At 43.9% G+C, this 288,358-nt stretch overlaps 1 protein-coding gene and 1 long non-coding RNA gene across 2 annotated transcripts; both read right to left on the reverse strand.

The window, feature by feature from the left end:
• Positions 1-560: 560 nt before the first annotated feature.
• Positions 561-3,347, reverse strand: LOC144730631 (neuromedin-U receptor 1-like). The gene is made up of 2 exons (XM_078611277.1): positions 2,408-3,347; positions 561-1,009 (listed from the first exon to the last, which is right to left on the reverse strand). The coding sequence occupies exons 1-2, from the start codon at positions 3,345-3,347 to the stop codon at positions 561-563; spliced, it is 1,389 nt and encodes a 462-aa protein (XP_078467403.1).
• A 10,830-nt stretch (positions 3,348-14,177) lies between these two features.
• Positions 14,178-182,528, reverse strand: LOC144730632 (uncharacterized). The gene is made up of 3 exons (XR_013587823.1): positions 182,371-182,528; positions 173,090-173,225; positions 14,178-15,151 (listed from the first exon to the last, which is right to left on the reverse strand). It is a non-coding gene; the product is annotated as an uncharacterized LOC144730632 (long non-coding RNA).
• Between the last annotated feature and the right edge of the window lie 105,830 nt (positions 182,529-288,358).

The following is a 288,358-nucleotide window of genomic DNA, read 5'->3' on the forward strand; positions in this document are numbered from 1 at the left end:
ACACATCGTCCCCTGCTGGAGGAGCTCAGCGATGGGATAACCACACACGAAACAAAGATCCCCCGTATAGCCTGTAACAGTCTGTTGGGGCAAGTTCTGTTGGCGAGCACCTATGAAGGCAGGCACGGCACACGAGGGGGTGGGTGGCCAACACCACGCCCGACCGCCTTTGTCTTCCCAGTGGCGATGTTACACATCGTACCGGCTACTCATTTGAGGCTGAGTCGACATAGGGGAGGCCCAGGACCGGTTAAGATAATCGTCACCGGTGTTGGTCGTGAGGGTGAATCGAACCCGGTTCATGAGGTTCGTAGCGCAGCGCACTAACCGCTACACACACACGCGCGTGCAACGTGCATTGCTCGATACGAAACATAGGCACGTAATTCTCTTTGCACACAACGGCCCATAGCATCCTTTTCGTGATCAAAGACCAGAATGTGTAATCCACCTGTTTAATTGTGTTGGGTAGGAGGAGGTGGCTGGGGGTAATGGGTTTCGGTGGGAGATGGGTGGGGTGGGGTGGGAGATGGGTGGGGTGGGGTGGGGCGCGAACAAAATCAATTAAAGCTCGTCTCCGCTTCATCCCGCGTGCCGCCGCCGCCGCTGCTGCAGCTGAAGCCCTTCGCGTCAATCTTGCCCGCGACCTCCACGCAGGCGGCGGCGGCAACGGCGGTGGTGGTGGCGGTGGTGGTGGCGGTGGTGGCGGAGCGGCCCCGTGCGGCCTCCCCCGTGGCCCAGGGCACGTCTCGCGCAGCGAAGCGCCGCGGGTCGCGCGGGGCTCGCCGGCGACACATCACCTCCCTGAACATGTCGCGGAAGCGTGTGGACAGCAGGTTGTAGATGACGGGATTCACCACCGAGCTGAGGTAGAAGAAGACGCCTGAGACGAGGTGGACGCACTGGAACATGCCGTGGCTGTCCTCCGTCCACCGGTGGACGAAGCTCCACACTAGACGGTCGGTGTGGAAAGGCGCCCAGCAGATGCCGAACACGATCACCAAGACGTCTGGGGGGGGGGGGGGGGGGTGGGGATGAACATCGGTGCCACATAGGAATGTTGTAGTTTAAACGTGTGGTGTGTTAAAATGATGATTATCATAACTATCGATACACCAGATTGTCGATTCTCAAAGCCCTCTGTCAGGAGGGTTCCTGCCAAGATTTGGAAGACGTTGGGGGCGGTGCTGCTGCTGCTGCTTGTGAATCCCACGTGGGATGTTACTATGCTACTTTTATTTTACCAGGTAAGGCCCACTGAGTCACGTGGCTCTTTTTCAGAGAAGCGACCTGGCTATCAAAAAGTATCGTCCAATGAAGTGGCTTTTAATGCAGCCAAATACAAAGTGCTTAGAACAAATGTTAACACTTAAATGGGACTATCGTTTTTAATGGAAAAAGAACGGATAATACACTGTAACATGATATAACAAATTGATGTTAATAGCTTCAAAAAGTCAGTCTCCGCTAGTTGGCCATCATTGTCAACACATTGCCTTGAATCTTCTCCAGGTGGTCTCCAGAGCCAGGAGTCACATTTCTTGTGGTATTATTGCAAATTATCATAAGTGTTACCGTTTTTTTGAAGCACCCTGAACTCTAAAGGCATGTTTAACAACCATCGGACACGTGCGGGGTGTGTGAGTTTATTTATATTTGAATTCGGAGTAAATTGGTGAAAGCCGAAGGACGCAGTAGTATGTTGGGACACGAGCACGAGTGTTTGGGAAACCCTGGGTTAAAGCAAAAGGAAATGCACAGCCGAGGATATTCCATTGTACAGTGCTTGGCAGGCAACTCTTTCTTCATCATAAACTGCCAGGGTTCAATTAGAGGCAGCTTTTACAAACGCTGTGAATGTCTTCTTGATGGACAGTCTGCACACACATAGAATGGCCAATACAAAATTATATATATACAGAGTACGATCGTACTCAACACTTCTAGTTATTGATTTATGGAAACATACTTAGGTATATAATGAGTCAAAGGAGCTGCAGCGATGATGCTCATTTCCTCTTTGTGACCCTGAGCCAGTCGTGCATATTCCACATTCCCATGGCGAGGCAAGTTTATCCGCTGTTGACTTCCGATTAGCACGCTTGGCTATGTACGGTGCGAAAGAAGTTCAGCTTCCCCACAAAGTGATACTCCAAATGTATCTACTCCAGAGAGATGATGGACTGATCAAAGCCCAAAATGAGGATTTGAAATCGCAACACTTTCCATGGGTCACAGAGCCACATGTCCAGATTATTCGATTACAGTTTCCAATTAATAGTGTAATCTGTGTCTATTCAATCAAAGCAGTTTGTGCGTATCAATTAACGGATGCTAACCACGAAATGGTCCGCATGCATCTCACGCGCCATACACACGAAGTACAATCGTGCGTGCAGTTACTCACACAGCATCTTCGTGACTTGCCGGCACTTGGACCTGTTCGTCCGAATCCTCTGGTTTCCGAACGCGCCGCGTCCCTCGCACTCGTCGGGCACAGCCATGCTCTTCTCTCGGCGCAGCTGCCTGCCGATGAGCAGGTAAAGCACGCTGATTGTGGCCATGGGCACGAGGAAGAAGAGCAGCGCGGTGATCTGCACCACGACGTTGTAGATCCAGCGCGGCTGCGTGACGATGCAGATGGTGGACTCCTCGTAGGGCTCGCCCAGGGGAGACCGCAGGTAGTGGATACCGTGCAGGCTCGTGTTGGGCACGGAGCAGCAGACGGAGGCCACCCAGAGGCACGCGATCACTCGCCTGGCATGCGTTCTGGTGACCAGCCACCTGGCCTTGAGCGGGTGGACCACGGCGATGTAGCGCTCGACGCTCAGCGCCGTCACGTTGAGGACGGAGGCGAAGCAGACGGTCTCGAAGAGCATCGTCTTGAAGTAGCAGCCGCCCTCGCCGAACAGTGATGGGTAGTTCTCCCACATTTCGTACAACTCCAGGGGCATGCCCAGCACGAGCACGAGCAGGTCCGACACGGCCAAGCTGAAGAGGTAGAAGTTTGTGGGTGTGCGCATGAGTCTGTGACGCGAGATGACGATGCACGTCAAGAAGTTTCCCACGACTCCCGTCACGAAGATGGGCAGGTAGATGGCTAGGACGGGAAGAAAGAATGGCGACATCCGTGGTCCCAGCAGCTCGGTGATAACTTGACTCCTGGTCATGTAGAACTCAACTGGCAGACTGTAGTTGGACGTTTGGTTGTCGTCCGATGAGTTGCAGAGGTCCTTATAGAGCATGTGGTAACTTGGGTCAGAGCTGAGAGTCAATATTTGAAGCTCTGAACAATTTCGGTTTAACATTTCTTCAAAGATCGTCCTTTCCATGTCTGGTTTGTACATTGCGTACATATATAGCATGCAATTACAGTCTACAACTAATATTTGTCGAACCTAGATATAGAGTATTGATATCTTCGGTGTCGATAAAATGGTGCAAATTTCATGGAATGAAGAGAACACTTTACAGCCAGCATGCCCTCGATGATTATAAATTTTAAAAAATTTCTGCTACTATTTCATGATAGCTAAATATTGATTACTGTAATACATTTATTAGCATCATTTAATATATAATGTTCATTCGTTGGATGGAAGATCTGACATGAAACAAAACACAGCATGTGTCCTCATTTGGATACATATAACCAGTGTCCCATTTGACTAAATTATGCTTGTAAAATCCCCCAATTTGAATCTGAGGATGAACCAAGTTTAACTTATAAATATGGTAATATACCTTTTGATTCAGAGAAACACTGACAGCTCCATGCTGTAAATAAGATTCGTGTCATTACTGGTTGAGCAAATGATTTACATAAACAGGCAAATTATTCCTTCTTGTCTAGCATGTGTATTCTACATGACATCACAGTTTATGAATCGAATTTGATCAATACAATATCAGGGGAAATAAAATCAATATTAGTTTACATTTAAGTAAAGCAGACGGTTCTTGTATATATATATACATTTAAATACTGTAGACATGTGAAACTGTTTACAACGTAACTATATGCATAAATGCAAACATGGTGCGCTCTAGCAACTACTCAAAAAGCTAAACCTTCACTCAACAAACCGTATTTTTATAGACCCACAGTGCAGTTTCATGAAAAAAATATTTTAACAAAAAATATTGCCAAAGCATTCAAACCACGTAATATATATTATGTATTAAAAGTAACAATTCACCGTGTACCTGACGTCAAGAATAAGCAGCACGTCACGATACTAAGATTTTAAATATCCACGGGGGGAGAGCTTACGACCGTCTCCCCAAATCTTGTCCGAGCGTCAACAACAACAAGAGCTATCGAATTTCTTAAGCTCCCATCAATTGCGCGAGCCTTGCAAAGACAAGACACCCCACTTGCTCTCCGTGATATATAGCGGTGAAGCGTCACGTGATCACGCCAATTCGTTTACTGCATTTCACAAAAAAAAATCAGGCAGGCAGGTTTAGCAGCGAGTTTGCTTCCTCCGCTACTGTGGTTGAGTGGCTGTTGTTGCCTCAAAATCTATTCAGGCAAGGGTCATGCAACCAACATACGGTGAATATCTCATTACAATAATCTGCTTTCAAAAGGAGACACCTTGTGACTTAAAAAAAGCCCAAGCATCTCAGAAGCCTTACACTATATGTAACGGTGTTTTATTAGCAACGACGTACGAGCCTTTGTAGTAATCACTGATCAAAGAATGATAAGAATTCCTTAATTACCCAGGCAGTCACACTTAGTCCAAGCAGTATTTTTAGGAGGGTCCAGCATTGCATACAGGGCCGGCCCGAGGCATAAGCGAACTAAGCGGCTGCTTGGGGCCCCCTGGCCACCAGGGGGCCCCCGAATCGTTTTTTTTTACAATTAAATAACTTAAACAAGTGATATAAATGAATTAATGAATGAATGAATAAATGATTCAAGACAAGAAAATTCTGTCGACAACTGCTGCTTTGTCACGGCTCACGGATGTCACGGCTCATTGACAATTCGCGTGGGCGCGGGCGCGGGCGCGGGCAGGTGCGCGCAATTGTACGTCACGATAATAAATACGCCTAAGCCATGTCACAAAAAAGGACGTATCCCTCTGGTGCCGAAAAAAGAAAAAAGAAAAGGACCGAGGAGGAGAAAAAAGAGCGAGATAAAGGTATGTTTGCATTATTATTTACAGTATGTTTTGTGCAGCAGCAGCACAAATTGTGCTCACGTCACTTGAGGAAGCAGCTAGCTAGTCATGACTCATGATATTTTTATAAGCCATTTTTTATTAATACATAACCTCACTGTATTCGTTTATAATATTCGCTATAACATTATAGTGTGACATTTGTGTCAATAATCTTCTAGCACAGATGAGTCTGCGTGGTGGGAGGGGGGCCCCCAAATCAAATTCTGCTTAGGGCCCCCAAGAGGCTCGGGCCGGCACTGATTGCATACATTATATAAAGATGTTTTCAGCCAATTAGTCAATGTGAATATATATGTGGATAGAAACTTGGAGCACGTGGAGAAAACCCACAGCTGAGGGGGCAGCACTATATCCCATACAGATGGGACAGATGATGTTCGTCCACACTTCGTGCAACCGCCTTTTGCTGGTGAGCCATGGTATGGCATCTTGACGCCCAATGAGAAGCGAGTTCCCCAACATTTTTGTGATCCGCCAACCCTTGCCTCCACAGGGGCAAATTACAGACACGTGTCGTCGCTGCCCGAATGTAAAACACGTTCCTTCGGAGTGGGCAGGTAGGAACTTGGTTGGACAGCGCATTCGTGCACGACAGAAATGCCGCGGTCACGTGACGCACTTCAACCAATCCGGGAGCGTATATGTTTTGAAGGGGCTATGCAGGACTTACAAATAATCTCTCGTGGGCAGTGTGGAACTGTTGTTCCTACCTGTATAAAATAATGTATATAATACTATGTCTACGTATGCATTCATCCATACAGTCTCAGCCAACCCAATTATATTACCACTTACGTTAAAACATGTCACTGTTGAACTGCCAAACAGCTTTGTGTAATTAACGTGGCTAGATGTTGTGTATACGTGAGTGTATTAATTAAGTAATTATTCCTCAGATAATTACAATCAGCACACTTAAATTAGCATTGTGCCACATGTCTGTGTGGAGAAATAATTTCAGAGTGTGATGGATCTGTTGTTCATGTCACCTGGACCTTTTAGATAGGAACATTTAATATGGTATAGTATATCTACACATTTAAATTTTTACATTTTATACAATCATAGTTGTAGGAGTGCAGGTAATTATTTAGCATGTAACAAATCTATTGCCTTTCTTGGTCAAAATAAAGATGCTAGGATTTGATGCTCTGCAGCCTCGCATTGGTGGCTCTGTTTGAAAACACAAACTCGGCCTACGTTTTTACACCTCAGAGGCCTTTTTTGTTTAGATACCATTGTCTGGATCACATTGTATACTTACTGATTGATGGACCATACATTTTTACTTAATATTCTTTGCTTCTTTCGGTAATGTCACCGAGCATGCGAAGGACACATATATATATATAAAACTATGTATTAGGGATGTTTTTTAGTTCCAGATTAATCCAACAAAATCTATCAATCGAGCCTAGATATTACATTTCGGATAATCGGAAATTAGTTCCCGCTTCGGATTGTTCAAAAAATGTGACGTCAGAGGACGTGGCATCATTCCCGTGCCAGCAGTTCCCTGCTCTTAGCACACACAGTTTTGCGACGAAACCACATGAGCAATATTTGCTTACTCTTAGGTTTTTTTCTTTCGGTAAAGTCATGTAGGTAAAACATTAAATTAAAATTAATTAAAGTAATAATAGAAATAAAATAAAATAATAAATCACGACGTTTCGGAGGCAACACAAGTCTCCGTCATCAGGTGGGACCGTCACAGCTAGATTTACTGTATCAAGTGAGGCAAAAAATTCCAAGATACAAGTTCTTAAATACAAGTTAAGTAGGGGAGGAGGGGGGGAGGAGCTTATCTGAGTGTGGTAGCCAATGAATGGAACGTATTGGGGGGGGCGGGGCTAAAAGAGAACAATAGGTGCACATGCTAAATGACACATGCTAGAAGAGAACGACACTGCGCATGTTGTTTAACCCAGTGTTGGTGACAACCCAAATACAAAAAAGGAGAGTACTGTTAAACGCTGGGGATGTTAACACTCGGTGAAGTAGAATAGTACCTGTCAAATATGATGGTCCAAAAATGCATAGTTAAAATTTTTTTGCATGGTTAATAACATCTTTCCAATGATTACTCAGTTTGTACCCATCATCACGGTTGATATTATGTCTGTGTTTGTATATCTGGATGGCTTCGTGTACAAACCTTTGATGGTAGCCAGAGGGTTTGCAGAGCACCTTGGTCTCGGAAAAAAACAATATCATGAGAGCCCACAGCGTTGTAGCAATGACCGGCAATGGCCGAAGACTCAATTTTGCCGTGTTTCAGATCTTACTTGTGCTCGCGGACACGATCAGAGACATGACGTTTCGTTTCCCTAATGTAACAATCACCACAGCTGCAACTCAGTTTATAGACTCCAGGGTTTTGCAGTCATGAAAGCTTCAAATCTAGAATCACCATTTGCTTGCGTAAGATTTCTCGGCATGTAACTCCATTCATGACGGCCAGACACAGCTTCATTTATGGCCTTGTCTCATCAAAAAATATTATTATTTTGATGTTCTACCACAAGCATGTGTGGTTAATGTGTGGTTAATGCAGACCTGATGCCTTGCAATAGATGTGTCTTTTTGGTATTTGAACATCTTATCACCTCCTGTGTTACTGTCGAAAAGGGTAAAGCCTATTCTTTTTTAAATCCTTTATATTAAGTTCGCTTGCTTGCTTGCTTGCGTGCTTGCTTGCTTGCTTACGACCGTGCAAATCTTTCGGTCGTTTTTTAACCCACTTCCCGTGATCCAATCGAGCTGACATTTTCCACACAGACTCGTTGTGCGAGACAATTAATGTTCGTGAAAAAAAATTCCCAAAATTTTACACTTTTTAGGTAAAAAAAATTATTTTACATATATTCAAATAGAACTCATTCATGGCTTTGGCTGAACGTCACAGTGTAAGAGCCCAGAGCGTAACCCCTCCACAGGCCGTGGCGGAGTAGCGCAGTTGGTAGCGCCCTCGCTTCCCATGCCAAAGGTCGCGGGATCGATCCCCGCGTCCTCCACAGGCGAATATATTTTTAAATCCTTTATATTAAGTTCGCTGCAACGCATATAAAGGATTTATAGTGAAAAACTTTGTTTTTACGGGTTATACTTATTCATCATCTTGACACTGGCACAGATGGTGCCATAGATACAACTATATTCATGCTATCAATCATATGTCGGATTAGACTGATGAATATTGATTATGATTGTGGTTAGCGCTATTCACAGCAGCCTAAAAACATTTTCTCAAGAAAATTGGATTGGAGAAACATTGCCCTGAAAATAAATGGAGAAAATATTAAGCATCTAAAATTCAATGATTGATATAGTCATTTAACAACAAATGGAAATGGGTGACGATAAATAATACTATAATTCAATGAAGAAGGCTGGAAAGTACACCTCAAGATAGATATGAGAACAAAACAATATATGAGGCATTATGGGAAAAATATAAAAAATGGGCATTGGAAGGGAAGCGTAGTAGTTGTTCGGTAAGAATATGCATCTCATTTATTGTAAAATACAATGCTGCATGCATGTCATGCACATTTCCGTTTTTTTTCCGTAGAAATACCAAAAAAATGCACGAATGATTGTGCATTCAAGACAAATTACATCTAAATACGGATAATTTCAGCCAAACCCTTCATCAGTGCAAATTTTGAGCATATTTGTGCCCACATCAAGAGGACAAATAGTAGTTTTATATGCAATCATGAGAGCTAGTTTTTTACAATCTACTTTTCATTTCATGCAGAAATGTTATCAACGTCAGATTTCTTGACTGTGTCCTTCACGAGATAATTTAGTGTTTAATGGGTATTTTCTATGTATTTTGTAACCACTGCACAGTATATGCATTTCACAATGGTATTAAAAAATATGTATCTTCACAGTTGTATACATACCGTGTGTAATTAATTGTGTGCATCTTTTTTTTCTGTCCTTCCAATTTCCATCGCGATATCAGCAGCATATGACGAGATTGCTGCACCTCCTGGCGTTAGAAAACGGTACCCCGTACATTGCATCGTAGAACTACTTCTGAGCTCCATTCTCCACGCCTCGATTCACACCAGCAACACCGCTCAAACAGCACTCGTCAAATGCCAATCGAAAATGCTTCAACCTCAGAGCTGAAGCAGGCTAAGGGGCCGTCCATAAATGACGTCACGCGATTTGGGACGATTTTTGACCCCCCTCGTTACACGGCGTCACAAAAATTCAGACCACCTCAAACACGACGCCACAAAGCTCTGCCCCCACCCCCCCAAAAAAAAATAAAACATGCTTCAAATCGCTTTAAACTCTTGTCATTGTAGTGCGTTTTTAATGTGGCGCTGCACTCTGATGTTGTAGGAGAAAACCTTTATTAAAAAGTATATTTAATTAAGTATAACGTGTTGTATATATTTATTTAAAGTTGCGCATTTTGATGTGACGTCACATTTCTCAACCCCCCCCTCCTCGTCACACACAAATGTCTGACCCCCACCCCCCCGCCCTAGGTGCGTGACGTCATTTATGGACGGCCCCTAAGGTGAGTGACAAATCACAAGCAATATGACGTGTTGGTCTGTTGGTTGTGCAGTCACCGCCAAGATCAAACTCTAATGTCATGTTAGAATCCAGCTTACTAAAAGATGACGGGCAAGGATTTGACCATCGTATATTTTGCGGTGGCGGCTTAGCCCTCTCTTGGTTTAGCCCGAATATCCAACAAAACAGATTAGAAATCAATCTAGATTTGAAGTTTTCGTGACTGCAGGAATCCATACTCTTTTGTTCTTTCGGTAGAGTCACGTAGGTATAAAATAAACCATTCCTGTCACCTACATAGTTACACACAGTCAGGAATTGTTTACATATGCGACGAAGCAAATATGTGTTGTTATACATATAAATCACGGAGAGCAATAATTATATGAAGGCCATCAGATACCACCTTGCAACCTAATTTGGTACACGTGTGAAATTTGCCATTAGAAAACCTATATAAATCCAAATGAGCGATTCAAATATGCATTGCAGTAAAACATCAACGCTGATGTGACGGATGTTAGATTATAGATGGAATACGCCACTCAACAAAAGCTGCTTAACAAAAAATAAAAACACTGCCTTCCACTCGCAATCATTAGATTTGCAATACTATGGTGTGCACTAAAATAAACGGCACGTGATGTTCATGAAACATACGGTAATACATGTCAGCACTTGAAACATACGAATAATTAGCATTTTCCCTTGTATTACAGATGTATTATTATATTTAGGTTGACATGAATTAAAAAGTCGAAGTTACTTTCCTTTGAAATCTTGAAAGGCAGTATAACATTTTACGTATTATATTGCAGTCTGTTAAAGGTGATACCACAAAACTACATCTGAGTTTACTTCAAATGACCTCTTATGCACATCACGTGTGCTGAACTATCCCACCACATGGCCATGCTGTAGCAATGTACATTGCAAGGCACAGCAGCGATTATGCTAAAGTATATTTTGAAAGATAAGACATAAACGTGATGAGGAAGGGTGGTTTTTGTGTGCAGTTGTTGGTGAATGAAGCTAAAGTCCCAATCTTTACAGTGAAGCATTCCCAATGAAGTACATAAACAAGCTATACAAACTATAGTGTCCCATCGTGCACAGAACCATAACTATTCAGGTATACAATAGAAGAAATGCTTAGTTTTCCTATTTGTATTTTAATTAGTTTCTTTGAAAAAAAAGTCGAAATATCAAAGCTAATAAACACTCCCCACACCAAGAACACAATTTCATCCATGGATAAAAAATATGCCTTATTGCAAAATGCATATCAGACAGCGGGTCTGAATATCATAAACAACGGTACATTGTACTACGCATACATGGCACAATAGAATATCAAGTACATAAATATGTTTGTGAAATTAACAAAATATACAAGAACATCAATTCGACCTCATTGTGTTACAGCCATCCATTACTCCATAGGCGTTGCACTACTATTCAAGCACCATTTGGGATCTTTGGAAATGCAAATGCCTTGGGCACGCTTGAGAGTTCACTAGAGAATGAGAGATATGGTTAGAAAGTGTCCCTTTCGTTACTATGACATTGTATTTTCATCACCCTCTCCCGCACAAGACAACACCGTCTTTACAGTAAATCCCAAACACGATTTAAGAAACAGAATAATGTCTCGAGATCTTGTTGAAAACGTAATATTTAAAATAAACAATTCCCCTCCAACTATTCTGTGTTTTCATATACAACGGCATTAATTAAACGGGTTTCATCAGTTGCGCAATTGTGTTAATAATTCTCGGCCAAAGACAATGCATTGAGATGTCGCCCTCCCCTCTCCTGGTGTTGTGCGATATTCGTATTCTTTCAATGAGTGTGTAATGGCCTTTTGTCCCTCAGGAGGTGGGAACCCTGTATAGAAGTGGTCTCATGTAAGTGCTACATTATTCCCATTATCTGGGATTTTTCAGATAAGAGTAGAGACCAAGAAATATCTCAACAAATGTATCTTGTCTGCATTTATCCGAGGTCACCCACACATATCTCAATAGTTGATTGCTTTCAATATGCACACGCATTAAGATCCATCCATAGTGGACCCCAATTTATACATGGTTAGGAGGAGTTTCAATAAATTTAAAACTACTTCAGTAATGAGTGAGCTAAATAAATCAGAAATGCCATTGCGCACCATATGAATACAAAAAAACGTATACCATGTAAAGGTGTTTCTGTGCTGTACATATATTGTTCACGCCAATGCAGGCAGGTGGCCTGTATATGTAATGTACAGCATGGACGGTGTGTGTGCGTGTATATGCACGCAAACATTTGCCCACAATAGCAGGCAGCACAGCGATCATCAGTGATAATCATGTATCACGGCATATGTGCAAATACCTGCACGTTGCAATTAGAACACACACGCCACTATAGAATCGTCCTGTCTAACTCATATGCAATTGGTCATAAACAGCCAGCGTTCACGTGAATATACGTTAGTAATCCTTATGAAAAAAGTAAGAGTTGCAAACACTTAAAAAAAGTTAAATATATGTAGTGTTTGTTTGTGTATGTGTGTTTTAATACACTAAAGTCGCATTATGCAATATCAGTGACAAGAACAACGTGGTTCTCTATTCAAATGGTGTGCAATGTCTCATGCTAAATGTGGCATCACCATACCATCTGTTTTGCAAATCACAGGTCTCCCGTGTATTTGGGTTGTACCGCGTGTTGTTTGGCATCGTTGTCAGACGTTTTGCTCCACATGCTGGGAGCTATTTCAGGAGCCGATCAACGCATGGTACAACCCGACGCACACACACACACACATCGGAGAAGCAACACAGTACAAGCGTGGAATCCCAGCAGTAGTTTTGCAACACAGCTGCACATTTTTGGGTCAAAGTACATATCTTGAATCATCAACGCAGCACATCCGAGGAGGCCCAACCACCCCAACCCCTCCTGTCTTGCCTGGATGGCCTAAGCCCAATAAGTTTTCATGAACCAGGCAGGTCATCTGAGCAATGGGAAATCCATGCTGATCCTTTGAATTAAGGAGAAAATAAACGAAATAAAGGTAAAAAACCACGTAAAATAAATAAAATAACTGACACCAGAATGTAATTTGTCTCCATATAGACAAATTAATTTGGTTCTCGTAACGAATATGCCAACGTGTACATATTTCATAACACATCACTACTGCGTAGGTATCTGCGGTTGTGCTCTACAGCACTACGACGTGTTTTTGGGTTGTATGTGGTGCGAAACGTCAGACATCAATTTCGAACAACACCGTGGTGAAAACCTACACACATCGGGGAAGGAAAATATCAATCACCATGAGGATAAATGTTTTGCTGTGTTGCCAGGTGATCCGTGCCGAGGCATCCAACACCGAGAGTGATGTTGCAGCTGTAACGAGAAAACATGATCTTGAACAAAGTCACGTGATCTCAGGTGCATTCCAGACGATTCTGTAAAGAAGTTTTAGACCAACAATGCGTGCGACTTTGTTTCCCCAATGTCGCAACCGATGATAAATGCAGAAATAAATTAACACACTGCTGTTGGCAACGACATTGCAGAAAACAAAATCGCCTTTGCTTAATATGTGTTATTAATATAATATGTTTTCAATCCTTAATGTAATAAGCTCCTGTTAGGATTTTCACCTGCTTGCAAAGTCATGTCTTGGATTCATTTCAAGATTGCAATGATTGTAAGAGTCCTCATGGTCTGACCCATGTCTCTCTCATCTCTCTCCCTTCTTGCAAACCCCATAGTCAATCTTCATTCCATGGGAGGTCACTCCTCAGCCGGTAGCATCAACAGACGCTATACAAATGTGTATATTATTGTGTCGTCTAAATGTTTGGTCATGTTTGTACAACGTGTTGATGAAGGACAACTGCTGAGAAATACTGAATATTAACTTAAGTCCTCACTCCTCCACGTGCTCACTCCACGTGCTGGAGGAGGAGGAAGCTTCCAGCACGCGGAGAAAAACTTTGGACATCGTGCTGAGAGACACGCGAGGTACAACCAAATAATAGCATCAGAGGGCCCATTCTTTCTTCGTGTGTTATTGATCCAAATTGGCACATTATTTTAAATATCACGGACAACTGCATGTTTTAGGCTCTAAATAAATTGCTCGAATTATCCACTGCACGACACTACTTCAAGAGATGTCTTTCTTTCATGTAAGCTTTCTTGTTTGGATGCCTTGATTTGCATGTAATAACAATAAGAAACATGCTGATAATTCGGCGGGTATCCCCAGAAAACCTGCACTATATTATTGAATTAATCAAGGAATATGAATTATGTGCATTTTTACAAAGCACATTTTTTTTTTACAAATACATTACCTCTTCTATAGGATTCTAATTGATCTCAACAGCGAGCTTTAATTTTTGTTCTGAAATTTTCACGTAATTATATGTCACTGCACGATCACATAATACGTATTTAACGTATTAGAAATTCTGCTATTACACCTCACCTGGACATTAACCAACCTATTAAGCCACAGCGGCTTCGTGTTCAATTTTGTAATATTAACACCAATTAGGAAGGAGCCTTCTTTTTCAATTTTGAAAACCTGGTAATATAAATATATTCAGTCCTGGAATATCAAAACCTGGAGAGACACCATACATGTCGAAGGCGTAACAGTGAAACAATTGCCCGTCTTGAGACTGTACGGACAGCGTAACATTGGGCGTACGAAAGACGCAGGGATACTCTCCCTCGAAAGTGACTTCAAAGATTCTATCCATTAAGAAACCGAGCCACATCGTTCTGTAACCTTCAGGGATTTCGTCCATATGTGGGCCAAGCTGCAGTCGATGTCGCCGTCCTTCCTCACCACGTCGTACCCCAGCCGCTCGTCCGTCTCCCACGGCGTGCCGATCTTGCGGGCGAAATATCCCTCCTGGCACTCGTGCAGAGGAGCCAGCGAGGTCCGAACGGTGTCTTGTTGAAGAAGCGCACCGCCGCGGTTGCCTTTGACTTTGCCGCCACCGCTGTACAAGCCGTGGTGGAGAAGCATGGCAAGCTTGGCCAAGTCCCTAGTGGTGGAGTACTTCATCACGACGTTTCGATTGCAGCACAAGCAATCATCATCAGGTGTGAAACCACAGCAAGAAAATGTTTTCCCTTTTACGTGACTTTACCAAAAGAACCATTAATATACAATGCATTATCATTGTATGGACAACATTAGACAAGTGGAGTGTGTTTTTTTACCTAAAATGTAGCCACATGCAAGCAAACACGCGAGAGTAAAACTATTGAATGATGCAAACACACTTTAAAAATAACTTTTAAATTGTGTAGAACTGTTCCGGGCTCTTCCAGTGGTACAAGTTTGGGTGGGAGAGGGCACATTTTTATTTCGTCTTCAAGGTTCTGTTGTTGCTCTGTACACACAGACACACACAAAATAACAACGTATACGATACATTCGTTTGTTTTTCAAGGCGTGAAAAAAAACAGATCGAGTTTAATATTACGGGGGCAAGAGAGATGGATTGCAAACATGGCGTCTGTAACTTTGGCGTTCTTTCTCCGATCCACGTGCCTCTCTCCCCGTCTGAGTGTAGGAGGAGCGCTCACCACTCCACGAGGTAACGGGGACTTCATGTTCACGCCTGATGCTGCTGCACGGGATCTCCGGCGTTACGGTGGACAATGTTGTCAAACAAATTTCTTTTCGATTTAAAGCTTTCGTGACTGCAGGGATTCATCTTCTTGGTTCTTTCGGTAAAGTCACGTAGAAGGGAAGTAACAAAATAATAAAAATAAAACATAATAAAATAATTCTCACGACGTTTCTTCACCCGAGGACGGCTGCTTGCGTTGTGGCCGAAACGTCGTGAGAATTATTTTATTATGTTTTATTTTTATTATTTTATTACTTCCCTTCTACGTGACGAACCAAATCGGTTAGCATGTTTTCCCATATTTACGTGATTTTCACCAAAACAAAAACTTTATTTTGGGCAATATTGGTCGCAAAAGCCTAGGTGTTAAATTGATGTTTCCCACGTTACGATTTGATTTGATTGGCTTATTCAGGCGGTGCAGGAGGGTTGTAGTAAACCAAAATGTACACTATACCAACATGATTCAACCCAAAATAAACCAATTATGAATCCTATTGATGATGAAAGCCTGCTCATATGTATGGAATGCTCCTCTTCATGTTTCTATGAACACTTTTCAGATTTTGATCCGTTTTCTCCATCAGTGTTCATGCTGTACGAACAATGTCATAGCAGGCAATATGCTACGATGTTAAACCTACTACTTCAGGCACATTGCTTTTCATTATTAAACTCATTTTTCCAAAAGTACTACCACCTGCTATCACTCGCCTACTGATTCAATCATTTTGATGCTGGTTCACCATCAAAGGTAGCCAAGCATTCAACATTTGTAGTTAACCCACGTTTCACTAGCTCTGTAATGTACGCATATAATTTATAATACAGCACAATCTATTTTTCGTATTATTGTGTTTTTTAAGTGATTAAAGTGCAACCGTCCGCAAAATATAGCCTTTAAAAATAATATGAATTAGGGGCACATTTTTACAAAGACCTCTCACGAGGTTGCGTTCGGAACATACACCGTGTGCCTTATGAATACAATCATCGAGACAGTGAATAATTCTGATATATGTATAGCATGGGGGGAAAAAACATGCTTTAGAGGTTATGTATACTCACGCTTTTCCTTTTTGGGAAGAATATACTGCCAGAGGAAACATCCCATCATGACAAGACTTTGACTTTTTAACAACTTTTATTGCCGCCAGCAGCAACAGCACTGGAGGCGATTCCGATATGAAATACACAAAGTCACCAGCAACACAAATAAACGCTATAAATCTACGCGCTGTGGCGCTAAATGCAGCGCGAACAACACGAAAGAAAAGTCACGTGGTGGTGGTGGTCATCGCGCACGCCACGGTGACGAGCGAGTGCCTCAGAAGGTGAACACGAGGGTGCCGTTCACGCTGGTACAGAGAGGGGCTTGTCCGGCTCCCCAGCGTTCGAAGAAGACGTGCACATCACCGGCATGTGTGTGGTACGCGTGCTCCAGCCGGAGCCGCGCCTTAAGCAGGCCCCTGAACACTGGAAGCAGCACAGAGCAGCCGTCAGTGTCACCTTCCAGCATCTTTTTCTTCGTTCTGTACACCGCCATCTTCGTCTGAGCACAGGCGAAGTTGGCGAGGTCATGGCGCTTGTTAGCCAGGTAAGGCACCCCATATACGAAGCTGCTGCTGTAGAAGGGCACCGCCAGTTTCCTGAGGATGTCCCCCAAAAGGTGGAACATTGGTTTGAGCCGCTGGCAGTGTAAGTACCGGTGGGACAGATCCTCCCTGGCACCGCAGGAAATGCACAAGTCTGTTACCCCTGGCGAGATTCGGCTAAGCCACACGGCCGGGAAACACATCATTCCATTAAGAGCTCCTCCTCCTCTACTGAGGCCCAGTGGCTGAAAAAAAAATATTAGATATGAAAAATAAGCGACTTGTTAAATCGGCGCATTGCAGCAACCATCAAGTGTCTGTCTTAAAGGCACCACCGTATTTAGCTCCCCGATGTGTTTGTCGGTGGCATCACGCGTCTTTGGATTGTTCGGCGTGAAATTGGACGACTGCGTCCAGAAACCGAACTGAAGGAGCTCCCAGAATGCGGTGCGGAAACGTCGGGCATATTGCGCCAAACAACACGCGGTACGACCCCACGACACATCAGAGAGCTGTACACAGCATAGACAAAGATCCCCCGTGTAGCTTTCACGAGACTGTTGGGGCAAGGTGCTGTTAGCGAGAAGCACCTATGAAGGAGGTGGGTGGGCCTGCACAAGCCTGGAAAACGTACAACACTCTTAATTTTAGATCTTTCGTGACTGCAGGAATTATGTTGTATTACATTACATTTCGATATTTTACTAGGTTATTTAATTTTAGTGTGTCCTCCTGATTTTCAGGCTTACTTGCCGTGCAGCACCACGTCTGTTGACCACTCATTGATATGCTAATTTTTTCTCTAACCCCCCTTCCTTCTCTCTGCCTCCGCCCCCCCCCTCTGTCTATTTAAGGCCACCCCACAGAGACGATCACCCCTCTCTGTTACCTGTGTTGCTCTCGCTATGTATCTTGGTGATATCTGTCTGCTAATATGTCTGTCTATAGTTTTCTGGTTAGATTTTATGTCGCTATTTCATTATACCTGATGATGATTGCTTGTGTTGCAATCGAAACGTCGTATTCTATTATTTAATTTAATTTATTATTTTATCTTTAGACGTGACTTAACCGAAAGAACCAAATAATACGTATAACACTGACATATTAGCTTCATGAGCATCAGATTTCAACACCTGAAACTTGGTCCTGAGTGTCATTGGCAGTATTGGTGAGATTGCGTCTTTTAATTATGAATTATGCTAAGCGAGAATGCCCATTATGGTCACATTAACTTTTTCTCCCACCGCAATTAATACATTTGTTCAATCCAATTATTTTGTAAACATTACTCTGTGAGCCATGCTGTCTCCATGGATACTGAACCATCCCTTTTGTGTCGCTTCTGATGTTTTTGTCAGGGCTGACCCCAATGATGCACGGTGATTACCATGGAAGACTTTGACCAAGAACAATCCCCCTTGCATAATTCAAAACCCGATTCTTAATAAAATAAATAAACGTATCATCGTATCAACGCATTAGACGCGTGTTATTTGCGACGCATTGAAAATGTTGTGCTTCATAACCTAAAAAATAACCCTCTCGTGATCATCATGTGCACTATTAGAAAAACAAAAACATGACTTTACTGTTGCTTTAAAAAAACACGTCTTGATGTGATAACATCTATATCACATGACACACATATTTCTGGTGAACTTTGATATCGGGTACTTTCTTTAAACGTGCCGAATACACGTATAATGATTTAGTTTTTTTTATATCTCACAAAAGCGAATATAGAAAACTAAAAATTACTGGCAACCGAGGAATTGTCATGTCCAATACAGATTTACGGGTCTAAAGAAGTTGTGGTCGTGATCAAAGGCAGGAAACGCAAGTAGAGGAGAGATAGAAAGTTAAATGAGACGGGGAATGAATATTGAACCATGAAGTCAAGTCCAATCTTGATCCAAATTGCATTCCGATTGGATACAATCAATGATACCTTCCCATCTGACCACTCAGTGGACACATCTGATACAGCCTACCTGATCAGGACCTGCTATTTATTTCTGCACGATTTTGATCACTTGCATCGGACATGGTTTTGTTCTGCCGATCAGGTTGCATACTGATCTTGTTTGTTTCGCATTCTAATTCATGGTCTGTCAATCCGAGAATCCAATCAGAACTGAAGTTACACCCTTTACATGTAAATGTATCATCCCGAAGTTAAAGACAGAATAAACGAGACAACGTAAGAGACTCCTGGTAATCAACTTTGTGGTCACATATAGTTACTCATACCATACATATCTCGTGTATCGAATATGCATAAAAACGAAGTATTGTTTTGTATCAACATGGTGAAGAGGTATGCCATCTTAACATTGCACAATGGAGGCACTTTCTACCAATTGTATTACAAACAGGTGAGAAACCACGCATGTTTTGCAATGCTTTACAGCATGCATTTGCCCTTGGCAAGTATTAGATTATAAGTAAGGAAGCTGACAGCTATCATGCCACGAACGTATTTTCATACTTGCACACAGTGAAGTCATTTTTTGCTCTGGTTTGTGTCGCCAAAGTTGAAGCCACCTTTTGACATACTTAGACAAATTCAAATAGGTCAAGTCCCGAATAGGAACACATTTATCCTGAAGTTCTGTTGAAATTGGACCATGCTTACTGGAGTTATACTGTCTCCCACCCCGGGCCCCCCACTCATTACAGACGATGGAGAGACAGAGATTATCCATAAACGGTTTCTACATTAGTTGGAAAGTGTCAAGAAAAGAACAAAGTTCCATACACAAAACAGGTAGAACATATTGAACCACATTTTGTCATTAACAAATGCCACCTTGAAGGTTGCGATATTAAATGAGCCAATTCTTTTTGGGAATGATCCTATTTCTGAACCGAAGAAACCAAATCCAAGTGCTTATTAGTTAGATATTATACATAATATAGATATTATATGACAAACATTGCAATGTAATTCAGCCAGCACCATACTAGGCCAGTTGGGTTTACCCAAACACACATATAAAACACACGTGTGCAGATGCCAGATAACGAGTACATGTACAAATATTAACTACACGTGGCTTGACGTCCATACAATACGATCACAATATGTCAGACACACGGTCGATTTTTTCTTTCTACCGAGTTACCACCGCTTGGACAACCCTCGACCGCTTGAGGACAGGGCCTGGGGAAAGATGAGGCCACTCGCTCCACAAGTGGAGTGCGAGGGAGCAGCCCAATCGGTGACTGTGGCCACCACACAAATCAGCCGATCGCCCCACGTGACGAACTCCTGCCCTGAGACAGCCATTGTCGGTGGCATCGCGACCACTCACTGTGCCTCACCTGAAGCCGTTGAATGGATTGCTAACCTCGACATCAAACTAGAAACTACTTCCCTAGCCATTCCAAGAAAAAGACCACCGCTTTAATCACTGTTGTATATGTGGATGCATGTACAAAAGTGTCACTTGCCCTAGAGAAATGTACATGCACTAGAGCTAACTCATTTTACTGAAACCCACATTTACATTCCATACCAGGACTCAAATTCACGTTATTATTGCCACAAAAGCATCAGTGTTTGTAAAAAAAATATGTTCATAAACCTTACCTTATTGAAATTTTGAGGGCATCTGTGGACCTTTTGGCTCTGCGAGACACTGATTTGGATGCACACACGGGGGAAAATCCCATGCAAACTCGTTTGTATCTTTGAATGTCCCATCGGTGGCATTATTCGGTTTAAGCCCCTTGTGTAATCTCTCAGAGCCATTCTAAGCCGGTGACGTTTTGCTCGGGATTACACGCTCATTCGCACTTCATTAACATGCACGGTGACTCTTGATAATGTCCCCACGTTTCGTTGAGCACAGGTCCACATCAGTGTAAGCCTCGGTGTGTTTAGTCCCATGTTCTTCGATAAATATTGTAGGTTTACATGCACGGTAACTACCAATGCTCCATGTGAATCTGTTGAATAGTTATATTCGGTGGTTCAATGGTGGAAGTCATGAGGAAAAATTTGAATGGTGCCATTCCCAAGTGAGGTGGCATTTTGTGCTGCGTTCAATATTTGGACTCGTGCCAATGCAATTCAATAAATGATTTGAGTGCTCGTCCTTGCCGAGCTTTATAATCATGTGAGCAGCAAGTGACTTTTGACTTGTTTTCTTTTAAATACAAGTGTATCAAGTTAAGATATTTATTTGGCAAAAAAAAACATTCATTGTGCAAACGAATAAAAACAACATATTGTACATACTGTACGTTAACGGTTCACAGTATAGGCCTCAAAGATCATGTGACTGCTCTTTCTTTGTGTACGCGTCAGTTTTTGCCTGTTATGTGGACTCAAGCTTTGCAGCGAAATCGCCACACTGCATTCAAATGCAATTGGTAATTCCTATATTTTTGCGTGCACAATGCCCAGTACGTAGCTTATCTACATACAAAAGTTTAAAACTGGTTATTCTTAGACATCAGTGTGTTCACTTGAAGAACCACACGAACACATTGGTATCATTAATGGCAATGCTGCCATGGTATGACGGTGAAAACACTGAACTTGCAATCCAGAGGTTCCTGGCTCAATCTCCTGGCTTAGAAGTTGAAACGATGGGCACGTTTCTTTTTAATTGCCAGCCTTTGTTCACAATTTTAGTTCACTGGACAAGTCAATGGGACTGGAGTAAAGCGTGGGCCCTCCTGCTTCTTTCAAGACACATGGCTAGGGTGGAAAAGTAGGCCAAGTGCCCGATATAAGAGGCCCTTCTGTGCGCAGTGGTATCAGCGTGCATTGTGAATGTAAGCGAAAATATGTTTTTTTTTCTTACTGAATGTTTAGGGATTTCCATGCCACATGTCTCAGAACATTATGCAATAACCTAACTGCTGAGATTCATTTTTGTTTAGTAGCCCTTAACCACTATAATACCTCAAAAAGCATTACTCGCAATGCAGTAGGGTGTCATATGATTGGCTGGGATCCCTGGAACGTATGTTAAGTGTCGATATGAGATAGATATTTTTAAACACATTTTATTAATTTGTCACATTACAATTGGTCTGCTCTGGAAATGTAATGTAATTTCCGTGCATAATCTTCACCCGCTGCCTTTAAATAAACCTGACATTTTGTTTCTAGATTTGAAGCTTTCGTGACTGCAATGATTCATATTCTCAGGTTTTTTCGGTAAAGTCACGTAGGTAAAAAACATTAAAATTAATGAAAGTAAAATAAAACAAAACAAAATAAAATTCACGACGTTTCGGAGGCAACACAAGTCTCCGTCATCAGGTGGGACCGTCACAGCCGAATTAGCTGCATCAAGTGAAGCAATGATTCAAGATGTAATCCCTGACATTTTGTGTCAGTCTGCCGAGTAAGATTACGTTAAGATGTGACATGCCATTTCATTATTTACCACAATCTGACGGCTGTTTGATATTGCAAAGCTACGCTGACTTATCAGCGTGCACTGCCCTTGAAGGCACGTCAGTCTGGTTACATAAGGATTTCAAACACTTTACATTGCACACGTAGAGATACAAATGCCAGGTGACATTTCATCAGCACAAAATGTATTCCTTAAGCAAGCTGACTCAGCATTAGCATTTGTTGTTGGTGGACTCAATGAATACATAAAAAAAATGTGTGGCATTGCGCTACTTATAATTTAATCATGACCTTTAAGCCAAAGGGTTTTCCTTTTTCGACCCTGGTCGCCAACTAAACTGCATTCCAAGTGCAAGTTGCCTCTCAACCTCCTTCATACCTCGCTCCTGTCCTGTACGCAGTGCCGGATTAAGCTAGTGCAGGGCCTGTAGCATATGTTATAAATGGGCCCTAAGTAAAAATAAAACACATAAGTATTAAAACACGCATTTTTAACTTGCATAGTAAAGTAATGGTATTTCGTTTTCATTTTCTATACAGTTAGATTATACGACAAATCGTTAACCTTAAACACCCAGTCGTTCATAAATATTGAAGGAAGTCTAGTACTATAATAATAAAGCAAGTGCAGAATCACTGAATCGGAATTGATAGCTTGAAAGCATTTAGCGCGGGGCCTTTAAAAGTGCGGGGCCCGTAGCATGCGTAGCTACTTGTGCTACTGGGATAATCCGGCACTGGGAATGAGATATGGGAGCAGGAGATGGAGGCGATGTTGCAGGGGGTTAAAGGAGGAATGGGTGGAGTGCGATAGTGGATGAGGCTGATAGAATGGGGGGGGGGGGGTAGCATGAAGGTGGATGTGTTTTAATATTTGTTTTTTTGTTTTAATTTAGGATCCCTTCATAACATATGCTACAGGCCCGCACGAGCTTAATCCGGCACTGCTCAGTCCTTTTCCAAACCCAATAACCAACTGCCATTTTGTACCTTCGTCGGAAAGCATTGTCCTTGGCGAAAGGCACTTTATATATACACAACGGAATAGAACAGAATGTCCCTCTCCAGAAACGTCTTCTCGACTGCGTCACCACGGGGGTGATGGCTAATTCTCAAGGGGTTGTCTCCACATTCACAGAACTCTCTCCCTTCTACTGTCTACCTTTACCTGGTAGATTTCTCTCATCACCCCCTCTCCCCCAAGGCCACAGCTTAAGGACCTTTCACTTCTCTGAGGGCTGCTAAAACGCTAATTCCCACAGGTGCTTCTCGTTACACCATAACAGCACTGCAACAAATGCACCGTTACTGAACACTGGCATTTACGTTTCCTCCAGAAGCACATCACTCATTAACATAAAAGCACGTCCAGCAATATTCGACATCGTTACATAATGATGCATTGTTGGTGTCAGATCAAATGTGTAGCTTTTAGAACGAATGCGTGGACGTACGCGTTTGGTGGCAGAGCCAACGTCTGAATGCAGTAATCGGTCCAACCTCGGTTACAGATGATCTAAAACAATACAGGGTAAAATCCAGATCTGCAATTGCTTGCCATTTTCGGATACAGATTCAAATGAACATTATTAGTGTTCTGTTTACATGAAGACCTTGCAAATAAGATGCTGTTTGCCAAAAACGTTCGAACGCTTTGGGAATAAGGTTTGTGACGTGAACATAGGTCTCGAAATTAATAGCATTTTTAAAAATTCTAACTTATGTTGCTAAAAAGTTAACAGATGCTTTGAAAACACATGAGCACGATTCCCCAAAACAACGCGTTGGTACTGGTGTAGTGGTGATACGCGCTGGGTGTATATGTCGTGTGCCAGCGCGTATGTACGGGTGTGTGTGTGGTGACGCGCGCTGACGGGGAGGAGCAGGCGTCAGTGCGCGGGTGGGGGTAGTGCTGCTGATTGGCTGTGTGCCGGTGACGCGCCCAGAGGGAGTGATCGGGTAGCAGCGCGGTGTGATTGGTCGGAGAGTGGAAACACGCGCTGAGCGGAACCGGATCGTGGGGATAGCGCGTGGGGATTGGGTAACGGAGGAGCGGTGCCGACGTTGAGGTCCGCATCCGCTCCGTCTCCCGGGAAGAAGGGGTATATAAGGTGATGCACAGAGGAGCAAGGGGGAGAAGTGGAACCATCTAAGAATGAAGACGAAGGTGTAGAGATAGAGCCCGGAGAGGAGAGTAATGGAGAGTAGAAGAGAGTAAGGTATAGTGTGTAGCCAGCGAGATAGAACGGTCTACACGAGCTGAGTAATGTATAGTGTGTAGCCAGCGAGATAGAACGGTCTACACGAGCTGAGTAATGTATAGTGTGTAGCCAGCGAGATAGAACGGTCTACACGAGCTGGGTAATGTGTAGTGTGTAGCCAGCGAGAGAGAACGGTCTGCACGAGCCGAGTATGCATACGGTGTAGCCAGCGAGAGAGAACGGTCTGCACGAGCCGAGTATGCATACGGTGTAGCCAGCGAGAGAGAACGGTCTGCACGAGCCGAGTATGCATACGGTGTAGCCAGCGAGAGAGAACGGTCTGCACGAGCCGAGTATGCATACGGTGTAGCCAGCGAGAGAGAGGCAAAGTCTACACGAGGCGAGAGAGGAGAGTGTAGCAGAGGCGCAGAGTCTACACGAGGCGAGAGAGGAGTGTAGCCGAGGCGCGGAGTCTACACGAGGCACAGAGAGCCGGCAGCACAGAATCCTGAGTCAAGAGAAGTGCGGTGTGAAGAAGAGAGGCCACGCGTTGTATTGTTACAAGTCAAGATTTAATAAAAGAAGTGTGTTCCCGTCAAGGAGTTTCCTGCCGTCATTTTCCAATACTTCATCTGGCGTCAGAAGTGAAACGGGCTTCCAAGTATGGAGACGAGGAAGACCCGTAGGACCCACGGGATTGACCGCGAGGAAGACCTGGACGACTCGGAGCCGCTGGTGGCGGGGGGTGAGGAAGAGGACTTGCCCACGCTGCAGGGTCCGTCGACGGCGCCGGCCGAGCGACCGGGGACAGACGCCGGGCTTCGTGAGGCGCACTCCCGACTGGCGGAGCTGCTGCTCGCCGCCGCGTCCATCTTGGCGGAGATCAGCTCGTCGGGAGGAGCGGGGACGGTGGGGGACATTTTACAAGGTCGCCCCGCAGATTCCCGCCAAAACGAATGGGGGATTCCCGCCATTGCGCCTGGGCCTACTTTTGGCGGGAACGGCGAGCGCCACGTGGTGGTGGGTTCCCAAGCGCGCGCATCGACGTCATCAGCGCGCGAGGGGGTCCGCCATCTTACGTCTGCTGCTGGAGCCGCCATCTTAGACACCGACGGACAGGCGGAGAGGAACCACGAGGCGGATGACTTCATTTTTCAGCAGCGCCTGCCCACGTTGTCAGCCTTCAAGGCGGAAGGCGGAGACTGGGGCCAATTTCAGCGAAGGTTTTTGGCGCATCAAGAGATGTCAGCGTGGTCCGATGCTACGGCGCTGCGGGCATTGCCCGCCATGTTGGACGACGATGCGCTCGCGGCCTTCAGGGCTGCACGGAGGTCGGACCGCTCCACGCTGAAGGATGCGCTGGGTTTGTTGGCCAGGGTCTACGGGCCTCCCTCTACATGCCGCCATCAGTTCTACGCAAGACGGAAAGCGGCCACGGAGACCGCGCTGGCCTATCGCACGGCGTTGCTGGCTCTTGCTGATGCTGCGTTCCCTCGGATGGACGAGGAGGGCCAAGACGCGATGGTTTTGGAGCAGCTGCTCAAGTTGGCGCAGGACCTGGGGGTCCCTATCAACACAGCTGACGACATTGATATTTCTTCTTTGAGAGTCGCCACGAGTATTCAAGCGCACGAGGCCCTACAACGGAAGCAAGGCGTTGGTTGCAACGCTGCTGTCGTCGCAGCCCCGGGGTTGGTGGTCGCCGAACCCCAAGTCGTCAGCCCACGAGAGGAGGCGTTCGCCACGGGACGACCAGGGGACTGGAGGCCGGGGGCCCGGTCGCCTCTGCGATCGGGCCGAAAGTCGGAGCAACCAAGATCTACTCCGACCCTCGTCACGTGCTATAACTGCGGCCTCCGGGGCCACGTGGCGTCCGGGTGCCGCGCTCCGCGGCAGCGCGCCATAGGAACTCGGCTGGACGACGACCGAGAGCCCAAGTCATCTCTACAATCCCCGGCAAGTCGCGGCACCTCACACGCTCGGCCTGTTTATTCGGCACACATGGGACGCCGCGTTGCGGCGGAGGAGGGCCGGTTAAGGTTCGGGGATTCGGTTCGGCGAGGGGGGTTCGGCCGGGACCAGGGAGACATTGAATGGGCGGAATTGGGGCATAGAATTGTGGCTGCTTCGGCGGGTTCGTCCGTTGTTACGGGATCTATTGATGGGGTTGAGATTAGGGTGTTAGTAAACACGGGGGCATCGGCAACTATTATATCGGACCTCATTTATAATATTCTTCCAGTCCAATGTCGTCCGCTGCTTCCAGTGGATGTGCCATTTTACGCCGCTAATGGGGGATCGTTGGGCATTATCGGTCAGGTTAGGGCGTCCATTTGCATTGGAGATATCAAATTATCGGGACCCGTTTTCGTTTCGTCTTCTTTGGCAGTTCCGTGTCTTTTGGGCACTGACTTTTTGGCTAAAATGCCCATTAAAATTCTTATCGATCAACGATGCATTGAACTGCCATCGGGTCGCCGGATTTCATTTTTGACGGGCCCTACTGACATTCGGACGGCGTGCGCTACGATACAAGCGGTGGCGACGCAGACAGTGCAAGTGCCCCCGGGTTCACAGATGTTGATTCCCCTCCGGTTGCGAAAACCATGGGTGAGGGAGGCTTCGGGACAGAGTATGCTTTTGGGTCCTTCTAACAAGGCTGTCGGGGGTCTTGATTTATCGGTGGCTCACACTTTGGTGCGGGCTGACAGGGATCCGTTTGTGATGGTTTTGAACGCGGGGTCGCGACCAGCTGTCATCCCGCAGGGCACCGTGCTGGCTCACGCGGCGCAGGTTCCTGGGGATGATGGGTTGGTTGCGCAGGTGGGCTCGAGCCCCGCGCGGAACGTTGAGCCAAGGGAAGACCTTGAGTGGGTCAATTCGTTATGTGCCGCCTCGGACGATTTGTCAGCGGCGCAGTTGGGTGCGCTGCGCGAGTTGCTCATTGAATTCTCTGATGTATTCAGTAAACATAAGTATGACATTGGGTGCACGGATTTGTTGCACCATCACATTGAAACGGGCGATGCGGCGCCGGTCAGGTTAAATCCCTTCCGACTGAGTCCCGTGGAGAAGGAACATGTTCAGTCGGCTGTTAACGATATGCTAGAAGCCGATATTATTTCACCCTCCTCTAGCCCGTGGGGAGCGCCTATTGTGCTGGTTAAGAAGCAGGACGGGTCCCTGCGATTCTGCGTTGATTTCCGTCGCCTGAATAAGATCTCTGTGGCTGACGCGTATCCGCTCCCCAGGATGGATGAGTCCCTCGATGCATTGTCTGGTGCGCGATATTTTTCGACTCTTGATTTGTTATCGGGGTTTTGGCAGTTGCCGCTCGACGAAGAGTCGAAACCTAAGACAGCATTTCGGACTCCAGGGGGGCTGTTCCAGTTTAACCGGTTACCCATGGGACTTCACTCCTCTCCAGCGACGTTTCAGCGACTTATGGAGCTGGTTTTGTCGGGCTTGCAGTGGGATACATGCTTGATTTATATGGACGATGTCATTGTTTTCAGTAAAACGTTTGAGGAACACCTCCGGCGATTGAGAGGGGTGTTCTTGCGAATGCGATCGGCTAAGTTGAAATTTAAACCGGCCAAATGTCACCTCCTTCGTAGGTCCGTTAGATACTTGGGTCACATTGTCGATTCTTCGGGGATCTCCACCGATCCCGCGAAGACGGATTGTGTCGGTTCGTGGCCGACACCTACGTCCGTTTCCGACGTGCGTAGTTTCATCGGGTTTGCTTCTTATTATCGGCGGTTCGTTGAGCACTTCGCCACTATTGCAAAACCCTTGCACGCTCTAACGGCGAAGGGAGTGAAGTTCAAATGGGGACCGGAGGAGGAGGCCGCGTTTCGCTCCCTCCGGGACGCCTTGGTGGGTGCCCCACCCTTGTGTTATCCCGATTTTGCCAGTCCCTTTTTGCTGGACACGGATGCTAGCAACACGGGCATTGGGGGGGTGCTATCCCAAGTCGTTGGGGGTGTCGAAAGAGTTGTCGCCTACGGTAGTAGGGTGTTGTCTCCGGCGGAGCAGCGCTACTGTGTCACCCGTCGCGAGCTGCTTGCCATTGTTTTTTTTGTGCAGCAGTTTAGGCCATATCTGTATGGTCGTCACTTTACAGTCCGAACGGACCACGCGGCGCTACAGTATTCATTGAGGGTCGCCCAGCCCTCGGGCCAGTTGTCGCGTTGGTTGGAAGTCCTCCAGGACTATCAGTTTACGACTACGTACCGTAAGGGGTTGCGACACACGAATGCCGATTGCTTGTCGCGGTTGTTGCCTTGTGATGAATGCGCGTGTTTGTCGGGATCGGCGCGCTGTAAACCGACGCTTGCGGGGGAGATGGGGGCACTGGCTGCGACAGCGGGCGCACCGAGTGGGGATGATTCCACTGCCTCTCAGGGTCGGGACTCGCTGCTCTCGCTGTCGCTCAGCGAATGGGGCCGCCTCCAGATGGCGGACAGCTCGCTGCTAGCATTGCGCCGCAAGGTTGGGGGTCCCGAGGGGGACCAGGAGCGTACCGGCTCCTATGTACTTGAGCGGGGCGTGTTATTGAAATGGGACAGTTTGTCCCGGCGGAACGCACTCGTGGTGCCTTCCGCTGTGAGGGGGAGGGTTGTCTTGGCGGCACACGAACGCCTCTTGCACTTGGGAGTTAACAAGACGCTTGCCCTGCTTCAGCGTGACTATTACTGGCCGGGAATGGGAAGTGATGTGGTGCATATTCTGAAGGGGTGCGTTGAGTGCGCCAGGCGTAAACCACCGGCCGTGGCAGCTAATCCACCGCTGCAATCTATTCAGGTCTCGCGTACCAACGAGCTCGTTGCACTCGATATTTTGGGGCCCTTCCCAGTCACGCCGAGAGGGAATAAATATTTGTTAGTGGGGGTCGAATACTTTACCCGATGGCCTATGGCGTGGCCTCTCGCTAACCAGTCGGCAGCGGCTGTGACGGATGCCTTCGTCCAGGGCTATGTCCTGGACAAGGGGGCTCCCGAACGCCTGCTGACCGACCAAGGTAAAAATTTTTCGAGTAAATTGTTGCAAGAGGTGTGCGATCTGTTGGGTACCAAGAAGGTGCGTACCTCCCCGTACCACCCGCAGACTGACGGGATGGTGGAGAGACTCCACAAAACCTTGACTTCCATGCTGTGCCAGCAGGTGTGCGAGGCACATGTAGATTGGGACCTGCAGGTCCCGGGAGTCCTTGCCGCGTATAGAATGGCCCCCCATGCAGCTACGGGGTTTTCCCCATTCTATTTGATGTACGGTCGGGAAGCTGACCCGCCAATAGAAACGCAACTTGCCTGTCCGCTCCACGAACTAATTCTAATTTGGCAGAACATATTAAGTTTAATATTCACAAGCTGACAGAGGCGAGGGAGGCCGCGCGGCTTAATTCGCGGGCTCGCCAAATTGCTAATGAACGGTTGCGGGCACGGAAGGTGTCCATGCACGAATGGAAACCAGGTGACAGGGCCTGGCTGCATTGCCCTCAGGCACCCTTGGCTACGTCGCCTAAATTGTTGAGACCGTGGAGGGGACCCGTGGAGGTCGTGCGCGTTGCACGGCCCCAGTGCGTTCAGATAAAGTGGGGAAAGCGCCGGTGGTACGTTCACCCCTCCCGACTGAAACCGTTCTCGCCTCCATATGGCCTCCCCTTGTGTCGTGATGGCCGGGCGTGTGACGTGACCGGCGACCCAGAGGGGGAAATGTCTCTGCCTGATCCACACGTATTGTCGCCTGATCTGCTCCCAGGTGTCTCGGAACTGACAGCTGCCGATCACCGGCGGCCGGATCTCCGCGGCGGGGCCGGCCCTTTCAGGCCCATTCCGCGCCGTCTGGAGCGGCCGGAACCGCCGGACGGTCGTCAGTGTCCCGCCCCATACGATGGACCAGCCAGACGGACTCGCGCCAGGTCGTGCTACTTTGCATGACCTGCCTCGTGAGGAGTCGGAGCAGTTGGAGCGCCTCGTCACTGCGTGTAGTCGCAGGGACGTGGGGCGCGTTCGTTTCCAATTTGCTCGTATCGTGTTATTGTTGACTTTTCGCGTTCATTGTCAATCTGTACATAGTTATTCTTGTTGTTGTTGTTGTTGTGTTATGTTACGGGGCACACTCGGGGGGTTATGGGGTTTTTTTTTGTTGGTTGTCGTTTTATCGTCGTGGTTGGTTGTTGTTAGCAGCCGGGCCGGCTGCGAGCTATGTGGGAGGGGGTGATGTAGTGGTGATACGCGCTGGGTGTATATGTCGTGTGCCAGCGCGTATGTACGGGTGTGTGTGTGGTGACGCGCGCTGACGGGGAGGAGCAGGCGTCAGTGCGCGGGTGGGGGTAGTGCTGCTGATTGGCTGTGTGCCGGTGACGCGCCCAGAGGGAGTGATCGGGTAGCAGCGCGGTGTGATTGGTCGGAGAGTGGAAACACGCGCTGAGCGGAACCGGATCGTGGAGATAGCGCGTGGGGATTGGGTAACGGAGGAGCGGTGCCGACGTTGAGGTCCGCATCCGCTCCGTCTCCCGGGAAGAAGGGGTATATAAGGTGATGCACAGAGGAGCAAGGGGGAGAAGTGGAACCATCTAAGAATGAAGACGAAGGTGTAGAGATAGAGCCCGGAGAGGAGAGTAATGGAGAGTAGAAGAGAGTAAGGTATAGTGTGTAGCCAGCGAGATAGAACGGTCTACACGAGCTGAGTAATGTATAGTGTGTAGCCAGCGAGATAGAACGGTCTACACGAGCTGAGTAATGTATAGTGTGTAGCCAGCGAGATAGAACGGTCTACACGAGCTGGGTAATGTGTAGTGTGTAGCCAGCGAGAGAGAACGGTCTGCACGAGCCGAGTATGCATACGGTGTAGCCAGCGAGAGAGAACGGTCTGCACGAGCCGAGTATGCATACGGTGTAGCCAGCGAGAGAGAACGGTCTGCACGAGCCGAGTATGCATACGGTGTAGCCAGCGAGAGAGAACGGTCTGCACGAGCCGAGTATGCATACGGTGTAGCCAGCGAGAGAGAGGCAAAGTCTACACGAGGCGAGAGAGGAGAGTGTAGCAGAGGCGCAGAGTCTACACGAGGCGAGAGAGGAGTGTAGCCGAGGCGCGGAGTCTACACGAGGCACAGAGAGCCGGCAGCACAGAATCCTGAGTCAAGAGAAGTGCGGTGTGAAGAAGAGAGGCCACGCGTTGTATTGTTACAAGTCAAGATTTAATAAAAGAAGTGTGTTCCCGTCAAGGAGTTTCCTGCCGTCATTTTCCAATACTTCACTGGTATGCACTGTTGAAGAGAATGGATTCGCATGTAGTTATGCCCTCTGCTGGTACCTCAGACATGGCGATCCTACCTGGTGAGGGAGGTGAAGGTGAATTATATCACCTCTCCGTTAGCGCCACGGTGGCGAGATGTTAATTACCTCGCCGGGTATGCAGGAGGTCCGTGGGTTCGATCCCAACCCTGACGTGTGCTGTATATTTGGAGCATGCATGTTCTCGCTGTGGTCGCGTGGATTTTGCTTGGGGGTACTCCGGTTTTCCCCTTCACATTTATAATCAACATGCGTTCAGAGTATTTGGCTGCGATATATTTCCACACGATGATTAAACCACTTCGTTGAGCCATACTTTGTGGCCAGTTCGCTTCGGGAAAAAATAGTTATATAGCTTAGTGGGCCTTACCTGGTGAAATAAAAAAAGTGTAAAGTTTTAAACAGTTTTAATAGGTGGTTATGTGGCTTGTACCATCAGACTATCTGTAATTGTACATATGAAACAGCTGTTTAAATAGTTTAGTTTAAATGTGACCCACACATTAAACCAGCAGTTCTCGACCCTGTTGCTATTGTGGCCGTCCCCGTCCCCCCCATCAAGGACAGTATTCACGCCACCCCCACATCCCTCTGTAGATTAACAAGGCCAAGATGCAGAGAGATACTTTCGCGAGTAAATCCTTCGGCTAACACTGTGTGGCAGAGTGCATTGTCGCCGCAACGTGGCGCCGACAATCCCCCCCCCCCCCCACTGCGGCATTTTAAAATTTCTCCTGCACGGTGTCCATGCCTGCAGCCTGCAGCCCGCAGCCCAGCAGCCATTCACAGGGCTTTCGCAACTTTCACGGGTCGGGAACGACCGCATGAAACCACACCACTCGCTGTGTCTCCCGGGGCCAGCAATAGCCCCGCCGCGGCCTGTGGACACTAATCCAGAGGGCAGAACTATCACCAAAATTGTGGTATTCACATCTAATGCGGCGCCAGCTCTGAGAGGCTTATTGAATAGCAGGGACAGGGTTGGAAATAGACGGCCGGTACAATTGGAAGAAAGTTTCATACAGTGGGGGGCATGGGAAGGGGGAAGGGTTTGGTGGTGGTGGGGGGGGAAATCTCAAATTGTCCCACAAAGTAATTTACGAATTGCACCATTATAACGCTGAGGAATAAACGTGTAGCATTGTGTACAGCCACCTTCAGGATTGATTTCAAAGACGATTTGACCTGTTGCGTGATGGCATGCATCTGATGCCCAGATATTGAATTAAGCAAAATATATCTTTTTTAAAACTTCAAGCCCACGAGAAAATAAATAACTGTAAGCAATAATTATATGCACAAGAATAATTGTGCCCTAACAGCTACCCGTCGGCTGCCATCCTGCGATTAACCACTCAAGTGGACAAACACGTTGGGTAGATTTTTATGGGATCCTACCCTGTTACCGGAATTTTTCCGCGTGGTATGTCGGGCCCACGTTTTGTTGTAACATAAAACCATTAATTTTTTAACAGATAATCCATGCATAGTTATTGTTATTTTTCATCTCCTTCGTTCGTTCTGGTAACAAAAGAAAAATATCCTAAATTATGTTCTAGCCCCACAAATAAGTCATCCCCCACAGTACCTGCTCGCGTGCACAACTTCCACCCTCCCACGTGTCGTGGGAGTTGATCCACGTCACCCGAGCGAGCGCTGCGCGAGCGGCAACATCGTAGCGCACTGACTTGCAGCCGGGAGTTGGGATTGGAGATTTGAAATTGGAGATTTGAGATTGGAGATTTGAGATTGGTGGGGTGAGATTTGAGATTGGAGAGGTGAGATTGTAGATTTGAGATTTGAGAGTTGAGATTGTAGATTTGAGATTGGAGGGGTGAGATTTGAGATTGGAGAGGTGAGATTGGAGATTGGAGATTGGAGATTTGAGAGGTGAGATTTGAGAGGTGAGATTTGAGAGGTGAGATTTGAAAGGTGAGGTTGGAGAGGTGAGCTTGGAGAGGTGAGATTGGAGAGGTGAGGTTGAAGATTTGAGATTGGAGATTTTAGATTGGAGATTTGTGATTGGAGAGGTGAGGTTGGAGATTTGAGATTTGAGAGGTGAGATTTGAGAGGTGAGGTTGGAGAGGTGAGATTGGAGATTGGATATTTGAGATTGGAGATTGGAGATTTGAGATTGGAGAGGTGAGATTTGAGAGGTGAATTGGCAGTCCCTTATTCACGGAAGCAGATCCCAATTGCCACATAACCGTGGACCGACGCTCTCTGCAAAAAGTAAAACGGTATAAAATAATCAACACAGTGCACGGTGCTGTGTTAAACAGCACCAACATTGTATTAGTCTTGCCTAAGCATATTCCAGACTATTTGGTAATTTGGCTAAAGGTTTCCGATGGCGAGAGGTGCAGGGTTTACTTGCCCGTGAACAGCTGCTCCTAAGGAAGACCAGGGTCTGCGAATGAATCCACTTCATCCCCAATAGAACGACCTTCAATCCCTTAATACGTGCAATCCAGAAAGTAATCTCCACAGATTATCAGACTCCCCATGAACGTAGCGGTTCATTTACAACGCGCGTGTGTGTGTGTGCGCGCGTACGAAGCGTCGTGGTGACGTCACCGCCACTTAGTGGCGAATGGCGGTTGTTGTTGTTGTTGCGTACGAAACATGTTAATACAGTACTCTGCAAATGGGTTTGAGCCTCCATGTATCTCTTAGGCCACATGGTAACACTCGAGTAACTTTACTGCAATTGAGGCCAGCGATCTTTACCGGCAATGCGTTTCATGACGAGCCATGAATGCAACTCGTACGGAAATAGCATAGAGTGTCAAAGTTCTGTCTCGACAACTGTATACAAAAAATAGTGCAGCAACTACGGTATTCCTGGCGAGGATTACAGTTGACAATTGGAATACATATTCCTCGTCTATCACGGTCTTATCGCCAGAGTATATGATGACCGATTGTCCAGAATAATGATGGGAGTGGCAGTCTATGAATAGGAAGCATCTGAGACGATGTCTGCTGTGGAGATGGGGTGATTGAATCAGCTTACATACATGTGCTAGGTGGAATATTATATTTCTGGATTATAATTGATGCTGATAGCATGGGGAGGCCTTAATCCTAGCTGCTGCTGTTGACGATGGCCTTTAGGCCGCACACTGTGCTGGCAATATTGTTTGATTTCACACCCATTGATGTATTTTGAGAGTAAGATGCACGTGCTGTATACGGTTACGTCTCGGTATCATTAGGAGCATAAGTTAGGGTTTTTTTAGACAGGTCTCCATGACTGAGACTGGTCTCAGTAACTAGACCTCCTGAAATCCAGTCATAGTCCAGCAATCATCTGAACTTTGGAGTTTCAGCAAATGTGAGCAGATTCTTGTTCTCGTCCCGGTTCATTGAGAAACATGCGCTGAGAGTATTTTGGCCGATATCGATTTCTACATCATAAACCATCAAACTATCTGGAATTGAACATACGAAACAGCTGTGATAACTGTGATCGGTATGCATATAAAACAACATTTTTTTTAAATGCACTCACTTTGACTCAAATGGGAAAAGTGGATCTGATACAAATAAAACATTTAATTGCCAAACATTATTGATGTGGACACATGGAATTTCCATGGGTTAAAATTGCTCTAGTCCTAATTGCGCTTTTTAAATATGTTTACACTGTGAAGGCATTTTCCGATTAATTAACTTAATGAGCGTATGTTAAATATGCCACGTGGGCCCTCAACAATTTCAATGAATGTCACCTGCTTGTGTAGGAGGCATGCAAATCAGTGTCACGATTTGCAAGAATTATTTCATTTTCCAGCTGAAAAAGGCCACTGACCTACATACAAATGCATGCAATTTTAAATACGAAGACAAAGATCCCTTTTTTAGCCCGGTTAGTAACGTTGCTGTCAGTTGTGTTAGATGAATATCAGCTCCGGCGACAATGGTTTCGTGAGGAGTACTGTGGTTGGGTTCGGCAAAATTGCAATTGTCTTGACACTGATGACTTGAGCCTACCACATGTACCAGTTGTGCCGTCTCCAGAGAGCTGACCTACGGGGTAGCTTCGTTATGCCTCGCTGCCCCTTGCACTGGTGTGAGTGGAATGGAATAAAAATGAGGTCACATGGATTTTGTGCAGTGCCATCGTCTTACCACTGCTCACCACAAACATGAGCACACACACGCACGCCATGGACATATGGGTACAAAGACAAAGATCGCACGTATAGCCTCAAATTACTTTTGGGGCAAGTGCCATTAGCGAACACCTATGAGACCAAGGAAAGCACATAGAGGGTTCGATGCGGTTATCGCAGCACGCTAACCAATACAATACCACTCCCCCCACAGATGTAAACACACACATACGCCACGTAAAAAATGCATCATAAGCCGAGGAATTGCATGCGTCTGGGAGGATGTCCACCGAGGAGCTTGATCAATGAAATCGGTTAATGTGCAGGTGATAGGTTGATTTTCATATCACATGTTCGTTCAGCAGTGGATTTGCCAGGGTTGACTCTTATGATGATGATGATATGTATTCAAAGTGATTACTCAATCATACGCAGAGTGAGTGGGGAAGTGTTATCATCTACTGTGTGCGTGAAGGCATCTCAGATAACTCTGTGATATCAACATTTGTGGGCAGTTCTCCAACACTGCGAGTTCACTGTTCTACGAGAATTCCAAAAGGATATTTTAAACTTAACCAAACTGTTTTTTATTTAACCAGGTATGGTCCACTGAGCTATATAGCTTTTTTTCAGAAGCGATCTTGCCACAAAGGATAGCTCAACTAAGTGGGGGTTTTTGTGGAAATGTATAGCAGCCAAATACTATAAACGCATGATTATAAATGTGGAGAGAAAAACCGAACCTGGATGAAAATCCACATGACCACGGGGAGAACATGCAAACTCCAAATATAGAGGTATCAGTCGGGATCGAAGCCATGACCTCCTGTATACCAGGCGAGAGAATTGACATCTCGCCACCGCGGCGCGCCATTTTGCCTCATGGCGTGAGGCAGAAAACACAACCTGGGCAACATTGGAGAAGCTAAAAAAGACAAAACATTGAGTGCTGAAATTTGCAACTCATGTTAATAAAACAATGTCTTCGTTAATCCAAAAAAGGCTGAATGCGTCTTCAGGTTTTTTGTTTGTTTAGGAGTTTGGTTTGTTATTTTTTGTTATTTTCTTTTAACCTATCTACGTGACTTTACCGACATACTCAAATAATGCGTCTTTAGGTATTTTATTTATGTGGGGTTCTGGCAGTGGGCAGTCTGGACAATTCCAATTCACGTAGCAGAGGTTTGAAACTGCAAATAGAATACTTAAATAAATATATATTTTTAAAAACCTACAAAATGAGAATACTGATACCCACTCTGGTGCAATGCTTGCAGTGGCTGGGAAATCCTTCACAAACCAAAAGGGGGCTTTCCTGCAACCAGATAACTGTTGAGGAAATCACCGCCTCAGACCACGGCTTCGGGCACCGCAGTGACTGACGTGAGATGCTTTGAGGAAGGAGGCGATTGGAGAAGTGTCGGCGGACTTCGTTTAAATGCGGCAAATGTTCTTGGCAGGGCATCCTGCTTTGCAAAATGTAGGGATGTTAAAGAGTTGTACCCATTGAGGCCAGCTGGGTTACCCCCCACCCCCTCCTCCTCTTTCGACGTTTAAATTGAGAGTCAGAGGGAGAGGCTCAGAGGCGTGAAGGGAGAAGGACCACCCCTGCCCCCTTTCGTCAGCTAAGATAATATGGTCCCAGAATAGACGAGAGGTGGTCACCCCAACATATAAAGCCCAGTGTATGTTGCATAATTTATAGCGGGTTCCTTACACCCCCCACTCGCCACACTCGAGCTCCACCTTAGAATGCTGGTTACTTGCTCCCTACCCCTCCCCCCAAATATATAAGCCCCCCCCCCCGGGCGGAATACCTCCTCAAGGGTGGGCACAGAGCATCCCTCCCCCCACCTGGACAAAGCAACCGCCCCCTGACCCCGCGGTGTTTCTGTGCCGTTCCCCGGAAGCTATCGACGACTCGTTGACATTGAGCACATTGAGCACAGCTCCAATGAGCACTGCTCAATGTCAGTTGTTACGGTACGGGCCACGCACTTTTACGCGTGGCGTAGGAAATACAGAGGCGTTCTATTGTGTCGCTCCCACGACTGGTGCGTAGTTGACTGCCAGCAACACGTGGGTCGGAAACCCGCGCTCGAGTGGATTAGATGCTTGGATGCCTGCATGGAATTACATTGAGAGACAAGGATGAGAAAGGCATGAATTGGAGAATATACTAATGTTAAAGACGTCATTCAAACTGTAAAATTGAAAAAAGCCGGCCTTGTGCAGGTAACATCGTTCGAAGGGATTATGTCCGATGTTCAAGAACAGTTATGGAGTGGCAGCCAAGGAATGAAAGACTTCCGTGGGGACGTCCATCGAGATGATGGAGCGATCAAATCGGCTCACGTGCATATCCAATGTGGATTGTTACATCAGAGAACCATCCGAGATTCCCACACCTGGGGATGGCCTGCATCCATGAGTGGATTGATTATAATCACTGAGGATGATGAAATGCCACAAGCAATGGAAGCAATGCAGTTCTGCTATCAAGTAATGTACTGGACAAACATGCTGATATAAAGTTTTGGAATCCCCAACATGTTAAGACATTCAAAGTCCATATACTTACTCCTACAGATTATTTCCCGTTACCCGGAATTAAGTTCCACCTAAGACTACTTGTGTCACCCTAAAGCTAAGCAGTTTCATGCTCTATAAATAACTTCTAAATAAGGCACTTTACAATCCGCATTTATCTTTCTTGCTTTAACAGCGATTGCTGCCCAGAGTAATATAGACAATGCCCTCTAGTGATGAAATATTCCAAGCATTTCAGTCACCAGCAACAACAATCCAATATATGGTATCTAAGCTATACTTTATATCATTCTTGTGAACACATAACATTCTTCACATTTCCCATGGAATGGTTGTGGAGCGTGGGTTAAGATATTACCACACACAAACGATTTAAATTAATGTTTTCATCCTGATCAGAATGAAAAGTCAGTGATTTCCTGCTCAAATGAGCATCAAGACGATGCTCATATCCCTTTTACAGCCCGTTGCACAAATTCCATATTCCCATGGCGGGAATGAGTCTACCTATAGGACAACCACTAGTGACTTCCATACAAAGAAATTCTGATATTATCAACCCCTGAGGGATGATGTGCTGAGTCAACCTCCAACCAGGGTTTGATCTCCTACCCTCCGATTGCCAAGCCACTTATTCTTCTCTTGAGCCACCTGGCCAGATTTGCATACTGATAAGACAACAGCAGTAGGAAAAACCGAAACGCTCCGCTGTGACCTTCATATTTAAAATGAATGATACTCTAAGTAAAGAATTAAAGTTTCATATCAACTGGAGTGCATTCTTGTTTTGTGATAAATGCCGAGAACATTGTTATATGTAAAAAAAAATGTCAGTAACTAATCTTAAGATTTTATTGAGCACTATTAACTTTTCCTGGGGACGTTGTCTTCAAAGATCATGAATGTACTTTCGCAATTTTCAAACTGATACATTCTCCATACCTACGTGTTAAACTGATATTCTCATTTAATCGCACATGCTATATTTTGTTCCATAATGCATGCTTTATAAAACCATGCCTTATAAAAGCTCAGTCGAGAAAAGCATTCATCGAAAGCATGTGACACGTGAAATACACCCTCATCAATTGCACTGTCACCCAAGTGATCATGACACGTTCCCAGGGTTGACAATGCAGGATCCCAGAGTGTGCTCAAGTTGCATAGAGAAACCCAATCACGCTTCACACACCGAGTGACTGGTAGGGCAATTGCCTACCTTGGGCAGTGTAAAGCCACCGATCATGGGGTACCATCCTTTGCAATATCGCTGGAAAAAATGTTTTCTAAAAATGTAAAAAAATAGGACATTTAAATGCGTTGATTTTTTTTTCGTTTATTCCATCCAGAAATATTCATGTTTGTATAATTAAAGCTGTGCATGTACGAATGTAGAAAATACATTGTGTATGTTAATTTTTCAATAAACACATATAAGTAAACCTCATTTGCCAGTAAAAATATGATAATTGTTTCTTTACCCTTCTATCTGGCAGTTTTGTTGCCAGATAGAAGGGTAAAGAAACAATTATCACATATAAGTAAATTCGGTTATCCCACAGATGTTTGTTGATTTTTTGTTTCACCATTGGAACCTCCTTTGCCAGTAGCAAAATATGATAATTGCTTTTTTATCCTTTTTACCCTTTTATCTGGCAACAAAACTGACACCTTTTTTTACAAGGAGTCATCAGATGTTTTGTTTATTTTAATGCAACTATTATTACGCATCTTCTTCTCTAATGCATAGCAATAGTACTTCTTAAAACCTGAGATGTATATTTAAATGTGAAATGCAAGCTCCAAGGTGGTTTAAAATCCCTCCGTTGCAATGACAGATGAGTCTCCATCAGTTGACAAGGAAATGTAGCCCATGGCGTAAAATACCAACATTAGACCTTTTCGCAAATTCAAGCGGCATACATATTCATAATTCATCACATGGAGCAAGATGCACGTGCATTGTAAAAAAGAAACAAGCTGTACATTATAGGTATGCATTGTAGAAATGTATTGTTAAAGTCAGAAGAGCTTCGAGTTGTTTGTGAACAGGAATTATGTCTTAGTTCTGATCTCTTATCGTACATTGTGCCTTATCCTTGTTGTTTCAGAAACCGATGCTACAGCTTTTTACGACCATTTCCTGGGAATAAATATACATTCAAATGTTTACATTTTATCGGGATATTGGTGATCGTATCTTCCTCATAAGCTAATGTGCACGAACAAGATGTATTTTGTTTCTAATAAACTATGAAGTAGCCAACATTAACGCTCACTTCATCAGCCACTGTATCCTGATGCATGTGTAGTGACGCCGACACACATTCTTGCTGACTAAGAGCCTTTTTTTTTGGACACACCATCAATTCCAGGCTCAGGGTTCAGTTCTCGGCGGCTTGAACTTCGTCTTCTCTCCCACCGTCCCTTCCCCCTCGTGCTCTCCCCCTTTAATATCCCTCGAGGCCCCCTTTCTCGAAGGTTCGCTTACCCCCATTTCCCTCAGCCAATCCTGCTCCTCCTTTCATAATGGTCGTCAACCGTTTCCCCCGACATTCCGCCCCCCCCCCCCCCCACTTTTACCTTTGAATTTCCCTTCTAATCAGCGTAATTCTCCGACCGTAACCTATCCTTTTCGAGGCCTCCCCCTGCACCAGAGGCCCCTAACACACTTCCTGAACTGTCCGTCTGCGTATTTACCTCCTGTCATGCAAGTGGTCTATTGTTTCGGGTCGTTACACATGCAAACATTAGAATTGGCCGCTAGAGAGCAGCGTAGGGTTATCAGGAATGTATCACGAGTTGTGGTGAACGCAGGGTTAAGGAGACCACATTTTTTTTAATTGCGTCATTGCAGACAGATATTTTACATGTCATGAAATTGATGGAGATGGATCTATCACCCACCATCAAAGTAAAGAAATCAGTTCAATTTTTCCGTTGTCTTTACCTTTTACAATGTTCAAATGTATAAGCAAAACAGGTGCATGCATGCATTGGTATTTATTAATGTATTTAAAAGCAAATATTATGCCTGGTTGATTTCACAAGAAAAATGCAATGTCATACTGGCTTTTCTAAAACACGTTTGACACATTCTTGCCTCAACAGCTATACATTTGTTTAGAATTACCACTCCAAAAACATGTACATTAAATTCCATTTAATATTTGCATATCAGATGAATTTGAAAAATAAATACAGCCTAGATACAAATTTCGGATTGATTCGAATTTATTTTTTGTTTCCGATTGATATGAACAGAGCACATCAACAAGGAACGTTGTTAAAACCTACCAAAATTAAAATCCGAATACATGACATAAAATCTGAAACTTGGCCTAAAAATCCTAATTTTTTTATCCTAGTAAAAATGCACGTGTATTAAGTGAATTTATATAAATATGTAAAATTCTGTTGCATTACAACGTTTCTGCGTACAGGAAACTCTTGCTTTATCGAACGCGTGTTACGGTTCTGATGAGAGAAGTCTGTTTTCTGTAACACGTGGGTGATGTCTCGGCTATTCGCAGTTTGGCGCTGCTGAGATTCTCATCACCACGTCGAACAGTCGTGCCACGAGAGTGCTGCATCCGCTGGATGGCGTGAACGAATCGACTGTGGAAACGATTTATTTATCACGCATGCGTTTTTTGTGCAGCTGTATGTTTTTTGGGGTATGTTTTTTTTCGTCTGATAATATAATTACGCAACACACTCGACGTGCACAATGACGCAGCGCAAATGTTCACACTGCCGCTCGTCGAGGGCGTTGGCGAATCGTAAACGTTCCAGGTGGCAGTGTTCGGTGCGAGCGTCGGCGTTGGGAATTCAGTGTGAGAATTGTGAATTTAGAATGCGGTGAATTGCGTACCTCCCATGAGCACGGTGCGAAAGAAGTTCATAAGACTGTCAGGGGGTGAGCGTTGGGCATTAGTACCGCGGTTGCTGGAAGAGGAATGGAGACGGGGATTTTGTGTTGGGGTTAAATTGCGGAAAACCGATAACCACTTTTCAACCGTTTTTTCACGTGGTTACCGGTAATGAACCTCCCCCTCCTCCCCCGCCACCGGTAGTGACAACCCGATATATTATCCAATTATTTTGTATTTCTGCATGGCAGTGGTGCAGAGATTACAAAAAAACATTTGTCAATAACACTGCCTTACCAGCTTCGTCAGTGTCTCAATCTCATCCGCTATCGTTGCCCGAGCTCTCTGGACTGCTGCTCTTACTCCACTCCATTCACCACGATGCCCCATTAACCCAATGCTCTGTAACAGCGTCTTGAAATACTGTTGCAATGAGAGATTATATACATCGGCTTTGTGTTAAATTATACGGTTAGGGTAATTGTAAGTAACGTTATTGAAATGTTTAGGATAGTTATTATTTCTTAATGGCCGTAAAAAATGTGTTATATAATCTAAAAGAGCATTTAGTGATACAGCCTTTGCAGTGGCGCACAATCAGCAAATATAAAAGCAACGTGCTAAGAATAATGGCCATTGTCTGAAACATTACCCGATATATATTCTTTTTCCTTTTAAGGCTACAGTGTTATTGATGAATGTGTTGAGTTTTTTTTATATCAAAAATAATAATTTCCCTCGCGAACAAAGACAAGTCATCCTTTCACCAAGCAATCATAAACATATATAAGCACAAATCATTTATATATCATCGCCGCTGTGATGCACACCACGTAAATTTAGTTATGGATGCAAATGCGTTCTGATATTAGGGTATGATGAAATGAAGCACATTTATTTCACCACGGACAAAAAAAATCCATCACTCACCTCTGACCTCAGAGCTGGTAAGCACAGATCACAAAACAGGGCAGAACATTGGAACCCCGTGGCATGGGTAAGGGTCTGATAATATATTGAAGGATGCATGAAGGCATGTTCTGTCATTCCGATCGCCTTCACTGGATAACGGAGTGATCGCTTGGGTCACTGCTCCCGAGTTTGAGTCTGGATGCTTTTTGTGTAGCCTTTTAACTTAGAGAATGAATGCAAACTGCCTCCAAATTGGTACACTGCTAAGATACATTTTGAAGGGACATTGACTGCAGCATCGCGATGGGATATAATTGGCCTCATCATATGTATCACCAACAAAACACTCACCCCGAGTCTTAAACGTTCACTCAATGTCATTGGCACTTGTGTCGAGAGCAAGGACTTGTTTGATGAGTACCTTCAATTAATCAGTTATGGAAATATTGGCAACACAAAATATATTGCACGTTAACAATGTATTGTACATAAATCTCGAACATTGCACTCAACCCATCATATTAAATACTCTGCACATGTGCAGTAAAAGTAGCTGATTTGCATTGTAATCTGGCCGACTTGATTTTTTCCAAAATCATGTTTTCCTTTTTCAAATTCAGTAGTATGAATTACATTCTGTTCAAGTTGGCCAAATATTTTTTGACCAACGACGCCGGCAAACAAGGCCCGCTCTTTTAAATAACATCACGGGATCATTAACGTCCGCCGTGGAGCAAATCGTGGATATTTGTACGGTTGGTGCAGCCGCAGCATTGACCCGGTGGCGGCTGTGGTGCTCGAACCTTGACCCTCTTGCGATGAGCAGCTAAACAGCGTTGGCGTGATACCGAAGTCGGCGTTCAACTCGCGGAAGCCACCGCCGTGAGACGCTGCTGCTCCACAGGCCGGGCTGCCGCGTGCGTGGGCATTGGTGCACGCGTGAACGTGGCGTGTCGCCAGAATTTTCGGAAGGCAGAATTTTAAATCGACGTGCACAGAACTGGGGCAAGTGGTGTCACAACTGCTGAAATGGGCAAGCGCCGTATATGTCTATGGACAAGCGGGCGGAGGGTCGGCGCGTTCGTGGCAAAGGACTTTCATTGGGGAATTGAAAAAAAGGAGATTTAAAGCAAAGATATAATTTCATTCATTTTACAGTACTGTACAGACAATCCTTTTTGGTAGCGGGTATCGTGTTGTTTTCATTCTATCTGTTCACAATTTATCTCAGTATCTTCCTGCTTTGAGGGACGCGGCCATGGTGTAACGCATAGAACACTGGACTTGCAATCCAAATGCGATGGGTTTCATTCCATCTCTCAGAGAGTCAGTTGAAGCAATGGTGTAATGTCCTTAAATATCCCCTCCACCGTCTCTGTCTACCCAGGAGCGCGATCTAGCTCTACATTTAAAAGTGCAGAGCTCCAGTGGCTTCCAAATATCAGAAAGAAGAGCGTTCCAGACGGCCGCAGAAGCACATCTGAAAGCGTGCGATGCAGTGACCGTCTTTGTTCGATGACTAGCAAAAGGCTGCTGTGAGGATGACTGGAGTTCGCGTGATGGTTTATGCTCCTTGACGAGATCAGCAAGGTATTGTGGTTTCATTTGTGCCAAGCACTTTGTGTATAATGAGTGCGACCTTATTATGTGTTCGTTCAGCAACCGGAACCCAATGTAGCACAGCGAGAGCTGGACTAACGTGGTCGGTCCAGTACGAATGGGTTCACCGCAGTTGTTCAACTGGCAGGTCACGTGTGGTGGGATAGAGTGTGGGTGCAACTCTCATCTGTTTCAAAAATGTCTGATCAGTGTGGAAGTGTAGCCCAGACAAACGACGACCGGGGGCTGTCTAAAGTCCCCTCGAGACTTGCTGCTAGCAGTGGCCTAAACAAGAAATTGCAGGGCTGGCAACTCGACACGTTTGCCCCTTTCTAATATGTAGGTACATTTTATCAACAGACAGTGAGTGAGTGACCCGCTTAAGAATTATGTTAGTTTTTAGTTTGTAAGACGTGTCTTTAAAACTGCAGCAGTGCTTGTGCAGCACCACGTACTCTGATATGAACCTGGCAACCCGAGTTCACTTCATGCACACGGTTAATGTTAAGTGTGGCGAGCAGGGCATCCCGCATTAGGACATTCTGTGCACAATTGGGAATTAATTTGAGCAGTTTTGAAATGTGATTCGGAAGAAACGACTTTTCCAAAATGTCAACGCATTCATCGATAACACTGTGCCCTTAAAAAGAAACACATTTTATATACATTAGGCGATATTTTGGGTAATGGCACGATATGCCACGTTAATTAAAGTAGCCATTGCACGAAACGTCACCTTTTACATGTTTTTCCCCTTTTGAGGCCTCAGTGTTACAGACGAACGCTGCTAATTGTGCTTGTGCAACACTGCCAACCAAGTATCATCACCAACATAGTTTGGTGTATAAATTGCGTTCTCTTTTTTTGAGGGGGGGAGGGGACACTTCTGTCTGGAAAACTTGGCACTTGTGTTCTGTCCGGAGGTTTGGTTTGGCTGCTACCTACAAAATAACAATAATAATAATAATACACATCTGGCAGTCCTGGTGGTGAATGATGTCTGATATTTCAACCAGTTCTACCTCTCCGCTTTCACCAACCCGACACTGACCAGCCTGGTAAAGTGTGAGCAAACAAACCGGCGTGGGGATAACTCTATCTAGCAGTGCATCAAGGAAGGGCTTGATTTATTTACTTTTTCTTTCTTTTCAGATTCAGGTGAATGTAAGCGTGTAGCCTGGGCGCAGAAAGACATTTTTTTTAGAGTGTGTAAATATCTGCAGAATTATTTCGTGAAGTAAAACGTGAAGAAAAAAAACAATAAACTCATTTGGGGAGTCACGGGACCCCTATCCTTACCGCACTCGCTCTGTATGAACCATATGAATTATCGGCATTAACTCGGATGCTTTGAATATGTTTTACCACACTATTTTACACCCAACATTACAGAATAGAAAAATAATCAATAAATTGGTGTGCGATGCAGAACTGATTGTAAAAACGAGTTCGAAATCGGCAGAGATTGCCAGCGATTGCGTATCCACAGTGACTTCTTGCTCAACTCATCTGACACCATATGATGGGACATTATGTGGGAGACGTTCTTCCCACCGTCACCCACCCACGTGACTCATTTTCCACAGAGGAAACATTGGACGTCGGCAATATTGTTACCGCTGAAAGGGAGAGACTGATTTGAGAGCTTATTATAAAGGACATGGCCATGTACTGTGGCTGGATGTCCGCTGCTGTTGATATATCTCAAAAGGATGCTTCGGAATACTTTCCGCCATTTTTGACAGCTCTGACATTCACTCTACTCACAAAAAAAGAATGAGAGAAGGTTTTTTTTATATACATAATAGTCTGCGTACGAGGCCTAACGAATTACAACTCACACAAATGTGCTGTAATGTACCTTACATTGTGCCGGCAAACAGATCGGGAATTTTCACTCAGTGGAGATGTCTGTTCAACTCGGGAATCGTTGATTTTTTTTCCTTCAAATAATACAACGTGACACTTAAAATCAAAGCTAACAATAACAATTCAGCATTCATTATGTGCAAGAATGTGATTTTTTTCAAACACTGTGCTATACGTGTAGATTTTGCGATACCGTTGTTACAACCAAGTCACCTTGAGTGCACCCAATCTTGCTTAATCTCAAAAGTTATGCAGGAGTGGACCTGGCTAATAGTTGAATGGTGGACGGCCTGGCAATATCGTGTATTGTAAGCTCGAGCGATGAGGTAGTCACGTGGTGGCAGTACGGCAATGGATTCTTAAATATATCTGTGCAGAATGTTAAGTGTTACCCCACGAGTATGCATGGGGTTTCTTCAGATACTCTGTGTTTATTATAAAATGAACAACAAAAAATGCGTGAAATCTCAATGTACGACCCTACTCAAAGATAGGTTTTTTTTAGTCACTAAGGCTTCCATGGGCAAACAAATGCCTTTATTATGACAATGAAAATTATTACTTTTGTACAGGAATTGCTTTTCTAACATTTTATTTAATATCCACAGTACCGTTATGGGTGTAAAGGTTTGGTTGGTGGTTCACAGAGGGATGGCATTTGCGAGGTACCTACCTCCATTGCAACAAGGTGTCTGGAGAAGGTATTGAGGCAAGTTGCATGGCAATCAATGAAGATCAAGTAGTGACTAATCCCATATCTGCATTTCCCATAAATATGCTAAATTCCTATTGATATGCAAATTCTTTTGTCAAGGCGCTCTTCCCCCTCCAACACAGCTTAAATATACGCTCCAAGCCTGGTGGTGTTTCATTCAGACGCTGTCTTTCTGACAGACCTGTTCTTCACCTGAGGACGGCTGCTTGCGTTGTGGCCGAAAGGTCGTGAGAATTATTTTATTGTTTTATTTTTATTATTTTATTATTTCCCTTCTACGTGACTTTACCTAAAGAACCAAGAAGAAAAATCAATGAAGAGTTTGACTGTTATTCTCCCATCCTGTGTGTCCGGGGTGTTTTTCCCCTGCTAATGTTTAGATTCGGAAATCCAGTATTACATGTTTTGTATGCACTGAAATGGCTTGATACATGTACTTATTCCGCTGAAGCCTGTTAAGCGAAACGATAAATATGCACGCAATGAGACTGCAGTTAAATAAAACAGTGATGGATTAACCAAATAGCCGTACGATTCTTGAACAAGCGGTCTCAGCTGTACGATTTCCTGAAACATCGAGTCAGTGTGTCGAGGAACGGCCAATGGAGTGGTCACTCTCTCCACTCCCTGAGGTGTGAGAGAGATATTTTTTTCCAATGCCAGCCTCAAGTGTCGCACTGGAGTATTTTGTCCCAAAGGGTGTTTCAAATTGCAGTCAAGCTCAATCTGCGAATAACCCATTAGGTGAGAGACAGAGTCGATGTCATAAGAGTTTAATTTTTTGGACACTAAATGGGCTTAAAAAGGACGTCGTATTACTGCAGAGGGTTAGGAAGAATGGCTATCATTTACCTAGCACTACAATTATATTATTCCCCCAATATAAAATATATATTAATTAAATTGGAATGTTCGGCTGATTGCTTTTTGAGCAGCTTTCCACGTGGGAGGAAATCAGCAAGCTCATAGCAAACCTTGACGTTGCAGGGGATAGCCAGTCAAGTGCTGCACAGGTGGATTGGCAACCTACTTGTTTAAAGACAAAGGTGCAGCCGTGCAAATGCTTGCTCATGCCACTGCTGGCGGAACAGGCCTCCACTATCGGAAGCTTCACAGATTCCCTCTCGATGACCTGTGGCTGGTGAGACATCTTGGAAGAGTTGGAAGTACTCCACATGCATCCCACCACACACGGTCTCCCCATTGACTAACTGTGGAACTGTGCTGTACCGATTTAAACTGCTGGGTGGACAGAGGTGGGCGATATTCAGGAAACGTGCTCATCGTTTCAACAGCTGTTCTGGGCGAACAAAACGGTGACCCCTGGATTGTTCATCTAATTCTTGATTTGAAGTTTACGTGACTGCAAGGATTCATACTCTTTGTTTTTTTCGGTAAAGTCACGTAGGTAAAAAAGTTCAAATAAATTAAATCATGACGTTTCGGAGGCAATACAAGCTTCTGTCTTCAGGTGGAACCGTAACAGCAAAATTACTGTACCTACGTGACTTTACCGAAAAAAAACAAAGAGTATTGTACATCTAGTGTGATAAGCATGACATGATTCTTACTTGTTATACTGGCTCCTATATTTCCCTTCAGGTGTGTGTGTGTGTCTCAATTGCCTGATCTCTTATCGATCCCACAAGTCTGACTCCAAGTCTCGAGGTGACAGGTGTACACCGCCACGCCCAGCCAATTCACAGAGAAAGATGTTTGCAAACCAATAAGCAAACAAACATAACCATGATTATGTGGTGCAAGTGCCACAGCGGTGCTCGTATGCGGACAGGCAAAGTACACAGCATACACTCCGAATGCGATTGATCCAAACGCACGGATTTTCAGTGTCCAACTCCCCTGCCTACAGCTCAATTAGGCCGCTGACAATGTACAGGACCTTGACTTGTCCGGAGAGTCAGCGTTGATTAAAAATACCCAACATTCCTCCTCCTGTGCTTATTAGTGGCTATATGGCAGCTTCTGTTCACGAACAAGTGTTGGCACGTGGTGTTTTTGTATTAATACTAAATCTCTTATTAGCTCAGTTGGCTACATATGGTGCGAATGAAGTTCAACATACATACATAAATACCGGCTAATTGAATTTGATAGAATGTGATGTGACTATGCACATTATGGCGTATAATGTTACTCGAGTTGTTGTTAAGCGGTGGCAAGATGTTAACTACCTCGCCTGCTAACCGCTACATGACCACTTCCATATGCATGTATACATATACACACTCATATATATACTCACTAGCATCGGTCATGGGTATATTTCGATCATATATCTCAAGGCTGGTCAATGCAGATTGGCCAAGACTGGGTGGTCCAGGACTGTCAGCCATGGCCAATAAACTAATTTGGGTTGCTTGTGTCCCTTGGGCAATTGTCAGAGTTGCAGCTGTACATGTGCAAAATGACAACGGCAAAACAAAAATCTAACGATAGTTACAATCATGTATAGTGGGGCTAAGTAATATATATATGTATATGCCGGATTTGCGCTGAAGGAATTGACTGTCGACCACCACGAGCACGCACGGGCTCAGGGTCTGTCCGGAATCTCAGCACAGATCTGCGCGATTAATTTGTCCTCTGAAGCAGCAGCAGCAGCGGACACCCCACAGGGCTCCCTCGCTGCTGGCTGCCGCCGCTGCTGCTGCTGTTGTTGTTGTTATCGCCGGCGTGGAAGTGTTCGCCAGTTAAGGCGATAACAAAAGGTGTTTGGCTGTGACTTTTAGTCAAACAGGAGCAGAGGTGTTACAGTCACTTTGCAAGCCGCTCGCACGCTCGTCTGCTTGCTACCCGAAGGCGTTAACTATGTTCACACGTGAACGTAGCAAGAACGTAATGTACGGTTTTTTTTTTAAGTCAACGTCAAAATGGTTACCCACTCGCACGGGAGAGTTGATGGTGCACATCTCTCGTTCACAACCCTAGGAGAGCGGTGGAGACTCCACTGCTCGATGGAGGGGTACGAGTAAAAACAAATATGTCCATGAAACAGCCAAGCGGTCCTAGTTTCATTTACCATCACACCGCAGAGACGAAGGGCGGAGTCACAATCTTCCGATTGAGAGCCGCTCTTGACATACAGCCAAATGCAGTATATATTCGGTGCTTCAAACGTCTCTACGATGCTGATATTTTGAAGCAATAGTACATGGAAGTAATAGTTGAGAAGAAAAAACCATCCCCCACAAAAATCACGATTTGTTGTAATCTTAAGCTATCAGCAGTTTGAGTAATTAATTGGGCCTCCGGTGACAGAACCGAGGCTGAAGATGCAATATCAGGCAAGAGCTTCGTGCCCACCGTTATTTGACGATGCAAATGCAATTTACGCCAACGGCATTTCAATCACTTTTTTTTGTTTACTTTGGGCAATAAAGAGCTAATGCCTGTCACGTGAAGCATCTTTTTGCAAGAAGTTTAATAGTGTAAGTCTGTTATTACGCTGCATGCATTATTGAGGCCCAGAACAGCCGTATCTATAAATTATGGCATGATTAAAATACGTAGCTCTAATGGCCTTTTACAGCCACGGTGTGCAGAAAACCCTCATGGGTGGCGACCTATGGCTAGCGGTATTGTTTTTCCTTTTCAAAATTAAATTGTTTCGCTTATCTACGTGCTTACATGGGGTGCGATTGATGGAATGCCCTCACCATGCGCTCTTCAAATTACCATCCGTCCATTTTACCAGGTAAGGCCCGCGAAGGTACGCAGCTATGTAGAGATGTTTTTTTCAGTTTAACCAATCAGCCAAATACTCTGAACGCGTGTTGATTCTAAAATGTGGAGGAATCAAACCGGAGGAGCCGAAGAAAATTCCATGCGACCACAGGGAGGACAGGCGAACTCCAAATATACGGCAGGCATCAGGGTAGGGATCAAATCCGCGACCTCCTGCATACCAGGCGAGGTAGTTAACATCTTGCTACCGTGACGCCCCATTTAGGTGTCGACAGGGTGACAATCGAAATGTGAATGTCGTGATGAGCACGGCACGTGTCTAGACAGCCAGGGAAAGCTCCACTATGGCTAAGGCTGTGCAGCGCTGACTGGGGATCTAGACAAAGACAAGGATCTCAATGCCCTCGTTATTATTTAAATGAATTAACATGTTATAGCGTCAGTTTGACACAGATTCACACCGTTCTACATTCTTCGACAGATTAATACGACCCAAAATGCGTTGTTGCAGAACATTATTCGTCAAAGTATGTTTAAGTAGAACGTCCTGAGTTTTCACATTTCAATAAAAATATCGACCAATTTTTCAAACTCACATTATTATGCAATGGCATTTGTTCCGGCAAGACAACTCTAGATTGATTCTGACCGTCTGGCGCTCATCAGCAGGGTCAGGCTTGTTAAACAAACGCCGCTGGTTTGCCAGATGTTATTGGCCAAATCACTCCATATGAACAGCAACAGACTCAATTTAAAACGAGGCATCTGTGTCATTGAACAGAAACAAATTAATTTTAAACAACATTTGCATCATCTTCTTGGTTCTTTCGGTAAAGTCACGTAGAATGGAAATAATAAAATAATAAAAATAAAACATAACAAAATAAAATAATATAATAAAATAAAATAATTATTATTTTATTATGTTTTTTTTTTCCATTCTACGTGACTTTACCGAAAGAACCAAGAAGATGAATCCCTGCAGTCACGAAAGCTTTAAATCGAAATTTAACATTTACATCACTGCAGTTGTATTTCAAATAAAGTAATGATGCCATTACATTAATTTGGCTGCGTGGATTAGCGGGAGAGCACGCGGGCTCGCAATCAGAAGGAAGCGAGTTCACATCCTAGTTGGGGCTTGACCCAGCTAATCATACCTCTGGGGTCAATAAATTGGTACCACTTTGTGGTGAAGTCAACAGTGCCTGTTCTATGGATAGACTCGCCACCGCTAAAGAGGAATTTTAAATTTCCAGCACTAATTCTAGACTGTAAATAAGACATTAGCATCCCATCAATGCTCATTTGAGCAGGAAATCAATTTGAATTATTTGAATATTCATGAACTCAGCTGGGTGGCTACGTGGTGAGAGTGCTGAGCTCACGAGTGTACGGTTGCAAGTTGAAATCTCTATCAGGCATCAACTAGATCGCGTGACCTTGACCCCAAACACAGACAAGTGGAATTTCCTCTTATGGCTCTGGGCTGTTAACAGTGATGCGTGCCACTCCATTGCTCATCTGACTTCACGTCGTATACGTAATGCTGTTATAATTACAGTTTAAAAGGCCCGAGTTACACATTAAAATGTATTAATTGCACTGTGGCATCCAACCACTTTTCTCTTCCATATTCTATAATTTTCTACCGAGCAACGCATTAACAGGTGAGCAGTTTATTTGTTGCAAGCTTTAATTATATATATGAATGCACACAAAAAATGTTTGATTTATAATGCTTCCACGTTAACAATAACACTTTTTATTTAAATAAAAACATACCCATATATTTCAATGAGTTCATTTTACCTATTCTGTTTGAGGAATTAGGTCATCTGTTTTTTTTGTTTTGTTTACAAATATATCCTTATACTGTAATTAAAGGCATTCGAATATTTGGACACTTCATGCATGCCGGCACATATCAATAACACCAAAGTTCCATCACGATTAAGATTGCATTATGAATGGAAACATATACATATATACACACACACATTATGCTGCATATAAATAAATAGGACAACATTTCAGACAATGGTCGTTCTTCAAAGCAAACAGGACAAGGAGTGCCATGGGTATTTGTATTGGCGATCACAATAATTAGTTGATAGATTGATACGAAGTGGACTACTGGAGATGCCAAATATAGCAAAACACTTGCAGGCGTGAATTCACGTAATTTTCGGTTGGATAAACGTGCAAACGCAGGGTCTCTCTGCGCGTCAAGGGTGCCAAGGCTCGCCTTGGGTTACAAACAACAACCTGGACCTTCTCGCTGGAAAGCTAGACTGTGTCACGGTTTCCACGCTGCGAATTCACCCAGGAAAATATTTCACACCTCGATCTTGTTCATGCAGAGCCCACACACAGTATTTAAAGGAATTCATTCACACGCTCTCACTTGCAAATCTCCAATGAATTCGATGAACACCATTGTCAAATCTTTCCCGTAATAATAATCAGCAAGTATTGTTTGCGAGCACCTATTAAGGGGGTGGTTGTGTCGAACACTAAATCAGTTTTTTTTTTGTTTCCCGGTGCCGATGTTTATACTTTGTGCCAGGTACACATTTTAAGGCTGAATAAATGTTGGGGAAATTCCAGGACAGGTTCAGCCACCACTTGCCAATGGTGGCTGCTAATTGAAATCAAGTCATCAGGTTTGTAGCCCAATGCGCGCACACACACACAGCACAGTTGTTTATAACTTTTTACATTTTATTTGCATGAACGTATTTGCCAATATATATGTAGAGCACTGATTGCGACTCACACTCTTTGGCAAGCTGGAGAGACGATTGAATGTTTTTAGATTGGCAGGTTGGCAGTTTCACCCGATATTGGGTGAACTAATTACTTAAGCTAAATTAATGGAGCGTGTCGTTTAAAATAATTGGTCACCAACTGTTCAGACCATTGCTCGGTGTGTCGATGCCAGTGGCCGTGTTGTTGTTGAAGCAGCAGGCTCCGTGGGCAGCAATAATTTATAAAAATGAAGAATAAATCACACGATCGATGCATTATTATCATGCAGCTAGTCCATTAGCCCCAGAAGCAGTTTGATTGTTTGGCGGTGGCTAAACGAATGCAAGTTGTGAGTGATCTGGTGAGTGTAAGGTGAGTGGTGAGGTGTTAGGCGAGTTTTAAGTAGTGAGTGCCGGGTGAGTGTCTATAGGGTGTTTGGTGAGGTTGAGAGTGTCAGGTGAGCTTAAGGCAAAGGTTAAGCAGTGACCCGATCGAAACTCGTTCTTCAATACATCTCGTGTGGATGATTGAGTCCGTAAGCGTTGAAGTTACTAAATATATTCTTTAGGTCTTTCGGTAAAGTCACGTAGATAGGTTCAAAGAAAATAACAAAAAACTACGTTTCCATCGCAACACAAACGGTCGTCATCTGGAAAAGGGGGTTAGCCTCTAAAGGCAAACTGTTTATAAAGGTTTAAAGATGGACGTAGCCCAAGTGTGTCAGCAGCTTGGGCAGGGCAGCTAATGTTAATTTAGGGGAACACAACGAGACCAGCAGTGGGTCTCCACCAATCAAAGGCCCCAGGCAAACATTGCACCTCGCTCCACACACCCACACTGCTGACGGTGGAGGTTGCTGCTAGAGGTGATGGTAGTAGTGGGTAATGATGGTGCTGGTGGTGGGCTTCCACCAATTAAAGGGCTACCAGGTCTAAAATTGAAACATTACAGCCAGTTATGACTTAAATTGGTTGATAACGTCCTTCCAGTGATTGCTGAGTTTGTACCCATCTTCTCGGTTGAAATTGTGTCTATGTCTGTATATATGGTGGCTTCATGAACGAATCTTTGTTGATAGCCAGTGAATTTACAAAGTACCTTCGTCTTATAGAAATCAATTTCGCGTGAGCACACCACATTAAAACAATGATCAGCCATTGCCGAGGTATTGGTCCTACCATGTTTCAGATCTGCCTTATGTTCATGGAATCGGTCCGAGACATGTCGCTTAGTTTCCCCAATGTAACCACTGCCGCAGCAGCACCATCATTACACACTACTACCATCACTTCTTGCAGCAACCTCCACCGTCACCAGTGTGGGTGTGTGGAGCGAGGTGCAATGTTTGCCTGGGGGCCCTTTGATTGGTTGAGACCCACTGGTGGTGTCGTTGTTTTACCCTACATTAACATTAGCTGCCCCACCCATGCTGCTGACACACTTGGGCTACGACAATATTTAAACCTTGATAAACAGTTTGCCTTTAGAAGCTAACTCCATTTTCCTGATGACAACCGCTCGTGTTGTGATCGAAACGTCGTAGTTTTTTGTTATTTTATTTCAACCTATCTGCGTGACTTTACCGAAAAACCCAAAGAATATGAATTCCTGCGGTCACGAAAGCATTAAGTCAAGATTTACTAAATATATTACTAAAGTTACTAAATATATGCACTTGCTGATATATATATCAGCAGCTATTCACCTCGCCTCATTTACTCAGCAAGTGACTTGAGGAATCACATCTGCAGGCTTAGCGCTCGCTCATCCAAGTGTCTGGCATCCTCGTAACGTCATACACATCCTCCGCACAGGGTATATTTCTCTTCATGCAGCATGTGATGCCATTGTGTGCAGGTAATACCGAGCCTTTTGAAATGACTTCTCGACTGATTGGAGAGCTTATTAGAAAGGACATGACAATGAACGACAGTGGGATGAGCGTCTGGTGGTAGCATCTCTAAGGGATGCTTACGAGTACTTTGTATCACTTTTGAAAGCACTGACGTTCAGTCTATTGAAACGTAAATTAAGAGAATCTAGAAACGTAATAGTCTGCATGTAAACGCACTATAATCCTACAAATATCCTCCACATAAACGCATTCGCGTAATATGGTGTAAAATAATAATAATAATAATCCTTGCATCCAGCACACAGGATGCAAGGATGCACTTTTTTTCAGATAAGTGATAACTACCATCTACTATCTAACAAGACACTTTAACATTTGGGCAGGGCAACAAAGGTCATTGTGAAATGATTCAGACTCATAACACAACAAATGTAAAAAGCATAAACTAAATGCACTCACCAAAATAACTCCGCCATGGCATCGCAGTAACAACACTCGACTTGCAATCCAGAGGTCGCCAGTTAAGCATCCTAGTACATCCATTGAAACAACGGGGCGCTGCGGTGGTGAGATGTTAACTACCTCGCCTGGTATGTAGGAGGTCGTGGGTTCGATCGCAACCTTGACGCCTGTATAGCTGGAGTGTGCGTGTCTCTCTCCCCGTGGTCGCGTGGATTTTTCTACGGGTCCTCCGGTTTTTTCCCTCCACGTTTAGAAACATGCATTTTGAGTACATGGCTGCTATAAATTTCTACATCATGATATGCCACTTCCTTGAGCTGTCATCTGTGGCCTGGTCACTTCTGAAAATAGCTATACAGCTTAGTGGGCCTTACTTTGTGAACAAAAACATAGTTAATAGTTATTTAATTTTCCTAATTACCCTGTCGCCAATGTCCATCCAGCAGTATAAATGGGTACAGCAGCGGATAAAGCGGTTCGCTTGTGGTCGATAAAAGTGTGGGTACTCCGATCTCTTCCAATACTCATTGGCAGAGTTAAAAGGAGTACAGAAGGTCAAATATACCCTCTAGAGGGACTCTCTAGAGGTCCTCATTGCTCCCTATAGTCGTGGAACATACACCAGCAGTGGCAGGAGCAAGCAATTGCAGGGCTGCGACTTTATGCATTGTTATTTTTGTTATTTTACTATCCACAAGCATATACGAAACACAAACGCTTTTCTTTACTCACCGAATAAGTAACTCGCGTTATTAAACCACCGTATATTATTTTTACGTGCAAATTATTTTTTATGGTTTGGTTCACTTTTTTTTCTTTCTCAATATCCTTCCTGGAGCACACGAGTTACCTATAAAACTCTGGCCAGCTATGAACAATTGACACGTGATTCATGAAGGACAACAGCATCTACAGTATTACTGCTTTATTACTGCTGCTTGGCAAGCATTCATGAAATATGAATCAACGTATTCAATAAGTAAGTGGATTTTCAGCGGTATACCCAACAGTACTGCAGCACTAAGAGAGCGCAAACAAGAAGTAAAGTCACATTAATCATGCGACTTTCCATTTCAAAAAAAGTATATTTCTCGCATCATGCTGTGCAGACGTGGGAGGGTGCGCACCGGTAAACTGGCATGCCTCAATACAATGAACGGTTGCATTCACGCAACAAAGTCATTCAAACTATTTTTTTTTTCTATTTTACCAAGCTATATAGATATTTTTTTTAAGAAGTGACCTGGCCACAAACGATAACTCGACGAAGTAGCTTACTTGGAAATCTATAGCAGCAGCCAAATATTCTAAACATGTGTTGCTAAATGTGGAGAGAAAAAGATAATGAAAGACCCGGACAAAAAAATCCGCGCGATCATGGAGAGAACACGGAAACTCCAAATATGCAGGCGTCAAAGGTGGGGATTGAACCTATCGCCTTAACATCTCGCCACCATGGCACCCAACGTATACGCATCGCATGATGCTGTGCAGACTTGGGGCAGAGTGCGCACCGCTAGAAGGGCAACGTTTGTTCTACGGGGCATGGGGCCGGGGAGCAAAGACAGTCACCTCCCTACTCACGTTCGATATCACACGCTCTGCAAGTAGAAGAGAGTTACAACGACATGCCGCTGCGCCGCTACGTCCTTCGCTGACACTGCTGGCACAACGTGCGCCGTTTCCCGATCTAGCCCATACAAACTGAATTAATTGATTGTTTAAAACAAAAATGAGCAGCTGGGTGTGCACACATAAGCTGTGCCACGTGCCAAGCCACGGTGGTTTGTGACGTGAAAGTGCGACAAGAGCATTTCAGAATGTTTCGTGTGTGCTGAGAAGAACAGTCAAATGTTGTAAATTATATATCAACTAGGTTGTTGGGGGGTGCCTATGGCGGTCAATGTTAAGGCTACAGTGTTGTTGACAAACGTGTTGTCACTTGATAACAAGCGACGCGTTAACTAGAATGGAGTGCATGACCATCTTTCCATCATCATCATCGCAACTGCCTTATTCTGGAATAAAATATATTGTAGGCTAAACTTGCTTGAAACAAAAAAAAAGTCTTCAACCGTACCAGCATGTGCGCCCAAGACTGTCTTTGCGACTTTGGTAAGTGTTGGAGGGGCTGAAAAGCCAGCTGCTTATTTCTGCCCAATTTCTGCCTAGCATGGGGCGAGTAAGCATTATCCACGGGGATGTAGAGATTGAGAAAGGGCTGCAGGGTGGTTCCTCCATCTGCTGCAGCCCAGCACCTCCCATGTGTCAGGATTACATTGCCCTTCAGATAACCTTTTTGCAGTGGGTGGGGGATCCTTTCATTTGCATAATGCTGCACACAATGCCAAAGGTATTACGAGGCATCAAAACCGGGGATTGTGTTTCGATCCGCTTGGCGCAGTTTCTCGATGCCGATGCGTTTGGTGATGAAGCGGGGACAGGGCTAACATCAGGAGGTTGGCATGCTGCGACTACTAGCTTTGCTCGACGATATGGCACAACACACGCTTAATAGACACCAGACAGCCACGATTCCGCACTCACATTCATCCACCACTCACCCGGACACTCACCACTCGCGAGAAGACTCACTCACCTTACACTACTCACCACTCGGCACTCATGTGCGTGGATTAACCACTCACCTGACGCTTTTCTTCTCACTAAACACTGACACTCACCGCACACTCATCAGACACTCACCGGACGCACCACTCACCCGACACACATTACTCGCCTGGCACCACTCAGCGCTGATGGACCGACACCGGCGAGTGTTGGGTCATTGTATAGTACGACAAATAATAATTGTATGCATTGCCCACAGCAATCCACTGATAAGACACCTGCCACATTCATGACATTGTCGCCCATCAAAGCACGATCCAGGATCATAAACAAGTCAGCAGCGATTCTCTCGATCTCGTACAGATCTGAGAAGCCAAGCAAGCGTAACGGAACATCCCGTGCGTGATGGCGCTGCGCCGAGAATAACTGTAGGGGGAATAAAGTCTGCATATGAAAAGAATGTAGCCGGTCTGGGCTTAATGCAATGAATCACACGTATTCATTTAAAAACCTTGTAGTGCACTGACCCCCCCCCCCTCTATCACCAACCCACGTTGATCAGGAAGGTGAAGTATCATACGAAAAAATAACAACAACCAATGACCGATATGGATTGGGGATGCCTCCATCCATTAACGCCATTGATATTTATCAATGGCGTTAATGATGACAATTGGTTGGATCCCAAAGTAGGCCACGCCCACCAGTGGAGTAATCAATTCATCTATGGACGCTCTTCGGGTCTTGAGCAGTGAGTTGTTGTGTAACGTTGGGTCGATTGGTGTGCATCTGGGTCATAATTACAGCAGTCACGTGCGGTCAGGGGAGGCAGGGGAGGCAGAGCCTCACCGGTCATACTCCAATTAATATAGCTGTTACTAACACAATATCATAAAAATAAATATTAAGATTTTTTCACTGATCTGTGTTATATCATTTCTGTATGACTTCAATGATTTTTATCGTCAAAATCGCCAAATTTGCGGAGCTCCGCTGCAAGTGCAGGGAGAGACGAGAGGCGAGGCAGCAGCGAGCCCAGCCTCCCCTCTGATGGAGCAACCTCTCCGAAAATTTGTAGTCGGCGAGTCAACGGATGTCACACACAAAGCCCAGGTCTCTGTCATGTTGCGTTACGTGGCTAAAAGTGAGGTGACTTGTAAGGTGAGGGAGGCGTTCTTGCGATTTGATGATGTGAGTGATGACAGACGAGCACCGACTATTGCTGATTATATTTTGGGAGTCTTGGGGAAATACCATTGCATTGAAAATCTGCTAGATCAGACTTACGACGGTGCCTCTGTGATGGCATTAGATCTTAACGAGGTGCAGGCCAAGATTAAAGAAAAGGTACCTGAAGCCACGTTTACCCATTGTTATGCACACAAATTGAACCTGTTGCTCTAGCATTCAGAAAAATGGATGCCTGAGTGTCATTTAAAAAAAAAACAGTGGAGGAACTTGCGGCATTTTTTAATAAGTCGACCAAGCGCACCCACCTACTGGACGATGTGGTGAAGCGACGTTTACCAAGAGCAGTGCCCACAAGATGGAGCTAAAATCTAGGCTAGTGCAGACGATCAGCATGTGCCAGTCTGATCTGCGTGCAGTGTTCTGGATTATGAGCGAAAATCCCGATGGTTGGGACAATGACACCCTGATGATGGCCGCCGGATAGGATCTCTGACTGTCAAAAGCATCAACCTGCTTCTTCATCATGGCATGAGGGCATTTTCAATGAAACCGATGTACTCTTTCGTGTGCTGCAGAATGAAGTAATGGACATTGGATTCTGCTGTGCGCGAATCCGCGACACAATGGGCGTTGTGGAATGCCAGAGAGAAGAGTTTGACAGTTTCTATGATCGATTCGAGCAGAAATGCGTCACACTTGGCCTGAGAGACAATGCCCAAAGTAAACAGCCGATCTGAGGAAAATCATGTTTTATAACATTCTGGACAATCTCAGTGTTCAAATGAAAGCTAGGTTTGATCATTTCGGTGAGCTAACCTTCCTTGGTTTGGTCGATTGCACGACATTTTATGAAATGTCACAACATTTCAATGACACAAAACTACAGAGCCTATCAAAATATGCAAGGTACTTTGACTTTGTTCGACTAAAGGCTGACCTTATCGGATTGTACAGTCCACAAATGGTGAGGAATGAATGCAAATCACCCGGACAACTCCTCAGCTTGTTGGCCCAGAATGATCTGATGCAGACGGTTCCCATGCGACAAAGTTACTCCAGCTGGTGGTGCTCACTATACCAGCTGCAACAGCGTTTGTTGAAAGGTCGTTCTCTGCTTTGAAACGGCTCAAAACATACAGTCGGAATCAGACTGACCAAGGACGACTTTCATCCCTGGCAATCATTTCTATTCAGATGGAGATACTTTTAAAACTAAAAGAAAATAAAGATGACTTCTACAACAAAGTCACTGACATCTTTGTCCAGAAGGAGAGGCAAAGTCACTTCATTTACAAGTAAAGGTAAGACCAAGCAATATATATATTTTCATTTGTGTTGAATGAGTATGAATAGTGGAACTGCATTCGCCTATAAAACATGAATCGAATACGTGACTTACCTGTATGCGTGTGTTGTAAAGAATGCTGATATGAAATATGAAACATACGGCCGCATAACCAATAGCCATTGTGCAACCTGCCAAGTGAATGGCGAATTTAAGCTGCCTCTATCGGGTTCATGTGTGTGTCCATCTGGCTCTGATACTAGCAAGTGCCTCCCCAGCCATTGACCTCATCGCACGTCACTGAATTACAGATGCACGAATGCTCCTCCGATGAACACTTGGGAATAACGAGTTGCCGTTCCACAATCCTCTGGTGTCCCTCGGTGGTGGAGTCACTCGATCCTCAAGAGGAGAGCAGAGCACAACGCAAGAGTATCCACTTATCGCCCCCGAAGTCGTCGATTATTGTCGTCTTTATTAACCGGCCTGTCCCCTCGTTACGATCACCGGGAGGAGAGGGACAGAGCGAGCCGGTTACAAGTACAAGGAATGGAATGCAGCCAAGGAATTACATGCAATGCATCTAAGATAATGTAACCCAAGGAGATGGAGCAATGAATTCAGTTCATGTGCAGGATCGTGAAAGATGGAAATTGCTTGCTAATTCCTTAATCCAGCAGCGGATTCATCATGCCTGATGATGATTACACTGTGGAACAATTTTTTTTTGTTCCCGGGTCGTAAATGTTATTTCGTAATTGCTTATGCCTAAAACGTATGAAAAATGGCTATTATTCCCCAACAAATTTTGCTTTTGTGACCAGGACAGTGATATTTAGAAATGTACCTATTTTCAATGAGAAAACGGGCGAATTTGTGTATTTTCGATCACATACAGTCAGAAAAAAACAACATGAATCAAAATTTACATGTATTTATGCTAAAGTAATACACGCTGATGATATATGGAACACCCTTGACAGCCTTCACTTCACGAAGCCATCAGCAGAATAAGGCTTCATGAATTAATACCACTGCGTGGTCTGATGTAATGGTTGTGAATGTATAGTAAATATATATTTTTTATTTTATATATAATTTTATTATATCTTGGTGTCACTTATGAAACTAGCAACAGCATTGAAACAAACCAAGCATGATTATTTTGTCAAAATATGTTTTTTTTCATTCAAAAAATTATTCATTGCATGCATGCATGCTTATGAATTATCGCGCGATTAAACCGAATAACAACGCTGTACGTAAAATTGAATCGCGCTCACATTAATTTCGCTTGCCGTTTTTGTCGGCTTCCTTTTCACATATTCCTGCCGAGTATTTAGGACACGGTGAGCGCCAACACAGAGAACTTCCGCAGGTGTTTCCCCAGGGTTAATCTGAGATGAATGTGGCAGTCAGTGCTGGCAAGCGAGATAGTGCAGGCAAGCGAGATAGTGCACAGTCCCAATTGTGTGACAGCTTCATGCTGACCAAATCAATCCGCCCAAAATGTACTCATCCTTCCTCATATGCCCCTCAAATCCACCAAATCCTAAAGAAAGCAATCCCCGTGGAATTCTGGAAAAAAAATATTCTTTACACTTTAACACTTTAAACACTCACACTTGGTAGGGACAAAGAGATCGTGTGTGTGTTCGATAAACCAGCCGACAAGAAAAAGTTTCCCCAGACATCCAGTTTAGAAAGGTGGACGGCGAAGGGGAAAAAGCGACCACCGATCTCATCGCGTGAAGAAATAACGACACTTTTGCTGCGATAAAACAATGCCTGCGGCAACTCCATCGGGGTAGTTCAACTGTTTTAATCGTTTCTTAGCCGATGCCTGTACTTAATGCAATTAACCGTGTGCATGAAGCAGGCACTCGTGGTATTATTTGCAAATTTTTTATTTTTTATTTCTAAGTTACTTAATTTGCAGGTCTATTTTTAACGGAGTATTGCAAAATAAAGTTGTTTTCCTCCCTAGAGTAATCTGTATTTTTTGTTAAATGTGAGTTTAGTTACATGCTATCGCTCGCCGAAATATGTACAAATGTGTGTCTAAGAGTAGGTACACTGGGATCATGAATTCGCAACATTTACGAGTGGGCAGAGTGGCCGTGCAGTGGTTAGTGAACTCGGTTTGCTCAGTTCGATCCTTGAACGTGGCTGATATCGGTGGCAAGTGATACATGAACAACTTTATAGCTCTCCAATGTTACATCAGGTTGTATCGCGCATTGCGTGGCATGATGTTCAACTGAAATAATCAGTTTTTTGACGAAGCTCCTAGCACGCGGAGCGACACTTTGTACGTGAAGCCGAACGACAGACGGTCCCCGACCCAAACACACAACGCGACCGCAAAGAAACCTCCGCGGCGGCATTACACGGCCTTCATTTATTTATTGTGCGAGTTTAAGACCGAGACTCCTAGAGTCGGGGCTCACAGAATTCACCTCGTGGGTTTGCTTCACGAGCCTCCCGGCGGGATGGGAGAAATGATGTGAGCGCTGGATCCATTGCCACCCCCCCCCCCCCCCCGTTGTAATTATCGAGCATAATTAATACGCCGCAGTGCAGAAAGTTCATGTTTATGTTGCGAGCACTCATTTGGCATTTGTGTACGGTGTGCATTCTTCTTTGAAATCAAGGCCACGTTTCCATCCGAGCAGGAAACTCCTGCGATGAATGTTCAGTCTGCTGCGGACAGCTGAATGCAGTGCAGCTTTTGCTGGTGAGCCGCACATGGAAGCATTGAGCGGACAGGAGAGTTGGGGGGTCGCAGGGAGTGGGGGGGGAACACATCAAATTAAACAGCTAGATGGTGAATTGGTCAGAGGCACAGCCAACTCCACTTTGAATCAAACATTTCCTTTCATGGTCATTGTGTGCTCCCAAATTCTGTAATTTTCAAGACAATGCGGTGCATTTTACGCGCCGTAATTTGCAATCGTGACCGGCACAATTTTATTTTTATTTTTCTCCAAAGGGTGAGGAGAGGTGAGAAGGAAATGCCACGTCAAATTTCAGAAATGCGCTTTAATAAAGTTTTCTGTAAATACATTTTCACCAGATTTGCACACACGCACACATGTTCCTTGCTTTGCAGTACAAACCATCAAACTTGTACGGCAACAGGCTCACAGGGAATCCTACGAAATGTCATCAGAAGCTGCCAAAGCTATTTTCCATCAGAAGCCCCCTTAAAACTTAGCAAATACCCCCCTCATCCCCATACCCCCCCCCAGCCCCTCCCGGTCTCAGCAGTTGGAGAAAAATAACAAAAATAAAAATGTTTGCAAATTATTTCCTAGACGGCTTGCGGAAAGCTTCTCAGTAGTAGCTGAAAGGGAAGAATTCAACTTTCTGAATGCCATCACCACATCAACATTATTTCACAAAGTACTGTAGTCCCCATAGTTGTCGTCATTGTAACGTATTTATTCATATTATATATACATATCTATATTTTGTTATTTACCCCAAAATGTTCTCCCGATTGTGATTTTGGCAACATGTAATGAGGTGAAGTATCCATTCCCTCACATTACAGTGCAACCCTTCGTGTTAGAGAGCGGGCCACAGATGCGGATATGACAGATCTAGATCTGGGATGTCCTTCACGTGACACTCTGGTCCACACACATAAGAGGGGTAGCACTTTTCCACTCACTCCGCATACGACTTATCATGTTCAGACTCAAAATAGTCATACTGGAGGAATCCGATGAGCTATTAAGCACCTTTTCACAGATGTCTAGTCGGGGCGGATCTAACAATACTTTATTTCACAGAGATGGATGAACCTGGTTCGATAATGGGCAGCTGCCTGGATCCAATAACTCACTGCACACATGTAATTTGTAAATAATTTATTCTTCCAAGCTTGACTAAATTCCTGCATCAGAAGCATAGTCAACTAAATCATCATCCTCGAAGACGAAGTTTGGCCTCAACAAGCTACGCTCATGTGCATCCATCTGTCAATCCATTGTTTGATGGAGACCTCAAGCCATTATGTGAACATATGTCTTCCATGCTGCTTAGTACAGGTCTGCTGTTAAGATGAGGAGCAAAGATGTAGGAGCTTAGAAGCACAACATTTTTTTTACCGTTTCTACTGCAAACCACATTGCCCCGGCATCTTTGTCTAGCGGATGGAAGTGCATTGTGCCGTTAAAACTGATTAAGCAGAAGACCAACAATGTCCACGTTTCGAGCGTGTGACAATACAGCCTGCCTGGTGGAGGAGGTGGTGTTATTTCACGCTGTCTGTTTTTTTGTTTCCATTCATAGACGAACATTGCCATTTCTTTCCATGGTAAATGTGCCTGTTAATGAGCTCCGCTGTGCCAAAAACCATGATGTTGTTCTCAAAAGGGAGACCATATGTGCCGTCGTCACGGTCCAAATTCGATCAATTACTCGCAAATTACTTAATTGGGAAAGATCGCACAGCAAAATTGCACCCTAAACTAAACCTTTTTTTTTACTAGGTAAGGCCCACTGAGCTATATAGCGCTTTTTCAGAAGCGACCTGGTCACAAATGACAGCTGAAGTGACGTATCATGTGGAAAAGTATAGCAACAGTCAAATACGCTAAACGTATGTTAATTATAAATGTTGAGGGAAAAACCAGAGGACTTGGAGAAAACCCACACGACCACGGGGAGAGAACATGCAAACTTCAAATATACAGGCATCATAGCCGTGTTCGAACCTATTACCTCCTGTATACCAGGCGAGGTAGTTAACATCTCACCACCGTGGCGCCTTGCAGGCTACTCTAATTTGAGAAATAGCGGCTTCACAATTACTTTGCGTTATAAGAATTGTGCAGATGTACTACGTTATTATCAGTACTAAACCCGAGCTGATACAGCCTTGATCAGGCAACAGCAGAAGAGGAATGTACTTACATATGTGTGTGGTTCGGGGAAGCTTGTATCTTGAAACACAGTAACACATGCGCGGTGGAAGATACAATATTGATTTCCACTCCTCCCAAAAGGCGTTCTTTTGAATTACTTTAAAATTACACCAATATTTAAGTTTTTCTAAAGTGTATATTGCAAAAAATGCACTATAGCCGCATGTTTATAAACTATCGTATAAAGTATTGTTTGGAGAGAGTAGTCATACTTAGATATGCTGCATTCTTAATTGTTAGGTGCCACGACATCACAACACGATTATTGAGAAATTAGATGCCTATTGGCCTGAAAAAGTAAGAATACAAAAACAAATCTGCATTAATTGAGTTCATCTACAGCAGGACAACAATACGGCTGAAGGTCTGTGTGTTTCTTAAACTCTTTGGGACGCGTTTATTTTAAGACATTTACGCAAATAGCTAGCACAGTCCACTTGCACGAAAAGCTCGACTTTTTCCAATACATGTAGTTAATTGGGCAGAAGAAGTATCAAAGCAACATTTTTTTCAACATATATACGTGTAAAGTGTTGAAGATATTTTTCATAATAAAGGTTTGTTGGGTGAGATCGCATAAATGATGAATGTGTTGCTAACCTGCGACCACCTGACATGGCCAGTTAGTAAGGTTTGTCACGTTAAATAAAACGTGCCAATTAGTTGCTACTTCAGCACACCGGTGTGTTGGAGACTAAACCCACAACACATTTACTATTCGAGTACCGTGACGTTTCGCTGGCAATTACATCCAGCATCATCGTAACGAAAAACAAAACCTTTATTATGACTAATATAGGTCGCGAAAGCCAACGTGCCGAAGATATAATTGCACGAATTTTTTTTGTGTTTTTGTCTTTTTCGCAAATGAATTCTATTTGTGCTCTTGATGCACGCCTTTGGACGGAGAATTTATGTGGACATCTCAGAGAGCAGGGCATCACCCTCCCTTCCTCCCTCCCTCCCTCCCCTATGTTAGAGATCGGCCCCATGGGAGGTGGTAGCACATCACCACTTCTGAGATGACTTCACTTGACCTCTTATGCACACTCGGGGCACTGGACTTTTACACATTCCCCGCTGCAGATATTTCTTGCATGGCAAGTTTACACTTTGTTAATGAATTCTTAACAGCTGGGTTTATTTATTTATTTTACAATTAAAGTAACAAATATAATGTGGTGTACTTTCTCAAAAACTCTGCTTAGAGGTTCACTCATGAAAGGTATACTGATATTTGGAGCTCCGGTGGCGAGACGTTAACTCCCTCACTTGATATGCAGGAGGTCCTGGGTTCCATCACGACCCTGACATCTGCTGTATATTTGGAGTTTGCATGTTCTCCTCATGTTCGCGTGGATTTTCTCCGGGTCCTCTGGTTTTTTTCTCTCCATATTTATAATCAACATGCGTTTAGAGTTTTTGGCTGATGTAAATTTTCACATGATAAACCACCTCTATAAAACAGCTTTTTTAACTACCTCGTTGAACTATTATTTGTGGTCAGATGGCTTCTGAAAAAGAGCGATATAGCTCAGTTGGCCTTACCTGGTAGTATAAAACATTTCAGTTTAGTTTGTTGTTGTTAAGTTTATTTTCAGATGTAATTTAATTTAAAAAAAAAATTGAATGTGTTTTTTTTTTTGCGTTTCCTGTCATTGGTGACCGGGTTGACACCATCAACTGGCTCCTTTTGACAACCTCGTTTAATCATGGGCAGCTGCCTGGATTCAAACCCAGGATCTCAGCGGTGGCAGCCCAGTGCCCTGACCCCTGAGTCACCCAGCCACCTCATTCCCACTAATTACAACAGCTTGGATAATGATCCTGACAACGTTGTCAAACCTGCATGACCCTGCGCTGCGTAACAGTCGTTAGCAGTGCTCAGTACCCACACTTATTAACAAAAGGACAATTTAATACACTGCACACAGTTAACACAAATCCTTAGCTTCGGTGTGAAAAGAAATAACTCCCGGCCTAGATTAACATCATTGTGATGAAGAATGACAATTTTAATTGTTTGGCTTGATGATTAAAATGTTTTTTTGCTTTTGTGTGTGTGTTTAATTGCAACAGTGATTGACTTTTCTAATGACTGCGGGGATCTCTGGAGCAGAATGGACGATTACGATGTGTTCGTCTCGGCGTGCCCTTTAAAAAAATAAATAATGTGACAACGCCGCTTCTACGTCGTGAGAAAGGACGGCGAGATCACGAGCGCCTGTCCCCTGTTTGGCGACGAACGAGTGTCAGTTGCGGGCTTGCCATTATTACCAACAGCGCCTTTGTTGTATTAATTCACCGCTCGTTCCCACAGTTACAGATCGGCGAGCTCCAACCGATCGGTGCCCAAGCCCAATTCCCATTTTGAACCGCGGACGGAGAAAGCGCTGCGTCATATATCACTAGCCGTTAATCACGGACTCTATGCGTTGCCGCTAAGTAAAATGATCACCTGCTGCTACCCGACCTGTGTGAAGCCCTGGAATTAATTCGAGCTGCTGTGAAACTTCATAATAAAACTGTGCTAATCACTGCAATGTCATCCCGACAACAGCTGCACGCTTGCTGGGGAACTACAGCGGTCAATACCCTACCGTGGCACGGGTGGTAGAGTGGTTTGCATGCTGCGCTATGAATACGGAGACCCCAAGTTCGAATCCCAGCCACCACGGCTAACATCAATGGCAAGGGATGTCAGCACTGCTCCTGCCTTATTCTTCGTCGCCAACCCACACTGACCGGCGTGGCGAGGTACGGTAAAAGCATCCTCCATGAACGTCACGGTTTGGGGAGTCCTTCATCCATTTGTGAACGGACTTGTACATGTGAAACCTAAACCATGATAGGTGGGCCATGTCATTCTAGCAAGGAAATACAAAACGTTATTCGCTGCATGGAAAAACTCTCAGAATGAACAACACTTCTTACATATAGTATTTAAATTTAAATAGCCTCGAAATCTCATATCTCAAGCACACTATAGAGTTACAGGGTAAGTTAATTGAGAGGCACGCGTCAACAATAATGACATGGTTATAGTGCAGTAAAAATGGCGTACCATGGATAGCCGGACAACCGGCTAAACTTGAATATATCCGTGTAAGGAAACGATATGGCAAACAGAGGTTGGTGTGGCACATTTTAGACAACCCTTAATTCAGGCGACTCAGAAGTTTAACGACCAAGTTTCGTCTTTTCAATCAATTACTCTTAACATATCTACAGGGCTTGGCCACTGGTACATTAAGCGATAACCAAATCAGAATATATTCCGAGCAGAGTTGTTTTTTTTTCCAGCTGTGGGCGTGAGCCTCCTAGCATCCCTGCTGGGCCCAGGTTCCCCGGGAGGAGGGGGAGTGGGTGAAAGGGGAGGGGGGGGGGCAACCTGCCCTAGGTCCCACACACAAGAGGGGCCCCCCACAACATTGGACCTATTTTGTGTTGCTCATAAATAAAAAAGGGTGGGGGGGGGGGCACTTGGCACTTTGCCCGAGGCCTCCAAGAACCTCTTGCAGCACCCCAACTTTTCACATTTTACACCCCTTGACGGCCAGCAAAGCAGAACGACCCAACAAAGCTCATTTTCTCCTGGATTGATTTGCAGCCATCACTCAGCGATGCAGCCTTTTCACTATTCCAGCGCAAGCAAAGTCATCGGCGGGGCTGTGGGGTGGGGGGGTCTTGTTTCGCCTTCGGAGACAGCAGCCACCCATTTTAGAGTCCTTAAATTATTAATCAAACGGTAAACAGTGGCAGATTGAATAAGACTGCACTAAGTGGGCTCAACAGTGCATGTGTGTGGAGGTGGGGGAGTTGAGGCAGATATTGTTTTTTTTCAAAAGGAAACATTGTTTGGATGTATGCGTCTGCGGAGTTATTGCACAGCAATCTCTATCTGTGGTCAGTGCATTTTTTAGTACTCGAAGTATTCCATATGCAAATATAATATACATCAAAACACACACACACACACACACATGTGCTTTGCGTGCTATTTTTAATTAAAACCCATCGGACTATTTAATTTGGTATGCTGTTAAATTTAACTACGTATTAAACCACTGCGAGACCACCGATGCAACTCTCAGATGCCATGCAATCGTGCGTACGATCCACGCACGTGGGCATGGCGGAATGGGGATGTTGCTTATCTGCAAACGTTCAAAAGCCAGGACCCAAAATTCGCCCTTTCCTTTGAAACGTGTCGAGACTGAAATTATCTGCATCTCATTAATAGAGCAAATCCTTTCAACCGAGTCCGTAACTATTAATATCGCTCATTCAATTGGGGAAATCGGGATGAGGATTTTTTGTTTCATAAAATACTCAGCTCACGTATTGCAAGAATATTGTCATGTGCATCATATCGAACAGCCGTGATTGATCCACTGCTGGAAATAGGCCTCCACATGTCTTGACCATCGCTCACAGTCAAGCAATGCGTTTCCATGGAGACCGACAAAGAATAATAATAAAACTCTCATAATACGCAACACATCCCGTTAATCAGTAAACTGTAACATGAAGAAGTGAAGGTGTTTTAATTTCCCGCGAGCGGATGCGGCTATAGGCTACGGCATGCTTTGGAACTTAGCCCAGCCTCAACAGCTCTGAAGCCCAGTGTGTTCGAATGTTGTTGACTAATGCAAAGGTAAAGGTGCAGCCCTACAATAGCATATCGCCACCGTGGCGAGATGATAACAACCTCGCCTGGTATGCGGGTCTTCGGTTCGATCCTGACCCTGACGCCTGTATATTTGGAGTTTGCATGTTCTCCCCGTGGTCGTGTGGATTTTTCTCGGGGTCCGTCCGGTTTTTTCCTTCCACATTTAGAATCAAAGTGCATTTAGAGTATGTGGCCGCTATCATTGAGCTATCATTTATGGCCAGGTCGATTCCGAAAAAGAGCTATACAGCTCAGTGGGCCCGACTTGGTAACAAAAAAAGTGCAGTGTAGTTAATTGCTTGCACATGCCACTGCTTTCACGCGAGGGAGTGCTCACGAAGCACTCTGAAGGAGATTTGGCTGACATTTCCAAGCGGGCCAGCTCAGAATCAGAATCTTTATTTGGACTGGAGGAATCTGACGAGTTATTAATTATAGGCGAGGATGGTAGTCCGAATGGATCGTGCATTCACACAAACTGCACCGTACGTTAAAATACATTTTACTCCATGCAAAAGTAAACGTGAAGGTGATAAGTGGACGCTGATTAAATAAAAGCTCAACACAATCGATCCTGTATGTATGTCAATGGACCACAATACCTGACTGATCTCATCAGGAAGCATACACCATGCCGCGAACTTCGGTCATCCTCGCTACGGCTTTTGGTCGGAACAAAGACGTTGGTGGTAACCGCATCGCGTGGCGCTTTCAGATGCGCTTCTGCGGCCGTCTGGAACGCTCTTCCTTCCGATTATTAGGAGGTCACTGGGAGCTACGCACTTTTAAATTTAGATTGAAAACTAATTTATTTAGAACCGCTTTTTTTTTGCCTTTAGTTTGTTGTCCTTCCCCCGCACCTCCGATGAGCACGGTTGGCTCTGAGTACGATGTGAAAGAAATTCAACATGCATAAATAATATAGAAATCAGAGTCTACGATTTGAATGGCCTCCTTCCCACCGTGCAGCCGCTGTGGGATCTGGCGGACGGGTGTCGAGCGTTGGTGAGGTGCGGAGCTATCAACGGCTCTGGCAGCGTTGACGTACTGGTCTCTTGATGGACGTGTGGCTAGGCTAATTTTATCGCCGGCGTTGGGAACATGTGAATGGTGAACTAACTTGATTGAAGATACTGACCAAATAGGGCTAAGAGTTGTCAGAATATGTATGTTCCAATTAAAACTAACGCTGCAAACACAGACGCAGAGAGTCTAACGCACACAAACGAAATATTGTACTGTACGTACAAGATAGGTTTAATTCGATCATACTATTTACATAGAATTTCATATCGTGTCATTCATACATATGCATCTCAAAACGCCGGCGTAGAATAATTACACGAGCACATCAAAGAAGGGGCTCACGTATCACGACGGAACTCGGCTCCTAATTATGGAAATCAACACATTCACAAAAAAACAGTGGATACATTTAAAAAAGTAACACATGCTGAGCAGGTCAAACACTCAACTCCTCGAGCCAGCCAAGAGCACGATCCTTACTGACCGACACCCCAGAATATATGTCAAAGAATGCGTAGCGACAGTTTTGAATGCAATGTTGTCGCTTATTCCAATGTGCCATCCGTGCAAACTTCCTCTGCAATTGCCGGCCATAACCAACCCCCCAGTGTGGGCTGGTCACCTGTCACAGACAGTTGCATAGCTTTTCGGGTTCTTCCAGCTCAAACCGAATGTCTACGTGCAACGATCAGTTAGCCTCAACCAATGAGCATCTGTTTGTTTGTCATTAATTAAAAGTGAGATATTTTTTTCGAGCCTGAATGCATTTTCTGAAAAATCCTGCAGATGTCAGTGCGTGATCATCAAATGCCGAAGGAGAGCAAATTGACAATCGAATGGGCACTGCCAGTGGCTGATTGAACAGAACACCGCTTTTCCATGTCAAATGTTGACTTCTAAAGGAGAGCACAAGAAATATTATGACAATGAACTCCTAAACATAATTACATTTGAGCATAGTATTTGTGCGGATCACATCCGTTGCCGTATAAAGATGCAAAAGTATTATTGGTGACTTCATTAAAAATGTGAACACGCCTATGCAGATGGCCTCATCAGCCAAAATATGTTTGATCTTGTCAGATCTCAGAAGCTAACCATGGTTTATCTTGGTTTATTTTTATAGGGGGGACTACCATGCTAATCTCGGGCAGGTAAGTAGCAAATGCCCACGGAGTTTGCAAAGATCTCTGGAAATAGGTTTGTGAGGATTAAGTCATCGATATGAGCTGATGAATGAATAAACAAGGCAAGTGACAGGCGTGACCGATGCCGTCCTTAACGCAAAAGAAAACAAGTGGGAATGGGCATGAACCATCATGAAAATAGCTGATGAGCGAGAAGTGATGACATTTTCTGTATGTATGCAGAACTTATTTCGCACGTGCGTAGCCAACCACCTGAATAAGCAGAGCTGGGTAAGGACAGCAAACTAAACACAAAAAGTAGTTCTAGATGTAAAAGTGCATAGCTTCAGTGGCTTCCTAATATCGGAAGGAAGAGCGTTCCAGATGGCCGCAGTAGCGCACCTGGAAGCGCGTGATGCACTGGCATCATACGGAGTGGAGGCCGAGAGAAGGGAGGGGATGCGGAGGGAGACAGCAGAAGTGACGGCATCAGAGAGACAACGTCTTGCCAGGGCTGGGAGGCCTCTACTAGAAGAGAAAGAAGGGAAGAACGTAGAAGGTCTTTGTCCTGCAATGTGATGTTATTTACTGACAACAAACAACAACACCAACAAGAACAACAGCAACAACTGGAGTTGTGCATGTACATGTCTTGGGACACAATGATGGAAAGAAAACAACAGTGACGTGCAGAAATGATGGCAGGACCCTTCCCAATTCAAGTCTACACTTCACCTCTCCTGTATATGTCTGTATATATATACTATATCTACATTTATAAAACTACTTTTCAACTCGTGTGGGAAAAAAGCATTAGTTGTTTTCTACGCCTCAGCCACTTATTGTATGTTTCTATAAAGCTCGATGTACATTTATATGACAAATGCAGTGTGGACAGGTGTAACGGCGAATAAAAAGTACAATAACCCTTCATAATCCTTCCCAGCACATCTAAACTCCCACGCTCGCGGTCCCCACTTGGATGGAGCAATTAACCCAATTTCTCCCCCCCCCCCCCCGCCTTCCTTAAACACAGGAACACTGAGTCCTGCGGCTTTTGTCCACGGAGTCTCTGCCCCCCCCCCTTCCCTGCGTGGTCACGATTTGTGCTCTGTACCAGGACTCGCGATGAGTTATAATATAAAATAACTAAAAGTACAATAAGCATCCAATATTAATCACAGGAGATCCTTCATTAGCAACCGACGATGAAACGCACTCCACATCAATGTTCTGTTCTCTTTCAGGAAAATCTGTCTAATTTATGCCCGTGCAAGTCCAGTGTTTGAACTCAGAAACAGGGGACCTCTGTAATTCTAAATTAGAAATGTGTTAAAACACATTTAAAAAAGGGGGAAACGAGAGAAAAAAATTACAAACACTTTAAAATAATGGACTACGGTCATGAAACAAATATGCCTGCCGATGGAGTGCATAGAAGAGAAATATCTCAATCATACATTATTAAAATCGGGGGGGAGGGGGTAAAAATGTGGATTCGATGAAATGGAGGTTAAATAGGACAAATTTAATTTAAAAAAACTTAACAAAGATTTTATAGTGAATACGTGAGTTTTACTTTAATCTTTGTACCGAAGAGCCAGATAGGTGGTAATAATTTGCTTGGTGACTGGAGGTAAAAGATATAAGAGTTTATAACAAGGATGATAATCGCATGAAATTTTAAGATTCAGTGGCAGAAAAGGCCGGCTCATTTAATTCAGAAAGTAAAGTGCCTCAGAAGATAACTAAGTGTATACATGTCTAAAGAAAAGTGGTTGGAATACATCTAAATGTACATTAAGGCATCACAGCATGCCATGCACTAGACAAACGAAACGCATTCTCATAACATTCCACAATCAAATACCCATCCGTGTAATGTAGAAATAAGTGCATGTCACGCTAACTTAACCTTTATCGTTTCTATTGCTTCCCCCTTTATAGGTGGGGATGCACAGTGGCATCTGCGAGCTCACGCGGTTCAAGCGATCGTGAGTCCCCCCACCGGCAAACTGCGATATCAACCCTAACCGTCATGCATTGCTGGCGATATCTGTCGTTTTTGCTGTCCGACTCATTTTAGATGTACATTTCAAAACTTCATTCAGAAAAAAAAGTTTGCACGCAAACACATTTCATCTGCGTTTCGCTGGCCTATCTTTGATCTTTAATCATCAGCCGGGACACGCAATTTGAGTGTCAAATATTGGGAATGCGATGTGTGTGTTTGTATCAGTCCTATACAATACCTGTTTGTAATGAAGCAATGGTTGATGGTGTAGATTAAAGAGAAACTTATATGATTCACGTTTATAGTAAGTGTGATTTGACGTATGAATTATGACCTTAAAATATTCGGGGTTGGCGATATACGCACAACTATATTTTTATGACATTCGAGCAAAAACAATTTTCATTTAATCGAATTTGTTATCTGTTTTCTGCAGATAATAAAGTTCGTTTCTATGCTTTTTCACTTTGCAATTGGCTTGTTATAACAGTCACGATGTAAATCGCAAACTACAACGGCGACTTCTGTATTTAATTACCATGAAATTTATTTTATTATTTCGCTAAATTGTAAACAATCCCCCGCCCCCACTCGTGCATCTTGCATAAACACTTACTGGTTTTTTTACACGAGGAATCAAAGCGCAATAAAAAAATATATTAATCGGGCACTAATTAGAAGACGTAATGGAATGAACAGATAAGCTTTACATGCCCGAAAACTAAATCACAGTTTGTGATGCATCAATGCGTCTTTAAATCCCCATGAAATTAGCGGCCGATGTTACGTTTTTTTCTTCTTACCGGACAACTTCGCATGCACATTTTTTAAAATGTTCTGGCCTAAAGCAACACACTTTCCAACGATTGGTTACACTTCGCCGCTGCTGGCAACTGTTTCCTACAAGTGTCAGTTACCGCTATCGCATACAAATTGCAAGGATCGGCTTTGTCAGGGCCCAACACAGATCGAGTACAAAATGTAACGGAGCCCCCGCAAAGTAGAAGCGATATCTGTCGAATGAATCTTAAAAGGGGGCTTCGGGCTATATTCGTATTGCAGAGCAGAGCAGAAGTGAAGTGAAGGAAAATGTTCACTCCAATGTACAGTAGATCTAATACTACCGTTGAGTGCATTTATTTTTGCAGTATTACGGGGAGTACAAAACCAGCAGTACTTAATGAGTGATGAAGCCCATGGTGTAGTGAGTGGTTCCATCTCCCGGCCCACCCAGCAGTATAAATGTCTGCAACACGGTGAACCGTGTTGCAGACATAACCCACCTCATGCAGGTCGCATGAGGTGGGTTAAAGTGTGGGCACACTAATGTCTTCCAAGACGTCGGCCCAGCATGCAAGAGTAGGCCAACATAGTATCTATAATAAAGTAATACAATGTGCTCTGGACGGATTTACAAAGTGACACAACTGCTGACGGAAGGGCAGTAGGGGGACTCCATTAGAGGGACATCTCGAGGGCCTACTTGTTCATGCCAGCGAGGTGTCTTGGTGAGAGGTGGGACTACCCTCACTTTACCCCACCACAACGTGACGTTCCCATCCACTACGCCGTACTCATGTTTCAGACTTATTTTTGTATTATGATCATACTGATACTTAATCATTCTTTTGGTAATAGATTGTCAGGCATACTGTAGATAAAAGCAAATGAGCTGAATGTTAAACAACTTTGAACAAAGTGGGATGTGTCTGTGCTCTAACATTTGCCTTCATAATGACGGCTACACGCTCACATGAATTAGCATCAGTTAAAGGGCACTTAACTTTTTTTTTGTTAAGAATTATGACCATTATAGGCCCAAATGTCAAGTCCTTTCATTGAAAGTCGGGGCTTTTGTGATGATTATCGAGGCGTTGTTTCTGGTAAGGGGGATTAACTGGGATAGCATTAGCGTGCTTGGGCTGCCCATGACCGATGGTCAAGACTCATGAAGGTGTGCCGGCCAAGGAATGGAACTCATCCGAAAGGACATTCATTGGGGAGATGGAAGCGGCGCAAGACATTCATTTACCACTTCACCTTCTAAAGCAGAACACTTTAAAAAAAGTCCTCATGAGTGAAGAGCGATTTACAGAGGGTGTTACATTTGGCATTGTGGATTCACAATATCGCAAGCTCGTACATGCGTGCAAAGACATAGCCTTAACAGACGGTTGAGACAAGTGCTGTTAGCGAGTGGCTATGAAGGCCGGCCGGCATGTGACGCAAGGGGGTGGGGGAGTGTGGACAGCACCCCGCCCGACCGCCTTTGTTTCTGAAGTGCCGATGCCCAAGAACCAGTTCAGATAATCGTTACTGGTGTTGACCGTGAGCGGGAATCGAACTCGTGTCGCCGAGTTCGTAGCGCAACATGTTGACCCGCTGCACCACAGCGTTCCCCCATTAACCCCCCACACACACACACGGCAAATACTACAACATGTGTTTGGCAGTTGTGCTGCATAGCGGAGACAATTAATTTCAGTTCCTGAGGAAGCACGTGGAGTGAGAGATCAGCCGCCAAGTCGAGCAACACGCGGCACAACACCTGAAACGCACCCGAGAGCTCTTCTGCTAAACGCGGCGAGCAAGCACCCATCGAAGAGCTGGCAATACACGCGAGGGAGTGTGTACTGCTGGCACCAAGCCCATCCACCTTTGTCTCCCCAGTGCTGGGGTTCATATACTGCATCAGGCACTCATTCAAGGATGAGTTGACCCAAGGGAGGAGACGCAGGACCCGATCAGATATCACTCGCCACTGACGGCAGCCGGTGCCAGGAATCCAATTCTTGTCGCCGTTTTCATTGCGAAAGTGCGCGATAACCACTGTGTGCCACTGTGTGCCACTGCTCCACGAAATACAAAGATCCCCCGTGTAGCCTCGAGAAGGCTGTAGGCGCAAATGCTGTCAGTAACGAGCACCTGCTCAACACACATACACAAAGATCCCCCGTACAGCCTTAACAAACTGTAGGAGCAAGCGCTGTTAGCGAGCACCTATGGAGGCCGGAACGGTACACGAGAGGGTGGGTGGCCAGCACCACGCCCGACCGCCTTTGTCTCCCCAATGGCGATGTTTACACACCGCACCAGGTATTAATTTGAGGCTGAGTCGACCCAAGAGAGGACCAGGACTGGCTCAGATAAACGTCACTGGTCTTGGCCGTGATTGGGTATCAAACCCGGGTGGCCAGGTTTGTAGCGCAGTGCGCTAACCGCTACACTACCGCTCCCCACATACACAACACGCACACACACACAGTGACACACACACGCAGTGACACAGACACATACAGAACACGCGCGCGCACACACACACACGTCAGTGCCTATTCTACTCATAAACAATGTTTTTTTTTTCTTCAAAGAAACATTTTCAAGTTGGCTGGCAAAATATAAATAATTGGGTGTCATTGAAGGTCATGCTAAAAATGCAAAGGGGAATTGCTGGCGGTGGTTTTATGTGACAGCTATTGCTCCCCTCCCCCCCCGTGTCGTAACTGATTGACTGATCGTCATCCATGCAGTCATTTGTTGTCGAAGTGTTTCTGCGCTGGACAATGAGCCCGACTGTCTGGATTACGATTATTTTGATTCTTTAAAACACATACACTACACTAGATATGATTTTGTTATTTAACCATTGAAAGTAGCGGCACAGCGTCTCTCTCTCTCTGGGTGGTGTCGGTGTCCAGGCTAAGCACGTTTCGATGTGGACTAGAGACCCTGCCCCTCGTCATCTACAACAATCGTCAATCCACTGCTGGATGAAACCCCCCCCCCACCCCACCCCCAAGCCACAAATGTCACCTCTCATGACCAAGTGAGGCAACAATCTGTGCAACTGTTTTCATCGTTACATCTCCACGGTGGTCGTGATTCCCGACAGCATGTTCACCCTTTAACGAGGCTGACCTACGTTAACATTGTCTAATCTACCATTGTATTACGTGTCCGTATTATGTTGGTGGGGTATCTATGAACGGATCACCCTGTATATTTGGATAATTATTAATATTGTAATAACAGCCATAGAGGGTTCACGTGGGGATTGGCTTGCCGGTCCTGCTTGTAGCCAATAAGGGTTGAGATAGGGACCATGGCCCATGCGTCATCACGACAGGTCATCAGGAGTGATTGGCCTAGCCATTCGGGGCCCAGCTAATGGGGAGCCGGATGAGGGGCGTGGTCCCGGGATTAACAGGGAACCATCGAAGATGGTCGAAGCTGTCCATGAACGATTGGCTGGGGGAACCACGTGACGAAGGTATTAAGAGCAAGTGAGGGAGAACGATCGAGAGCAGACGGGAACTAACAAGAGCAGGGTCATGCGCGGACGGGGGCTGGGGTTGCCACGTGCGCGGTGGGGACTTAGTGCGTGGTCTGTCCTCTCTCCGTTGTCTGCCAGCAACGGAGAGTGAGTGAGCAAAGTGTATTGTGGAGTGGAATAAAAGGACCGATTCCGAAGCCGTCTCCTGAAGGATTATTACACTGGTGTCAGAAGTAATTCTGCGACTGTTTGGACGATCGTCAAGATGTCTAAGCACCTCAGAAAAAAGAACCTGCCCGTGCCTCTGTCGGAGGAAGAGGTCGAGACGGATGAAGATGAGCTGTTGGGAGCTACAGCCCTGGTGCCGCCGGCTGACGACGCTCGCCTCGACGCCTCTCAGCGTCGACCGGGGGAAGATGCGACCACCGCAGGACCGAGAGACGAATGGCAGCTGATGGCAGAGCAGATTGAGTCGTTGCGTGCAATTCTGCTAAGCCTGGTGACCGCGGTGGCGTCCTCATCAGCCGTGGGTCGCCAGATCGCCGATCAGCTGGACGCCGCGGGAAGGGGTCCTGCTATGGAAGCGGGACCCGCCATTGCTCCTGCCACGCGGGAGGACGCCGTCGTCTTGGGTGGAGCGGCTGCGTCGGAGTCGTCGGCCGCCATTTTGGGCACGCCTGCTACCACGCGGCCGCCGGACGCCATTTTGTCTGCACCGAGCGGAGAGCGGGAACGGCGGCCGGAGACGCCCGCGGCACGCGCCTGCCACCGCGGACATCGCCTTCCACAAATAAAATAATTTACCGCCGGGGGCGATTGGAGTGCTTTTACGTGGCGCTTCGAGTCGGCTTTTAGATCTGTCAACTGGACGGAGGAAGAAGCGCTGGGAGCGCTACCTACGCTGCTCGATGATGTGTCTCTGGGAGTCTTCCGCGCCATCCCGGCATCCAAGAAGAAGACACTGCGGGATGCGTTCACAGAGATGGCGGAATTTTACGACCCGCCGACATCGGCCACCAGAAAATTTATGTCGCGTCGCCGGGCACCGGAGGAATCGCCGTTGGCCTATCGGGGGGCGTTGATGGCGATGGCCATGGCCGCCTACCCCGACGCAACGGCCGAGCATTTGGATCCACTCATCCTTTCCCGCATGCTGGAGTTGTCTCAGGAGCTCAACCGCTTTCATCGCGGTGGGTGGCGCGCTGCCTGGACGCTAAGTTGAATATCAAGCGGTGGGACCAGATGGCGGCGTGGACGGGGAAACCCGAGATCGATGGGCCGCCTCTGGGGTGGTCTCCGTGACTGGTTGTCCACTGCTCCGACGACTCGGGCGACGACGACATGCTGGCTGCTGCTGTCCCGTATAGGATTCCGGGCCGGCGGCTGCGCGACCAGCGGGGCGACTACACAGGCCGATCGCGTGCGAGGGCCGGGTCGTCCGACCACCGGCCGACGTCGGCCGCGTGTTTTAAGTGCGGCAGACGGGGCCACTTCGCCCGTGACTGCCGCTGCCGACCTCTGCTGTCGCCTCCTCCGCCAAGGGGACCTCCATCTCCTCTACCTGCCGCGGAGCTGCAACAACCTCGGACGAGTCGGCACAAATCAGATACCCGGCAGGTCGTGTCACATCACTCATCCACTCGCACTCATTCTTAAACTCCTAAAGCCAATTTTACTTCTCCTGCTCTATTGACACGCTCTGCTTCACAGTGGAAGAAATTGGCTCGTAGGATTGTGGCTGCGGCATCGCGCTCGTTGACGGTACGCGGTACCATCGACGGCGTTGACGTCCGTATCTTGGTGGACACTGGCGCATCGGCTACCATCATTTCGGATGTAATTTTTCATTTGTTGTCCATTCCTGCGTCGAGAATACGCAAGGTTAATGATGCGTGTGTTGCCGCCAATGGGGGGAGCATGGGTATCTGCGGACAGGTGGATGTGAGCATCGCTATCGGAAATATTACCGCCGCAGGACCTGTGTTAATTTCTCGCTCGCTAGCTGTTCCATGCTTGTTGGGGACGGATTTCCTGCGCCGGATGCCGTTGCGAATACGGGTCGACCAGGACTGTTTGGAAATGCCGGGGGGTCGTAGGATGGCGTTCCTGCCTTCCCTGCTGGCCAAGGCGCCTACAGGTAACGCAGTTACTGCTGTAGTTGCGGCTACGGTGGAAGGTCCATCGGGAGCGCAAATGCTTATTCCGCTACGTTACCGAAAACCGCTTCAAATGGGAAGGGGTGCGAAAGGCGTGCTATTATCTCCATCGAATTCCGTATCGAAATCTTTTTCTTTGGCGGCGGCACAAACGATCGTGCGCCCAGGTCAGGCACCTTTCATACAGGTCTTGAATGGGGGACCTGATCGCGTTGTTGTTCCGGAGGGATCGGTGCTGGCTCACGCCACTACCGATTTCGCCTCTTGTGAAAAACCGCCACGCGCTCGGATGCCTGTTGATGGGTCTCCGCATGATCGTTCACAAGAACGCTGGATCGCGGATTTATGCGCAGAGAATTCTTCCTTGTCAAATGAACATAGGAACGCCTTGCGTTCGCTGTTGCTGCAGTACACTGATGTGTTCAGCAAAAATGATTTGGACCTCGGACGCACATCGCTTTTGTCACACCATATTGAAAACGGTGCGTCGCCACCTGTCTGTATGCACCCTCACCGCCTGAGCCCGGCGGAAAGGGAACACGTGCGTGGGGCGGTAGATTAATTTCTGGCGGCGGATATTATCTCGCCATCCAATAGTCCTTGGGGCGCGCCCGTCGTTTTGGTTAAGAAAAAAGATGGTGGTACGAGGTTTTGCGTTGATTTCCGCCGGTTGAACAAAATCTCGGTAGCGGACGCGTACCCCTTACCGAGGATGGATGACTCATTGGATGCTTTATCGGGTGCTAAATTCTTTTCCACCCTTGACCTGTCCTCGGGCTTCTGGCAGCTTCTCCTCGATGACGAGTCAAAACCCAAAACGGCATTCCGCACGCCGCAAGGCCTCTTTGAATTTAATCGGTTGCCGATGGGCCTGAACGCGGCTCCGGCCACGTTTCAGCGGCTCATGGAATTGGTGTTGGCGGGACTGCAGTGGGAAACGTGCCTCATATATCTAAACGATATAATTGTCTTTAGCCGCACGTTCGAGGAACATCTCCAACGCCTTGAGACAGTTTTTCAAAGAATGCGTGCGGCTGACCTTAAGTTTAAACCGAGGAAATGCCACCTCTTGCAACACTCCGTCCGTTACCTGGGTCATATTGTCAGTTTGGACGGTGTATCCACTGACCCTCTGAAAACGAAGTGTGTACGTGAGTGGCCCACACCCACTTCAGTGGGTGATGTTCGGCGGTTTATTGGATTTGCTTCCTATTATCGCCGCTTCGTTAAGAACTTTGCGACGTTGGCAAAATCATTACACGTTCTGACTGGCAAAAATCAAAGGTTTAAATGGGGGGCGGAGGAAGAAAGTTCCTTTATGGCACTTCGGGACCACCTCGCCACGGCGCCTACGTTAGATTACCCAGATTTTTCACAGCCGTTCATCCTTGATACGGATGCTAGTGATATCGGCATTGGGGCCGTTTTGTCGCAATGTAAGGACGGGGTTGAGAGGGTGGTGGCGTATGGCAGCAGGGTTCTGTCCCCTGCGGAAACGCGATATTGCGTGACAAGGCGGGAACTTTTGGCAATTGTCCATTTTGTTCGATTGTACCGGCCGTACCTGTATGGACGGAAATTCCTGGTCCGCACTGATCATGCGGCTTTGCAATATTCCCTCAAATTGGATCAGCCGTCAGGCCAATTGGCCCGGTGGTTGGAATCGTTACAGGATTTTCCTTCGATATAACATACCGAAAGGGGGCCCGTCATGCGAACGCTGATGCGCTCTCAAGGCTGCCGCCCGTTCCTCCGTGCACTTGCCTGACGGGCACGCACCGCTGCGCCGCACCGCCCACGTCGCCCTGCCCGGTTATGGGGGCGATAGCGAATGAGGACGACGCAGGGGCGAAAGCGAAAGAGGAGGACCAGCAGGTGTCGGTGGACACCGATGATACCTTACGGCTGCCGCACCCGGTCTGGTTGCTCGAGCAGGAGGCCGATGCCTCGCTGTCTCCGCTACGTAAATTGGTTGGGAAACAGAAATCGCAATTGGCGGGCTGGAAGTGGCAGATGTTCCGGGGTAAGTCGGGATTGCTAATGTGTACCGACGGGATGTCTGACCGACCACGCTTGGTGGTGCCTACTTCGCTTCGCTACGACCTGCTCCGTGCTCTGCACGCTAAGTTGATGCACCTCGGCGTCCAAAAGACTGTGGCCGCGATGCAAAATGATTTTTTTCTGGGCCGGTATGACGGCGGACATCAATGATTTTGTCCGCTCGTGCCATGACTGTGCGAAAAGGAAGCCGCCTCGGAACCACTATGTACCACCGTTGCGTTCCATTGAAGTGTCCCGTATCAACGAATTAGTGGCTCTCGACATTCTGGGGCCGTTTCCCCCATCGGCTAGGGGCAATAAATACCTTCTGGTCGGGGTGGAATATTTTTCTCGATGGCCGATGGCCTGGCCTCTGCCCGACCAAACGGCAGCGTCCATCACCGACGCTTTCTTGAACGGGTATGTCATGGACAAGGGGGCACCTGAAAGGCTGCTCACAGATCAAGGCCGGAATTTCTCCTCTAAATTGCTTAGGGAAGTTTGTGACGCGCTAGGTACAAAGAAAGTTCGCACCTCCCCATACCATCCACAAACAGATGGTATGGTGGAACGATTCAACCGTACCCTTTCCGCTATGCTTTGTCACACGGTCAGTGAAAAGCAAACCGATTAGGACTTGCACATACCAGGCGTCTTGGCGGCATACCGCATGGTTCCGCACACGTCCACGGGATACTCACCGTTTTTTTTTAATGTATGGCAGTGAAAATGTTCCTCCCATCGATGTGCAACTGGGTACGCCGAGTAAACAACCGTCCCGCTCCCTGCCTGACCACGTGCGTGACTCGCTTTTTTTGTAACGGAAGCGCGAGAGGCTGCCCGGTGTGCGACAGCCCGTGCTCAGGCAAGGAACGAACGGTACGTGCGTCGATCGTATACTCGCATGCCTTGGTCAGTGGGAGACCTGGCGTGGCTCCACTGCCCCCAGGTACCGGCGGGCACATCCCCTAAACTGCACAGGCCATGGCGGGGGCCTGTGACGCTCGTAGATGTTCGGAACTCGCAAAGTATCCGCGTTCAATACGGCAAATGTCGGTGGTATGTTCATTCCTCGCGACTTAAACCCTATGTTGACGCGCGTGTCGGTCCTTCATCCCCAATAGCTGACCTGCCGGGTTCTGCCGGGCCGACTACGCCGCTTGACACGCCCGTTGATCCCAGGGGGGACTGTGTTGTGCCTCCTGCAGATGAACAGGTTCTGAGGGCTGAGGAAGCCCCCGCTGCCCCCCCTCCATCGGGGTTCGCCCTGGACGTGACCAAGCACCAACAACCGACTTCTTCTTCGAGCCTGCTACCTCCTGTCCATCCGGAAGCAAAGCGACCTTGCGCTGGGAGCAGAGAGGGTCCCGCGTCGCGTACGCGGTCGAAATCTCTTCCGTTTCGTTAACGTTTGATCGTTCGCTGATTCCCTGTCGTTACCGCGCTGCAGGGGCGCCCTAATGTATGTTGTGATTTTTTTTATTATTATGGGTGACTGTTTTAAATGTTGTTAGGCGCGGGAACGCCGGTTCACACTCAAATTGTTAAACGCACCTTGGTGCCCTAATAAGATGTTGCGGAATTGGTTCTTCACCCTTTTCCCAGCCGAGACGGCTACATTTTTTTTCACCGGGGGGGGGGGGGGGGGGGGGGTGATGTAATAACAGCCATAGAGGGTTCACGTGGGGATTGGCTTGCCGGTCCTGCTTGTAGCCAATAAGGGTTGAGATAGGGACCATGGCCCATGCGTCATCACGACAGGTCATCAGTAGTGATTGGCCTAGCCATTCGGGGCCCAGCTAATGGGGAGCCGGATGAGGGGCGGGGTCCCGGGATTGACAGGGAACCATCGAGGATGGTCGAAGCTGTCCATGAACGATTGGCTGGGGGAACCACGTGACGAAGGTTTTAAGAGTGAGTGAGGGAGAACGATCGAGAGCAGACGGGAACTGACAAGAGCAGGGTCACGCGCGGACGGGGGCTGGGGTTGCCACGTGCGCGGTGGGGACTTAGTGCGTGGTCTGTCCTCTCTCTGTTGTCTGCCAGCAACGGAGAGTGAGTGAGCAAAGTGTATTGTGGAGTGGAATAAAAGGACCGATTCCGAAGCCGTCTCCTGAAGGATTATTACAATATTTAAAAAAATCGAGTGCCATCTGGTTGTTAGGTCCCCCCTATTTGTTCTTTGCATTCCGTGAAGAATGGCGCGGCATCTGCAGAGGAGTTACATTGCGAGTTTATCGGAAAACTTCAGTAACGAGAAAAAGAAACCGGGGACAGAATATCTCAATCATCATCCGCAGCCAATTTCACGCAAAGATGAAGGTCCTATATATAGTTCGCATTCGCCACTGGTCCAGCACAGCTGCCATCCACATCGACAATATACACACACGATGTTCTGCTTAAAGGATACGCCTAAAGTCAGATTATGAAGATGTGGATGTCATCGTGGCCTAAGCCGTTGATGCTTCCATGCGCGTGCCTCGGCAAAGCGTTACACAATTCTGCCAGATTGCCGCAGACATCGCAGCTGCTGCTGCTGCACAGACACATTACATTTCATCCACCACATTTTGCATCGTGCAATTTTTTACAATTGTGTGCAATGTTCCGACGACACACGTTACATGTTTACTTGCCGTATCCTCAGCCATCAGAGCATTAAAGATACAATCACTGGAAATGTATAGGGAACCGTGGAATGGTCCATGCCGCCTTAACGTTTGTCAATTGATTGCGACTTCCCCGTATGCAAACCACGATATAGGGCATCACGCTTATACCGCACTACGAGTGGAGAAAAAAATGCATATATACGTACATGTCATACTGGAGCAGACTTTAGGAATTTCGCTTCACGTTATATTATTTAAGTTCAATTAAATATATATTTTAAAATGTATATTTCGTGCAAAATTGGGAAGTAATGTAGCGGTGCAAAAACTAACTAAATTCTCAGAATGCATTGCACATTTTAGTCAATATTAGAATAGTTGCATTGCATTTAAATGTTTTGAATTATTTGTTATTTAATGGAGTAATAGATGTTACATTTCCACATATTATAAATGTATGATATTATACCAGCTTTGCAGACTCGGGATTTAAAATAAATATGAGTTATGAAAATGCTGTAGCACTTATGTGCACGGAAATGTATTTACATATATGCATTGTATTAATAACGTCATATTTTACATTTTATTACAGACAATATATCTAGGACTTTTTTTTCTGTTATATTATACATATTATTATTTGTATTTATTTTAATGTAATTACTGTTTTATGTAAAACATTTAATCATTTACACGAATAAAAATACAAAATGTATGAATTATATAATTTTACATCATGTCCATACTACATTGATAAAATAATTACGTAGATAAAACATATACTAGCGTGTAATCACAATTACATAATTGTATATGCATTGTGCGTTCAAAAAATACATCAATAATTATATGAACCTAAAATTTACATTTACTAATTTCCTTTTTTTTTTATTCCGTGTATGTATATATATTTTAATCTGCCAATTATTTTGTCTACCAGCTTTCAATTCTGCTGCAAAATTACATATATATACACGCCGTGAAAATGCATACACACCCAAGCAATGGCGTATCGTTATTGAGTGTCAAATACTAAACCAGAAGAATAGGAACAAAATAATTATCGGCCACGGTCACTCTAAAAAAAACGTTGTACAGGTTAAAATGAAACTGCAAAATCCCTCATTTTGCGACCGAACGTGCATCAGCCGCTCCCATTATCTGCAAGCGCCAGTGTTCTGCGTCCCTGATCCTTTAAGTGCATGCTGTGCGGGAGGGTGACGTGAAACAAACACCGCCACCACTGGTGCCTCCCCGCGTTGTTGTTTTTTCATGGCCGCTACCCTTAAACGTGGTCTTCTGTCCATAAGGGGCCATCCATTGAGTAGGTACACAACATGATGCAGCTTGATGCAGCTAATCTGGCTGTGACGGTCCCACCTGATGACGGAGACTTGTGTTGCCTCCGAAACGTCGTGAATTTTATTTTTGTTTTGTTTTATTTTACTTTCATTACTTTTAATGTTTTACCTACGTGACTTTACCGAAAAAACCTGAGAATAGGTACACAACAATCTGTCAAAACTCGACCCCTCCCCCCCTCCCTGTACGCACGCGCACTTTTTACACCCCCGCCCCCCAACCTGCGTACGTACGCTTGACGCATAGAACGGCCGATATTTAATCCACGCAGAAACGATCAAAAATTAATAATAATTACGTGTTTAAGCAAACAGATAGTCCACCGTCGGCTGCATTATTATTATCGAGGCTTCACCCCCCCCCCCGTTTCCTATGCGCACATTGTCAGTAGACCCCCCCATACACAAGCGGTACACATTTGGGTTAACCCTCCCCCCCCTCCATGCGTACGGACTGGATGGACGGCCTTTAACGGCGCGTTGCTCGGCTGAAGAAGCCTCCCAGAAAGCGCGGTGGAAATCTCGGGAGCCCCCCCGCCTCGTCCCGCCCCACGAGGCAGAGCCCAGCGCGCGAAGAAGCAAGACACCGGGACAGCAAGCGCGACAGCTCGCGGGTACAGCCCCGAGAAACACATCGAAGCGCACCGCGCACCGCCCACCGCCCGCGTTCCCTCTCATTTGAGCCACAACGAGCAGCAAGCCTCCTCGTTTTCGCCGGCCGTTCGGTCGGTGTGGCCGCACCACCATCACCACCACCTCTTCCTCCTCCCAACGCGCTCGCCGTCACTCATCGCGACCTTCCATTCATCTGCCGACGAGAGCCGTTTCTTGGTGTGCGAACTACAGGGGGCCCTGGGGGCTCCATTCCACCGCCGCCACCGCCGCCCGCATCCCGCCGGGAAGTGCGGGCGCGTGAGCCTCACGCTGCTGCCTCGGCCGTAATGATCGCGCCGTGAAGCGGAGGAGCTCCCACGGCGTCGCCCTCTGTGTGTGTGTGGCGCATTCCAGTGCGAGCGGAGGGCCCCCTTCGCGCCGCTATCTAACGGCGATAATGAACAGCGGTTCGTTTTTAGTTTTTGTTGAGAAATGAAAAAAAAACATATAATCGTCGTCGATGCATTTTTCCACAGGTTTTATGACGCTCAAAGGGATAAATATAACAGTGGGGGGGGCCTTACTGTAGTGCGACTCTCTGTTTATCTTGCTTTTGCAGCAAAGTGTATCGACCACAGGGGATATTGTGGTTATTTCTGCCCAAGAGAGATGGTGTTAGGCTATGTTTAACTATCTCTGGGTTGAAACGACGGTGCTTGGATTTGCTGGGATGCATCCCTTGATGTTAAGAGAGAAAACTTACGACTCAAATTGATCATCTAAAATTACACGGCTTGATGATTATTCATAAACATATATCTTGCCATGATTTTTTGTTTGTTATAAATTAAATTAATACTACGTATACGCAGTGCTTAATATGTCACTCGATATTAACCAGAACGCTTCTAGGTTGGCTTGGAGTTGTGATTATTGGCATGAGGCACTACCACAATACTACAAAGCACACATCTAGAAACCTCTATTATTGAACCACTTATAACATTCGGATAATTCTCTGAACAGGTTGATCTGAATAAAGGGAACATTAATGACGAAATAATGTTGAGTGCCAAAATTGTTCCTGGTATAGCATTCGGCACTGTTTTGGCTGAAATTATGCCCGGTGTAAGTGTATGTAATACAAGTCGTTCCTTTATCCATCATCATCATCATTGTTATTGTGATCTTTACATTGTTTTGGCTATGTTTTCATATGAACTTTGAATCTCATTGAATGTCTGTGTTAGTTTAACACGTAGGCTTTTGCGACCAATATCCATAATCCAGTTGTTTTTGGGGTTCGATCGCTTAAATATGTGTCGTTAAACCCGCCACCACCTGACAAAGCCAATTCGTAAGGTTTGTCACGTAAACAGAACATGCCAATTCGTTACTAGCACTGCGGTGGAGACCGAATCCACAACATTTACAATCCGAGTACGACGTTTCGCCAGTAATTACAACTAGCATCATCAGGCGGATAGCCAGATCTGTGTATAAATCCTCTTGTTTTGTTCCTTAAATAGAGAGATACCTGTGATGACGTCACTTGTGAGCCCTTCACGTACGGGGGAAGGGGGATTAATGAATGCATATACATTACAATGGGTTATGAATGTCTGTGTTCTCTGTGGGTTCAAGTTTGTTAATTACATTTTCGGATCTCGACGGGTTTTAAAATTACAACTCTACGTGTCAACGGATGCTAACCAGTTCGGTTTAGAGTGCCTGTGTTTCATATCGTTATTATTAAGAAGGTGGGGAGTATGATGATGGTGGTGGAGGTGGAGATGCTCCCTGTGCCAAGTGCTCCATTGATGACATGAAAATGTTCACTGTGCATCTTGCCAACAGCGAGTATCACGCTGCAGTAGAGAATGTGTAACGTTTGCTTAGAACTTCCATTTTTAAAACCTCGGAGAGGCCTTCACTGCGGGTTCAACAAAAGCACAATTTTTTTTTATTCAAGATGTTGCACCAGTCGAAAAAAATGGAACTCTCAGTGGATTTATGGTTGGATGAATAATTTTTTTTAAAGAACGATTTCACCCTTTGTGACCCCACGGAATCCCTTATAATTTGTTTACATCCCAATATGAATTTCAACGTCAAACATCGCAGTATATTTTGAAATAATTTATACTGGGAGATCAGGGTGGAATTACATGATTTTTATTCTATTGTTTACATCCGATAGGAATGCGATGCCAAACTAAATATGTCAATGTACTTGTAGAATATTGTCGATGAATGATCACTGTCAACGACGATGTATGGATTAGAAATGTGGACATGGGCAAATAAAAAGGGGAGAAAAGGGCTGAAAACGGAACAACAATAAAACATGGACACGAGCGTGTTTTGGATTACACCGAGAGACTGAAAGAGGAGCTCATGGGTTGACGAATAAAAGAAAATCAGCGAACATTAACCGTTACGGAGTGTAATTGGGCTTCAATTGGCCACAGAACGAGAATAGTGTTGGGATTGCAGCCAAACTAGGAAATGCACTGGAGAGGAAGCTCACACGGAGATGGAGCAATGAGATCAGTTCAAGTGCAGGAGCAATAATGCAGCATTGCAGGAGTGTGAGAGATGGTGATGACATGAAGAGGCCTTCATCCAGAAGTGGATAAACCAAGGCTGGCGATGATGATGACGACAATGTAGTAACCTTGAGAGATGCTTTAATTCCCAATGCATTGAAGAATATCATCACAACTATGAGCCAATACATTAAGGGTTTGGCTCAAAAAAGTGAGTTAATTATTTTGGGACAACTGCAATCGCCCTGGTTTATGAAGTGGCTTCGGAAACCCTGTGTGTCTACGCTTCAAAAGACCCTTTCTTACCCATGGCCAGCCCTTGAAATGTAAGTATATGGTCTCACTACTGGAAGCGTGCAATGTTCGTACTATTGCGACGATTTTGCAAAACTCGTTTCTTGCATCATATGTACACTTTTGTAATAAATCACAAAGGACCATACATTGATCATCTACTGATCTGTTACTGAAAATCCAGGGGGAAAAATGTGTCACTCGCAATTTTTAACGATCAGTAACAAAAAAAATTGAAAGGATAAAATTAATAAAAAAACAAACGTATTTGTTTCCAGGTCCTGCAATGTAACGCACAACGAGGTAACTTGCAATAATTCAGCAACATCGTAACCCCAGCCCACGCATGCAACTTATAAATGTGTCGCATTGACCAAATGTCTCAATGCAGAAGCCTTCTCACCATCGCCATGTTATTATTCCTGGGATTCACTTTTTTAAAATGTTATTTCGGAATGCGTAATTTTCAGAATAAGTGCGATGTTCTGAATAAGCAAAATGGATAAGCTATACACATGTACTTGCATAATCAAATGAGGTATGCAGCTGAATAATGTGATTTTAAAGAAATACTCTGTCTGCACATGTCTAGAGGAGATATTTTGGAAATGGGTCAAATGGCTAAACTTGATCGCATTACATTTGTTAGAGCAAGATCTTCAGGTGAGAAACTTCAATATATTTACAGCGTACGATGCTCGTCCTTTCATCCCATATCTGAGATACCCAATGCTTTATATTTTCTTCGTGAAATATTATGTCAGAGTTACCAATTTAATAAAAACAAAGCTATGCTAAGAGAGTGTGCATCGGTTGTTCGTGCATGCTTGAACACGTGTGCATGTGTTCAATAACAATGACATTTCCGCAAAACAATGTCATGCTTAAAGAGCTTGCTTTAAATAATAGATAACTGCATCCTTCAATAGCAAATCACAATACCCATTAATGGCTAATCACCCACCAGAAAATCCTTACGGGGGCCACATGGTGAGATCCAAGCACTCAATATCCGGGTCATCATCACCGCCAATCACATCAAGCCCAAAACCCTAACTTATCTGCGACTACCCGAGGCGGCAGGGGTGTGTTCAAAAGTAGGGCAGCACTTCCCTTTGAGACGAATATTTCCGAGCTCAAGACCCAACATGGGTCCACATCCTTTTGCAGTTTTAAAGCTGCAGCATCAAAAAGTGCAGCGTCCTTCACAGAGTTATCCGTGCGTCGCGCAGCCTGCGGTTCGACTGTGGTTCCTGCTGCGTGGGGTTTTTTTGTGTGCTCGTGCTTTGCACGGCTCTGCCAAAAGTGTTTTCATGTTGTCATTCGGAATGACGTCCAACATATCGCTCGACATGCCGGGAGCTTCTTCAGGAACCGAACTGGTCGGACACTACGCCGCAAAACAACACGCGGCGCAACCGAAAACCACGCCGATATAACGCAACCGTAAAAACCTCCGGAGCGGTTTGTTGACACTTCACTCCACGTGCTGAGAGTTTTCTACGAACAGAAGAACTCTCGGCACCTGAATCTCGGCACTGAGCATCTTCAGGATGTCATGAAGCTCCCAGCGAACATGGAGTGTACAGTCGAACATCGTGCCAATTTGATAATTGCTTTTTTACCCTTCTATCTGGCAACAAAACTGACACCTTTTTACAAGGAGTCATGTTTGCATAGACCGCAATACCTGCAGTCATAATACAAACACATCGTGCCAATTTGTTTTTGGGTTGCACTTGGTGCCATCCACCATCTATAAATCAAAATCATGGAAAGCTTCCTGTAAGGCACCTGACTTGTGTGTGGCCACCCCTACTCTGAAACCCTCTCTTCTCCCCGCCTTTTATGAAAACGGACTGCTTGGCGTAGCGTTGAGGCCCTGATGTAGCAGCTGCTCCTTCTCCACCCTTGTCTCTCCTGACCCATTGCTCCTACTTTCCTGTTATTTTTCCATCCTTTTCCTCTTATCTCCCATTATTTATCGTCGACCTTCCCTTTCCTTTTTTGTATTTATCAATGCATTGCATCCTTTACCATAGCGTTCCAAGGGTTAAATGTTGGTAGTTTTGTCTGAAAAAGTGGTTGTAATCGGAATGCCCCCTTCTTAAAGATGAAAAAAGCAGCTGAGGAATTTTGACATTATTTATTTAATGGTAAAGTTATCTGTGAAGTTATTTCAATAGTTACTTATTTAGTAACATTGCATTTCACATTGAAATTATATTTAGGAATGTATTCAATGTGTAAGTGATGTTATGGATGTCACTATGGCGCTTAGCGCCAGCTACTGTTGTAGGAGTTTAAACGGATGTCGGGAGTTCTCTGGGTCGCCAGACCATAGATTGACATGCAAGTGGGCCATAGGGGGCTCGAAGGACACGTGACAGGGAGCCGAGAGCTTCTGGCAAGATCGAGAAGGAGGCGTGGCCGAAGTCGGTCTGAGGCCGCGCTCGGGGGGGGGGGATAATGGGGAGGTCCGGAGAGTAATCGGGGCTTGTCTGTGGAATCAACCCTGGGTGCTACGTCTCTCCGATCTTCGCTCGGCATCCTGGGTCAGGCAGCGTGTAAGCTGACAGACCCGTTCATGTAGTTAACCCGCTACTCACATAGTTAACCGTGTATTTATCACCTAGATGTTGAAGCAATGTACGTTTAGAGTTACCCTGTTGGGAAGTTGTTAAATAAACGTGATGCCTCAACTCCAGTGTGTGCCTCCGTACAACACTATACAAATGCATAACGGAGATGCAGTGGCAATCAGATAGCCAAAATTCAAGATTTACCACCGATATAGATTAAGCTTTTCATCCCTCCCAAATTGATTAAATCATTTATATGGATGTGCTGATCCCCACCACTGGATTTGTGGAATTGTGAACCAATGGTTTCCGGGACACCAATCAACAACAATGGCATCTCGTGGCTCATTCACGTGAGATAAAAAAAAATCTGCTTTGAAACAACGGAAATGTGGACTCTAATGCGCCCATTAATACATGGAAAATAGGCGGTTTCGTCAAATGTATTTTAAATCAAAATGAGTGGTTCCCGTGAGATAAAAAAAAATTAAACAAAAAAAAGCATTTCCACCCGAACAATATAAGGTACAAATGTCCCAGAGGAAAATGTACATAAAAACCGTGTGTGTTTTCCACATACGTACATATATTAAGAGTGTACGGTCGAAAGGTTATTACAAATGTGATCACGTGACCCGGATCATGTACACAATCTGATGCCAGACACTGGGCAGAATTGTGATTGCGTATGCAAATTATTTAGAATGCATCGAATGCATACATTCACTAATTAACTCAACACAACATTGTGGCGATGAAGTGTCAAATTATTTCCTGCCTTGCACAGGATGCTAAGACGCAATTGATTCATCACAACCATTGGCGCCACCATTTTGTGTTTTTCTCAGAGGAATTTTATACTGAGCAAGTAGCCGAATTTGACTGATTATTGAAACGAGTTGTGCCGTTCTTAAGCATTTGTCGATGCGAAGGGAATCCACCGGAGACACTGCGTCAGATGAATATTTCATTAACATCTCAAATCTTGAGATTGTTTTACCGCATTCTCGCATTTTCCGATGCATCAGTATCACCGTAAAGTGACACTTCTTAGCTGCTGGCGTAAATACTCACGGAGCTCCTGACAAACGAGGCTCCACGAAAGGGATGCCCCTTCCTTCCCTTCCCCCGTCACCCTCGTTGCAACTGCCACACCGCGAGACTGAACTGGTGACCTCTGTACTGCAACTCCAGCGTGCTAATCTTGACACCAATACTATACATATGACGTTGGTGTAACAAAAAAAAAACCAGTGCTGTCCTGTTAATTTATTTTAACACTGTTATACTGAAGCGTGCAACTTTTCGTCAGCTATGTGCCAAAAGTGCGTGTTTTTATTACTACTAGAAACGGCATGCAATGCGAGTAGACAATTTAGCGTTATTATTATGAAATTATATAAATGTTTAAAATTAACTTCATACCTCTTCTTTAAAACTCTCACTATTAATGCATTGTTTCTCATTTGCATTTAAATAACTAGTTGCTACGACACAACAGTTTAGTTTTGCCGAGTGTAAACGAGTGGACGTACTTCAAGAACACACGCACGGTATACAATATGAATGTGCCCGTTAAATTCCTCATGCTTTCCATCACGTCGCCTTCTTTGTATCGTGACGCGCAATTTGTGTTGTCTTAAAAAATGTTTGCATTATGTACTGGCGTGTAGTGAAATCAAATTAAATTCAATTATTCATTGTCCATTAATCCTCCTCTGGGTTGCAGCGACGGCTGCATTGGAGTGGCTCGTGTTGAGCATCGGCGAACATCAACCAACACGGATGGAGCATATGGCATTACAAAACAAGAAAGGTCCCCTGTCTGAAGCCCTTTTTAACAGCCACTGTGACTGTAATGCATAATTTATTAACTTATTTTAAAAAAAGCAAACATGACAAACCCATAGCTTGTTTTGAACATATTGTGTAAAAAAAAAGTATATAAGCCATACACGGACACACAAGTGCACACACACACGTACACGTATATAATGTTGATTAGCTTGGCTTGTGACCAAGTCATCAAGGGGACTTTGTTTTGATCCCATCCATACAAGGGGGAGGGGTTTGTTTGAAAAGTGAAAAACACTAACTCGTCTCATGAAAAGGCACACGATCCATTATAATATGAAAGCAACACTGGAGCATTTTGATGCGGCCAATGCATAATTCTGTTAGATGCATTATAAATCAGCACCTGCAGCGCGCCACGATCCCAACAGCGTTGGCGCAAAGCATGAATGATATGACTTTCCCAACACAATCTTCATACAGTCGATAAAGTGCCGAAACAGCTGCACATTTAGCAATGCAAATATACGAACATTTCCTCGTAACAATTTGCAATGGATTCCGGACGTAATATGTTCATTTGCAGATGTGTTTTATATATATATGGCAGAAAATATAAATTTGTTAATATTTCTTTGAAAATAATAATCCGTTGATGAGCGCCATTCAAATTCATACTCTTTGAGGTTTTTTTTTTTAGGAAGGGTGCAAGAATGCATTTGGGAGTTACAACATGAACGCGAGGATTGTTGACTAGAATTGTACAGATGTAGTGAGATCGCAGGATGTCACTGTGTAATGCCGGCCCCAGAGAGGCACGGCGTGCGGTGGAACGACATCGCGGACACCACAAGGATGTGGGTGCAGTACTGACCCTAGAGGGGCTCGGTGAGCGCTGATCGATAGCTCTGGATGGCACCACGCTTGGCGTGCAGTGCCAGCCCCTACAGAATAGGGTGTGGGAGTGCCGGCCATGGAAATGGGATTACTGAGGGCCATGGCACTCTGGTTGACTCGAGAGGACACGTGACCGGTGAAGTATACACAGGGGCCACAAGTGGGGGCTAGGGGTGGTCACCTGTCAGGGTCGAGATCCTGCTCGAGGATTCTGGAAGGTGGTCGTGGCCAAGGGCGGAGCCAGCCATGTCGCAGCGGATATAAGCCGGGTCCCCCAGAGGGACCGGCGCTGTTGTTCATCCTGAAAAAACCCTTGTCTACGTTCTACAAGCCTCCAACACGTGGACCTGGACCCGAGGCTGACAGCATCGGGGTATTTTCTATTGAGCTTTTCATGGTTTTAATTTAAACGTCTGTCTCCTGGGACTCTGGTTGGAAGAGTCTCTGTCTCCTCGACAGACCTGTTCTTCACCTGAGGACGGCTGCTTGTGTTGTGGCCGAAACGTCGTGAGAATTATTTTGTTATGTTTTATTTTTATTATTTTCATTCTACGTGACTTTACCGAAAGAACCAAGAAGAGGTAGAGTCTACACTATCCTTTCACCCAATGACCTGGCACGTGGCTCGCGGCGATCGGCAAGCAGCAACCAGGCGGAGCGTGGGCTCAGTGCCCCCCTCTCCTCGGGCGACTGAGCTCACGTACAGCCGGGTTCTGTTCCACGGCTGCGCGAGGCAAGTCGGAACGTCCGACTGGAGACGAGCGATATACCACGCCAGGACAGTCCCAGAAGGCGGCGTCGGCTTGAGGTGACGTTTGTGACGAAGTCGGGACGCTTGGGTCGCAAGGATGCGTCATTGACAGCGGATATGGAGAAAATTCAAATGCTCGTTTCGGACGTGAGCACACGACTCATTAACCATTTAAAAAATATATAATATATAATTAACATCCACATTTTAAGTAGAATTCAGTCTCGACCGTAGAATTGTTTTTTTTTGTTTCGATCGCTGCAGTATTGGTCGTGAAAGCCTACGTGTTAAACACACGCAGTATTAACTTTGGCAGCTCGGGGCTTGAATCGTAAACCATATTGCAACGAGAGGAAAATGCCCAACAACTTGTCAGACGCCACCCCAACACCCAATCACAAACGTTTTAAAGCATCAAACTTGAGTTTAGCCAGTACACCTGTGAAAGCTCTCAAATTACACAATTAACTAAGATTGAAACCACGCATTACCTTTAGATACAAGGCGTTGCTTTCTTCAAACGAACAGCTTCTATGCAATTGGCACATTACAGCCGAAATAAAATTTCAGACTGTCCTTTTATGAGAATTAGTTAATGTTTCGGAAAAAGGGAGCTGTTTATTTAATAACTATGTTATTCCATTATTTTTTTTGCAATGTGAGAATCTTATTTATTGTATTTATTGTAGTATACTATACACATTATATAGATTGGCCATATATATAAACAATATTTTACTACTTTATAAGTGTTAAATACGTTCATGGTCATTAGCCGTGGTCAATGCACTATTGGGTTAAGCTTTCCTGAAGTCACCACCTGTTATCATGATCTCACAATGAATCTATTCATCTACAGGACCTGCACATGAGCCGATTTCATCACTCCATCTCCTCAATGGATGTCGCCACAGATGCGTTCCATTCCTATACTGGCATTACATCATTAACCTTAACCATCGATCACATTCCCTTCTGAAAAACGTGTCCTTCCCAAGCACATTTACTCCTCTTCGCAGTTTAAATAACATTCATAGCTAGCAAACACTCAAAATGTCTCTAAATAATTCTTAAGAATGTACAATTTAAAGTCTATAAAGTGATTAAACTTTTTTTAAATAAACAGTCCAATAGATATTTTTGCAGTACTCATCACTCTGGCCCTTTCCTGCAATAGTGGACATTCCACATTTGATAGGGGAGTGGGGGTGGGCAATCTCTCACAATGACAGCAGGACAGCCACTGCTGCCTTCCCACAATGTGGATTTCATTTTATCAGGCCCAGGGGAGATGATGGATTGAGTTCTTGACTGCGATTGGAACATGCAACCTGCCGATTCGGAGCTATAATTTACAACTTAATCGTGACATTTGTATTATTTTATTGTGTTTAACGAGGTGATGACTGAAGAGACCAGAATGAGTCTCATTTTTAAAAAGTGACCTGGGGAGTGAAATATCATATGAATGCAATTATAACCAGTGGCATGTGTATCTATGTACCAAGCAAAACAACCATTGTCATAACTCCAGACATCAGTGTGACCTACTTATTTGTATTTATTTCCCCCAAAGAATGGAGAAAGCTTCAATGTCCATTGCATCAAGACCACAGCAATGGATGAGCCATCATTTCGTGGCCCCGAGGCTGAGAAGCAAATATACTTTTGGTTAGCTTCACAAACCATCATCTGAAGCAAGCGACTTTTGCGTAAACATAGCTGCGGACATAAGAGCTGTTAGTGTGCTTCAGTATTTATTTCAAAATATATCCTCACAAGGTCATTAGGTAGGCATAACCAGCACACATTCCCATACGCCCACCTCCATCAATGCGGTGAACATTAAATGAGACTTTCATTTTGTCGCGTCCTCTTTTTTCAACGTTTCAGATCTGCTGTTACATGTTTTTTTTTCTTTGCCATGAGTAATAGAGCTTTATCACAAATAGCACATTTTCATCAATGCAGCTTTCTTAGCGTTACATGAATAGGGCTTTGCCAGCTTCAGCCTCCAGGTTTCATTAAGTGCCATTTTGCTAATCAATTTGGGCAAACCTTTACCCACAATAATTGCTCAAGCGTGGCACTGAAAATCACGGGTGTGTAAAGTAACATAGCAGCTATGCAGATAAGACAGGTTTTTATAGTAGCTCGTACATTGTGTACTGTAATTAAATCCTTTTTTTTACACAATTTGCAATGCATCACAACTCATGTGACGTTGGCCTCACCACCCCCCTTTCGACCATCCCGGCCTTCATTAGGTGCCTGCTGCCAGCACTTGACCCAAACGGCCGAGGGTTCTTTGCGAGTATGTCAGGCTGCGTACAAGCTGACACTGTGCCTGTCAAATGCAACAGAGAGGTCTGGATGGCGCGTCTTAGGCGAGGCTTGAATGGGCACATGTTTCTTGCTGATGGCCCATTGGAAATAGTTTCAAACCGTCAACAAAATGCGTGGCATTCAAATGACTCCAGGACTCTTCCTCCAAGTGGTCTGTGTGACCCCTATCTCAGGTACACAGCTAAAGTTGCGTGAGAGGGAGCGAGGTGATTTAACGTTGGCTTTCATATTGAGATGCATGACATCTTTTAAATATAATTATTTAGCACGTGGCCAACACTGCCCCCCCCCATACTGGCACAACCACGAGTTTTATGTCCGACAATCAATTTTATTAAAAGTAAATAACAAACGAAAGGAAAGTTATTGTACTTTTGTGAATGGTAAAAAGAAAACTTTTGTTGAAAAGCGTCAGCTGCTTTGGATACAGGGCTTTGCGTGAGAAACTTTTCTACCAAAAGCCCTCAAACGCTCACAGAAATAACGCCGCGAGGATGATGCTGATCGACAGAGATGCATTGCTCAGTGGGCATGAAGAGATCAGAGGATAAGGGAGGAAGCGTTGCGTTGAGAAGAAATTATATAAAACAAAAAGATGTTAGGATTTTCATTCAAGCAGTGAAGCAATTTGACCCGAATGTCAGCATGTTCACCGGTTTGATTTAAATCTGCCAATATGGCCTGAATAATACATTTTGACGACAACAAAATAAAAACGCAATAATATTTAGCACTTCCACTTGGCCAACAAAAAGTTACGTTACATGTCACCAGGCCCGCCCACGCCGCTAAAAATACATTTGGGGCACCGGTAGATAATGTTGGCTGGGTGCCCTCCCATCATCATTATCATCATGAGCCATGGTCACTCCACCGCTGGATGAATGCCTCTCAGCTCCCACCACTCATCACCATTCTGCGATGTAATATTCCACCTACCACCTGCTTGCACGCACCAAAATCATCGTTCCAGCTCAGCTGTGAACATCATCGCAGACTCGTTCCACCGTGTGAATATGTTTTTTTGGGGGGCATCCCGTAAGCTGGTTGCCACTGTAGTGTTGTATCCCCTTTTCACCCCATCTCTACTTGTCAGGCACTGTTCACACATCTGTGCAGGGACTAAGAGGACGTGACTTTACCGAAAAAAACAAAGAATATGAATACGTTGCTAGTTCTGCACACCGGTGTGTTGGGGAGCAAACGCACAGCATTTACAATTCGAGTATGGCGTTTCGCCAGTAATTACAACCAGCATCATCAGGCTAGAGCCAGAGTTGTGGAGACATCCTCTTGTTTCAGCCTTAGACGGATAAATGTGAAAACCAGAGGTGGGTGTGGGGGGGGTTGTTTAATGTATACATTACAATGGATAGTCATTATCGGTTGGATTATTCATAGGAACATCGACATACATAATGTGCATGCACGATTCACATACAATGCTCCTATTTTCTTATTACATACATGCGGGGTATTCGGTGACCGATTTGGTTGTGCTGTGTAGGCCTGCGATGTGTTTTCTGGTTGTGCCGCGTGTTTTTTTCTGGCACAGTGTCCAAAGTTTCGCTCCAAGTGCTGGGAGCCCTGAGTCACTTCCTGGAAAAGGCTGCCATCACTTGGAGCAAAACATAAAAAAACAGATTTTACATTTACACAGTGGCGTACCGTACAATAAAAACACAACAGTTGGCATTCCGCACAGCCCCATTCATAACGACAGGAATGCATGACGCAACACCAATGCAGTGCCATTTCATATTTTGCCGTCAAACAAGCCCCATCACATTCTGTTCTTCACTCTGGAGAATGACTTTCTACGAGGAATTCCATCACCATCCGGCCTGACATCATTGGGCATCCCACCCTTCCCACCCCCTCCAGTATGAATGAGTTGCTCTCTGTATTGTCAGTTTTTCATGAAGAAAAGGTCATTTTTACCAAAGGGCCAGATTGACATGTGTATGTTTCTCTATGAGATATGCAGGGTGCTTCTAAAAAATGTGAACACTTCTGAGAATTTGCAACGATACCACAAGAAATGTGTCTCCGGGCTCTGGAGACCACCTGGAGAAGATTCCACGCACGCGTTGACAACGATGGCGAACACGTGGAGACTCTTTGGCTTTTTGAAGCTATTAAGGGACATTTGTTATCATGTTACAGTGTATTATCCGTCCCTTGTGCATTAAAAACGATAGTCTCATATAAGTGTTAACTTTTTTTAAGCACCCTGTATATATATACATACAGATAAAAATACGGCATTTTATACCACGGGTGCAAGTGCTATTCGAGCATCCACGAGCACTGATGTCCATGAAACAGAAGCGAATAATTATTCATTGTTGAGTTGACCTATGGGAGGCCGAGAGCCATACGGATGAGTTTTGGATTTAAACATTAAAGACTTAATTTTTATTTTTTAAAGAAACATTTTGCATCTCTTTATCACATCGTGTAATACTTTCACGTGCCTTTGTGCGAAAAGAAGTGACATCACGTGATGCCAAGTGATACAACCTTTGGCAAGCAAATTGTGGAAGTGCTGTCACTTAATGTGACGTGAAATGTGAGGATGGAACCTAAATCATGTTTGTTTTAATATAAATATATATAATCTTGCACTTTGGGTGGCAGATTTGTGCCAGAAAGAACCCACGTGTTCACCATAAACAAATTGACTCGACTTGACTATATTTTGACATTGCGTATCAAGCCAATTTATCATTATTCTCTGATTAATCTTGCATTGTTTTTAAACAAATCCTCACAATTAAAGTAATGGCAAACACAAATATCCACGTTTAGAGCTTCGGAGACTTTAGTGACGGGGGGGGGGGGTGTCCTGTTCGTGTGTAGACACTCAAAAGTTGAAGCTTGAATAAAGTGCACACAGAGTATAAACGTTAACATAGTCCATGAGTTGAGCAGTTCTCCTCTGACCAGGCCTTGGGTTCAGTTTCATGGAGCTATAAACCTCAAATTGAGTTTTCAAATGCACAACGTCTGTGCAGCTCCAGAGTTAACAAGATAACTAAGCAATGCCACTTTGTTATAAGCACCATTCACATGTCAATGTAATACACTAATCAACATCCAGTGACCCCCCTCCCCGAACGCGATTTCAAACTCCTAGCGAGCCGAGTTGTAACAACGGTGCAACTTTCTTAAATCCCCTGCCTCTGTCCACCCAGTCGTATAAATGGGCCGTTTGTCGACTGTCACGTTTGCTTGGGGTAGGGTAAGGTGTGGCGATTTCTGTCCCTTTGGACGGTTGGCCAGTGTGGAAGAGTAGGCCAAATCCTCATGTATAGGGGCTCTCAAGAACTCCTTCAAGAGGAGGCTCTTTTCGCGGTAATGGCACGATAAATGCATTGCTGGGGTGCACCTTTAACTTATACAATTCTCATTTTGTATGTGTTACCTGTAATGGGCAACTTTTGGGTGGAGTTTGTCGGTTTCTCAATGTCAAGGTGTGGGCTTTTGCTGGGTTGCACAGTGAACATGTAAAAAAACACAACTTCATTGACTACGTAGGAGTCAACATCGTCACAAAGATGTTGCAAGTGCTTACTTGCACAGTGACCATGTGCGCAGACAATTAATTAAAACTGATTGTATTATTGCACAGAATTGTGCGATATGAGAACTTTTTTTATTTACAATAAAACGCACATCAAAATGTAAGGAAAACCACAATACGTAGGCATATTATGGAGCAAGTAATTGTGCTACTCTGTGTCATGAAAATTGTCCATACATCGTATAAGCAAGACAGAGTCAGGCGGAACCTCCGTGCATATTAGTAATGTAAAAATATAATGTTTAATGTTTAATAATACGGGGCAAAACAAAATACAATTTGAAATTTAAATTCCGATTATAGTTGAATTCGAATTGTCTTTCACATGACAACATTTAAAATGATCTGTTTTACTGATGTAGTTTTTTTTCTGAACGATATTTGATATAGTACCTTGAGTTCATTGGAATTATAAACAAAAACTAATTGCCGAATTATGCGATTGCTTGTGCAAACATGATTGTGTTTACTTATTCTGTGTTTTTTTATAAATACATTTCAGGGTAAGTCAACTATAATTGCTCTTGTCCCAAAACATTACAACCAATATATAACCTTAAAAGCATTAACAGTGCTAATAATTAACCCCATGCACAGTCACACAGATATATTAAACCAATGCATGCATCACTTATTCTTAAATGTATTTAACGGAAATCGAGTAAAAAATAGGTTATGTTTCGGACTTGAGTGAAAACGAACTATGTTGGCCCATTCTGACTTCAAATGGTCAAAGCTGCAACCGAGGGAGTAAGATGAAAGGATTCCGCTAACGACATGACACTGGAGGGGGGTAATCTGCTTTTTGAAACAGCAGGAGGGCCAAAGACACGTATTTAAGGATGTCCTCGTAATGTCAACACAGCATGCTAAGAACCAGATTAAAAGAATCCTTCCTATGAAGCCAAAGTTCCATAAAACAGCTCTAATAAGCAAAAATCCGCACAAGTGCATTTGCGTATTTTGATAACGATTTGACATTTTAATTGCTTAAACTAATTATCCATAACATTAATTGCAATGGGTGCATCCCATATAATGTAAGCCAATATGCACTCGATATGTTTTTTGAAATACAAATATCTTATTGAATGTAGTAATTGTTTAGGTCATGCACCACTTGTTTTTTTGTGGAAAAGTTGACCAAATTACACTCTGAATAATGTATTAATTTGTCGTGTGTCTATTTTTAAACACGCACACACAGGTTACAAAACTACACAGCAGTACCTAGGTTGTACACTTATTCCACGTGCAATGCCCCACTAATAACCTTTAATCGGAGCAAATTACTTCACACGCATATGAATCCTTGACGGTTCTGTATCATTCTAGGGAAGGGAGATCTTCAATTCGAGATGCGCAGGTCACATCGATCAGACTTCTGGGTCAGCAGTATCACCGACAGTTCTAACGTGTGGAATTGTAGTGACATTGAATGAGTCACGGGGGCGCGTGCCGCTGGGAGATTGGTAGACAATGAAATTCGGGGTAGCAGCCCATTCTATCAGTTGGACCTGTGGGCAAGGCACGGAGCCTTCTGGGGGATCCATAGGGGTGCGGGGGTTTGGGGAGTTGGTTTACCAGGACCGATTCATATATCACGAGCGCCTGATGTTAGCCATGGCCAGGAGTTGAACTCTTAGGTGACCAGGTCGGTAGCGGCGGCACGGCCCAGGGGTAGCACCTACACCGCTTGTTGCGGAGGTTCGCGGTTCGAATTCAGCAGCCACCCTAGTTTTTACCGTGGGCGTCATAAACGTAGTGATAATGCACACCATCTGCCTCGTAGTGAACGTTAAATATCCCATGACACCATTCACAAGAGTAAGTCCACTGTGTGCCGATGTCATGGTCCATATTCGCCAAATTATAAAAAAATACATACACAGTACTCATTCGTGATTTTGTATAGCAACATCACCCCCCGACTGCAGAACGATTATTTGTTTTCGTTGCAAAGCATGTACTGTTGCTTCGAATTCACCGACTAAAGAGTTGGCTACGTATCCAACAACAATTGCAGTCAAGGGAATATCCACATGACTATTGATCCAGCCACTCTAAAACCCTACTTGTTGAGGTCCTTTTGACAAACTAACAAACACCCTACCAGAGGTGTGGACTCGAGTCATGTGACTTGGACTCGAGTCAGACTCGAGTCATGAATTTGATGACTTGCGACTCGACTTGGACTTGCATAACAATGACTTTGTCCCACCTATGAGATGTGGACTCGAGTCATGTGACTTGGACTCGAGTCAGACTCGAGTCATGAATTTGATGACTTGCGACTCGACTTGGACTTGCATAACAATGACTTTGTCCCACCTCTGCACCCTACACACTGCACGAGACACTTATTCAACTATGGCCACCATTTTTGCTCCACGTTTTAGTTAGAATGCCTCCGTCCACCCAGCAGAATAAATAGCTACACACTGCAGTTTGTCCATCGGCAGGTTGCATGACGGGGTCAAGCTAGCCTGAGTGCTCCTAGTCCCCACTTCTTCCAAGACATCTGGCCAGATGGAAGAGTAGGCCAATACTCTCTCTATAGCTGTTCTCCAGACTTCCTTCTAAGTGAAGGAACTCATGCCAGAAGTGGCGCGAGCAGGCAATATCAGGCCTGCACATTTACCTTTCGACCTTTTATTTAACTGCAATGGTAGTACATGTGCACTTGAGCATCACCCGGGTTGGCTACATACTTGCATCTAAGTAAGCATCATTTTTGTGTTTTCGGCTGTGCCCTTCAGCACAGACCATATTACTCGAGGAAGGTTATGGGAGATAAGGAATCAAAATGCAAGGGCCAACATGGGTTGTCCATACACGACAGATCTGTTGGAAGAGGAAAAAAAGAGTCACACGAAGACATTGTAGTGTAAGTGTGAGCGTTTTCTCCATTACGGAGAATCCAATGTACCGATGTATGGACTACATTGGCAGTGGTGTTAATGTACACGCTGATCATACTTGAAATCCATTGTCATTACCACTGCCTCACAAGTAAAAAGCAAGGCGAGATTACGAGCCTCATCATACAGCTCTTGAGATGAAAGGGTTAATTATTGGTGGGTAGGCGCGACTGTGCACAAATTAAATTTTGTTTTTACGTTTGCACCATTTCCCTTGAAGCCATTGACACGTAAGGAATAATAATTAAAGTCTACTAACAGTGGGAGACTTATGAAATGTCCACAAAAGCCTCCACTGTGGGGTCCTTGGGTCCCATGGCTCAGCAACAACCTCATCTGATACCTGCAGCAGCGAAACAACTTTCGCTCCAAGAAATTGAAATCATTAAGTGTGTGTTTACAGAAAAGTGCACCGTTTTTTTCTTATATCAACGCGGCCGATCTGCAGTTAATGGGCACTGGGGGGAGAAGCCCCCACGCACCGCCCAGTTCCCCACAGAGATGCTCAAGTGCTGGCAGGGTTCAAGCCTGACAGCAGATGACATTTGAAGGTTGATCGCCTGTGAGCAATACCGTCCACCAAGCTACGGTGCACACAAGTCCAAGCATCGATGGCCAACTTGGGAGGCAATTATATATATATAAACACACACACACACACCTTACCACTATCATTTTAGTACGTGAGTAACCCTGCCTTACCAGTAGCGGACTGACATTGCTGGGTATGGGCTTCAGAAATAATGGTCATTGCTTCTTGAACGATGGCACTATTCGTTGTTCTTGTACTTTATAAGGCGGTGGTAATAACGACAGTGGTGAAGTGTCTTCCCATGCTGTGTGCATACACTCGTCATCGCGGTTGGACCGTTAAGCGTCATATGACACTTGAACAGTGAACGTGGGTTCAAATAAGGGCTAGGATATAAAAACAGATGTTTTGAATATGTATATTGCAAAAACATGTCTAGTACATTGATTTTGTGTTTTCGTTATCTTTTGATATTTTTTTCTTCCGATTAACGATCATGGACGCACACGAGTGCATTGAACAGTCGATCAGTAACCGATCGCCTAGCATTAAAATAACAAAGGTAAACCACACCGCAGCCCGAATGTTGTGAACTATATTTAAATAAAGCAACGGGGGGCATTACTGCTTATCGCCAGGTGATCCGGGTTGTGCCGAGTGGAAGTGTTGCGGGCGGTGGAGGGAGCAGAGGGTGGAAGAAATGTCACAGGATTCCTGGGTTGATACGATGTGGCAGAATGTCAGGTCTAATTGAAATTGGGAGCTTGATAACTTACAGTCGTAATGGCCTTTATCCCTAGCCCCTGCTTCCTCTACAGATGTTAAGGGGTAAAAAGGGCTCGCAGTTCCATCCGAGTGGAAATAATTTCTTGGAAATGCTTTGCTTTGGTCGCACGCTTGAATGGCTTCCCATTTGCGGCGCGGATCGCCCACAGCTTCTTTGGGGTTAAGCACGCTCAGTGTCCACTTACATTGCTCACATGAAACCAAACGGGGGGGGGGGGGGACAGCGGCAGCGTAGCATAGGCAAGCCATTGTCCTTGATACTGTATACAACACAAACTCATTACGTGCTGCTGTGGAGCACTACGGGAACTACGCACGTGTGTAAGCAGATAAATTAGAAAAGTATATTTTTAGTCCATGAGCCTATTGGTTTTTAAAGGGCAATATTATTAAGCAGCATTCGTTTAAACAAGCAAACACTGGACAGGTTGCAACCTTCTCGGTCTCATCAGCACGCTGGCTTGATAACACTATTTTTTCTTGGTTACCAGATACTGTTGGCACAAGCACTCTATATAAGCAATGGGAGCCCGTTAAATGCATGAAGCAATGACGTACCAAAACGTATTGTGTGTTGATGCGCAGCATAATTGGTAATAACAAATACAAGAAGAACCCCGTTCTGTATCTCCACATACAAATACAAATGTTTTTAGTCCATCAGCCAATTGGCGATCTAGACCAAGATTGCCAAGCAACATTTGTTTAACCAACAAAACACTGGACTGGTTCCAGCTTTCGGAGTCTCATCGCAAAAACTCAGGATAACACTAGCTTGTTTATGAATTCAGTATGTTAAAACACAACCCATACAACACGCTTTATACATTGTAATGTAGTACAAATAATGTTTTGTATCATGTTTTAATCATCGTAACACATGGCATATGGTCCCACCAAGCGTGCTGTTGGACTTATCTAAAGGGTAATGCGTGCAGACTATATATAGCCCTGTCAGTTATTATGCAATGGTCAAAAAGCTATTGGAAGTGCACCACAAACTTGTATGACTTTGCGGGAGCATGACTATGAGTAATATGGTCTCTGGTAAAATGCCTTCATCCATTCACGTCGAAGGTAGCAAAAACTGACCACATTGCCAATCTGTATGTTGCAGCAAAGCACAAATGTGTCTTGACATGCATAAACAATGCACAGCACACACAGCCTTGCCCCACCAAACAAACTGAGCTCTCGGCATAAACCGACACACGTAGTACACGCACACTTGTTCAATCTGTAGTAGTATGTTTGGGATAGAACATAATCTCTGATTAGCACGGTTGCCTACGCACGGTGCAAAATAAGTTCAAGTTCATAAAACAGAAACAAGACCACTGCATGTGAGCAATGCATTCAATTACTTTTTGGTAAGCATATTACTGGAGAATATAAATAGTGAACTTGTGGCACTATGTATTTTCAGAATTGCTTCATAAACCATTCATCTTGCATGATGTCAAAACTACGAACACATCTTATCATGAAAGAGTGGATTCAAAAACCATGCCAAATAAACCGTTTGTTCTTCCCATTGACACACACGAGTGGAGATGGATTTGAAGTAAATTTATGAAACAACATAGATCACTGTGTAGTCAAATAATAGTCATTTCATACTGAAGCCCAAAATGAAAAGTCTTCAACTCGTGTGTGGAGGGGTGGGGGTGTTTGGAAACATTCGAAGGAATTTTAATCATTATAATTGAGACTAAAATCCACTTAGGGCAGAATGTTATACTACACTTTAAAACAAATCTTACAAACAAAATTAACGGTGAACTAAAACTGAGTAAGTGCTCAGGAGAGGGAAAAAAACTCCAAAATACTACTACTAGAATAAAAGACATAAACCCCCTCTAAAAATAACTCCTGCCATGTTGAGGTGCTTTTCTTCTGCAGGCCACCACTAGACTCCCACAGTGACACAGCGCTCGCTGCATTGATTTAAATGTTAATTTGCCTTTCACGGTGATTTAAACCTTATGTGGAGCTCAAGACCGCGTGTCCAAATCAGCTTTGTTATTACGTGAAACAAAAATATATACACATTTCATCAGCTAGCGTGCTTGCACGTAAATTTGACAACACACATAAGATGCGCTCACAAACCAGTAACTCCCGTCATGCTTTGTCATCATGCATGTCAACGTGACAACCGCATTGCACGTGCATTGCTATCAGCCTACCACGTGCAATGTGAGGTCGTCGCATGACATCACAAGCATGCGAGGCACGCGGATGGAAGTCGTGCCTTCCTGCTGTTTGCAATCACATCTATGTGTTATTCATCTATTTGTTGCCAGCCTGCAAGCATTGTCCCATTGCGATGGGTTTTCTCATCATTTACGGAAAATGTTTGATTGGCAATATACTTTCACCTGTACGCAGCATGAAGACATTCTCCACAGAGGGAAACTCTGTCAGAGAAAACATTGCTGGCTGTTCCAAGCACAGGGTCTGTTTAGGAAGCGTGTCCGAGGCACTGAATATTGATTAGGTAGTTTGAGGGTTCAGGGAGCATGGCCTTGCGCTAGACCCAGCTGTGATCCGTGCTTATTAGAAGTTTAGCTGTGAGCCCAGTGTGGATGTTTCAAAGTCATTACTTGTTCTCATTAATTGGCACCTATGGCGACTACGAGCGTATGGGGTGTGTGCGAGCGTTCTGTCTCTGCGCAAACCTACACTGAGGTGTAAGTCGTTAACCTGGATTAACTCCCCGACCGTGTAAAACACTGCGATGAAGAAACTTCCGTGCAGTGGTTCTTCTTCGCAGCACGCAGATAGTGGCTGTGAAGAAAGGCCATTGCTCAACATGCCACGCATTGTACATCTTCCCCTTTGAAGGCAAGCGGTCCTTGACAAACACGTTCCTTCGGAGTGGGCAGGTAGGAACTTGGTTGGACAGCGCATTCGTGCGATCCGTGTCACGCGGCGCAAGTTGCGTGGGGCGGCGCGTCACGTGGTGCTGAGCCCGTCCGAAGCACTCTATGAAATACAAATGGAGGGCGTGGCTATGCACGACAGACAGCCAAATAATCCCTGGTGGGCAGTGTGGAACCTGTTGTTCCTACCTGTAATATGTTGAGTTGTCTGTGCCGTGTGCGTGTGGACCAATGCCAACGCGGCATCAACCAAAATTATTTGAGTGATTTTACTCGGCGGGGCGTCAAGCGTAACTTAAACCTGGGTCAGGCCTCTTCTAGGTATACTCGGACTGAAATTTGTTTCACGGTGCAGTGCACGCGGGGCCTTGGGCATGGACACATCACGAGAAGGGGATCGTGACCAATGGGCGAGATGGGCGAGACCGGCGATGGAACGGCAGCCAAAGTAGGGACGGTGTCCCCGGGAAGACGACCGCAGCTGGACGTCGGCTCACGTGACGGAGCAAAATGGATCGTGGCATCATCACGGGACCATGTGGCATGGCGACGGCATGGAGAGGCTTCCATCTAACAGTAGATGATTAAAGAATAAATATTTAGTGCAAATAAACAGCTCAACATTGATGCATCTAAATGGCCACGTGCACATGCATAAGCGCACGTGTTTAGCAAAGCTTAGTAATTGTACATGTATACACTGTACAATGTGTTAACTTTGTTTGTGTATGTTTTCTAAATGTTTTGAATACCGTGTTCATAGTACAGTACTTCAAGCAAAGTTTTTTTGGTGTTTTTTTTGTGCGTTAAAAACTTCAAAGCCATGCAATTTCACTTTACCTCTGTTGTTAAATCCAAAAGATATAATGGAGGTGGCATTCCATTCCTTAGGAGTGAAATACTATTTCACTGATACAGCTTAATTTTCGTTAAAACATACACGTGCTTACCAATACCCTGCTGACTTCTAACGTAGGCCCCCCAAACCGTTTAACAAGTTGAAGTTTTGAGGCTGTCTGCCCCGATGTAAATTTTAATATTTATTGATACTCAAAAATTGCCTGACATAAAAAAAAATGTGAACGAAGCTTTGTGACAACAGCATATGTGGAAAAACATATTTTTTTCTGTGTAAGCAACAAATTTAAGAAGCTGCATTTTCGACTGTAATCGCAGTCGAAGACTGAAAGAAAATTTATATAATGTATTTGTTGTGTTCAAATATACAACATGAATGGCACAAATGTCACAACAAACATCTTCATACATAAAATATATTAAAGACAGACCTTTTTTAAAATCAGGTGACACTATTAGCCAAAGGAGATGGCCTTAAGGAGATGTTCCGTGGCCCCTTCATCTAATACATAACCATGCAGGAACGCGTCCGTAATGGACGCCGCCGACTGATCCGGCAAGGGCCATGCCACCGGCCACCGCGACAGTTACTCTACCCCTACCAGCAAGAAATTATTTCCCCTCGGAGTGGTGGGAAATTGCCCGAGGATGTCGAGGGCAATCAGCTCATTTGCACCGAACACCTCAATATATTACAACGGCGGGAGCTTCCGGCGAGCACATTCCACACATCCCTTAAGCATGTTGTGGACGTCTTCCGACATCCCGGGCCAAAAGAAGTCACGCTTCAACATAGATAACGTTTTCTGCATCCCTAGGTGCATGAGTCGCACATGGGCAGCTCTCATTAAACTACCCGCAGAGCAGTTTGCACCACGATACAGTACCGCTGTACCTCCATATCCCAGTGCATTAGTAGCCCTTCTCAGAGGACCATGGGGGACATACCCCCTGGACCTTTCCTATAGCTTGGTGCACCAACGCGGCGCCATATTTTTAGTAAGAAGGGGTCCTCCGCCTGGAAGCGCCTCCATTCCTCCTGTGCAAGACCAACAGTATTCTCGTGTGCCACGCCCGTTACGGGTGGCGGAGCATCCACTGACGCTACAACGGCGCTTGGCTCCCCCGCATCCACCTGCTTACAATGGCCGGTGCCCATCCGTGAATCATCCGACACCGCTTCCCGCTCAACCGCGACCACGACCCAAGTGGTTACATCATCCGTCTCTCGACATCGCGTGGGCCAACACCGTACCCGCCTGTATGTCTGTGGTACCTAGTCCAGCATTTAACACTTGCAGGAAAGGCTCCTGATTACCCCTCACTATCGTCTAAGCCCCTACAAAGGTGAAACCACGAACTGCTCTGTCGAGCCGCTTCCGCAGCCTCAAGGGTACGAGCACCTGTGCACCCAGAGGAACCCTAACAGTTTCACACACCAGGACCCGAACCACAGCGTTAGCCATACACAACCCAATAGGGGACTCCAAAAACCTCAACCGATGCCCCGATGGTAACTCGACACAACCCTGGTCAAGCAAAATCCTGAGGGGCATCGTCTTAAAAAAATAAGTCCCCAATAAACAAGGCACCGCCAGTGAACTCGAAACGAACACCGGGCCCATCCATTCAATATCACCAATCTGTATCAATGCCACAATTTGGCCCACAATACCTAAACTCCCTCCATTAGTGGAAACACACGGACTTCCCACAGGACTAAGGCAACACACCGTCGACGGCAAAGTCCCCAAAACAAACTCGGAAACAATGGTGGCGGATGCCCCCATATCTATGAGCACACGCACCTCAACACCCTGCATAAATCCACTTACCGCTGATGATCCCGCTCCCGCTTCCATGGCACGGTGTGCCAATGCGGTCCATTACCCGGACCTCCACGGCCAACTATCACGAACCGAAGGACCCTCTCCGCACCCCATATCAATATGGGGGGCGATGGCATGTACACCCGATACCGACTGCCATGGAGATGCATGAGCTGCCTGTGTTGTCCGGGTGTGTGATGTATCGCGACCTGCCTTTGGGCCCAGAGGAGTGGAGGTCGGTAGGGCGGAGGACGGCGAAGCCGGGAAAAATTTCCCCAGATCAGCACGGCAGCCCCTGGAGATGTGGCCCGGTAGGCCACATCTGAAGCAGGTAACGGGTCCCCGCCATGGCGGGGATGGTCCTGGTCGCCCTCTTCTCCCAGGAAACCAGCCCAGGCCGCCATTCCGGCACGCCGTCAGAAATTACAGTGGGCCTGGATGCATCTGGCCACCTGAATCGAGGACAAGTCGCCTTCCTCCGTGGCTGGCAATAAAACACATTTCCTGAGCCAGCGCCAACAATTTCTCCAGCACCAGATAATCCAGTCCCGCCTGCTCCATTTTTGGGTACACAGCCTGAGCCAGTGACATTAGTGTGCTATGGAAAGCGAGGGGCGTGTCGGTCTCCCCCTGACTCCACATCACGAATTTCTGACGCGCGTTGGATGGAGGATAAAAATTTGCCGCCAACTGGACATATGCTTGCCACAGCGGTCCCCTGTCTGCCTGGGGAATGGCAAAAAATGCCACCAAAGCATTGTTGTCCAGCGCGGTGGGAAGAACACATAGTGCCTCTGCGTCGGACCACCTTTTGAGCTCGCAAGTGTGGGCGAAACGCCGCTTGGAAGGCCGCCCAATCACCCCTCGCAGCCGAAAATTATTTGATAAACGGCAGACGCTGCGTGAGGGAAGGCTCCCCCGGATGAGCTGTCGGGACTCGATTCCCGCCCTTGGTCGGCAGTGACGGCGGAGTAGCCTGCTCGCTGCCCCCAAGTCCAAACCCCTTCCCTACCCAGCCACCTCACCAGCGTTGACACCGTGGAGAGCAGCTCCAAATTCTGCAGCCCTTTTTCCGCCGGAGGCGGCATGGGATCGTCATCCTTTACCTACTGCCCCACTGGGATCGCCACTTCGGGGCCCCCCACCAGGGTCCCAGCTGCCAGGCCTGCCCAGGAACCCTCATCGTCCGAGGATATGCCGGTGAGAGCCTTCCTCTTCGTGGATATCCCCCCACAAGGATTCGAAAGAAAAAAAGAAAATTCTTAACATCCCTAAACTATATGTATATTAAAACATAATATGGTTAACACTCCTGCCACCAAATGTAGTGTACTAATTCAGAGACACTAGTAGGAGGCACTCTCTCTCTTTCTTTATTCCGGCCTTTACAGCTATAGGGGATAACTACACACCGGGTCAGGACAGCCAATATGCTTCCAGACCCATAGCTTCCAAGAGGCGAAGACCATGACGACGGCAGCATGACCTAGTTCCACTTTCGATCACAGCAGCCCCGACTGTGAGTCGGAGCTCACCTTTTATTCTCCCCAGCATGGCCAGGCTCCCCCCTCGTCCCCGCACCCCTCTGGATCCCCCAAAAGGCTCCGTGCTTCGCCCACAGGTCCAACTGGTAGAACGGGCTGCTACCCCCAATCCCATTGTCTACCAATCTCCCAGTGCCACGCATTACAATGACTAATTCAATGTCACTACACAAGCACTGCCAATGAGCACCTATCAGGTGGTGGGAATAGGACCACGCCTGGCCGCATTTCTCTCCCAGCAAGGATGGTGTTTGTGCACTGTAGCAAGTACTTTTATTAAGGCTGAGTTGACCTTAGGGGAGGGGCCCAAGATTGGTTCAGATAATTACCACTCATGTTACCCATGCATAGGATTCAAACTCGGGTGCCTGTGTTTGTCGTAGTGTACTAAGTTAATTACTATATATCACTCCCCACACTCAGATGGCCGGAAGATGGCAGTGCAGATAGTTGATCCATTTGTGCAGAGGTTTGGCATTATCCCCTCATGTGTGTGGGTTTTCTCCGGGTATTCCGTTTTCTGTCACGTCCCAAACAATCTTTATAACTGAATTGGCTAAACATCGGAATGCAGCACCCTCATGAAAAGAGTTTCGAGACTTATTGAGGCTTTTGTAAAATGCCCTTTATATATACACACACAGACATGTAAAATGGTATTATCATTCTTGTTATACAAACAGTTAAGGAACAGCAATGTGGAATGTGAGCCCCCAACCTTAAGTAATTTTATCTTTAGTATTCTTGTTCTGATATAAAGAAGGAGATGGTCCATGTGCATTAAGTATTTTTTGGTAAGTTAATGCTAATTACAAGTATTTAGAGTTGTTTTTAATTTTTGTTTGCACACCACAGTAAAAATGTCATGATTGGTTTCTCTCAGGTTCGATCGTGTGGGTGAAACGTCATTTTTAGTTTAAACTAACCCTCTACCATGTGACAAAGCCTATTCAACGTTTCGCTGTAGGGTTATGTGGGCGGTGGATGATTAAAGTAAAAAAAAATATTATAATCATAATATTGGTTGTGCAAACCTACGTATAAAATGTGTAAAAATGTCATTGGTCGCTTTTAACTGGCAGGATGTCAAATCTTGATTACAGACAAGAAACACAAAGAGAGGTCAGATATAACTTCCAAAGATAAAACATAAAACATCATGGGGTGCCTTATCAACATATAAATCTTTATTTTACAAAGAGCACAGCGGGTTCTGTGAAATATGTAATTAAGGTTTGGTTAAATGAAAGTTAATTGCGAGATATTTTATACCTCTTAATTGTATTACATATGTAATGCGGGCGTAAGCGACCTTCCGGAGGTGACGTCACGGGGGGTGGAGTCATGTGACGTGGGGGTAAGGTTCGGGGCTTTAAGCGGGTAAACCGGAAGGGGAAGGTAGTCGGGGTGTGAGCGGAAAAGAGTGAGGCCACGCGGGCAAGTGTGGAGAGGGGGGGCGCCGACGGCGATCGGGAGCCAACCCCGAAGATAAGAGGAAGCTGCGGAGTGGTGTGCAGCTGGGGAGGAGACAGCCAGGAGGGCTGCGTGTTAGAGGCAGCGGTGTGGCTGCCAGGAGGAGCTGCGGAGAGAGAGAGAGAGGGGGCTGCTTGTTAGAGGCAGCGGTGTGGCTGCCAGGAGGAGCTGCGGAGAGAGAGAGAGAGAGCAAGAAGCTGTGAGAGCTGCGGAGGGAGAAGAGCAGCAGAGAGTACAGCCAAGGGGGGCTGTGTGAGAGAAACAGCAGCGGAGCTGCTGTTGTGGATCGGGCCGACATTGGAGTCAGCACCGTGGAGAAGCTACAGAGTAAAGACAGCCGTGTGGGTGTACAGCACGAACCGAATAATAAAGGACACTGAGCCAGACATCGTGGTCCAGTCGTTTATTACACTGGTGTCGGAAGTGCAACGGCATGTCGAAACAAGTGAGGAAGAAAGTTAATCCGGCGCCTGCATCGGCTTCTTCGTCCGACGACGACGAACTCCCTCCAACCACGGATCCTGTTGGGGTGGTGGAGGAGAGCCAGGCTGAGGCGACCACGGGAACGGGAGTGGAGGATGTTGGCGCGGTGGCGGGTCCGTCGACATCATCAGACGCGGATCAACGATGGCAAGCGATGGCGGTACAACTGGAGGCACTTAAGGACGTCCTGGCGCATCTATGCCATCTCGTCGCGCCAGGGACGATGGATGATGCAAGTGGTGCTCCGCGGGCCGCCACGTTGCCTGTCCTGCCGCCGCCATTGCCCACGCGGCAAGAGGCCGCCATTTTGCGCGCTCCGTGGCGCCAAACCGCCATCTTGGCCACGCCGCGGGCCGACGCCATTTTGAATTTGCCATCACAACCACCACCATTGGAAGACGGCGGGAAGAGGAGTCGGAGTCGCCACCTTACAACGGTTAAAGAATTTTCCGTCGGTGGGGACTGGAGCGCGTTCGCCTGCCGCTTCTTGGCGGCGGTACGCACAGCAAGATGGACCGATGCGGAGGCTTTGGAGGTGTTGCCGACTCTCCTGGACGACGAATCTGTCCGATTCTTCCGTTCCATAGCGACCGATAAGAAGGCAACTTTACGTGGTGTTTTTCAAGAAATGGCCGATGCTTATGAGCCACCAGATGATGCGCATCGGCGATTCGCTCAACGACAACGAGCACCAGAGGAGTCGCCCGTGGCGTTCAGGGGTGCGGTGCTGGAGCTGGCCATGGCAGCTTATCCTGAGACGCCACAGGACCTGCTTGAGCCTCTCATATTAGGGAAAATGTTGGAGCTGTCTCGGGATCTAGGGATCCCCATGCCTGTGTGTGGGCATGAGAAGCTAACTTCCCGGATGGCTGCTAAGTGTCTCGATGCGCAATTCAACCTCCGTCGCTGGAAACAAGTGACGGCGTGGACGGGGGGGCCCATCAAAGATGGGGATGCGCTGGGATGGAACCCTGCGCAGGCCGTCTATGTTCCGGATGACCGGGGCCCTCAACAACTGACGGCCGCCTCCGCTCCATGGACGGGACGCCGCGGGCCGAGACCGCGCGCGGTGCTACCAGAACGGGGCCGTCAGGAGGCGAGGCCTGCGCTTCGGCGCAACGAGGCCGAATGTTTCCGCTGCGGGCGTAGGGGCCACTACGCCAGAGACTGCTGGGCCCGCTTCCCGGCTCCGCCGCAGCAGGAGGCCTCGGCACCGGTCAAGTCGGCTAAAGATCCTCCGAAACAGGCCGGCCGTGACATTGCGGGGGACGAGGGGCCCTGCTCGGAGGACGCCTGCCAGGTCTGCGGGACCTTCGAGCCCTGCAGCCCTTCCGACCCAGCTGCGGGCACGGTCACAGGACAAGCCCAAGACTAACTCTTTAGAGACACGGGAGGGCGGTGGACTTCCAGCTGCGACAGGGGGATTACCCCCTGTCGTTCCTCGACTTTCATCGCGTTCCCGTTCTGCGAGTGGGCCGCCGACCGTCCGGGACGGGCCGGCGACCCGCACACGTTCCAAATCGCTTACGTTTCGTTGATTGTTGCTGTCTTGTTATTTTTTTCTTACAGTTGTATTTATTGCATGCTTTTGTACGATCGTTGATGTTGATTGCGTTGTTGTTGTTCTTGCTGTTACATTATATGCTTAGTGTCCTTTAGGGGGGGAAGCTCGGTTCGCCGCATTACGATTTGCTATTGGTCAGCCGAGGTCGGCTGGGATTTTTCTACGGGGGAGGGTGGTGTAATGCGGGCGTAAGCGACCTTCCGGAGGTGACGTCACGGGGGGTGGAGTCATGTGACGTGGGGGTAAGGTTCGGGGCTTTAAGCGGGTAAACCGGAAGGGGAAGGTAGTCGGGGTGTGAGCGGAAAAGAGTGAGGCCACGCGGGCAAGTGTGGAGAGGGGGGGCGCCGACGGCGATCGGGAGCCAACCCCGAAGATAAGAGGAAGCTGCGGAGTGGTGTGCAGCTGGGGAGGAGACAGCCAGGAGGGCTGCGTGTTAGAGGCAGCGGTGTGGCTGCCAGGAGGAGCTGCGGAGAGAGAGAGAGAGGGGGCTGCTTGTTAGAGGCAGCGGTGTGGCTGCCAGGAGGAGCTGCGGAGAGAGAGAGAGAGAGCAAGAAGCTGTGAGAGCTGCGGAGGGAGAAGAGCAGCAGAGAGTACAGCCAAGGGGGGCTGTGTGAGAGAAACAGCAGCGGAGCTGCTGTTGTGGATCGGGCCGACATTGGAGTCAGCACCGTGGAGAAGCTACAGAGTAAAGACAGCCGTGTGGGTGTACAGCACGAACCGAATAATAAAGGACACTGAGCCAGACATCGTGGTCCAGTCGTTTATTACACATACACTGAGATGTAGCCTAAATGTCCTGAAAAAAATGCTTTTATCCATGTTTTTCAACAAACTACCCTTAGCATTACATCTTTGTCCGCATACATTCATTGTTTTTGTCATAATTTCCGCACGTATGTATCTTCAAATGGTGGTATTCTAATGACCCCAATACGATACATGGCAACACACAGCCAATTTAGTAATAAAATAACACTCAAACAGCACGTTATTGCTCAAGAACGCAATTGTAAACCTAACCAATGCTGGGTTCTTACCTTCCCAAACGTATCGCACCATTCATGCCTAATGTATTGAAATATCTCCAGTCTATACCGTATACAAATGTGCCATGCCAGAAATATAATAGTGCATCTCTCCATCATCGTGCAAGCCATTTCAGAAGGTGCCATTCATTCTTTGATTTTTCATACGACAGTTTTTACATTAGGAAAACAAAGCCAATGCATTTTATTTCGTGGAGATGAATTGCATGTGGAATTTTCACTGGCTGACAATAACGCAAGTCCATTTTGTCTTCAAACTGCCAGATAGCAGTTGCTATTTACGTATTTTTTTTGGTCTGATTTTTTTCATCGCCAATAAATAATTATAAATGCAATTACACTTAATGGATTTAATGCATGGCACATATAAATATGCACTTTTTTTAAACGGGTCTTGCTAGATTTCTTTCCCATTCTGCATGTATAAAAATGCATAATGCACAGCTTGTAAAATATGCATTATGTTTATGCTAAATGAAAAAAAGAACTAAAATGCATTACATTGTATAATATGGATTAAGACATTTTGAATTGTGTGCATGCTTTTTATTGCAAAGTGTGTTATGTGTTATGGATATATTAGATATATGGTGTATTGTTGTTGTTTTGAAAAATAGATGCTATTGTGATAAGGAGTTAAAATATTCTGTTGTCTGCATGTAATGGATGACAACATAACAACACATGTTGTTTTATTTATTAAAACAAACCTAAAATATAATGGAGCTTGTTAAATAATGTACTTTTTTTCAAATAAGCAAATACATATTTAATGGGAATATTGTTGGGATTCTGAAGTTTGACATTTTTGGAATTGGCAAAAGTGCACAAGAAGAGCATGCAAAACTGAAAGATAAGAAACCACAACATTTGAAGGATCTCAAACATGTTTTTTTCTGTAGTTTTCTATTTGTGTATGGCATTTATAAAATATAAAGCAAAAGTATTTGATATCTCATGCTGGTAAATGACTTCCTTATACGAATGCATTTTAATACCATCGTCTTTAAGCAACAATTATATTTGAATACTTTTTCTTCTTCTAAATTGCATGCAATATAAATGACAAGCACACCCCAATATGCTACACTTGAAGCAAGCACCAAAGTATGCCATTGCAGTGTGCAAGCAGATCCATGCCCTAATTGCCTTCAGATTCAGTAGCAGTACGCATACTGAGTGATACACAATGCAACCAGTATTTACAATGGTACATGTTGTTTTACATACATATTCAAATTGACAGCACTCATTGCATCGTTTACCTATTGACTTAAAATAAGTCGTGCCCATGTTTTCAATTCATGGGACAGATGGTTGCATGTTCTGCTTCAAAATGTCATTCTTTAGGGACAAGACGATGTTGATTTTTCAGGTATTGAATACAACCTGTTGTCTCTGGCATCTTTATTTCATAAGTTTCATTCTGGTCCTTCCATCACCAATAACTGCATTTATACATTGCATTGCAATCTCAACTTGTGTCCCTGCAACAATGACTTTTCTCTATTTTGTTCAAATGTATTTTCTTTAATAACGTTTAGCTCTATATAGTGTTGCCATTTGTGCAAATTGCATCTCACAATCATTGGAGAATGTCAGACAAGCTGGAAGGCGGCAAGCCAGGCGGTCAGCCAGCACCAACAACTATCCATGCTCTGAAGTCCCATTTATATAAATATGTTTTCCTTTCAGTGAGAAATCACGGCCGGTGCCATCATCAACCCGGCGACTGAACATCGAACAGCGATCTCCACCTCTCCATAGCAACAACTCAACCATTTATATCAGAGGTCAGCTGGTTAATAAAATGTTAACTTGCATAGTAAGTAAAAACACTCACAAACCAACACTGTACATCATGGATGGCGATTTTACAGAATTAGGCATGTTACAGAAAACGCTATGATTATCTCAATTTAAACAGTAGGGTAGTGGTGGCTCAAGAGGTCTGAGTGCTGAGCTGGAAAAATATCCTGGATTTGAACCAGGTTGCCTGCGATCACATTCAATTCGTATCTGTGCATAATTTGGTTAAGGTGTAGTTCTGTAAATTAAATACCGATCTACCTTCCTCCAGTGCGTGGACTCGATGTCACGTGAAGGGATCTCAGAGGTGGCTCTGTGATATACGCTTCCGTGGTCCATTCGCGAAGAGATACACCGCTGACGAGACATCTGAATGAATACTTTGTTGCATGACATGGTGTCGATAGCATCATCAGGATAACATTGAGGGAAAACGACACATGTTAAGGGATATTAACCACAAGCGAAAGCCTTCTCTCAGCAGGTGTGCACAGGGTAGAGGAGATGTAAACTTCCTGCCTTGTGGACGAAGTGTCCAGGGGCAATAGAACCAGTCAGGGGAATGTTCACACGGATTGCTGCGTCAAATTTGAGAAGCTTGAATATGTAGTGTTGCCAAAAGTGCACGCTCATATTGTTTATCGCCCATTATTCTACAATACTAGCTTACACACAGACATAATGCATAATAAACAAACATTTTAAGCAATCTACTGTGATTACAGGCCACTGCCTCACATTAGATCATTATGAAGCTGTGCTAGCTATCTGCTTATATATGCACAGAATGTAATAACGGCGGTAATTGTTGATTTACATGTCTAATTCTTATTTTATTTTCTTCGAGCCGTTACATTTATTGGCCCACATTTTACAGCAGACACCTCGTCCGAAGATCAGACAACTCCATCTGTGCCATAATAGATAATGCATAGCTGGCACAGAATAAAAAAAGCATTCCATCTGCATGCGTGTAGACAAAACCTCGTCCGATAGCACCACGTTACGCAACGGCCACTGTTTGGCAGTAATGTGGCCCAAACCAGCCACTGGTAATTATAATCAATGCGATGTAGATTTTGTGTCGGTTGTACATGGTTTGCTCTCTGGCGTGTTTTCGGGTTTTTAACGCGCGTAGCTTCTACCTGAAGACGATTGCTTGTGTGGTCTGTTTTTTTTTCTACCTACGTGACCTTACCAAAAGAAACAAAGAGTATGGATTCCTGCAGTCACGAAAGCTTTGAATCATAAATCACCAAGATGTCCCACATTCCGGATCATCGAAGCTCCCAGCACAAAACGTCGGTACGTCATGCCGATTATAGCTCGTGATACAACCTGAAAACCGATCGGAGGTCAAATGCATAATCAATATCCACGGGCTCATAAGTGAGAACCACGATGTTTAAGAAATTCTCGGCACGGACTCAAGGCTGTACAATGAGAACGTGCATTCCTCTCCGTGTGCATTTAAGCAGAAACCCGCATTGAATGGCTTTCGACAAACTGGGAGCTGTTGTAGAGTTTTATGGAGGGCAAGAGGCGTATGTTAACGTTAAGAGCTGCATTCTTTCAGCTGCAAATACATTACATCCCCAACCCTCCTACTCCCATGAAGGCACGTATAAAAAGGATAAAGGTGCAGTGCTAAAATTGCTTGTTCAGACCTCTGCTGGAAGATGGGCCTCCACTAGAGAGAGCACTAGATAGGGTATTTGGCCTACTCTTCCATGCTGGCCAGATGTCTTGCAAGAGTAAAAGCAAGAATATCGTGACAAAACATGGGCCAGCAGTGATTGCTTTTCACGACAGCTGCTTTGTTATGGGCCTAAGAGTTTTAATCCCACCATCAAATGTAGTAATGTTAATTAATTATCAACTTGTAACCTGTCTGCACATCGTTCTCTCACTCTCGAAAAGAGATAACGACTCCGGTGCAATGAACCACAGCCGAGTGGGAAGGCAGCCGGGTGGTGATCCGGCACCAGAAATTGCCTGTGCTCTGCGGTCCTTTATCAATTAAGATGTTTCCAGCCAATTCATCTGTGTCTACATGTGGGAGGTAACCAGAGCAACGTGGGAAAAAAAACCACGAGTGCAAGACTTCCAAAACTTTGACTCGCACAGATGTAATATATGGAGAGCAGTCCACATATTTCCGTACCACCTTCTGCTGGCGAGCTAGAGTATGGGGCACCTCATCACCCATTGGGAAAAAGAGTTTTTCAACATTTACTGTGGCCCACCAACCCTTGCCTCCACAGGGGTGCAACACCACCGCCCGAGGAGTACAGGAGGTCCACCGAGCATCAGTAGCAGCATAAGGCATTAGGAACATAGTGATGTCTAAATTTACGTATACGACCTTTGGCATTGACACATTTTAAAGCACAATATCTCTTTGAAAGCAATTTAACAGGTAGAACGCGTAGCACAATGTAACCCAATGTGTTTTTGCGTGTGTATATATATATAAACTCTTCAGGTTGTTTATGAAAAATGTTCATATTATTATCCTCTTCTCAAGTGGTACTCAGTATTCCGTGAGCTGAAATCACAGCTGTCATTTCAAATTTAACCGTGCCATGTCATGTATATTTCAGCGAGTCTTTTATATTTATATCCATAGGGTTATATTATGTTGAGGGTAATGCGTGAAATATCACTTACCGCTTTCGATACAGTGGTGTTTGCATGTGCGCATTGGGGCAGGGCAATGTTGCTATTAGAAGGTGCCTTTTGCAGCTTGCTTTGGTAAAAATATAAATTCCCAATGTCTGCGATGCCAAATATTTCTCTAAATTAACAAAAAAAAATATGTTAAGTGTCCATTAACACGCGCACGCGTGAGCAACGACACAAACACCTCTTCCACTCGATAGCAGGTCGTCCGCCTCCGGTTAGCGCGGTTGGCTGGGTATGGTGGGGAAGAAGTGTGACGTGCACACGTACAGAACTCAACGTTTGAACGTTTAACCGTCGTGCGATTGCCACGGTGGCAAGCTGCCGGTGCAAGCTTCAGCTCACAATTTGCATTTAAATTCGAACAAATTTCTGCTCACGTGCATATTTGAATGTTCAATGTAACCTCAGTGGTAAGGTCCAATAGTCTCATGTTTCAGAATTCATGACACGAGGCCATGCTCAAGACAATGAGCTGACTTCTGTGTGGTGCAGTTTTATGTAAGGGGCTGTAACAACAAACCTTTATCTTTGGACTAAAATGGTGCAATCACACCTTGAAGCCTGTAAAGAGGATAATGTATGGGGTGTTGGTGGTGTTGGTGGTGGTTGTGACTGAGCGAGTGATGGTGGATGGGTGAGTGGTGGTTGTGGTGGCTGGTGGTGACTGAGTGAGTGTTGGTGGATGGGTGATGGTGGGTTGTGATGATGATAATCATGACCATGTCTCACGTATTAATCATCATTCATGACCAATCAACTGCTGAAGAAGGCCCCCCCTACTTACTCTTCTGAACTCAACATAATATTTTTTACATATTAACGGATCACTAATTTTCGTGTTTCTCTTTCTGTTTCTCAGTGCAATGCCAAGTATGCACCTATGTGTTCTCCTTATGTAAAATCTAGGGCTCTTTTTCCTGTTTCTTCATCATCATCATCATCTGCGTGTAGTTCAGTTCTCCTTGAGTACACAAACTGTGGTCATCCACTTGTTACGTCACTCCATTTGGATGCAAAACAATCGCCAGACACTACATCTTAGATCAGCGGTTCCCAACCAGACACCTGTGGAACACTCCACGGCTCGTCGTTTGTGGAACTAGACAACACGATTTTGTTTCACTTAAACACAATATATATATATTACTGCCCATTGTACAATTTTAGATTGTATGACTCCTCAACATGGCTTGCCCAGTGACAGGATCTGCAGATTGCTGGCAATGGTTAATGACATCATTCAATATGCTATTGATGCATGTCGGTTCGTGGAAATGTTTTTTAGTGGGTCACGGTGGATGGAGAGTCCAGAAATGTTGAGGACCTCTGTCTTGGGGGAATGACTCCACAGGAATGTGATTGAAGGTTCTGTGTCGGAGCATGTGTGTGTGTGCTGTGAACCCGCTCAAGGCCAACACCAGTGACTATTATCTAAACCGGTGCTGGGCCTCCCCTGAGCGGGCTAAGCCTCAAATGAGTACCAGTGGCGATGTGTAAACATCGCCATTAGCGAGACAAATGTGCTGGCCACCCACCCCCTCGTGTGCTGTGGCAGCCTTCATAGGTGGTTGCTAAGAAGACTTGCCCCAAAAGTCTGTTTAGGCTCGACAGGGGGATCTTTGTTTTTGTGCTGCCATTTTGCGAGCATTTTTTACATTGACCTTTGTATTCATTGGCTCCCCTCTATAATGGTCCCTAACACATCAATGTGCAGGCAAAAGTATTGATGCACAAGGTTATAAAGTATTTTATGAGGCTGGTTAAGCACCACTGCTGGCCAACATATGTGCCATGTACATACAATTAGGATCACATCCCACATGTAAGAGAGAAACATTGCTTCCAACAACGCTGGAACGAGACCCAAGTATTGTACTGTTAATGGAATTCCAAATACAGCTTATTGCTATTTCACTGTCAGATGGAGGCTAATGAAAGTTGTTTGAACACCAGATGTTAGCAATGGCCTTGCATCAAATTCAGGTCCCCAGATTCATAGCGCAGTGCATTAACCAATGTGGAACCACTTCCTCCCATGCTTATGGCATAAAAGGTGAGTGGCAAACTTAGAGGAGAATAGACTATATTACGCCAACTATACAATTGAACGAACGGGCAGTCTCATTTGAGGTGTTTGCCACAAACACTTCAGAACCAGTGGAGCTCCACAAAGCCATACCATCTTCTGGCGAATGCGATTGACAGGGTAGAACAAAAGTCCAGCTTCAACACAGCTGACACACATTGGGGCGATGCTGTTTATGCAATCACCGCGCTCGCCGATGAGGTCTGTGAAGACGTATCACGACATTTCTAGAGGTGGGTGATTTCCACAGCCCCAAAAAGGACCGCCCCCCAAAAACAACAACCCAGCAGCGCATTAAAACAGCGACGCCACAATGTCTCCTGCGTAACGAACGGCCCATCACCATGTGCAAAAATGTCAAACCTCCGGCTACACAGATCAAGCTCCTCTATAATGACTCGGCGTGGTGTTTGTGCAACAAGATCTTGCAAGAGAAAAGTCCAGACATTCCTTTGGAACATGTTAAGGAATATATGCCCTCATACATATATGTAACTAAGAAACGTGTAACCTTGGCGCAACAAACCAAGAAACCCATCCCCAACATTTATTTATTTGTTTTGCCTGATCTCCCGAGAAGAAGGCCCATTGCTCAAGAGTTTGAGGGATCTCGCCATGCCACCTGCAGTGTTCCGTAAACTGATCCGCGTTGCACCTGTCCTGCTCCATGGCAAGAAACATTGCCACCCTCTAATCAAGTAGTTCTTCGCCTTGACTGCAGCCTTACAACCCCTTCTGTTCTCAAAAAAAATGTATAATGTTAATACGTGCATAAGTTTTACGAAACGAAGTAGTTCTAGTTACGTGCCCGCGCTTAATTTGTGCTTTCGATGATTTACCTTGTAAGACAATCTGGCACACCTCGCACCCCCAAGGGCTGCGTGCCACCTCAGGTAAAGAACTTCTGCTGCAACCCCTTGTCCATGCCTACTGGCCTTGAGCAACAGCAAAAGTACTTTCCACATCACATTTCTTGATGTTGAGTGCATGGGCTCTCTCTAGCTGGGTGTCGCACGCGGGGCTATACCACCCGTCAGTGGTCGCAAACGGGTTTTGATTCCTTACCGGTACCCGTACCCGGCCGCACCAGGGTCGCAAACGGGTACCCGTACCGGGCCGGGTACGGGTAGCCGGGTATCGGGTACCCGGTTGTGACCTCTGCCACCCGTGCATGCGCACTCCTTTTGGCAGATGATGACTATGCCGGAAATGTCACTGGCTTAATGGGAGGCGGTGATGAAGCAAGCCTTGTAAATGCACTTGGAAGTGAACGCGGCCACACTTGTTGCAGGCATGAACTCGCAGGAAGATGCGACGTTTCCAAGTTGTCAAAATGCTGCATACGCAGCACTGCGATGGCATCTTGTTAATATCGCCCCAAACCTGTGCGGAAAATAAGCAACAATATATATAGCCTCTTCAGGCTGCTGGATACACTGCTGGTAGCAAGCTCCTATGGAATTAGGCACAGAGGGGGTGATGTTGCCAGCTTCACGGCTGGCCGCCTTTGTCTTCCCAGTGCTGATGCTTTACACGCTGTACCAGGGGCTCATTTGAGGCTAAGTCGACCTAGGAGATGCCCAGAAAGGGGTTCAGATAATTGGCAATTATGTTAGCTGCGAGCTGGATTGATCGCAGGTCACCGGGTTCGCAGCACGGCGCGCTCACCACCACCGCTTCCCACTGCAGTGAGTAACACAAGCACACGAAGCTCTTTAGAATAGCCTCAACAGATTGTCCTGGTAGGTGCTGTTAGTGAGCACCTATGTGCCATGCCGGCCATCAGAGCGTGGCCTGCTCGCCGGTTGCCTCTGTCTAACCCAGTGGCGATGCTTATACATCCCACCAGAAACTCATTTGAGGCAGCGTCAACCTAGGGGAGGCCCAGGACCGATTCAGATAATCATCACTGGTTTTGGCCATGAGCGGGAATTGAACTCCGGGTCGCCGGGTTCGTAGTGCGGCGAAGCGCTAGGCACTGCACCGCCGCTCCCCACGCGCGCACACGCACAGCATGCGGAGGGTGTAGAGAACGCGGGAGAATGCAGGGTAGAACAGCCACACAAGGTTACATTGACCTGGATGCGGGAACGTTCGTTGGCACATGCCAGAGGGCATGCGCGCACAGTGGGACGTCGGCACACACGGAGGCGGAAAGACGGAAAATCAAGCTCAGTCAACTTCCCGCCTCTGCAAGGCCTCGCTCCAGAGAACAGAGGCGCCACACTGAGCAAAGAGCATGGATTTGGCACATTTGGAATTAAAGCTTAATCAGCGATCCTAATTAAATGTTACCTAAGCATTTTCTTCAAAGAAATAATGTTGGCAGCCATGCAAAATTAATATATTGTGTTGGAGCTGACATATTGCTTTTGCTGATTTTATCGCATTTTAATCTAAATGAGCAAGTCTGATACCAAACATGGTGCAGATATGGCATTGAAAACTTTTACGAACATGCACCACATATTGCATGCAGTAGGGCGTTCGGTTGTATTATTTATTCTTTGAAACTTAGTTTGGCATCATCTACAACAACACATGCACTTATTATTTATTTGGATGCATATTTATTCTGTTCCATACTTAAAATAGAACATGCGAATGGAAAGAAGAAAAATATGTAAATGCATTAGCAAATGTAAATGTATAACATACTCATATCCGATTAATATCGTATTTAACTGTTTTAATATATTGCTTTGGTCCCAGTTTTTACGTTTGTAAAAAAATATTGCAGCATCTTTCAATGCTTTTTTTCCATCAAATAAAGCATTTATAGATAAAGAGGCAATTTAATGTTGCTATCATAATGAGCGGTAGGAGATTGCGATTTTCAGTGTTGCCTATTTGAGAGAGAAAATATGGGTAAATAATGAGTGTGTGTGTGTGTGGTTTCAGCATAGTCCACGTGTCTGTGAAAATAAATCTTGTAAAATTCACACATCAAAAGTTATCATATATTCTATCCTCATGCATGCATAGGAAGGTCAAGGCAAAAAGTTGGGCGCAGTGCTGTTATTACTTGCTCATGCCACTGCTCTTGAAAGGGGTCCCCCACACGTGTTTACTTGGCCCACTCGTGACACATTGGCCAGACTTATTTGTAAAAAGTGTACGCACCCACACTTTTCCCCAACACACGCGACCTGCTAAATCGATTTAACTGTGGCGGTACCCATTTATAATGCTTGGTGGATGGAGGGATGGGCATTTAATAAAAGTGCAATGCACGGAGATCAAACTGACGGCCTTTGTATTGCAAACCCAGTGTGTGCACTGCTATTAGCACCACGGCAGACTCTGGGACAGATGTTAAACTTAAATGAAGAGCGCAGCAAAGTAAGCAATGTGTTTAAGCAGGTAAATAATCAATTCCTGTCAATGGAATTCCACAGGTTTTGATTGTGTTTCTTCTTTGACCTTGGAATTTGTGAATCTTTTCGAGTACAATAATAAGCATTTGGCAAAGCTACACAACAACCATAACACTAGTACTGTGCCAGCAAACTCTACGTTGGGGACCAAATAAGGTGGATATTAGTACACACACACCAATAGTTGGATGTTTTTGGGAGAATCACAATCCATTGCGAACGCACAATATCAGCCAATGGGTACGAGATCATGGACAATACATTGGTAAACCTTGACAAAATGGCACTGATCGAAAAAAATCATTTCAAAGAAACATCTGGATTATTTTACGAAATGTGATAGAACCTTGGAAAAATCATACACATGCCCAGCTACCTTCATAAATCATGGCCTGTTTCGCTAACCAATAAAACGTCTGCAATAGCCCTGCAGGATAAAATAGGATGGATGAAGAGAGGGCCACCATATCCAATTGACAATGCGCGTGTGTGTGCGTGTGTGGTATTTTTTTTTATTCTTACCCAGAAGATGAAGATCCAATATGTGGTACGAAAAAAAGGTTATTTAGATTGAATCTTGATGGAAATCTGCATCATTACACTCCCAATTTTCATTCTCATTTCAACAGGTCTCATAGAAATTGCATCCTCAAGTGACCCGAAATGCATATGACATGCATATTTTGGGGTGTGGGTTATTTCGCGTAAACAGTGGCAACACATTCCAGGAGGCAATATTTCATTTAGGTGTGGCTCAAGTACAGCACTAATTTGGGGAGGCTTCGGATTTTTATTTTACATTCTGTCCATATGCTTCAGCCTCCGTATGATTCTACCGCAGCAGATTTATGGAACTCACAAAGGGTGCTACCATCAATGCATGGATAATATTGTCTTTTTTCATATACAGAATATTATCTTTCCCCAAGCATGCATTGCATTCCATCAATTGTTGCCCCGAAGAACATTCCGTGCTCAGCAAGGGGGTATTTTAAGGCCACTATTCAGAACAGAAGCCGATTATTTGGTATCTGTGGGTAAGTATATGAAGTTGACCATAATGATGACATACAATGGCCTACTTCATGAACTATTTACGAAAATGTATCTTCTAATTTAGTAGTGCACGTCTTCCTCAATTTTATCTACCAGCACAAATGGTTATATTCAAGCATATAAACTTTGCACCGAAAAGCAAATGCAGAGTAACCACCAGGCTATCCACGAGTCCACTCAATTTGTTTTAATGAATAGGATATAAAATGTATAGGAGAGTGCACAGCATGGTTTTGAGGGATGTTGAAAATATATTGGACATGGGTGCTGCAAATGTATTGGACATTTCCTGTGCAAACCGCAAGATTTGTGTTTTTTTGGTAGCTGTAATGCTGTGCAACAGACGGAACTTATTACCAGCATTTTCATGGAAAGATTGAATATTTCATATTACTTACGGAAGCTTTACTTGCGGATGTACAAGTAGCTGCACATCCACAAACTTTTACTTTTAAAATGTGTTCTGCCTGCTGGCAGGTAGTCTACCCCATCAATTCATCAATCAAACTTTAAGTCATTTTGTAATAAAAAAAAAATAGAGGATAGGGGTGGTGGGGTAATCTAGAGATACAATGTATTCGTCCTCAACCTTTGTCAACAACACGACATGTGCAAATGCAAACTATGGCGATGGTGAATTAGTTTTTTTAAATAAATATATATACAACTATGTTTGATTCCACATCCTCCCTCGCATCATACATCACAACATCCTAATGTTCTGGACAGTATTGCCAGGGACACTGACTGCATCAGGCACACCATACTCATCAGAGCAGGTGGAGGTGGAGGGGCGAGATTTTATTTTGGGAAGCGTGGGGGTTGGCCAGGTCATTGCCCTTCTTGGCTCAGGTATTAAAGACTGGTCTAAGGTTTGGGAATGGACCCCATCCACGTGTTGTATGTTTCTTCCTTGTCTCTGAGCGTATAGCTCAAATGCTCCAGTAGGTGATGGGACATTCTATTGTGTTCTTAACTTGGTTGATCGCTTGTCTTACATTGCAAAGTAGTTTTGAATCAACGCAACATTAAAAATACCAAAAAAAAATTGTCAACTTAAAGTAAGCATTGGTGTGGGCATTCATATCCATTGGCAGCACTAATCCATTGGTTGAAATTCCATATTCTCACGGGTTGGGCCGATTTCCTCAGACGATGACAACTTCAGACAAAGTGGCACTCATTTCATCAACCCCACTTCGAGGGATGAGTGGATGAGCCAACTCCCATCCAGGAGTTGAACTCGCGACCTGGCTATCACAACAGTGCAACCTGGCAGGAATGTTTCCCAATTGCAAAACCTAAAATAAAATCACTTCATCGGCACCAAGGCTCCCACCACAAGACCATGCAGGCGGGCGTGTGGCACAGTTTGGTGCCAGCTATCGTAGAGCGTGGCGGTCATGACGCTACAGTTGTCTGCGGTGAGTATAATGTTTTTTTTTATTAGAGGTGCTGTGCTAGTCTCAATAACAGTAACGCTGAGCAGCTTGAGCGTTCTGAGATTCAGCGGTGAACGGGACCCACACTTCAACTTGCAGATGTCTCGGAACAGGAAAGGGTTAACACTTTTGCATCGCCATCGTTTATTATACGTTGTTTTAAATATTCTAAACAGATTCACAACTGGACCTTGATTTTAATGGATTACACTCGTAAACTATTAACATTTCTACATGTCTAAATAAAATGCTTTATCAATACATGTAGTAATCAATGAAAAGTGTTATTTTTTGTTGTTGTCAGCGTAACAAATAAATATGTATTTAATTACTGGATGATTTTAATTGGATACAAATGAAACAAGAATATAGGGAAGATTAATGCTGGTAACTGAGCGATCCGCAACAAAAACAGATCACCCTTCTTGAGTTCAAGATGTCAGGGCACTTGAAGCCAGAGAAAATCATCCCTAAAGGCATAAACTAACAAGACTTGTTGTTCAAACACTGTTCACCACGTACTGTTGTGACAGCACGCGTAACAGATCAGCACCAATGCCTAACAAAATCAATATTTGTTGATTTCAACTTAAATGATTAAAGTCAGAGAGTGAAAGGGTAATTGTAATAACAATGGAGAAAAAAAAATGGGAATGTGTGCAAAATCTAAGTTACAAAAATATAGTTTTTACTACGTGGCATATATTTAAGTTCTTGCATAGCATAAACTTGCCCCATTCGACCAAGGTCTACCAAACCTTTCTATTTTGGTACGCATTCCTTTCTATACCTCATTATCATCAGCTCAGATCTGTCTACTGCTGAACGAAGGCTTCTCCGCAGCCACGCCATCGTTTATCGTCCTGTGATGTCACATTCCATCTCCTGCGAGAGATGATCTCATTGTTCACACTCCACTGCGGTCATCCCATTGGGATGACTGTCATTGGTTGCATCAGACAACTATCATCCCATCTAGCGATGTGTCCAAGCCCACTTGACTCAAATTTAGCAGTCAATCTGATGGCTCACATTTGCATTTGTTCTCTAATCCCTTTTCTCTTTCGAGGTACAATTCCTAGCAATCATCACTCCATGTTTCTTCACACACCTTGCGGGCTTCGTTCGATTTTATTCAGCAGAATCCAAGTTTATAAATCAATGTCATAGGCAGGAATTATGCAATAAATGAAAACGTTGTGATTTAGTCGGAATGATACGTTACTTTCATGATTATATTCTGCTTAGACAAATAACTATCGTATTCTTGCTCGCCTCTTTATGTCATTAACGTTATCCCAACTCTGTCTTTAAAAACTGCCCCTAGGTCTACTCATTTTGTAGTGTTTTCCAGTTTTGTACATTTGTTGAACTTCTTTCTCACCGAACGTAGCCAACCGTACTAATCAGAGGTGGGGAAACTTGTTCTTCGAATTGTACATATTTATCTTGATCCTAAATTTACAGACTCCTTCATAAAATGATCCAGTCAATTCCTGTTATCAATTTCAATTGGTTGTTATGTTGATGATATCCATCAGTTACCTCCAATAATTATTTTGTGTCTGTGCCATGTAATAGGACAACTACACAACTATCCATCATAGAAAACAATAGTTTAGCAATGCTATTAAAACATTTTTGGATATTATGATGTTTTAAATCATACAATAATTAAAATAGCAACCGTTATGCCAATGACACTGTTTGATGTGTGGCCACTGGATTTGGAAGGTTACTGGCTGTTCTTTGAACATGATATCTCAGGCAGTGTTAATCTCCGAAACGCAACGGGAAATGCAGAGATGTGCAGATATGTAACAATTCCCCGTGGAGCGCCTTATTTCTCAGCCACAATGCCGAGGTTTGATTTATTATTTACAAGTCCTGGATGTACATTTACAGCAACATTTTTCCAATTTCTGCCTTTGAAATTATATCCAGAATAGCGCGAGCAAACGCATGCCTAACTCGAGCCTCCCTTTGAAAAGTAAAGTTTATAGCTTGCTTTTTTCGTATCTTCATTTTCCAACCGCCCATGAAAAACAAGTACGTAAAAGACGTGTACGTGTGTGTCATTCATGCACACAGACAAAAACAAGTTAAGAATAGCATTGCAATTCTTTTAATTTGCGTGATACATGTCCAATTGCTAGCTTGGCGAAATGCTGAACACAGCATCAAATTGGTCAAGCTGACAATATGCGTGTTGGCGATATGCACCCTGCTGAGATTGTTTAAGAAACTCAGACGCAGGCCCGCAGCCTTGTGTTGTAAACCGCATTCTTCAGAATAAACCAAAATAAAAAAAATGGTGTTTGTTTGGGAATACTTTCTTCCCCGTAGTACAATGTATGGCCTTAACGTTCACATGACATGATCATGCTCAAATTACTGTAGCAAATTGAAAACATTTGCAGTCGAGTTTTGCCTCTGATGCGTTTACAAAATGATTGATATTTCACCAATTTAGAAGCAAACGCGTTGGCTATTGCATGCTTGAAAAGGCTCGCTCAAAGTAAGATTGCATTTACTATGATGGTATCAGTTCCAGCGTAGCGTCTTCAACACACGAAACCATTAAGCACATAGTGGGTAGATGACATTTCAACAAAAAGCAAGAGTGGCAGATTGTGTGCTTGTTATATTTGTGGCTTTTTCTCACTTGCTGTGAGCGAACCTGTAAATTGATAGTGCTAAATAAATTTCCAATGTTTATGATTTGAGAGAGTGGATGGAAAGCAATTTCTTTTGCAAACTGATTAAATGCAACTGGGGTTTCAATGATAAAGTGGTATCGTATATTTAACACGTGCTTGTGGGAATAAACCACAGTACAGCTGGTATACTGGCCCCAATAAAGATATCATTTTTTATTATAACCATTTTACAGCAAAACTTTGATCGAATTGCAGCCCAAAGTATTTTAGTGTATTGAAGTTCCATTAGCAAAGTACTTCCGTATGAGACCTCTTGTGTTTTGTGCCATAAACAAATGCAGAATACGTTTTTGCACGAGAAATGTCACATATAACAGTGTTTCATTTATATAATATTACATCTTCATTCATTTTCCTTTAAGTAAAAAAAACCCAATGCACTAAACTATTCATTCTGTGTTGTACTCCATGCAGCATGCTTCACCACACACGAGTGGGAGGGGGAGAGGAGCAGTTCATATAACACTTGCCACTTATGTTAGTCGTGGCCAGGAATTGAACTCGGGTCGCTGGGTTCAAAGAACCGATACTCCACTGTTTCCCCCTTTGCCTTTCAATAATCAAGGCCACGTTTCTAATGGTATTTCGCGTAATTGAATGCCACGGTTTAACGTGCAAGGTATGAACATTCTAACGTGCATCAAATGTGCATATAACAAATAAACGTATGTACACAGAATGCTCGTAAACAATTAGGTTTATATGTTTGGGTTTATATTTTTCAAAGGCAATTTAATCATGCGTAAGAGAATGTGCCAATTTAATACACATGAAAAAAATGAAATGCCATTTCTTCTCATTATACATAATAAGGATTTGTGAAAAAAGTTGTTATCCTGTTATCGCTTTTAATTGCCATTTTATTTAGAAGCAATTATATACGACATCATCTCGTGGTATTATTAGAACCTATGGTGCAAAACATGTGCAGACATTTAATTGATTACAAATGTAATTTTGGATACATTTCGAAATTTTGGAAATATAAGATGTAATTTTGGACAAATGACTAATGCAACTATCATATACAATTAGAGATGTATTGAGTTAAGCACAATTACCAGAGAAATATAATGCTTAATCAGTGACCTCAATAATTCGAAGCAACGCATCCTTTAAATGTTAAACCGTCGGGAGCCATTACATTCCTGGCACTCATATTTCCCATCCTCTAGGGTTGATCAAATGTTAAGACAGAGAGAGAAGGAATTCCATAATTATCATCGGGAGAGTATCGATTTGTTTTTGTGGGTCAGGCAGGCAAGGCTTTTGATCTGCATGGCTTCCTTCGTATCCGCGCACACGTTGCTGGTAGCTCTTCGGTTTGTTTTCAGGTTGTACCGCGTGTTGTTCAGTATGGCGTCAAATGCGTCGCTCCACGTGATGGAAGCTTCTTCAGCAACTGAACACGAGGAGCAGAATGGAAATCGAACCAGCTTGCCAACCTGGCTGTGTCGGGTGGTGGTGGGTTGAACGACACATTTATGTTCACGCGATCAAACCCTGAAACCTCTATTAGTGGACAAACAAACAGGCGATACAAACCCAAAAACACACGCAAAAGGATGGGGCCTTATCACCCTTTGGTAAAAATCAAACAGATTATAGCTCTCCAATGCCTGTTTTGTATTGCGTTGTGCGTTCTTCGCTCAGTTCCTGAAGAAGCTCCCCGTGCATGGAGCCAAACGCACACCTGCCTTCCTGCACTGTGGAGTGCAATACATGTTGTGAAGGTGCCATTACCCTGGCTCACCAGGAGAAGGCGGTACAGCAATTGAACTTACAACCATCTGTGTCCATCTGTACGGGAGTTTTCTCCGGGCACTGAAAACACCTTTAAATAAAATCCCGACGCAGGATCCCTCTTAAAAAAAAGACTGAGTTCAACCACTCAGTGTGGCCTTCTCCTGGGTAAATTTCTAAACGAATACATGTATATGGATTAAAATATGTATGTATACTTACACAAGATGCTCAAGAGCGTAAGTGAAGAGGGAAGTCCGTTGGACTGCGTGGTTTACGGCTGCAGATTGGTGACAGCAGTGGCCCTGTGGGCTATTCTTTATTATCCATGGGTGTATGAGATGGCTGCATCTGCCGTGCGATGGCCACTGCTACGTGCAGCGCATTGAGAGCCACGCTGTGCATCTTTAAAGAGGTGCGGCGTACCACACTGGCCCTAAGACTGGTCGGCAGGAACAAGCTAACGCGCCGCACTCTCCGAATTCATCACGCCTCGAGCGGCCATCTGTCAGATCAGCGTGACGACAGATTTTTACGCGGTTATTATTTTTATATATATATTGCTTTTTTGCTGCTGCAACTTCATGAGATGTTGCACTGCTGGGCATCTCGTTTTAACTGGTGACCCACCACGGGAAATTGCGCTGCCAAACGAACGGCCAAGACAGAGTGCACCGCTAGTTTACGGCAACCGCAAGTGACATTCGAGTGCAGTCTGTTGCAAGACAATTAACGGTACCGGATGATCAAAAGCACAAAGCAACCGAACATTATTTTCTGTTCATCATAAACGCGTTGGTTCGTGTCATTGTTGTGGAGTTTCGTGTTATAGTATGCCATGTCATTAAATACATATGTGTACATGTTTTAATGTCTTCCTTGTAATGCTTACCTCAATGCCACATTTAAAATTAATATTGTCTTGTGACTCCATGCTTAAATACAACACTTGCCATGATAACACGAGGGCACGTGGGTTTCAGAAATTTGGTACGTGCATAATCCATACAAATAATTTTGAGGATCACTCAACCCCAAGTAGCTTTTTAAGTGTGCATTGCACTTTGTAAGATAACGGTGAAGTAACCCCTGCAACGTCTTGGACTAGTTTGGTCAAAATAAACTAAGTAATAGGGTTTCCTTCTTCAACAGTACGCAAGAAGACACCATTGTAAAGGCATCACTTATGCATCACTATATTTCATAAGAGCGAGACACGTTCAAATGTTGGACCCATGTGCTAAAGTGTGTCCGGGTCTGCTTTCTAATGTCAGAGAGAATTTATAGCAGATAGTACAGCATACATATATAGCTTTACAGCACACGGAGCACTAATCAGTTGTACGTACCGAAATATGAAACACCCAGCAATTTCTATCCGACAAACGTCGCGGTAAAGTGTGCAGATGACAAAATATTAATGATTAATACTCAATGGCATTTTAATTTTAGGACAAGTTTAATCAACCACTCAATCCAGTGTCGATGCTGCTGCATGGAGAAGGTTGCCATGACATCTGTCCTCTCACTAAGCCTGCCACAGGCCTCAGTGGTAGAAGCGAGCGGCTCGCAATCAGAACGTTGCGAGTTCAAATCCTGACATGGAAGTTAATTTAGCCCATCATCATCCCTCCGGGGTTGACAAAATGAGCACCACTTGTGGGGAAAGTCCACATTCATTGTGCAATGGATATACTTGCCACTGGCTTAGGAACTGGGAATGTCAGGGCTCAGTTGAGCAGAACATCACTTTGGCTATTCTCTTACTACATTTGTAGAAGGAAGATCAGCTCCAGTAAATTGTCAAGGCACTTTCTGTTGTCTACACCAGCAGGTGTCACTACAGGACTGTGCATTGTGCAGGCCGATTTCTCCAGTACAAAAGCAAGTATAGCGTAGCAAGAATAACACCAACATGTTATTAAAAACGGGGTCTTTGTATGCAGCTTCCTTGCTCAAAGGTCTAAAGTAACACATTACACTCCAGAGTCAGCACCTCAGAGATTGCGAGTTCAAGACCCAATGCAGGCACGGGGAAACTCTACAATCAATTTGAAAGGTTCTCACATGTGGCTGCGTTTTAGGGGTCTCGGACTTAACATGAATGAAAGTTCAAAAGACAAATCCACATTGTTGTATTTGAACATGGCAATGGCTGCATGGATGGGAGAAATGAATAAAGGAGATACATGTGTGTGTGTTTTTACATGATTGAAGTGCACACATGCAATTGAGATGACATTCTCTGATGAGATAGACGTAAATATGGTTGTGCTTCGGTACTGTATCTGTATGTATCCCTAATAGAGGTTTTGGGTTATATCGCATACACATACATGCGTCGTTAAACCCCTCACCACCAGGCACGGTCAATTAGTAATGTTTGTCACGTAAAGAAAACGTGTACATTTATTGCTAGTACAGCACACCGGTGTGTTGGAGAGTCAACACACAACATTCACAGTTTAAGTGGGTTCACAATGAAAGTGTGTTAACTCTCCAACACACCGGTGTGCTGCACTGGTAATGAATTGTCATGTTTTTTTTACGCGACAGACCTTACTAATTGTCCCTTTCGGGTGGTGGCGGGTTTAACAACACATTTAAATTCACGCGATCTAACCCTCGAAAGCCTACGTGTTATGTTGAACTTCTTTTGCACTGCACACAGGCAACCGTGCTAATCAGGTGTATATGCCATACAAGTTACGCAGAATCACACACTTTTATAGAGTTGTCCTAATATCTTAATGTGGGACCACAGAGCTTGAGATATTGTTGGCATCCTTTGGAGAATTGTGCATGTAATAAATTCTATCGCGTTTGGAGAAGCAATTCGCACAAGTTGACGCAATATTAAAATACAATATATGGCTGCTACAACAGCCCCTCATTCCTGCAATTGGTGCCTGGAGTGTGTTCACGTTATTAATGAGAACAGCTTAATAAAGTTCAAAACCAAACAGAATAGTGAATCAAGAAAGTCTGCCAGGCTTTTATATAATCACAGCCATATCCCAATTACGTCAAGATGCAAGGCTAAGAAACTTTTCTGCGACTTCCAACAGTCGGCAGAGACTCGCGTAAAGTTGGGGTTGCAAGCACAGATGTTAGCACCACAGGACCCCTCGCTGTCATATCAATAGGCTGCTCTGACTCACTACTAGAAAGCACTCATTTTGCACCGAGCAACGTGTGGTGTGTGTCCGTCATTCAGTTTAAATGTACAAAATGTTGACATCAGAGCTGGACTTGGAAGTATTCGGGTTGATGGAAATTTAATGAATGGCTTGCTTTTTTCTTCCAGCGCAGCGATTGTTAAACTGGAATGATCACCTTGTTACCAAGGGCGGATCTAGACACTTCCCAAGAGGGAGGGAGGAAGGGGGGGAAGGAGGAGGTGGTCCAGAAATGTCAAGATTTGTATATGAAAAAAAAGTGGGCCCTACATTATTTTTTTCATTTGTTAAATATAAATAACATACCAATTTATAGAAAAGCAAGTTTATTATTATGGGATTTCAGGGGCGACGATCAACATTGTCCCCATCGCCTCCTCCACACTCCTCTTGGATTTGCCATTGCCGGTTGGCACTTAAAACGCGATTTACATCAAGAAACAAAATCAAACTTGAACTCAAGAACTTTAGAGCTCCGTTGGTATTTTTTTTTTCTCGTCACCATTTCAGAGCACAGGCTCAAGTGGTCCATGAACCCGGAGCGGAATCACCCAAGGTGGCATAATGGTAGTGATTCGATCGACTTAAGTGGCCAACAACAGTGAATATCGTGATAACCACGTGAGATTAGTAGGTTACCAACTACATCACTCTACTGGCTGCATAAATACATCGGTAATACTAACGTTTGATTGACTAGCTTATACGGTACCATTTTTGTTTGCTCTAAAACATTCACAAAAAGCCTCAAAATGCCAACTGGCCAGCAACAACAAACAGCACTTTTAAAGTTGTAATAAGAGTTAACATGTTTTTTGGATTCATCAAGTTTTTTTTTTATGTATACAAGAACTTGGGAAAGAGACGATGGGAGGGAATACCAAAGTGGAGCAGTGCGAGAAAAATTAGTGGACGGAGAAGTGTTGTGACCTGCAAGTACGATAGTTATCCACGGTGCGGTGGAGAAGACACAGTTGTCGAAGCGTGTAGAAGCATCAGCGGGCGAAGATCACAGGAACAACAGCCATGGTAGGAACAAATAGAATACCCATGAAGTGGCAATTGCCCCGCCAGTGTGCGAGTGACCAGTGACTTCAAGCGGTGTGATAGTGCAGCGGTTATGAACCCGGCGACACGAGTTCGATTTCCGCTCAAGGCCAACACCTTGACGATTATCTGAACCGGTCCTGGGCCTCCCCTAGGTCTACTCAGCCTCAATTGGCATCTGCCCCGCCAGTGTGCGAGTGACCAGTGACTTCAAGCGGTGTGATAGTGCAGCGGGTATGAACCCGGCGACCCGAGTTCGATTTCCGCTCAAGGCCAACACCTTGACGATTATCTGAACGGGTCTTGGGCCTCCCCTAGGTCTACTCAGCCTCAATTGAGTACCTCGTACGATGTGTAAAAACATTGCCACTGGGGAGACGAAGGAGACCAGGCATGGTGTTGGCCACCGACCCCCTTGTGTGCTGTTCCGGCCTTCATAGGTGCTCACTAAGAGCACTTGCCCCAACAGTTTTTCAAGGCTATATTGGGGGATCTAATCTTTGGAGTGAATTTAGAGAGTGCTGATTCACCAACTAACCTCACTGCTTTATGTTGCGTTCTATCACTTAGTGTGGAGATCGGGAGGAACTGGTTGTTCTGTAATCTAACATCGGCATTATCCCTTTGTATTATCCACCAATCTCCAGCAACAACAAAAATCACTTTAAAGCGATTGTATTCGGGGAAAGGGAGATTTTAAAAAGCCAAGCAAATGAAAATAATACATGAGGGCAAGAATGGCAGACTTGATGAGTGTGTGGGTGTGGGGTACTGGAAAAGGGAGTGGTGGAAGTGTATGTTTTTAAGGTCCGAAATTAAAGGTTTCTTTCAGTTTTTAGATACATAAATGAATGCCAAACGTTTTAAATTACTGCAACCACCAACCCTCGCTGGTCGATATGAAAAGCAATGTTTTCTGACAGCTAATAACACTGAAGTGTGCAGAGAAGTGGAAAAGTAGTCAGAAACAAGCATCCTGACAAGCAAAAATCGCATAGTACGGGTGGTGAAGCTAAGCAACATGGTATGGTGTGGGTGGGTAAGCGAAACAACATTGTATGGTGCGGGTGGGCACGCGACGAAACATTGTATTGGGCGGGTGGAGAAACTAACCAACATTGTTTGGTACGGGTGGTCAAGCGAAGCAACATTGTATGGTATAGGTGGGTAAGCTAAGCGTCCACGTATTTTGTAATCCCAAGTTGACGTCCCAGAAATAAACAAGGTTTGGCAACTGCTTCGTTCTCCTTGCACTATTTACTGCCACAGTCTTCACATAAATCCTGCAATTTTCCCAATGAAAACCACATTCCTACGCGAACGGTGGGGTACACGTGCGGAGCACTGTATAAAAGGAAGTGGTAAGAAGAAAGGGTGGTATTGTCCACATGAACGGGTAATCTAATGATGCTCTGGATTTATACAACGATCCATCATCCTGCTTTGGGCTCAAATAGGGGAACCAACATTTCATAACTGTGGGCATTTTCCCAACTCTGGCCCCAAATTCTTGTGCCACGTGTATTGTGTGGAATTACTTGCGATGGTTAATAAAAGAGGATTATGCTCCGCTACAAAGATGCGATGTAGGTTTGTTTTGATAATATCCCCAGTGCAGATTTTCCACGGGGATGAGAATGGTTTGAAAAAAAAATGCAATTTATTGGAAAAAATTGGAAAAAGCGGTGAGCACAGTAACCAATGGGCCACCCAGTAGCCTCATATATATTATACGAGATGTTCTTTGCCCGGGGCACAAACCAAGAGGTGCCTTCACAGTTGACACCGTTAGCGGATATATGCACCGACACCCTCGTGATAGCTGCCATACTAAGCATTGCAAATTAATTAAAGTAAAAGATTACGTCCGATTTTTCTTCTTCCAATACTCTGAATTTTTTTTCTGTAAAAGTTATTGTAGATCTCTCTCACACACACACACACAAAGTAGATAATTTGTTTTAAGTTTGAATAAAATAAACCCTACTCAGGGACGAGAGAAAATAACCAAAAATGAACTGTGGGGTGGACACCAAGATAGGGCAAAAGAACTGCACAGCAGCAAGTAAGGAAAGGAAGAACACGGGGGAGATATTGCCCAGCAGTGGCAAGTGATGGCCAACCACAACAAGCAGAACAATTATGAGTCAGTGGGACCTTTACAAAATAAAACCACGCAGTACACAAACTGCTATTCTTTGCGACAATATGCGTTAGAAAAGACAGCCGCAGACATTTGACTTCCAAGCGACTTTGTGCATATGCAGTATGCATATGAACATATAAAAGAGCCTAATTGTAAAAATGAATGTTGTGATTCCAGCAATTTATATAGCACTGAGCCATTGCCCATCCACATATCTCAGCCTCTGTATTTGGGTCTGAGCCAATAATATCCTTGGGATGAGTGTCAAGGGATACATGGGATCCGGACCATTGAAGTCATTATTTAATGACCCGGGTCTACGCCTGCGTATTCGAACGGTAAATCAAAGTGGAGAGTGTGAATTCATTTTTGGACACGTGTGGCCGTATATCTGCCTGCATCTCGCCAATACGTGCACACTAACAGTGTTCGCCTCGCTGATATACACATGTAAATGGACATTGTGTGCGTGTGTTTTTTGGTTTTGTGCGCGTTAGCGTATAAGTGAGCAAGCACAGTGGCTACACGCTACTCCGTGAATCCAATGGCAGGCCGTGGCCAGCTGAACTGCCAAGTGGCGTCTGAAGCTGCCCTGTGGATGCTCTGTGTTGGCTTGGTCAAAAATGACTACCTGGTGAAGTACATGAACATCATATGTGGGAAAATAAAACAAGGTTTTAATGTGGTGCGTCCATACCAGCCTGAATGCCCGATTGCTAAAACCACTTGCCCAAACAGTCTGAGGTTAAACACATCCTTGTTTTTGTATAATGACCCGTCTTTAAAAGCGTTTTTTTTATACATATAGTATTAGCCACGGCTAACATCAGTGGCGGGGTGTTATCAGAACGAGTCTTGGAGCTTCCTCTATCACTGAACCGCACAGAGCAGCACGATGCCACATGGTCCAACAACCTCCATGACCGACACAGCATGGGAAAACCTCCATCCATCAGTGGATCGAGTAATGTATCTTCATCATATTGGCAGTCCTAAGTCAAAACATAGTAATGCACAATGAGATTGAGTTAAAGCATCCACGTACATTACATGTACCGAATGTACACCTGTGGAGAAAAAACAGGTGATGTTTAAAAGTATTAAGCAGACGAGATGAAGAGGCCTATCTCTGGTTTGCACATAAAGAGTAGGAGAGCTACGAGTTCAGATATAAGAAACTAACTCGCCTTTTGCCCGTCCAAGGATGGGTGTATTGCAGTAAAATCTGAAACTTGCAAGCGAAGATCAGACCGCGACGTGATATTCATTGCATCCATTCGTGTGCAATGTGTAAGGGCGCGGTGACACAGACCTATGTCGTTTAAAGGTTATAATCCCTTGTTCATCATGACGTCCCTTTTACTTCTATGTCTCAACAGCGTGACGGAGATCGCGTGACGTGAGGGTTCTGCCTTTGTCGTGAGGGTTGTAAGTTGACGCTTAGGAGGGGGGAGGAGGTGCCTCGCCCCCCCCCCCCCCATGTAGGGTGACGTCACTCGCTAATTATTATCAATGGAGGGAGGGGGGGTCCATTTGGAAGACGTCACCTCTTCATGGTTATTAATGAGGGGGGAGGGTGCTACATGCGGAGTGACGTCACCCATACATGATTATTAATGGTGGGGGGGGGGGTCCAAGTGGAGAACGTAACCTGTTCATGAGTATTAATGAGGGGGGCTGGTCGACATGGACTGACGTCACACGCGTTACACACAGACATTCTTGGCTCATTATAGTAGTTAATGAGTCTCGGTTCAGACAGCGGCAATCGGCGGGAAACTCAGGCAAGAATAGCATTAACATAACTTTGGCATATTTTAACAAAGTCCATTTAATTTGTCTGGATAGCTTATTGCATTCAATGGAGTACGGAAACACAAATCGCACTTTGCTTTGCTTGTGGCAAGTCATCACCATTGTTTCCTCCATCTACCGTGACGGCAGGGCCTTTTTCAAATGGGATTGTGTCAGTTATTTTTTTCTATCTTTTAACTGCAACCGTTGATGGATACATGCAGATGGACGGCATTGTTATTGTTTGTGCTCATTCTGTAATAAAAAAAAAACATATCCCACTGTAGGTCTCGGGGAGTGGAGGTAGTTTCAATAGCCGGGGCAATCATTCATTAAAACTGCATTGTGCCAGGGGAAGAAAAAAAAGCCTCTTTCATATTTTTTTTTGCGAATGTGCCCGTCGTCCTCAGCGTGGGTAACTGAAAACAGCAACGCAACAATGCCCGAGCATTGTCAGCACCGTGACTCCACAGTTTCTTTCGCAAAGCGAAACCTGTGTGGATGCAGTGTGCAAGAAAGAGCCATTACCCGCCGTGGTGACGTACGCATGGGAGAGGGCCATGGCGAGGCTGCGCGTTATTATAATGGAAAATAATGGGGTCAAAAATGCAACGCAAATCAACAACGCTAACCGATTCTGAACACGTACGGCAAGGGGCCAATGCAGATTGGACCCCGGCAAGAATGTACGGTCAATGCCCCATGGCCTCGTGTTTGCATTAAAAAAAAAAACATTTGAGAACGAAATTTTATTTCTGATTAAATGGTGGTGATGGGGGGGGGGTGCAATGGGGAAATTTTCATCTCCACTGGTGGCTCTGTCCACTGGCAAGGTGAAGGTGCAGCCCTGCAAGTGGTTGCTCATGCGCACTGCTGGACAAAGGGCCTCCGCTAGAAGGAGCTCTAGAGCGCACCCCGAGCAGGTATTTTGGTCTACGATTGCACGCCGGCCAGAGCGCAGATGTCTTCCAAGAGGTGAGAGTGCCCACACTCGTACGTATGTTGGACTTCTCTCGCACCGTACGTTGCCAACCGAGCTAATCGGGACAGGCCCTGCTGATTATCTGTTGTTGGCCCATTCATATTCCTTTGGTGGACAGAGGTGGCGGGGTGAGAGACAGAACTGGTGGCTTTTGGATCGCAGGTCCAGCATTGCCGTGGTAAGAACCAGTTTATCCACGAAACCGTCACTGTAAACGCCTACCAAAATGGTTCTCATATTTATTGCTTGTGAAGGTACGCGCGGTCAAACTGGCCCCCTCATTGTAAACTGCACATAATCCAGAGGTCGCCGGTTCGATTTGATCTCGAGGGGCAACAACTGAATCGATGGGCACGTTTCTCAAATTCCCCTGGTTCTGTCCCACGCAGGAGTATCAATGGGAACAGCGCGATCAGTCGACCGGCAGGCTCTGCGCGGTGGGGCACAATGTGGGCACTCCCTATTTCAAGACTATCTGGTCAGTGTGGAAGAGTAGGCCAAATATCACATACAGAGAGGGACTCTCTCGAGCTCCCTCTAGTGGAGGTCCTTTCGCAAGCAGTGGCGTGAGCGGAAAATTACTGGGCGGCAACATTACTTTGTTTTACTGTACGTAAATAGGATGTGTCACACACATATACAGTACGGGGTGTCATTTCGTATGCTTCAAACGATAATTCATCCACGCCTCTGATCCTACTTGCGCCTGACCTCAATTCTCCACATTTGCTCTCCCGTCTGCCCCCTCCTGTTGCGCGAGACGCCACTTCTAGCCGCAACCTCGCATCAATCTCCACTCCGCCTCCTCCTCCTATGCGCATCCCACAATCTAGGATAACCTTCCTCCTCGTGAAAGGACTTCTGACTCTTCCCAAGTGGTCATATGCCGAGCAAGGAGCGATATCTTCTCAAACGCGATATATTGATCGTTAAATGTCTCTATGCTTCGTTTCTTTGTATTTATAGCGCAATACATTTTATGTGGAATAGAGGCAGTGTCACAGTGGTTAGCGCGCTGCACAAGGAACCTGAGAACGTGGGTTTGATGATTGGTCATCGCTCACACCACCTGGCAGCTGATATCTGAACTTGTCCTGGGGATTGCCTTTTACCGACCACCAAGGTAAAGTATCGTCGAACGACCCCAATGGCCAACATAGCGGTAGGAGGCCTTCATCCAGCAGTGGATGACCAAGGGCTGTAGATAATCAACGAACAATTTTTTTTAATATATATACTGTGCATCTGTTCGCATGCATCTGCCGAATCCCTACAAAATTCAAATTACTCACAACTGGACACCACCTAAGAGCTTGTTTAGAAATTCCGCTTAAGACTTTGCAATTAATATCGCGCACTTTGATGATGTGCATAGTTGGATATGATTTTCAAAACAATGCAAATGTATTATGAAAATCTATAATAATTTTTCTTCTTCTACATCCCGATTACGTGTTCAATTAAAGCAGCGTGTGATCTGAAACAAAATGCCAAAGTGAAATGCCATGCCCTTGCAGGGAATGCCTGTCAATGTGTTTTCATTCTTTAATTGCTGCACAACATTTGTGGCTCGTAAAACCCCAAAGCATCTAAGCAAGAAGACCTCATTAAAATGAATGAAGCACATGTGCAATATTTTGTCCAGGCTTTCCAATACCCAGTATGATGCACTTCAATAAGACATTTCTTATAAATAGTACGAGGCTTAAAGCGGTGAATAATTCACGAGGAATTGACTATTTCAGCTAAGCTAGGCAACATTGTTTACAAACATGTAAATCACAGAAAATCAATATTCACCACTTATTTATTAAGATAATGATTATTACTTTCGTGCGGTTATTTTCGAATGGCAATGTCGCTCCGAGATGAAACCATGAGAGCAATATCGTGACAATCAAAGCATTGTAAACCAATTCGTATTTATTTTTGCAACTCACTGGAATGATGTTTCGCTGTGTTAAATCCTCATCCTGGATCCAACATCCATTATAAATGTATAAAGTGAATGCATTCTTTCTGAATATGATAGTCGTTGTCCTCTGCATAGTGATTCTGGCTCATTGCGTCTTAAATAATGCACGCAGAGTACACGTAGCTTGATTTCCCATATTATTACAAAAGTTCCCCAGAGTTTAAATGGGACGGCACATCCAAGACCTTTTTCCTAATTATATTGGCAACTTTAACAAGGTCTTTCAAGGCCTTCGCAATAAAGGGTAGCCATGCTCACTGTTAGAAATGTGCTCGGTTGCTTTATCGCACTGGACTTTACGGAACACGTGTTTGACTTTGTGAAACAAATTCCCAGTACAAATGAGATTGCTTTAAATGTGCGCTGGATTATGCAAAACGCTCATAAAAAAATAACTCGTCTCACATTTCCACACGAGAACCTCCGAAATAGTGTTAAGACTCACATGAGGCTTTCTTGGATTAATAATACCAATCCATTCTTGCAAGCATCATTGAATTCATTAGCTGAAGATAATTAAGGCAGTTCATAAAATGTCAATATTGGCATTCGTTTTCAACAACGAATGCAAGCATATTTAGGATGTTCAGTCAATAAAAGACGCAACTGATTAGCACCTCAGAACCACACTCAACTGTGTTGTCCTACAGCAAGTAATGTATAGGTTAATATTTTTTTACATATATATATACCGCCTTATCTGTATACACTGCATAATCTGTGTTAGCATTTGTGTATGGTTGAACTACGTCACCAACCGTGCTAATCGGAGATGTAGGACAGTAAATTTAGATCCTAATTGTGTTATAGGCTACGTATCATGAAGAAAATAGTTTTACATGTTGAACCTTCACTGCCACCAATGACCCTCCCTGTCAGAGAACAACCTCAGGGCGAGACATCACCGAATTGATTCTGAAATCGTTGAAATAAACCCGTTGCCCACACTCGAAGCACACCGTTCATATGCCACGCGAATTTGCCTTCCACAAGTCAATCAAAACGAAACGTGTGATTCTCAGGGCTGAATAAATCAAAATGATGTGAACACGTATACATTACTTTATTTGGAGTGCAGTGACTCAGAGTTGACCATCAACTTACTCGACTTGAAAATCTGGTTTAATCGCTGACGGATGAAGCCCAGAATCTATATCCAGGCTATGGGCAGCACCAGCTCAGTGCTCTGATGCCTCGAGCCACCCAACGACCTCACATGTCGTCTGTTCGAACCTACACACAGCTCCATCCACCACACAGACAGAGCAATTCCTCAACTGCGATTGCACTCGGCAACATCGCTCCCAACCGGCGGACTCTGTCTGAAACACAGCGTCTTCGCCAGAGCATTGTGCGACAATAATAGAGCAAAAAAAAACAAATGTACTTCATGATGAATGACTATGATTATGTTTAAATCAGCTCACGTTAACCGCAGTGCAGGGTGCACTGTGGCATCGCGGGATTGTGAGAAGTAGCGGTGACTTGGGAAGCTCCCTCAATCCAGTAGAAGATTTCTGATTATGACAAATGCTTGGTCGATCCTTAGCTAGATGAAGGCCTCCCACATCATGTGTTGGCCAAAGACATTGCGTTACCAGACTTGACTATTCTGGTAAGCGTGGGTTGGTGAAGGGGGTTGAGGCGGGCGGGGAGGGGGCGCATAGGACCAGTTCAGATATGCACTCGCCACTGATGTTAGCCGTGGCTGAGAATATAACTGACGTGGATTGGCTCATTCATAGAGCAGTGCCCCAACCGTTGTGCCTCTGCTCTACCACTTCAGCTGCTATTTATCCTCCAGAAAAATGTTTTACTCCATTTAAAAGTGCGTAGTCCATGAGAGTCAAGTGCAGGGGTTTCAACTCGGGCCCTTAAGCATCCCTAGGTGGTCCACATGGTGTGAAGCAGTCCATAAAGCCAATTTATGATTCATGCTGGATTCACACATGAGCTTTAAACTCTCCCTCATCATCCCAGCCTCCTCCTCCGTTCACCTCTTCCTCACCACCCGAGCCTCGATGGTTGAACAAAGACCATCACTGCATCACGCGCCTTCACAGCAATTCATTCCGCTGCTCCTGACGCGGCTATCTGGCTTGACCACCTGAATGTGAAATCGCAGTTGTTGCTCTGCATCTACATCAGCCGTACGAAAGAGTAAGAACCATTACGCAAATTCCGGTCACCCTCGCAGCAGCAGCGGCTTTTGGCTTGCCCCTTCTTGGTTTTTTCGGTAAAGTCACGTAGAAGGGAAGTAATAAAATAATAAAAATAAAGCAATAAAATGATTCTCACGACGTTTCGGCCACAAAGCAAGTAGCCGTCCTCAGGTGAAACCAGGTCTGTCGAGGCAACAGCGTCTGAGAATCATTTTATTATGTTTTATATTAATTATTTTATTACTTCCCTTCTACGTGACTTTACCGAAAAAACCAAGAAGATGAATCCCTGCAGTCACGAAAGCTTTAAATCGAAATTTTGGCTTGCCGTCAAACAAAGACGGTCACCACATCGTGCGCTCATAGATGTGCTTCTGTGGCCGTCTGGAACGCTCTGCCTTTTGATATTAAGTTGCCACTGGAGATTTGCACTTTGAAATCTATTTTGAAAACCCATTTCTTTAGAACTGTTTTTTGTGTTCAGTTTATTGTCCTTACCCCTCACCTCCGATTAGCACGGTTGGCTAGGCATGGTGCGAAATAAGTGCATCTTACGTACATGTTACTCGAGTGACTTGGGCCCCTTCAGTTTTTGAAAACAGCTGGAATAACTCCTGAGGCCATAGCCACCACCTGACTCGTACACGTTGTCAAGTATATTAGATATTGAAAACAAATTGAGGTGATGGGTCTCAGCCATACGATGGTACATTTTGTAAACATGTCTGATATCCGTGACATTTTACATTTCGATTTCAGAATGCATCTGAGAGTACATGGACACAAGGAGATGAAGTGATGGAATCACTTTATGTGCTGGTGCTCGATGGATTATTACATTGCAGGATATTGAGGTGGCGGCAGCTTGGGGAGGCCTTCATCCAGCAGTGGATTGACCACGGCTGATGCTGATGATGTATTACTTTCGAAGCATAAACACGTCTTACGTGTGATGCTAATGATTACTGTAGCGGCACTGCATTGCGTGTGTGCACATGTCGATGTAGTACATGTGTAGCGAGTCACTTCTGAGACGCTAGTAGTAGGAGGCAACACACTTTAATTCTACACCATTGGACACTGCTCACACACGGGATAACTATAAACGGGTCAGAACAGCCGGGATGCCGTCTGACCCACGTCGCCGGAGACGAATACGTAGCACCTTAGGTTCCATTCCACCGACAGACAGCCCTTATCCAGCCTCGGGACTTCCTTTTTATGCCCCCCCCCCCGGCGTGGCCTGGCTCCGCCCTCGGGCACGCCCCCTTATGGAACCCACCAGAAGGGTCTAGGCAACCTTCCACGTGTCCCCTGCCTGGCTACGCCCTCTTCTGGAACCCACCAGAAGGTTCTGGGCTAGACCTCGCGTGTCCCCTCGATCACCTTTGCCCCACATCCTTTACCCCGGCCGATCACGTGCTCCACCAGCCGGCCGGGGTGCCACGTCCTCATATGGCCCCTTCTGCTGCCAGCAGCCAGCGCCACGCACCCTCGTGAGCCACTCCGTGGCATTGTTCTGCTGGCAGAACGGCTGCCACACCCTGCTCTGCCGGCAGGTCGGCCGTTACGCCCATGTTCCCTCTCTGTCAGTAACCAGCGCTACGCGCCGTAGTGACCGATTCTATCTCACTACACATGCACTGCTTGTGTACGTGTTCCGTCTGTGCATGTTTAAGTATTCCCCCGCTGTAGAAATAGATTCTGCATTACCTTACAATGTAGGCAAATGATCACATTAACTGCTACAAGTCATGCATATTGTCTGTACATCTGTGGCCAAATTGCACACATGTGAACACATTAGAGGCAGCCAAATGATCAATGTACAGCTGGAACAACAATGGAGCAAGAGAGCAATGTGAATTGCTGTGTGCTACATCATCTGAGCAATGAATTACAATCAATCATTCATTGTCCTTTTTACATTTTTTCAGACTGGATTCTGAGTTTGTGAAGACTTTTGACCATTGTTAAAATGCTTCATGGAACCTTAGTTTGTGCGATTACTAGATATATGTTTCTTTAATATAGTACCGCGTTACGTGATTTTGTATATTAATGAATAAATACAAATCATAAAAAAATACCCATAGGGATACTCAGTCAGAATTTACCAGGCATTATGAAATGATTTCCCATATGAAAAAGTGTAGTCTTGTAAAAAAAACATGAAAAATATGTTTTGGTTTTGAGGAAGCCCCATAAGAACAGGATAGAGTCTCAAATAATTTCTGAAAATGTTCCATACATTTAAAAAGTACTGCCGATGAATGTTTTTTTAAACATTGCAATGTTTTAAATACAGTGACAACCTGAAAATGTATCGAGACACATGTTGTGTTGTCAGTAAACTTGGCCTCTATAGGTTACACAACTTAACGAAATCACACAGAACATGTGGGTTCCAACAGAGAATTTGTAATTATCCCACGGATATGTTGTCTGTTTAATTGTTTGGCACACTAGCACTACATACACATTATTAAAATCATCCAGGAATAGTTAGCATTGCTTCCACATGAGAAAATGAAGTACACGTTCAACTCCGGCACACCAATAGCAAATACACAATATGCACTAGATATCCCGTATGTATGCTCTTGTTTTCTGTAAACACAGCAAAGTGTATACGACTGACATCGAAACGCTTCTGTAAAAGCACTGGCAAAGCGAATGCTTGTTTATGATTGCAGTTCATCCCGAGGCATCCGCTGATGCGCTTTGACATCTCCTTCTACAAACGGTTGTCCCCACTCGTGGCTGCTTTTGGCATCATTTGTGTTTTAGAGACCAGCACGGAGAGCAGTTTGAGGATTTTTTTTCCCTGCCATGGAATTCATTCCCTGCAAGCACCATCTCGGGAGATCGCTAACCTCCATTGTGGCCTAATCCTCCTGGCTTTCTCACTGGACACACCATGCTTACAATTTTTCAACTGTACCAATGAAAAATAAATAAAAATAAAACAATCGATTCTGGAAAAAAATACAGGTATTTCAAAGATCAATACATATTTATTTTAAAAGGTAACGTTTCAATATACAAGGTTAAGGTGCATCCCTCCTATTGCTTGCTCACACCACTGCCAGAAGAAGATCCTCCACTATAGGGAACTTTAGAGAGCCAGACTTAGACGATATTTGGCCTACTCTTCCACGCTGGCTAATCGATTATGGTGTATCTATTTTTAGCGCAAGATGGGGACAGAAAGCAGAACATTTCAATTTCCAATATACCATGAGTGAAAACATTCAATATATATTTTTATGTGAAGATAATAGTCAAGTTCTGTCATGCAACAATATGCGCTTTACAAATATTCATCATCATTTGTCACTGGGAATGTTATAGTTGCAGTTAATCACATTGGAACATATGTATATGTGAATTAGGTTTAAGTGTGGTATTGACATATTTTTTTTGGCATTTACAAAAGGCCCCCTTTCTCGTCTTGCCAAAATGGCTTCAGTGTGTTATTTGGGCAATTTCCCCAGAGCCGTTGATAGAAACATCGGGACGTTTTTTGCTGAACATATCCAGCAAGAAAGAGCATTTGCCAGCACATGCATCAGACCCTCAATATTCTTTTCGACTCGAGCAGTTGGCAAATTGTAGTGGCATTTTGTTTTAGTTTATTTCATTTTCACGTATTACACATCGTTTAAGTGTTTGAAAAGACACGTGCAATGGCTGCTCTCAATTTACACACGGCCATTAAAGTGAGGCAATAGCGTGATCCTGGGGCTAAATGTGCCATCGGGTAGCCAAGCTAGAATGACAGAATATCCAAAGATAGAGTGTTTGCCCGTCTGAAAAGAAAATGTACTATTGATTGGTTGGTACTGTTTTCCTTTTGAAAAGCATTGATTGAAAGTAATATTGTGAAATAAATAAATATGTCGCATTGGGAAAACGAGACCATAACAAAAAGGCTGTTTACTGTATATGAAAAAGTCAGGTTTGGCCTTCAGATTTGTCCTAGGCGTTGTGATGGTTACTAATAGGACACCTACTGCTTTCCTCCCACCGTTGATGAACGGGCTATTGATGTTCACATGTATCCACTGTAAGGTTATATGAGGCCTTTCCCAATTTCTAAATATCTTACATCTACCATGACTAAATGCGAATGTTGTCTGTTTATTTGAAACTGACCCATTCACTCATACAACTAAGATAAAAGTCACGTGCATAACATCCACGTTTGTTTTAGTAATTGTCATTCTGTTTACATTGTAATTCACGGACACTGTTCCCAGCTTTATATATGTCCCATTAGAAGCCAAATATGAAGTTGTTACATTTCCAGGAGCTACATTAGAATAAAACAAAACAATGTCCATTGTATCGTAAATCAACCATGGTCACTCCACTGCTTGATGAGACCCTCTACAATCAACACAACCTCTCACGGTCATGCAATTTATTAATGCATCAATCACCTGCTCCAAAACGTGTTCCATTCATTGGCTGCTACTCTGTTAATATGCCTGACCATCGGACATCGTTCCTTCTGGATATATGTCCTTGCCAAGACCATGTCCTTTAATAGTTTACATTATGTCGTTCATCTGTATGTGTTCTCTAACTGGGATATTTGCACAGGGTTGGTGTACGGTGATTTTTTCTGCAATATTTTGCTGTCTTTTCTTTGATTTTCTGTTTGTACTTAGTCACTTTAAGATGTTTTCTTGTTCATGTTTTAGTTTTTTGTTTGTTGCGGTTGCACCCGATTCAAGAGCCGAATGGCTCACAGGGCTACACCTAATAAATGAACTTTGAACCCTCGAGTTCCTCTTCCTGTCTCTCAAACCAATTCCAACCATGCCATGCTGTATATACTTATTGTAGGGAAAATAAACATACGCAATAAATACAATGCAGAGTAAAGTGCAAAAACAATCTATTCGTGTACACCAGCAGAAAAAACTAGACGATTACAAACAATTTGTAATCAACGCAGGAAACTCAAATGTACAGCAAGCAACCAAACTCAGCTTTAATTGCTCCTCGACGATAATTACGGGCGAGCAAATTGGCTCCACTATTGACGGAGCCGACGCTGGTCAGCGTGCTAATCACTTGGCACGTTCAAGGGAACCCCCCAGACATCGCGCCGATAATGCGGCACGTATCACCTGAACCAGTCAACAAAACAACAACACCCCGTCTGCTCAGAAAACACTGCCAAAGCAGCGACAGTACAGGGAATCAAATGTGCAGTTCAAAGTACCGCAGCGGTGACGTATGAAGATAACTGTTGCACATGGAGGATGATGATGTGAATACTGAATGAGATTCACAAAGTTAGAAATAACATAAAACAAATCACGACGTTTCGATCGCAACACAAGCGGTCGTCATTGGCCTGATGACAAATGATTGTGTTGCGATCGAAACGTCGTGATTTGTTTTATTTAATTTCTAACTACGTGACTTTACCGAAAGAATCAAAGAGTATGGATTCCTGCAGTCACGAAAGCTTCAAATCAAGATATTCACAAAGTTGTTCCTAATATTCATCGCATGCCTATCCAGCACAAGGAAGCTGTTTTTAGATTGTTTGTTTTGTTTGGCATCATTGAAATATAGAACCAATTGAGTGTGCACTCAATAGGTCTCCAAATAACTACGTATCGTGCTTGTTAATTAAAGTGAAACAAGGTTTTGAAATTTTGATTCCAAGGAAAACTATATATATACTTTCTCGAAAAAAAAACATTTCACTGGAGAGCAGAGACCAACATTTCCACGAAATATGTATAATTATTAATTTAAGACGCAAGAGACTGAGAAATATTAAAGTTAAAATTCATTTGCATGAAATAATTCTCATTACTCCTCATTGGAAACACAGTGATAACCTGTTTCAAGGTTAATCTTTTGAGCATGCTTTAAAGAGTGTAAAATACATAAGCGAACGTTTTAAACATTCACTTATGAGACATACTTATTCTACGTGTACAAAATGCATGCTTAAAAACGAGAGCGGTCGTTGTGAAAGTCACCGTGATGCTCGCTGAAAATTGCTACGGACAAATTCGTTCACTCACAATGCTTCCCAAGGCAAATTTGAGCCTTGATAGTTGAGTGCTGTATTGCATGAAACATGTTGGATTTGGATTGTTAAGGGTAAAGCAGCATCAACGTTTAAATGTTTACATTTGCCGCACATTCATTGTCCAGGCCGGGAGGTGTTTGAGGTGAATTTATTTTGTGACCCAGTTGTGATCAGGTTACAGGAATCAGCAATGTGAAGCAGGGAGAACGGGAAGTTATAGTGAGGGAGTATACATGAGATAAATACAATATCAATTTAGATGTTTAAGTATGAGCTTGTACATGAGATAAATACCATATCAATTTAGATGTTTAAGTATGAGCTTGAGATAAGCTCTTCATCATTGTGATCCGCCCATGCCGGAAATCTGTGAAAGAAAGAGCTTCATTGCTCATCGGATACCGCCGGTCTAAATAAAAATTCTGATTTTGATTAAATGGAGCAAGCGTGACTTTGTCTGTTACCGTCTGTCTGGATTTTTTTAAGCCAATTATTTTTTAGCGCATTAAACGTGAAACATTCATGTTACAATCGTGATTTTATTTATTTAAATGTCAGTAAAAAAACGTTGATTTAAAGTTTGGGAAACAACACAACCCGCTTGACGACAGTCAGATTTGCGACGCACATTTACGAAGTCGATGTAAGGCCACCATTCATACGTACGACCTCTCAACACGACTCAACAACATTTGAACAGCAGTGTTTCCACTGCGCACCGTAGTAGAAGGTCAGTGAGTTCTGTTTAATAAAAATGTTTTAAGTCACTTAAGCAGAGGAAAGGAAGGAGACAATATTAACAAAAAAATAAGTGAAACATTGATGAAAATTGATGTGTCAATTTCAGTAAAGCATGTCATGTAGAGCACTGTAATGCATTGTATAAATTAGGAGACTACTTTCTAACATGTTATAGCATGAAGAATGGTGAATACGTATTTTTTTTTTAAGAAAACAAAAATGTTTCTTCATCCAAAATTTCGGTTTTTTAGGTTAAGTTTTTTGGTCGGTTTTTAATGTTTTTGGTCGCGAAAGTCTACGTGTTAAATATTCCTGCATGTTATTGTCTATTCATGTCTTGCTTAGAGTAGTTTAGATTTAACTAATTCTAACCTATAAATCCTCCTAGTCGTACGTTGGGCTTCGCAGTTTCTCAGAATCTTTATTTAAGACTGGAGGAATCCGATGAGCTATGAAGCTCTCTTGCACCGATGCCCAGTATGAGCAGGTCAGCAAGTTTTAATAACTTGCTGTGTAGGTTGATGTAGAAAGGTCGTGCTGCATTGCTCTCCCATGTATACTTTTGGGGGGCGGTTGCTACATTTAGGTCGGGACGATGTCCGACGTTTCGCTTCAGGCGCTGAGAAGTCAGTTGCTGAAGAAGCTCCCCGGCATGTGTAGAGAGCCACCGACAAGCATCGTAGCAAGCGGCTCTCGGTGCGACCTGGCAACGCAACAGAGGGCCCAGGCAAATTTCACAACTGTGAAAACAGAACCCCGGTCCGATGGCTGTCAGGGACAATTTGATGACCTACATGATATAATTACATCGTTAATGATCCCACCTGGAGAACTCCTAACATGTTCTTGCATCAAACGGGGCTCGTATATCACGAGTAGATATGAGCGCAAGTAATTGATGGCACTGACCGCTGTGAATCTATCCCTGCCTACTCAGAGCAACAGGATATGATTCTATAATTGCACTTTTAGATTTTTTGTTTGCTCTGTTAGGCAATTCTCAATCCAATTTGCCAATTCTTTCTCTGATCCCACGAACCTTTTACTCGTGCTCGCAGGCTTCTGCTAGATCTCTTGTCAAAGCCACTTCTCCCCTTAAAGTCAAACATGCTTTTTGACGAAGTCCAATTTGATTAGCCAGCACCACCGCATGGCATCTCCAACTGTAGTTGATACATTGAGCATATAACGTACATTTTTTATATCTTACAGAAAATATTACACGGGATAATTGCAGTTGTCTTCGCGGTGTCTAATTCTTTTGCATATTTAGACTGCACACTCCTTGCTCACTACATTTAAGGCAAAATGTGCAAATCAAGTGTTTTATACGTGAACATTTCCATTTCCCCGGGCACCCCTAGATATTAAAGACTATCCCTGTGTAAGTGTTCGTGGTTGTGCTGTAGAGTTCTCCAATTATTTTCTATCTCATCAGTTCACACCGCGTATTGTTCAACATAATGTCCAACATTGGCGACTTTATAACAGAAACAATCAATATGAAATGCAGGGGATTACAAACATCATCACTTGCCATGCTAATCTCACGGATAACGCATTGCACGGTTCAGCATTGTCACTATCAAGCGCGCCATTAAAATTGAATGGAAGTGCTTTCAACATGCCCCTGATGACCCATCACGCGTGTCCCCTCTACTCAAATCGCTCTGGCTCAATTAGTCACGGGCCTTTAGCACAACTGCTGGAGTGGTGTTGACTTTTAGGCTCAATCAAAGCCAAGGTGCACCATAATTTGGACAGTCGCCTTAAGAACCCTGCTCAGGATCAACCCCAGCAACTCCGGTTGGCTACGTACGGTGCGAAAGAAGTCCAACATACATGCGTAGTCGCTGCCAAGCGGGAAATTGCTTGCTGCGACTGCGAAGCGAGGCGGCTGCTACGGCACACACGTTGCTCGACACCGCCCCTACCGCCCCAGTGTGTCTCTATGCGGCCACGCGGCATCGCGTCATGTCGGTTCATTGTGGACTGTGTTTGTTTTGGCTTTGGGGGAGGTCATTTACCGCTGCACCCCCCTCGCCAGCATGAGCGCCGAAAAGACCAAGAAGCGACCCCAATGCTGGGTTTGCGACGGTTGTTGGAAGGTAATCGCATTAGCACAGCTCATTCAAATTGTTACGCCGCTTTGTTATCAAGGTCAACATCGGCGCCACATTCCTACCAGTTTACTGGTGATGCAGGTGAAGAAGCAGGGTGTCGTTCGAGCTTGCAAGGCCTTCAACAAACGATGGATATTTCGTGAGGATGATGCATGGGCAGGGAGTGCAGTGCTCAAGTGTGCAGGGAAACAAGGGATACTTTGGAATGCTACAAGTGGCTCTACCTATAAAATGTGAAGAAAGCTGTGGAACAAGTCATCGCATGTGTCCCTGTGACTCCAAGACCTCACTCACAAGCTCCACAACCATAAATGGTGAGTGTTAACCTAACCTTTTATCTGGTTATAGCTGCAGTTAATCACCAGTGCTATAGTATTTAATGTGTACTTTAAGACAGTTCCTTATGTTCTTAAGTGTGATAGGAAAGTTCCAAGGAACATAACCCCCCCTATTTACATTGTTTCTTATGAAAAAATAGGTTTTGTTTTACATTGTTTCACTTAAAGTCACGTTTCCCAGGAACGCAACCACGACGTTAAGCGAGTAGTTACTGTGAATGTGTCTCGAGTATATCATCTTGTCTACGATATATGTTGTTCATTATTCCTTTCATTTTACAGTTTGTTTGAAGGACCTTAACATTCGCCTATGACATATATATATACAAACTATTGTACCCCCCCCCCCCGCCCCCATACTATACGCAAGAAGGAGAAGAAGACTTATGTTATATTCATATGAAGGATATTAAAATTAAAGAATATATTTACGGTTATCACATCGTGAAACATTTCCCGGACATTGCCGTACTGCTTCAAAGCAATGAATTTAAGAGCAAGTGCTTCTTTTCTTAACATCGCTCCAACAAAAATATTTAGTGAAGTGAGAATATGTCCCTGCAATTGCTTGCCTACACCACTGCTGGTGTTAGGGCCTCCACGAGAGGGAGCTCCAGGGGGCCCCCTATGTGGCCGACTATGCCGCGCTGTCCAGAAGTCTTGGAAGCAGTGAGAGGACCCACATTCAATCCTACCACTTACAACCTGCCGATAGACTATTTTAGGTGTACTCCTTTACATTGCTGAGTGAATATGGGTAGAGGGGGGGGCTTAAGAAACCTGTTCATTGCTAAAACATAATTTGACAGCATACGAAAGACACACCATTATCATATTCGCGGAAAACAACACTGCTGTTGACGTCGACGATTGTGGGGACTCTCAAGCCCTTACAAGGGGATGCCAAATGTCTGGTTCACAGGGGGCTCCGGGATTGTTTCTGCTGCTACTCATGATACCCAGACGCCAAGGGGCGCAGCACAAAAAAACTGCACGGCCTATTCATGGAAACCCATGCCCAGCAGGATTGTATTTGAGCTTGCTGTCTTCACACATAATCCCAGTCTTGCCGACACCGTGGTGATGTTGCCAAGTCTGACATTTGGATGTCAACACCAACCGGGGCAGAAAACTATATATTCACCCTTGAGTTATACATTGCTTCCAAGCCACAGAGTTACTGTGCCACACAGAATAACTGCGGTATCGTTATGTTGCTTTCCCATCGGCAATACTAAACCCAACTGAAATCCAAAATCACACTCGTCAGATATGAATATTTTTTTTAAAGTAACTTACGAATAAATTATTTGTCCTTTCAAAATTAAACCCAGATCTTTCTTGCAGAAGGAGGTGAGCTTTTGCATGTATCGTTTATGCTAAAGTGCCTGTGTGTGTGGACGTGTGCGTGCGTGAAAATGTTAAAATTCTAAATTTTCTGCAAATCATCTTAACAAAAGAGAGTCCATGGCTGGACCCCACCCCCCCAAGAACAAAACAAGCTCTCGTCATATTTAATGAGCTTATTTCAAGGACAATGCACGGAACCTTGATCTAGGGGTGCCCTATCAAAATAATATATTTCATTTGCATACAGGCAACCTCACTCCACGAGCGTGAATGTCTCGTGTCAACGTGACCCAGGCACATTCTTAGATCAGCCTGTTCCTTGAGTATGGGTATTGTGAACCGCTAAATGTCATCTAAACTATGAGCCCTTTTGTTTGTTGCTTCTTGAATTATGTATTGATTTGTGTCCCTTCTTCCCTATAACAGCACTCAACAATCTGAGCTATAGAAGGAATGTGTACTTGGCAAAATCCTAATAATATTTTTTATAGCAGCGATTACTTAAAGCCATTACGCTCAAGGTTTAAAACCTCCCACCTCACGAATGGGCATCTCACATCAGCAAGAACTCAAGGAAGAAACCACCGTTTGTATTGTCATTAAATTATAAATTGATAGCAGCCAAATACACTAAATGCATGGCGATTCTAAATGGAGGGAAAAGTTGGAGGACCCGGAGAAAAATCCACAGGATCACGGGGAGAACATGCAAACTCCAAATATACAGTCGGGATCGAACCCATGACCTCTTGTATAGTAGGCGAGATAGTTAACATCTTGCCACCGTGGAGATAATTTCCCCATTGCAGGCATGTGCCAGCCTCGCTCACAAAGGCGAGGCAAATTCACACAGAAGTTAGCAGGCTGACTGACAGCACCACAGAACAGATGTCTGTCGACAGATCAATCAGTCAGCTGCCAGCCCTATCTGCGATGGAAGACAGGGTTTGTGTCTCATCTACGGGTCTGGTGTGACTTTCTTGAAGTCAACGGTTCACCAATCGGAGCCTCCGTATCGCTCTCCCCGTATTGTGTTGCAAAAAAAACTCTTACCGAATTAGCAAGTTGCCCTCTGGAGAGTACTCGCGTCCGCTAGCTTTCAGACATACGGTGTCTGACTAAACTCCACATGAGCAAGTGACAGCATGCCTCGCCATGACAAAAAACACTTAGCAACTATTTCTTAGAGTTCTGGATATAGTCAACAAGATTAGGGGACAAATACACGCCTTGTAAATGAGACATATGCACAGAGCCAGATTAAGTTTGACGAGGGCCTTGTCTATTCTAGTTTTGGGCCCATCTGTATATCGGGGTCCTTTCACTTATCTGTTTTACCACCAGCCATGGCCAATGCCAAACACGTAATTGTTGTTCACCTTGATTATCTTAGTTCTTGCTTTTAAATTAAACATTCGAATTGTACATCTAAATCAAAGTTAAATTGAACAAGTCTACTGGATATTAATATCGGCACTTAACTGGTAGCAATAAGCGTCGTGATTCAATGGATTTAACAATAAAAACCATTAAGCGTTGTACTATATATATATTAAAATGGGCCCTCAAAATCCAAGGCCCCAGGCTGCAACCCCTAAAGCCCCATTCGGTGAACCGGCCCTGTGAATGGCGCAGCATGGCTAAATGGACTTGGATTTGCATAAACCATTGTAACGTGTTAATTTAAAACCTAAAATTAGTGTGAAAACTAACAGATTAATACATGGTCAATGTACATTATAACATTTTTAAATTATGTAGTTTTAGATTTTGCAAAAAATATATAGATAATGTACGTACTTATTTTACAACTCCCTTGCATTCAGGAAAACGTTTGGCCTATCAGTGGAGATAAGAGATCGTAGCGATACCCTTTATAAGGTTCAAAAACCGGAGGCTGTGGGACAGATGTCACAGACTCGTTGGCACTTTCACCGAACAGACTCGGTGCAGATAAGAGCCATGCAGCGCAACATTCTGCACTGCAAACAGCAATTTCACACTCTGCTATCGTGCATATTGTATATTTTTGTGGTAATTATAATGCCAGGAATTATAGAAGAGACTTGTTTAATTCAGAAAGTACACATGTTATTTAAATTCCTTTGTCAATCCCACTGCTGGGTGAAAAAAGTCACGGGAGCTGTTTAACCATAACTAACCCCACGAGCCAGTGTGGATTGGTCAAGGTGGTTGTGGAACCAGGAGTGATTTTAGATATCACTTGCGACTGATGTTAACTATGACCGGGAATGGGACACAGGTCAGCAGGTTTGAAGCACAAAATGTGATAATCACTGCACCACCGCTCGTCCCACGTTAATTCCGGGATTATTTACGTTTTAAAAAAATATCCAGATTCATTTTTTGTCATTCGGACGAGAAATATTTCTCCCATATACCGTAAAATTCGGTTTTAGAGATGCCATCCTCTCTGATATTGGATTTTTTCCTTATTTTGGCATCTCGCCGTCTTTTCACCAGTTGTCTCGCAGCACCTTTGTCTATCCCTTGGCATTTTCCCCAGCTTCCTTCATTCGAGAGCTGCCTTCAGCAAGCCTTCCACTGACAATATAGTTCATCCAGAGCGTGTGTATTCAATGGAAAGTTCTAATTCATTAACTTGGCTACATTAACGTCTGCTAAACCAGTAGCAACTTTGTGTTGTTTGTTTCCTGATGTTCTAAAAAAAGTTTGTAATTTTAACAGAGCTACTCAACTCTGCAACAACGGTAGCAACACGCATGGTTCCACTTACCAGTATCAACAAATCCCAACTGTTTATTGAAATTGTATTCATTTATTTTCTTCTTTATTTTGAAGGGTCCCTAGATTCGGCCTGATTTTAGAATACAGCTGTGGGCCATCTGTCCTGTGGCTGCAATAGTAACCGATGCACCTACACCACGATGCACATTTTCCAAAGCAAATTGCCATCTGGGGAGAAAATGCAGAAACACGGGCGCAAAATCCCTGGTAATCAAATGGCAGCTGCTGGTGTGGGCATGCATTACCTTACAGACACCACCAGCACGACATTTCCATAAAACACATCCTCTTGCTGTACATACAAAGACAAAGATCCCCATATAGCCTTTATAAGACGGCTGTGGCAAGTGATGTTAGCGATAACTTATTAAGGCTGGCACGACACACGAGCGGGTGGGGTGGCCAACATCACACCCAGCCCCCTTTGTCTCCCGAATGTGGATCTTTACACACTGTACCAGGTACTCAAGTGAACCTGAGCTGACCTAGGGGAGGCCCAGGATTGGCTTAGATAACATTCACTGGTGTTGGGCGTGGACATAAATCAAACCCGGATCGCTGGGTTCGTAGCGCAGCTCGCTAACTGCTACACTACCGCTCCCCAGAAACGCCACATAACATACCCACCCCATGTACCAAGCAAACATATCAAACAAACACCCATGTGCGAAACACACCCCATGTACCATACTCATATACCATACATTGTACATACATCACCTTTTCGAGTTGTAAGGGGACATATTTTGTAAAGTTTAAATGGCATATATTTTTTTATTTAGCGCTAGCATGCCCTTGTATGCATGTGCCACGACATGAATATTGATATAAAGTGTATCTCTGCGCGAGTTTCTAAAGCATGGATCTAGTGTGCACAATTATACATATATATGTACAGCAGTAGGTCTAATATATGTAGTTAAGTTATGGAAAGATAGAAAACCATGTGGATAGATGGCGAGGTCAAAGATTGAGATGGAGAAAAGGAACCAGACTGTCTTAAGAAAGAGAACCGTGGCTGAGATTGGTGCAGTTCCATCGCCGCTAATGAGCTAACAGCAGGGAGAGGTCATGATGTCACTGAAGAGGGAGGGGTTTTCACAACCAATATTATGACCCGTAATATTAATTCTGCAGACTAGTATATGCACAAGTACTCTAGTTATAATGAATAATGCACACAATGGTAATCAATAACCTAGATGAATTAGAATAAAATGAGCATAAATTATTTTTTTATAACGTGGCAAATACATCATGCAGTATCTGAGCATTCCAGCAGCAGTCACATGTGCAGACAGGGACAGATTCAGATGGGTGCCTAGGGTTATAGTTTTTTTGGGGGGCAGGGCTGTTTTCCTTTTGGGGGGGGGGGGGGCTCTGTATATCCAATCCTTCCACTTGCTGTTTTATCACCACTCATGCCAAATTCTACTGTCGTTATTCCCCTTGGATATTTCAGTTTTAGTTTTAAAATGTGATACAGCAATTGTAAAGCTAAATGCACGTTAAGATGGTACAACTGCGTCGATATTGGCGCATCATCGGTGAGTAAAACACACAGTGATGCTCTGGTAAAAAATAAATAACAATTTACCTACATAATTTATCAAAGTGCTACACTAAATCATAAAACTCTATAAACATATTGAGGGGACCTCAAAATCTCAGATCTTGGGCTGCAGCCCCGAAAGAGCATGTGTGTTAATCTGGCCCTGCCGGTAGCATCACCATCATCAGCAGCTTTGTTTTATCTTCTTGGTTCTTTCGGTGAAGTCACGTAGAAGGGAAATAATAAAATAATAAAAATAAAACATAATAAAATTCAATTCTCACGAGGTTTCGGCCACAACGCAAGCAGCCGTCCTCAGGTGAAGAACAGGGCTGTCGGAAAGACAGCGTCTGAATGGCAGACCTGTTCTTCACCTGAGGACGGCTGCTTGCGTTGTGGCCGAAATGTCGTGATAATTGTATTTTATTATGTTATATTTTTATTATTTTATTATTTCCCTGCAGTCACGAAAGCCTTAAATCGAGCTTTGTTTTAATTAATATTCATGGAAGGGCGGGATGCATGGGCTGCATAACACTTTGCTTAACCTTTACTTTCATAACCCTATACGTTTTACATGAGAAGAAAATGTAAAAAAATGGTCCTGCGTGCTTGCTACTTTGTAGTTAAACATACAAACGTTGCACCCCCCCCCCCCCCCCGCGAATGGCCTCGTCACGCCAAAGTTGAATTCTCCCAGAGTTTCTGTTACCCTCCAATGTCGAACCGGCCTATTGTACCTGGCACGCGTTTAGTCGCAGAAACCATTTTTTTTAGGTTGCTTGCCGACACCAATGCTGGTGAAAGGGGCCTCTGCTAGAGACAGCTTAAGCGAGAGTCCCTCTGGAGGCTATTTTGGCCTACTCTTCCACTTTGCCCAGACATCTTGGAATAGGTGAGAGTATTCACACTTTACCACGCCGCATGCAGATTCCACTGACCCATGCATACTGCTGGGTGGACAGAGGCAGGGGAGAGAAAAACTGCCATGAGGGCAAATCAAATCAAATTCAACCACGGACCTCTGCATTGCAAGAGTCCAGTGTTCTGACGACGACACAGTGATACATCGCCTCTACCATCACGGTAGAGTCAATGTACTCTACATTGCATTCAATAAACAACTATAAGGTGCGAATACAACTATACGATTGTATGAAACTTGAGCAAGTGTTCTGCAATTATTTTATTTAGCGCATGTTTTAAATGCATCATTATCAGCGATACTGTTTTTCCTCCTTAGAAGTCTTCCACTGTAGGTCACAGCAGAAGTCAAAGATAATGTTATCCGCTGATCATGAAGCATGGTTCGTTGTTTTGGCAGGTTAAATACATGAAACGATAGGGAAAATGTTATATCAATTTAAATGAACAAAGAGATTTCTTTTCGAAGACTATGAACTGGCAGTGAGCAGATTGGATTTGATTTGAATATTACATTTTGACAGCGTTTAACAAAAAAATAAGAAACACAGATGCACGTTGAATCAAGACAATCATGTTTGTCATATCGGGTCACAGTTCGTCACCCCTTCAGTTATCAGTCCACACAAAATAATAATTGATGTCAAATGTTCAGCACATGCATTCGTTTATGAAAATCATTCCGCACATCCCAAGCATGATTATATTGAAGACTTTAAAGTTAACGCGCAACAAAGTATAACATAGCACTGTAGAGACACTACCAGCAAGCCGTACAAAAATAACCACTGCAGAATAATAATACGTTGCTTAAGGAGATATTACAGAAATTGCTACGTTGGGGAGATACAATTTTTGCTACACAAATTGCTGCCCACGTGTCAAAAATAACTACTAAGTGGCAGCCTGGGTATGGAACGCATTTGAGAGGACATCGCCATGAAAATTTAGTCCGTGTGCAGGAGCTTGCTCGGTATTGCATCGTAGGATCGTTATAGATGGATGTTAGTTTGGGGAAGACTACATCCAGCAGCAGATTGACTTTCGTTGATGATGATGTTCCATGCATCCTCAGCAAGAGATAGTTGCAAAACGTTATTGCATCGATCAAAGCAGAACGTGTGGAAACTCATCATGCAGTCAAACCTGTGTTGTCAAGCAGAGCCTGGCCGTATGGCTTCAGAGAATGAGTGCCTCTAACGTTGCAGCTATACATCTGTAGTGAGTCACTTCTGGGTCAGAACAGCCAACAAGCTGTCTGACCCACCATGCCGGAGACGGAGACATAGCACTTCGGGTTCCATTCCACCTGGAGACAGCCCCGATTCAGCCTTGGGGCATCCCTTTTATGCCCCTAAGCGTGGCCTGGTTCCACCCTCGGCCATGCACCCACCTGGAACCCTCCAGGAGGTCCTGTGCCATGCTCCCGTGTCCCCTCGGTCAAATTTGCCCGACCTCCCTCACCCCGGCCCATCACGTGCTTCACCAGCCGGCCAGGTTGCCGTGTTCCCACATGCCCCCCTCCGCCAGCAGCCAGCAATACGCCCCTTAGTGATCCACTACGTGGCATTACCTGCTGTGCTGGCGGGATAGCTGCTATACCCTGCTCTGTCGGTAGAACTCATATGCCCCTCTCTGCCAGCAGCCAGCACCATGCACCCTAGTGACCCACTGCGTGGCATTACATGCTGTGCTGGCTGCTACACCCACATTCCCTCATTCTACTGTATCTAGCGCTTCACACCATAGTGACCCATTCTATGTCACTACATCACCCCCCTCCCCCCTTAAAAAAACACAGCCGTCCCGGCTGACCTCCACACCTCGCACAGTGGGACGACCCACCAGTAACCAACAACAATTCTAACATATTCCTATGTTTTCTAACATGACAACAACAACCAACTGTCAGCTCTCCTGCACGAGTCAACACAACAACGACAACCGCAAGCCCCCCTCGCGAGTCAACACAACAAAACAAAAAAAACAAAATTGCAATGTACCGTAATAAACCCACCCCTGCACTATATACAATACCTGACAACAGCTGGCCCGCCACAGCCCATGAAACCAGAAAGGACCCAGTTCAACCGGCAACACACTGCCCGGCTCGTGTCTGTGACCTCTTGCCAGATAGTGGTGGAATAAATAGGATGACCGGGGCGGTCATTTAAACCACAGAGTTCTCAAAAGGTCCACATCGCCGGGGGCCCCGGGGATGACTTGAAGATGGCATAATGAGTACGGCCCCTGCCAGACAGAAGATGGGGGGGCAGAAGAAGTGGGTGTCGGCCGCTCCCTCCTCCTTGGATGGCTTTCAGATGGCTTAATGGATGGTTCCGTGGTTGTCAAGTGCTGGATTCCTGTGGGCGGAGGAACAGAAATCCGCGGAGGTACAACCTCCACAGTCGCACGCCCGGGCTCGTTGGGCACATCAGACACCCGGCTTTGGGGCAGTGGGGATGAAACATTGTGAAATTGCAGTGGCAGGGCTGTCCACGCGCCCCTCTCGCACAACCGCATCTTCTTCGGGCTGCTCCAACTCGATCTCAGCAACCAGCGCCACCGCCACAGACAACAGGTCCGCGAGGTACGTGCTCCTGATCCGGCGTCGTCTCCCTGATGGCCGCAGCGCGGAGTCGCAGACCTCCGCCGGGACCGCCTCCTCGGGATTTGCCTCCGGGCTGCCGGGTCCCGGACCTTTCTGGGGAATTAACTCCCCACCGTCTTCCTCGTCCAAAGACACCACAGTGAGTGTTTTCCTCCAGGTTAACATGCACATTTTAACCTCAACTATCCTAACTATTTATTAAAAAATTACCGTTAACACTTCCGACACCAAATGTAGTCACGTCTGAGACACTATTTTAGGAGGCAACAACGTTTATTCTACACAATATATCTTACACACTGTTCACACACGGGATAACTTTTTATGGGTCAGAGAGGCGAACATGCTCTCTGACCCACGACGCCAGAGACGGAGACGAAGATGAAGACGTAGCACCTCGGGTCCCATTTCACCTGTGGACAGCCCGATTCAGCCTTCCCTTTAATGCCCTTTAGCGTGGCCTGGCTCCATCCATGGCCACGCCCCCTTCTGGAACCTTCCAGGAGGTTCTGGGCCACATTCCACGTGCTTCCTGCCTGGCTCTGCCCTTAACCACACCCTCTTCTGGAACCCTCCAGAAGGTCATGGGCCATGCTCCCCGTGTCCGCTCGGTCACCTTTGCCCTACCTCCCTCACCCCGCCCAATCACGTGCTTCGCCAGCCGGCCGGGTTGCCGTGTTCCCACATGCCCCCTCCGCCAGCAGCCAGCACCACGCCCCCTAGTGACCCACTACGTGGCATTACCTGCTGTGCTGGCGGGATAGCTGTTATACCCTGCTCTGTCGGTAGGAGTCATATGCCCCTCTCTGCCAGCAGCCAGCACCACGCACCCTCGTGACCCACTGCGTGGCATTACCTGCTGTGCTGGCTGCTACACCCACATTCCCTCATTCTACTGTACCTAGCGCTACGTGCCGTAGTGATCCATTCTATGTCACTACACATCAATAACCAATTATATTATCTGATCTTAAATACACAAGTAAAGAATGCAGTGAAATACAATTCTTCCCAGAGGATGGTTGCTGTGGACGTGCCGGAAAGTGATGATGCATTTTTTATTATGCTGGGCTCGGTTAATCTCCACAACTGGATATGCTACCAACTCTACTCTCTCTATATATAAATGTCATAATGGTCAGCAGAGAAATTCAATCAATTGGCACGTTTAGTAATTAATCTCCACGTTCTGTCAATCTGTTCTCAGGGAAACGTCCTTCGTCGGAAATATTTCAGAGTTTTAGTTTTCTGGGGGCGTTCTTTTTGGGCGATCTGTATCTCCATTAATTTCCTTTACCCCCTGCCCATTAATACACAACAATTGTTGTGAAATTCCTGACGTATATGCACTTCCCGCAGCAGCAACAGGGCTTGGAAGTTATTGGCATAAGTCATCAAGCCATCAAACTTAAATAATACTTGCCAACGTTAACAATAAATGCTTGTGGTGGATTTAATGACCATGAATTTAAGCATGATGAATTAATACTGCACATTTTTTGTTCATGTTCTGCACACAGAGCCACTGATTATCACGATGCAATGAAATACTTGTGATTTGACATGCAACCGTTTTAAAAGTACTTGGCAGAAGAAAAAAAAACTGCATCCATTATTTCAAAGTCTTTAATCACAAGCTTCAAAACAACACGACGAGCACTATTAACAACAAGAATGACACTTCTGCTATCTACCATGCCAATTAATCTAAAGCAAATCAAGGCTGTCGCTGCAGCAATGTCAGGCGTGTCATTGTGGAGCAGATCAGAAGGCGTGATGGCTTGGAAGTGTGTAGCTTTTTAGATCAATGACTGACAGGGCCGACACTGGACTCAATCGATGGCTTCATGGCAGTGCCCACATAGTGACTGTGACTGAACTTGGTTTTTGCTGTTAGATTACAATGTTCAAAAAGCATGGAAATTCAACTACAATTAAAATAACCTGTTACGTCCATTTAAATTGCAGATTTTCATATTGTACAGCACTTGCCGTGAGTGTGTTTAACAGGCAACACCGTGCATTATAGAGACTAAAAAACTAATTCGCGGCACTTTGTTTACGTACAGAAATATAGATGTAAGTGTTCAATTATCAGCATCGCAACTCCAATTAGCCCCGCACCTCTAATTAGCACTATTGGCTACATATGGGGTGAAAGAAGTTCCACATACATACAACAAGCACATCTTTAAAATGTATCTCTACATTTAAATACAGGTCGAATGCCAATAATATATTAACTCTAAGGTTGACAAATCACATAGCCTCCACCACAGAAACGAGCAGCGGAGGTTTCGGTGATGGTGTCAGATTTCTTCCATTTTCGGAAGACCGGATTCAGGCCCTAAACTTTGTTCTTCAGATCAAGGAAGTCTAAGAATGCCCTGTTTTGTCTGCACTACACTCATCAGATGCCTACTGCTGTGCTCTTCTCACATCTGTGTTTTCAGACCATGCCTACACGCCACCTGAACAGCTGCGAGGTTTGCAGGAAAAACACAAACATCCAATCTACTAAAATTAACAACACAAATCTCACCACATACGTGTTGGTTGTTCAATAATAGTTCGTTCGGAAAGCAGGGATGAATTTTGGATAAAAAAAGCATGGATTTCAGAATCTTGTATATTTAGGACAAGAAATGTAATTTCCTGTGATGTCATTTTTTTAGATCGATAAAAAAAATGTTGTTGACCAATCAAAATTTCACATCGATGCCGATTTCCTAAATTTCCAATCAATACAAAAAGCTATCCCTCCCCACCACCCAACTTCGCCAGAAGCGCCATACGATGTAGGCTCGTGTAAATCAGTCGTTTATATATTCAGGTAATCGTTCATTTGCCATGATTCTGGGAATCAAAATGAGGAATCCGGGTTTTGCGCAAAACCACTGCCACCACTCCACCACAAATGATTACTTTTTCAATTTAAAGTAAAACAAAATAATTGTTTTCAATCATCTGTAAGCCCACTTTCATATCACGCTCCTGTTCGTGCTACCTTGAGGACATCTGCATAACATCAATGTTTGTTCTTGAGGCAGGCAACTGGTTGTGACATAGAGCACATGCTGAAAATCATCAAACAAGACTGAAAATGACAGTGCTCCAACATCTTTATGAGCAGCTCACCGAGCCCACATTTCTGACAATCCATAAAAGTATCCCTAAGAATGTTTCTACATTAATTCTTGCCACTGGTATTTTTTTTCGTATTCTTCTTTGCCCACACCTAGGTGTCATCGTCCCACTTAATGACATTTCACCGAAGCCCAATCACACTGCGCGTGGACTCTACGAACCTGACACGACTGGAGAACCAGACTTGAAAGAACGCAGCAGGGGTGGGGGCAGGCGGGGGGACTGGAGCCTGTCTGGAGAGGCGCCTTCAAGGTGCAGCACAATAATTAGAGAGTCCCATCCCGAGTGTGTCACCGCTGTAGGGAAGGAGTGAGTGTGCTGCTGGCACGAGACACGTGGGGGGGGGGGGTCCTGCTTGAATTACACGTGGGATGACACGTGGGATGACAGGCTCGATTCATGTTTCACATCATAGTGGCTCGCAGCGTTGGGCTGGGCCATGCCATTTCGCAGGGGTTAAGCCAGCTGGGCTCACCATTCACCGTGCGGCAAAGCACACCGGTGTAGCAGCCAAGTAACGTCAAATTAAAATAACAATTAGTGTAATCCGGAGAGGTTTTTTTTTCTTTCACTTGGGCCGTGTTGTCTGAAGTAGAATCACGTTAAGTTGCAGCAACTTATTGTTGACCAGATTCTAAATCACTCTGGTTTTTTTTCCTTCCAATAGACAGATGCTACTGTTGTCACTTTGTCGCGCACACTAAAAATATAAATGTGCATCCCTGTAATGTATTGCTCATGACACTGCTGGCAGAAGCTCCTCCACTCGATGAAGCTTTCGAGTTTATAGAGAGATCTCGAATGTATTTTGGCCTTCTCTTCTACCTCTTGGAAGAGGTGAGAGTGTCCCACACTTTACCCCACGACATGCGATCAACCGACCGTCTAACCTTGATGGACCCATTGACACCGCTGCGTAGACAGGGGGCGGGAGGACTTAAGAAACTTGCACCATTGCTTAAACTCCTGCGTTGGGGAGACCGAACTGATGACGCGTGAATTGCAAGTGCAGTGGGCTAACCATGACACTAAGGCAGCATGTCGCACCGTGTATTTGTGTACATACATGTACCTTGGCATGTGCGTTTGTATGTATGTTGGACTTCTTTCGCACCATACGTAGCCAACCAAAGATGCAGCATCGTGTACTTAGTAAGCCTGTAACTAATGCTGTCAACAATGGTGCCAACACAGCGAGTAAATACCCATTTTCGTGTTTCTATTAGGTAACCAAATCACTATCACTAACGGGAATTATGAAATATTATCAACGTGTAAATAGTAATGTACATTGCAGTGGTCTTCACTGAATTACACAACGACACAAGTCCAGTCGATTCATAGGACCAGCTCTTTACCGATGTATTTCAAGTTTACACTAAACAGCCCCATCTTGCAACAATCTTACATCCCATCGTCAACGAACCCGCATGCAAATAAAGCAACAACAAAACACAACCCATGATGTAAACTACTAAGATGTTACCATAAACACACACGCAGATCCCCGGCTTGATCTTATGGGCTGTCAGGGAAATCTGTTGTTAGTGAGCACCTGTTAAGGGCGAGCACCGCACATGAGGAGGCAAAGTGGCCAGTCTGGCCATCTGTCTCGCCGGCACTGGTGTTTACACGCAACACCAGGAACTCGTTTAGGGATACGTTGACCAAAGCAATTTCAGAACAAATGCAGACACCACCTGCCATTGTTGTTCTACGTTGTTAGGAATGGAGCATACGTTTCCAGGCCGATAGTGCAGTGCGCTCACCACTGCACCACCACTCCGCACTTGAGGACACAGAATACAATGAATGAAACACCCTAGTGAGCAGTGATTCAAGCTGGAACGGTACACAAGCGGCTGGTGTGGCCAGCACCATGCCCAGCCGCCTTTGTGTCCAGAGTGCTGACGTTTACACACAAAATAAAAAAAACCCATGCTGATGAGTTGACCTAGGAGAGATGCAGGACTGGTTAAAATATGAATTATTGATGTTAGCTGTGGGAACGAATCAAACTTGGGTCATCAGGTCTATAGCACACAGGCAACACCCTGCATGTTCAAACGTTCCTCATGCTCAGATAACCGTTCTATTGCGATTTAATTGCATCCAGCGGAATTAGGCCCACATTCGTTGCCCCAATGCATGCAGGTGATAAAATGGTAACACAGCTTACATTTTTGCTCAACTTGTACTTTCATTATCTAAGCACAATCGCGTGATTTTGTTTTGTCTGTGTGGCAGGAATCGATCTGTTGCATTGGGGGAGACAATCCACATAGCAGTCTCTATTTATTTATTTGTCCGTCGCTCAGCGTGGGCGACAGCCGCTGATAAAGGAGACGAGTGCTCTGCCCACGCCGTTTGAAGCATTTTAACTCGAAACATTTGTTCCACCCTTACCTTGCCGTCGCCTGACAACGCAGCCCTTGCCTGGGTGCTGGAAGGGGGCCTTGTGCAGGAAGGTTTGTCGCAACGTCGACCTCAACGCGCCCCTTCAATTGCCATCGGGCACGGTGACCACTCCAACAATCGAAAGCTGCAGGGTGCATGGAGGAAATATAATCAACAACTCAAAGGCTCCCAAACAACGTCGACGACACCCGTGTCTGATGCTTGGTGGCGAACAAACAAAAAAACGTGAAAATTAGAATTACCCATCTTCTTGGTTCTTTCGGTAAAGTCACGTAGATTCATCTTCTTGGTTCTTTCGGTAATGTCACGTAGAAGGGAAATAATAAAATAATAAAAATAAAACATAATCAAATATTTATTAAAAAAATAAAACATAATAAAATATGTATTTTATATGTTGAATTTTAATTATTTTATTATTTTCCTTCTACGTGACTTTACCAAAAGAACCAAGAAGATGAATCCCTGCAGTCACGAAAGCTTTACATCGAAATATAATTACCCAGTTAATAATCAAAAAATATAATTCGTATTCCCTCTGTTCTGAAAGACTATTTGCAAAGCACGGGCTAATGTATGCCGTCACGAGGCAGGGTTGATGTTGCCAGTGGTGTTGTATCTGTGTAGTTTACGAGTTATTTATTGCTTTGTCCCACTTGCCTCCATATCAATTTACACTCCGAGGTGAATCGTCTACCAGATACAGCTCTTTTTTAAATTATTATTCCGCATTGAGTATAATAACAAAATCCAACAAGACATACTTCACCACACTGGTGAGTGCGTTTTTATGAATATGAAGTTCAGATATAACCCCCCCCCCACTAATGGCCAGGTCGCCGGGTCCAAGAGTTAGTGCGCTTACCACTGCACCACCACTCCCACCCGTGCACGAATACCTCGTACATAAAGACAACTCAGACGACTGTACTTGTTGCAGAACAGTTGCGAGCTCTCCACAAACGTGGATTGTGTGCCATTCGTATGCATGTTGAACTTCTTTCACACCTTACGTAGCGAACCGTGCCAATCGGAGGTACGATTTAGATCGGGCCGTATCAAGTAAAGGATTCAGTTCTCGAAATAAATTATGTTTGGGGGAGGAGGGGGGGGTGGAGAAGACGTGAGTACGATAACTTTGCTGGCACGAAACTTTTCAACCTGAAACGTATTTGCCTACCGCCACCGATACTTTTTGGTGCTAAAGTTAAGAGGCGAGCGGTGCACTGCTTGGCACGGAGCATAAGGCTGCGATGAGAAAACCACTGAGCTGCATCTGGCATCAATCCAGCCCGGGACAAATCAAGAGCCTAACCACGCCGCCGCCGTCGTCGGTAAATTCAACATTCCAGCAGTCGACTAAATAATACCCTGGCTGGACTTTTTGCTTCAAATATAAGAGAGAGAGAGAGCGCGAGAAAAAATGTCATCACCAAAGACTTTGACATGTTGTAGGTTGGCACGCGTGCGACGGTCCGTTACTCACAGTCCCGCGATTGTTGCGCTCCGCAAGTTATTAACGAGCGGGAAATAATTGGGGGCGGTTTTCGTTAATTAAGAAATTTGCAAAATGTGTGCATGACACATCCATAACTGTGTTCATAGCCAGTGCCAAACTTTCACTGTGTGCAAAAGGTACACTCTGTCTACAACAACTGACGAAAAAAAATGTCAACTTAATTATTCGGAGCTAAAATGACAGCAAAGTTAATTCACTGCGCAGCACACAAAGTAGCCGGCTGTAATAACGTCTACGGTATTTTATTTTTGTTTAATGATAATATCAATCTGCATTCCTTTATCATTCCACTGTGGGATTAATGTCCCACCACCAGGACCCATGTCTAGTTATTTGTGTGATTTGTTTGTTTCTCCGTTTGTTCCACCGCATTGTTCCAGTGCGGGTGGGCTACGCGGCTGGAGTCGCGCAGCGGATCAAATAAAATAACTTGCCACTCGTGCGAGTCATGACCAGGAACTGAACTCAGGCTGCGAACCACTTCCCCATGAACCCAACATTCTTCCACATGTCCCTCGTATTTGCTTGATATAAAAAAAAAACTATTCTATACAATTATATAGCATTTTTTTTTAAATAATTGAGTGTGCTAATTAAATAAAAGTACAAAATCACCCGTGTTTTATTCGCTTGTTCAGATAATAGGTGTCCGCAATTGTCCCCCTAGCCAATACCGCCTCGCAAAAGTCCTGATAATTGGGATCAACATTATTTTACCAGTTGAACGTAGAGAACCCTTGAGGTCCTATTGTCTCTCAATTACGAACATGCCTTGGTTTAATTACCACAATTACCACTATTTTTGCCAGTAATCCCCAGATAGTGTGCCCTAATTATACCACCTTTACAAAAGTGGTGTGCTCCCAAGAGTAGTGCTCGAATTTAAGTTGAGGATCAGGCCTTTGCAAAACTTTTTATTTCCCCCACCACAGTTTCTTGAGAACACGCTGTGCTACACCGCAAGGAAATCTATCGCTGTTACTTGTCGGGTCTCGTGGGTTCATGACACCGAATTAGGTGTCTAGGGGTAGCTAGATAGACTTGTGGGTGAGTGTTCCTCACGTTGACTCAAGCTTGTTCAAGTTTGCACTTTGATTGCAGCTCCCCATTCACAACCTGAGTGACATAATACAAGCCTGACAAATACATTATTGAGAACATTTCCTGACTTAAAGCTTTCGTGGCTGAAGGAATTCATATTCTTTGGGTCTTTCTGTAAAGTCACGTAGATAGGTTCAAAGAAAATGAGAAAAAAAAACTACGACGTTTCGATTGCAACACAAGCGTGAGCACGTTTCCTTCAAAGATGTGTTTTTTTATTTCATGATCAGTCGTCTTAGGCTGCCGTTAGTCTTTCCTGGATAATGCATTACATTATTATTATTTCACAAAAATATACTTCTAAATATAAAATGGTGTTGGCCTATGAAATAGCATAATTTGACGACAATCATAATTCCAATGGAACATCAAAATCTTTATATTCATATTAATGAGAATGAAATACGATTGTAATTAGTGATGGCTGAATGCTTCAGGGCCCCAATTTCATGCTAGAAAACTGAGGCAGGCACCGCTGAGAACCTTGGTTCAAATCCTGGCAACCACTTGTGATTAAGCCGGGCTCGCAAGTTACGATAGTTTATGGTGCCAGTCCATTCACATACGATGGCCAACAAAAAGACGCACACTAATTCGGCATAATACAACTCTAAGAATATGATATATAGTTTTGTTGGATTTAATTGTAAGGCAGAAAATATCGCTTTTCAGGACCTATAAAAAATGTGCACGAGTCGAACATTCAAAGTGCAGTGCTATGTGCACCGCACTTTGAATGTTACAATCCAAGTTTGATACCCTGTTATGGCTGACGTTGGCACCGAGTGACATCTGAATCGATCCTCGGCCACCTCAAATCTATCGTGGTGAAGTATGGTCAAATTACTTCTATGATGGACACAGCATGAATTGGCCTCGATCCAGCAGTGGATTAACAGAGGGCTGCACATTGATTACCATAAGTGTTCAAAAAGGTGTCCCACAGAAAATGGATGCCATGTCCATGATTCGTTTGGTGTTATTATGGACAAACGGTCATCTCATGGACTTCATAAGCAGTTAAATTACGTCATCATTCAATGTGGTGCACCAGAAATGTGTTTGTCTAATGAGGTGACAAAGATAGCACGTATGAAATGTAACTTGGACAAGGATGTTTAAATGTAAGTGTGAAATATTGCGCAACTAAGGTGAAAAATATATGGAAACATATGTCTGTCACAGAAAGTGCTGACATTTGGCTCAAGCAGTGATTCCCCCCCCCCCTCAAGCCGAGGGGTATCTTTATTGGTGTGAGAGATTGTGGTTTAGAAAATAAACTCAGGGGCTCATTGCTACGGCTGGCTTGTCCAGCTATGTATTTTTTTCCTCAATAATCCCGGCAATGGCATCTTTATACCTGTGGCCCAATGCATTTCTCAAATGTCTGACAGGCGAAATAATCTCGAATTTATGGTGCCTGGCAAGTGGGCCAAGAACTCTCTGTATGTTGCTGCTTTCGAGACCCTTTCAGCAGCCAAAAGAGTAAAATGTTTTGGGTGGAAGATTTTTTCTTGAGGCCCACAGTTGTCAGAAAACTGGAATTGCATTAAAATTATGACAGGACAGTTAAATGCATTTTTTTTCTCTCTCTCTCTCTCTCAATAATGCCAGCCTGGGACACTTTTGGATTCTGTTGAAATCCTTGTTATTCTTTTTTTTGCCTCCTCAGTTCGAATTCTTTATTTTTTGTATCCCAAACTCTTAAACGAATGTTAAAACAATTTCTAAGTCTATCTAGATAATATTACAAGGGTGTGAATAGTTAAATGATGAAATTCCCATTCAGCGTATAGCAATTACCCGAGCCAGGCATGGCACAGATGGTACTTCCCAGGTCTGATGCTACAGACAAACAAAGAACATATAATTTAAAATCGGGATAAATCCTGCTGTTTGATTGGTGAATGATGTTCAGGTCACCATCTGTCACTCATTGTACTCTCAAAATTGAGCCAAAACAAAGTTAACTTGCAAACTTTTTTTATAGTACCTTATTAACTTTACACCGATTTTTTCCCGTTTCTGTGCCATTATTGACAAGCTGGCAAGCTCCATAAAACTCCCATACTAAAACGATCATCTGCAGTAATATATTTCCACACACCTATCCCATGAGCTAAACCCAAGGAGCTTGGTGGTATTGATGCCGGAATAGCCTGACACGGACTTATCCCAATATGCCAGCCAGTCACAGCAAGGCACATTCACATCCCTTGGCCTGCAGTTGGAATGGTAATTTGATGCCTGACAGAAAACAGACCAATGACCACCATTTCCTGAAATGGAAATGCAGCCAATTTGACAAATGAGCTTCCAAACAGAAAAAAAACTATAGAATACAAACTACATAAGTGGAGTTTTGCTATTTTACTTACTTAATAATACCGGTATAGTAACTTTTTGTTTGTCACTGATGCAGCACAAATTAAATCAGCTGGAGATAATCAGAGGTGTGGACTCGAGTCATGAATTTGATGACTTGCGACTCGACTTGGACTTGCATAACAATGACTTTGTCCCACCTATGAGATGTGGACTCGAGTCATGTTACTTGGACTCGAGTCAGACTCGAGTCATGAATTTGATGACTTGCGACTCGACTTGGACTTGCATAACAATGACTTTGTCCCACCTCTGGAGATAATACATTAATAATGTTCTTGATGTCTGATCTCAATCGAAATTTTATTTGACAAAATGCAAGTAAAAGCGAATGTAGACGGAATTACGTCCAATTTATAACGCACGTAAAATCCATACAGCAAGTTACGAACACAAGTAAGAAGTGCGGAAGCAACATCATCAGCAGCATTGTTAATAAAGTATCATCATCAGCAGCAACAGCATTATGGCAGTGTTCATTTAACATCAGCAGCGACAGCATTATGTCAGTGTTACATTACCATAATCATCAGGAACATTTTGGCAGTGTTACATTGCCATCAGCAGCAACGGCATTATGGCAGCTGCTGTTGTTTAGCCACTGGTGCATGATGGACTGCCACATTCCACTGCATCCTTGCAAACGCTCTGCATTGCAATGCATTGTCGAGTCGTATTGCCTTTAAATACAAATGCTCTTCAATACGATATCGTTCATGTCTCTAAATAATCCAAATGTTTTATATACTACAGTATCGCAATTGCCTCACACTCCCATAAATATGCAAATACTCGAATGTATTTGGGGGTTGCTAATTCCATAATCAGATAACCAAAATTGTGGTGTACATTTTGACACAATCCACCCGTTGTGCCTCGTGATGGGAACCTTTTGAAGCTGTCGTATGATAAACACATGTGGTTTTTAATCCACGTTCATAATTTCCCGTGAAATTTGAGGAAAAACACTTGGAGATTTCACGAATGGGGACCGCTCCACAAATTAAGTCGATTAAAATGTAATTGTCAAATTAGTGCAAGAATATCTGCACATAATACTGAACTAACTTTGCATCACATGATAGGTTCTCCCTTGGGCTTATACAAAGTTACTATTACATCACGTACCTCCATAATACTACTTTAAGTACAGCTAGGATTACCACCAAAGCCTAAACCTTGGATTTATGCCACAGTCACATGGATTTATGATTTGCAGTAGGAAATTATGAAACGCCAGATCTGACAACATGATGAGAAATTTGAAAAGTAAAGTTAAATAACGTAAACTTACTCGAGTGGAACTGATTTCATTTTAGTTTTGGTCGAACTTCCAAATTATTGTCAGAAAGAAACGAAGAATGACAACTTCTCCAGACAAGTCAGCTGTGTGAATATGAATGGGGGGAGGGGGCGGGAAGGGTGCTCATTGTGGGATGAGGCCACGAGAGCTATTTGTGTACCAGAAAGAAATATGCTTGGTACACATTTACATGAAGGATTCTAACGCACGTTAAGCCGACCAAGGAATCATAGTCACTGATACCGAACGTAAGTGGTTTGCATGATGATGCCAATAACCTGCTTCAAGATCATCTCCCGCGAAGGTGCGGTGGATCTTCCCGTGGTTTGGTGGGTTGGCACTCTGGGCGCCAGTTCCGTTCCATCTCCTGGCGTGGTAATTTTAGAACGAGGGGGAAATGCCTTGAACCCCCCATCCCTCCACCACACGACCACCCCACCACATTTCCCCACCCCCTCCCCCCAAAACCGGCAGTATAAACGGCTACGCCACAGTAAAGTTGATCGGCAGGTCACGTGTGATTGGGATAAAGTATGGGGGAAGCTCGCACCTCTTCCAGGAAGTCTGCCCATTGTGGAAGAGTAGGCCAAGTCACCTCGAGAGTGGCTCTCGAGAGCTCCGTCTGTTGAAGAGTCCTTCTCCCAGCAGTGGCATGGGAAAGCAATTGCAGGACTGTGCATTTGGTTTATACTATAATTTGCATTTTTAAGATAGAGACTGCACACCATTATATACATTTGACCTCACTAATCTATTACTGCCGAAGAAAACAAACATGTTTCCGCAGCATCTGGGATGATAATATTATGCAAACAAACTCGTTTACAGGGATTAGCTGAACAAGGAATGAATACGTTGGCACGTTAAAGTACACAAAGACCCAGTGCAGATGTGCCAACCGTGTCTGTGTTGTGATCCATCACCACCTGTCAACCTAATCCTTTTAGAGCAGTCCCCAATTACATATAAATACATGGGCGGAATTAATTCTCCGCCCGACAAATGGTGCACCATTCCACGAAGGGGCCTTCATCAAATGCACTGACAACATTGGGTGATAATTATATATTTTACTTAAACGATTATAATGCAATGTGCGCAATTATAAATGGACATTTTCCTTGCCTTGAATGTCAAATGTTTGTATGCAAAGACAGATAAACGAAGGCACCTTGATGTATACATTGGGAAATTGTTCGCATTTCACAATTACAAGCACCAACCTTGGAAATATGGAAGCTCTAGGCTCTCCATAAGCGAGGCTTTTTTTCAGCCGGGTTTTTGAAACCGTTTATTTATAATTAAAGCGTCTATCATTGAATGGATTGCAGCGTCAGAATTCAGTGTGTTCAGTGTGCTTGGGAGAAAATGCATGGCTTACCCACAACATCGAGGCCTTCACAGTGAATATTTACAAAGTACGAGCAATTAATCTTTGTGAACGGAATGACACTTGGGTAAATATAATGCGAGCGGGGCAGTCAAAAGTTGCACAACATATAGGGAAACAAATAATCGGAGATACACATAAGAACCACTTACACATCTGTCAGTTGGGCAAGATGCAGCTGTTCAGTACCAAACTAAGTTATGACCACCACGGAGAACTCCATCCAGCAGTGGAATATAAAACAAATGCATTCATAAAACGGTTGACACCACAATGAACTTGAGACGTGCTCTAACATTATTACCCCACCAACAGTTGCTTAAGCTTTCACAAGGTTTTGGCACTCATTGGAAATAGTCAATGACCCACAAGACTTTGGGGAAATAATCTTTACGCACCTATTGGGAATGAATTGTCTTACCCACATCTCACCTCTAACAGCCCCGGATCCCTTGTGTCCATGGCACAGAGCCTCCTAGCAGCTTGATTTATTGAGGCAGACCTATATAATATAGCAAGGGTCTGGTCAAAGTATATGTGTGTTTATCTATGCATTTCGTTTGAGTGTTTATATATATGCTCACATAAATCTACATGTAACACCTGCCAGGACAACTGTGCTCACTTGAGCAACTCGTATTTAACAATAACACACTGCGCTACCAGAATACAGGAAAGCTTCTCTTATCCATGGTCACGTAGAGGACCAATATTACGGATCCTATTATATATGGTGTTATCAGTGGGTTTACGCCCCTTGTGCACGTGAAATAATTATGGATAATTGTTCAAGATGGGATAATTGTGATACTCAGCTTCTCTTATCCGTGAGAAAAAAAAATTCGGAAGATGTTGAACAGAACCGGGCAGGGAAAAAAGCATAGATGACATTAAAAATATGGGCGTGGATAACATATCTCGCGAATCCTGAGTTCCTTAATGAGTAATGGTCACGGATACGAGGAGTTATTCTGTACTACATTTATGATACCAAAAATAACTAAAAAAATTACGTGCACATTACTACACTACAGTAGACTGAAACAGCATTAACTGCATATCTGTTTTCATCTCAAGTCCAGTAAAAAAAAGTATATATGGAAACGGATCATCAATGTGCATTGAGAGCCGAACGGAATATGTGTGTAGTTACAATTAACACTATATAATGTATTGGAAGAAGTCCATAGTTGTCGAACAAGATAAACACAATCATTTTAAATACAATTTTTGTCTGAAATATGCTTGTAGGTTGGCTTTTGAGGCGGACTTTCATGGTGGCCGATCAAAATGGAAAGTTGTTAAGGGGTCCGCAAAAATCAATAACCATCGTCCAAATCTAGTAAACGTGAAAAGAGATGGGTGCAGTGGAACAGCGAGATACGTTCAGAAACAACAACTGAATAGAGACACAGAGACGGGCACGGAGAGACAGAGATCACTCATCGTTTACTGTCGATCCCTCGGGGGCGTCCAGGATGACTGAACGACCCAGAAGGTTACGGGTAGCCCCTTATGGATGATATATAAATAGAACAAGCGAGATGTATAGACGATGCGAGTCTGCTTACCCGATATGCTCTCTACAACGTGGAATGCACACGCATTGGCAGTTGTGGGGCGCAAACGGGCAGAGTGCCACTGCACCATGACGCTCTGGTTCGACACGTGGAACCGGCAATTCCTGTCTATCTCCTCCCGTGCGCTCTGTGCCATCTTGCAAGTCGTTCGGCGGCTACGACACAACAACGACACCGTCACCATTGGAACCTCATTTGTCAGTAACAAAATATGATAATTAGTTTTTTTACCCTTTTATCTGGCAACAAAACTGACACCTTTTTTTGGCGTCATCTGGTCCAACACCATGTGAGACTAGGCTCTAAAGAAAGCCGTCTCGAGTGTGGACCAATCAATTTCAAGGACAGTGCATACATTATCAGAGTTATGTTTTTTTTGCATTCCGACTGCAAGTATTGTGGTCAATGCAAACATGACTCCTTGTAAAAAAAGGTGTCAGTTTTGTTGCCAGATTAAAGGGTAAAAAACAATTATCAACGACACCGTCGCCGAGTCAAGGACAATTTGACCAACAATAACGAGGCACACGCTGGTGGTGAACAAGCACATGTCCGTGCATGTGTATCATGCGTTCAGTTTGGATGCGACGATCATCTTAAGCAAAACTAGATGAACTGGATAATAAACAGATCAACATTGCCCTCGTTAAATAAAGGTTGGCAGGTGCTAACCAACGCGTTTTTTTGTCTTCCCTGGGACTTGTGAAAGACCTGAGGTTTTTTTGTACTTTAATGTGTTGGAAAAAATAACTCGCCCGTTTCTTTTCAATAAACTTTTCTCTAAGCAGGCTTCTCATTAAGCGCACCACTTTGTTGTCTGTTTCAGCATTAAGCTGAACGGGCATCATTATGCAGTGGAATAATGCCGCTATACGGCCCAACCATGGCCAGGGAATATCCACTCAATTGAAATTGTATCCTCATATAAAACATGTTTGGGAGGGGGCATTCGAGGTTGGGATATCACTGAACAGTAAGTGAAGTCCATTGAAAATTGGATGTGATCCTTCAGCGAGATTATAGCACTCATTGAGAATCAACCAAAAGAGCGGTGCTAGTCCAGTGCAACTCTTTCATCTCATTACCCTCACAGGAGCAATCAATCTTTGTGCAGGACAGAGAATGCCAAACTAATTATCTGCGATGATTCCCACGAGCGGCAGCTGATCCCGTAGCCAACAGGGATGATAAGCGACGCTCTGGCAATCGCTGGGAATGAGGTGCTGAAGAGAAACTCCGTGTTTCTTTTAAAATGCAATTACCCAGGCCAAGAGATAATAAACACGGTCGTTGCTGCCAGCCCGCGCAATTATAAGGGTGAATGGAGCTTCTAAAATAACACCGATGGGCTTTTAGCAAATTAAACAGAATCTGGTGAGTTGAGATTTTTAACTCGGATAAACCAAAAACGGTTGTCTATTTTCTTACCACCCCTGCCCAGCAACTCAGATTAAAACGAGATTGTGGGTGTTTTTTGCGGTGTGCTCGAATCGCTATCCTTCAACGTGTGTTTGGGTTCATCTTCTTGGTTCTTTCGGTAAAGTCACGTAGAAGGGAAGTAATAAAATAATAAAAAGAATACATAATAAAATAAAATAAAAAATACATAATAAAATAATTCTCACGACGTTTCGGCCACAACGCAAGCAGCCGTCTTCAGGTGGAGAACAGACTCTGCCTTCTCGACAGACCTGTTCTCCACCTGAAGACGGCTGCTTGCGTTGTGGCCGAAACGTCGTGAGAATTATTTTATTATGTTTTATTTTTATTATTTTATTATTTTCCTTCTACGTGACTTTACCGAAAGAACCAAGAAGATGAATCCCTGCAGTCACGAAAGCTTTACATCGAAACGTGTCTGGGTTCTTCAGTGTGGAGCGCGGCATGATGAACAACGTTTTGATCCACGTGCTTATTCAGGGCCTGTGACGTTGGACATCACGCCGAACAGCATGCAGCACAACCCGAAAACTAAAAAAAGAGATATAATGAAGATTAATTTCGTGACCAATACATTGCAATGCATGTGATGATGACATTGAATTTCACCGAAAACACACGTGAAGGACAAAAGACAAGGACACAAAAACAATTTAGAGAAAATAGGTCGATTAAAAAGTTACAAACAATGAAACAAATATAACCTTACATTCGTATGTTTATGTTAGCTGCATCACAATAATTTAAATGACCCTGTAGACGTGTATTAATTTGTGAAGGTGACCAGCCAAAAAATTGTAATGTATTTTTCAACGGGATGTCGAAAAAATGTTCCAGATAATTTTGGAACATTTAAGCGTTGAAACAACAACAGTTTTCGAAATTACAGGCTTGCCACTCACAATTAAATACTTTCCGCGCTTCGTAAATGCTGCGCTGTGCACTTTTCATACATATATTTAAAAAATACGAATGCAAATAGCAACACGTGCAAAAAAGTGCACACGTGTTGAACACGCAAAATCAGTTGTGACAAAGCGGTGGAAAAAAATTAACAAAACTATTATGTGAGAGGCTTAATGGTTCAGCATTTTTGGCTTTCACACAAACTTCCCAGAACAATATCTTGGGAACTCAATTTAACACAGACACACAATGCACTCCGTTGGAAAGCTGAACCAGAGGGCAGGAGAAAAAATGATCCTCACATCTGACCCCAATCCATTGTTGACAGCACCGCTATGACGAAACGTAACCTTTTGTAGAGTTATTAAGAATGCATATTGATTAAATGAACAGAATAACATTGGCCAAAGACAGTAATATATCAATTACACTATAACCTAAGATACAAGTGTGTCGTTAAACCCGCCACCACCCGACACAGCCAGTTATTAAGGTTTGTCACATTAACATAATACGCCACATCATTACTAGTACAGCACACCGGTGTGTTGGAGAGCAAAGCCACAACATTTACAATCTGAGTGTGACGTTTTGCCAATATTTACAACTGTCTTCATCAGGGGACAGCCAGATTTGGTAAGTTGAACCAGGAGGGGGGGGGGGGAGAAAAAATGATCATCACATTTGACCCCAATCCATCGTTGACAGCTCCACAATAACCAAACATAATATTTTTTGGACGACTTATTAAGAATGCATATTGATTAAATGAACAGTTGTACTGCTCCGTTATATGAATAACATTGGCCAAACACAGGAAGATATTAATTACACTATAACCTACTGATAGTGTGGGTGTATTACGTTATGTTGATTGAGAGATGCTCAATTCTGATTGATCATCCATCATCGTGCTTCTATCAAGTGCGGGAGATATTGCATCTGCTTTTAAATTATTTACATTATCCTTTATTAGTATCACAATTATTCATTCATTCATTATAAAACGTAACCACAGAATATCGTGTAAATCATGCCTAAATCCTCTACTTTAAGCAGGTGTATATCCGTTGAGCCAATGTGTATGTTCAAGCCTTGTGCAAAGCGGACTTGGAGGGGAGCGATACATCCATTTTTTTCTGTATTCTTATGTGATTTGTGCCAATACTCCATACTGTATTTAATGCCATATCTGTGTGCCCAACGATATGTTGCATGAAATGTACAAGTACAGAAATTGATCTATTCACTGTGGCATGAAGGGTTCCTACACGTGAGTGTCATTGGGGTTACTTCTTCACACTGGTCAGAATTTCGTTAAATGTTCGTGAGTGTAGCTATGAAGCGGGGAGCGGTAGCGTTGTGGTTAGCGCACTGCGCTCCAACCCCGGCGAACACAGAGCGCGTTTTGCGTTGCGAAGGTAACGCTAATGTTCCCATCACATATTCAACGTTTCTCCTGCATGGTTTCAATGCTGCAGCCTGCCCCTACCCCTCTCTCCCCATCCTTACCCACGGGTTTCCAGCGGCTGGTATAGAGTCTATACCATGCGCTGAATAATGCCTTTGTAATGTGTTTCCTTGTCAAACTATGTGGCATGACGAATGAAACCAATCCTGCATTAACTCATTCATTTCCTTCATTTGGTCTAAATAATTCACTCGTTCATCATTCTATCCTTAAGTGCAACATAATCATGCACAAAGGCAAAGATCCCTCGTACAGCCTCAACATAATGTTGGGGGCAAGCGCTCATATCTGAAACTGTGCTGGGCCTCCCTTAGGTCAACTCAGCCTTTAATGAGTACCAGCTGCCGTGTGTAACCTTCATCATTGGGGAGAAAATTGCGGCCGGGTGTGGCGTTGGCCACCCACTCCGTGTGGTGTACTGTGCCGGCCTTAATAGGTGCTCGCTAACATCACTTGCTCCAAGTCTGTTTAAGGTTCTACGGGGCGCGATGGGGGACCTTTGGAGATTACTCAGATGTTTGCTACATCTGTCATAACTATGTTTTGGCACTCGCGTATCCGTTTAAAGGCTTGACACTTGTAGGAATACTAAAAAAAATACGACCGTAAGAAATAATCAAGCAGGTACGTAGATATGGAAACGAATAAACATTCCCGTCACTTGTTGTAGCGACGACGACGGCGCTTCGATGTCGCTGCGATCGAAGGTGCAATCACACCGCGTGCGGCGGCGTTACGCATGGATGCAGCATCGTGTTGCAGGTAAGTTCCGTCATGAGCGTCTAACAGACGAACACTGCCGGTAAACACCGACAATCACGAAGCCCGATGGGTTACGGGAACGTAAAAAGGCTGCGAATAGGGGAAAAAAAAGACCCGCCTCGGGTACGGACTTGCCAGTTTGCTATTTTTGGACCCAATAATATTCTACGAGAACATTCAACAGCGCATGGGTGGACGTGCAAGGGTCCCATTGCACTCCTTTGAGTCGTAGGTTATTGTGCGACAATGTGAATGGACGAGTTAATGATCCAAAAAATATATTTTTCATTATAAGTACTTGCGCAATGCACATTTACAAAGGCAATGCAGTAACTCTGCTGAATATCGTTGTGCCATTCTTTACAACTAATGCGCACACGTGCATGCATGTGTAATAAACGACTGGACCACGTTGTCTGGCTCAGTGTCCTTTATTATTCGGTTCGTGCTGTACACCCACACGGCTGTCTTTACTCTGTAGCTTTTCCACGGTGCTGACCCCAATGTCGGCCCGATCCACAACAGCAGCTCCGCTGCTGTTTCTCTCACACAGCCCCCCTTGGCTGTACTCGCTGCTGCTCTTCTCCCTCCGCAGCTCTCACAGCTTCTTGCTCTCTCTCTCTCTGCAGCTCCTCCTGGCAGCCACACCGCTGCCTCTAACAAGCGGCCCCCTCTCTCTCTCTCTCCGCAGCTCCTCCTGGCAGCCACACCGCTGCCTCTAACACGCAGCCCTCCTGGCTGTCTCCTCCGCAGCTGCACACCACTCCGCAGCTTCCTCTTATCTTCGGGGTTGGCTCCCGATGGCCGTCGGCGCCCCCCCCCTCTCCACACCTGCCCGCGTGGCCTCACTCTTTTCCGCTCACACCCCGACTGCCTTCCCCTTCCGGTTTACCCGCTTAAAGCCCCGAACCTTCCCCCCACGTCACATGACTCCACCCCCCGTGACGTCACATCCGGAAGGTCGCTTACGCCCGCATTACACCACCCTCCCCCGTAGAAAAATCCCAGCCGACCTCGGCTGACCAATAACAAATCGTAATGCGGCGAACCGAGCTTCCCCCCCTAAAGGACACTAAGCATACAATGTAACAGCAAGAACAACAACAACAACGCAATTAACATCCACGAGCGTACAAAAAGCATGCAATAAATACAACTGTAAGAAGAAAATAACAAGACAACAACACTCAACGAAACGTAAGCGATTTGGAACGTGTGCGGGTCGCCGGCCCGTCCCGGACGGTCGGCGGCCCACTCGCAGAACGGGAACGCGATGAAAGTCGAGGAACGACAGGGGGTAATCCCCCTGTCGCAGCTGGAAGTCCACCGCCGTCCCGTGTCTCTAAAGAGTTAGTCTTGGGCTTGTCCTGTGACCGTGCCCGCAGCTGGGTCGGAAGGGCTGCAGGGCCCGAAGGTCCCGCAGACCTGGCAGGCGTCCTCCGCGCAGGGCCCCTCGTCCCCCGCAATGTCACGGCCGGCCTGTCTGGAACAGGTACGACAGGCGCTCTAGCAAAATCAATGGACGCAGGCAGGGGAGAGTCAGCAGCAACAGACCCCGGCAAGGCAACATTGGGGGATGACGCATCATGTAAGGGAGCAACATATGGTTTCAAGCGCGACGTATGCACAACCCAGCGACGAGACCCAATCTGGACGCGTGCTGTCTGTGGGTTGGGAACCGCAATGAGGCGTACGGGACCATGCCAGGGTTTGTGCAATTTCGGCGAGGTCCCCGGACGTACCTGTGGACAATGAAGCCAGGCTAGGTCCCCAACCTTCCAAGGGCACTCCCCCTCAGACCGTCGCGCATATCGCTCGTTCCGGGCCTGGGCTTTGGCCGTAGCCACGCGGGCATTCTCCCGCGCCTCCGTGACTCGGCGAACCGTGTCCTGAATGTATTCAGGAAGTGGTTTCCGAGGTCCCTTCACCCCAGTTCCCAATTGCACATCCACCGGCGGCACGTTTTCCCGACCATACATAAGGTAAAACGGCGAATATCCCGTAGCCGCATGAGGCGTCATCCTGTACGCCGAAAGCACCCCGGGGATGTGCAGATCCCAATCTGATTGTTGTTCACTCACGGTATGGCAAAGCATGGCAGACAATGTCCTGTTCAGCCGTTCAACCATACCATCCGTCTGCGGATGGTATGGGGATGTCCGTACTTTCTTAGTCCCAAGGCCCGCGCACACTTCCGCCAATAATTTAGAAGAGAAATTCCTGCCCTGGTCCGTGAGGAGTCTCTCAGGCGCCCCCTTATCCATAATATACCCAAACAAAAAGGCGTCGGTAATGGCCGCGGCCGACTGATCAGGCAACGGCCAGGCCATCGGCCAACGGGAGAGGTACTCAACCCCTACCAGCAAATATTTATTACCCCTCGCCGATGGTGGAAAAGGTCCCAATATGTCCAGTGCCACCAATTCATTGACTCGAGACACCTGAATCGACTGGAGAGGCGGCACGTAAGGATGTTTCGGCGGCTTACGTTGTGCACACGCAGGGCACGCGCGCACGTGCCCTACGACATCTGTCGCCATGCCGTGCCAAAAATAATGACGTTGCAACGTCAACAAGGTCTTCTGCACCCCTAAATGTAAGAGAGTGTCACAATGGAGGGTTCTAATCAACTCGAACCGCAAGGACGTTGGTACCACCAGGCGGCAACGTTCCTGGAACCCCTCCCGCCACATAAGCAGACCATCTCGGAGAGCGGTTTGCGGCCCCACAGCCGTACTCGGACTCCCATTGTCCTTAGCAGACCGCTTCCGCAAGGACACCAATGACTCATCCATCATCTGTTCCCGGATCCAGACAGACCGCGGCAGATTCAAAACCCCGTCAGCCGGTCCCGGTTCCATCGGAGTGTCCGACTTCTCGACGGCCAACGTGAGCGGCTGAGGGGGGTTTGGAATCGGCGAACACCTATGCGTCCCCGACTCACATTTACAAGGGGCGCGCCGCGGTAATCTGGAAAGTGCGTCAGCGTTCGCATGGCGCACACCCTTCCGATGTTGAATTTGGAAGGAAAATTCCTGTAGCGTGTCCAACCAACGTGCCAACTGTCCGGACGGCTGGTCAATTTTAAGGGCATATTGCAAGGCCGCATGATCCGTACGCACAATAAAAGAACGACCGTAGAGGTATGGTCGAAATTGCCGTAGGAAAAAAACAACCGCCAATAGTTCTCTGCGAGTGACACAGTAGCGGGTTTCCGCAGGAGACAAGACTCGGCTACCATACGCCACGACACGCTCTACACCCCCTTTAGACTGTGATAACACCGCCCCAATACCTGTGTCACTCGCGTCCGTATCAAGAATGAATGGGTGATCGAAATCGGGATAATCCAATGTTGGGGCCGTGGCCAATAGATCACGCAGACTCCGAAAGGCCGCCTCCTCCGGCTGTCCCCAAACAAACTTCCGTCCTTTACCCGTAAGGAGATGCAAGGGCCTCGCAATCGTCGCAAAACCCGACACGAATCTTCGGTAATACGAGGCAAATCCCAAAAACCGCCGAACATCCCCCACGGTGGCCGGAGTCGGCCAATCCCGGACGCACGCCGTCTTTTCCGGATCCGTGGACACTCCCTCAGCGCTCACAATGTGCCCCAAATAGCGGACGGACCGTTGCAGTAGGTGACATTTCTTTGGTTTGAATTTCAATTTGGCAGAACGCATCCTCGTGAACACTGTCTCCAGCCGCGTCAAATGTTCATCAAATGTGCGGCTGAAGACAATGATATCGTCCAAATATATAAGACATGTCTCCCACTGCAACCCCGTCAAAACGAGCTCCATCAATCTTTGAAATGTAGCAGGGGCCGCATTCAATCCCATCGGGAGACAGTTGAATTGAAATAACCCCTGCGGCGTACGGAATGCGGTTTTCTCCCGTGAGGACTCGTCAAGGGGAAGCTGCCAAAATCCCGAAGAGAGGTCCAGAGTGGAAAAGAACTTAGCCCCCGACAATGCGTCGAGGGAGTCATCCATACGCGGTAGGGGGTACGCATCTGCCACCGATATCTTATTCAATTTGCGGAAATCAACACAAAATCGCAATTTGCCATACTTCTTCTTAACCAAGACAACTGGAGCGCCCCATGGGCTGTTAGATGGCGATATAATGTCCGCAGCCAACATGTCTTCCACTGCCCCCCGTACGTGTTCTCGCTCCGCAGGACTCATCCGATGCGAATTTAATCGAATAGGGGCAGCATCGCCCGTCTCAATGTGATGGTAAAGCAAGGAAGTGCGGCCCAAATCCAAATCATCGGAGCTGAACACATCGGAATATGTCAACAACAATTTACGCAGCGCACCACGTTGCTCCATGGACAGGGAAGAATTTTCGTCACATAAATGAGCAACCCAACGATCATCCGAACTCCTTGGCTCGGAAACCCCAGCAACAACTCCCCGGCTATGTGGACAATCATGGGTCGCAAACGCCGTAGTGGCATGTGCCACAACCGTACCGGCCGGGACACGGACGTTTTCTCCCCCCGCATTAAGCACCTGTAAAAACGGTAATTGATCCGGCCGGACGATGGTCTGTGCCCCCACTAACGCCAACCCGGTTGTTATCGTGGCGGACGGTGACAACAAGACCCCTACTGCTCCTAGCCGATCAGGCAGGGGCTTCCGATACCGCAAGGGTATAAGCATCTGTGTACCAGGTGGGATGTCCACAGATGCGACGGACAGCGCCTGCACTTGTACGGCCGAAGCAGGTCGCCCCCAGGGCGACGGCAGAAACGAGATTTGACGGCCCCCCGGCAGTTCAATACAATTCTCATTGATTTTGATCAAAATGGGCATCTTAGCCAAAAAATCGGTGCCTAACAAACAAGGAACCGCCAAAGATCTCGATATCAACACAACACCCGAGGCCGACACATCCCCAATAGATATCTTAGCATCCACCTGACCCACGATACCCATGCTACCCCCGTTCGCAGCGACGCACGACCCATAAACCGGACGCACAGCCCCCGACGGAATGCCCAACAGATGGAAAATGACATCCGATATAATAGTCGCAGACGCCCCCGAGTCAACCAAAATGCGCACGTCCACACCCTGTATGGACCCCGGTACAGTGGACGAACCCGTAGCGGCCGCGACAACTCTCCGTGCCAATTTGCGCCACTGCGTAACTGAATGAAAAGGCCCCGTCGATGGCCTTTGTTTAACAACAACAATAGGATCGCGCAACACAGGTGGTGGGTGAGGTGGAAAGCCTTGCCGAGTGTCTGGTGCGTGCCGACATGCCTGTTTCGGAGGATCTTTAGCCGACTTGACCGGTGCCGAGGCCTCCTGCTGCGGCGGAGCCGGGAAGCGAGCCCAGCAGTCTCTGGCGTAGTGGCCCCTACGCCCGCAGCGGAAACAATCGGCCTCGTTGCGCCGAAGCGCAGGCCTCGCCTCCTGACGGCCCCGTTCTGGTAGCACCGCGCGCGGTCTCGGCCCGCCGCGTCCCGTCCATGGAGCGGAGGCAGCCGTCAGTTGTTGAGGGCCCCGGTCATCCGGAACATAGACGGCCTGCGCAGGGTTCCACCCCAGCGCCTCCCCTTCTTTGACGGGCCCCCCCGTCCACGCCGTCACTTGTTTCCAGCGACGGAGGTTGAATTGCGCATCGAGACACTTAGCAGCCATCCGGGAAGTTAGCTTCTCATGCCCACACACAGGCATGGGGATCCCTAGATCCCGAGACAGCTCCAACATTTTCCCTAATATGAGAGGCTCAAGCAGGTCCTGTGGCGTCTCAGGATAAGCTGCCATGGCCAGCTCCAGCACCGCACCCCTGAACGCCACGGGCGACTCCTCTGGTGCTCGTTGTCGTTGAGCGAATCGCCGATGCGCATCATCTGGTGGCTCATAAGCATCGGCCATTTCTTGAAAAACACCACATAAAGTTGCCTTCTTATCGGTCGCTATGGAACGGAAGAATCGGACAGATTCGTCGTCCAGGAGAGTCGGCAACACCTCCAAAGCCTCCGCATCGGTCCATCTTGCTGTGCGTACCGCCGCCAAGAAGCGGCAGGCGAACGCGCTCCAGTCCCCACCGACGGAAAATTCTTTAACCGTTGTAAGGTGGCGACTCCGACTCCTCTTCCCGCCGTCTTCCAATGGTGGTGGTTGTGATGGCAAATTCAAAATGGCGTCGGCCCGCGGCGTGGCCAAGATGGCGGTTTGGCGCCACGGAGCGCGCAAAATGGCGGCCTCTTGCCGCGTGGGCAATGGCGGCGGCAGGACAGGCAACGTGGCGGCCCACGGAGCACCACTTGCATCATCCATCGTCCCTGGCGCGACGAGATGGCATAGATGCGCCAGGACGTCCTTAAGTGCCTCCAGTTGTACCGCCATCGCTTGCCATCGTTGATCCGCGTCTGATGATGTCGACGGACCCGCCAACCCGCCAACATCCTCCACTCCCGTTCCCGTGGTCGCCTCAGCCTGGCTCTCCTCCACCACCCCAACAGGATCCGTGGTTGGAGGGAGTTCGTCGTCGTCGGACGAAGAAGCCGATGCAGGCGCCGGATTAACTTCCTTCCTCACTTGTTTCGACATGCCGTTGCACTTCCGACACCAGTGTAATAAACGACTGGACCACGTTGTCTGGCTCAGTGTCCTTTATTATTCGGTTCGTGCTGTACACCCACACGGCTGTCTTTACTCTGTAGCTTTTCCACGGTGCTGACCCCAATGTCGGCCCGATCCACAACAGCAGCTCCGCTGCTGTTTCTCTCACACAGCCCCCCCTGGCTGTACTCGCTGCTGCTCTTCTCCCTCCGCAGCTCTCACAGCTTCTTGCTCTCTCTCTCTCTCTCTGCAGCTCCTCCTGGCAGCCACACCGCTGCCTCTAACAAGCGGCCCCCTCTCTCTCTCTCTCCGCAGCTCCTCCTGGCAGCCACACCGCTGCCTCTAACACGCAGCCCTCCTGGCTGTCTCCTCCGCAGCTGCACACCACTCCGCAGCTTCCTCTTATCTTCGGGGTTGGCTCCCGATGGCCGTCGGCGCCCCCCCCCTCTCCACACCTGCCCGCGTGGCCTCACTCTTTTCCGCTCACACCCCGACTGCCTTCCCCTTCCGGTTTACCCGCTTAAAGCCCCGAACCTTCCCCCCACGTCACATGACTCCACCCCCCGTGACGTCACATCCGGAAGGTCGCTTACGCCCGCATTACACATGTAAAGCTCACCGTTAGTTATGTTCAAGCATCAGCGGAAATACATTTGAAAATAGCCCTCCGATTTTATTTCGGGTTGTACCACATCAGAGACCTACAACACCACAACTGTGAAAAACCTATCCGATCATTTTCAAATACATTCCATCGTAGGTTGTGTAATATTATTAATTTCAATTGACAATTATATTTCCTGAAATAATGTAATCACGCTTTAGATACGCGTACACGTGTGATGAAATCAGCACGTTTTGACGGTGGGATCCGTCATATCGCAAGATCGCAAAAGGTGGCAGCAACTTGGTGAGGTGAGACCTTCACCCAGCAGTGGAGTGATCATGGCTGACGGTGACCCCGCGGGCACGCACGCACGAAGGGACGTACAAAAGGAATGCGCTTGTGGCGGCAGTTGATTTGACAGTAGCTTCTTTGGGTTTTTCGATAAAGTCACGTAGATAGAAAAAATAATAACAATAAAATAATAAAAAGGAAAATAAAGTGAATACACAAATACGTGTTTTTTATAACAATACAAATATTTCATTATTTTTTTATTATTATTAAAAATGAAAATAAAGTGAATTTTTTTTTTTTAATAATGATAAAAAAAATATATATCATTTTTTTATTAACTGAATTTTCATTTTCATTATTTAGCTGCAATTATTTTTCTATCTGCGTGACTTTACCGAAAGACCCAAAACGAATACGAATCCCTGCAGTCACGAAAGCTTTAAGTCACGATTTGACAGTAGCTGTGCACAAGCCACGAAGAACAGCGGGTGCCGAGGTGCACGCGATGCTCAAGGCGCACGTGTGAGCACCAACGCGGGCGCGACACGCACACGAAGCCGAGGACACGGGGCATCCTTGAGTTTGGCAGCTGTTCGAGGCCTCGTAATGCTGCTCGCAGGAGGCACAACACCGATGAGCTTCCCATCTCCATTGCCTTGACAGGCTCCAACCAGCATTGTAGTAATGTTTACATTTGAATTCCAATGACATGGGAATGGAGATGAGCGCGCCACTTTAGCTCAAACATGCAATACCATTCCGGGGGGGGGGCGGGGGGGGAGAGCGGTAAACACTGACAACGTCGATTGCACGGGGCTGGGTTGGCTCCTTGCGGTAATGCGGCGAGGGCGGCGGCGATGAAGCCCTGCGAGCTGAAGCTCGGCCGTTCCATGGCAGTTCGTCACTCGCTGCGAGTTCGCACCAAGTGCCCCGACCTCTCCTGCGGTTTGCTGCGTAGGCGTTTTCCACAAACAGCACATTAGGGCCCCCTATTTTTTGCTTGAAAAAAGCATAATAAGGTTTAAAAAAAAAGAATATCACGCAGCGCGCATCGATTTTTTTTAAATACAAGTGGACATTATATTATTTTATTATATTATTATATTATTTTTATTTTTATTATTTAATTTATTATTATTTTATTATTTCCATTCTACGTGACTTTACCGAAAGAACCAAGAAGATGAATCCCTGCAGTCACGAAAGCTTTAAATCGAAATTTGGACACAAAGGTTTTCGAGATCGCGATAATGAAAGCAACATCAACGTGCCGTGTTTGGTTTTCTACGTGGCTACCTACGAGTAACGTAATGGCATTGTATGATATCTGCACTCGTATGATAGCAAGTTGAGTCGCTGCTTCATGGGACAAGGGAAATAAAGCAAAACAAATATGAGGATAAATGAACTCAACACGTCCGATAGACTTCTCATCCGCGAGAAAACAAGCAAGCTGTTGGAAACGTCGTCATTTGTTCGTACCTTTTAACAAAAGAAAAGCTTAATATTAAAGATGGTGCATGGGATACGATAGTAATATGTTTCACGTCAAATGTTTTACGTATTGGAAGCCTTATATATATGCTATTGTACCTCTGTATGTATATATTCACATATATATATAACATATATATGGGGAGTACATTGTACAGTATAATGATTTACAGATTACTTTATTGTGCACCAATACAATACAATATTACAAGAAAAAGTTGCCACCTGCAAGATATCGTGGAGATGGTCACCATCATCATTGTCAACAATAAAAATATCGATTAAATGTGTTGCCGCACAACATCTCACCGACTATCAAAGTGTAAAAGGTGCAGCACAGCACAGCAATGGCTGCCGCAGCGGAAGGGCACCCACGAGAGGGAGCCCGAGAAAGCCCCCCTCTAGAGACCCCCTTCTAGAGAGCTAAACGACCATCTCTACAGTGCTGGCCACGTGATCTTCGAAGCGGCTAGGAGACCCACACTTGACCCCACCACACAGAAACCTTCGTCTCATCGGCGAACTGCGGCGATCCCATTTATACCGCGGGACAGACAGAGCCCGGGGACGTTTACAAACAAACAAAATCCGATTCTTTCAAGTGTCGCGCCCGGAGATCAAACCGACGACCACCGGATTTGCGAGTACATTCTGCACTCCCATTCCACCACGACAGTATCCAACACCGAAGCTGATCAAGGTGAAAATAACATCACGGTCAACGTTGAACACGGCGAGAACAGAACGCTACGATCGCACGTCGTACGCGTCAATATTGACACGAACGCAAGTTCAAAGTGGCAGGCACATCAATAGGACAGCGATGTTAAAGGTCACTCCTTTACTTCTTTGTCCTAACACGCCACGCAGTCACTGTTGAACGGCAGCAGAAGTAGAAGCGGCGTGATTGCGTTACTCCGTGCTACATAGAGATACAAACGTGGATGTGGTGCTTCTCACAAGAGACACTGATTTCCCCACTTGTATTTCCACCTTATGGGAAAAGCACAATGCATACTAAGATGAATCGTGCAATTAAGTGTAAACTTGCAGGCATTTAAACTATTTAAATTAAACTTTTTTTTTTAACCAGGTAAGGCCCACTTAGCTACATATATCTTTTTCAGAAGCGACCTGGCCACAAATGATTGCCCAACAAAGTGGATTTTGTTTTTCTAGCAGCTAAATACTCTAAACGCATGTTTCTAAATGTGGAGGGGAAAACTGGAGGACCCGGATAAAAATACACGCAACCACAGGAAGAACACGCAAACTCCAAATTTACAGGCGTCAGGTTAGGATCGAACCCACGACCACCTGTATGCCAGGCGAGGTAGTTAACATCTCGCCACCAATATGTTCTTAGCGGTACTGTAAAGAATACGTAATTTAACTCGTAAATAAAGCACAGTACGAGACTTGTTAGCTGGCTTAAGAGCCTTCTTTCTAAAGACTACCCCTACAGTAATCAATAAGTGGAAAATGACCTCCCGATTAGGGCAGAAACAGCACCTGCCTTCGGTAAAAGCGTGCAGAGGGAAAAAGAGAATAGCACGCAACGCAAGTCTGAGGTTTTGGCTCCAACGACCAACACATGGGTAATATTTCACGGTATTTCTTCTTAAACCTCCAGCTGTCAGCTTGTATTTTTGTCATCTCGTCCGACTGAATCGGAACAGAAAACACACACAGCGACAACCCTTTGCTACCCCAATAGTGTTTCCGTAGGCGCTAAAGCCGCCACTGATCAAAAAAGGTTCAAGTGGATCGTTTTAAAAGAAAATCACAAAGTGTGCCCGCTGTCTCAAGTGCTGTCTTCATACAATGCTCTTGAATGTGCGGGGCGTGTTACAGCGGAGGGAAGTTGGTCGCATTGCATATAAAATAATGCCTGACGGAGGAGAAATGTGCGAGTCCGTTCTTATACAAATTTTGGTTGGCAGAACTTTCAACTGCTCAGTTGTGCTTTTTGGAAAGCCCTTCCATTCTGAAATTATTTGCAGGAGACTGTGCGTATTTTTGTGCCGCGTTGCAGACTCGCACCACCCTTTAAACGTAAAAAGCAGGCGTGAATTAAAAAAAAAGCCGCTTGCAACTTTAACGAGCCTGCACAAGCTAGAAAACCTTGAAGGATGGGCGTGAAACCTTGCAACGGTTGCGCGATCTGGCAAAAGGCAGGAAGCAAACGCAAAGCCAAGTGGCATGCACGTCATGATGGGCGCCGTGTTAACTAGATGTTCTTTTTTTCCGGGTACTCTTGTTTTTCCGGGTACTCTTGTTTTTCCCTCCACATTTAGAATCAGCATGCATTTAGAGTATGTGGCTGCTATATATTTGCACGTGATAAGCCACTTCGTTGAGCTATCATTTGTGGCCAGGTCGCTACTGAAAAAAGCTATGTAGCTCAGTGGGTCTTACCTGATGAAATAAAAATAGTTCAGTTTGTTTTTTTTGCTTAGTCTTAGTTTAGTTTAATTAGCAGCGAGGATGACCTCTGACATTGATGAAGGAATGGAAGCTGTGCACGATTGTGCCATTCCTCTAATTTTCAGTCTAAAGTATTCGGATGTTAAATCACAACAAGGTAACAATATCCTATGCAATTAGTTTTTTCTTAATGATAATTAGGTCTAAGTAGACGGCAATTGAATTTACTGGATAATACATCGAGCCAATAACGCCCATCCCCCCCCTCCACCCTTGAATCAGAAACATCTCGAGAAGTTGCAAGACTTGTACGGCAAGTTCCCATTGTGTACGCATGGCCGGGGTAAAGATGTCTACTACCAAATCATCCTGCATGTCCACGATCTTGTCCAATCTAAGCAGCACTGAGCCTGACTAGTTCTTCTATGGGACACTTCAAGGAAATACAAAGCCTTGTGAGCTGTGACATAACAGATGGCAGTCCAGCAGTGGATTAAATCCGTTGGTGTTGAGCTTTGGTGTGTTTGTGCTCCAATTTCCTCCGACATGGCACACAAACTCATGAATGGAATTACCTAAAGATCCCATGGAGGACCATCCTGGAGAAGAAGAATATTGAGGCTCAGAGATGCTTTTCTGGATGAATGGTAGTCGTATCATGATTCAAACCAAGATAAAGTGCCTGGAACAAAATCCATGCACTGGACGAGACATCGCTGTAAAATCCATACAATCCAATACGTCAAATACCTGCTTAGGTTTACTGCCTTGTATTAGCCAGCTTGCGGCTCCACTGGGTGGATGTGTCATGCATATGATGAAATGTAATTGCGTTCCCGACCCACCTCCAAAATGCTGGCATACGTCGCAATATAAGAGCCTACGCACCGTACACACATCAGTACACCTGTACAATTTCTCCGAGATTTACTCTATGAGGATTACAAAATGATGTCACCTTGCTTTCGCTTCCTGTGTATGGGCTGTGGAATTAATTTTAACTACCCTTGGATGAGCCTGGCTGATCAGATTGCCTCTAGGGCCAGTTTTTCACTACTTTCCATGGGATGTGAGGGTTTTTTTCCCTTCATAACCAGATGTTTTCCCTTTACGATATAGGTATGCTGTGTAATAACATTAAACCTCCCTGGAGGTTGTTGGCTGAATCCCAAATCACATGTCAAACTTTTTTCCTCCGTGAGTTTTTTTTATATATTTTCCCTATGTAAGGCATTATGTTAGAAAATCATATTTCATTGCAATCTATAGTGTAAAACAAAGATGTATATGTGTACGTGTGTATGTTATTTGGCCAATACACGTGGCATTCTCTACGTATAAACTGGTTTATTCTAAAATTCAAAATAACTCATGAAAAATTGTTAAACTTTTCATGCAGCATTAACCGATAACTAAAATTCAGAAACGAAAACTAAATTGAGGTTTTCCTAGCTAAATACAGTAACTTGATCTAACTAGCAGATCGAGATAATAATACGTTGTTTTTCGTATGAGTTTGAAAGTCACACTTTGACTTTTTGGCATCCTGGCTCTGCGGCAGAGCGAGTGGCCTGCAATCGGAATGTTGCGAGTTCATGTCCTGGTTGGGGGTTGACTCAACATATTATCCCTGTGGAGTCGATACAATGACTTCCGCTTTGTGGAGGAAATCAACACTCGGTGTCCCAGAGAGAGACACATCCCATCACAGGAATGTGGAATTGACGCCACCGACGCGAGGCTGTAAACAGGTGAGCAGCACCACCTCAATACTGGTGGTGCTGGAAATCACTTTTTTTTTCTTACATGTGACACCGAGTGATATTTAATAGTGAAACTATTTTTTTTTATATATATAATTGATATCTGCCTCAAAAGCAGGTTCCAAGATTATATTTTTGAAGTTCGCGATCCACAAAAGTGCATGGTATGTTCGCCATAGCTCCAGGTGTTTTACAATAAACTAGCGAACGCAAAAATTAGACCTGCAAATTATCATCAAAAATTGTTTTTGTGCCTCACAGTGGGAAATGTTGGCAAAGGTTCCGTGTAAGCACAACTTTAATTGGCAATTATCAGCTTCCTATTCAACTAAATGCTCATAATCTGAAGTTTTGCTACATGCCTTTTTATGTTTCCTGTGCTGCAAAAATTCTCTGACCGTTTATAGGGGGCGGTGGAGGGGGATTATTCACGACATTAAAACACCTTCCTTGGGAATACCATGGTTTGGCAATTCTAAGAATTTTGATCCACAGAATGTGCACAAGACGGAAAATGTATTAATTTTTTTTCTTCACGCGAACGACTAAATTAAATTCCGTTATTATCGTGCCAATTGGTAACATTTGCATGTAGCGACCTTGTAGGTCCTGAAACTGTATTTTGGACTGATCTTTAGCCAGACTCGTTCGGAATACCAAAGTCTGTGCGAAAAGTCAAACAATATCTCATTGGAGAACTTCCACTAGTCACATGGTAGCTGTACAAACACATATTTGTGGCCTTACTCGAACAGAAAACGATTTTAGTCTCTTAAGATAATTCCCATGTATGAGCGTACACCATCAATTTCAGCCACTGTCTATACCGAAAAAACCTAAGAATATGTCTATTCACTGCTAAATTAAGGTCTCCCCCACTCCGGCATCCTCTCTCACGGTCCCTGGGATGCCAGGATCGTCTCGCTCGCCACACACCAACGGCTCTCCTCGCTCCATCTCCGCAGTAGGTCGCCCTATCCAGTTGCAATCCCTCATTTGCTTGGTCATTCCATCACGAGTTTCATCCATCGGCCAACACCTCCACGGCAAATGCGATTTTCCCAAAAAACCACTCGCTTCCCATAACATGTGAAACGAATGCAAATCAGAAGCATTATATCAGCTGTTAAGGAAAGTGTGCCTTATATATTTAAAGATGTATTCCCTCTCATACCTCTGTCATACAAAGTATTTTTTTTATGACATTTGCTGAAAAGGTAAAGCTTAAAGACATTGACACGTCTTTGGGAGCCTATATTATGGCAGTGTTATTAAAAATGTATATCACTACGTAGTCATATATATAGTTACATCATATTGCAATGTTCAAAATTGCATTTAGTTTCTATCAATAATTTGGCGCAGGAACACCCATGCCAAAGTTAAATGTCAATCTCTTTTGCTGCTTAGTGCATATAATTTGTTAACTCCTTATCATGCAGATCCTCTGCCATCCCACACACTCTCAATGTTCTCTATGCCAATGTTGTTCTTATTCTGTTGTGTTTTCTCATTATTGCGTGCTTACCTGTGCTCAGTATATCAGAGCATGGATTCCACATTGGGTAGGTGCTTCCGTGGCCGTCTGGAACGACCCTTCCTTCGGATTTTAGGAAGCCACTGGAGCTATGCACTTTTAAATCTACGTTAGTTTGTTAACCTTCCCCCGCATCTCCGATTTTCACAGTTGGATACGTACGGTGCAAAAGAAGTTCAACAAACATACATACACATGTCACACAATGGAACCTCTCATTCTAAATGTGATTAACAGATAGCACACCATCATAATTTACACTCCCTGGAAATTGTGTAATCCTTAAAAAATCTCCACATCTTTTGGGAACAATTTAAGGTGACCCATGTGTTTCATTTTATTTAAAACAGTACGTAGTTGATTCTGCCCAGATATTTCAGGAACTGACTTTAGATTGATTATAGATGGTATAAACTGCAATGATTCTTTATTTTATTATTATTATTATTAATCATCTAAGGAAGTATTCACGGCCTACGTTTGAATTATGAATCATCATGAAGAGTAATGACAACTTTAAAAAAATAACATAGATGTAACTCGTATTCAGCCCAATAGCAACGCCAGAACAAATATTATACATATCATTGGGAAATACTGCATCTTAATGTAGACTCAGAGTAGGCCAAAGAATGTGATGTTATTTGAATTCATATATATTTAAAATGTTTTCCAATGAAACAAGCCAACTTTAAAGCGCGTGGCTTAAACAGTCTGAGATATGTGTGATTGTAAAGTGTAAATATTTTGAAATGCCTCTTTAAAAAATGCTCATTTGGCTTCTGTGAAAATAGGATTTATCCTTTTCCACTTGTATTATGTGAGCTATGTATTAGTTATGGAGAAAGCAGTGGCACCGTGGTTAGAGCGGCACCTTGTTCATGAACCCAGCGATCCCAGTTTGATCTACAGCCATGGCTAGTGCTAGTGGCAAATGGTATTTGAACCGGTCATTGAATGCCCTTTCAGAAATTCCACACTGATGGTGAAGTATGGTCAACCAACCATACTTAATCGACATGGCACAGTGAAGCCTTCATCCAGCGGTCGACTGACAATGTGGCTTAATATAAAAATTAATTCAGTTGGTTGTGGACAATCTGCTATGGCTAAAATCGCGTGTCGTTATGTCAAATCAAAACAAGGAATCGTCTTTTTTTAATAAAAAAAATTACACCAAACTGTCAATACCTTAAAGAAAGTTACTTTTTTAAACAAATAAAATAAATGCATGGGTTAATTTACATTATACTGATAATGCCTTTTTTTGACGAACACTATCACATACATTGTACGATGCATGACGCTTTGCAATTCATGCACGTACAATTTACATTTTATTCAGATAACGATTTTGCATAACGTTTGCAACAGTGCATAAAAAGACGCAGCATTTCATTTTGACACATTAAACCTCAACTTTACATTTTGACACATTAAACCTCAACTTTACATTTTAACACATTAAACCTCAACTTTACATTTTTACACATTAAACCACAACTTTACATTTTAACACATTAAACCACTAAAATGTAAAAGAAAGCTCATTAACAACAATATCCTGTTTCATTCATCTACGACTCGATTATTGAAAGCAGAGGCCGACATCAAACAAATTTAAATAACAAACTAGTCAAACACAACACCCTTGAAGGCACATGATAATTACATTAACACACAAACTCGAGTATTGAGCTTACACAGCCTGGGCTAGGAATGTGTTTTGGGAAAGCTTTTTAGCAGCTCAGTGGGCACACAGAAAAATTAAGAAGGAAATGAACTCCACATACTTGTGTATAATGGCAACCATGGGAGTAGAAGCTCAACAATGGTTGAATTTATCTGCCTGCGACACCCCGCTGCGGCCTGCGTGCACAGGAGTGCGAACCGGCTCGCGTTAAGGCAACGGGGTTGTGGCGAGGTTACGACACCTTCGCAGCACTCAAGGACGGGCTTGCAAATGTTACATCTGTTCAAGAGATAGAATCCTGCCGTGGAAAAACACATTGATGAAGGTGGCATGTTTTTCTAACACTCGTTTTTTTTGCCGTTTCATTCTTTCTGCAGCAGATGCCTTATTCTCCTGGAAAGTGACACGTATCCCAAACTTGTGCCCAGTGTCTAAACTAAGCTACGAAAATTATTTTTAATATTACCAGGTAAGGCCCACTAAGCTATGTAGCTCTTTTTCAGAAGCCACCTGGCCACACACGATATCTCAACGAAGTGGAGTGTCACGTAGACATTTACATCAGCCACATACTCTAAACGCATTTTTTTTTATAAAGAAATACTGCAGAGGACCTGGAGACACATCCACGCCCCCATGGGGAGAACACGCAAGCTCCAAATATACAAGCATCAGGGTCGGGATCGAACCCACGAGTATACCAGGCAAAGTAGTTAACAACTCACCGCCGCGTCAATAAAGTTATACAAATCTGGTCTCACGCGCACACATGCATCCCGGGTTACAAGTCGCAACCCCCAAATCTTGACCTAAAGCTTTCGTGACTGCAGGAATTCATATTCTTTTGTCATTCTGTAAAGTCACGTAGATGGGTTCAAAGAAAATAACAAAAAACAACGACGTTTCGATCGCAACAAGTGGCCGTCTGATGACGTCCGCTTGTCGTAGTTTTTTGTTATTTTCTTTGAACATATCTACGTGACTTGACTGAAAGACCCAACGAATTTTGCCCCCCCAACTCTTGCTTAAAAATGCAGGGGAAAACGAGTTGTAATTTTGGAAATACGGTAATACTTGAGCCGTATGAGTTTACTTGTAACAATTAATCTTAGTTCATATTGTATTTTTGGTTTGTGTTGAGATTTTACAGTGTATGATTTACCCTGAAATCCAATTAGTTTGGTTTAAGATCAAAGAGACTTGAAGTCTCAGTAGTTCTCAGCTCATCATCATAATAAACGTGAAATTAAAGTAATATCCTGTTCAACTGAGCATTGAGGCATGACTGGTCATTGGTGGTAAGTCCAAATTTACTATGGCGAGGGGCAGATTTATCCATGGGACGGCCACTGCTGACTTCCCTGCAACGTGGTACCGATGTCATCGACTCTGGAGGGTTGATGATGGTCTGCGTCAATCCACAACCTGGATTATGATGCGTAACCCTCCCATTGCGAGCCGCTTGCTCTGCCACCGATCATCCATGGCCTGATATCATCTCTAAATAAATCAATCCATATACGTGGCATAGCAAAACCACAGGACCACGTGTACTCGCTTGCAAAACCAAAAATCACACACTTGTACAAATAAAGCAACAACGGTAACTTTACCAGCCAACATCGCCTTAACTCATATAGGTGTGGAATTTAGAGTGGGGGAGAAAAAAAGGTAGTTTGAAAGAAAACAAAAAAATATTCCAATCTTCGCTGAGGCTAGTGAGTGCCAGTTCTCAATCTCGCCAGCCGCAAGCCTGAATGGCAGGCAACAGTGACCTCAAAGGATTTTATAGCCTCCATACAACCTTGGCGTGTTTGAAGTGACAAATGACTTGGGGGAGAAATACCGTGCAGTTTCAGGAAAGGTTCTTCAACACACATCACAATGTGGAGTCCTCCAGTGCCTCAGTGGAAAGGGAGCCCTTTTATTTCTCTTGCACAATTATTTGGCCACTTTGAGGGCCACAGTGTGGGTGAGATTGGAAAAGGGTAATCCCACATTCGAAGAATATCGTTATTACTTTAAATGCAAATCGTGGACAAATACCTCGATATGAGTATATATGTACTCGCGTAGAGTATATGCTCAAACCACGTGCAGTAATTTTTAAAAAAAATTATTGAGCAGAAAGTGTTTATGCAAGTCTCGTATATTCATCATATACAAATACCTTATGTACCTCTTTTACAAACACCTCTCTTCATTACAATCTGAGACTTTGGCCCCAAAGGCTTTGGGACAAGACTGCCAATAAATGCATGAGATATTAAAACATATCATGAGCAAACAATTCAATTCGGTGAAGTTTTTCGTGTACATTCACTATTGCCTACTAATTTAAGTTTCCTTCAAATATGTTTTTGTAGTAAATGTGGGTTTACACTCCAAACACAATGGTGTGCTGAACTAGTAACTAATTGGCATGTGTTGTTTACGTGACAATCCTTACTAATTGTCTGTCAGGTGGTGATGGGTTAACGGCACATTTATATTTATGGGCTCTAACCCAAAAAACCCATTCAGAATGGACAAACTGTCCAGGTATCATTATTAATAATGCGTTCTTGTGTATGAAGTCAAGAAGAATTACACGAATTCGGTGGACATGGCGAATGCCTTGCGTCTTGCTCTGCGACTGCTTCAAGATCTATTGAACAAGTCTGTGAAGTTTCACGGTCCCGTGTTCTTTTTCAGTGCCCCAGTTTTACGGATCAGCTCAAATCTAGTCTGAAGTGTGAGTGTATCAATACACATCTCCTCCTTCAACAGGAAATCATATGTGACTTGAGGGTTAGCTTATGCTTTTCTTAAGAATATAATGTTTTCGATACGCAATGTATTACAATAATTCCCTGGACGTGAACGTACCTTTACGGACATTAACCCTGGATAGTCCCCGTGTAATTTCGCACAGAAGACTAATTCGCATTACGTCCACAAACGTTACTGGGATTGGGCGGTGCAGTGGCTAAACCCGCTCAACCCACAATTGGATGATTGTGGTTTTAAAAAATCCTGGCAGCACATTAACGCAGGCAATTATGCCTCTGGAAGAAACACATTAGTTTCGTGGAAAGTTAAGAGTGTTGTGGAATACACAGCCGTCCATCCCAGCATTGTCAACAGCCATAATCTATCCACTGCTGGATGAAGGCCTTGTCTGATCTCTCTCACGATTATAATTTTGTTACTTCCTTCATGTAATCTCAGTGTAGTTCTTTTGTATTTATGGTTTTGCTATTTTCTTCAAGTCTTTTATAACAAACAAAAACTTATTAAAAATATAAAACAATAAAAATTCTCACGACGTTTCGACTGCAACACAAGCAATCATCATCAGGTGTGAAATCCACAAGCAATCACCTGATGATGATTGCTTGTGTTGGAGTCGAAACGTCGTGATAATTGTTGTTGTTTTATATTTTTATTTATTTTATTATTTCCCTTCTACGTGACTTTACCGAAAGAACCAAGAATATGAATCCCTGCAGTCACGAAAGCTTTAAATAAAAAAAAATAAAAAACGTATAAGTTTATATATTTCCCTCCGGCCCCCCAAAAAACATTATCAATACCTTTTCTCAAAGTTTCTAAAAGTTTGCATTAACACATGGAAAACATCAAGGTTGAAATGTAATAGTTCTACATGTAATAACTAGTCAGTCTTAATTGCAACAGCAAAGTGAACTGAAAATGGCATTGAATTATATTTTATCGTGATGGAAAGAGCTTTCGTCGAGCCCAAGTTAACGCCGCTTTACCGAGTGATCGCTCAGTAAGGCATTTTAATAGAACTTGCCGTGCGAATACGAAATGAAGATGTCTGCAAGTCTAACTTCTTTCGCACCCTACGTAGCCAACCGTGCTGATCGTGAATACATCTGCCCTCAGATGATGCACTTAAAAGAATAAATGTTTCATGACTATATCGGGGAGTTTGCAGTTGTGCTTTATAGCTCTCCGAGGTGTTTTCGAGTTGCAACCAAGTGTGGTTTGGCACGATGTCCGACGGTTCAAACTCATGTCCTGACAGCTTTTTCAGGAATTTCAAGATCGAATCTCACCCTGCTGATCCATCACCACATCATCTGCAATCAATCCAAAACATAAATTCCATTTAGTACAGCATGACCTTTCAGGTTATAATTTACATCTACATTTATTTCAAGATTGAAGCCATGCAATTCAAAAACTTACCCACACTTTAATGTCCCTAAATTAAACAAGGCATACAGAATGCGATTTTAACACCGTTCATATTTAACTAGCGATGTGATTGTTTTTAAGTGCGTGCATATAATTATCACTCTTTAAATGACGAATTACCCAAAGCAGTACGGCACTTGCTAATTCGTTTATTCATGCAAAATGGAAGGTGGAGATGGCATATGTTTGGGGATCTTTCCTGCCACAGGTTTTACATGAGATTTATCCAGGCCGCACACTGAATTTACCCAAAGCATGCACTGTTTTAATCTATCCGCGTGCTCCGGAACTCATTAGTATACCCATCTTCCCATGCTGCATTCGTTTGCATGAGTTGTCTGAGCTGCACGCGATAAATAACCGATCACGGGTTTGAAAGTTAATGAACGAGCAGCTGCGCGAGCAAATCATAACAATCAATTACATGGATTGGGAAAACAATCCATACAGCGTTTGCCGTTTTCAATGGAATCTGGGTAATCTTGGCATATATTAATATATTTTAGTGGTTTGAGATATTACCGTAATTACATTGTGGGTTTAGATCTCAAGCTGTCAAACAAACAGATTTCTTTCACGCTAAATCCCCCTCTGATGTTTCACCTTACCCATTACACCTCAGATATTATCCAGCTGAATAGCATTATGTTCTCACGTGTGTTAAATACTGAAGTGTAGAGCTGGGCTGTAATCCGAATGATTTAAATCAAAGAATATTGGTTATATTACTTGACTCCTCGAATGACACAACACTTATTTGAAAAAAAGTCTTGCCTCGATTTCCATCCAACTGGGTTGCCAATGTGTCACGGGATAAACACGAAAAGGGCACACTCCTTTAGAGATGGAAAAATGCTTTGCCGTGCTTTATAAGTAAGGTAATATATGCGGGATTTAGAATACACTACTGCTTGTGAAAAGGCCAGATTTGAAAACAAATACTGCAATGAGAGAAGTAGGTTAAAATATGCAGTGGTTAGGTGAGAGTTGGATATGCATCGTTGGACTGTAGACACACACGCGCACAACTTCCATCCTGCTCTGTGGAGTTCAAAGCAAGGACACATTCCCCATGCAGATCAGAGGCCGATTAACTTCGTACTTAAACCACCAACATCAAGAGCGATCAATAATAATCATAATCACGGAGTGGCAGCCAAGGAATGGAATTCATCCTAGAGTACATCCAGCAAGGAGATGGAGCTATGAAATCGCTTCGTGTGCAGGTGCTTGGTGGATTATTACACCGCAGGATTGTGCACAAGGTGGCGGTGGTTTTAATCCAGCAGTGGGTTGAACATGGCTGATGATGACGAAGACCGTAGGTGCAATGCGCCTCATTCCTGCGATGACAGAGAGTGCAGAGAACAAGTCTGCCCATGTTCCAAAATGCGCGCATCATTTCTGCTATTTTAAACCGAAAATTCTAAATGGCAGTCCTGATTTGCCGATATTCCCTACGCATTTCATGGGAATGCTTAAGTTGATTCACAAAGTGCTATTCTGTATTTTGCGTGGGTCCCAAGACTTCCAGGCTCAATTGCCGAAAAGAAGCTTACTGTTAACACATTTCCCAGGTGGAAAAGTACATGCCTGTAGGATACACTCACGTTCCCCTGGCAAATTGCACCAACAACTGCATATCGTTTTGTTTTCACATGTATTTACAATCTAAAACAAACACACCTGAAATGCAACTGATATCATAGGAGCTCAGCAAGCAGGGATTTCAGCTTCGTTCGTACTTTAATGGGTGACCATCAGGGCTGGCCAGGTGTTGCAGGTGTGGGGCTGCAAGGTGGCTACGAAAGATGCCGAGTGTGGATTGTATGCAAGCACGTACTCTAGTTTCCTCCACCATGCCGATCTCGAATTGATGGAATTACCAAACATTTGAATTCAGGATGCTGATAAAGCAGACTCAGCCAAGGCTTTCCTGAGTAAAGAAAGGGCTTTGTCTCACTAAATGTGTGGCAATCCACATAATTCTCATAGAGTTAACAGAGTAAGCAAGAGTATACGCATTAATTAAAAATAATTTAATTTGAGAGTCAATAAATAACGTGGTTTTAAGAGCTTTCATTATTGACTACTGATTGTTTTATAACGATATGGAAGTACTCTCACTTATATTAACAACATATAAAAGGGCATAACATATTGAAAAATAACATGTAAGATAACTTCAAATGCTCAATTCAACAGAAATTCAATTGAATATTTACACTTGCGTGAACTTTGACCTGCAATGCAATGGGCCCATCATTATCTTGTATAAGACATCTGTGCTCTGTGTATAATCGGTAAACTTGGAATGCTGAATTCCAGTGAATTCAGTCCGGCCATTGTGCCCAAGCCCTGGTCTCATCACACGTTGGTAAATAACAGACGTCTTGAGGAATAAATCGAAATACTTGGAAATAAATATCAAGCCAGGAGTGGTTGTACGAGAGATACAGCCGGAGCATTAATGAAAGACGGAGTTGGGGTCGTGGTTGAAGCAAGCACCGATAATATCACCACGGGGAGTGCGATATCACAAAATAACCCCATAATCCACAAGTTCGACTGGAACGTTGAATCATCCACACTCGGAATATGACATTATCACGACAGCATGGTAGAGCATGGGAGAAAAAGGACCACTTTTATCCTATCGATGCCATTTATATTCACTTGTTCCCATCACTCCATTCATACATATCTCTCACTCATGTTGCTCTGCCTTTATTTTAATAAAATGTACCATCAATTTTGAAAGTAATTAAATTTGACTCTATAGCACTCTAATAACGTTTCTGGGAATAAAAACAAATTTCAGAAAATAAAGTCCTTTTTTTAATATCCCTAATAATTCTTTCCATAGAAAATGATTAACCAGGAGGTGGCTCAGAATGTCAGATCAATGAGCCAGCATTGCTGAACTCCTAGGTTTGATTCTAGATTTTCAGCCGCCAGTGATTAAACTGGATTTTCAAGTGTAGCCAGTTGATGGTCTCAGTCTGGTCACGGCTCCTGCATAAAGTAAATGTATGTATTTAAATAAAATCCTAATTCGTTTTTTCACTTCACTGAGCAAAATAAAATAAAAAATCAGAGACGTAAACTTCGGGCAACTGCCATGCAACAAACATTTGACTCTGCATGATGTGTGGGAAGGTGCATTCCCGAGAAGTACTTCTGCAATATCTAATTTTGTGGGCTGCTGTCTGACACGGGGCAGTGCACAATTCTGTAAGAATGTAAACGTTGCGAACGAAGAACACCTTAAACTTATTATTATGGTTTAACCTCGTAAAGAGTTCATATTGATGAATGTGATTATATATGTAATACAATACCAACACAGTCATATATTTGGTGATATTCAGAATGTTGTACACTGATATTTGACACATTGCCACGGATAAAAGCATGTATGCTCTACTTAATTTATAGTCGCAGAGAGCTGTATTCATGAATGTATGTATGTATCTAAAATGGTTGCTTGATGAACGTTTACATGCCATTTTAGTGGGAACGCCTTCAAAATCTTTGTATTATGCTCAGATCATACACAGGGTACATTCTGTATATGCCACACATAGCAACACACTCCAAACATATCAAGAAGGTTTGCAAAGACTGGTGGGTGGCTCGTCCATCCTGCGAGATGAGTGTAGATATTTAGACACAAGATTAGAGATGCGGTGACGAGAGACATTTGGACAAGGGACAAAGGTGAGGTGGAATTCGATGGCAAAAGAGAGATACAGATGAGACAGATTGAGTGAAATGAGAGAGATACAGGCAAGAGCCAAAGCTAGATTCGGATGATAAAAGAGAGATGCAGATATGATTATGATGAGAAAGATTGATTAGATGTTTTATGTTACATGCTCGTTTACTCCATTTTTATTTAATAAAAAAAGTCTTTGTCTATTTCGTTCACCCAGATTTGTGTTTCAACAACCGATGGAGCTACTGGTGCCCTTATGCATCGTTCATAGATTGCGTGTTACCACTGCGCATACGCAAACTACAACAATCTCAAGAAGCCTCTGGTGTGAGAATGTCTCACCTCAAACATTAGCCAGCCCACTGTGACGTCTCTTGCTTTTTGAGATGGATTTCCCACGGGTTGACTGAAATATCGATGAAATATGAAGCCTTGGAAAAGCATACTTAATAAGTGCAAACATTATGGAAATTGACAATGTATCAAATGTTTGTTGCTTTTTTTATATCGCAAAAAAAAAAAAACTTTCCTCGTGCACGCTTCAAGCTTTGACAAACGTTGAGCTAAACAGTCGTCTACGATTCCCTTTGAGGAAATTCCATAGCCGCAGAGGTCAACCAATAGAACATGTGAGAAAGCGTGCCACGTTTGTATGATCCACCGCACTACTCCGAAAGCTGTCCTGCTCGGCAAAAGAAATTCAATTTAGTTCAACGATTAATTGACTCGTGAATGCATTGAGATAATGAATAATTTTAAGCTTTTCAAAAACACTCATTTTGTCGACTCGTTCATTATTTCACCCCATCACTCTTTTCCTTTACATTTCCTATCTCTTTCTTACTTCCCCCTTCCCCTCTCTCCTTTCTGGTGCTATCCTCTTGTTCCCTAGATCATAACTCGGGGCACCCATCGTTACACTTGTTTGTGCGATAGTCTGGAAGTCGTGTTCCTTTCTTGTCGTACGTGTTGTTGTTGTTGTTGCAAAACCAAAAAAAAACTATAAAAGAAAAGAAAACGAAGCTTTGAAACACGAACACTGCAAAAGAAAATCAAACAAAAGCTAAAAAAGCACACAGAGCCTGCAGACATTCACGATGGCAATTACTTGAGAGAAAGGGCACCAATTAAGGCCTGGCACGGCACACAAGGGGGTGGGGGTGGTCAGCACCAAGGATGGCCACGTGTTTCCCTAATGGCGATGTTTTATACATCGCACCAGGTACTCATTTAAGGCTGAGTAAACCTAGGGGAGACCCATGACTGGTTCAGATATTCACCACTGATGTTGGCCGTGAGCAAGGATCGAACTTGGGTCACTCCCCAAAGACAAAGACCCCTCCCCCCGTATAGCCTTAACAGATTGTTGGGGCAAGTGCTGTTAGCGAGCACCTATGAAGGCCGGTACGGCACACGAGGGGGTGGGTGGCCAGCACCACGCTTGGTCGCTATTATCTCCCCAGTGGCGATATTTACTTCATAACACCAAGTATTCATTTGAGTCTGAGTCGACCTCGGGGAGGCCCAGGATCGGTTCAGATAATCGTCACTGTTGTTGGCCGTGAGCTGGAATCGAACCCGGGTCGCCAGGTTCGTAGCACAGCCGCTACCCTACACCTCCCTACAGCTCCCAACGCACACAGGCACACGCGCACAATGTATGGTCAAACACACGTGCGCAGCGATTATTTTAGCAAATGGCATTTCAAAGAAATCTTTATTACTTAATGAGGGTTTTGTGCATAGGTTAGCAAAACTGTAACAGAATTAAGATGACTGAAAAGGTCCTGTAGGCCTACTTGTCTGGTATGTGTCTCACTCAGCGTTATGTTCCCCCCTCCCCACATTTCCAAGCCAACTACTGGGAAATGCTGATACAGTGCCCAGATGCATTGTTGTTTATGCGCTTTTTGGTAGCCGCAATGTGATTAAAGAGATTAACATGAGAGAGAGAAAAAAGAAACGTGAATGGTTGCAGAAGTTGCGCCAGTGTTCCGTCTTAATTCGAAAGGCTAAATATTATCAACATTTAAAAATCAGGAATACAGATCGTTTAAATTTCGATTTAAAGCTTTCGTGACTGCAGGGATGCATCTTCTTGGTTTTTTCGGTAAAGTCACGTAGAATGGAAATAATAAAAATAATGTTTTATTTGAATTATTTTATTATTTCCATTCTACGTGACTTTACCGAAAGAACCAAGAAGATACAGATCGTTTGTCGGACAATATGCTTTTACCTGCACGTTCTACATTACACGTGAAAAGGGGGGTCGTGTTTTAGCACGTGCGTTTTGTTATTTGATTTTTTTGCACCAAAACCTGGTGTAAGATGGTCACTTATGTGCAATACCAGAAAAAAAGTGTTTGGCCGTTTCACGTTTCACTTTAATCAAGGCAGGCCCGTGTGGCAGAAAAGGGGTATGGAGAAATAAATAAATAAACGCTGCACCACCACTTCCTAATTTCTCCTGAGATCGGTGAATTTATGCAGACGCACAAAGTAACAATGCCACGACTTTCCTTTGCAAAGTTTTGTTCGGAATTAGTGTTTGGACTTTATTGTATTTGATGCTGTTCCTAACCGCGGATTCCTTCATCGCTTTACTCCTGACACAAATTTGTTTGGGCGTTCATTTTAAACCGAAACTCCTATTTTATGTCTTTCAGGAAGAAAAAAAAAAGGCACCAATTAAGCTTAGTTGTTTTAATTATTTATATACAGTGCTCAAACTAAATGTACTTATTAACATTGCACTTAAAAGACATTTGTTTTCACGTTGTTATTTAATATTATGATATTTGTAATTATCCTGAAAAAAGTGTGCTCTGCTATTAATGATCTTCATATTATTGGTTCTTTAGGTAAAGTCTCGTAAATAACCAAGTATATGAATTCCTGCAGTCACGTACGTTTTAAGTCTAAATGATCTTCATAACTTGTCAAATGTATCCACATTTCAAAACGCTTTAGAATTACAAAGTAATAAAAAAATCACCGACTCAATCAATGTACAGTAATGTGAAATCAGGATGAAGACCAAATTAATTGCATGTAAATGTTATGCATAAAAACAGATTTGTAATAATACAAATGGTGTCACATTTACTATATTACATCGAGATGGGATTGCATCACTGTAAAAATATACCATCCAAGAAAACTATTACTCTTGGTGGAATGAAAAAGTTCCAACTCATTATATACCAACTAACATGGCACCTTGCAAGATAGGTTGAATCGAAGTGACCAATCTTCAGCATAATTGAATAAATGTGACAGAACGGCGTTTTGACCTAGCTTGTGACAATCGAAATATAATAATCACATGACCTTTGAAAAGTTAGGGATCAATAAACACATTAGAGAGCTGGTAGGCTGACATTGCGGGCAGGGAGACGCTGAGCAATGTACTGGGGGAAAGGAAATCTTCAAACCAAGCTTCGATATTAATATGCTTACAACACTTGCTTCCAGTATGTCCTTGGTATGACCCAGCCTGGGCAAGCCATGAAAGATGACCTGCTTCACACTCAGTAATGACCACCATCACCGCAAGGATATTTGTGTTGCAATAAAAGTTGACAGTGGCCATGATGGAATATTCAAGGTGTATTTTTGCTTCCGGGCATCCCATCAAATGCAGTGTCGTTATTATTTTTTTGCCTTTCAAAGGAAGTAATGGTGTCTGTGTAGAGTGGGATGAAGAGTAGATATGGGCCCGGAAGTAATTAGATGGCTCATAAAAAAACAGGTTACGTGTGCTCAAGCAATTTATAAATGATACGGACAAAAAATAGCCGCTTGGTTCGGTGAGAAACGCACGCCTCAGATGCTTGGTCGCAGGAGAGTAACAACTGAGAGTAGCAACTGCAATGCTATTTCTGTGGTGGGGAGCTCTGGATTCGCAGGCTAGACATGTCTCATGTCGACTCATCCAGTTGATGAGCAAATGAGTGAGCCAAGTTGCAATTCCATAGCTGTCCTACACTTGACAGCACAATAATTACATTTAACCACGTGCATAATACATTACATCACGTACATTGGGATGCTGCAATGGTGCCAGAGTGAGCACAGAAGTCACTGGTTCCATCTCTCTGCTTGGGAGTTGGAACATTGGGCAATTGTTTTAACTGCCCCCCCTCGCCCACCTCCACTGCTTCTGTTCCTGCAGCTGTATACAAGGCTACACCACAGTTAGCCGATCAGAAAGGTTGCTTGTGGTGGGGTAAAATGTGGGGACTCCAACCTCTTTAAAGATCTTGACTTAAAGCTTTCGTGACTGCAGGAATTCATATTCTTTGGGTCTTTCGGTAAAGCCACGTAGATATAATTTTAAAAAAATATATCTACGTGGCCTTACCGAAAGACCCAACGAATATAATACTCTTTAAATATGTCTGACCTTCGTAGAAGAGTAGGCCAATAGCCTCTATAAGGGCTCTCTGTAGGCTCTTCTAGTGAAAGCCCTTCTGGCAGCAGTGGCAGGAACAAGCAATTGTGGGGCTGTACATTTAGCTTCATAATATTCCATTAAAATCAATCATTTTCTCAAGCCAAGATGTAATGTAAATGATTCCTTTAATAGCCTGTGCATATCTGGTAGAATATCTGTATATTGTAAAATGCACATGACCATCTTTCACGGCACATTTTGTTTGAGAAGCTTGTGACTTAACCTCCAGCGAATGTGCGATCATTCTTTGAGATGGCATTTCTTTGAGGGCTCTGCAGATAGCAATGCAATACATGCGGGTGAAACTGGACACTCACGCTAACCTCTGCCATGGAAATGCCCCTGCCGTCAATGCATTTTGATTGATCCAACATAAACTCACATTCAATATACAGCAAAGGGCAAAGGTTTACGTCTGCACAGCGCTCGCTCAACGCTGGGCAGAGGGCACTGCCCTCTAAAGGAGTGTTCAGCCTCTGTCAACAACCAACAGGCTGGTTATGAGAGGTTATGGTGTGTACTCTACCCCATCAACACAGTAATATATCTTTCTATATGCCCTGAACTAAAACAGGTAAATGCATATTCTGAAGAAATCAATATTTGTCATTGACGGGGTTTCCTCCAACGACATACAGGAGCTGACATTAATTATTATTTTTCTATTTGTAAATGCATTTACAATCCTTGAGTCCGGAATGTATTTTATTTTCAATTTATTTAATGAGTCTCTGAATAAATATTGATCAGAAAGACCTGTCAACTGAAAGATTATTATTATTCAATATGAAAGTATATGAAAGCGAATGAATTAATTGTCTCACACATGTGATATTTGCGTCATTCTCATCGCGAACGGCTATCATCAGCACCACGGTGGTGGGATGTTCACGACCTCGTTTGGTATACAGGAGGTCGTGGGTTCAATCCGAGCTCCGGATCCTCCGTTTTTTTCCCTCCAAAAATGGAAACACGCGTTTAGAGGATTTGGCCACTATACATTTCCACATGAGCCACTTCGTTCAGCTATTATGTGTGATAGCCAGATCGCTTCTGCAAAATAGTTAAATAGCTCAGTGGGCTTTACCTGGTAAAATACAAATATATTTTTTTAGTTTAGATGGCACACGTTATGCATTTTTGCAGCCCTTTCAGTCCTACATCAGTTGTGTTGGTTGTTTAACCATTATTCACCATGCTGGTAAGTGCAGGTTAGTAAAGGTGGAGCCCAGGACCGGTTCTGCGAACAACTGCCACTAATGTTGGTTGTGGCTGAGAATCAAACTCAGCTCGTTGGGTGTATAAAACAGTCTGCTCTCCGTTGCACCACTGCTCCGTTCTCTTACAATGTGAGCTCACAATAATTATAGCCATCTGTACGCGTCTGTTAATAATTGATGATTCATATTGCATTCTGAGCATTTAGCTACTCCTTGCTTAACCACAGAGGCTCCATAGCTTCGCAATCATCATTGCGGTAAAGCATTGGAAATAACGGCAACTTCCGCATTTGAATTGAAATGTCAAAATTACCACAATGCATGCAGGAGAGTTCTACAATCACAGGCTATTTACAGTATATATTCCACATTTCAGTTTGAAAGAAATATAAGTTTATGGAATTGTTCAGTAGAAATTCAATACTGCTCAACCTCACCGCTGAGCATTGACAAAAGGTCACACGTGTTTTCCTTTACATATATCTACGCAGGTTTAAACTTTGCTATTAGCTTGCAGATTGGATAGATACGCACACTTATTTATTTATTTCCTTTATTTTAATCCTTAAACCACATGCTGTGAAGCTGTTCGTAAGGACGACTTGATGGACACACATTTGATTGAGCCGGGCATTACATTTTCATTGTGCACACGTCTTTGAAAAATTACGGTTTTGATCTTTAAAACATTCAACCGCCAAAAAAAAAATGTATCATGCAATAAAGTTCGTGTGCGGTTTGCATGCGAGAAAACCGGCATCACAGTCGCTTAACGTAAGGCTGAGCACGCCAGATGCGACGGCGGGAAGAGACGGTGGCTCAGTGGACTGAACTCCACACGCCATAAGCAAGCAACCGACACGCTTCTGAAGACTTGGGTGAATTTAGCCAAGGGAGAAAATGTCCGGCCTGCACCCACTGATAGATGTTGAATGCTTTCAGTCAAGGTTAACATTTTCACTTGCATTGTCAATGCACTTTTTTTTCTCTTGGTACAGGGCTAAGGGAAAAGTCAAACGGCTGATGTCAGATTTGAAATATCGTATTAGCCATCCACTCCAGTGGATATTGCTGAGTCAACGGCCGTCATGCTCACTTCATTTCCCTAACTAAATGCACTCCGTCGTGAAGTGGACGGATAATGTGTCAGCGTGTGGGTGGACAATGTCATGTCAGGCTCAACAGAGAATCGTATTGAGGGGATATCAACTGATCGTGTTCAACTTCATCAGCCATATCTCTGGAATGCAATGTATTTGTCATTTTGACATCATAAGCTTCTGTATGAGTAGTCTAAACCATCTGTCTATGACAGAAAGTTAAATACAAATTCTGCATGTGTGCTCTTGCTGGGTATAACAGTGCAAGATTAAAAACCGTGCTGTCAGTGCCTGCAATAGAAATCATCTGTGATGACAGAGAAATTGTCACTTGCGCAATATTTTTGATGACATCTGCAAATGTATCTTGTTATTACTGCCTGATATTGATGCATATTTGCATACAAACCTTTCGCCGCATGTCTCACCAAAATGATAATGAAGCATTAAAAGAATGTTATACAAACGTGTAGTAAAGGATATCTTGGTTGTGGCCGCAAGGATAAATGGTCCCAAGATATAAAGTGTAAATGTCCTCACATTGTCAAGCTCAACCGGTTCCTTAAACCTATAAATGAAAACAGTGAAGAGGGAAAAAATGGATAATCCACAGACCATAATCTCATTGGAACCTCATTTGCCAGTAAAAAAATATGATAATTGTTTTTTTACCCTTTTATCTGGCAACAAAACTGACACCTTTTTTATACTCTGATGGTGCATTGTCTTTGAGTTGTGCGCCTTTTGGCGTCATCTGGTCCAACACCATGTGAGACTAGGCTCTAAGGAAAGCTGTCTCGGGTGTGGACCAATCAACTTCAAGGACAGTGCATACATCAGAGTTATGTTGTTTTTTGCATTATGACTGCAGGTATTGTGGTCTATGCAAACATGACTCCTTGTAAAAAAGGTGTCAGTTTTGTTGCCAGATAAAAGGGTAAAAAACAATTATCAGACCATAATCTGTAAACATGTTCAGATAACATTCTGCAATAACCCACATTGTCTTCATGAATGTTATCGTTGTTGGCACGGCTAATGATAGCCGTGATTCGATGCTGATGACCCACCTCCACTGTCTGACCCGCCGCTACTGGCCATCTGTGCAAAAAGAGCTTCATAGCTCATCGGATTGTTCCAGTAAATGAATACAGCTTTTGATTCTGTAATACATATTGATGGATTTCTGCTTAATATATTGGAGATATGTAATACAAAGAACCGTGTACCACTTTCACTATGAAATATGCGAATGCCTTGACACCCTTAATTATTTTGAAGTATGTCCATGCATCCCTTTCTTCCAACGATCATTATCTGCTGGTCATCTCCTTTGTCAGTTCAGGACGAGTGGTTTAAATTCCACTTTTACGTGATAATGGCTGAGTATATTTGGTTTTCGTTTCATTCTCATAGCTGCAAGGCTTCCATGAAGGGTGCGGCGATCAGCAGGAGAGCATTGTAAGCAGGCACTTTTGTTATCTACAGTAAATTTACTCGATTAAATACTTTTGCGAGACATTTTATTCATTTGGGAAATTTTGACCATGACACTGTCACACAGGGCCTCATAAAGATGGCCTCATCTTTAACTACCGCTTTGAAGCAGATGGAAAATATATATATATATATCCCATCAGTAATGCACCCGCAGTATTAACCGGGGCAGCCACTGGTTTCGAAACGCAAACACTTCTACGTCCAGTGGCAAACAGCTTGACCATGTCACTGCTCCACATGGTGGGTAGAAGTCTTACGTAGGATAGCCACTGTTGACATCCACCAAGTAGTGCTGATTTGAATGATTGTGAATGACGATAGCGATGACAGTGATGATGAAGATGGTGGGCTCAGTTAATAAATTCGTATTATCACAACTGTGAGCTAAATTGCTCTCACATTACAATGAAGAATATCACCAACTTACTTGAAGCAACCACAATTGATTTATATATGCTGCAAGTCTCCCTAATTGCAAATATGTATTCATAATGCAGCAAAATCTCTCGAAGCCAGTCACAATTCAACCAGAATCTGAGGTAAGCCAGAAGGCTTTTCAAAATAAAGAGTGATAAAAGGGAGTAAAATAAAAACTCTAACCGGAACCACACGGTTTGCGTGCTATTAAACTATGTTGGATAAGGCGCACCTATTTGCAAATATTTAGTTGATATTGGATGTTAATTACATATCTTAGGTAGTCATCACACGTCAATGTAAATAAACCGTAGCACTGTTTTTTTATCATTCAAACAATTGCAGTATGCCCTTAACCATAAAAAGCTCTCCAACCAATTAGTCCAGCAGGAATTGGTCGTTACTATCACTTCAGACAAGGTTTTAAACTGTCTATAGATGAATCCGACTTTTTTTTTGCTATATCATATTTGAAGCATCCGTTTTAACGATGCCACGATCATTTTACAGCTTAGCAAACCAATGTCGAACGGTGGAATAGCCGAGTGGGTGGGTGGGTTGGTGGTGGCTGTTGCATTGGCTGCTTACATGTTGGTAACATTTCACCACAGTAGAGGGAGCTAGCAGACCACGTATTATAAAGGGACATTAAATTGCAGATTTAATGCATGAATGCACCTATAGGGCTCACACTCTTTAAGTATACCTGCTACAAATGGAATGTTTGGAAAGGAAATACTTATATCTGATTGAAACCATTCCAAAGGGTTTACTTCAAGTCAAAGGGAGGATTTTATTATAAGTCATATGGAAACTGTATTCCTTAACCCTTTGAGCTTCTACTTTTTACGTACACCCCCTCCCCCCACCCGCCCCCCCGCACATAATTTAGTTTAATCTCTGTTGTCATTGGATACTTGTGCTGTACCTGATAATGTTCTTAGGAATATAAAGGCAAGATTTATAAAGGCAACAAAAGTAAAAGTTCGTAAAACAGTCAATTCGCGTTTATTGTTTTTATTAAACGCCACATTTATTTACTGTTTTTATCCACCATTTGTAAAATAAAAATACCAAAACGTTTAGCTATCTTTCACCAGTTACATTAGCACATTTACTCTTGCAAAAACATCTAAATTGTGCATTTTTTTGTCGGCGTGCCTGCTTTTGTTAAAATGTGTGTGTGTGTGCTCTAATGCCGCATTAAAGTGCTCGTCTGCGTACACGTGTGTGCGCACTCGTATATTGTGGCTCATGCGGACACATGTTGTTCATATGCTTTTCAAACACCATAATTTTGCATTTTGAGTGCACAATTGAAATTGTAGTCCACAGACGACAATTTCATTCAAGTTGATCGAGTTTGGCAATAGTCGTATGTGTAATTCAACTTGTATTTGTTGTTACATATATAAGTAATTATGTCAACTGGCTAACTGCTATTATGTGGGTTTATTTATTTCCACCAACCGTGTTGAATTATTAACACAATGCGTACATTTGCTTGCCAATGATGTCACTCGCAGACATCGCGCACCAAACACCGCGTGGTGCAACAGCCAAAACCCACGCAGTCGTGAATTGCAGGTTTAGGTGCACAAATATACAGCAATGGCCTACAAAAAGCTCCGGGAATTGCGTTTCGCGAGCGATGCAAGGGTATAATCACACGATTGACACATGTCACAATGGTCGTGGGAAATGTTGTCGACTCTTTCATATTACAGGCGATCTACAAACCACCATAAACATCATTACGTATGACCTTTATTACCAATATTCATTAAATATTGCTATTACAATCCATAAAAATACATTTGAGCATTTTTGTTTTTGCCTAACCGTTGCCAGGTGAAGGTCTAACCACACGTGGGGGGGGGGGGGGGGGCGGTTGTTTGACCATACTTCATCACGAGAGTCCATGTGGATTGGTAAAGGAGAAAGTTCGGTGGGTCAGGATTGGTTCATCTATCACTCGCCACTGATGTTAGCCTTAGCTGGGAATCAAACGCAGGATCACTTGCACCACCACTCCACCGCTGTTAGTATGTATTGGTATACAGCTGTGCACCATGTGATCCAGATCGATATGGTGCCCTGGAGAGTAAGACTCACACATAACGTGTGCCTGGTGTCATTAGAAGTATACAAATCTGTCTTCTTGGTTTTTTCGGTGAAGTCACGTAGAAGGGAAGTAATCAAATAATAAAAATAAAACATAATAAAATAATTCTCACGACGTTTCGGCTACAACGCAAGCAGCTGTCTTGTAGCCAAAACGTCGTGAGAATTATTTTATTATGTTTTATTTTTATTATTTTATTACTTCCCTTCTACGTGACTTTTCCGAAAAAACCAAGAAGATGAATTCCTGCAGTCACGAAAGCTTTAAATCGATATACAAATCTGGTCACGCAAAGACACGTATCGGAGTTGAAGACGTACCCCCATCTTTTGAGGAATACAGTCATTGTTTATTCCAGACCAATTATTGTTATGCAAAAAAAACTTGATTTGCTAAATGTTCCCAAACCTATCCCAAAGAGCATTTAAATTGTTAAAGCTGCAGTATTTGCGTAGAGGCAATGACAATATAACTGCTTGTAATTTTATAATAATGCAGAGTGATGTAAGCGATGAGCACACGGATAGAAAATACGAAAGTATGCAGATCAATCTGGTTGAAAACATTGCCTTAATCGTGTAAGCAATATTACAATGAATGATAATTATCTAACTCATTACCCCCTATCTACTGCAGCGCAGAATTCCAACAACACACACACTCACTTAGTTACACTTAGGAGCAATCCCCTGGGTGCTTTGTGCATTACGCAGACAATGCTATCCTATGGGTAACCTTGCTCAGAAAAAAGCTGTAATTACATTCCAATAATGTCTCTAAATGTGTTGACAATAATTGTAATGATAGTGCGCACTTGATGTGTGCGATGGAGTCAAGCGTGATTGCACTGCTGTGCGTTTCCTCCCATACAAAATGCAGAGCCTCGCTCACTCTGTCCTTCCTTCATAACGGTTCGGTATTCATCGCGAAGTGAAAGAGACCACCTTACAGTTTCAATGCATGTTAACGCGTTGGCCTGACTCTGCTTTGTAGTAAATACACCCTCATTGCAACATTTCAGGAATCTATGCATTTTTAAGCATCTGAGTACATTGCCAACTTGCAACTCTGCAATGAAGGACAAACAAAAACTAATCAAAAAAAGGCAACTCAGGAAAATGAAGTTGGTGGTACAGACAGAAACTAAGTACATTGCAAATCAACAATTCCACACAGTAAAACTAATAACATATAATTATTGGACTCCAATCTGCAACGAAGCAGAAGGAATAATTAGCAGAAGCTCTCTGGATTAGGAGAGGATAACTGTTACTTAGAGAGCAGTTGTGATGAACGGCCATTAACAGCATGCCAAATCAGCGCAGCACATTAAAGAGGTAGCTTGATCTGCTATCAGGACCAAAGAAAAACGCTGGACCGTATACAGAGAGAGAGTCCAGTCTGGATAATAAAGCAATGTGCTGATCGCATCCGCTTGGCTGCCTTGGTTGGCTCAGTGCATGGATGGCAGTCTCAAGTTGAATGACTGACTGGCAATGGGCTTGACTGTATGTTGCCTTGCGCACTCGCTGGCTAGTTTGCCGACTGATAACCCCATTTCCACTGGCCAAGCGGGGGAGGTGCCAGGTTGTTTTTTCCACTGCGGAAGCAGAGCCGTGCCACTGGCATTGCACGCAATGAAGAAGTCGAGACACACGCTATGGTAAATAGCTCTGGTGGAAAACCATCCATACCGCGAGGACCTGTTACTGGCTCGGCTAGGACTTGCTGGTGGATAACGGTATAACTCGACCATATTATTGCAATGTTTGACAGACTAAATCATTTGGATTAATAAAAAGTGATTAAATGAAATGCATCCATAATGCATTCCGAGACCTTACCCATCCATGAGCAGTCTGAAGCGCTTAACAATGACGACTGTCCATTACATTTTGATTTAAAGCTTTCGTGAATGCAGGGATTCATATTATTGGTTCTTTCGGTAAAGTCACCTCAAAGGGAAATAATAAAATCAAATTATTGCAATTTTCTTGCTGTGGTTTTCACACCTGATGATGATTGATTGTGTTGCAGTCGAAACGTCGTGAGAATTTTATCGTTTTATATTTTTATTATTTTATTGTTTCCCTTCTACGTGACTTTACCGAAAGAACCAAGAATATGACTGTCCATGATTCTCTCTCTTTCGGGTCACCCTTTGGCCACATGTCTCAAGAGACCAGCGACTGTAATTACACGCAACGCAGGAGGAAGTGGACGACAGCACAGCCTGGACACCAAGTCTTGAGGTGCAGCAGAGGAATTGAAAGGAGCAACACGACAATCGTGCTCGCTTCTCAAAAGAAGCTGATCTCAAGATTGCGCAATGTTTGACTCATACAGTGCGATGTCACATATCTGACTCGCTGGGCACTGGGGTATAGGTGAGATGTTAACTACCTCGCCTGGTATACACAAAGTCATGGGTTCGATCCCGACTCTGACCCCTGAATTTTTGGAGTTTGCGTGTTCTCTTTCCTCGCGGTCGTGTGGATTTTTCTCCAGGCACTTTTAGAAACGTGCGCTTAGAGTACTTGGCTACTATGAAAAAAAAATCCACACTATAAGCACCTTCGTTGACATATAATTTGTGACCAAGTCGCTTCTGAAAAAGAGCTATATAGCTCAGCGGGCCTTACCTGGTAAAATAAAAAAGTGTCTATAGTTTTATGGAATAAGGTCGAAAATCTAAATATCTACAGGATATGACAGTTTCACCCAGTGCACTAACACTGCACTGGGTCTGAGGAGTTAATTGGTCTGGGCAGAAATGCGACGGTCACACATACACCAATGATTTGTAATAATAAGAATGCAACTCATTAATTCGAAAAAACTGCAGGAAAAGTCAAAACTTAGTAATTTTAGTTATAATGAACGGCTATGTTTGAAAAATACAAAATAATGCCCGACATTTTCAGCACGAATGCATGTACACATACCAGCACATTTCACAACCGTTTGACAATCAAGTGGTTTTGTTTTGCTGACCATACTTCACCGTGTTGGAACAATGCAGGTTGGTGAAGGGTGGGCCGCGGGACCAGTTCAGATCTCGTTCACCACTGATGTCAGCTATGACCGGGCATTGAACTCGGGTCATTGGGTACAGATTGCAGGTCATTAACCACTGTGCTACCGCTCCGCCCCAAAACAAATATAACATACATCACGTGCACGAATGCAAATGCTGTACTCAAATGTATATAAGTAAGTAGGCATACTTACAGAGTACTTGTTCACATTCCACTGAGATGGCATCATTGTTTTTTTTATGCAGCCACTAATGCAAACACATCATCTCCCGGGCGGCCAAACTATGCATTGTTAAGAGCACGTTTTAGCTTAAGGCATGATGTCATGCAGGTTGCAAAAAACCCAGCCAGAACTTGTTTAACCTTGATAAAGGCCTTGCAACTTCACCTGGAGTAAGATAAACATTGTGTGGAGGCACCTTATAGAAAGGGCTTGTGAAGAACATGCCCCTACTGCATTGTAAGTTTACTCCTCGTGTGCCTTCTCATGTTGACAATCCAAAGGTCTTTGTCGTCACCTTTACCATACAATTGAAACGCACACATCATCAGGTCACCAAAAACTCGGAAGAAGCACAAACAGCGAACCTCATAATAAGCACACACGGAGCAAGGGGTGCGTGTGATGGCGAGACTCACTTGCTCGCAAATGAACAGACTCCTTGACGAATGGCTGCAGCAGAGAACACAACTGAGAAATGTGTTTATGTAAGCACAATTTAAACGTAAACTGAGCGTGTTAGAACAGAACAATGCATATGTATGGTCCGATTGCTGTTGCTACCAATCATAAATACAGATTAAAATGGAATCGTTCCAATGTGGCCCTTTTGTGAGGAGGGGAGTGATATTGGAGCCTTGAATTTGGCCGTCACATCGGCGGTAGGGCTTTTTGCTGTGAAGGCAAACATCAAGAAGTCAACTTGACATTCGGGAATCGGCGAGTCAGCGGGATTTACACTTTCCCTTAAGAGCATGAGAAGAGAGACAGTACTTCAAACATAAAACCTTCAACTCCATGCAATATGTAAGCACATTCAGGACTTGCATATGCAAATTTGAGTGTCACTGGAATATATATATATATTTTAAAGGATGTTTTAAATTCTAATTTCACTGACAACAATATCCTTTGTATAGATGTAATCATTGCTGACACCATGCAAGTTAGACTGAACCGCAAGGTTTAAAACCAACAAACTGGTTCTGATGGTAATGTAATAAGTTTAGGACAATTGCATGAACCACACATGACATCCATTAACCCAACATGCAAGATGGACGATTTAACAGAATAAAAATCGAAACAACTGTAACACAACTGAAGAAAACAGGGAAAACTGTTCATGTCTACATACAAAAAAAAAACTATGTGATTGAACATTAAGGCACCTCATTAAAAAAGTTTGCTTCATAACAGTATATTTTAATGAAAGAAACAACGCGTTATGATGTCAGACGACTAATGAGGGGTTATGCACAATATCATTTAATGTTAGGCTCATCAGCCGAGCTGTTCGTCAGATGTGTTGTCTTAATACACTCAGCGATTCTATCACACGCGTCCGTCGCTTTTACTATGGTTACTCTCAGGGCGCCGCGGTGGCGAGATGTTAACTCCCTTGCCTGGTGGGTTTTACCTCCACCCTAACGCCTGCTGTGTATTTGGAGTTTGCATGTTCACGTGGGTTTTTTCTCCGGGTCCTCCTATGTTTTCCCCTCCACATTTAGAAACATGTGTTTAGAGTATATGACTCCTCCACATTTCCACCTGGTAAGCGACTTCGTTGAGCTATCATTTGTGGCCAGGTCGGTTCTGAAAAATTGCTACACAGCACAGTGGGACCTTATCTGGTTAAAAAAAAGATAAATTGTTTAATCGTTAAGTTTACTGTTCCCGTGAATTCACTAATGGATTCCTCCACCTATGTTGTGGACTCAGCCTACCACGTAGTGTCTCACCACCACACTGCAGGCCCAAACACTCCTCTTTCTGCTTCTTCACTCACACTCCTCCACTCTGGAATGCCCTACAATTGTCACTCTTACCTTATAGCCTCTGCTGGACTCGAGAAATGTGTAAACGTTTCTCCATTACACCTTCAATGGTGCAGCTCTTTTTGTTATCTCCTAGTCGTTTTGGGCCTTAGCTCAGAAAACATGTAAAACCCTATGAATAAGCACAAACAGCTCGTATTGATATAATTAAGAATACATATACTGTACGTGGTATGTATGAGGTAATGTATTTAAAGTAGTATCTTCTTGTTTCACCCTATTCATATTTGTACAATATTTTTGTGAAATGTATATTATTTTTGGATGTTAGGTTGAACGGGGGAGCACAAGCCTCTGTACGTTCAGAATCAAGTTGAGGAGGAATTCTTCTTTTTGGATCAAAGAGGGAGCTCATCCCGTGATAGCATCACGAACGGGCTTAGCAGAATAGTACGCTGCCTCTATAACTCCCTGCGAGACCGTTTTGTGCAATTTTACCTTGAACAGTAGATGGTGAAGATGGTGACCCTATCCTGATTTTTTTTTGTTAATTCTTATCCCCACAATCGTACAACATTTTCTCTGGATCAGGTCCAATGCTTTTTCAAGTGCATGTCAGGATAATTAGGGCAACTGTCTCCGTATGAGAGTTAAGCGTATGTTACTGCGGAGGACGCGTGAAGCTTCTGCAGAGGGAGGGAGGTGTAGTCATCGTGACTGCTCTGGAGGTGAACTTTCAATTGCAATTGTATTTGTCCAAATAGCAGAGTTGTTGAATGTTGAAGCGTTAGAGGCACTGAAGAGATGGACACAAGTGGAAGCTCGGTTAAATAACGACATTTAACACGTAGGTTTTCACAGCCAATGGTCCATGGGTTAGGTGACGCATGTTCTGGCAAAATCTATATCGATGGACCGTTCACCGTGAAACATAGCCAAACAGATTAATTTAGCATGTGGATGAGCATTCAGCAAACAGTTAACGCACTGATAATATAGTTGTTTATGAATGCTAAATATGGTTGTGAGAGTTGCTATTAAACTTACACGTGAGCTGAAAGAATACCAATCGGGGCCTTAAACACTTGTACAATGGTTTGGCCAGATCATTCTCCATCCTGGTCCAAAAATCTATCATGAATCACTATCAATTGAATGTAGAGGCTTACATTTGATACTTAATCACACCAGTCGAATCAAACCTCATCACATTCACCATCTTATGTAATGGACTGATTAAGAATGGGGAGTCTTTTTTGTGAATCTTGGTTTGATCAGGAATGTTCAATGTACTCGTCAAAGTTTGTGAGTGAACCAGTGGGTGGCTTCATTAGTGGCCTGGTGAATATCTAAAATGCTGCTGATGAATATGCTGCGTGGGCAGTGGCATGCTACGTGGTCCTTGGGTTTGGACTGATGACTGCAGGTGGACTGTTAGCTACCCTTGATTGCATAATTTGCATGATGCACCAAGCATGAACTGAGATTCCCAAAATGCACGCTTCAGCAATGGTTCTTTATATATGTCCCCATATAACCGTTTATTACTTATTTTTGTTTTCACTGTTTTGAACCCGTAAAATATGGCTTAACCCGTTCCTCTGTGTATCAAGTGTCAACTATATTGAATGGATAACACAACTACTGTATAACCTTTGAAAATAGATATCAACATTTTATGAAAATGTATAGTTGCCAATCCATAATGTTAATCGTATTAATTCGGAAGTGGTTATCAATGCAGTATTACGTTTTAGATTTTAAACAAATATATTCAAGATGTTTAGTTTTGCCACTTTAAACTAAAATGAGATGGGTTCGACAGATGCTAGGGGTTTAAAAAAAATGTGTTACCAAAGACAAGTGTCAGATTTGTGCACATTAACTCACCGATGAGCTTTCACATCCCAATCTCTTCATGAGCTTTTTCAGTCGAGAGAAGAATGTTCTAAAAGTTAATTGCACAAAGTGACACTCCATATCTCTCTAGGCCATACCCAGCATTTAATATAATGATGGATACTTCAAGATGTTCCTGTCAGTTTTGATTTAGGAACTCATAAAGCAATGCACCTTGAATTGACAAAAATCCCACTGGTGCTGCGAATCTACACCATGTGGATCTATAGATAGAGGATGATAAGACAAAATAGTTTCCGGCAAAGTTGAAAAAAAACATTTTGTCTCTTGATAATAGGCTTCCAGCTTGCTGCGTGTTAAATCCAGCAGCAATTATAAATGTGGGAATCGTTACGAAAGGCCCATGAAGATCACCACGTCAAACTTTGTTTTCAAGGGATCATATCACACATACCAAGAATTGTTTCAACTGTCCATAAAGACATGACATATACTACACGTGTTTCACATCCTTTGCATTGCTTAAAAATACAATAATTTGATTTATATAAATACACGGTGTGTGTCTGTGGCTATGTCACTGTCGATATTGTCTATGCGAGCCTTGGGCATTGAGTGTGAACACTAAGCTCCCTACGGGTGCCTTCGTCTGGCTCCCCTCTTTGCCTTGGAAATGAACAATTAACCCGTAGAATCCCAAAGTATATTTGGTCACTTTTCATTACATCACTCGTGAAATGGAAAATGGGTCAAGTTTCTCGATGCAAAACCCTCTAGAAAATTGTCTTGAGACTCAATGAGGCTTTTTTGGATCAACGGTAATAGTATTATTATCATTATTGTCTGTGGCCCTTTGTGCAGAGTCGCACTGTGCAATATGTAAACAATAGCTTCACTGGTTGTGGCTAAATGGGATGATGATATTATTTTAATATTATTATTCCACTCCATGACACTGGGAACCTGCAAGACTACGTAACATAATGCAGTTTAATTCCAGCCAAAATATGAATGTCAATGATGTTGGAGCCATTGTTCGGTTAGTGGCATGACAACAAGAGCAGCATAAACATACAAACCCAAAGCACTTCCATTTATGTAATTCATAAAACATAAAGTGGCAAGAGAATGAGCAACAGTCAATATGTTTGATGTTACAAGTGCACATCAATACAAGCTAAAGATGTTGGTCTCACGTTGCTAAAACCTAGTTTTAAATAGGAATCATTTGAGTAACTTAAGCATAAACAGATTGTCCCACGTAAAAATACGATAAGTGTAACAAAGGTAGAACTTATCTGTGACTTTGTGTTTTACTTATTTTGACAACAAATATTTATTTAGGGCTCAAAAAAGGCCAATAGTCAATTTTATCTCAGGAAAAATCATTAAATCGATTGTATTCACGATAGAATGAAACAGACATCACTGAGATAGGCAGGTAGCTCCGGTTCAAAACACTCAGCCAGAACTACTGACGTATTGGGGCCTGAAAAACCCAAATGGTCGTAAGTTTTGCCTAATTTATCATGCTGCGATCGTAGCGAGATCCAAAAAGTTGATCAAAATCAGTCATAACGAACGTTCTAGGGACAACGAAATGATCAGTCACTTAAGACTCAGTCACGGGAGTAGCCTCGTTGTTTGGGGAGACGTCATCACTCCCTCTCCGCCAACCAATAAGCCGCTAGGAAGGCAACCCCATACAACATGGCTGCCATTAATGTACTCGTTCAACATGGCTTTGCATTTTTGCTTCTATGTACTTTAGTTGGTTTGTGGCCGAGAAATATATTCATGTTTTTTTTAGAGGAAGATCACATGACTACTGTTATAAATACAGCAGAACTCCAATAATCCTGGATCCAATCATTCACAAATCCCTGTAATTCATAGATTATTGGCGGTTCACGACTTTTCCCGTAATTCAAGGCGGATTGAAAGAGCGTTTATGGACAGCAAAACGAGATCTGTGAAAGTGAGCGGGACTAATGCAAAGCTGCATGGAAAGACATATAATACTTCATTTGTAATTCATTTAGCATTTTATCGTTTTCCATTAGCACGTACTAGCCATCCTGACAGTATTTGCATCGTAAAAAATGATAAAAAAATAATTTAGCAAACATTTCTTTAACTTAAAGCCATATGGCATATTTACACCATTTGAGTCTTAGAATACTGTACTTGTAACATCGTAATCCGCAAACTCATCATGGATTTATTTAGTTGTTAGTCGCATGTACACACGTCCCCATAAATCCGCTAATTTATTGTGAATTAATGGAATCGCACGGCTCTGACCTCCCATAATCTGCAGCACAGTTTGAATTTGAACCACCGTGACACGCGGCGGATTAGAGGTACCCCAATATAGTTCGTCAGTATTAAGAGATTATTGAAATTCTGCCGTATTTATTTCATCATTAATTATGTTACGTTATTCATTACCAGTTGACATTTTGTTTACTTCAACTTTGACGATCGACTTACGAGTGCGGTCCCGACCACCAGTAACTTACTCTTCAAACGTAAACGGTGATCTCAGGTATCCAATCCCTTCGGGAATCGGAGTAACACCAAATCTGAGCTTTGGCAATTTAAATAATTGTTTGATACTTGGACCTCTGAGTTCTAAACCGGGCAGTCACCACTGATTAAAATCCAGGTTCTGAAGTGTAGCGAGTTGATGAACTTAGCCGACTTACCAATGACTTGGTGTTATAATTGCCACGAACTATGGAGCAGCTTTTGACTCAATACATAACATTTTTATACGGTTATCCTGTATCCCCTTTAGAATGAGTGTTAGAAAGCCTTACAGCATGGGTACACGCCATTGTTTCTTGGACAGATATAATTAGAAACATATACCTTGGGCAGATATTGAAGGACGGTGTAATAATGAGAGCAGGTAGGAGTGCTTTTAGAAAGCTGAACTTGACAATAAAAAGTAGCTCAGCAATGTCCCTCAAGAAGAAGTGTTTTGATCGGTGCGTATGACCTGCCGTGACATGTGGTTCACAACAATGCTTACAAAGGAAAAAAACAACAACTCAAAGGGTGCGAAGAAGCTTGGAGAGATGATGCTTGCTTGATGTACACGACGAGACAAAAATAGGAACACGTGGATTAGAGACGATTAACAGGTTAATGAGATCATCCAAACTATTAAGTGAAATGGAACATGTTTGAGATAATAATAAGAATAATGCAATTTATAACGCGTGCAAATTTGCGGACGTAACGGCCGCAACTCAGAGGCGCGGAGCCAAGCTCAGAGTCGCTCGAAAGCACGTGGTTGTAGAAGTGAGTTTTAAAGTGTCTTTTGAAGGCGGCGATTGAGGTGATGCTGCGAATGTGGAGAGGGATTGCGTTCCAGACTGTTGGGGCTGCCACCGAGAAGCAGCGCATAGACATGACCACCCTGGATCTTGGTATCAAGAGGAGGTCGTGATCATGTCTGATGAAACGATGAGATCAGTCAATGTACAAGTGTCGGATAGATTGTTGTATTGCAGGATTGTTACAGGTGGAGTTGACAATTGATCGGGGGAGGCCTTCCTCCAGCAGTTGATTAATCTTGGCGGATGATGGTGATGGAACACCCTCACGTAGATTCTTTCCTGCAAAAGATGCCCTCTCTCTCCTCTGCCAGAAAAGCAGAATGCCATGGGCTGGATAGAAACCAGTGAGTGAGATAATTGTGATGTGGTTGGGAAAGCTGCAATTCTTGGAAACTGAGTTTGCAGTGCAGACACATCCAAGGTAAAGCCCGACTATCTCAAAATGTCTTGCCATATGTCTTTATCCCACTGTCCACGCAACATCAACATGGATACCCAAACTGCACTGTCACATTGTGTTGCATGTGACAGAGTGAAGTGTGCACGGCGGGGTAACGTGGTGTGTACCGCTCATGTGTCCGTCGTATATACCCAGTCCAGCAGACACTGCAAAATATTAAATGTATGCCTCGTAGAAATAGAAGCCTGTCTGCAGACATGTCGGATCTGTGGAGGGCATGCGTTCGAAGAGGACAATTCACCCGTTTCTATAAGCCAGATTCTGTTTGCTCCTCTTACAATCGTGTAATACATCAATGTTATCTTTCTACATTCCCCATAAATAACCCCATATCTCAAACCTTCAACCGTTTTTTTAATTATATGACACTATCACGTCAGTGTCCACAACATGTGACGAACAACTATTTCAATAAGCTGCACCTCTGTTAAAAGAACAGTGGTGTGCACTCTCTGATGCGTGCTTTCCTATCCTGTTCATACATGGAATAAATGACCCAGCCATTATATTTACCACGTGATAGTTTCATGCGTTATATGTTTAGTGTTTTCAATAACAAGATAAAATTGCTGCACTCTGGGCTATTGCCTGATTCAACGTAATTTGAGTGGGTGGAAATGAACGCAGCTAAAAATGAATTCCAGCCGATGCAATACTGCTAAAAGCCGAGATTTGCCCCAAGCAGTCGGCAGCATAAACATTTCCATCCAATCAAATATCTTAGCAATATTACAAATAACGCAAATGTGGATGCTATAGACAAGGTGCAGCCTTGGAATTATTTGCTCGCATGAATGTTGGTGAAAGGGACCCCACTGGACTGAGCTGTCGAGAGCCCTACAAGAGAATGTCTTGGCTTGCTTTTGTATGCTGGCCAGAGAGCTCGGAGGATGTGGGAATACCCACACTTTGCCCCACCACATGCAATACCCCGACCCTAAGTGTGGTGCGTTCATGTATTCTGCTGGCTGGACGGAGGCAGGGGGACTGAATATATGAGCCCATAGCCGTTGCTCCGGGGATATTGAACCGGTTACCTCTGGATTTCATTCCAGTTTCACAACAATTACACCATAGCACTATCCACGTCATAAAGCATATCCGTTATAATGAGGTCATGATTACGTTATATGTTTGATTTGCATGCTATGCAGTGCACTTTGCACACACCTGCGTGTTCTGTTACATGCAGTTATAAGTCCCATTGTAATGCAATGCATTAACGCATGAACAAGGACATTGCTGAAACAAAAAATAAAACCATTTCTCAACGGAGAAAATTTTGAAACATTTCCTGAATAGCGTGTTCAATCGAACACATTACACTTTTCAGCATTCATAGATAGGAATGTAGTCTACTGTTATGGTCATATATTTATTTATATAAACTTACCAAAAGTCTAATACTTTCCTAAAAAAACATTTCAATTTGAAAATGTACACAATACAACCTGCATAGAACGCAAAAATAAACTCATTTTTTTTAAATACAATTTTTAAATTAAATGAATGAAACATTGTATGAGACAAGAATTGCCTTGTTAGCCATTTTACGGTAAAATGTGCCAATATGCCCCGCTTTCATAAAGGGAATTGAATTTAATCTACAAAGTGAACTTCACTGGGGCTTATATTTATATCATTGCACATATCAGGGAATATCGATAAATATAACAGTCTCTGTCATACCTCGAGTCATACATCACATTTAGAGTCGGGCTCAGTGTCTGTACCATGTCACATTACACCAACTGCGCTTTCCCCAACTGTTTTTCTCTGCCCATTAGTTGTTTACATTTTTACAGCAGCAAAATAATAAATAAAATTATCTTGTATAATTTAAACTGGTCAGGTGGCTGGTTGACCAAGTGGCTTGAGTTCAAATCATAAATTTAAGAAAATGCTAATGAATATAATATTAAAACTTGCAAAATTATTTGAATGTGCATGTAAATATCTGTTCACACGTTTTCATAATAATGTAAATATCTGTTGGATGTGTTGGCAATATTATTGCTTTGCATGTATTGTTAACATCGCAAAATCAGCATTGAACTTTTTAAACAGTATATTAAAGAAAGAGATGATGACACATACGAGTATGCTGCCAATATAACACTATCTTAATATTTGTACGACGTTCATGAATTATGTTTAAGTTAATTATCTGGCTGCTTAAATAATAGTTTAGTTTTCGACTCTTGTTTGCCATAGAAACATGGAATGTGAAAATCCATATTAACAATGTGAAATTTCAACCACTGACTCAGTACTGTGAAGAGGATAACACATTCCTGCGGAGGGAGATGGTAGTAACGTTGGGTTGCTCGGTCAATGGCCAGGGTCAACGGCGGCGTGGTGTATTCCGCAAATATGCCCGACTGTAATGGCGGGCACAAGCCGGCGTGCGTAGGTTAAACGTTGAGTTGTATAAGGGCACCATAGGGTGACCAGCCACTCCTCTCCCCACCCAGTCCCACCCCTCCCACCCCCCCCACCCAGCCCCCCCCTCCCCACCCAGCCCCTCCCCACCCTCCCCTCTCCACCCAGCCCCGTCCTCCCATTTTTGGATGCACGACGGACAGACGGACGGACACAATAATCCCCTGTGGGCTGGTGTAACCAGGAGGTTCCTACCAGTATAACCACCATAACAATGGTCATTTGAGCATGAAATTGCTGCCGTTGATTTAAATATAACTAACAAAAATGCGTGAACGGTGTAAAATTGCGATTGATTAGGCAGGGTCCAATACTTTGATTGTGCGAGCTGTTTTAATAACAGCCAGTGGTTAATTTTACGATGACACGTGGAATAGTTTACGCATGTAAGAGCGCAGGGTAGATCTGTATGGTCAATAGCAGTGTGGGAAAGGCAGCGCAATGTCCTTTTCAATAGACGACCTGCTACATATCGCTTCTCTTCCATAAGATTGGCGCCCCGAGGCCAGGATGAGATATCAAAGCAATGAACCTTTTCCCAGCATCAAGCATACTTGGTTATTCTGAGAAAACTTTAAATACCAGTGTCGTTAAATTGACAGCGCATTTTTATGTATTCCTCAGCTGAACTCATAAACAAAATATGTGTTACCAAGTAAAGTTATATTATTAGCGAAAACATGTTACATAATCTGATATTGGTTTACATTACAAACCTGACAAGATAACCTTTACGTCACGATTCCGCCGTCTTAAAGATCTATTGTTTTGCATCGTGACATCATGAAAACAATACTCTATTCTTTGTTTTACGTTTTAGCAGTTACCTATAATTATATTTTACGCAACCAGTGTGTGTGTACACGCATGAACGCACAAACATGAACCCTGCTCGTATTTATATAATAATAAGTTTACAGCCCTTTTGTCAAACAAACTCATGGATAAAAGCCTCACCCCATGCCATGTTGCTCATGGGTTTTGTTTGACCATACGTTACCATGCTTATCTGTTGGTTTGATGAAAGAGGTCGGGGGGTAGTGGTGGGAGGCCAGCCTCGGCACTGATGCTTGCTATGGCCAGGAATCACAATTGAGGTTGATAGCTGCCGCACACTTCCCACAAACAAAGACAATACAAAGTGCCCCCGTATAGCCTTTAACAGGATGTTGGGGCAAGTGCTGTTAGTAGTGTCTTTGTCTCCACAGTGACAAATATTACACGCCTAGCTCCCCTAAGTCGACTGAGTCGACTTAGGGGAGGCCCAGGACCGGTTCAAATAATCGTCACTTGTGTTCGCCGTGAGCGAGAATTTAACTCGCTAACCACTGCGCCCCTGCTCCTTATACTGCACACCTAATGACCTGCCCGCCACCAGACGTACACACTGTTTGCGAGGAAAATGGCATTTTCTTGTATCTGCGTGGGACTTGTTGTTAACGAGTCTGATTCACTGTCAGTGGAATGCAATTTAAGCTTGGCAGATCATGCCCTCTGTGATTTTTTTTCCATTGGCACCAACAGACAAAACAATCCTTAAATTTGCACGGGTCATGTAGATAATTACACCCAATGTCTTCAAGAACAATGGCTTAAATTTCCCATGATCTAGAATTAACATTTAAATTGGGGGGGGAAATTATTTAGGGCATGACCATCAGGTCATAATGTTGGATGTATACATGTCACAGAGCCTCTGGATTAATTTAAAATTCCATGTTACACGTAAATACCAATTACTGTTCTCAGCCTTGAGACTGAGTGAAGATTTCCTGGCTATCTTTTGTCGTGGTCCTGCATGTGTATGTTTGGTCAATTCCATGAAGGAATGTATAGAAAGTGAGAAGAAACCAGAGCGCATGGGGAAAACCAACATTTACAAGCAGTAACAATTAATCAACCATAATACAGGTTTTTGGGGTTCCATCGCGTAAATATATAAATGATTCGTTAAACCCACCAACACCTGACACAGCCAATTAGTAAGGGTTTGTCACTAAAAACAGAACATGCCAATTCGTTGCTCGTACAGCACACCGGTGTGTTGGAGACCAAAGCCACAACATTTAAAATCTCAGTACGACGTTTCGCCAGTAATTACAACCAGCTTCATCAGGCGACAGCCAGATTTGTGGCTTTAAAATGCCATTTTTGCACTCAGATTTGTGGTTGTTGCCTGATGAATCTAGTTATAATTACTGGCAAAACGTTGTAAACAGATTGTAAATATTGTGGCTATGGTCTCCAACACACCGGTCTGCTGTACTAGTAACGAATTTCCATGTTCTGTTTACGTGACAAACCTTACTAATTCGCTGTGTCAGGAGGTGGCGGGTTTAATGACACATTTATATATTTACACGATCTAACCCAAAAAAAACTGTGTCATGGATGCTATTGGTCGAGCAAGCCTACTTGTTAAAGTAACAATCAACAATGCCATCTGCTGGCCACCTCATAACCGTATGCCTACAACACCTGGCATACACCGGTGGACACTCAAACAAGTAATAACCAGACTCAAATCCAGCTTAGCTTTCAAAATCCAACGAGGTTGGGCACATTCATGGTCATTTTGTAAAGGGACAAAACGACCAACTTGCAAACCAACTCCGACACTGACCAATTTCTACCATCGTCATCCCAAGCTCGGAGAACGCATTCCACCGCTAGCATTGACCATCGTTGTTTTAACTGAGCAGACACTGACTCCTTGCCAAAATATCTGCTTTACCTACGAAGGGTGTTACAAATGTGGTTAAATTGCTCGGGTTATGGTTTTTATCCACGGTGATTTTAGCAATGGGGGTTATTAGTGCACTTGGCGCCAGCTGAGAAAGAGCCACGTTACAATGGGCCTCTCCCAACCTTAACAATGCGTGAGCGCAAAGCGATCCGAGGAATTTCAATTGTCTGGAATGTTAACGCGTGACACCATTAATGAGGGCCTCCATTAACTCGCCGTGCTGAGCGCAGTCTGATTCGGTTGCGGAGTCGAAGGTTTCCATGAGAGGCAGGTGCATGGGTGTCTTGGTGCACCTTCCAGCCCTTGCGCCCAAACTCACGTTCACATTCTTGCGTGGATCATGAAAATTATATGGTCAGAATAACTTTAAGAATAACTTGTTTTTATGTACACGATGGGGGGTTAAAATGTGAATGACAGGGCAAGTAAAAATTCGATGGGGTAAGACAATAGTTACCTTTATGAATCTACATGAAATGTAGAGGTGAATATGCAGCCCTTGCAATTGCCTGTTCATGCCACTGCTGATGTAAGGGCCTCTACAATCGAGCCACTCCGAGGGTATGTTGGCCCACTCGTCTCGATCAGCCAGACATCTCAGAAAAGATGGGCGTACAGACACATTGTACACAATGTGCGACATGCCGACTGAATGACAATAGTGTGACCGATGATACTTCAAGGTGGGCAGAGGTAGGTGGGCAGAGGCAGGAAGGTATTCAAGGATCGCTCACGATTGTATCAATTGTCCGTTGAGAGATCGAACGAGTGACCTCTCTAGATTAGTTTGATAACCACGGCCCCATGGCCACTGCATATCGCATCACACCGTGCAATGTGACGGTACCACGACACTCAAAAGTACTTAATACTGAAACTCTGATACATTATTACACGAATGATATGCTGAGCATCAGCAAACCAATTTTAACTGGAATCCACGTGGAATTATTTTTTTACATTGTAGGACGTGCAACTTTATTTATTTATTTCGCCTTCCGAGTTCAATGTCGTGAATGCACCCTGGCAGCTGAATGGACGTCGGCAATTCAAAAGAACTCCGCTTTCGCGGCCAGCATCGCTCCGGGAATTTCAATTCGCAGCTCTTGTCGCAAACACCGCTGGGAATTGCGTTACAAAGGGTGCGACAGTGCCCTGAACTCTGAACCCCTGACACCATCACACCCATAGGGGAGGGGGGGGGACTACGAGACAAAAAGTTGGTTAGACCCCCTAAGGAGGCGACACATTCCCCGATTTTTTTGCGGACCAATGTTTTGCCACGTGCAGCGTACAGGAACATTGCTGTTGCAACGCTGCTGCGGAGAGAAGCACTCGGTGTGGAAGGAAACGGCGCTCCAGTAAGGCAGCTCTCGTTGTTTCACGGCACAGAATTCCCACTCACACACACGCACAAAGACGCGCAGCCGACAATGTAAAGTGAATTTGCAGGCCGGATAAATGCAAATTGTGAGGGAACGTGATTGATAGAAACACGTTAGCCAATGCATCACCGTAATTATAATAGTAATCATTAAATAACATTTAATGCAATTATGATAAGGTGTGTTATTGAATAAACAGTAGATAGTGGCTTGGATTTTCGAAGGCTATACATTTGATGAATACATGTACGTATATATATACTTGCTTAATCAATCACACGCAAGTTAAGAATAAAATAACGATTTTCTCACAGAAAGAAAAATGTAACTATATAACGAACTGGCCTTTCACACAAAATAACAGACAATCTGATTGCCCTTAAATATCGTCACTAATCAATGAACGTACCTCACATAATTTTATACGAACGCCCTAGGGACTGTTTTACGAGGCTACTCGAATCCTCTGGAGGAAATTTCTAGCAAGGAAGCTGATTTTTTTCGCCCAGTAATTGGGCGTTCGCCATCACACGGCAGCCCTAATTGAAGGGTGCCACAGTGCAGTGACCTTAGCCTCCACGCTGATGCCGGTTGAACTGCGGCTCGAACAGGTTTGGCATGGGGTTCGTGCAGGGCACGCCATCAAACTGGCACCGTTTCCCATAAATAATTTGACTTTTCCTTGGTGATCTACCATCTTATTAAGGGAGATACCAAAACAAAACGTAAAGGTGCAACCCTGAAATTAATTGCTCACACCACTGCTGGTTAAATGACCTCCACTCGAGAAGGCACTAGCCAGCCCCCTCGAAATTGTATTTGGCCTACTCTTCCACGCCGGCTAGATATCTTGGAAGAGGTGGAAGTAAGCAGAACGTTAACCCCACCCACATGTGACCTACTGAACGATTAACTTTGGTTTCTGCATTATTACTACTGGGTGAACATAGGAAATGAGAACGTCCATTGTTTCAATTGTTACGCCGGGGTAGACAATCAAATGGGTGATCTTTGTATTCCAAGTCTCGTGCGTGACCCATTGCATGACTGCTACAACTTCCCCCCCCCCAGTAATATATCAAGCACAATTATGACTATGGCCTGCTGATCTATGATAAGATTAGGCTGAAATGTAATTTTGCTGCAAAATTGCACAATATCATAATGCAGAAAGTTTTCGTCTAAAGTGAGGGAATAATTAGCTCCGATATAACGCGGAAAAAATCGGCAACAAATTTGGAACTGGTATTCATTTTACTCGGCGATTGTTTTTTTTTACGACATGGCATTTTTATTTTGGCATCGTGCTGTAGTAGAAAACAACAGTGACAGCCGCTTACTGTAATAGATTTCTTTGCAGACAAATTTTGTCGGGGGAGGCGGGCGGGGATAACGTAGCCACATTACAAAACTCTACTCCTTCCAAGTATACAATCAATATGCCTGTGGGAATGGCAATTGTGCATATGATAAAAATTACGCTTAGCAAAATCAAATTGCATGTGTTTGGCACAAAACAATTGTTGTTGGCACGTAGGCACAATCATGCGAATCTATAGTCAAGGCTCCAAACATTTAAACATATGTGCTCTATTGCTTACAACGTATCTCAGTGTTCTTCCTCATAGATATTGTTGCACTCCTTGCGGTCTTAAAAAAACACTGGCTGACATGACAGGTGTCCGCACCTTTGAAATTATCCTATAACCAGGACGTGGTGTAAATGAATGCACGTTATGCTCGCTCGTATGGTCTAATTAGAATGGACCCCTTGGGGTGCCTCGCTATGTGGTCAACCACCCTAAAAGCCACGTTTTTCACAATCGTGGTTTGAATCCTGCCTTCGTAGTTAAAGAAAAGGAGAATCTTCAAAACTAGTTTTCAGTCAGCTGTAAAACTATTGTGGATCTAAAGGAAATAGTGTACCGGCTGGATGTACGGTGTTTAATTGGAACAGATGCCACTGGCATTAGCTCGTTAAAACAAATGAATCCGTACTTTTTGAAAGGTGATACTTGCAGCACTCTGACTCCTTTAGTGAGATTCGTTTTCTCTGAAGAGTGTGTTTTGTTTTAACGGGAGCTTACTGTGCTAAATGATTAACTTACAACTAAAAAACATCTTCTGAAATAGTTTTTTTCTAAGCATAAAACGAAACGTGTGAAATATATTACCAAAAAGTTGGTTTCATTATCTGCTGTAAGTTTAGCTTGCAGAAAGATATTTGACAGTGTTAGTGTCAGATATATCGTATTCTCCCATAATTGTAATCCAGTTTTTCTCCTAAAGGAATAAAATGCAAATATGGAATTCTGATAACATCCTAAATAACAAAAGTCATAAAAACGATAACCTTAACACTCAGTTAGGCTTTCCTATGGAACGTTATACTGTAATAGCATTGATAGGACAATACCAACGGTGATTTTCAGAAGTGGCACCTGAAAAAAAAACATATATATCCTGTTATTGGTTCTTTCGGTAAAGTCACGTAGAAGGGAAGTAATACAATAATAATGTTTTATTTTTATTATTTTATTACTTCCCTTCTACGTGACTTTACCGAAAGAACCAAGAAGATGAATCCCTGCAGTCACGAAAGCTTTAAATCGAAATATATATCCTGCTTTTCCAAGAAACATTGTAGAGTTTGTTTTCATGATCTGAAACACAGCCACCCACATGTGACAATCCCATAATTATTTCTGTAACGTGAAAGATGCAAATTCATTACCGCAATTACTGGTGCATGGACACAAATGCCAGGGGATGGCTTATGGCTCTGTAAAAAGGGATTTCGACGGGTTTTTTTTGTAACCAAAAATAAAAGGGACAACGTTCTTTGTTGGTCTTGGAAATGTGTCCCTGCCAGATTTTAATAAAAAAAAAACATATGCCGTTTTTTTTAGTTTCTTAAATTTCTGCACGTTACTCCAACACCAGAATACAACCGTGGGAAATTGAGTTTGCGTTTTGCACGGATTTTTTTTTCCTTGGACGGCTCATCAGCACCTGCAGCAATCTTAAAATGTATTTACTTTCCATTTTTTTACATTGCGCATTTGTCTGATTTCCTTCATTCAGGACGAATTATTTCCTGAAACAATTTCTTTTTAAACAGAGAAATACATAAATATACATTTCACTGCTATTTTGTTTTCTTTTTGGTACAAATTTTCCGTCAATCAAATTAGGTGATTGCCTTGCATTTATATAAAGTGGTGCATGTTGATTGTTGCGATTTAAACGGATATTACATTAAACACTGCACAATGATTATCTTTGGCTAAACCACGGATTACACACAGTATCAGGGAGTATGATTATGGAGGTTTTCTTTTTCAATACTATACACTACAATTTTGTTGTATAATGTATCTAAATGCGACTCAATCTCAGGAGGCTGTTACTAATTGGTGGGGCGAGGGCAGAAAACATGCACAATGCAAGTTGGGATTTCTACGATTCGTATACATGCCACGTTCATAAAAAAAATGCCTTGACAAATGCATGTATTGTATGATAAATGTAGATTTTCGCCCAGGTCTCAATGGTATATAAAAAAAAAAAATCTCAGTCGCCTCTCACCTGGTTATTAAGGTAATCAGCTGGTGGGTAAATGCCTCTCCATGCCATGCCGGTCATGTAAATGATTTGACTATACTTCACCACCCTGGTCAGTGTGGGTCGATGAAGGGGTGGGGGGCTCACAGGTCTCAAATGGAAACTTGCTGTTAGCTGGGGGCTGATGAGAGTGGCGATTTTATATTTGTGACAGCAATCATCACGTTTAATTGATGTTTGTTTTAATTAAGGCACCTATTAATTTAATGTTGCTTATTATTTCAATTCATCCATGGACTTCACACCTATTGCGATTATCACAGTTGAAGACATCCTTGGCTTGATGCTATGAGTTATATTTAAAAAAAAGGTAAAAGGGCAGCCCTGCAATTGCCTCGCTTGCATCACTGCTGGCAGAAGGGTTGTACCACTAGAAGGAGCTCCAGAGACCCCCTCTAGAATATATGTTGGTCTACTCTTCCATGCTGTTTCTAGATTTGAAGCTTTCGTGATTGCAAGGATTCATATTCTTGGGGGGTTTTTTCCGGTAAAGTCACGTAGGTAAAACATTTAAATTAATAAAAGTAAAATAAAAATAAAATAAAAATCACGACGTTTCGGAGGCAACACAAGCTTCCGTCTTCAGGTGGAACCGTCACAGCACGCTTGCTGTCTCTTCCATGCTGGCCAGATGTCGTGACAAAGGCAGAAGTTCCCACACTTTACTCCACCACACGCGACCTTCTGATCGACCAACTGTGGTGAACACTTTTGATGAGCGCTGTTGTGAACACATTGACACTGCTGGGGTGGGTAGTGGCAGGGTGGTGATTCAAGAAAGTTGAGCCGTGTTTTGAACTGCCGCGCCGGTAGAAGGAATCGAACCAGCTTGCAAGTCCAGCAGTGCGACCATTGCACTGCCGTGGCTGCGTCCCGCTTGCTATTATTATTATTGAAATACTCGTGGAATTTCAAACAATCATGATTGTCATCGCACTAAGACCGTATACTTTAAAATAAGACGGGGCTTTGTGTTATTTTGAGCGAATGTAAATCATACAGGATCTGTACTTTTTTTTTTTACAAACATCGTCTTTATTTTAATTTACGTTGTAATACTGATTATTTATATTCTTAGGTTTTTTCGGTAAAGTCACGTAGGTAAAAAATTTTAATTTAAATTATTGACAAATAAAAGTATTTTTATTTTATTTTACTTTTAATAAATTTAAATTTTAATTTTTTACCAACGTGACTTTACCGATAAAAACCTAAGAATATGAATCTTTGCAGTTACGAAAGCTTCAAATCTAGAACTTATTCTTTATTTATTGAGGCAACGCGCGGGTTCGTTCCATCGCGTTGTGTCGCGTCCTCAGGATCTGTGTTATTTGAATGTTAATTATTAACGTGCATAAGTCTTCTTGGTTCTTTCGGTAAAGTCACGTAGAAGGGAAGTAATAAAATAATAAAAATTAAACATAATAAAATAATTCTCACGACGTTTCGGCCACAATGCAAGAAGCCGTCCTCAGGTGAAGACCAGGTTTGTCGGGGAGACCAGGTCTGTCGGGGAGACCTGGTCTTCACCTGAGGACGGCTGCTTGCGTTGTAGCCGAAACGTCGTGAAAATTATTTTATTATGTTTTATTTTTATTATTTTATTACTTCCCTTCTACGTGATTTTACCGAAAGAACCAAGAAGATTAATCCCTGCAGTCACGAAAGCTTTAAATCGAAATTTAACGTGCATAAGGTTCAATATCATTGGATAAAACGTAGGTCCATGCTTAAATGTATATAATTACAATATAAATACAATACACAATGTGAAGATTACTTACAGAGCCAGACCAGTGAGCAATAATAATACATTGATGGACGAGATGTAGGTCAGCATTAAATAAGATTATTTATAATTATGATTAATATAGAAATTAAAACCCCACATTTTAGAGCAATTGATACTCGTTGCTTTTATGACAATAAATAAATTGGCTTCCGGCTTCCTCTGGAATATCGTGTTGACCAATTCACACCCAGACACAATGTAAATATGATTTTTATTATATTATTTTATTTTATTTTTTATTAATTTTGATGTTTTACCTACGTGACTTTACCGAAAAAACCTTAGAATATGAATGCAGCAATACTGCGCACGAAAAATACGCGTATATATTTAACAATGCACCAAAATGTGCACTGCGTGTATAAAAGCTCTAGTTTTACTATGCATTGTGCGAAACCACCAGTTAAGAAGAACTGCATTGCGATCGTTTGGTCTCAGACAGCCAGCAATAAACGTAGTGTTAAATTCAATTGGGAAACAATACATCTGTGCTGACATGATTATTTAATCAGTTGCTCTGATTTAGATGTGATTTACTTTCCATTATATTTCCTCAACATGAATGTTTAAAGACATTAAGTATGCCTTTGCATTCTTTTTATAAAAAAATATCTTTTCAAGCCTTTACAATCTTTCAATTGCAACCAATGATTCAACAAGACAACAGACAAAACGAATGCATTCCATTCAGTTGTGTTAGGATAATTCAATAGTCAAGGCCACATCATTACTTTCAATTTCTAAAATTATATTATATAAACGTCTAAATGTGTCTATAAGCATGTATTTCTTAAATGTGTGCTTCAACGCATGTGCGTGTGGGGGCGTGGGGAGTGGTGGTCGAGCGGTTAGCGCGCTGCGCGACGAATCTGGAGACCCGAGTTCAATTCCCGCTCATAGCCAAAACCAGTGACAATTATCTGAACTGGTCCTGGGCATCCCCTAGGACGACTCAGCCTCAAATGAGTACCTGGTGTGATGTGTATACATCGCTAACAGCAGTTGCCAAAACAGTATGTTAAGGCTATACGGGTGATCTTTGTCTGTATATTTTAGATTTGAAGCTTTCGTGACAGCAAGGATTCATATTCTTAGGTTTTTTCGGTAAAGTCACGTAGGTGAAAAAATTAAAATTAATAAAAGTAAAATAAAAAATAAAATAAAAATCACGACATTTCGGAGGCAACACAAGCGTCGTGCTGTGACGGTTCCACCTTTAGACGGAAGCTTGTGTTGCCTCCGAAACGTCGTGATTTTTATTTTATTTTTATTTTACTTTTATTAATTTTAATTTTTTACCTACGTGACTTTACTGAAAAAACCTAAGAATATTTGTCTGTATATGTTTAGATGAACTCCAGCGAGCGGTAGTGCAGCGGTTAGCGCTCTGTCTACGAACCCAGAGACCCGAGTCCGATTCCCACTCACAGCCAACACCAGTGACGATTATCTGAATAGGTCCTGGGTCTCCATTAAGTCCACTCAGCCTCAAATCGTGTGGTGTGTTGTAAACATCACCACTAGGGAGACAAAGGCGGCCAGGCGTGGTTCTCACCATACCACACCACCCCTCGTGTACCATGCCGATCGTCATTAGGTGTGAGCTGGCAATACTTTCCCCAACAGTCTGCTAAGGCTATATGGGAGACCTTCGTTTTTTTGTCTTTGCAGATTAACTAAAGAATGCTCATGTGCTTGCATTGTACTTTTCGAAAAGATCCTACAACATTTTGACAATCACCAGATGTTCCATAATTCACACAACAAACAACACCTTTTCATATTGCTTATGACTAAAAAATGCCACATCAAACACTTGCGCATTTGCAACTGGCACGTGAAACTAAGCCGAAATACTTATTTGAAGAGTAACACTTCCACGGTAAGACCTCTGTTGGATATATGCCCCCCTTTTTAATTTTAAAAATTATTTTTTTTTTAAGAATTATTCTGCCAACATAGATAATATCGTTTTTTAATATACACGGGGCAACGTGAGAACGGACACGCCCTCACACTCCCACAGAGGCCCCCACACACTAACACAGATGTGCGCACACCTCATTTCAAAGGAAAGAGGGCATGAAAGAAGGGTAATCAAGATCATAAAAAAAAACTCCCCGAATTTCACACAAGAGGAACAAGGGAGGGGGGAATGGTAGCCGGGGGGGTTCTGGAAGAAACATCCGTTCGTAAAGGGAAAAAAAAACCCTTTTATAAGTACAAAACCAGGCCACGAAATATATAATTATATTCTTAACAAAGGAACAACATTAACAAAAAAACACAAACGGGTTTTGAACCATGTTAGACAAACTAGTACAACTTAGCCATGAAGTAAGCAAACAGTATCCATCCTCACTACAATTGAAAATCAGACTACAGTCTGCACCAGAATCGCGACCCATCATTGTTAATTAAATACTGACATTATTTACCTTTATAGAATTTCTACACGGCCGGGCCGAAGCATCGAAGAACAATTATGGCATATATTTCGCTCCAAAACAAAATTCTTAGCCGGGATAGCAGATTAAATAATCACAAGAAGTCAAATAATAAGTACGGAATTAAAGTGAATATCCTAGGAGCTAACGGTGAATAAGGCTCTCAAAATTAACCAAACACAACAACCCCCTGAAAACAACAGCAGCAACACGACCGTCTTTGTCTTTCCGAGAGGATCTCCACACGCAGGCACAAAGCCGGGAAATGACACCAATAAAACTCCCGGGCAATGGCTCAAAGGAAATTAACACGCTCTCAGAAATAAATAAATAAGCGCATGCGCCGGGCGCTTCCACCGTGGAAACAACCGTCTTTGTCTTCCCACAACACGGACAGCAAAAATTGCACACGCAAGGAATAACATCTCCATGAGAGATCGGGTCACGATGAAACATCGGGAACACGGTTTCGGCATAACTGGGGCATAATCGAATAAGTCGCATTTCAACTTCCAAACCAAAACAACTTAAGCTGTGTGAGACAAAAGATATGATCCCCGAGCGAGGGCGGAAATAATTAAGCTCGCTTAACGCGTAGGTTGTCGCGACAAATATTATTCAGTAACAAAAACATGGATTCGAATATCTCTTTTATATATATAACTCGACGCGAATCATCGGTCTGGCTAATGTATAACTTCGTTGGCGCCGTCACGAGCCCCCCCCCCTTCCAGAACGACAACAGCTGTGTCTTCAGAGCTAATAAACACGGACAAACACGCAAGCGAAACACACGGACGAACACACACACACAGGAAGGTTTTATGACAGACTTTGAACAACTCGGGAAACGGAGGGCATTTTCTCAACATAAGCCGGGGAAAAATCCATTCAACTCACTTCGTCAGGGGCCTGGCCCCCCACCACACATCGCCAGGGCTTCGACTCCACCACAGATCGTCAAGAAGCTTTCGTCATCCAGCATGACGAGAATCGCGAGGTAGCGACGTGCTGCTACAAGCCGAGGTCTGCACCACCTAAGAAGAATTACTACACTGAGCCGCCGAGCTGCGAGTGAAACGGACGGAGATTCCAGCTATCACTCTCGAGCCAACAACTTCAACCCAACGTCAATACCAGCAACGAGCGAAAGCATCGTTCATCGCCAGAGCGACAACCAACGAGAACCGACTCATCATCCAGCAGTGGAGAGAAAGAGCGCGCCACCGCGCCGTCAGCTACGAGAGCGCGCCACCGCGCCGTCAGCTACGAGAGCGCGCCACCGCGCCGTCAGCTACAAGAGCGCGCCACCGCGCCGTCAGCTACGAGAGCGCGCCACCGCGCCGTCAGCTACGAGAGCGCGCCACCGCGCCGTCAGCTACGAGAGCGCGCCACCGCGCCGTCAGCTACGAGAGCGCGCCACCGCGCCGTCAGCTACAAGAGCGCGCCACCGCGCCGTCAGCTACGAGAGCGCGCCACCGCGCCGTCAGCTACGAGAGCGCGCCACCGCGCCGTCAGCTACGAGAGCGCGCCACCGCGCCGTCAGCTACGAGAGCGCGCCACCGCGCCGTCAGCTACCGAGAGCGCGCCACCGCGCCGTCAGCTACCGAGGGCCGCCAAGCGCCGCCAAGCGCCGCCGCTCACCTCATCGCGGAGAAAGTGTCAGCTGCAACTCGCACAGACGGCAGAGAGGTTGTATCACTCCCCACATACAGACTCGAGGAAACACAGAGAAAATCTTGTCAAACCAGTTTCCTTTGTCATAGAGCCTCGCCGAAGAATTAATTAAAACAGAGCCAGATTAGCTCTCCCGCAACACGCCCTCACCCACCATTGACTCCAACATTCCGTTAAAAGAATATTATACTTACCGATGAATCTATTGACATATACTTTCGCCTCGGGGATACAATAAGTGCTTTTATTACCGCAAAACGAAATGTGTCATGCTTGTTTCAAACTCGGCCAGTCGCCGATTGTGACCGATACCAAAACAAACTAATGAGATGCCTGGTTGTTAGGAGGGTTTTAGTTATTCAATTTAGTAAATGCATAAGTGTTTATTCATTAATTTTAGTCAATGCCCAATCTCGTAATTGCATAAGAATTGTAGTTATCCATATTAGTCGAATGCACAATATCGAAAATGCATAAGAGTTTGGAGTTATTCAATTTAGTAAATGCATAAGTGTTTATTCATTCATTTTAGTCAATGCTTAATCTCGTAATTGCATAAGAATTTTAGTTATCCATATTAATCGAATGCTTGATATCGCAAATGCATAAGTGTTTGGTTATTCATGAATTATTGACGCATGTTTGACCTGCATGATAGAATGTCACATGCTTGTTAGAATAAAATTGCTTAACACCAACTGTTCGAGTGCTTCTTTCCAAGTCCATGCAAAACCATCATATTTTTGATAACTGTATCCTGTGATGAGATATGAAAATGGAGACCTAAATATCATAACACACGCTAGGATAATCGGTAAACGTTTAATCATTGATCATCGTGTTATCCTGATTGACATAACTCTGGATAAACGAAGCTGAGCCTAATTACCACAACTGCTCACATTAACATCATCGCAAGCATCCGCATAACTTACTACGATTATCTCAGCGATTATCATAATTTATGCATATAATTACTCACACTATCATAATATATGCATATAATCACATGCATTATCATAATTTATGCATGTTAATACACACATTAACATAATTAATGCGATTTGCGCATTTTTCGGAAAATTATTATTTTTTATTATTTTCATCAAAATTTCATAACTCCGACACATACAACATAATGGGTGGCTCGTCCGGGATTTCTCACAGACAGTGTTTTGCATGGATGATGGAATGAATCACTTCGTGTTAACCAGAATATCGTGACCAAACATTGCATTGTGGTTGTAAACGGGCGTAAAACAAAAAAAACGCCCTCTTAAGGTTAAAACCCAGAATAGCAGGTTGAAACAGAGACAGTGGAATTAAGATAATATCGTATCAAACCGATTGCACCCTGTGATAAGTGGTGTTAGAGGTACGCACTCTGAATCGGAAAATAACAATAGCTCGAGTCAAACTGACTACACTCTGTGAGATAATTGTTTTATATGCACTCTAAAAGGAATTGTCAAAGGAACTCTTGCCATACCTAAGATGCTAGGATTAGGAATAATTTTTGAATGGGTTACGGGATACGGGGAGCTCGTATTAAAACGTACCGACCAATCTGTTACAAAGCAGTACAGTCAGAGAGACATATGGGAAGGGAGCTGTATCGATAACACGAACACACCTCGGGGGAAACTAATTGACTGGATAAAATGTAAGGAAGGCGAACACGATGCAAAAGCTGCAGAGAAGGCAGGACAGGACTCATGCCTTTTCACACAGGCATACAGACAGGGATGGTGGAATGAAGGAAAATTCGGAATGGAAACAGGAGAGAAATCGTCTCTAATAAACGAGGAAAAATGTCCTCACACCATCGTAAGGGAGGAGAAATCAGGGCTCGCGACACCAGCGAAACTCACAGACGTTGACCCACAGAATAAATATGGAAGTAACATTAAATCACACTCTTGGGTACGTGGACAGAGTCCAGGGACTAATCGCAAAAAAATCATGGATATCGAACAAAAAATCCTTGACAAACAGAAACCTTCACAATTCGAGAGAAGGGATGGAGAGATACATATGCAAACAAAAACATGTGAGATTGACAACTTCACAGATAGAGGGAAGCAAAATGTTAAAGTAAAGTCGACAGGACGTGCTCCACTAAGGGCAGAGGCAAAAACGGAAGGGAAACGGCAATACGAGCGACACGGCACGGGGCGCGCACACAGAAAATGCACACCGCTTAATCACGCCCCACACAGAACAGATAAAAGTGACAGATTGCCTGATGATAACTTGTTTGATGATGACGCTGTCGGCAATCAACTTTCGGAATACCTATTCACCAGTAAAACCCTTAAATTGATGGACAAGGCTCTAGTCAGAATTCCCGATTTTGACCCCCACAATAAGTCCATGGATATACATACACATATCGCGACAGTGGAAGAGGAGGCAATGATTAGAGGGCTGATGAGACGGGATGAAAAAGCGAGTTTGTTGAAACGGACCTTACATAAAGATTCTATCACATGGGTAAAGTCACTACCACACAAGGTTAGAAATGATTTTAAACAACTGAGCCTGGCAGTGATTCGGAAGTTTGGAGAATATTCGACACTCACTGAAGGGTTTTATGCTGTAAAATCGATGACCCAGGGCATGGACCAAGATCCACGTGACTACCTCGTACAATTTAAAAGAGCGTATTACGCAGGCGATGTGAATCAATACCACGAAGGAGATAAAATGTTCAAAATTATGTTTTTTGAATCCTTGAGCCCAGAGATTACAGAAAGGGTGAGAATGGTTTTGAATCCAGAAACCGCATCCTTACGCCGCATAGAGAGCAAGGCGTACATGGCATGGTTATACAGAGCTAAGAATCAGAATTCGGATCCAGAACACAGGGAGAGGGATAAGGAACCCAGCCTCTCAGAGAGGAATAAAAATCACCGAACAGTCCCACAATGCCTAGAAGAGCAAACACACACGCACCTGTGGCAAAATAAACCAGAGAGAGGTTGGCACGAGAATGAGAGCGGCACAAAGCCGAACATTGAGAGGAATCGCAGGAGGGGGAGGTTCAGAACAGAACCATACCAACACCCCATGCCACGACACACACGAGGCCAAAGTTGCACACTAAGATGGCGAGATAACCACCTAGCGGGAAGAGGTTACACAGACCGCGGAGGTATGGATGCGAACATTCAGAGGAATCGCAGGAGGGGGAGGTTCAGAACAGAACCATACCAACACCCCATGCCACGACACACACGAGGCCAAAGTTGCACACTAAGATGGCGAGATAACCACCTAGCGGGAAGGTTACACAGACCGCGGAGGTATGGATGCGAACATTCAGGAGAATCGCAAGAGGGGAGGTCAAACACAATCGATCCAATTCCGACCAATTCCTCCACCGGCTATACCAGGAGGGAATAGAGGAATAACACAGAATGCGGTACAAATACATGATGAACCACCCGCCGAGGTTTTGTTAAACCCCGAGCTCAATGGGAAATACAAGCAGGCTGCAGGTGACAGGGCGGGCAAAAACACGGGCGGTGCTCTTGTGAAAGACACGCGGATCGGGTGCGGGGTTGCATTGAGGCGTGATCGGACAGTAGATAACAGACAGCAGAGACAAAGAGAGCACACAGAGACACGCCCTGAGGAGCGCAGGCGTGAGCCTTTGAATGAAAAATATCCAAGGGAAACCAAAATGTATGTGGATCGGAGTGCTAAAATGGAGACAAATGTTCATGACATATCGGGAATGGTGTTAAAATCTAACACACTCGTAAAAACAAAGAGGGCAACATTACGAGGGACAGAATTAAATCGACACACAAACTCGGCAAATGTGCATGTAATCGCAGAGAGAGCGAATGCCACGAACCAAGTGTCAAAGTGGGTTGTGTGCGCGAATTCTGATTATGTACAGCACAATTTTTCACCACACACTCCCACGACGCGAGAGAGTGAGAGAGAAAATTACAAAAACGAACCCGAAAACCGTGATCGAATTATCAAAGTGATAAGTGGTAAACCAGGCAACATGAGGAAGGTAACGCATAAATGCGTTCGAAACCGCTACCTAGCGTTTCCCAGGATTTAACAAAAACAAAGATGAAATTCGTCGGAATTATGATGTATGAGAACCATGTAACTGATGATATCGATGTTTTAACGTGTTGTTAATTTCCTTGCTTAATTCAAATGTAACCATGGTAAGCAAAAACAAAAATGAATATTCGTCGGAATTATGATGTACGAGAACCAATGTAACGCAATATCGATGTTAACGGTTGTTATTTCCTTTGCCAATTCAGATGTAACCAGATTAAGATTGTAATACGTGCACGCGCGTTGTAAGAAATAACCGCCGAGAGTAAGGGCGGCTGATGGGATGCATGACATAAAAAGGGGGCATTACTTTGTTTGAAAATTCGCCAGTGGCCAAATCGACCCCTGATAATTTTCAAAAGGGCGGACTGTTGGATATATGCCCCCCTTTTTAATTTTAAAAATTATTTTTTTTTTAAGAATTATTCTGCCAACATAGATAATATCGTTTTTTAATATACACGGGGCAACGTGAGAACGGACACGCCCTCACACTCCCACAGAGGCCCCCACACACTAACACAGATGTGCGCACACCTCATTTCAAAGGAAAGAGGGCATGAAAGAAGGGTAATCAAGATCATAAAAAAAAACTCCCCGAATTTCACACAAGAGGAACAAGGGAGGGGGGAATGGTAGCCGGGGGGGTTCTGGAAGAAACATCCGTTCGTAAAGGGAAAAAAAAACCCTTTTATAAGTACAAAACCAGGCCACGAAATATATAATTATATTCTTAACAAAGGAACAACATTAACAAAAAAACACAAACGGGTTTTGAACCATGTTAGACAAACTAGTACAACTTAGCCATGAAGTAAGCAAACAGTATCCATCCTCACTACAATTGAAAATCAGACTACAGTCTGCACCAGAATCGCGACCCATCATTGTTAATTAAATACTGACATTATTTACCTTTATAGAATTTCTACACGGCCGGGCCGAAGCATCGAAGAACAATTATGGCATATATTTCGCTCCAAAACAAAATTCTTAGCCGGGATAGCAGATTAAATAATCACAAGAAGTCAAATAATAAGTACGGAATTAAAGTGAATATCCTAGGAGCTAACGGTGAATAAGGCTCTCAAAATTAACCAAACACAACAACCCCCTGAAAACAACAGCAGCAACACGACCGTCTTTGTCTTTCCGAGAGGATCTCCACACGCAGGCACAAAGCCGGGAAATGACACCAATAAAACTCCCGGGCAATGGCTCAAAGGAAATTAACACGCTCTCAGAAATAAATAAATAAGCGCATGCGCCGGGCGCTTCCACCGTGGAAACAACCGTCTTTGTCTTCCCACAACACGGACAGCAAAAATTGCACACGCAAGGAATAACATCTCCATGAGAGATCGGGTCACGATGAAACATCGGGAACACGGTTTCGGCATAACTGGGGCATAATCGAATAAGTCGCATTTCAACTTCCAAACCAAAACAACTTAAGCTGTGTGAGACAAAAGATATGATCCCCGAGCGAGGGCGGAAATAATTAAGCTCGCTTAACGCGTAGGTTGTCGCGACAAATATTATTCAGTAACAAAAACATGGATTCGAATATCTCTTTTATATATATAACTCGACGCGAATCATCGGTCTGGCTAATGTATAACTTCGTTGGCGCCGTCACGAGCCCCCCCCCTTCCAGAACGACAACAGCTGTGTCTTCAGAGCTAATAAACACGGACAAACACGCAAGCGAAACACACGGACGAACACACACACACAGGAAGGTTTTATGACAGACTTTGAACAACTCGGGAAACGGAGGGCATTTTCTCAACATAAGCCGGGGAAAAATCCATTCAACTCACTTCGTCAGGGGCCTGGCCCCCCACCACACATCGCCAGGGCTTCGACTCCACCACAGATCGTCAAGAAGCTTTCGTCATCCAGCATGACGAGAATCGCGAGGTAGCGACGTGCTGCTACAAGCCGAGGTCTGCACCACCTAAGAAGAATTACTACACTGAGCCGCCGAGCTGCGAGTGAAACGGACGGAGATTCCAGCTATCACTCTCGAGCCAACAACTTCAACCCAACGTCAATACCAGCAACGAGCGAAAGCATCGTTCATCGCCAGAGCGACAACCAACGAGAACCGACTCATCATCCAGCAGTGGAGAGAAAGAGCGCGCCACCGCGCCGTCAGCTACGAGAGCGCGCCACCGCGCCGTCAGCTACGAGAGCGCGCCACCGCGCCGTCAGCTACAAGAGCGCGCCACCGCGCCGTCAGCTACGAGAGCGCGCCACCGCGCCGTCAGCTACGAGAGCGCGCCACCGCGCCGTCAGCTACGAGAGCGCGCCACCGCGCCGTCAGCTACGAGAGCGCGCCACCGCGCCGTCAGCTACAAGAGCGCGCCACCGCGCCGTCAGCTACGAGAGCGCGCCACCGCGCCGTCAGCTACGAGAGCGCGCCACCGCGCCGTCAGCTACGAGAGCGCGCCACCGCGCCGTCAGCTACGAGAGCGCGCCACCGCGCCGTCAGCTACCGAGAGCGCGCCACCGCGCCGTCAGCTACCGAGGGCCGCCAAGCGCCGCCAAGCGCCGCCGCTCACCTCATCGCGGAGAAAGTGTCAGCTGCAACTCGCACAGACGGCAGAGAGGTTGTATCACTCCCCACATACAGACTCGAGGAAACACAGAGAAAATCTTGTCAAACCAGTTTCCTTTGTCATAGAGCCTCGCCGAAGAATTAATTAAAACAGAGCCAGATTAGCTCTCCCGCAACACGCCCTCACCCACCATTGACTCCAACATTCCGTTAAAAGAATATTATACTTACCGATGAATCTATTGACATATACTTTCGCCTCGGGGATACAATAAGTGCTTTTATTACCGCAAAACGAAATGTGTCATGCTTGTTTCAAACTCGGCCAGTCGCCGATTGTGACCGATACCAAAACAAACTAATGAGATGCCTGGTTGTTAGGAGGGTTTTAGTTATTCAATTTAGTAAATGCATAAGTGTTTATTCATTAATTTTAGTCAATGCCCAATCTCGTAATTGCATAAGAATTGTAGTTATCCATATTAGTCGAATGCACAATATCGAAAATGCATAAGAGTTTGGAGTTATTCAATTTAGTAAATGCATAAGTGTTTATTCATTCATTTTAGTCAATGCTTAATCTCGTAATTGCATAAGAATTTTAGTTATCCATATTAATCGAATGCTTGATATCGCAAATGCATAAGTGTTTGGTTATTCATGAATTATTGACGCATGTTTGACCTGCATGATAGAATGTCACATGCTTGTTAGAATAAAATTGCTTAACACCAACTGTTCGAGTGCTTCTTTCCAAGTCCATGCAAAACCATCATATTTTTGATAACTGTATCCTGTGATGAGATATGAAAATGGAGACCTAAATATCATAACACACGCTAGGATAATCGGTAAACGTTTAATCATTGATCATCGTGTTATCCTGATTGACATAACTCTGGATAAACGAAGCTGAGCCTAATTACCACAACTGCTCACATTAACATCATCGCAAGCATCCGCATAACTTACTACGATTATCTCAGCGATTATCATAATTTATGCATATAATTACTCACACTATCATAATATATGCATATAATCACATGCATTATCATAATTTATGCATGTTAATACACACATTAACATAATTAATGCGATTTGCGCATTTTTCGGAAAATTATTATTTTTTATTATTTTCATCAAAATTTCATAACTCCGACACATACAACACCTCTTACCTAAGGGATGGTGAGGGAACGCGATTAACTTTGTGAATGTCGGATGAAATGATGGATGCTGTTCATATTTTATTCATGCTTTAATATTTTGGGCATAATGCAATTGCCACCATTTATCAGCTACATTTAGAATAATGTTTGACCCTTTTTTAGCAACCTGCAAGTATACATTATCCATCGATAAAGAATTGAACAAAAACTACATCTCCATTGGAATCTCTTTTGCCAGTAGCAAAATATGATAATTATTTTTTTACCATTTTATCTGCCAACAAAACTGACACCTTTTTTATACTCTGATGGTGCATTGTCTTTGAGTTGTGCGCCTTTTGGCGTCATCTGGTCAAACACATGTGAGACTAGGCTCTAAGGAAAGATATCTCGGGTTTGGACCAATCCATTTCCAGGACAGTGCATACATTATCAGAGTTGTGTTTTTTGTTTGCATTCCGACAGCAGGTATTGTGGTCAATGCAAACATGACTCCTTGTAAAAAAGGTGTCAGTTTTGTTGCCAGATAAAAGGGTAAAAAACCAATTATCAAAAACTACATCTATGAAAGCCCCGCTGAGTCTCAATACTTTTTCTGAAGGATGCTGCATCGACTTGTTTGGCCATTTGCCAATCGACCATCTGTGGAATGTGGGATTTGTATTAACTTGCCCATTGTTTCAACTGACTGTTGTGAGATCAAACCTGTAACCTCTGGATTGCAAGTCTAGCCTTCTAACCACTAAAGGGATCATAATCAGATTTACATGACTATCAAGCAGTATATTTAAACACTCCGAACTCAATTTCAGAGTTGGAGTATTAACACTAAGGGTACCTGACTGATGACTGATTTAGAAATTGTGCCCTGCCATATTATGTCTATTTAAAGATGGAAATGTTCAAGATCACTTATTTTTTTCACAGCAAAATATTTTAATATTGTGCATTATTATATACATTAAAATACAGTACACCGTGTGACACCGCTTTGAGTTACATGTGATTGCATGCTTGCCATATTCAATTTGTTAAGCTTTTTCTTTAAGTGAACTGTTGCAAATATTAGCGTGGACTCAACATTAGAACCTTTGCCTTGCAGCTATGGAATGCAGACCCACAGAATATCGAATTCCCTATGCGTCAGGTTGATAAATATGCAGAGGTTAAAGCATTATAAAGGAACTTGTGTATATTCACTGCAGACATCATTATACGCAGTGAAATGCGATCAGTCCCATGAGGTCGTTGATTATACATCTTTGAATATCACCAACAGCCAAATATTTTAACTAATTATTAACTTAGAATATAAATAATTTACACAACTTGATACTTTACTGCGATGTGCTGAACATGAAATAACGGGACCGTGATTGTTTGCATGCATCACACAAAACATATAAGCATGATTTTGACATATATTTGTACACATTCTGTAAAACAATAGCATTTATATGAAGATCTCGCTTCTGGTGTTATACACAGTTGGGGCACGTGCTTATAGTGAGTGACATTTAAAAGCTGCATGGTGCATGCGTCATTGGCAGAGCCACAACAGTGCCTCGCCAACTTTGTCTCACCGTCGTTGATATTTTATTCGCACTGAGCCAGGTACAAATGTTTAAGTCCAAGTGTAACTAGAGTGTGCCCAGGACTGGTTCAAACAGCACTCAACAATGGCAATATCCGTGGCCAACAATCGAACTCAGATTGTCATGCCCATAGACAGATGCATTAAGCACAGTGCCACCGTTACCAACAACGTTTTCTACACACGCAAGAAATACAATAAAAATAAATATGTAATTTGAGTTGTATACAGTGCAAGCTATTAAGTCAAATTTCCTGTTAATTAGAGAAATAACTGGAAAATTTCAAGCGTATAATGTACAAGTAGAACTCCAAATTAATTGCACGTATCTGTGTCTGCACATGAGTATTTTTAGTCCATCAGCCAGGCCAGCATTATCCAACAGCACCTGTCCAAGCAAGCAAACGCTTGCTCAGTTTCAACCTTCTGAGTTTCTTCGGCAGCTTCGGGCTTGTTGAACAAATGCGCAGCTGGGTTACCAGGTGTTATTGGCAAGTGCACTCCATCCAAACGATGGGGACTCTCCCTGTTCAACATACAACAGCAATCTTGCATACAAACTCAGCATGCGTTGTTGTGGACCGTCACGTGCATGGATACGCGGAACTTTGTTCCATGTCTCCACATCTTAATATTCATTCTAAACACGTAACATAGACACACATATCTTCAACATACAGACTTCCCACTCAAAAGCCCGAAACTTTTTCGGCATCAAACCAAAAGTCAAGACTTTTCCACAAAACAAAAACTGGCACATCCGCTTATTCATTAAACAAGTGCCTAAGTCATAGGAGGATTGATTTTTCAAAACCGAAAACGATGCTAGATTTGAAGCTTTCGTGACTGCAAGGAATCATATTCTTAGGTTTTTTTCGGTAAAGTCACGTAGGTAAAACATCAAAATTAATGAAAAATAAAATAAAACGTCTTGATTTTTGTTTTATTTTATTTTATTTTCATAAATTTTGATGTTTTACCTACGTGACTTTACGGAAAAAACCTAAGAATACGAAAACGATGCATTGCCCAAAGTGTGCCACGAGAGGTGCGTGCCAAACCACACAACCTTTGCGCACGTGGTAATAATTTTAAAATAGCTCTAAACAGACAGATGGGCAACTTAAGATGTATATACATGCACAATAAATATACACATATATCCAAAGTAGATATGGATGAGTGAATTGTTGACGTAGTGCTGAGCGCACCCGTGCCATGAACCCACCGAGCTGAGTTTGATTCACTGCCACGGCTATAACATTCAATGGTGAGTCTTACCTAAACTAGCCCCCCCTTTCCCTTCACAAACCTGTTGTGGTGAAGTATTGTCAACAATGTGTGCAGGGGGGTTCATCCAAATAGTGGATTAACAAAAGGTTGCAAATTACATATTAGAAAAATATGTTATGCGCTGCATGCATGTGTATGCAGGTTAGTTTGCATGCATGTATATATATATGCATAAATGTTCCATGGTTAATGTTTTTTTTATTCAGCCCATTAAGTCTTTAACCATGTTGAGAATTTTTCTTTTCTAAGTGTTTAAGTGTGAATTCTGTTTTTATTTAAAATTCCGCTCAAACGTTTCTGAAAAATAAGTGCGCTCTGTGGAGGGAAGTCACACGCTGGGCTTGGCCAAAGCAACCAGAATTTTCTCTGACCTTGGCCATTTGTAACAAGATAATCACATCAAGAACTGTGACAAGCTTCAAAACCATTTTGACAGAAATTTGGTGTCAAATTGTCGTGTGTGGATTGCATTAAAAAAGGAGAAAAGACTCGGAAGAGTAGAAAGTATACAATTTGACCCTAAAAAACCTTAACATAAAGAATGCACCTATTCGTGATTTTCAGCCAATTCAAGTTTATTTTGTGTGCTTTCATTAGAGTTAGCAAGAGTAAAAGCATTTCCTTATGTAGCTTTAAACATTTAACTGTGTACATTTTACCCGGGCCAACTGGCGCTTAAAACACACATTCATCAGAAGAAGTTAAACTGTTGTAAATACGAGCTGCCAAAACAGTCAATAAGAGAATAATGTGCCATGGGTGTAACCTCAAAATGAAAAGGATTGACAGATAAAGGATAACCAAATGAATAACTATTATTTTGATGCATTTATATTATTCATCTCGGTGAGATTCAGCCGAGCTTCTTTGTAAAGTTAGATTGTTGCATGTGTCACCTCCGATTAGAACGGTTGGCTATGGATGCTGCTAAGGAAGTTCAACATACATACATATCAAGCGTTGCAAGTGTCCTACGTGTTCCTTAACATGTGACTGTACAATAAGATTCAGAGCTTTGTCAATTCACTGCTGGATAAACACCTCCCCACACTCTGCTAACATGTGCACTGCCATATAACCCTACATGACCGGTTCGATCATGTTGGAAGGAGGAATTGTAGTGGCATACTTGACCATGTTGGTCAGCGCAGGTCGGCAAAGAGCAGGGGAGGGGGGAGCACAGGACTGGTTCAAAGGGAAACAACATTTGAATATTTATCCGACAAAAAAGAGCACATTGATTCTTCAACGAATTTCCCTAAAGATTGACCACTCTCAATAAGTGTCCAAACAAGAAGCCTGCTTAGGAAAACAGAGCGATTTCACGATAGGTAACGGCTTGCGTAAGGTAAAGGTGTCATGGGTGAAAGGGGCTAACACGTCATTCAAAGGAGCTGCCATTTGGAATTAATTGAACTCATCCCCCCACAGCGCACGTTCACGACGCCCCACGGTTGGGTTTCGTGGGCTTAGAGACAACTCGAATATCTGTCTGCCTTTAGAACCAACGGCTCCGCCTTCAATCGCGACATTCGATCTGACGTAATTGAGGGCTACCGATACAACTCAGAGAGCGCACGAGGATCCCCACGTGGCTGCCACGAGGTCTTGCCTGATACCACGAAAGGCACATGACACCCGCGCGTTAATTGAGACCATACAGAAGTGGGCGGCCTCAAAAGGAGCCTTCAAAGAAAAAAATTGTCTCCCCGCTCGAGTGTCTCTCTGCTCGGGTGTCTCCCTGCCGACGACCAAATCACCGCGAACGCGTCAGATCTCGTCAGTTCTTGGAAGCTAAGCAGGCAAAAAAAGGAGGCTTGTTCGTACTGTACTTGGATGGTAGACTGCTTGAGGATACCAGATGGGGTAGGGCTCAGGCTATGCGGTGGCCAAGATGCAGTGATGGATTATTTTTTTTTTTGGGGGGGGGGGGCTTTAAGAAAAATCTGTGTTGAGTCTGTATAGTGTTGTATTCTCATTTGCACGTTTTTTTTTTCAATCTTGTTCCGGCTTTGCTCCTACGTGGAATCGGTCAAACATTATAATGCAGTAAATGTGATTTCCTGCTCAAATCAGCGTTGAGGTGGAGCTCATGCCCTATTCACAGCCCTGAGCCAGCAGTGGAAATTCCACATTTCTATGGCCAGTTACTCCATATGATTAGTGATGATGGACTGGAACGACGTTCGTCTGAAATTTGAACACAGAACCTTCCAAATCAATCTTTCTAAGTTTTAGCATGCAAAAAAAATACATGTTTAATTTATGTTTTTGCCTTACAGAAGATGTGCATTTTATTATATTATTTAATTAGTCAGGGAATATATTGAAACATAATTCATAAATAGTATTGTTTAAACAAAATATATAAAGATAGTGTTACATATTGGCAGCAAAATGTCGTCTCTTTAACATACGGTAAAATAAAAGTTAAACGCTGATTTTGTAATGTTAACAATATTATATGCATCAAAAATAATTGTGGTAACATATCCTCGAGATATTATGTTTCTGTATGAAAACGTGTGAACTTATACTTACGCACACACACGCTACACAAATAGCATCGCAATTCATAATTCCCCAAGTTAAAATAATTTTCTTATTAAAGCATATTCATAAAAAGTATAATTCCTGGCATGTTGCTTTAACCTCATTTAACTTCAGGCCCGCTATTATACTTCACTCTTTGTGGGTATATTTAAGTTGTATATTAAATACATACTTTCCACTGAGAAGCACTTTGTAGCTTGAATGTTACACAGCCACCAGACCACACGCCTTTGTTTCTGAGCCCTTGTTGATGTGGTTCCCCCTGCGGTTCCTTGCTCTTTGAGTCGCCACGTGTGCATCTACCTTCGCCGCCAGAGCCGCACTCGGGGATCATTTGTGCCGTACGCTCGTAATGAATTTCTTTGGACACCGTACAAGAAAAACAAGCGGGTGAAATATTACTCTCATAATTTTCTATTGCAATTTTTTTTTTCGTTTGTCGCGTTACTTATAACTTGACAATGACGAACGGCGCACCTGGATGTAACATCAATCTATGCGGGGAGGCTTTAGCGCAATGAACTGTTGAGGATTCGTTTTAATTCCATTTTTATTATTACGCTCTAGCTCTAGTAGTTACAACGAGCCGTGTGGCAGTGTGATTCGAGTGCCTGTCTGACAATCAAACAGCTACAAGTCCGAAACTTGATTTGGGGTTCACTCAGCATGTCATCACTCCACATTGGACAAGAGAGAAACACATCAGCACGTTGATGGGAGTCGGCAGTACTTGGTTGTGCTGTGCAGAGAATGGGCCCCGCCATAGTAATGTGGAAATAACATCACCAACAAGAATGAGTTGCCTTGCCCTTTGATTGTTTGAGCAGCGAGTACCTGACTGACTTTCCTTACAACCTACAAAGGAATGTTGAACTTCTTTCGCACCCTACAAAACCAGCTTCGCTCATCGACGACTATGACAGTGCACACTCAGCTTGTGTTCAAATTTGCTTTTCGCATTAAACATACGGACTGCTCTTGCCAATAACATCGAGTAACCCGGCAGAATTCGTATAACGAGTCTGACTGCTGATGAGACTCTGAAGATATATACCGATCCAGAGTTTGCTTGCTGAAGTAAATGCTGTCGGATAATATAGGTCTGGAAAGACAATAAGTCAAACGCATATTTGTAATCACATGTGAAGACAGAACAGAATTCTGGTTTTATATGAATAGTCATACATATATCTTCAGTATGTAATGGAACATATTTCATTCGTTTAACTGCATTGTGGTGGTTCAATTCGGGCTGTTGGTGAGGTTGCCAAATCCACAATTGGTGGGGATAGTGGAATGATGGGCCAATGTTGAACAAGAATACAAGCATTTACATATTTAAGATTGTATCGTTAGTTTTTATGTACATTGAACTTCTTTCGCACCGTATGTAGCCGACCGCGCTAATCGGACAGTGGGGGAAGGACAAACGAAACACAAAAATCAGTTCTAAAGAAATTAACTTGCCATCGAGAATTAAAAGTGCAGAGCTCCAGTGGCTTCCTAATATCAGAAGGAAGAGCGTTCCAGATGGCCGCAGATGCCCATCTGAAAGTGCGCGATGCAGCGATTGGTGTAGGTGGGTAAGAACATGGTGGGATGGATTGGCCTTTCATCCCACCTTGTGAAATTGGACTTTAGTCAATGGATTCATTGGTTTGTGGCCCTCAACGATTTGCATTTTTTTTACCGTAAATATGGTTTCATTGTTGTTTGTGCCGTTCAATATTTTCCCCAAAACACGTTCGCGTTTGAGCAAAATTTTCAGCTGGTGTCTTTGGTGCTGCGTATTAATTAACTGTTTTGTTTCTGAAGCACTTTGGGATGCCGTATTACATTTACGACTTGTGTAAATAAATGTGAAGCCCAATCCTAATCGTTATGCGGTGATACAGCCTTTGAAGCGGCTCAGTATTGGGTACATTCCACCGATAACAGTGTCATTCGATATCCATCTCATTCTGAATGAGTCAAATGTGTCCGCTACATGAAAAGAGCAAACACAACATTTTCCAGCGGGGTGTTTTTGCACCAAGATCGTCGACATAGTCAAATGAGAAGATAAATGTGAACATGCTTAATGGATAAACGGCTTAACATTATGACGGGCAGCAAAAATAAACATTGCATGTAAAACGTTAGACAGGAAAAACATTCCATTTAGATATCCCTTCCTTGCCCTTTCCAGATTCACCCAGCAGAGTAATAATTTTTATTTTCTGTCCTGCAGGCTTCACTCTCAAGACTGTGTTCCTGATGATGGGATGTTTGCCAATGTGTATTAACACTGGTTGATTTCCTGACACTAGGAAGCTCTGACAACGGCAATCCATTATCACTGTAATCTGTATTGTTACAGCCTGAGCGTAGAAGACATGACGTTCCAGAGACGACTGCAGTTGAAGGGTTCAAATGGCAGTCGACAGAGGAAGCCGCAAAAGGAACGCATCAGCCTTTGATATACGTACGGTTAAGGGTGCATTTGGGTCTCATTGAACCTGACCATGTGGATTTGGATCATGCTTAAAATGCAATCCTGAACGAAGTCAATCCGAAATTCCATTCATCCGACTCAGATCAGTCCATCTCATGTAGATTCATAAAGGAAGGAGTGTATTGTTTGCGTTATAGTGCAGTGAAGATGCTAACGGTTTACAGCCCTCCGTCAATCCATTTGTGGATGAAGGCATTGCCCCATGTGCGTCATTGACGGTGGCTGCCTGACAATTTCTCCATGGCGCTGGTCAGCACGCGTTGGTAACATGGGGAGGTGGGGGGGGGGGAGAAATCCCAGGACTGTTCATAGAAATGAATGAATCAGATTGTGTTTGATATTCATTTTATATATCCTGTTAAGGAAAACAACAATGACAAATGTGCAACTTTTTTTGCTGTGGCAAGGAATCGAACTCGGGTCGCCGGGTTCCAACCGTCCGTGCCACCCCCCCCTCCTCCCCCTTTGCCTTACAGTGGGACACGTGACTGGACACATTTCTTTGTTGTTTGTGCTTTTGTTTAGATGCCGCATTGCTTTGTTGTATGGCATTGTTGTCATTGGATTTCAATAACAGCCCTGTGCAGGGCACATAACGTGACAAAGGGAGGGATTTGTTCATGCCATTTCTTAATTTGTTCATTAATTTTTTTGATTTTGCTTGGTAGGAGGGGCTTTCATTTGCTTGATATGTGTGCGCATTGGGCTACTTTCGCGCCGTACATAGCCAACCACATATATGGGATTGCGTCCGTATAATTAATGTAGATCGTTATAGGATGGCTGTTGGCATGAATGGCGCGATATGAAATGAACGTATTCTTATTAAATGTGCCAACAGGCAGGGCTTAACTTTCTCAAAGGAGAGCAAATGTTGTGCCGTTGCACATTCTGCAGATTAAAGTGGACGGGTGCTATTGCACACATATGAAGCTTTCTGGCACATCGAGGCAGATGAAAGAATCTGAACCAACCAAATTCATCAGTCACGACATCTGCTCAATGGTCTGTCTAAACCCTCTAAAGTCTTTCCATGTGTCTCTGCACACCAGTGTTTCAACCCCCTATGAAAACACAAGCACTTGTCTCTCTCAAAGGGCAAGGCAAACTAAGCACTGCACCAGGTGATACTCAAAAACCCATTCGCTCTGTCTCACTGGCAAGAACAGCCAATAAAGGTTAAGTTCAACATTATTTTGTTTGGAGCATTATTAAAGTGTTTTCTTAAGCTTTTGGAATTTATTGGCATGCGGCCAATTGTGCAGCAAGGTTCTAAGTAAAAAAAAAGAGGCATTGTACATTTAAAACTTGCCATCAAGAAAGCTTGGTTGTTGCAATCACGTTCCTGTCTAACAACGTTATCTTCGTATTTGCATCCGACGGTGATTTTAGCTTGGACCAAATATTCCAGATGTTATCACATCTTAGAAACGAGTAGTAGGGGATAAGCCTGGTTTACGCGTACTTGGATGGGGGACTGCCTAAGAATACTAGGTTGTGTAGGATTGGCTTAGGCTATAAAGGCAGCCAAGAACTGGTAGGAGGGCAATTGATTACTGAATCTGTGTAGGACGTCATTATCCATTGCTTCAGATTTTATATCCGTACAGAACGCCATTGAAAATGTGTCTTGAGACTCAGTGAGACTTACTAAATAAATGTACTAGTTGTATTGCTGCAATTGACAACCTGGAATAATAAGACAGAAGAATACGACTGAAAAAAATGCAGTGCGTGTGTTATGTAGGCCAAGTGTCGTATGTGTGTATGCTGAACATCTTTCCCACCGTACATAACCAACCATGTCAATTTGGAGGTGCGTGAGAAGGCCAACAAACAATTGTTGCGGTACTTTGGTATAACTGCAATGGCAACGAAAAACTTGGAGACGTAAAGACATCTTGACAAAAAAACTAAACTATTTTAATTTTACGAGAAAAGGCCCACTGAGCAATATAGCTCCTTTTCAGAAGTGACCTGGCCACAAATGTAGCTCAACTTAGTGGCCTATCATCACGTGGGAATTTATAGCAGCAAACAAATACTCTAAGCGCGTGTCGATTCTAAATTTGGAAGAAAAAACCGAAGCGCTCGGAGATAAATCCACGCGACCACGGGGAGAACATGCAAACTCCAAATATACAGGCGTGGGGGTCGGGAACGAACCCATGACCTCCTGCATACCGGGCAAGGGAGTTAACATCTCGCCACATCTCTATAGCAGAGGACACAACATTTCTCCGATGACACTTTGCACATTTCTGTGCCGGATGGATTTTCACATCACATGAATCATTAGAGAAGATGGTGTCTTCGGGAGGCCTTTATCCAGCAGTGGATGACCACGGTTGATGATGATTATTATGATGACATTTTAAATCCATCATCTTGTATTTTAATATGGACTGTTAACAATTAACGACAGCTGCGTGTGTAAAATAAGTGTTGCACGCACTGGCATGCACTCAGTATTGATTTCTTGATTCTTGGTTACAATATATTTCTTCGTCAAACTGCACAAAAAATGCTGATCATGATTAATTTTAAATTATCAAGAGCATTTTATTTTAATCAATTACAGCGATGAAAAATGTACATCCCAGCATTATAAAGAACATACTCGTACTCAATTACAACTCGATGCAAAGTATTATAAAGCTCATGGGGATGGCACAATAGTTACTTGTTTGGCCCATATACACAGCACATGCTTGAACACATGTTCGATCTAATCACACTCACTCTGCCAATACACAGTGCATGTGCAGTAGCCAGACGCCTTTTAGTCAGCTGTATGCAAGCTTCAGTTATCTCACTTGATCATCATCATTGTCGTCATCAGCCATGATTAATCAATTGTTGGATGAATACCTCCCCAAGACACCAACACCCTCTGCTATCACGCAATGCAACAATGCACCATTCACCTGTAAATATGGTGAACTTATTGCCCCATCTCGTCAGTGGCCATCCTTTCAGACCTGTGCCATCCCCCGACTTCCACTGTGTGATTATTCCTGACCATGAGACTTCATCCCTTCTAGTGACCTATCTTGCCGAAGCCCCCTTTCTTTCCATACCGGATAGAAATCATGTATTTGACATGTGTGTGTTCTCCCTTTTCTGACTCTCACGTATGCGTCCATTTTATTTGTTATAGGAGCTCTCACACTTGTTGCACTTCAAGATAAAATCCCAAATGTAGTGTAAATACAGGAGCGTGACTGCAATTTTTATGAGAAATGCATTCGCTGTGGTGTAAATAATGTGATAAGTTGTATAACTTATATCAGGCGAGGTGTAACTCTGACTAAAGCACTTCACGAGTACGTTGAAAGTCAGAGGTGGAGTCAAGTTATCAATCTTTCGTGGCGAATATAGTACCACTTCGTGGGAAGTCGATGGCCCTGCCAAGGGAAAGTGGAATTTCCGCAACTGCCATAGGGGCTGCCAATGAAGATGAGAGACGTGCTGACTTTCGAGTGACTTATAATACGCGTGTATACGGTTCAAAAAGTTGCACCTTGAGCTGCGGATAATTGTCAGCGCTTAATAAACGGGATGCAGTCCCGAGGATGGCAAATCGTGAAAAGAGACATTTGATGTGAGCAGCAGTTCACGGGCAGCTCTGGTGGGTCAGCCTCCTATTCTCACAGTGAATATCAACTTAGGACCAGGAAACAAATGTGTTGATTGGTGGCCACAGGCATGTTCGGTAACCCTCGTTATGAGTGATAATCGTCATAACAACATAATTGCAACAAAAAAAACGGACATTTTTTAGTTGATTGCTTCCACTGCAAATGGTAATGAAAAGCATATGGATGGTTAGCTTTGCTAAAAATTAAGAAAACCTTTAAACTACCACGAGTTTTTTATATCATCATCATAATTTCATGCTGGTGATTAATATTGTTATACACTATGGCACATAGATGATCAATCGTATTGCAGTTTTATTAACGAAACACTTTCGCTGTCTATCGTATTTTGCACGTATTTATAACAAGCATCATTAGAAGGATCGTTGTCATCCACTCAACACATTTGAGGGTTTGATAATGCTGAAGGCACTCTATCCAGTGCAGCTATAAATAATAATATTCTTGACGTTATCAATCCATTAACATTGTCCTCACGCTCTCTCTCTCACGCCCTTGCAGACTCTCTCCATTATTGCCATTTAATCTCTAGTTTGTACGCAACTTTCTTGCTCCAATTCATACTTCAATAGTACGATCGCTGTTGGGTGAAAAGGATATGGAAATTCCTATTCGGAATTTCTCAAAGCAAAGAAAGGCACGACTTGTAAGAGAATTACTGCACAGAACAGGATGTCAATAAACTACTTCATAAATCACTTAATTTGGCAGTACAGTGGTTAAGTTTGCAAGTCTATGAATCTGATAGCCCGTGTTAGATTTTGTCCACGGCTAACATCATTGGCAAGTTATAATGGAATTGGTAATATGCTACCCCCCCCCCCACTTCAACAATCCATACTTTTAAGTGTCATGAAGTATGGCTTAAAAAAAATGGCCTGGGGAAGCCTTCATATTTTCGATTATTTAGAATGGTCGCATCAATTTTTGTTATTTATTTTATCCACACAAGGGGAAACACGTTTTATGATACACTTACAATTAACATTTTCAGAGCTGAAGCGATCCCAATTAAGTTCAACCACAAATTCAAAGCGATTTGGTGACCATGCCGAGGCGGTAAACTTGGCACGCTTGAGAGCGGGGTTCAATCGCGGGTGACTGCCCAGATTCAAACGCGGGAACTCAACGGTGGCTGCTCATCGCTCTGACACGGCATTAGCCACCCTAAGTCAGCCACGGCCAACGCGTAACGAGCTCCGTCTATCGCTTGTCATCACCTCCCGTCATGTTGCAAAAAAAAAACAATCACTGGCATCACTCAATTAATACGGAGTGTGTTGTCTGAGGTTTCTATATTGATATTTAAAATCAACACGGGTGTTCGTTATTGCAACATTCCCCCCTTTGCCAGTTAAGTTGTTTTACCTATGTACGTCGATGCTGTCAGCACGTGACTTAAAGCTTTCGTGACTGCAGTAATTAATATTGTAGGGTCTTTCGGTAAAGTCACGTAAATAGGTTCAAAGAAAACAACAAAAATAACCAAAAACTACGACGTTTCGATCGAAAGACCCAAGAATATATAGTTCAGCACTTCATAACATATATTTGTTTCAATTAAGCACTCTGTCTTCATTTATTGTATACCGTATACATTACTACAATCAGTACATGTTCACATAACATATCCACATCTATATAACAGTAAACTGTTTATTCCTTTAGCAATCACTCGAAGGATTAATTCTTGTTTTCTGAGTGGGGAGAAAAGAACCAATGTGTTTCACTTATCTAACTAGAGTACTCTTGCTTGGTGATTATCAGTAAAAAAAAAACCCTGTCAAGTCCAAGCGATTTATTCCTGAAATGACCAGTGAGGCAGTGATCTAATACTACTCTTTACTGCTATAAACCAGCGGTGTAAATTCCACTTTCCCATGGTTGGGATAAGTGTATCCATAGCAGAACAACTGGTGACTTCCCCACAATGTGGTACTAATTTTATCAACCCCGGATGGATGATGGGCTGAGTCAAAGCCCAATCAGGATTTGTGATGGATCGCGAGCCGCTTTCTCTACCGCTGAGCCACCTGGATGTCATCCTGGTGCTTGCGAGGTCTGGTTCGTGGTTCACACAGATTTCAATGTGCACTACAAAACTCACAACTTGCCAAGCTGTGAGGGGACCAACTGAGTTGTGATACATCTACGAGGACATTTAACCCCTTTCCCGTTCCTAGACGACTGCAAGCTGCAGGGTGAATCTCAGAACGAGCGAGTGGTTCGGCATTAATTTAATTTTGAGAGGCGTAGCGCCGTTGTTTTTAAATACATTGCACTCACCGCAGAGAACCGCAGCGACACGACCGTACTCTGTGATAGCTGGCACCAAAACTGTGGCACGCACCCTCCCGCATGGCCCTGTGGGCGCCTCGATACCGAGCAAGTGATTTTTTTTTATTTTTTATTCCAGTTCCGCTTCGATGACATACATGCCCGTCATTGAAAGGGGGAAGCGTTAAGGGCTATGCCCATTGTACAGCTGTCCTCTACTTTGTTAGTTGATCATGACGGTCACGTGTGGCGAGGGCCACGTGTCGGTACTGCCACCTCTCCAAGAGATCAGGTCGTAGGTTTTGAAGAGAAGGAACAAATGCGACCTTAAAGGGCCTCTCAAGAGCTCCCCTAAGGAGACGACTTTCTCCTTTCATGAGTAAGCAAACTAATTGCAGGCCTCTACCATCACTGCACTATAGTTTTTTACTGCACTATAGTTTCCTCCAAAATTAAAAAAAATGTTCACATAAATGAGGAAATTGACTAAACATCTCAATGCACCGCCCTCTTGGAAAAGTTCTTTATACCCGGAATGGCTTCCTTGAAGAAGAAAAAAACTAATTGTTATATATAGTAGCTATTATATATATATTTCTGGATATTAACTTGGCGATTTGCACCGACACAAAGTTGGCCTCGTTTTACAGGAAACTAATTGGATCGTTAGCTTGCATTTGGTGACGCATGCTTACTCATAATGTGTGTTATATCATAGAAGCTGGGATTGAAAAATGCAATGCTTGGCTTCAACAGGAAAGCATCCTACTTCAAAGACCACCCAACCAGCAAATGTCTGGGGTGGTAATTCAGTAGGCAACAAGGCCCCATGCATCAAACTCGTAGTTAGCAAACACAGGTGAGAGTCCACTAACGTTTTCTTACTCTGCGCCAAAACATGGGCCATCGATATGCAGCATAGCCGCATTCATAAACGCCACGTTAACATTCCGCCGTGTGATTATAAAAGCATTTATTGCAGCGTTAACCTTCTGCGTTGTGGCCCAGTAACGCAATTATCCTGGCAATAACAAAAGAGCCAAGTTGCAGAGTTAACTTTTCATATTCTGAGTGAACATCTGTCTCAAAAGTTACGCAATTACCATACGAGCACACAAGTATAAACTGAATTTAGAAACAGTCATAAGTCGACATCTTCAATCTAGATGATTAAGTTTTTAACTTCTATTGATAGGAAATGTAAGTTCCATTATTTCTTTGCCGTGTTTTTACTTAATGTATCATGCAATATCACTTTAAAAGTATTCTTTAATTTTTGTACCGATTCAAAATTGTGTTTAAAGTGCATACGTAAATTATTATAGTATACAGTTCCACATTGTACACTTTCGTTTTTGCCAAATTAAATAAAAAATACAACTCTGGCACGTCGCATTGCCGCGTTTGTCCAACACATTTCCAAAACACACTCGGGGTAATATATTACTCACTGCATGAGTTTTCTAAGCGCTTCAAAAACCACTTAGCATTCTCGATGCAGGGTCACAACAATTACATGTGTGGGTTCACGGTCGAAAATAAATTTGTTGGGGGCGAGGGGGGGGGGAATTGCCACTAAAGCAGCACTTGTTGGCAAATCACTGCTCAGACCATCTGCTTTGACATTTATCGCGTTCTAATTGTTCTCCAAGGAATTCCTGATGCGAGTTCATATCCGTCCTGTTGTGAAGCTCAGGTCAGGGTGGACGGAGCAGAGGCAGTGACTCGGGAGGTCAGGGGGTAGCATTCCATGTTAAAAAATCATCACGTTCGACATCAATCACATTTGAGTAATTACAGCTTTTGCAAGGTTCATTTCCTTACTGATTGAAGTGTTTGCACAGCTGCATCCAACTATTGGCTTACATTCTCTCTACACAAGCCTCTTCCTGTTTCCTATGAGCCAAGGAAAGATTGTTTTCCCAAGTGCACGCCTCATCTGTGATGATAATAGACCTAAGTTGGATTCTCAAGTGCACTTTATTTGCAAGCCTTAAGCATTTAAATACGAGGCATACTTGAGGTCAGGTGCAATGTTTAAACGAAATTGTGTTTTCCGAGTAATACATAAATGCCTGAACATGAAGGGCAAAGGAAATCGCATGTTCCCGTTCATTTTTGTGCTAGAACACGTAAAAGAGAATTAAATATGTTTAAGTACAAACGCGACACTGCGTGATGAACATGCAATACCCCGCGCACGTCTGCGTGTGATCGCGCGTACGGGAAGCGATACGGGAAGGGTTTGTGCCGCGCGCGGCGATCAATTTATAGCAACCCCAGTGACATATCGCGATCGTTTTCTTCTCGACATGTCGTCAAAGCAACGGCCAGACATCTTACAGAGGAGGTCGTTAAAATACTCACTGAGTGCATTACGATTTGGCGGCAGTCGTTTATTTATTTGTTAGAGGAGTTTTTTTGGGTTTGTTCTTCCGATAACTTTTGGCACTTGCTTTAACGGGGGTATCGATGGATACGTCACCCGGTACAATGTTTTTGATCCACTAATAAATCATGTTTTACACAATCACAACGATGATGCCCGATTCACTGCGGAAGCAGTGCCTACGACGTCACCAACCTAAATGCGTCTGATAGAATCAGATCTTGGAAGCTCGGCAGGGAATTTATTTGGAGCCCGGTTAGCGCCTGCATGGTCGACCCGCCAAGGGATTTCGCCGCGTCTTTGTAGACGTGGGGCGGTGACTCAGCCAGGTCGCGTTGCATGGCACTGGTGAAGGAAACAACGCGGGAGTGATTCAAGTGAGGGGTTCCTCACATCTGGTTTGGTGAAACATTGCTGAGTGTTTCCTGTAAGCAAGTAGCAAATCGACCAAGAAGATGAGTTTTGAGAGTTGAGTAAAGATTTGAAATTCGGCCCATCAATTGGCAACATTTAAAAAATAAATATATTTATAAGGTGAATACTATGTGGACATAAAGTTTACAATTCATAAAAAATTGTAAACTTAAATTCGATGCATAGCTGCACAACGACTGTATAGCATAAGATATTGATAACTAACATGGCTAGTATGATAGATATGCTGTAAAAATATATATATATATATTTTGTTGTTGCATAAACACGTTTATAAAATCTAGAATAAACACACCATTGACCAATATAAAAGACAAAGATCCCCCGCATAGCCTTAACAGACTGTTGGGGCAAGTGCTGAAGGCCAGAACGGCACACGAGGGGGTGGGTGGCCTATACAACGCCGGGCCACCTTTGTCTCCCCAGTAACGATGTTTACACACCGCGACAGATACTAATTTGAGGCTTAGTTGTCCTAGGAGATGCGTAGAACCGGTTCACATAATCGTCACTGATGTTGGCCACGAGCGGGAATCGAACTCGGGTCACCAGGTTCGTAGTGCAGCGCGCTAACCGCTACACTACCACTCCCCACAATCAATGTACACATCTAGTGATATGCATGCAGGATTATCTAGATTTTCCTATTTATCCAAAATTTAAATCGGACCCAGATCTGAAACTTCTAATTGTCCAAAAAACGAGTTTTGCATTGATCTGAAATGTGAAGTCCAAGGAAATTACATCAGCGCCATTATATCACATCTGCTGTACAAAAACAGGTTAAATAATTACATGATGTACATTTTCCCAAAATTTAATTTAAAAAAATCAGAAAATGTCCTTAATAAAACCATTCGTAACATTATACCAAAACATATTTCACAAATGTTACCACAAAACAAATAAAATTAGCAAAACACTAAATCGGATTATTGCTTTAATCATTTATAATCTGGACACGATTGTTATTAAAAAATAAAATCTGCTTTTCAGCACGATAAGAACATGCGCACACTATAACGTCGGGGTTTATAAATCCCTTGCGCGCGGTAATAAATAACAGTCTATTTGAATGCCTGCCAGTAGTTCCACAAGGTAATGCGGCATCAGAGCTTCACAATGTTTTTCCAATTAAGACCACTGGTCAGTGCAACCTTAAATGCAGAATCAGCGACTCGACTCATTAGGTATGCCATGGGGGCTCTTCTTTCATTACTCTCCTTATATATTTTTTCCATTATGTTACATGAATGGTAATTCACATCGTCTACCAAAAGGTCAACATATTTATGGAGGCTCTGCTTAGGGAGGGTCTAATTCCGAGCGTCAATGGTACACTCAGAATTTAATATCATGCACGTACACCATCATAGCGACTGGGTGGCCTCGTAGATCCCCTACACCGGGCAGTGTCTCCGCTAGATGTGACATCGCTGGGTTTTGACCCAGCTAGGGGGGAGTGTTCACCTCGGCCTTTGAAGATAACGCGTCGCGAGAACATTAGCATTTAAGTGTTTTGTCATTTGGCATGGGGGCATCTCACCCGTTCACCAATTGACATAAACAAGCCCGTGACATTCACAAGAAGAGTACCACCTCCACCCCCAGCACCCTGTCTCTACTCGCATCATGAATATGAAACAAGAACACGACCGTAAAAAAGTCACCCGCAAGGTTTATTTGGTTGAGAGGTCACAGGGCGTTCATGCGATTGGCTACACGCAGGCGCGGCGGATACGTTTTAAGGGGGAATTGTCCAGAGCATGTTTACGCTGCAGAAGTGACAAACGACATGCGCCTATCAGTGCCCCATGAATGTTACGGGATGACGATGGTCACCGCTCATGTTTTCCCTGGCCAGGAATCGAACTCTGGTCGCTGGGGTCATGGCGCAGTGCACAAACCATGACACCGCTGCTTCCCCACAATTATATAATAATTCCTGTTTTGTTATGTACACAGACAATCAGTTCTACAACACTTAAAACAGGGCCAAACAGAATCGGCATCAGTTCCACACGGTAAATAACTTCTGAGCGAGGGAAAAATAAAACATGGACAAATTTGAGTCGGGACTTATTTAGAAAACTTGTGTATGTGTTCCAGCTGCATATCCGCTAAGCAAGCGTACCAAGGTGCTGTCTTGTCATTTGCAATTCGTCAGTGACTCGAGGAACACAAGTGATTAAGCAATGACCAGCTCTCTGCAAAGCAGCGTACTTCCACACCAGCAAGCGCTACTGTGTGCACGGTAGCATAGACCAATTAATGTGAAACTATCTCACGCTTTCTGTTAACGACGAGAGACTAATTGGACAGAAAAGTGCGTGCAAGCGATATCCCATGTATGACATCAGCTCTCATATGGATTAGAAACTAACCACCTTGCTGAGGGGTAGGCCACGTGTTTTTCTAATGTGACAGCAAGTAAAGCAATACAAACTTAATCCATCATCGAATTTGACAAATTACAGTAGAAACGTTTCGTTGTTTATGCTATTGTGATGTTCGTTTAACACGTAGGCTTCTGCGACCAATGCTTTTAGGTGTTCATAATAGAGGTCTTTGGGTTAGATGGCATCAATATAAATGCATCGTTAAACCCGCCGCCACCCAACATAACCAATTAGTAAGGTTTGTCACGTAAACACAACATGCCAATTCGTTACTAGTACAGCACACCGGTGTGTTGAAGAGTAAACCCACGACATTTACAATTCGAGTACGACGGTTCCGCCAGTGATGATGCTCATTTAAATTAGTGGAGGTGTTTCAGTACCTCGGGGTCACTTTCGCGAGTGATCTTAAGTGGGAGCGGGAGATCGGCCGGCAGATCGGCGAGGCGTCCGCAGTGTTGTGGGCGCTGTACCGTTCCGTGGTAACGAAGCGGGTGCTGAGCTCTCGAACAAATCTCGCGGTTTACAGGCCGATCTGCATTCCCTCGCTGACCTATGGTCATGAGCTTTGGGTAATGACCGAAAGGATGAGATCACGGGTACAAGGGGCCGAAATGAGGTTTCTCCATTGGGTTGCCGGGCCTCACTCTCCCTGAACGGGTAAGGAGCTCGGTAATCTGGGAGAGCCTCAGAGTCGAGCCGCTGCTCCTCCGGATCGAGAGGAGTCAACTGAGGTGGTTCGGGTAGCTGGTGAGGACGTCCCCCGATAGACTCTCCCTGGAACTCTAGCGGGCAGCAGCAGCAACGTCCCGCTGGGCGAAGACTTCGGAGCCGGCCCAGGGCACGCTGCTGGCGGTGGGACGACGTCGCTCGGGTGGCCTGGGAACGCCTGGGAATTCCGCAGGTAGAGCTAGAGTCTGTGTGTAGTAGTGTAGAGTAGTGTAGTGTATAGTGTAGTGTATAGTAGTGTAGTGTATAGTGTAGTGGAGAGTAGTGTAGTGTATATTGTAGTAGTGTAGTGTATAGTAGTGTATAGCATAGTAGTGTTTAGTAGTGTAGTGTATAGTAGTGTATAGTAGTGTATAGTGTAGTAGTGTTGTGTATAATAGTGTAGTGTATAGTGTATAGTATTGTATAGTGTAGTAGTGTATAGTAGTGTATCGTAATGTAGTGCTGGAGTCTGTCGCCGGGGAACGGGGGGTCTGGACCGCCCTACTTGACACGCTGCCACCGCGACTCTCGCAAAGCCGAGCGGACTGAGAAAAGACGGAGCGAGCGGATGTTGGTGGTTCTCTGTGCCCCCAGTCGCACGTTCAGGTCAGTGAATGCTGAACTCTCGGTGGGGATCTAGGAAGTCGGTAAACTGAGGAGTGGTGAAGGCCGTTAATTGTTTTGCTCCGCATGCCTCTGCAACTAAGTTCCAAGTCAGATCAGAAAATGCAGGGCACAGTCAAAACTTTTAAGCAAACATATTTTATTTGCATTAGCTCATCCATGAGCTGAATTGATTGGTCAAAGAGTTAGTTCTGTTTTTATTCTTGGCCCAGTTTCTATTGTAAAGTGCCGTCGGAGAGTGCATAAAGCGTGCTATAGAAAAGTAACATGTATTGTGTTATGCTTAAATGCAATGATTGTATATTTTTACAATTTCCAAGAATGTTAATGTTTTCATCGGCTAAAATTTCACTATGTTTTTGTTTCCAATTTAAAGGCAATTTATGTATGTGTCATTTAAAGGTATTGTTCACTGTACAAACACTACACTATTTCTAACATTTGTTCGGATAATGTAATTATTTTCGTTAATTTTGCGCTATGCATGTTTTTTAAACTTCAACGTTTATATATACTCATCTACATTGCACGTAGATTGTATTAGATACGAGTTTTATGCATTATTGGTGTGGTATTGTCCCATATTCCTTCATTAGATTCAGTCATCGGAAGAAAATCTTAAGAGAATAAAGCAAAGATTAAACCATTTGGTGTTTTGGGCATTTTACCAATTCGACCAAATATTATGGTTATTTATATAGACGTTAAAGCATAACTGACAAGCTTATTCTTTACCTTTCCAGGGGTATGCCCTCGAGAAATGTGCGTCAACAAACAATTACAAAAATGGTGAAAATGCTATCATTACTCAGCAAGGTAGCTGCGTGTGGAAATATACACGAGCAGTGAGTGCCACACAAGCCAAATAAAATGGTTACTTAAAAGGTCAAAGAGTAATAGATTAACCTTTGCTTCCCAGTGGGACGCCTGAAAAATATCAATAGGTCACTGCTTCTGGGACACACAAATCAAAACAAATTGTTCCACAGGTCAAACGGCAAAAATCCAAAAGTAGCCGTGCAATTCTCAAGACAGGGGACAGCGTGTTGAAACAGAGACGCCTTAGCATCAACAATTAGTGAACAGTCCACTGGTGCAACAATTCGCGCTGCGAGCGTCTTGCATGCAATCGCACGGTCACTGACATGAAGGCGGGGGTAGCGGCTTAGATGCAACACGCACGGCACTCAACGTGGCAGACGGGGTAGGAGCCGTGCATATAGGGCAGACTACAAATTTACAACATTGGAAATGCCATACTTGCGATTGCGTAAAATAAATAAGAAGAAATCCCATTCATCCTCAGTACACTGATAGATAAAAGGCCTGTCGATGCCAGACCAGTCATCTGGGGGGAAAAAATGTTTAACCGTACTTCACAATGCTGGTGTCAGTGTGGGTTCATGAAGGGGATGAGAATAAGGGCATGACCAGTTCTGATTGTCACTTGCCACTGATGAGAGGCATGGCCAAGACGACTGCATACAAAAATTGTTGTATGCAAAACTAAATAAATAAAGAGACCGTGGCTGAGAAACCAAGCTCATAGAAGGCACAGCACCCTTGTGTACCGTGGACATTTGCTCGGCCCTATGGGTCAGGGGTCCCGACGGTGAAGCATAATTGCAAAGGCCTCCTACCGCACTTATCCCTCCCACAACTACCGAGGCCCACACAGGAGCAATGTCTGCGCCCATCAGCATGCCCACGTCTTGTGACCCTGGTGGGAGCGGTGGGTGTGTGGATGAGGGGGGGTGGAGGTAAACAGGGCTCCACCAGATGGTTCTTGCCAGATGGAAAGCTCAGGCGAGGCTTCTGCAACGATCTGCACCATCCCAAGTGTGTCGTCGTTTCCCCTTGTGAATAGTTCACCCGGGCTGGAAGCATCGGGATTACATTTTGTCTTGGCGCACTCTCAAGTCAAGCTCTTACGCCCACCCTGCTACGATCTTAACGTCAAGTCGAAGGCGTCTCGATGGTCAAACAGGCAATGGGGGTCACACTTATTGTTTATACCTCTATTGGTCGTCCTAAGCCTGTGTTGCAAATGTTGCATCCCCATTACGTAGGGGCCAGTCTCTGCATTGTACAATAATTATCGCAGCTGACTTCCCACAAAGTGGTACAATTGTCGATTTAAAGCTGTCGTGACTGCAGGGATTCATCTTCTTGGTTCTTTCGGTAAAGTCACGTAGAAGGGAAATAATAAAATAATACAAATAAAACATAATAAAATAATTGTTTTTCATCAACCCCAAAGGGATGATTGGCAGAGCTGACTTTCAATAGGGATTTTACATATTTAGTCATGTGACTGGATCACTTTATCTGGATCACTTCATCTGCAAGTGGCAAGGGACAGTCTTGCAACACCGTTTGGTCCCATTGTTAGGATCCATTCGAGTTATTCATATCTCGGTATCGTTAGCGTATATGTGAGAACTAATTGAAATAACACTTCTATTATTTGAAGTCCATTCATAATTGTTTGTGTTAATTAAGACTAATGTTCCTTTACAGTGTTGCGAGGTGAACATTTCAATATTTAATTACGTATTGGCGTTTTTTTTATTTTCAGTTTTAGTTGAACTGGGAAAATAATTAACAGTGACATCAGCAAGCAGGTGACAATGACTGGTCAATCTGCTTTGGAAATTGTAGAAATTTGGCAAGAATATTAGTTGTTCATAATAGAGGTTTTGGGGTTAGATCGTCGAAATATAAATGTGCCGTTAAACCCGCCTCCACCCGACAACTACAACTACAATTGTGGGTTTGCTGAACTCGTAACGATTTGGAATATTTTGTTCACGTGACAAACCTAGCTAATTGCCTGTGTAGGATGGTGGTGGGTTTAACGACACATTTAGATTTACGCGATCTAACCCATAACCGTATATTATAGGGATAATCTTGGTCGCGAAGGACTATGCGTTAGACATATTGGTTGTTAATTAGCACAAATTGTTTTGTGTGGAAACACAAAATTGTTTTAATTCTGAATCAGAAAAACAATGTAAACCTTTCTTGCTCACGTGATGAAATGAGAATTACACAACATGTGTACACGTGATATGTATTACATTGAGACAGAGAAATAAGAACACGTGGTTTAGAGAACGTGCCCATGTTAATGACGTAATTCACATTGTTAAACAAAAGTGGGCTCGAGCAAAACATGTCTCGAGGCGGGATCGATGATAGCTGTTGATACAAAATAATCAAAGAGCAAAGGGATAGAATGGATATCAAAGGGCACTGAGGGACGAGATGGGGCGATTCAGTCAGAGCGTGTGCAGGTGCGACGTAGATGATTCAATTGCAGGATCATCAAAGATGGCACCGAATTGGGTTGATCTATTTTGATCCTTAAAGAGGAGGGAAAAGCAAACAAAATCGGGGAACTTTTTATCTTCCATTCTGACAGAAAGAAGGTAACTTCACAGAAAATGTTTTCAACGTGTTAAATTACGCTGCCCCTTTTGACACAGCGGTGAGATATTGCCAGTGATATCGGATGTGCTTTGCAAGTCGAGAATGTTACGGCAATCATTTCTGTTGATCGTTGACGATCCTTTGATGTCTTTCGTTACCCACTGTTACCCTATATGTGCTTGGTGTGTGACATTAAAGAACATGCGTGTAGGCGTGCACTTGGGAAACTACTGAGAGCAAGAGACCACATCGAAGCTGTTTATAATGACCGCCGCACGACTGGCGGATGCACCGATTATTGATCAAAAGCTTGAGACAAAATTATCACGTTTTTTTTTCTTGTAGTGTGAGGGATGGACAGAGCAAATGCAATTCGGCAGCATTCTAATTGCACAATTGATGGCACTTGAGACATAATTGCAAGGAAAATTAAACAAATGCATTTCTCCGACAAGAACAGGACTCAAACTGGTCTTGTATTATATGCAGAAATCCTTAAATAGATTTTCTGCCTTTTGTCCCGAGTCACGCTTGAGCATACGTGGACAGCCATGCACTTGTATTTTATAAAACTGTATTGTGTTGCTTTATATAAAATTCAGAGGCAATCGACGGGGGGGGTGGCGGGGGGAGTTGGTGACCTATTTATTTTGTGCAACACAAACTGTAGAACGTGAGTGACTTGGTCTGACAAAACAACCAGTTTCACAACAGCTGACGTTACATTGCATTTTCTCCCACTGGACGTTTTCCCATACCTCAAAATTAGCACGCACTAAAAAAATGAATAATGCTGATTGCGAAACACACGAACACAAAAAATAACTCAAGTGGAGCATTTCTCTAGAGGTCCTCTTGTAAGACCTCATAACCGCAAAGAGCCCTCCGCGATTCGCCGAAATCGCAATAAATGCGTTTTAATCGGCAGCAGCAATCGCCGCTCTACCGCGTTGGCCTCCCCTTCCGACGAGCGTGCACGCACGATGCACAACACTTACTTGCCAAGAGAAGACGCGAAACGTACGAAAGCTACGGAAGGAGAGGAGAGTGACCCGCAGGTTGTCTGGCTTGTGTCTATGATCTGGCCATGCAAGCTTCTCTCTTCGCTTGCCTCCGAACAGTATCGTACAATCTTCCACACGGCGCTATCAAATTATTTTGCTGTTACCCTTCACGCCCGCTGTTCAAAATCCACCGTGTGTTTTGCACGCTTTCGTTAAGCCTGCCTCGCAACGATGGCAGCAATTACTCTCAGTAACGTATATTTGTCGAAGCGTAGGACGTGTATGACACTTTTTTTCACCGTGTAATTCCTCGCACAGAACCAAAAAAAGTCTGACACAAATTCTAAATTTAACCGGTGCTTTATTCTTCTTCATACTTTGAACAGATTAATCGACGTACATTGAAAACAACAAAATGACCATTACTGTTTCTGTACAGCTCACAAACTCAAATTATTTGTTCACGGAGTACCGCATTAATGTTCCTAAACGCTACGGCTAAGACAATTCGGGTAACCCCACCCTTCCCCACTTGTCTGTGGTCTACAACGGGAAGCTGTGGCCCAACTAATTAATTACACACAACTAGCTGCAATGCCCCCCCCCACACACACACACATCCGCCGACGACACTCTAATGTATATCTAAAGAACACTCATTACCAGCTGCGGTCGAGAGAACACAGGATGAGCACAGTGGGGGGTGGCGCGTACGCTCCAGAAACCAGCACGTGGTCCACGTGTGTGCTTTTCCGTGGCTTAGATCTCCAGGTTTGCTTAATAATTGAAATCAAACAGGTAAAAATTCACATGCTCATATTTTTCATATTCTCTAAAATAAGTCAACCAATTAATAAGGGAGACTTAACTTGCAAACAGGCGCAAAGTTCACGCCTATGTGTGTGTGTGTAATTAAAAGTGATTATGCGCAAAAAAAATATTTATTTAAACGTAAGCAAATGATAACGAAGCGTGCAGCATTTGTGCGATACTTCAACAAAAGGATAGTGAAAATATATATACATACATAATTTGGTAAATATAGCACTTCTTTCGTTTTTAATGTAATGCATTTGTTTTTACATGTAATTTAAGTACAATCAGTAGAACTACCATGTATTATGTAATTATTTATATTTATTACATTGCATGTACTTTGCCTTGTAAATACATTGTAAAGCATCCCCTTCGACAAAATGTTGCCAAAAAAAAATCCAACTCCTATGTGCACTTAGCCAAACAATTGATTGCGCCACTGACTCAAGGCTGGATTATGGACCGGGCCATTGCCCCGGGGTCTCGGACTGCCAGGGGGCCTCCAAGCCTCAGGCCCCGCGCGGTGCGTGGCCCAGGACTTCCGGAGGAAGTTGAACACTGGGTAGCCCTCAGTGCAATGTGACCACTAGGCCCCCCAGACCCCTCAGCGCTTACAATGTGAGGGCCCCCAGACCCCTTTGTATTTAAAATGTGAGCTGGCCACTCGGGCCCGCCAGACCCCTCAGCGCTTACAATGTGAGGGCCCCCAGACCCCTTTGTGTTTAAAATGTGAGCTTACCACTAGGGCCCCCAGACCCCTCAGCGCTTACAATGTGAGGGCCCCTTTGTGTTTAAAATGTGAGCTGACCACTAAGGCCCCCGGGTCCCTTTGTGCTTACATCGAGTGTAACACCTGGGCCCCTTGGTACATCCAGTGCATGCTTAAAATGAGAAAATGCAATGGGCTACAGGCCCACCTGAAACAAAACAAAAAAAACCCTCTGATAGAGTATGTGCCTTGCTCAGCGCATTCACGTAACTTAGTTGGTGTTAACACCTTAGACGGCATTAGCCCAGAGGCTGACAAGTTTTTTTTTACATATTGCAGTCACATTTTGCTCTTCATCCACACACAGTCTTTCGGAAGACAGACGTCAAACTGACATTAAAATCGCTGTCCAGTACTCGGTGGAGTGCTCAGGCAAAATCAACCAAGGCACTGCGGAGAAATTACACCCACATTAGAGAGGCCTTCGGTCAGTGGCGGCTCCTGCAAAATCTCTCAGGGGGGGCAAATGTCTGGATGATTGATAAGGATAAGGTCCACCCATGCAATGGATAAATTAACAGCTTTAGCATGTAAAGGCAACTTCACTTCTTTAATATTAATGAAAAATAAAGTGACTCTTACAATGCATCTTGTTTGTTTCTATACTCACTATTAAAACAAACCACTCAAGTTTCTTTTATTAAAGATTCCACTAGGTGGCGACAAATTATATTGTTGGATGAAACGTGCTTACGTATGATGACGTAAGCACGTATGATGACGTAAGCACGTTAGTGCGAGCCCTCCCGGAAGCCATAGAGAATGCATTGCAGCGCCCCGCCGTTCGAAAAAAAACATCTTTGAATGTAAGTCTATGGGACCACTCGGGGCGATTCTCAGCCGGAGGGAAATCGCCCAAAAAGAGGCGGTACTCCACAAAACGTAGCATGACGCTGATTGGACTATATCCAGAGGCACAGTGACGGCTAGCGTGACTCTGTGGTTGAATGACATTGGTGGTGCGTCGCCCAATCGCCCTAATGAAGAAACCGCCCCTGCCTTCGGTGGTATGTGCAATGATGATAATGATTAAATAGATTCTCGAATTGAGGTCAGCTGGACTTTGTGCTAAATTTGACATGTCTGTAGCAGCGCAGCTTTTGTCTTCGTTGAGGGATATTGTGGCTGGAGAGCGAGACCAGTTTGAGGCTTTTGAAAGGGCAGCCTTCAATGTGACAGGCGTCTCTCAGTCATATGAGCACGATCTTCAGCGAAAGAGTAAACACAAAACATTTGCAGATGAGAGCTCAGAGCCAGGTGTGACATTTGAGGGGAGGGAGAAGTTCAAAATAGAGACATTTTATGTGGTCATTGATAAGCTAGTGGCATGCCTTGAACATCGCTTGGACGTTTACAAGCATTTGAGCAGTCTCTTTGGAGTTCTGTTTATGTCAGATTAGGTGTCTAACAGTGATGTTGTAGTGGAAAAAGTAAACGCACTCTCCGCTGCATATCACTCAGACCTGGACATGAACTTTTCGAATGAACTCATCCAATTCAAGTCTTTCATGTCTGACTCAGAGGGTGAGAAGTGCCCAACTAAATTGCTTGAGACGTTACAGGCACTTAATCTGCAGTCAGTGTCCCCCAATGTGTTCGTGGCACTTCGGATGTTTCTAACTTTGCCAGTGACAAACTGCCATGGTGAGCGGACATTTTCCCTTTTAGGCAGAGTAAAACATGAGCTGCGGATTAGCATGTGCCAAACAAGTGCAGCTCATTGTCACGTATGTCAATAGAATCAGACCTTGTCAGATAGCGAGATTTTGACGATCTAGTGGATGATTTTGCGAGGAGGAAGGCAAGACAGACAACAAGATATGCAAGCGGGGGGGGGGGGGCTCCAAAAGACACGTGCCTAGGAGCCTCACGGGACCATGATCCGGCCCTGCACTGACTGACTGAATGCTTTCGGATTCTGTGGTAAAAATGGAACAAAAAACTGTCTTTTATTTTTGTCAACGTTTTTTTATTATTTGAAAAGTATATACACATGATTTAGGCCTTGGTTTTTTAGACCTTGGAGAACCGCATCAATTTAAAATTATTTAAGACTTTGAGTCAGCATTAGAGACACGCTTTCACAAAACCCGCGACAATGGGTTGATTGTTGCATCGCGAGACTGAGAGAGATTACCGCAGTTTGAGGCGATCTTCATCCAGCAGTGGATAGATGATGGACAATGAAGACCAAGCATGAATGCATTTACAAAGATAATAATGCATCGTCAGTCTGTTTGTATGTATGTTGAACCTCTTTCGCACTGTACGTAGCCAACCGTGCTCATGAGAGGTGCCGTGGAAAGGACGATAAATTTAACATAAAAATCAGTTCACCTGATCTTCTTTCGGATGGCTTATGTAGATGCAGAGCGACAACTACAATTTCACAGCTACGAGTTCGCTTGGAGTTTCAATATTTTATACATTTCATATATTTAAACCTCATTTGAACAATCAGCCGATATATAACGGTACCGATGTGCACACGCACACCAACACATGTGCTTATTCCCATGCGCACGCGTGCAAACACAACAGCAGCTGGAGGAAAAACGTTAATATAACCAGACGAGCGCTTGTATATTTTGAACAAAGGATTGTCCTTTTTGAAACGGTTGAATTATTGCCCTCTGGCAATGCAAAACCAAAAAAGCGTAATGAACTATTTTGGGTCAAGCGGTTGATTTTAGTCCTAGTGTAAGCCTGGCAGTATGTTGTAACCTCTCCATGAACTATGCCCCAAGCTGCCATGCAGGATTTGAAGCTAAATAATTTGGATGTATGGGTGAGAGCTGATTATTAACACAGCTGTCAAGCTAAATCGGTTCAGAGTAAATAATTAATTGAACCGAATTTAATACGCTTTTTTATATACCCATGAAGGGAATTCGCTTAAAAATATATATATTTGTGTGTGTGTGTTATGTTAAGGCTTTCTAAAATGCTATTTGTGGCTTCACACTTTATTCATGTTTTTCATGTTTAATGTTGTTGCTGAAGCCCTGAGGAAAAAAAAAACACTTAAATAATTCCAACTATATTGCCATATTGGCGAGGCAGCCTAGTGTGTATTATTCTTGCTTATATCAGATGGTAAGTTGACCAAAATTACTCGTACGAATTTCCTTCTTGGTAACATATACAATTCCTGATTTTTCTTGCAAACTACGTTAAAATATTGTAGCTATTTGAAAATAAAATGACTTAAAACGCACTTCATTATTCTTCGAGGAAAATGAATTATTTGCACGTATTCTCAGCTTTATTAATAAGGCAAACCTCCAGTTTCGCAAACTGCAATTGATGCAGGCAATGCAACTGTAATTCGATAAATTATTAATAATTAATGTCCTGTTTAAGGCATTTAAATGTTTAATATTGTAAGAGGATATGGGACCCTGGGTGTCATCTGATGCACGTAATGCACAATCTGAATGTATAACTTATTTCGCACCGTACGTAGCCAAGTGCTAATCGCATGTGCGGGGGATGGACAAACTAAACACAAAAAGCAGTTCCAAAGAAATGAACGTTCAATCTAGATTTGAAAGTCCATAGCCCCAGTGGCTTTCCCACTATCAGAAGGAATAGCGTTTCAGACGGCCGCAGAAGCGTATCTGAAAGCGCGTGACGCAGTGACCGTCTTTGTTCGATGGCTGAGCCAAAAGCCGCCGCCGCTGCTGCTGCTGCTGCGAGGATGACCACCGGAGTTCGCCTGACGGTTCATGGTCCTTGACGAGATCGGCCAGCACCGTGGTTCATTTGTGGCAATCACCAACACTTGCACTCGTATGACATACTTGTTGTGCTCGTGAAAGTAGCCCTCGTTGGTGGAACGTCTCCACCTCGTTCCCAATATCCTCAGCTCCCACTCCACCCCGAGTGCCCCCTTCGCAAGTGGCAACCCCCACCACCGCTCCTGCTAAGTGACGCCCCCCCCCCCCATCCACAGCCCCCGTGATCCTCACCACTCGCTGGCCGGTGCGTGGCCTCCGACCAATCAGAAGGCGACCTCGTGGGTGCGTGCTCTCCAGCCAATTACAACGCTGGGAAATAGCGACTGACAGACAAAACGACGATGATTGAACATACTTAATAATCCAACAATTTAACAAAGTGGAAAGATGTATTGTTTGCTGTTGAAACACACACATTTGTCCAAGCAATCTAGAAAAATCTAGATTGCAAAACCCACTTATTTATAACCACTTTTGGTGTTTAGTTTGTTGTCTTTACACCTGCACCTCACATTAGCGTGGCTGGCTACGTACAGCGCAAAAGAGATTCAACATACAAACGTACAAGCAGATATATATTAAAATATTACTTTAAACAATAACAACCATTCGTGTTGATTTCAATTGTGCCCGAAATCAAATTGAAAAACACATTTCATGGGCATGAAGTGTGTGCACTCTCTCAGCACACTTTCAAGACATCTCAGCAGTCCTCTTCAAACGTAATGTTTAAGCTATACCTTTGATAATCGAGGCTTTAAAGTCAATATAATGGGCCTCTTTTTAGGTTAATAATATTTCAATGCAAAAAAAATACAAGGACCATCGGCACGGCATCAAGGGTTGTTGCATGGGGGAGCTTGTAATCCAGCACTTGTGAGGCAGGGTTGGTGTACTACACGAATTCTCTCCATGTATGAAACTCCCGTGTTTGTGTATAACGTTACTCACACCCCCCCCCCCCCCACATTCAGCGACACAGACTGTGGGAGCAAGAGATCTTACTCAAGACCATTTAAGTCCAGCGTGGTCGAGGCGTGTTCGCAACTAGCAGGATGCCCACAGCAACTTGTCTCCCAAATGCTGATGCACCCATACCATGATAGGCACCAGGGATGAGTTTTAGATTTGAACATTTTTTTATTTTTAAGAAAAAAAATTAAGATTTTTTTCTTTTAATTTAAAAATTAAGATTTTTTTTCAGATTTAAATTTCCACGTTCATATTTGTGTGTTGGGCTCACAGAAGTGGCTTCACTTGAGGCTGCCATTTGGTACCACTAAATAGCAAAAAACAGTGGAAGTGACATTGTATTACTGACATATCTTCCCTTTTCAGCAACATGAGTATATTTAGGTATGTTTATATCGTCAAACATGTAAAAACTAGAAACTTTTTTTTTTACCGGGTAAGGCCCACTG

This window comes from Lampetra planeri, chromosome 36 (genome assembly GCF_965212315.1).
Source record: "Lampetra planeri chromosome 36, kcLamPlan1.2.h2, whole genome shotgun sequence".
Lineage (NCBI taxonomy): Eukaryota > Metazoa > Chordata > Hyperoartia > Petromyzontiformes > Petromyzontidae > Lampetra > Lampetra planeri.

What these genes read in the sequence shown, in the direction of transcription:
- LOC144730631 (XM_078611277.1), bottom strand. Translation starts at nt 3,347, where the DNA reads ATGTACAAACCAGACATGGAAAGGACGATCTTTGAAGAAATGTTAAAC. An exon ending in GCAAGTCACGAAGATGCTGT is followed by an intron (nt 1,010 to 2,407) that starts GTGAGTAACTGC and finishes CCCCCCCCCCAG; the next exon opens with ACGTCTTGGTGATCGTGTTC.